Genomic DNA, 288,358 nt, shown 5'->3' on the forward strand with positions numbered 1-288,358 from the left:
CACCCAATAACGAGACAACACTTTGTTTTGAGGTCAAGCAGAACTGACTGTACTGGCACATCCAGCCTCTTTTATTCCCGATCCACAAACATAGTACTGCCCACAGGGTTTTACAGAACAACCAATCAATACGTACAATACACACAGACACTCCCACACAAAATCCTTCCCTCTGCCTGTGATATGATTACTGAACACAATGGGTAATATAATTATCACAGACAGAGAAATACAATTTTATAAAACATATCACAGGGACCCCAAAACATTCAACAACCCCATATAAAGTATATCCTCAGAACCGGGGGTTCTGGGTGAACCACATATCCAAAATTCACCCAGACCCGTTCAGTAGTTTGGAAGATACAGTTAAATGCAGATTCCGCAGAACATATACAGATTACATAAAAACAATCACTGTATGATGTGTCCCCTGTTGTATAGTTCAAAACTACTGCACGATGTCCTTGTGAACCAAATACCAGCGAGATGGCACCATGTAGAAAAGTCACAACAGTGTCTGTAAGTTAAAATGGCCGCCATCCATTGTTCTCACCATGTGCTTCATCCATTGTTCTCACCATGTGCCTCTGATACATGAAATGGTGGCCACCCAGTAACTCCACAGTATGTCCCCAGATGGTTCTTAAACGGCTAGTAGCAGCATAATACAATACAACATGCCCAAATCCTGTATTTAAAGGGTCAAATCTCCCAGGGGCCATAGTCAGCAGGCAGGAGGCGGGCAAACAGGCTTCTCCAATGCCCAGTGGCGAGGTTGGTTCCGCCACAATGGTCTATATTGCTGATTTAACCTTGTCTTCTTTAAATATGGCCCCAAATGGGAGTCTTTCATTTTAGTAGTGATGGGAAGTAACTTAAGAAAATTAAACAATTTGGAGAATCTGTTTTCTCAGTTTAGTCCTTAGATTTAATTCTTGGGAGTGATTATATAAATTGGAGTACTATTCTGTAATGCAGTGGTTCCCAAACCAGTCCTCAAGGCACCAGTCCGCAGACAAAACACCTTAGGCACAACTGGGTAATTCCAAAATCATGGACTGGTAAGGATGCCTTGAGAACTGGTTTGCAATCCACTGCTCTAAAGGCTTTATAGATTTCATCAGAGGAGGATACAAGAGAGCCTGATGACATACGTCGTTAAGGGTTTAAAACTTTGTCTCGAACTGAGACATCTAGCAAGGGGAGTGTCAATTCTGTTTGCTCTCATAAAAAATAATGTTAAGATATTTTCATATGCTAAGCAATGTCATCAAGTTGAAGTTTCTGTATTTGAGTGTATACTGTTTTTAAGAGTTGTATCTGTTGGAGCTGATTTATGTTCAGTTTACAATTTTCAAAGATATTTTTTTTTAAAAGAAACAACAATTCTGTTTTAATCTTTTTCTTAAATCAATTAAAACAAATCTTGCTCACTAGCAATTGATACATCTTATCCAGAACTAATTTAAATCAAGTCCACATATAACTTAACTTTTAAAACTCCACCCAAGTATTTAGAAGGCAGGTTGAAAAACCCCCACAAGTGACTGCAAAAGACCTGCAGCAAGACTTGGTGGCAATAGGCACTGAGGTTTCACTGAATATAGTAAGGTGCGTACTAAACGTAGCACGTTTTCATGCCAGAACTTCAAGATGAATACACCACTACTGACCCAAAAGCTCAACAAAATTTGGCTACAATATGTTCAAAAACATTTAGAGGGAAACTATGGTGCCAAGAAAAAAAACTATAGCTTCCTCCTTTGTCAAACCTCCCCCCACATCCTTCACCCCCATGGTGCAGAAGGATTTAATAACCCCTTCTATCACTTACCTGAGTCCAGCGCCGATGTCCCTCTGCGCTGGCTCAGCTCCGCCCATGTTCCTCCCCCACCGGCACTGGCATTATTCAATGCTTTCCTATGAGGATTCCAGCGACGCATCATAATTCGTCTAAGCACCCGGAAGGCCCTATATTGGCTGTCTAGTAAACAGCCACCAGAGGTGGAATTAACCCTACCAGGTAATTATTGCAGTTTATAAAAACTGCAATAGTTACATGCTCTGGGTTAAAGGTAATGGGAGTTGGCACCCAGACCACGTTAATGGGCTGAAGTGGTCTGAGTACCTACAGTGTCCCTTTAAATAAGCCACAGAGGTTTTTGAACTTCACAGCCCAATGTATCAGTGGTATGTTTGGAGGTAGAACAGTTAAGCATGGTGGTGGCTCAGTGAGTCTCTGAGGCTGCTTTGCATCCTCTGGCACTGGAAACATGCAGCATGTTGAAGGAAAGATGGATTCATTGAAGTATTAGGAAATCTTTGGAGAAAATTACATTCCTTCTGTGAGGAAGCTAAAGCTTGGGCATCATTGGACCTTCCAACAAGACAATGACCCCAATCATACTACACATTCCATCAAGGCTTGCTTGCAGAAGAAGTCCTGGAATATTCTTCAGTGGCCAGCACCGTCGCCTGATTTCAATCCCACAGAAACTAGTGGGATTTGAAAAAGGAGGTTACAGCACGCAAACCCAAGAATATTACTTAACTGGATGCCATTGCTCATGAGCAATGGGCTTAAGATTCCTCAAGAATGCTGCCAGAAGCTGGTGTCTGGCTATGTATCTTGTTTGCAGCAGTTCATAACAGAAAAAGAGTGCTCTACTATGTACAAAACAAGTTTTTAATGAAAAGGTTGAATAATTTTGAGACTGGAAAAGTTATTATAAGTTACATTTTCAGTTGAATTTGGGGAAACCACTTGAAGCATCCGTTGTGTTGAGCTATTTAACCCCTTAATGACCAGACTGTTTTTTCAATTTTCTTACTGTTAAGGACCAGGGCTCTTTTTACATTTCTGCGGTGTTTGTTTTTAGCTGTAATTTTCCTCTTACTTATTTACTGTACCCACACATATTAAATACCGTTTTTCTCACCATTAAATGGCCTTTCTAAAGATACCATTATTTCTATAATATCATATAATTTATTATAAAAACAATTATAAAATATTATGGAAAAATGTAAAAAACTCACTTTTTCGAACTTTGACCCCCAAAATCTGTAACGCATCTTCAACTACCAAAAATCACCCATGCTAAATAGTTTCTAAATGTTGTCCTGAGTTTAGAAATGCCCAATGTTAACATGTTCTTAGCTTTTTTTTGGAAAGTTCTTTGCTATTTCCAAACCATTTTTATTTTTTTCAAAATTAACGCACGTTACATTGTAGCACTGATATCTTTCAGGAATCCCTGAATAACCCTTCACATGTATTTTTTTTTTTTAAAAAGACGACAACCTAAGGTATTAAACTTGGGGTATTTTTACTCTTTTCATGCAACCATCTTACCACCAATCTATGCCAAATGTAAAAAAAAAAAGAATATTGGTAGTTTTTTTGACACACATAGCAATTTAAGAATACATGTACGGAGAACTTGAAGAGTTGCTGCCAAATAAAACCCCAGTATGTGTTCAGCAACATCACCTGAGTACAGTGAAACCACCCATGTACAGGTGTGTCGGGTTTTATGGGGGCTATAAGACCTTATTTGGAGGGTGCACATTCCAGTTTTCCAACTTGGAACTTTCACAGCCGGTCATCATGCACCCATGTCCTATTTGGGACATTTTTGAAGCCGACCAATTTAATTTACGCCTTTCAAACCATATATTTTTGAAAAGTAGACACCCTAGGTTATTTCAAATGGTGGTATTTTAACATTTTCCATGCACTAATTCTTCCACCAGTCTTTGTCAAACCTTTGGGTAGTAATTTTGTTGTGTTATTTTTCTCTCACATTGTACGTTAGGCATGGATTCTCAGTTCCCGTTATGTGTTACTGACAAAGAACACCCCAATATGTGTTCAGCAACATTTCCTGAGTACAACAGTGCCCCCAATGTACAGGTTTTATGGGTTTGTTGCCTTTGAGTAATGAAAATTAATCCCATCATGGCATACCATATGTAAAAGTAGGCAACCCACGATATTCAAAATTGGATATGTCCAGTCTTTTGTAGTAGCCACTTAGCCACAAATGCTTGCCAGAGTTAGTGTTCATATTTGTTTTTTGCATTTTTTTAACACAAAAAAAATGCACTTTTACTGGTGATTTCATAGTCGTTATAAGTTTTACTGTTGTAAACACTCATGTTTGTGTTCAGCAAAGTATAACAATACCCCCATGTACAGGTTTTATGGTGTTTTGAAAAGGTACAGGGTCAATATAGGGCTTGCCCAATTCAGTTTGCCAGATTTGTTTGCTGGGTCTGTGTTGCCTTTTGAGACCATATGGTAGCCGAGGAATGTGAAATAACCCCATTATGGCATACCATTTTAAAATGTAGATAACCCAGGGTATGCCAAATGGGGCATTTCCAGTCTTTTGTAGTAGCCACTTAGTCACAAACGCTGGGCAAAGTTAGTGTTTTTATTTGTTTTTTATGAATGTTTTTTTCCCCAGTATATATATATATATATATATACACATACATATATATGCACACACACACACCTATATATAATACATGTGTATGTATGTGTGTGTGTATATATATATATATATATATATATATATATATATTATTTGAAAAAAAGATGCACTCTATGGTCTTTATCAAGTGATGTGGTACTTTAATCCTTAAAAAAGTTTACATCCATTCGATCGACGTTTTGACCCATTCGGTTCTTCCTCAAGATCGATGTATGAACCTACTGTAAATCTATATATAAGAAAATATTAAGTGTAGTCACCAGTGGTGATGAACTCCCTCATCCCCTCATTCCGAAACCCTGAAGTGAGTGCCGTGCGTCATGACGTGATGTGCATAGAACGTGATGACGTGAACGTGGTTGCTAGGAAACCGATGTACATATAAATTAGAAAGACGGTCTATTCAATTCCGTGACCTAACATGAGATTGCCCAGTTCTAACCTGTTACAAGTTATAATACTGTATGATATGGTATTCCATATTATAGGTGGTCAAATCTAATTAATAACTGCAGCAAGTGAACAAGTGCATGTGTGTAAAAGTGTTCTTGCCAAAATTTCTAAGTGTGTTAGACTATGTGTCAAAAAGTGCCACACAAAGTGAAAATTATATCAGAAAGTGACCATAACCCAGAATTCTAAAAAGTATAAGCTAACATTAAAAATGTGTGACATGTCATGGACAGATTCAGCAAATATTATTTATATTATATATATATATATATATATATATGCACACACATATAATACGTGTATATGTATCAGGTACGTCCGCGGTGAATTAGAGCGCTGGAGGCGATCATGATGCCTCGATGTTGAGGCATCGCTGCAATAGCCCCCTCACTGCCGGTGGCCCCCAGAGAATCCCCCCCTAAGTGAGGCAGAGCATTGGAAGCCTTCAGGCAGGCTTCCGATGCTCTGCCTGTACTGAGTGCCTCAAGGGGTCGAAGCACTCAGTAAATGTCAAAATAAAAATTAAATAATTAAATATATATTTTTTAAAATTAACCCTCTACCCTCCTTCCCTATCCCTCCCTCCCGTTCCCCATGTACTTACCGATCGCCGCCGTTATCCCTGCCGGCAATCGTCCTTCTTTTTGGGTGGACTGTCTGTGCTAGTCCCCCCTCTGCAATTTAGGACCCCCAGGGGCACTCAGTACAGGCAGAGCATCGGAAGCCTGTCTGAAGGCTTCCGATGCTCTGCCTCACTTCGGGGGGATCACCCAGTGTTCTCTGGGGGCCACCGGCAGTGAGGGGTTTATTGCAGCGATGCCTCAACATCAAGGCATCATGATCGCTTCTAGCGCTCTAATTTCCCACGGACGTATCAGGTACAGACCGTTTTTTGTCTGACGTACCTGATATGTCCTTGGTCCTTAAGGTGTTAAATTGATTTTGTTTGATTTGTTCATTGCAAACAGCTGAAAGTGTAAGTTATAACAATAAACCTGATTTTCAATTGGGGTTGAATAATTTTGATTACAACTGTACATTTACTGTTGCTGGGCAGTCCCCCCGATCAGGATTGCAGCGGTAGGTAAGTATACCAGGCCAGGGGGTGTGGCAATTAACGGGGCGTGCTAGTATGCATGCTGTTTTTAAGGGGTTAAATATGCACATCAGTGTTCTGTGTATTGTGGTAAAATAATGTAACCTTGGGGTTCTGAAAACATTTATAAACCATTGAACATTTACTGTACTCAGAATCCTTCAATTAAATAATTTTTCCATAATACAGGTTTCAATTTCTGTATTTTTTCTTTCCCTTTGCTCTTTCTTGCACTATTTCTCTCTATCCTATCCCTTCTCGTTTCTTTAATTAATTTGTTTGTTTATTTATTATTATTAATATTATTATAATTAGTAGTAGTAGTAGTATTTATGTATGTATTTATTGCCCAAAAGGATGTAACAGAAAATGGACACACAGTCATGGTATCAGATGACTGCAAAGCTGGCACTGGCAATCGCAATCATCAGATCGAAACCAGAAGAAAAAAGTAGCAGAGAGTATACTGTACACTTGTCAAATCTTGTTTCTTATGAAAATGTCAACTGGAGGGCAAAAGTTGGAGAATTGGAAGCTGAAGTTCATCACTTGCGGCAGCAAATTCTTCTCTCCAAAATTAATTCAAGATTAATTTCAGAAAAAGGTAAGAAACATAGAAACATAGAATGTGACGACAGATAAGAACAATTTGGCCCATATAGTCTGCCCAATTTTCTAAATAATTTGAAGAAGCACTATAGGGTCAGGAACACAAACATAAATTCCTGACCCTATAGGGTTAAAACCACCATCTAGCCCAGCTGTCCCCCTCATGCCTCCCTAAATATAGTACAATCTTACTTGTATTCACGTCTGCAGCTGCTTACTTGTCCCTGTTTCCTTTAGACCTGCCCACTACCATGCTTCCCAGTAGGATTGGCTGAGACTGACAAAGAGGCAGTATCCTCATCAGCATATCCTCATAGAAATTAATGGAATCAGTGCATCTCTATGAGGAAAGTTCAATATCTTCATGCAAGGGTGGAGACATTGAATGTGTGGATGCATTTTAGGCAGCCATGACCCAGGAAGGATCTCTAACAGCCATCTAAGTTATCACTAGGCTGTAATGTAAACACTGTATTTTCTCTGCAAAGACAGTGTTTACAGCAAGGAGCCTGAATGTAATGATTCTACTCACCAGAACAAATTCAAGCTGTAGTTCTGGTGACTATTGTGTCCCTTTAATTTGTCCCTGGCCTTATTGTAAGTCTAGGATAGCCTTATTCCTATCCCACGCATGCTTAAACTATCTTGCTGTGTTAACCTCAACCACTTTAGGAAGGCTATTGCATGCGTCCACTACCCTCTCTGTAAAGTAATACTTCCTGAAATTATTTTTAAACCTTTGCCCCTCTAATTTAATACTATGTCCTCTTGTTGTGGTAGTTTTACTTATTTTAAATATAGTCTCATCCTTTACTGTGTTAATTCCCTTTATGTATTTAAATGTTTCTATCATATCCCCCGTCTTGTTTTTCCTCCAAGCTATACATGTTAAGATCCTTGAACTTTTCCTGGTACGTTTAATCCTGCAATCCATGAGCCAGTTTAGTAGCCCTTCCCTGAACTCTTTCCAAAGTATCAATATCTGAAGATATAGTCTCCAGAATATAAATATTTTAAAAATATAAACAAAGAGTGACTGCAACGTGTCTTTTGTTAAATGTGGATTTGAGTTGTATTTTAATTTTGTATTACTTTAATACAAATATAAATTTACTTATGTAGTCATGAGGAATATTTAAATTATTCTTTCTCTGTTAATTTGAACAGTTTAAATTTCATGTAATTTATGTTCCTTAAGAAAAGAGGTAGAACACCAGAGAATAATGTCAAACCTGGTATGAGTTGGTATGCTAATCCAGACGTATGAACTTGCATTTTAGCATGTCAATGCAAACCAAGAAAAGTGCAGGTGCCTGGTAAGAACTTACCTTTCCCCAATCACTTCCTCTTCTTTTCTTATTTTTGATCTTTAAAATATAAGACAAAGTAAGGACAACTTTGTCTTATGTATTTTTCCTGTTCTTGACCTACTTTGACCAAAGGAGGAGCTTAAGTCCACTCCATTTCCTGTGGTCAAAGAAAGTTTCTTATATATACTCACCTGTCCTCCTTTGTTCTTGCGTTGCTTCATTTGCCGTTTGTAGCTGTTTGTAAACGCAGGGCTGTTTGAAGGAATTTGGGGGCCCCAAGCAAAATGGACATGGAGGCCGCCCCAATCCCTCCCCCCCCCCCTCCCCCCCTCCCACATGCACGCAAAGCCTACAGGAACCACAGCATAGCCATACAGTTTAAGTTCACCCACACTTTATATAAATAAAAAAGGTTGCATATACTGTGCATAAAATTTGAACATTTTCAACAATTAAACATTTGCAAAAAACACCACTGTGCCATAAAATCAAATATACATTACAAAAGTGCACAATAACTAAATCGAAATGTTACCGTAATCAATTGCAGAAGGCAAACGTAGAGAGATGGACACAAGTCTATTCAGGAAGTAACAGGTCTTTTATTTACTCACCGATCGGGTCTCAGATGAACTCTTGTTCCAAAAATATCTGAGAGCAGAAAGCATGGTGCAGAGGCCTTTTTTTTAGCAGCATATCCCCTCCCATACAGTATAACCCTTCCTATATTCCTCAGACCAATCAGCACAAAGGTTATTCAGGATCACCTTATATGGGCAGACCACATGGCACTTACAGACAAAGGAATGTACTATCCACTTCCGTACATGCTCAGTACACTGGTGACTCATTCAAATGTTTGTAATCAGATACTAATTAGCATATGCCATGTGGAGATTTCGGCCTACTAAATTTTGACCATGCTGGAATCCCATCACACAACATACTTAAAACACATACACACACTCACATTAACATTTTTCAGTTCTCACAAACATGTGCAAATTATCTAAAACTGAATCTCCTGTACCGCACGGTACCCGGCCGTACTGACAGCCAGGAGGAAGAGGAGCTTGGCCACAGGGAAGGGGAGGACGGAGGTGACGAGACAGGAGTGCTGCAGCCACCTGAGCGCTCTATACAGAGAAGCCTTGTAGGAAGCACCGGCTCTGCTTGGGGCCCCGGGCCAGTTTGGGGCCCCAAGCAATTGCTTGGTTTGCCTACCCGGTAGCGACGGGCCTGCTAACGCGGCCATATAAACAAGGTTTAAGTTCATGTGGGCCCAAAAAACCTAAAACTTCAGATTTCATAGAAACATAGGTTTATTTAGAAACGTACAGTATAAAAAAAAGTTGTCTAACTGACACTGGACATCCTCACTCTCTACACTACTAATTATAAATTATATCTCTGTATGTTATGTTTTTATCCAATTGCAGTTTAAACATCTGAATATAAGGATTGGATGATTGCGCACACTATGGTGGATGGTTCTTTTGGTGTTGTTGTAAAAGTACCTACATATTGTAAACATAAAATGCCATCATAGGACAGTATGTATGTACAAAGATAAAAGGTTAAAATAACTTGGAACACTCACAATAGTTAGAGCCCTTCCATTTCTCGTGATCAAATACATTTTCTTATATATACTCACCTGTCCTCCTTTGTTCTTACGTTGCTTACATAAGGGCTCACATACTGTTCTATGATGGCATTTTATGTTTACAATATCTAGGTGCTTTTACAACAATACCAAAAGAACCATCCACCATAGTGTAAGCAATCATCCTATCCTTATATTCAACTGTATGTAAGTGTTTTAAGTGACTTGGGTGATTTTTAGCTGCACTTGGTTGTACTATCTTTCATTTTGTTGGATTTTAGAGCTATCCCTTTTCCCGTTTTTATTTTAGTTTAAACATCTGTATGTATCTGTCTGATAAAACCACCTCTTCAGGCAGAGAATTCCATATCCTTGTTGCTCTTACTGTAAAAAACAACAACTTTTCTTTGCCTTAGATGAACTCTGCTTTCTTCCAGCCTAAATGTGTGACCTTGTGTCCTATGTATAGCCCTGTTTATGAATAAATTTCCAGATAATGGTTTGTACTGGCCCCAAATATATTTGTATAATGTTATCATATCCCCTCTCAAGCACTGTTTTTCCAAACTAAAGAGATTTAAATAGTTTGACCCTTCTTTGTAACAAAAATGCTCAATTCGTTTTATCAATTTTGTAGCTTGTCTCTGCACTTTTTCTAGTGCGATGATATCTTTCTTTAGAACAGGTGCCCAAAATTGCACAGCATATTCCAGGTGTGGTCTTTATATTTATTTATAAAGAGGCAAAATTATATTTTCATCCTGATAATTTATTTCCCTATTTATACATGACTATCTTTACTGGCCTTAGCAACTGCCAATTGACATTGCATATTGTTGCCTAGTTTATTGTCTATAACAGGGCTTCCCAAACTTTTATGGGCCGAGACCCACTTTTCAAAACGGTAATTTTTCGAGACCCACTGGCTTTTAATGCATATTTTAAAAAGTGAACACCATGGCAATCAGCTTTAGAGGCATACAATTAGCACACCACAGGAATCCGCTTTAGATGCACACAATTGGCACACCATGACAATTCATTTTAGAGGCATAAAACTGGCACACCATGGCAAACCGCTTTAGAGGCATACAATTGCCACACTATCCGCTTTAGATGCATACAATTGGCACACCGTGGCAATCAGCTTTACAGGCATACAATTGGCACACCATAGCAATCAGCTTTACAGGCACACAATTGGAACATTATGTCAGCTTTAGATGCATAAAATTGGCACACTATAGCAATCCGCTTTAGATGCATATAATTGGCATACCATGGCAATCAGCTTTAGATGCATAAAATTGGTACATCATGGCAACTTTAGGTGCATACAATTGGCACACCATAGCAATCAGTTTTAGAGGCTTACAATTGGCACACCATGGCAACCAGCTTTAGAGGCATAAATTCAGAACATCGTGGCAATCAGTTTTAGAGGCATAAAATTGGAACATCATGGCAGCTTTAAATAAATAAACTTGGCACAGCATGGCAATAAGCTTTAGATGCATAAACTTGGCATATCATGGTAATCACTTTTAGATGCATAAACTTGGCACATCATGGCAATCAGCTTCAGAGGCATACAATTGGCATACCATGGCAAACAGTCAGATGCATAAAATTGGCACACCATGGCAATCAGTTTTAAAAGCATAAAATTGGCACACCATGGCAATCAGTTTTAAATGCATAAAATTGGCATAACATGGCAGTTTTAGAGGCATAATTCTGGGATATCATGGCAGTTTTAGAGGTAGAAACTTTGCACATCATGACAATCAGTTTTAGAGACATAGAACTGCTAACTCACAGACTCAGAATCAGAAGTGCTGTGTCCTGCTCTTTCATCCAGGCACCTTACATTGATTATCCCAGTGGTGGAACTAATGTAGAGAGTGCCCTGGTGCAAATATGTTTTCTGGGCTCACCTTTAGTGCAAGTGTGGCCAAAAGGTAGATCTCCATCTGTCGGAGAACTTCAACAATGTAGTGGTGTACTTGTTTGTAATGTTTGCGTCTGAAAGCATGGGTGTTTGTATGTAGTGTCGGACTTGAAATGCAGGTGTGCTTTTTGAGTGTTGGTGTTTAAATGAAGGGGTGTTTGTAGATAATTTTAGTGTTTTAATGCCGGGGTGTGTTTGTATGTAATGTTTGCGTTTGCAGTACGTATGTAGTGGATGCAGTGTGTGTGTGTTTGTGTAGTGGATGCAGGGTGTGTATTGTGTTTATAAAATATACATATACACAATATGTGTTTGAATGTAAGCATGTTTTCTTGTATGGAGTATGTGTGAAGTGTATACACATATACACACACATACAGAGACACAAACAGACACACAAATACACACCCTGACACAGCAATACACACATTGGCACCTAGATTCCCACACATAGATAAACAGACACTCATGTACACAGATACACACTGACACACAATACACACAGACACACAAATACACACACACTGACACAAAAGGACACACAGATACACATACACGCAGAGACAGGAATGTGAGGGTGACAGTGAGTGGGAGAGGTGATGGTGACAGTGTGGGAGGAAGTGTGTGTGCTGGTAGTGTGGGGGGCAGTGTGAGGGCAAAGTGAGAAAGGGTTACAGTGGGCGGCAGCGGGAGAAGGGGTGGGCAGGCAGGGGGAGAAGGGGTGGGCAGGCGGGGGGGGGGCAAAGGGTTACAGTGTGGGGCAGGGGGAGAAAAGGCTACAGTGGGGGGGCAGGGGGAGAAAAGGTTACAGTGGGGGGGTTGGGAGTTAATGGGTTACAGTGTGGGGAGGGGGGCCGGGAGTGAAGGGGTTACATTGTGGGGAGGGCAGGGAGTGAAGATGTTACGGTGTGGGGAGGGCAGGGAGTGAAGATGTTACTGTGTGGGGAGGGCAGGGAGTAAAGGGGTTACGTGGGGGGAGGGCAGGGAGTGAAGGGGTTAGTGTGGGGAGGGCAGGGAGTGAGGGGTTTCATGGGGGGAGGGCAGGGAGTGAAGGGGTTACATGGGGAGGGCAGGGAGTGAAGGGGTTACATTGGGGAGGGCAGGGAGTGAAAGGGTTACATGGGGGGAGGGCAGGGAGTGAGGGCAGGGTGAGTGTGGGGAGGGCAGGGAGTGAGGGGTTTCATGGGGGGAGGGCAGGGAGTGAAGGGGTTACATTGGGGAGGGCAGGGAGTGAAGGGGTTACAGTGTGGGGAGGGGGCAGGGAGTGCAGGGGTTACATGGGGGAGGGCTGGGAGTGAAGGGGTTACACAGGGGAAGAGCTGGGAGTGAAGGGGTTACATTGGGGAGGGCAGGGAGTGAAGGGGTTACATTGGGGAGGGCAGGGAGTGAAGGTGTTACTTGGGGGGGCAGGGAGTAAAGGTGTTACATGGGGAGGGCAGGGAGTGAAGGGGTTAGTGTGGGGAGGGCAGGGAGTGAAGGGGTTACATTGGGGGAGGGCAGAGGTTACATGGGGAGGGCAGGGAGCGAAGGAGTTACATTGGGGAGGGCAGTGAATGAAGGGGTTACAGTGTGGGGAGGGGGCAGGGAGTGAAGGGGTTACATGGGGAGGGCAGGGAGTGAAGGGGTTACAGTGTGGGGAGGGCAAGGTTGGAAGGGGTTACATGAGGGGAGGGCAGGAGTGAAGGGGTTACATTGGGGGAGGGCAGGGAGTGAAGAGGTTACATTGGGGGAAGGGTAGGGAGTGAAGAGGTTACATTGGGGGAAGGGTAGGGAGTGGAGGGGTTACATGAGGGGAGGGCAGGAGTGAAGGGGTTACATTGGGGGAGGGCAGGGAGTGAAGGGGTTACATTGGGGGAAGGGTAGGGAGTGAAGGGGTTACAGGTGCTGGGCAGACTGATTGGTGGGAGCCTGGCGGCATACAGGGCAAGCCGCCGGGCTCCCTCCTGGTGTCAGTCTGCCTTCCTGACTCCCCGGCGGCCCTGGATGTGTGGGTCAGAGCGACCCACTGGGAATCGCCCTGCGACCCACCAGTGGGTCGCGACCCACACTTTGGAAACCGCTGGTCTATAATAATGACCAAATCTTTCCTTATTTGTTTTGACACATATATTAATTTACCCGAAGATGTTCAGGTGGAAACCAAATTGACACTTTTATTACGAGCTGCTCGGAGAAAGTCAGACAGTTTTTGATTCAAAGATTACTTCCCTATTTTATTGTGTAAGCTTACAGATTATATACTATTTTGTAAAGACAGCTTTGTGACTTGCGCGCCAAAAACGGGTGAAGTCACACTATACCACAAAAGGAAATTACAGAACTAAGCAAATTTCAATGGTTATATATAAAAAAACATTAGGACATCAGAAGGGGGGTTAATGGTGGAAGCTGCAATTGTCTCCTTTTTATCCCTAATTCACTACTATTTAGGGTGTAAGGTGCTTGTGCATTCTTTACCCCGAAGTGGATAACTTTGCATTTCTCTTCCATTTTAGTGCCCAGTCCCTCAATCTATCCAAATCCCTCTGCAACAAAGCAATATCCTGCTCATACCCATTTACTTTAAAATACCCATTTTATTACTTTACAAAGTTTTGTGTCATCTGTAAACATCGAAACATGTCTTTCAATGCCTATTTCAAGGTCATTTATAAATATGTTAAATAGAAGCAGTCCCAAAACAGAACCCTGAGAGACACCACTTACCACTTTTGTCTAGCCTGAAAATTTACCATTAATGACAACTCATTGTACTCTATGCTTAAGCCAATGTTCTACCCAAGAACAAGACTATTCATCTAGACCAATTTATTTTAGTTTGAGGACTAACCTATTTTGAGGAACCGTATCAAATGCCTTGACAAAATCCAGGTAGATCACATCCACTGCAACACCGTGATCTATACTTCTACTTCTTTGTAGACTGCAATTAGGTTAGTTTGACATGATCTATGTTTCATAAAGACCTGTTGATTATTGCTAATAACAAAGTTATTCCCTATGAATATTATCCCTTGATAGCCCTTCAAATATTTTCCCAGTCACAGAAGTTAAGCTCACAGGTCTATAATTTCCAGGCAAGGATTTTGAACTCTTTTTAAATATTGGAATGACATCTGTCTTTCTGTCTTCCTGTCTTCCTCCAATCCTCCGGTACAATACCTGAAGCAAAAGAATCTTGAAAAATTAAATACAGAGGTTCACTTATTTCCCCACTTAAGTACTTGTTGGTAAATACCGTCAGGCCCCGGAGCTTTATTTACATTAATTTTCTTTAACCCTTTAAATCCGGAGGACGTACTATTACGCCCTGCAGGAGCCTGCTCTAAACGCCGGCGGGCGTAATAGTACGTCCTCGCCATAATGGCCGCCCACGTGGCCGGCGCTAATCGCCCGCTGCAGATCGCGGTCTGGGGGGATGCCTGGCCCCCCAGGCAACCCCCCCTGTGGCCGGTGACCGCGATCTGCAGTCTCTGATCGCAGTGACAGGCTGTCACTGCGATCAGTATTCAGCATGTGTCAGCCGATTTCAAATCGTCTGACACATGTGGCCGGCGGCTTTCCCCTTCTGCAGATCGCGGTCGGGGGACTTACCTGGCCCCCCAGGCAGTCCCCCTGGGGTCAGTGACCGCGATCTGCTAAGTCTGAGATCGCAGTGACAGGCTGTCACTGCGATCTCAGAGCGCTCTGATCGCAGTGACAGCCTGTCACTGCGATCAGTGTTACATGTGTCAGCCTATTGGCTGACACATGTAACTGGCACAATGATCCCCCTGCAGATTGGAAGGGGGGAGTGCTTGTACTACCCAGGCACTCCCCCCTGTGGTCAATTACCCAATCTGCAGGAGGTGATCACAGTGACAGGCAGTCACTGTGATCACTGATCCTGTGTGTCAGCCAGTGATGTGAAATCACTGACTGACACTGTCTCTTCCCCTCTCCTGTGAAAATAATAAAATATTAGTTAAAAAAATAAATTTTAAAAAATTACAGTTACAAATAAAATATACTTAGATATATATACACATACACACACACATTTACACATTTACACATACACAAAGTGTATTTAAATATTAATAGATATATATATATATATATATTAATATCAAATTACACGTAGACTGATACTGATTAAATATATATATAATTATTGTTATATATATATATATTTATATATAATATAAAATATATATATATGTAAATACGTAAAAAAATAAAATTAAAAAAATATTTAAAAATAAATAATTAAAAAATATATAGATGTGTGTTATTTCGTTCTAACTGTATTGTGATATTAATATATATATATATATTTATATCAAAATACACGTAGAACGAAATAATATATATATATATATCTATATACATAAATATATACGTATATATCACTATATATATACCTATATATAAATAAAAATATTTTTAAAAAATTATATATATATATATATATATATATACGTATATATACACATATGTATATATATACATATATTAATTCTACACATATATTTATGTAATAATTTTACATAATTAGGTATCCTAATTAATTACAATTAGCGGGACCTGCCTGACAACCCATGCCGAAAGTATAGGGAATTTAATTTGCTAGCACTATATTTAACCCTATACCTTTCCATTATACCATAAAACCTGTACATGGGGGGTACTGTTTTACTCGGGAGACTTCGCTGAACACAGATATTAGTGTTTCAAAACAGTAAAATGTATTACAACGATGATATCGCCAGTTAAAGTGACGTTTTCTGCATTTTTCACGCACAAACAGCACTTACACGGACGATATTATTGCTGCAATACTTTTTACTGTTTTGAAATACAAATATTTGTGTTGAGCGAAGTCTCCTGAGTACAACAGTACCCCACATGTACAGGTTTTATGGTGTTTTCAAAAGTTACAGCGTCAAATATAAGGCTTGTGTTTCATTTTTTTCACATAAAAATTTGCCAGATTGCTTACGTTGCCTTTGTGACCCTATGGTAGCCCAAGAATGAAAATTACCCCTATGATGGCATACCATTTGCAATAGTAGACAACCCAAGGTATTGCAAATGGGGTATGTCCAGACTTTTTTAGTAGCCACTTAGTCACAAACACTGGCCAAAATTGGCGTTTTTTGCATTTTTCACACACAAACAAATGCTAACGCTAACTTTGGCCAGTGTTTGTGACCAAATGGCTACTAAAAAAGACTGAACATACCCCATTTGCAATACCTTGGGTTGTCTACTATTGCAAATGGTATGCCATTATGGGTGTAAATTTAATTCCTGGGCTACTATACAGTCTCAAAGGCAACGTAACCAATCTGGCGAATTTCAATTTCAAATGTAACACGCTATATTTGACCCTGTAACTTCCCAAAACACCATAAAACCTGTACGTAGGGGGTACTGTTTTACATGTGAGACATCGCTGAATACAAATATGTGTATTGTATTGCAGTAAAAGCAAACAGTATTTTGACATCCACAGTTAAAATGTCACATAGAACTAAAAAAAATTAAAAAAATATTTTTTTCTCCCATATTTTTATATATTTTTTTATATTAAATTATGTTCCATACCTAAATATTTGATGTTAAATTAAAGCCCTGTTTCCCCTGAATAAAATGAGATATAATAAGGGGGGGTGCATTTAATATGAAAGAGGTGAATTACGGTTGGACAGACATATAGCGCAAATGCCAGGTTTTGTTTACGTTTTGTTCTGTTTACAACTTGTTTTACTTCTCTACTAAGCCACATTGGTTTCAATTTTTTTCTTTTATATTTATTACCCAATGGTACATAGTGAGAAATGTACCTTTATAATATTTATTTGAATAGTTTCCATTTATCCTGGTGTTTTTTTTTTTTCACTAAGGAGTTTATACCAGTCGATATGTTGTAGAGCTGCCCTAGTCTTATTGAAATTAACTTTTTTTTTAAAGTTATACATTTTAGTATACTTTTAGTATGCTTTTGCTTTTTTGAGTTTATTTAAATAATTACCATATTGTGATTACTATTTCCCAAATGCTCCCCTACTTGAATGTTGGTCAAAAGATCAACATTGTTTGTTGTAACGAGATCCAGACAAGCATCCTTTCTAGTTGGTGCTTATACCAGTTGTGCAATGAAGGTGTCATTTAACACATTCAAAAACCTAATTCCCCTTGCTCAAGTACTAGTCACTCTATTCCAATTTATGTCTGGGTAATTAAAATCTCCAATAATTAACATGTTACCCCGATTTGCAGCTTTCCCAATTTGCTCTAACAGCTGTTCTTCCTCATTAATATTTACATTAGGTGGTTTATAACATATCCCAACCAATAATTGATTTCCCTTTTTTGCAGATATCTACCCATAAAGCTTCCACATTTTCCTCGTCACACTCCACATGCCTAAGATTTGACTCATGGTTGACATACAAACATACCCCACCACCCTTCTTGTTTTTCCTATCCTTCCTAGATAGCGTGTACCCATTGAAGTTAACTGCCCAGTCATGTGTCTCATCCCACCATGTTTCTGTTATGCCTATTATATCATATTGTTTAGTGTATGCTATTGCCTCTAGTTCCCCCATTTTGTTATATAGGCTCCATGCATTAGTAAGCATACATTTAAAATTATCATGAGCCATTTGTACTTTTTGTGAATTTTCATCATTATTAGATACCTCCTCTGTTCTGAGCTTTCCCCTCCCCCCATCTCCAATCCCCTTTTACTGAGCTAAAGCCGATCTCCTTTCTATCCTATCTTCATATTCTAGATTGCTTTGACTCTTCCCCCCTACTACTAGTTTAAAATCTCATCCAACCTTCTAGCCACCCAACCACCAGCACAGCAGACCCTCTTCCGTTTAGGTGCAATCCATCTGAGCTATACAGGCGCAAAATCATCCCAATGCTCTAAAAATCCCAAATCCTCTTTCCTGCACCAAGACTTCAGCCACGCATTGGCCTCTTTAATCTCCCGTTGCCTTCTTGCTGTAGCGCGCGGCACAGGTAATATTTCTGAAAACATTACCTTGGAGGTTTCTTTCTTTCGCTTACTTCATAGTTCCCTGAACTCATTGTTTAGGACCTTCAATTTTCCTCTGACTTTGTCATTGGTACCAATATGGAACATGACAGCTGGGTCCTCCCCAGCCCCACCCAATAATCCCTTAGCTCTTTCGGCAACATGCCAGACCCGAGCACCCGGGAGACAGCAAACTTTTCGGTTCAGACGATCAGAGTGGCAGATTACCTATCTACTCTCAGAGTAGAGTGGCTATCTACTCTCAGAGTGGCTATCTACTCTCTTAATAATAGAGTCTAGCCTTTCTTACCCTCTCAACCCCACCCGTACTACAGGGGCTGTTCCCACGGCTGTTAGTGTTTTAGACCAAACCAAGTGTTTGCTTGAATATTTGCCCCTGTCCAAATATGTAAAGTGAAATGATGAATGCACGCTGAAGAAATCAAACTGACAACAAGGTTCAGTTAAAATGAAAACTTTGAAGTGTATTGTCAGGGGGCGGCATAGCCCCTTAAAAAGGCAAAAAAAATGCAACGTGTGCAAATACAGAAAGTACATTTTTCAATTGGTTAAGTGTTAGGTGTTTTAGTAAAGTAGACATTTTATTGGTTAGATGTTAAGTGTTTTATCTTGTTGGACTTCCTCCAGGGTGTTGATGTCATCGTCATCTTAGTCCGGATGGAGACGCCATCTTACTACACAAGGGTCTTGGTCGATGGGAGGGGGTGCTCTAGCAGCCATTTTGAGTAATGAATGAGCACAGGTACACATAGTAAATAGACATTTTACTCACATTAATTTCTATCCATCACAGTCCCCCCTTAAAATTACTGTTTACATCTACTTCTAGCAGCTATGTCTGTCCCTAATATCCGTCCCTTATGGTCTAACTCATCTGTCCCAGAGGCCTCGGAACTCTTTTCGTGCTGCGCATGAGACGAGTGGTGGCTTGTTCACCACCCTCCTCGCTACAGACTGTGCACAGAGGGAAGTCAGATGCTGTCCCTACTATCCCTAAAATACTGTTGCCTTGCAGTTAGAGGGAAGGGACTGCAATGGGGTGTAGGGTTTATCGTAGCCTTCCTCATCTATTTCTTGATGAATAAAAGCTGGTGTGGCTGCTTGATCTGCTATTTTCTGAAGACACTTTTTAATACAAGGGAGAACACAACATACAATGAGAGCAAGGATAACCAAAATCACCAGGACAGCTATACCTATTTTGTTCAGAACTTGCTGCCAACTTCTCATCCATACGAACCATCTATCCCACGGGTCAGTAACCCCAGAGTTCTTTTTCAACTCTTCCGAGAGACTCACTAATTTCTCAGTTGCCAGGGTCACTTTACCATTAGGGCCTGTGTTATCTGGGATGAAGGTACAACATGTCATAGTGTCCGGGAGCAATTTACACACTCCTCCTTTCTCAGCTAGAATCATGTCTAGGGCCATCCTATTCTGGAAAGTCATCTGGGATGTGGCTTGTAATTTTCAGCTATCCCTTGAAGGGCATCTCTTGTATAATTTACAAACCGTTGCTGGTTACAATATATGTAATTAATCCAATTCACGTTCTTGTTAGCAGTGATGATTGGAAGAATGGATTCTAAGCCTGCTGCAACTTCGTCCCTTGCTTTGAATTCATCTGGCACCCCAATGGCATCTATGTACAAATGAGAGTCGAAACTGCCTCTTACAGGAGTGTCTCTTATTGTTCTAATGTGCGGTGCTGACTTATCCAGTGTGTGTTGTAGGCCTTTGGATATAATGTGTAGGGGCATAATAACCTTAGCTAAGGCACATTCTCCCCACCACAAGCCTTCCAACCTTGTCCTAATCTTCATATCCCCACATATCCAGTATATATCACCCAGGGATCAAATCTGCTTATATAGCAAGGTGGCTGGAAGTTTGCTATAGGTGGCACAATACCTGCCGGTGAAATTTCCCAGAAACCTGCCTTTTCCTTTGTGTATACTGTAGCATGTATAGTTCCATGGATATATGGTGATACCCTCATCTGGTTTGGGGGTTAAAATCGGATATTCCTTTTTCCATGATTCACACGCTGACTGACTGGTCCCAGTGTTAGTGAAGAGGCTCAGGAAACACACTTCTACATCAGGGGGTAGGGTTAGGGGTACGGTACCTAGGTGGGGACTGGCTCCTCCAAATACATAGCAGTTACTTCTATTATGTTTGTTAGCATTATATCTCATCTATTCCAACAATAGGTTAGTATCACAGAACCCAGTTTCCGCAGCCATAGTATCTTCAAATGTGGGGTTTGCTATGGCAGTCATGTCCTTGAAGGTCAGGATGTGGGGTCTAAGTGGGTTAGTTATTACATGTCGGGAGGCTACCCACTCAGGTGATTGGTACATGTCTTGGAGGTAGAAGCTTCCCTGTTTATTGTAGGAACCCATCCCTTTACAATACATCCCAAGTATATACCGGCCAGCATCGCCGGGACAAGGATTCTCTATGTTCAGGGTGAGTTTCATGAGGCTCCCCCCCCCCCCCCGGTTTACGTAGAGTCATTCTGTTTAGTAACGACTCCCCATTTTTAGCTTTCCTATTCAAGGCACTCTGTGGCTTATAGCCCTAATCTGGCCCTGCATTCCAACCCACTGCCCTCCAGTTACCACAGTCTTGTCCCCAGTAATTGTCTGTAACACATATATATGGGTCTATATATCCTTATATAATGCTGGCATCATTGAGTGTGGGAATGGACAACTGACAATCTCGCAATAGTCAAATGCAAAGATAGCCACACGTGTGTTAGATGAGTTGTACCAGAATGTGACAGCACTTTTATCTTTAGTAATAACTACTTGTTGGGCCCCTGTCAGGCCTAGCAGTGAAAGGACAAGCAGGACAATCATGGCTTAGGACAGCCCACCTCCTCTGGAGCCGGAAACTTTTTGCAGTGGGAAGCGTGTATCCAGATGCTTTTCCCGACCAATTAAGCAGAAGTGGCTGTGACTAGGAGGACTTGGAAAGGACCATCATATATTGGATCAAGAGAGTGTTTTGTCACAAATTTCTTAACCAGGACCCAATCACCAGGGAGCAATCGATGGGTACCAGAGTCAGACTCGGGATCTGGAATGGAAGAAAACACCTGTGCATGGATTTTGGTCAACGCACGAGAGTGAGCAGTCACATAATCAACCAATACATCAGAATGGAGCTGAAGTTGTTGGGGAAAATAGCATCCGAGTGTGGGTGCTGACCCGAACAGGATCTCATATGGGGACAAGCCTCCCTCTGGGTGTGTATCTTACACTGAACAGGGCAATGGGGAGGCGCTCTGGCCATGGCAGGTTAGTTTCTTCCATTTTTAACATTCTAGCTTGCCACTACTTTGAGGGTAATAGGGTGTGTGGAATGCAAGAGTCACCCCCAGTGCTGCCCAGATTTCTTTGGTTACTGATGCAGTGAAGGCTGGTCCCTGATCACTTTCTATTAACTTCGGTGAGCAGGCGTTTGAATGTGGTTTTGGCTGTCATATTGGTGACTGGATAGGCCTCTGGCCACCCTGAGAACATGTCCTTCTTCAAACCGGCCATTCTTTGACATTTGAATGTGGTCAATCTGGACTCTTTGGAAAGGATATTGGGGTTTGGCCAGATGCTTCGGGGGAGCTTTTTCCATCCTGCCTGGGTTGCACTTGGCGCAGATGGTGCAGGACCTGCACTAACTGTTTGTCAAGGAAGTAATCCCTGGTGCTTCATAGTATTTGCTGATGAGGGAGTTCATGAGGGTCTTGGACAGGTGTGAAGTTCCATGTGCCCACTGCTGAGAACATGTTCTTGGGTAAGCAGAACTTACAGGTTATTGGAGTACAGCCCATCTTTAAGAGTCAGGTCAGGGGCAGAGCCAGCATGATTCAAACACAGCCCTGGCCAATCAGCATCTCCTCACAGAGATTAATTGAATCAATAATTCTCTATGAGGAAAATTCAATGTCTGCATGCAGAGGAGATACTGAATGTTTGGATGCATTTTAGGCAGCCATGACCCAGGAAGGATCTCCAACAGCTATCTGAGGAGTGGCCAGTGAAGTCATCACTGGGCTGTAATGTAAACACTGCATTTTCTCTGCAAAGACAGTGTTTACAGCAAAAAGCTTGAAGGTAATGATTCTACTCACCAGAACAAATTCAATAAGCTGTAGTTGTTCTGGTGACTATAGTGTCCCTTTAAAAAATACAAAAAATTACAGCACTTTGTGAAATGAGTAAATTTTACTTTGTGTATCTTTTTTATAATTCTTTATTTTTGATGTGCATGTTTATAGCAAGAATAACAGTACATACATTTACATATTGTCATGAGAGATACGCATTTCCATCAGTAAATGTGTACATGTTGTAATCATCACTTTTTTGTAAATTAGAAGAAGAGGTACCCAATGCAGAGCTGTGTAGACAAAACATATATAATAATGGTTAAAGCTTAAACACTGCAAATAGATTCAGTTGCTCAGAATATAGAGTGAAAAAAGTAGCGTAGATGACACATATGAAAGATTATTCACTGAGAACGATCTGGAGGCATTTCTTGTAGGTCAAAAGAAAATTAAAAAGACAACAGGCCCAAAGAAAATAAAACAGGAAAATGTAAAGTGAAGACTACAGTTTAGGAGGAACTTTGCTGGTCAATTATCTAATAACAGTCAGCCGTTTCCCAGGTCTGGGAAACAAAAAACTTGGAAGTGGGTAGTCTGTAGGAGAGTGGCATTCCGGGCTCCCTCCAGCCCCAGGCTGGGTCGTAGGCCTACAACTGTGTGCCACAGACCTAAACCCGCTGAGAGCCTGTGTCCTCCGATGAGGAGGGGCGGAAGGCCTGTGTCGTATATTGCAACGGGTAGTGGTAGCACTTCCGTCCATGTGGATGCTGCCTTGGGGCCTTGCCACCTGTGGCCCTCAGCCTGAGCGGGCTTGTGGTGGTAGGTGCTCGTACAGGAGGTGGATGATTGTCCGGAGGAGGCTCTTTCTCCGCCCTGTACCCGCTCCCATAGCTAACCTCTTGATGTCGAGATGCAGTGGACATCTGACGTGCCTTTATGGAGTCCCAAAAACGGGCAAAGCGTTCCTCAAGCCACTGTAGCATTTGATCGGCTGGGTTTGGGGGGTTGCAAGCTAGGTTGGCAATGCCGCTGAGCTCTGCTGTGTTGCGGACCGCAGGCCAGTGGGGGCCGGGATAACCCCACCGACCCAATGGGGGGGAAAATGGGGCTGTCTGGTAAGCACAGCTGGCGCAGCATTCTGTGTGACGGGAGATTATCCACCTCTCCCGCCAGGCAGCTCCACCAGGCCTCGCCGAGATAGTTGTACATAGATAAACACTTTGATCTGCTCGCTTGTTCTATGGACACCCCCCTCCCCCCCCCCCCCCCGAGCACTCCCAGATCAGGTAAGACTTGCAGGTAGTCGCCAATATAAGCACCTGTCATATAATCTATGATTGTCTTCAGTGGTGACTGCGGCAAGATGAGTGAAGGGGTAACTGTGGCAGGGCGAGGGTGACCGGGCAGTGAGTGAAGGGAGTGGATGAGACACAATGTTGATGAATGTGGCAAAATGAAGGAGGGTGAGTGTGACATGGTTGGATGAGGTTACAGGGTGAGGGGAGGTAAGTGTGACAGGATTAGGGGTTAATGTGACAGGGTGAATGTGGCATAGTTGGAGAGTCAGTATAACAAGGTTGGGGTGAATGTGGTTAGAGGAGTGAGTGTAACAGGAAAGGATAAGGATTAAAGGAAATTATTTGAAAGGGTGAGTGTGGCAGGGTTGGGGGGTTGACAGGGTTGGGGGAGGGAGTGTTACAGGATGAGGGGAGGTGAGCATGACAGAGTGCATGGATTGGGGGGGTTATTTGAAGGCAGTTGAGTGTGATAGTATGAGAAAAGTAGTCACAGTGTGGGGGGAGGTGACTGTGTGTGGAAGGCTTGAGAGTGTATTTGTTAAGGTGATGACTGTGTGTGGGGGGGTGACTGGGGTGAGAGTGTATGGGGGGATGAGAGTGTGTATGTGGAGGGGGGGTGACAATGTTGTGTTACCGTGTGTGTGGAAACGGGTGAATGGGGTGAGAGTGTGTGAATGGGGGTGACAGTGTGCCGGGGAGTGACAGTGTGTGGGCCCGAGATGTTAGTCTGCCCTAAGGTGATTTAGGCGGCTGCGAGGCCCCAGTCAGCACTAGGCCTTAGACGGCCGCCTAAATCACCTAATTAGAGAACTACCTCTGGGCTGCAAATATATTCATTGTGGCCTGCAAGTTTGACATGCTTGGTTTAAGCCAACCAATCAGAGTGCTCTGACAGGTAAATCTTGAGACTAACCTGTAAGGCACCTATTTATTGATTAACTTTATTAGATGTGTGGAGGGGTTCCATTTTATTATTTTTTTTTTACCAAAGTGAGCAGCCACAGGCAGCAAGTAAGGAAATCAGGGAGATTTTAACCTCCCTTATGTCATTGTGGGTGTCATATTGACCCCCATAGAGTAAAAAGGGGTATGGGGGGTTAGGAAGTGGCGGGGAGCTGCTTCTATTTTTACATATAACATGGAGGGAGCAGCGAGTTGGTAGCTCCCTCCTTGTAATAAACTGACCTAACATTTTTTGTTCACACTAGCAATCATCACACACAGTGATCAACACTGGGCAGCATGCAGAGCTCAATACTGACCCCACATAATGCTGCAGGTAGACTTGACCAGAGTCTTCGTGGACCTAGCTCAGACAGAATCCCCAGTGTTGTGCATAATAACAGAGAAGTTCAGCTAATTTAAACAGCTGTTTCACACGTTCACATTGAGCTCTGTACACAGCTCATCATTCAATTTAATTGTAGCCCCAGCTGACAGTCGAGTTCAGGTATTGAGAACCTAGGGTTCCTTACTAACCAGCAGGAAAACAGTCCTTGCTGGTAAAAAATATAATAGAATAATTCATGTGTTGGAAAGGGTTTAACATTTGTGCCTATCTGCAGTGTCCCTTTAAGGTAAATGTTATTTTGACGTTAAGTAAAATCTCTCATAAAAGAATGTTCATATTTATTATATTTTGTATTGCAGAGAACAGTGGTCTGATATCAGAAATATGTGAACATTCAGGGGAACAATTGAGCCAATTAGAAAATGACTCTGGGTGTGTGATTTCTAATGAAGAAATGATAAATGCATTGACTGATGATTCTCTAAATTCTAATTCGTGTGACGTCCCCTGTACAAGTCAATCATACTTTATACCTCCTACCAATAACCTCTCAATTACACACTTCAGTCCTATTTCTGAAAAACAAATGTCTCATCAAATTCAGTTTCTTAATCATCTACTTGGACTTGGGAAGCTAACAGCAGGACGTTTTCTAGGAGAGTTTGCAAAACATGAAAATGAATGTAGAGTCATAACAGATTCAGTTTCTGGACTGCTGAATGGCTTAATAAGCTTATATGGAAATCCCAAACCATTTGTTTCAACATATCAAATAAAAGCAATCGAAACTATTAGAAGACTTTTCACTGATTCATATACATCTAAGTATATCCTTCAAAACTGCATGAAGAAGTTAGAAGATTTTGAGAAAAAGTTAATTAAGAGTATATTATTAGACGACAGGATTAATAGGGTAAGTTGTATACTTTATTTTGTAATATTGCATACGTCAGAAAAAAAATTATATGGTTTTTACAGATGTGAATGGCACACATTTGCAAAGGTATGACCACTCTGTGCCACACAGTCCTTAACTGAAGTATACAGAAGCTGAAGGGCCTCAGGTGCATGGTTTTAAGTTTACTGTAAAAATCACTTGGTGTCACATTATAGATAATGCTCTATATACTGTGCTAGTTAGAATTACAGATTGTGTGTAGATATGGATGTAGCATGTTATTCATGTAATGTATACAGGGCCGGACTGGGGATACGAAGCAGCCCTGGGAAAAAATCTATGCCAGCCCCATAAGTCATTGTGCTATGTAGGGTGTTTATATATATATATATATATATATATATATATATATATATATATATTATTGATATATTTCTTCTTCTAATTCAAAATATTAGTCCTTTCAGGGTAATTAAATTATACAGTAAAGCATACTCACACACAGACACAGACAATCTTACTGATGCACACAAATAGGCTAATTGACAGACAATCTCAATGACACACACAGACAAGGTTACTGGCACACACACAAATTTAGTACAGACAAACTCTGATACACACACAAGCTTACTACAGACAAGCTCACTGTCACACACACGCTCACTACAGACAAGCTCACTGATGCGCACACACTCTCCCTACAGACAAGCCCATTGACACACACATGTTCCCTACAGACAAGCTCACTGACACACACATGCTCACTACAGACAAGCTCACTGACACACACATGCTCACTACAGACAAGCTCACTGACACACATATGGTCACTACAGACAAGCTCACAATCACACACATGCTTACTACAGACAAGCTCACTGTACACACATGCTCACCACAGACAGGCTCCGACACACCCATGCTCCTTACAGACAAGCTCACTGTCACACACACGCTCACTACAGACAAGCTCACTGATGTGCACACACTCTCCCTACAGACAAGCCCATTGACACACACATGCTCACTACAGACAAGCTCACTGACACACATGCTTACTACAGACAAGCTCACTGTACACACATGCTCACCACAGACAGGCTCCGACACACCCATGCTCCTTACAGACAAGCTCACTAACAGGCACCCACACATATGATCCCTACAGACAAGCTCACTGACACACATACAAGCTCATTCACTAGCAGGCACACACACACAAATTCACTAGCAGGCGCACACACACAGAGGCTCCCTCACTAGCAGATGCGCGCACACACACACACACACACACAGACAGAAGCAGACAGTCACTGACACCGAGGCAGACATCCACACACACAGAGACAGGCAGACAGCCACACACACACACACACAGCCACACACAGACAGCCACACACACAGACAGTCACACACACAGTCAGTCACACACACACACACACACACAGGCAGTCACACACACACAGGCAGACAGTCACACACACACAGGCAGACAGTCACACACAGACACACTGACCTGCTTTTTACCTCCACATCCCTTGGAGCTCCTGGAGGCTGTTTGTTGGGGAAGCAGGGACTGCTTCCCATGCAGAAGTTACCAGGGCCCCCACCGCACTCTAAGCCCTGCCGCACGCTAGGCTCCGCCCCACCCCGCCGCAGCTAGGCTCCGCCCCCGCCGCACGCTAGACTCCACCCCTACCGCCCTTTTTTTTTTTTTTAATGATCCCGGGCCGGCCATGTGTGAGCTGTGTCGGCTGCCTGGCGCCCCCTGCTCCCATGGGGCCTCACACTTAGCCAGCCGGGATTACAGGAGCCTGATCAGTTCTGAATGGGGCTGTCAGCCCAGCCCCAGGTGCCGCGGCCCTGAATGTATATTTGAATTAGTTAAATCTATAGTTATAGGTTGCCATCCAGATGCACTCACATATTTTTTGAGACTTTAATACTATGTATCTTTTAATATATACATTTGGTGGCATTTTCTCTATCACAATTTATTCACTTTAATAGTTACCTGACTGAGGTGCTTTATCTGTTTTAGAGTGTTCTTTTAATTGTTTTAGAAAATGCTCTGCTAAATGGTTGCCCAGCTATTTGTTCCTAGACTTCATATTACCAGTATGGCTATGTTTTATGGTCTGTTAATTTCCGAAAAACCCTTAGAATCTTCTATTGTTTTTAATTCCATCATCCCTAGCACTTTTACATTTTTAATTTCTTTTTTTCTCCCTCTTCAAATGGACAAAACTGTCTTCCGTTAATAATACATTATATGAATAATGCATTTAAAAATCATATGCAAAAAAACTAGAAAAGATACTTACCTTTGAATTTAATAGAGCTGATGCAATTGGATAGACCCATGTTAGCAGTAGGAAGACTATTCCCGGACCAGGATGAAGCTCCACCAATCAGAAGCTTTTCTTTTTGGTGTAAGGGATTTGATATCCCACAAGCCTCCTGTTCAGCAGACATTGAGGATACAAGTAGTTTATCCTTCAGCTGCAATTCAATATATCAAGAAGGATAAGAGGAATTTCTCAATAACCTGTACGAGAGCTCTTATTAGTTTATACGCTTTTCATGTCACATTTTTGTGTTCTGTGACTTTCCTTCTGAAGGGTATTAGGACACAAGTTCTCATATAGCAAAGAAGGAAGTAAAAATTACATGCAAGAGACAAGAGTCAGGGGCAGGCTTCTGACTTTAATATTTTTGCAAATCTCGGCAGTTATTACTAGCCTTTCTCAGCATGGAGATGGTACATAAGTATTGTATTCTTGACATAAGATATATAAAATCAATTCTTCTACAAAAAACACCATGGCATGTTATAAAAACAAACCACTATAAAGACTATTTGTAACATACCACCAGCAAGGCAATTTGTAAATGGGGAGCCTTAGGTTGCTCCACCATATCAGATTTCAAATTTACAAAACACACTTTAGCAAAAAGTAGGAAATAAAAGCTACTATTAAAAAGGTCTCTTCTGGTAACATGATTCTTATACCAGACAAAGGTAGAACTTAAAGGACACTCCAGATCCTTAAAGCACGTTAGCTTTCTGAAGAACTTTGTGTGAAGAGTGTCTACTCTTTTTTTTTCATTTTGAAAAAAGGGCAGATTTCAAAAGAAATTAAAACTTTTATAAACTAACAAGGAGAAAAACTATAATCGGATAACTCCCCTCTAGGGGGTGCTCCCAATAGCTGGTATAAATGTAACAAAATACGCCGTTCTTACAAAAAATACCTAAGAGCTTGTTTGGAGAAGAAAAAAGAAGGGTAAAATGTACAAGGAGAGAGCACACTAGCTTCTTGGGCACTGAACAACTATGTATCCTTACATCAACAATGATACACTGAAACTTTATTAACTTCTATTACAATAAGGATACAATAGTGTCAGTGTGCTCAAATAATGGTGCTTCTAAATCCTATATTCCTCTGGAACGCTACATCAGTGCGATTAAGTGGCATAGCATTGGGAATACTTGGGAAATGAAATGAAAGCCCTTAAAAAAAAGAAGCTACAGAGGAAAAAATAAATACAAGAGTGATTCCTTCAATCCATCAAAGGTGGATAGGCAAGGCAATTGGAGGGACAACAGAGAGTATGCCTTTATTAGATGAACATAGCTGAAATGTCAGTGGAATGATAGCTATAAATAAGTTCCTTATTTTAACAAAGAAGCACTAGGAGATATTGCATACAAGCAGTGGTTACTGTAGTCTAAAAAAATGCTACTAGAAATACCACTTTGCTAGTTCCCTGCAATCTCCTATTAACACCTTCGTGAGTGTTCTGTGCTAAGGCTAACACTCAAGGCGGTGTCTAGTGATGTACCGAACTGTTCGCTGGCGAATAGTTCCCGGCGAACATAGCGTGTTCGCGTTCGCCGCTGCGGGCAAACACATGGGCGGTTCGATCCGCCCCCTATTCGTCATCATTGAGCAAACTTTGACCCTGTGCCTCAAGGTCAGCAGACACATTCCAGCAAATCAGCAGCAGACCCTCCCTTCCACACCCTCCCACCTCCCTCCCAGCATCCATTTTAGATTCATTCTGAAGCTGCATGTTCAGTGAGAGGAGGGGAAGTGTAGCTGCTGCTGATTAGATAGGGAAATTGATATTGTCATACAGGTACACTGTCATACAAACACAGACATAATCATACAGAGACATACAGACAGAGAGATACAGACACACAGAAACAGTCACACAGAGACATACAGACAGTCACACAGAGACATACAGGGAGTGCAGAATTATTAGGCAAGTTGTATTTTTGAGGATTAATTTTATTATTGAACAACAACCATGTTCTCAATGAACCCAAAAAACTCATTAATATCAAAGCTGAATATTTTTGGAAGTAGTTTTTAGTTTGTTTTTAGTTTTAGCTATTTTAGGGGGATATCTGTGTGTGCAGGTGACTATTACTGTGCATAATTATTAGGCAACTTAACAAAAAACAAATATATACCCATTTCAATTATTTATTTTTACCAGTGAAACCAATATAACATCTCAACATTCACAAATATACATTTCTGACATTCAAAAACAAAACAAAAACAAATCAGTGACCAATATAGCCACCTTTCTTTGCAAGGACACTCAAAAGCCTGCCATCCATGGATTATGTCAGTGTTTTGATCTGTTCACCATCAACATTGCGTGCAGAAGCAACCACAGCCTCCCAGACACTGTTCAGAGAGGTGTACTGTTTTCCCTCCTTGTAAATCTCACATTTGATGATGGACCACAGGTTCTCAATGGGGTTCAGATCAGGTGAACAAGGAGGCCATGTCATTAGATTTTCTTCTTTTATACCCTTTCTTGCCAGCCACGCTGTGGAGTACTTGGACGCTTGTGATGGAGCATTGTCCGGCATGAAAATCATGTTTTTCTTGAATGATGCATACTTCTTCCTGTACCACTGCTTGAAGAAGGTGTCTTCCAGAAACTGGCAGTAGGACTGGGAGTTGAGCTTGACTCCATCCTCAACCCGAAAAGGCCCCACAAGCTCTACCAGCCCAAACCAGTACTCCACCTCCACCTTGCTGGCGTCTGAGTCGGACTGGAGCTCTCTGCCCTTTACCAATCCAGCCACGGGCCCATCCATCTGGCCCATCAAGACTCACTCTCATTTCATCAGTCCATAAAACCTTAGAAAAATCAGTCTTGAGATATTTCTTGGCCCAGTCTTGACGTTTCAGCTTGTGTGTCTTGTTCAGTGGTGGTCGTCTTTCAGCATTTCTTACCTTGGCCATGTCTCTGAGTATTGCACACCTTGTGCTTTTGGGCACTCCAGTGATGTTGCAGCTCTGAAATATGGCCAAACCGGTGGCAAGTGGCATCTTGGCAGCTGCACGCTTGACTTTGCTCAGTTTATGGGCAGTTATTTTGCACCTTGGTGTTTCCACACGCTTCTTGCGACCCTGTTGACTATTTTGAATGAAACGCTTGATTGTTCGATGATCACGCTTCAGAAGCTTTGCAATTTTAAGAGTGCTGCATCCCTCTGCAAGATATCTCACTATTTTTTACTTTTCTGAGCCTGTCAAGTCCTTCTTTTGACCCATTTTGCCAAAGGAAAGGAAGTTGCCTAATAATTATGCACACCTGATATAGGGTGTTGATGTCATTAGACCACACCCCTTCTCATTACAGAGATGCACATCACCTAATATGCTTAATTGGTAGTAGGCTTTCGAGCCTATACAGCTTGGAGTAAGACAACATGCATAAAGAGGATGATGTGGTCAAAATACTCATTTGCCTAATAATTCTGCACTCCCTGTACAGGCAGAGACATGCACACATACAGAGACATACACACATACAGAGGTACAGGGACATGCAGAGGCATACAGGCATACAGAAACATACATACAGATACGTAAAGGCATGCAGATACATACATACATACATACATGCATACATACTGACACATACATGCGTACAGAGGCATACATACATACATGTGTACAGAGACATATATACAGAGACAGACATGCACACAGAGACATACATGCACACAGAGACATACATACATACATGCATACAGGCACACAGATACATACATACATGCACACAAAGACATACATAAAATACATACACAAATGCACACAAAGACACACATGCAATACATGCACACAGAGACATACACACAATACATGCACAGAGAGGTATACATACAGGCACACAGATAAACACATACATACATACAGACACATGCACATACATGCGTACAGAGGCATACATACATACATGTGTACAGAGACAGACATGCAATACATACATGCATACATGCACACAGAGACATACACACAATACATGCACAGAGAGGCATACATACATACAGGCACACAGAGAAATACATACATACATACATGCACAAAGACATACATACAATACATACACAAATGCACACAGAGACACAAATACAATACATACACACACAGAAAGTCACAATGACATACCTACTGTACGTACAGGTTCTTGATGTGCATGCTGACAGGTGACCGGCTCTGTGGAGTCCTGCCTTGCAGCCCAGCTCCATCACTGGGCGCCAGCCGCGCTGTATGATACACAGGGAGCAGGGATATGATGTCATATCCCCGCCCCCTCCACACAGCCTGCGGCAGACACCAGTGAAGGAGGCTCCTCGGGCGGCAGTAAGCTGGGCAGGTGGTAAGCGGCTGCGCTGAGGGGAGGCGCTTGTGCTCGGCTTAATAAAGTAACCGGCTGGAAGGGAGCGCTCCCCTCCAGCCGGACAGCCTGACATTGCACCCCCACGGCCGGTGCGCTATAAGGCGGCCGCCTGTGCCGCCTTATGGTAGCGCCGGCCCTGGGAACATTCAGCGCCTCAGTGCAGAGTGTGGAGATGCTGAACATAGTTTCTGTACACTGGTGTATCACTGGACTAGGAAACACCTGAGTGACTTACACAATATATATTACTAGACAGCTGTCACGATTCGGGGAACCCAACACGCTAACACACACGCAGACACACACACAGAAAGTGTGCAGTACCGGTCCTTAGAGTGGCCGGGCTAAGCACACACAGAATAGTCAGGAGACAAGCCGAGTAAGGGGAACCAGAAAACAGAATAACGAGAAACAAGCCGAGGTCAAAGGGTAGGAGAAAGTCACAAAGTCAGTATAACAAGCCAGAGAGTACGTAACCAGAAATCACACGTTCAGAATCAATACTATAAAGCAAAGACCACAACAGGGCAGGGAGGAACAGGAAAGGTAAGTATTTAAACCAGAAGGTTAATTCTGATTGGCTAATTTCCAATCAGAATTAACAATCACACGTGGGAGATATCTAAACCTCCCACTGTGATTGAGGCACTGTGCCTTTAATGCCGGGTCAGGTGACTGACCCCGGCGTGTAACAAATTGGCCGGTCTCCCAGCGTGCAGCGTCATGCATGCTGCCGCCGGGGGACCCGGAAGAAGACGCGGGCGGCACCCGTGGCTGGGAGGATGCCGCCCGCCGAACACATGGCAGGAAGGGGACCGCGGACGGCTGGAGGGTGAGTGCCGCGAGCGGATTGCAGCCTCCCCTCGCAGCCGCCCGCGGGATCCTTACAACAGCAATGTAAACACTGCCTTTTCTCAGAAAAAGCAGTGTTTACATTGAAAAGCCTCCAGGGACAGAACCACATTAAGCTGTAGTGGTTCTGATGACTGTTGTGTCCCATTAAGAATTGTATTTTTGTTGTTGGAAAAATAAAACTTTTTTAGTTTAAGTAAAATCCTGGCTTTTTAGCTGCCTCCTACAATCAAAGCAAAATTGTCATGCCCTGTCATAAGTTAAATTCTGCAGAAAAACCTCAAGGTTGCCTCAAGGTTGCCTGATAAATCAGGCTATCTAAAAAACGTTAAATCTAAAAACCGTTTAATTCACTGTATGTTATAAAACCTACTGAGAACACTGCACAATACTACTATGCAGTGTTCACAATAGGTTTTATAAGATACAGTGAATTAAATTGCCTGTTTTTAAAGGATCACTATAGTGCCAGGAAAACATACTCGTTTTCCTGGCACTATAGTGCCCTGAGGGTGCCCCCACCCTCAGGGTCCCACTCCCGCCGGGCTCTAGGGGGAGGAAGGGGTTAAATGCTTACCTTTTTCCAGCGCCCAGCTCCCTCTGCGCTGGGGAATCTCCTCCTTCTTCTGCCGTCATCGGCTAAATGCGCATGCGCGGCAAGAGCCACGCGCACATTCAGCCAGTCTCATAGGAAAGCATTCTCAATGCTTTCTTATGGACGGCAGCGTCTTTTCACTGTGAACATCACAGTGAGAAGCGCGGAAGCGCCTCTAGCGGCTGTCAATGAGACAGCCACTAGAGGCTGGATTAACCCATTTGTAAACATAGCAGATTCTCTGAAACTGCTATGTTTACAGCAGGCAGGGTTAACCCTAGATGGACCTGGCACCCTGACCACTTCATTAAGCTGAAGTGGTCTGGGTGTCTATAGTGGTCCTTTAATAAAAAATTACTGTGAACACTGCAAATATTTGATCTACTGTAAAAATAAGTGTATTTACTCTATCGGAAGTTGAATTCTTGACAAAACTACACTTTTTTTTTATTCATTCAAGATTTGCATAAATGACAAAATGTGCATGAGAATGTAGTACAAGGATTGATTCAACTGGTCATAACAGCGTACATTGGTTTGTCGTACAAGTTTGTTAAGCGTGGGACACCTTGCGCGGTCATATGGTGCATGGATGTGGTGGTGTGGGGTAGTACCCCTCAGTTTCACATTACAGTAATCATTTCCATATTTGTGTTTAAGACGGTGGAGTGTTAGTCTTGTGCACTTGGCAGGGAAGGTTGGTCCTCCCTATTGGGGCGGTTAGCAGCTTTTGGGGAGGCCTCACCACACTCTATGCACGTTGTTTGTACCTGGTCGCTACTGGGCGTCGGGTGACTTAGTTGTGCGTGGGGGAGGAAGGGTGAGGTCAATGGGTGGTAGTGAGGGGGGTAGATGTGAGGTCATTGGGGCCGGTGGGTTCTGGCCTGTCGTAGGTTTCCTTCACCAGTGCAATACCATCCATTACAGTGCGATGTAAGACAATGCAATACCATACCATATAATACCATACCATATCTTACCCCCTTGTGTGCGTCATTGTCGTTGGTGCGTTTCTGTGTCTCCCCCTTGTTTTGGACCTTATGGGGTGAGTCTCCTTGTCTGTTCTGTCCCGTCTTGCCCCTGTTTCTTTTAAATGCAGGGATAGTGATCTCTTAAGTGTCACTAGAACAAGGGGTTACCGAGGTATCTGCACCGTGGTTCCCATGTGCATGTGTAGTGGTGATTGTTTCTACTCTCTGTATCCAGTCACATACAGACAGTGCGCTTGGCTGTTTCCAGAATGTCGGTATCAGCCAGGCCCCGACTGGCCATCGGGCACACCGGGCAAATGCCCGGTGGGCCGCGGTGGCCATGGGCCGAGGCCGGCAGGGGAGGTCCCAAGATCTCCCCTGCCGGTCTTTGCAGGGCCGGCACTATCCGAGCGCCGGCCCCGCTGTTTGCCACGACGGGCCGGTGGGGAGATCAAAGCTCTCCCTCACCGGCCCACTTTCATAGACCTGCGGCTGGGGAGGAAGGGAGGGGGAGAGAGGACCCGGCGGAGCTCTATCTTGCAGCTCCGCCGGGTTCCTCTCGCGAGATCCGGCGCGTTGCCATGGCAACGACCGGATCTCGCGAGAGTGAACTCTAGCCTGCAGGCTAGAGTTCACTCACCACGAGGACCACCAGGGATCCACCAGGGATGATGTCACCGTGCTGGTCCCCCCTTCCCAGACTAAAGGTAAGGGAAGGGAGGGGGGGACATAATGCCTACTTAGATCACCCTCAGCACTCACACACATCACCCTCAGCACTTTATCTCTTATTTGTGCCCTACCTATCTTCTTCCCACAATTTCTTTCCACTTTTTTTTTTATTTTACATTCTTAATGTATGTCGAATTGCTTGTAGCTAGATTGCATTATGTAGTATAGCTGAATATGTGGCTTATTTGTAAAATTACATATTTATATGTTTTATTTTATTTTCTTATTTTTAAAATGTTGATCATTGCACTGTGTAATATATAGCTCTGCATCAGTCAATACACTGCTAAAATTATTACTGTACAGAGCACGTTCCTACTTTCTGGGCTGCATATTTAAGATTTATGGAAGGATCTGTCAACAGCACATGTGAAATAGTATCATCATCCACAGCACTATCACACACATCATCCACAGCACTATCACCCTCAGCACTCTCACACACATCATCCACAGCACTATCACACACATCATCCACAGCACTATCACACTCGGCACTCTCTCACACACATCAAACTCAGCACTATCACAAAACACATCACACACAGCACTCTTACACATCATCCACAGCACTATCACACTCGGCACCCTCACACACAGCACCCTCACACACAGCACCCTCAGTACTCACACACATTATCCACAGCACTATCACACTCAGCACTCTCACTCACATACACATCACAATCAGCACACAGCACTCTCATACAAAGCACCCTCACACCGCACCCTCACACACATCACACACAGCATCCATCATACACACATGCTGCACCCCTCACATACACACAGAACCTCCCCAACACACTGCACCACACACAATACTTCCAAACATATGTGTATATATATATATATACACACACACACACACATATATATATATATATATATATATATATATATATATATACACATACACACACACACACACACACACTACATTCCTGACATACACACTCTGGATCCCCTATACACACACTAGATTCCTTGTAAGCAAACACATACTACACCCCTAAACACACACTCTCTACAAACACTACATCACCTACACACACACACACACACACACTTGCTACATCCCCTATACACACATTCTCTACAGCCCCTAGCCACATATGCATTACATTACACCACAAACACAACACTACTAAAACCGACCTTATTACATAATACCACACCACAATCAGCTCACTCTATACACACACACAATCCCACAAGCAGGCTCCAAACACATGCACAATACTCTTTCCTGGCCCTTTTGTCTCCTGGTATCCATTTATAGAGACACCAGAGACAAGTTGCAAGGAAACACAGTGCAAGCATGTTATTAAATTTGCTTGCACTGTGCAGAACAAATACAGGGCTTTTTTCTCATGCTAGCTAGCAGAGCTCTGCGCATGGTCTACCCTGGCCTGCACTTTGAGAGGGGGCGTGTTTGTCGTTAGTGATGACAAAACACACCCTCTCTGCCCCGCCCCCTTCTTAGTGGGCCGCTGTGATAAAAAAATGCCCGGGCCGAATTTTTATCCCAGTCCGGCCCTGGTATCAGCTGATTTGCTTTTATTTGATTTGATTTGGTGGAGTAGTGTGGTCGTGTTCTGATTTGCTTCTGGTGGTGGTAGTAGAAATATAAAGGTGTCTGGTGTGAGAGGGATCTTAATCTCTACTATGGCTTGGATGGCATTGGATATCGTATGCCAGTACTTTTGGTTCTCTGGGCATAACCACCAAATATGGGCGGTAGTGCCATTGGGATGGTTACATCCAGCACTCTGAGGGCATATTTGCAAATAGAGACCAAAGCTTTGCTGGTGTGTAGTGCCAGCGTGTTTTTCGTTTGTAGTTGCCCTCCTGTGTCGTTGTGCCGCGGGAGGTGTGATGTATTTGATGGAATATTTTACGTCAGTTTTCTGGTGTAAAAGATAGGTTTAATTCCTTTTCCCAGCTAGACGTGAAGGCAGGGAGGTGTTTAGATTGGGTAGAGAGGTGTAGCGTGTACATTTGAGTTTCTTTTTGACGTCTTGGGTGATACAGCGTTGCTCAAAATGCATGCATTCTCTGGGGTTTCCCTGTGTTAGGGGCCCTGCCTTAAAAAGTGGGATAACTGAGTATATTGCAATTTTTGGAGTGGAGAATGTGTGTCTGAGGGGATCAGTTTGTTTAGTGGTTTTATTCCGGACGTCATGACTAGATGTCCTAAGGATTGGTAGTGAGAGGTGTCATAGTCTTTATATGCCTTGCCGCCTTCCCCCGGTTTGAACAGAGGGCTGTGTGTTATCAGGTATAGTGGAGAGGGGTAAGGGGATACCGGTGGGTGGTTCCTCTCGTGAGCCCACATTTTCAGAGTGGGCGTAATGGGGGGTGAGCCTGGTGGTCTAGAAATGCTTGCCCTGATTTCTGCCATGGGCCAGTGCATATGGGAATTCTGAACAATGAGTCTTCCAGTTGTGCCCATTGTTGAGGGGAGCGACCAATGTCCGGGAGTCCCAAACCTCCCTCCTCCTTAGGTCGTGTTAGTAGGGAGTGTGCCAAATGTGGCCGTCTGTGTGCCCAGATAAATGTGGTGAAGGATTTGCGGATAGTCCCAAATAGTGCTCGGGAATTGAGATGGGGAGTACCTGTAGTGTGTTTAGGAGACGGGTGTGCTTGTTGGAGTGACAATTTGGTTTCATGGTCTATGGTCAGCGGGAGTATTTCGCGTTTGCCTAGGTTTGCTTTAAAGCTTGAGGTTTGCACTATATAGGCTCATCTCCGTCATGAGATGGAGGAGGGAGGTGATGGGGTCAGAGACTGCAAACAGCATGCCATCCACAAATGCGGCTACTTTGTGTTCCGTGCCTCTTACCCTGAATCAGTGGGTTATTTCGGACTCCCTGCAAGAAGGGTTCAAGGACCAGCACAAAGAGGAGGGGTGAGAGGGGGCATCCCTGTCTCATTCCGTTGAATATCGTCACCGGTTCTGATAGACGTCCGTTGATGCGCAACCTCGCAGTGGGCGTGGAGTATAGCGCTCCCATCCAGCGTAACCAGTTTGGTCCAAAGCCCAAGTTTTGCAATGTGTGTTTCATTAGGGTCCAGTCCACCCTGTAAAACGCCTTTTCTGCGTCTATTGAGAGGAGTAGATTGGAGCCCTTTGATAATTTTGAATGGTAAACTAAGTTTAAGATCTTTGTCGTGTTAAATCCTGGTTGGTCAGGGTGAATCAATGTTGGGAGCAGAGGCCACAGTCGGTTTACTAGTATGTTTGAAAAAAACTATTGGATCTATATTAATGGCCGGTAGCTGCCACATTGTGTCTTGTCTTTCCCTGGTTTGGGTAGGAGGGTGTTAGTGGCCTCTAGTGCCTGTGCGGTGGATCGCTGATGATTGGAGAAGGGAATTGAATGAGTTGGTGAAGTGTCCAGCCAATGTTGAGTTGAAAAGCTTATAATATTTGGCCGTGATGCCATCTGGGCCAGGAATTTTTCCTAGCGCCATGTGTTTTATTGCCGTACAGATTTACTCGTTCGTAATGTGTTGTTCTAGGGTGTGACTTGCAGTGAGTGGGACTTTGGTTTTAATTCTTTGCGTGAGGAACTTGTGTATTGCTTGTGGGTGGGGGGGAGGGGTCTCGCGTAAGTTATATAGTGAAGATTGGTAGTCATGGAATGCAGTAAATATGTCGGTCATAAGTTGGGATTGTTTCCCCTGTTTGGTTTGTATGGAGGCTATAAAGGTGGATTCCCTTTGTTTTTTCAAGGTGTGGGCCAGGAGACGGCCACTCTTCCCCCCTTGTGCGTAATACATGCTTTTAGTGATAGCTAATTTGCATTTGGTCTGCATGTTCAGTAGCGTGTTTAGTGTAGTCCTCTAGGTCTATTAGTTGTTTATAAGTCATCAGTTGTGGGTCTGTTTTTTGGATTAGTTCCAGGGCTCTGATCTCTCAAAGGAATTGTGTACTACGTTGTTCCCTCTGCTTTGTTTGGATGGATGCCAATTGTATAATGGAGCCCCTGGGAAGCATTTGTGGGCTTCCCATGTAATCGGGTATGGTGGGTCTGGATGTTTGTTATAGGCAAAATATTGGTCAAGCTCGGACCTGATTTGGCCCTGGACCTCTGCCCTGTTCAGCAGTGTATCATTTAGTTTCCATTGGGCCCTGGAGTGGTGCAGGGAGGGTATCTGGAGTGTCATAGACAGAGTGGCATGGATGAAGAGCATGTCTATACGGGAGTAAGAGCCGTGGGGTGGGAGTAGTAGGATTAGTCTCTTTTAGTCGGGTGGCATGTCCTCCAGCAGTCAAATAACTGGTGTAAGTCTAGCAGTTTTTGGACTGGGATCCGTATCGAGGACTGGAAAGAGTGGGCTCGGGAGGTAGCGTCTAAAGTGCCATCAAGCGAGACATTAGGATCAGGAGGCTCTCTGTGAAAGATTCTAGTTTACCCAGTATTCTGCGGAAGGCTGGGAATTGTTTCTTGTTGGGTAGGTAAATAATGGCAAATGTGACCTGTATTTGTCCCACCAGTCCCTTGACAAAAAGGAACCTGCCGCTGTTATCAGCTTAGTTTGCTCTGTACGTGAAGGGGAGGTGTGCGTTGAGTAGTATGGCCACCCCTCTAGATTTTGACTGGGGGTAATTTCTAAAAAAGCCTGTGGGGAAGTGTTTGTTTCTAAGATGGGGGGCTGAGTCTGGGTAGAAGTGGGTCTCCAGTATGTAGACCACCTCCGCCCTTTGTCTATGATAGTCAGTGAGGGCCATGTGACACTTTTCCAGAGTGTTTAGGCTTCTCACGTTGTGAGTGAGTACCTTTATCATAGCCATCTTACTGTATCTAGGATGGGGTGAGTAATTAAGTCAGATGGGCTGTTATACCGTGTCCCTCAGTCGGTTGTGTGGCACAAGAAATGGCTAGCAAACAGTGCAGTACAAGGTCAATGCAGAAAATAAACAATAAACAGATATCTTAACAATAAAACTATATACAATTTGTGGATTCGTTAGTAGGCACCAGTGTATGTGTTGGTTGGTGAACCGTAAGTATCGAACGAGGCTGGTGTCTGTCCCCGAGAGGTTCCTAAGTCTACAGGGGTCTGTTGTAATACCTATGACACCGCTAGGAGGGCAGGGGGGTGCGTGCTAGGTGGAGGAGCTTGTTTTGAGTAGTGTGGCTACCTTATGTAGCCAGGAAGTACTTTTTTGTTAGGTTGTGGTGATTCTGTCAGTGATAGGGTGAACTGTTGGTAAGCACAGATTGCGTACTGGCTTACAGGTCTAGATCAATGAGACGTTGTGTGATTGTTGTGGCGGCAATGAGCATTTACGTTTTATGTTTCTGGACTAATGCAGTGTAGTAATAATAGGCATCTAGGCCCCGGTTCTTGGCTTCAAAGGGGCTGTCCCCCAAAAGGGAGTATAAGTTGATGTTTTTTTGTTTTTTTTGAGTGGGTGGGAGGGTCACCCTCTGTCTCTCCTTTTCCCCCTTCACCTGCCCCCTTTCCGAAGTTGAGTTTTATGGTGCATGGGTCTAGGGACTCGTGTGTGAGCACAGGTCGTGAGACAAGTTTAATTGCTTATGGTAACACAACCTGGCAACTCTACAAGAGACTTTGAATGCATTATTACAGTAATATAGTTGGCAATCTGTTCGGTGTCAAAATGTGAGCATACAACCTGAGTGAGTCTCGGACCAGGGTGCAACAGTTCTGCGGGTTCGCCGACCCCGGGTTGAGGCAGTGGTCTCAGCGTGACTTGTAGGATCTGTTGAAAGGTAGTTAGTTTGATCCCAGTCACTCCGGTTCTGCACCCCTGTCCGTTTCTGCACAGGTAGAGTCATATGTGCAGGTTGATCACGGTGTCTGGTTGTTGTTCGTCGTAGTGTGTACTGAGTCCAAGTGTATTTGTTCCATACAGAAGAGTCCCCTGGAGTTGCTTTTGAAATGTAGTGCCCCGTTTCTTCCCCGGATTGTCTCAGCATTTCGTCCTGGCCTGTGTGGGATTCGGGGTAGTGGGCTTCGAGAGTAGTCATGAGTGACGAGAATTCAGAGACATCAAGGTGCTGTTAACATTTTGGGGTAGCTAGATGCCGAGAATCTTGGTTTTAGTCCATGTTCGCAGTCGTTGGATGTCGATCAGTGCGGCTTGCTTGATCAGGTGTGTCAGTTCTCCTTTTTGTGTACGCCACTTTTGTCGTTTTGGCCTCTGTAGCGTTTGGCCCCACATTTAAGTCGGGTCTTGGGCATACCAGTCAGCGATGCGTACTTCGTTGAGTTCTAGGGAGTGAATGAAATTTGGCACGTCTTGATGTGTCGAGATCATGTGTGTTGTTCCCCTGTATGTGACTGCTAGTGAATAGGGGAAGCCCCAGCGGTATTTGAGATTGCACATTCTGAGGTGGTCCGTTATGGGCCTGAGCACACTCCGGGCCTGCAGTGTGACCTAAGACAGAACTGGGAATACTTGGATTTCATGCCCATGGAACAGGAGTGGAGAACTATTGCCTCTCAGCGACTTCACTATCTCCTCTTTCACCGCAAAGTAGTATAAGCGGCAGAGCACGTGCCTTGGGGCCTCTTTATGCCTGGATCTTAGTGAGCAATGTGCCCTGTCTAGGAGTACAAAAGTGGCTGCGCCGCATCCCAGAATAAGATTAAATAACTCTTTCAGGGTGGTGTGGAGTCTAAGCTTCTGGTAATCCTTTGATCCTGAGGTTATTTCTCCTGCCCATGTTATCTACATCATCTAGGGATTGCTGGAGCTGGGAAAGGTAAGTTTCCTGATTTTCTATTTTAGAGGTTAGGGTCTGTAATTTGGCCTGCATAGATCCCCTGTCTTCCTCTAATTCAGTGACCCTGAGGCCTACCTGCTTGATTTCTGTGCTGATGCTTTCCAGCTTGTGCTAGAAGGAGGTTTCCAGCTTGGTCAGCATGGATGCAATGTCCGTTTTAGAAGGTAGGTTATTCAGGATCTCTTTGAGGTCTGGCTCAGTCTGATGACATTGGGCTTGGGGGATTTGAGTTTGCCGCATATGCCGCCTGCGTCATATTGTTTTCAGTGGTGACAGTGGTGCAATCGGCATAGTCTCTGAATAGTTTGGAAAGTGAGCCTCGGTTTTTCCCGAGCCTGTGTGCGAGGTTCGTGCCTTCCTGGCGTTCCCCATGCCGTTCTCTGTCTCCGAGGATATTGATCTCCTGCCTGTTATGCCGGGAGCTCGTTCAGCATGCGGCCATTCCAGTCGTCGGCTGGCCCCGCCTCCTCAACAAAACTACATTTTGTAATAGATTACCCAGAGTTTCGTATTTAATACTTTTCAGAATGGGCCTTTTTTCAGTTTTATGGAAAATGTACTCTATCCATACAATTTCGACATTCGTTTGTTATTTCAATAATACACCTGTAGTTATCATTTAAGTAATAAAACATTTTTTTATTTACTTAGTCTTACCTCTGGGATACATATAAGTGACTTACTGATGAAGTGAACAAAATGTATCACTTTGTGGGAGGCTTGTGTTCTCTAATCCTTTGTATGGAATACTAAACAAAGTATGATTAGGTGTAACACAAAGATAACAGATTTTTTTTAATCATCTGTTCTCAGTTCTTCCAGCTGTATCTGTTGTCTGAGCAAACAAGAGTCAAGGTCTGCTTTGGCTATAATTGAAATGGAATCCTTGATGAATAAACAGCCTTCCTTAGTGATAATGCTTCAATTAAGAGAAAATATGTGATGGGCGAGTTAGAGTCATTGTACTTTTAACTATGTATTATTTTTTTTAATGACTATACTGTTTTTCTCTTGACGTATTGCAATATGAATGCTTTGATAAGATATGTATCAATTATATATATTACTAATTTTATATACCGGTACGATGGCATATCTGAACTGCACTAACAAGATATTAGAAGCTAGTAGTATAATACTAATAATGGGAACCTGGCTGTAATTTCACTAGTCCTCAGAGGTCTCCATATAGTCCACTTGATGGTCTTTGCCAGCATCAATGAATCCACCTATAGAGCCCAAGAAAGGGAGAAGGCAAGATACATTTTTAATGTTAGGCTACCTGCTGTTTTTTTTTCTTTTTTTAAATATGTATATTTTTGCTGTGCAATGGTTAGGTACAAACATGCTCAAGGTACCCCAACGGCAGTCCTCTAGCTGTAAATCAAGTTGTACATTTGGGGTGTACAATTTTATAGTAGGTTAATAAACATGCATGACAATTCAAGATACAGTAGCAGGAATTAGTGAGACTCATTTAAATCTGTGTAGATCATGCTAGACTTGCGGACGCTGATTAAATCGCATAACATGCTAACTAGGAGTACAATAACAGGTTAGGTACGCCGTCACAGATTATGTAGATAAATAAAAACAGGCTATTAGCGGGTTTAACACCTGACTTACTGCTATGTTGGTTAACATGAGTGAGTTCAGTGGAACAAGTGTCTAGGTGTAAAGGCCGTGCTCGACTCTCTAATGCTGACTGGGATTACATATCATGCTGACTGGAATCGTGTAACATGCTAGCTGGGTTCATATTAACAGGCTAGTGGCTGGTGTAACCTCTGTAACGCCTCTCTTTTAGTTTAGCAAGTATTGGCATAAGCAGGCATTTAAAGATGCCTAAACATAAAAAAAAATGTAAACACATATTTAACGGCCTTGTCTGTCTGGGTACAGACGGGTTAAAATGTTGCTGCATGTCCTAGTGAGTGGCATGGGTACCGTGCTCAGGAACATATGGCACTGTCAGCCAATGCCTCGGCTTGATGTAGCCACACAGTCCCTGGGAGCTGCTGGGCAGTAGATCATCTGATGCCCCGTCTGGAGGCTGTGAGTACATGCGTGGGGTAGACGTCAGCCTTCTCATCTGCGCCTCGGGACCCTCTGTGTCCACATAAGCTTCACTGCGCATTCCTGAGACTTGATGAGAGCCGGTACCACCATTTCATGGACCTGTTGTCGTTTTTGGACCAGGTCCTTCCCCAGTGTGGAGCTGCATAGGGATGCATTTCAGCGCTTCCGTGGGTGCTTTGCTTTCTTCCGCAGGTGTGTGTGGCATGTAGGGGTCTCACCCCTTATGACTTTCATCCCAGGCGAGCTGTCATTCTTGTATTTCGTCGGTTTGGCTGTAGCTTTGCCCGGTTGGGGCCCCTACGGCTGCGCCTTGGTCTTGCGATGTTCAGGGTATGGAGCTCTGGCTGGCTCCCGTGCCGCAGGTGCTGTGGACCCATTGCCGGCCAGTGATGGCGTTGAAGGCTGGTGTTGATTCTCCAGACAGTCCCAGAATCGCCTGCATATGGCGTTGAACCTCGTGTGGAAGGCTGCGGCCCAGTCATTGGGGGCTAGTTGCGTTGTGTGGGCGGCGGTGCCGTCAGCCATCTTAGTAAGGCCTTGTGTCTCCCTCCTGTCAGCCTTGCGACCTGAATCAAGTTCAGGTCGCAAGGCTCACGCTTTGGGGGTAGACCGGGATGACCCCCACCGGTCCATGGGGCGGGGGAGGGACGTGGGCCCTGCCACAGAAGCTCAGTCGGTCGTGTTGGCAGAAGAGTGGCTATCTCCCCTGCACTCGCCAAGTTTGTAGGCCTCAGATTCCTATCAGGCAAATGTTGCTCCAAATGGCTCTTAAGTAGTATCAATTTGTGCTACTGGATGTCGCCTCTTATTTGGCGACTGTCTCGTATCGATAAATTGCCATTTGGGCAGTGAAAGTTCGCTTCAATCGCTGCCTGAAGCCGGAGCTGTTGAGGTTTGCTTGCTCTCATCTCGGCGGTCAGGCTCCGCCCCCAGGCTACCTGATGTTTTAACAAGAAATTATCTTCATTAAAAACCCACCCTAAAAGTAGTCAGCAGTGTGATCATGCAAAGGATATGGTATTATAATTATACACAGGACTGTCCACATGTTTTCATGCATCCACACTTGGGAAATAGCCAACTAATTTTTTTCTTAATTTTTCAACCAAGGAAAAATTATCACAAATATAGATATATAAAAATATGTTTACAAAAAATAAACCCTTAATGTTATTAAATAAGACACTGTCTTGTCATCATTGTAGTAAACCTTTCAGAGCTTCACTGTATGTGTATAACTGCATTTATTTAAAGTGTGAGATAAATACAGTAAATCCTATTTAAATAGTTGGGTATTTTGTATGATTAGTGATTGACTAGGTCTTACAAAATATGTGTTCTATATTTTTGCATGTTAATACCCAGTGGTATATTCTGGTTTTGTGCTGTCCTAGGCATGACAAAACTCACTTCCTCTCCTCCCCCCTTCTAAATTTCACTTCCTTTTAAAAACCAACACACTCTTTGCCTGAAGACAATCGCCTTCACTGATGCATGCACTGACATATACTCACGGACAGATACACAGTGATTGTCACACACACACTGTTTAACCAACACACACTTTCACTGAAACATACACACTCACTGACAGACACTAACATTCACTGACAGACCCACACATCCACCGACAGACACACTAACTGACACACACATTCACTGAAAGTTACACATGCACACTCACTGACAGACACACATACACGTTCACCGATAGACACATATACATACTAACTGACAGGTACACGTACACACTCATTGACCAGACGCATCCACTCACTGACAGATGCACACTCACTCAGTGTCAGACACACACACACTATGACACACATATACTCACTGACAGACGCACACTGACAAACACACATACACACTTACTGACAGACACATATACACTCAGTATCAGACACACACATTTGCTAACAGACATACACATTGCCTGACAGATAAGCTCTCAGTGACAGACACACATACACACACTGACATGTGCATTCACTAACAGACATACACATTTTCACTAACAGACACACAAACACACTCACCAACTGATACACACACAAAAAACACTCACTAACACACACACTCTCACTAACAGACACACTAGCACACTATTTGACAGACACACACACACACTAACACACTCACTATCAGACACACTCACTAACAGACATACACACTCTTACTAACACACACTCTTTGACAGACACACATGCACACTCTTTGACACACACACACAGAGACACCCTCCAACAGACACACAAACATACTCACCAACAGACACGCACACACTAACACACTCACCAACAGACACACATACACTAACATACTCACCAACAGACACACACGAGCACACACTAACACACTCGTTAACAGACACACTAACACACTCACTAACAGGCACACACACACTAACACACTCACTAACAGACACAGATACATTAACACTTTTTTATTTTATTTCAATCCACCCAGCTGGAGTGGATTCTCCATTTCCCTGTGGTCCAGTGGGGCTGGCTGTACCTCGGCGGGTGGGCACAGAGAAGAGGCCAGCGGCGAGGGAGTTGTGATCTCCCTGTTCAGGTCCCTCGCGTGTCTCTCAGTGATGCTGGGGCCGGAGTGACGCCATATATTCTGGCTCCGGCATCACTGCGGTGCGCGGAAGGGGACAGGAGCCAGTGCTCCCTCGTCACTCGCCTCCCACATCAGGTAATGCCAGCCTCTGGGGGCCTTAAGTGGCCAGCCGACCAGCTCCTGGGCCCCCCAGGACAAGGGGCAGGCAAGGTATTTACTAGAGCGTTTGGGCAGCTTTTTTGCCGCCCCTCTGAAAGTGATGCCCAAGCCTCACGGTAAATACACCGCTGTGAATACCACATCAAATATCTCTCAGTGCTGCTGTGAATCTCCTCCGCCATTATACTTTTCATCTCCATCTGGGACAAACTAAAGGAGACATTAAAGCTTTTGTGAAACAAAGTATTTTCTCCGGCCAAACTCTCCAGTTATTTCCAACCTGGAGGACAGGGAGCCTAATAAACTCCCCCACCTGTTATCCAATCAAGCCAAACTTGTAAAGCAACCATAATGTTGTGAAGTATTACCTCATACTTAAATAATAGGAAAAAGGAAATACTATTTAAATCAAGAAAGTATCGGTAAAACCAAGAGTACTAGCACAAAGGATAATATGTGCATAAAATGACAGAGATCTAAGATAGCAGCAAAATATTGTGTGAACATGATATAGTGCTACTTAAGTGGCGTGCAGAGTGACCATAAAATAACAGAAGGATGAAATTACACAAATATGATATACATTAATTCAGAAGCCAAGGCTATTGATAAGCAGAATTAATGCAGCAAAAAATAATAATAAAAAAAAACACAATAAAGGGTGTAACATGTCAAAATATACTAGAATAATTAAACATAGTGTATCAAAATGTAACAAAGCTAAACTCCCCCTATCTGCCTATAGATGTCTTTACATTACATGGAAAATATGTACAAATTATCACAAAAGAGTCAAATGTAGATGATGAGCATGGTCCACTCTGAATGCGAGTGATTGTAAAAAGTCTTCTTGCATAAAGGTGACCCCGAGGGGTCTACCAAAGAATAACTACACATAGAAAACAGAACATAATGTGGGCGCAGCTAATTACTGGGCTATGTATTAAATCTTACCTAAGATTTAATATGAGAATTACACATCCTAAAGGGAAACCAACCCTTACATCTTAAAGAGAGAAAGCAATGTAAAGAGTTATTTTCATTAAGGCCACCTGCAGGGCCGTCTTTAACGTGGGGCAAACGGGGCAGCTGCCCCGGGCCCAGTCCCTGCTGGGGGGCCCAAGACAGCTGCTCCGTTTGCCCCGGCCCGCAAACTATGGGGGCCCATCGTGTGGCCCATGCACTTAGGGCCACCCGGTGGGCCTGTGTCTGCAGGGGCCCAGTCGGGCGCGGTGGCGCTTTAACAGCGCAACCGGGCCCTTGCTTTTCGGCAGCCGTCTGGGAGTAAGTGACCGCCACGCGTCACTTCCTCCCACAGAAACCAGAACCGCGCGGGAGGAAGGAGGACCAGCTGCTCAGAAGGGGGCCAGGCTGGGAGAGAGCAAGAGCTTAACTCCCAGCCACCCCAGCCAGCCCACTGGACCCCAGGGAATCCAACCTCCAGGAAAAGGTAAGAAACTGGAGGGTGGTTATCAAATTTAGCATGAATGTCTGAGTGTGTGTGTGTGTCAGTATATATGTATGTCTATCTGTGTGTATTTCAGTATGTCTGTCTGTGTGTATGTGTGCCAGAATGTCTGTCAGTGTGTCAGTATGTCTGTGTGTGCATGAGTCTGTCAGTGTCCCTGTGGTTCTGTATGTCTGTGTGTTTCAGTATGGCTGTCTGTGAGTGTCAAAATGTCTGTATGTGTGTTTGTCTGTGTGTATGTGTGTTTCAGTATGTCTGTCTGTCTGTGTGTATGTGTACCAGAATGTCTGTCAGTGTGTCAGTATGTCTGTGTGTGTGTGTGAGTCTGTCAGTGTCTGTGTGGTTCAGTATGTATGTGTGTTTCAGTATGGCTGTCTGTGAGTGTCAAAATGTCTGTATATGTGTATGTCTGTCAGTTTATGTGTGTGTGTGTGTGTGTTTCAGTATGTCTGTCTGTGTGTATGTGTGACAGAATGTCTATGTGTGAGTCTGTCAATGTCCGTGTGGTTCTGTATGTCTGTGTTTGTCAATATGTCTGTCAGTGTATGTGTGTTTCAGTATGTCCATCTGTCTGTGTGTATATGTGCCAGTATGTCTGTCAGTGTATCTGTATGTCTGTGTGGTTCAGTATGTCTTTGTGTATGTGTGTTTCAGTATGGCTGTCTGTGTCAGAACGTCTGTCAGAATGTGTCTCGGTATCTGTATGTTGTCCATTTGCGTTTTGTGTGTGTATCTGTATGTGTCAGTGTTTGTATCTGTATATCTGCATGTGTGTCTGAATGTGTGTCAGTGTGTGTGTACCTTTTGTATCTGCATGTATGTCAGTGTTTGTGTCAGTGTGTGTGTCTATGTGTGTGTCAGTGTCTGTGTGTATCTATATGCGGTCAGTGTGTATCTGCATGTGTGTCAGGTAGTGTATTTGTGTGTATCTATATGTAGTCAGGGGGGCCCAAGTAAATGCTTGCCCAGGGTCCAATCAAAATTAAAGACGGCCCTGGCCACCTGGTCCCGAGGTGCCCTATGTATACATTCAAGCACATATGCACTACATTTAGGGATTCATCGGAATTGTTACGCATAACGCGTAAGTATTGAAAGAGTATTGAAAGAAGGAGAGATTCTATAAGACCTCTGGGGTGGAAGCTTGTCACGTGTTGAATTGACGTTTTTATCTCTGGGCTTTGTATGTAATGTGTATCCCAAACTTTTACTATTAGTGAATATTAAGAGGTCAATCACCATCTGACTGCATCTGTAAGTCAAGATAAAATGGAATTGGGTGCACACCCAGTACACTTTTTTTTTTTTTTTTTCAAATTTATGTTTTTATTAGAGTTTGGATACTCATGAAATAACTTTGCCATAATATGCAGGTAATATCAAGATTTAGGCAACAATAAGATTATAACATCATCTCAAAGTTCACTTTGCTGTAGTATAACAGGTGTCAACATGACTGAGTCTACATTTAACGTCTGGTTATAATAATAGCAGTCGTCTGTTGGGGCTGCAATTGGTAGAGTTTAGGTGAAGTTTAGGTGAGTTTTCAGGCGGTGGCGGCTCTTGCGCTACTTGCGCCCCATCTGGTCAGCTATGCGGGGTCCGAGGGTGTGCGTGCAGCCACTATGTTGTGAGGCTTGTGAGTGTCTCTTGGACATTTTCGATATGTACATGTGTTTCGTCGGACCCAGATTATTATTGGGCGTACGCTGCGACGCGGTGTCTTCTTCTTTGGAGTCTGGCCCGCCGGGCTCTGGGAGGTGCAGCTGGCGGAGGAACTCCTTTTGGTCGTCCTTAGATGTCAGGGTGAGCGTCTGGTTTCCCCGTGGTACCTCCAGGGATCCATCTGCTCCCCACCTGTATCTGACTCCTGCTCCCCGTAGTTGTTTGGCAGCTGGTGCAAGTTGCCTCCGTTCCGCAAGTGCTGCGAATGGTAAGTCCCCATAAAGGGCCACCGTGCTACCCTCCATTTGCACAGTGCCCAGGTCTCTTGAGCGGGACATAATAGCGGAGCGAGTCGCCATGTCCTTTGTGACCACTATAGTGTCTCTGGTTGCGTTTTCCGGAGCTGTTGCAGCTTTCCGGATACGAAATGCTGATAATATTGCGGTGGGGTCAGTGCCTCCTTTAACCCCTTAAAGACCAAACTTCTGGAATAAAAGGGAATCATGACATGTCACACATGTCATGTGTCCTTAAGGGGTTAAGGCCCATTGTAGACAATAGGCGGTGGATGTAGGGTAGTAATTGCTCTCCTTCTACATTTTCCGGTATCCCACTGAGGCGTATATTCCGCCTTCTGTGCCGAGCTTCCATAGTGGTGATAGTCCGGGTAAGTTTCTGGACTTAGGAGAGGGTCAGCATTGTGTCTTGGGAGTTCTGTATCTGGTGGTCCCTTGCACTTTCTATAGTTTCCAGTGCTGTGAGCCTTTGCTGGATGTCCCCCACCTCTTTCTGTGTACTTAATATATCAGCCCTCCACACCTCTCTCATTTCTTTTAAGAGGTCCCTTATGTCTTTTTTCGTGACAGGAGATGATTCTGCCTCTGATTCTGTGTCAGGACATGGGGGTTCAGACTCTGCTGTGGGTGAGGTAAGGCTTTCCCTTTCATCCTGGGAATCCTCCTCCTCGCTGCTAACTGCGGCCGCCATCTTGGCGGCTGCCTGTGGAGTAGGCCTTGAAAATGAGATCCTAATAACGGACATTTTGGTTGTCTCTGGCTGGCGACCCTTATTATTTTTGCGCCCCATTAGTGTCTCTGTGCGGGAGGCGTGTGTGTGGCCGAGTTTGGGAGCCGGTTGTCGGGTAAGTGCTTACTTTATTGTATGCTGGTGCGGAGCTCCACACACTCGCGTCCTGTTCTCTCGGCAGTCGGCCACGCCCCCCCCCCAGTACATGCTTTTTGCAGGAACAGTGCTGCTGTAATGACCAGAATTTATACACAATACAGATTAAGGAAAATCACACATAAAAATTAATTTGTACATTTTATGAGACTACTTAAAATCGCCTATCTCAGCAAACAAATTTGGGACTTCAATTCCACCATATGACCATATTGTACTAAGATCACCACTGCTTCAAGTACTACTTCACAAACAGATAGCAAAGGCACTATTTGTTCCTAGATAAACTGTTGGAAGCACAGTTTGCAAGTTTAAAAGTTGAAGGAACAGTGGTTACACTGCTTTTAATGACTGCTATGCAATTTCTTAGAAGGCAGGTTGTTAAAAACCCTCAAGTGACTGCAACAGACCTGCAGCAATATTTGGTGTCAAAAGGTTTCCATGCCAGAATTCCAAGACATACACCACTACTGACCCAAAAACACACAAAAATGGCTCCAGTATGCTCAAAATCATATAAATAAGCCACAGAAGTTTAGAGATTCTGTCCTGTGGAGCGATGAAACAAAACTGGAACATTTCAGGAGGAAGAAGTATAAAGCATACTCTGAAAAGAACACTCTGCCTACAGTTAAGCCTAGTGGTGTCTTGGTGATACCCTGGGGCTGCTATGCATCCTATGGCACTGGCATTTGGAAGGCAAGATAGATTCATCAAAGTATGAGGAAATGGTAGGAGAAAACGTCATGTCATATGTGAGGAAGCTTGGGCGTCATTGGACAGCAAAACAATTATCCCGAGCATACCTAAAATTCCACCAAGGGTTGGTTGCAGAAGCTGTCCTGGAAAATTCTACAGTGGTCATCACAGTCACCTGACTTGAACCCTATAAAAATCTCTGGTGGGATTTAAAGAAAGTGATTGCAGCACACAAGCCCAAGAATATTACTGAATCGGAGGCCATTGCTAATAAGCAATGGGCTAAGATACCTCAGGAATGCTGTCCGAAGCTGATGTCTATGCATCTCGTCTGCAGCAGGTCATAACAGTAAAAGGGTGCTCTACTAAGTACTTAAGATGCCTGCCATGAAGGGGTTGACTAGTTTTGAGACTGGAGAAGTCATTATTTTTCAACCAAGGAAAAATTATCACAAATATAGATATAAAAATATATTTACAAAAAAATAAACCTTTAATTCAATTTAATTTGGGGAAACCACTTGAACCATTCATTGTGTTGAGCTATTTCAATTCGGGTTTTGCAATTCTTTATCTCCTAGAAGGCTTCAAGACTCATATCATAGTGTTAACAGATCACAAGAATTTGTAATATTTATGAGAGTCCCAACAGGATAGATGATCACTTTTCCTGTCTAGGTTTAATTACCTTATCACATATAGACCTTGTCAGGTTCCCAGACTGACATGTAAGACTTTTTCATTTATAACCGGCCCTTTAAATGCAATACCTGGTTTTCATCCCTAGTGGCCTCCCTAGTCTCCTCTTAATCACCTGTATCTTATGAAACAAATCTGCTATAAATGGCCACTCCCAGCAAGGTAGGGGTCTTTACATTGAAGTTGGTGTTCACTATATGACTTCAGTTCCTGGCTCCTGTGAGAGATCCTGGCTCCTGTACTTACCTGAATTGCATCCTACTTGTATTATCTACACTCCTGTACTTACCTGCATTGCATCCTACTTGGATTATCTACACTCCTGTACTTACCTGCATTGCTTCCTACTTGGATTATCTACACTCCTGTACTTAGCTGCATTGCATCCTACCTTAATTGCAACAACCCCTACTCCTTATCTAATCTGGACATTGCAGAACATATTGATTTATAAGCTGTTGCTTTTCTTTCCCTGACTCTTATTAGTTCTTTTTCCTGTTTTGTTATTCTTACTATACCTTCTCCAGCTTATTATTTGGCACACTTGGTTGTTTTCTTTAAAGGGCATATTGCCTTAACATTTATTTTTCCCTTTCCTTATTATCTACTACGTTACTACTAATGCCAAAACCTGTAAATAAAGCCATTTCAGTTAACCCTGGCAATCGTCTCCTATCTGACCTGATCAAGAGCATGACAGACCTGGACAACGTAAGGACAAAATAAATTCTTGGTCTAGGCAATTTAATGTGATTTTAGGTTGAGGAGAGTTCTATCATAACCCCAGAAAAAATCGTAGCTATAACTGTTCTTTCTGTATCTTCCTCTTTATTGATCACATCAAATCTAAACAGTACAGGTCCCCTGAGAATAAACCAAAAGACAAGTTATATTTCCCTTCAGAAGTCAGAAAAGAAGTTGTGTCTTCATGTTATGAGAGCACATCTGCAGTCCCGTATATTTTGTGACGTCTGGTAGCCATCTTTTATAGTGGACACTAGGGAATATGTAGAAGTGTGTGATTTTTGTTTAGCTAATACAATTATACAGAGAGTGCCATGTGGTCTGCTCCAACCATTGCCTATACCCACAAGACCTTGGTCTAGTATATCTACTGATTTTATTGTTGATCTTCCCCCTTCTAATGGACTCATAGCAATTTTTATAATGTGACCGGTTTTCTAAGTTGCCCGACTTTATACCCCTTAAAAAACTCCCTTCCTCAGCAGAATTGCCTAAGATTTTATCCAGGAAGACATTTTGTCTTCATGGTATACCGAACAGATTCCATCTGGTAAAGGTAGTCAGTTTGTTTCTCATTTTCAATGTTTTTATTGCTCACAGATGGGTGTTGAACTGTCTTTTTCTTCTGCCTAACACCCTCAGATCAATGGAGCTGCCTAACGTGCTATCTAGATGCTTGAGCAGTTTCTTTGTTGCTTTATATCTCATCACTACAGTAGTATGATTGGGATGACCTGCTTCCTTGGACGAAGTATAATCGCAATAATGCTACTAATGTACTTAGGCGCAGGTTCAGCATTTCTTAGTTCTTTCTTCACTGCTACAGAAGAGACATATTGTAGACATTGTCATGCAGCTACTTCCTCTGTGGTGGTGGATAGGCGCTGGCTTTCTACACATAATATACGTCTCTGGGTGCCTTCTATGAAATTTGCTCCTTCATTTTTTGTTCCATTCCTTATCTAGCATAAAGTGAACCAAGTTTTGTATGCTTTGGACCTCATTCTGTGTGTATATCTAATGCATTTTCATACCTCCATGTTGAAGCCTCTTGTATGTGGCCATTTTACTGAACTTCATGCTCCTCTACCTCCTATTTCTGTTGAGGAGGTTTGAGGAATGTGAGGTTGAATCTATCCTTGATTTAAGGTTCTTTAGGGTTTGTCTGCAGTCTCTTGTCCATTAAAAGGGGTGTGTACCGGAGGAGCGTACATGCATGTCCATGCATTGGAGTCTCACATATGATGTGGACCAACTAGAACATATGTAAAACTATATAATGCTAATTTGGGCCCTTATTGAGTGCCCTATCGTGATTTTTGATTTGTTTAGTGCTTATACTAAGTCTTTCTTGACATTCTGATATTGAGCTTGGCTTGTATTTGATTTCATGTATTTCTGGAATCCTGACCCTGCTTATTATTTTGTTTATACGTATTTCTATTATTCGGATCTTGGCTATTACTGACTTTGTCTTTATCTTTCTTACATTAGGTCCGGCCACTCTAAGGCCAGGAAATATACGTTTATTTATAGCCTTTGTATGTGGGATTCACCATTTCCTGTAAGTTGGGGTACAACCCTGTGACAATGGGCTCTTCATTGTACCGAGAGTGTACAGGATTATTAAAAAAAAGGGGACTAAATGGATAAGAGGTTTCTCAGTTGTATGTATGGAAACTAACAGCTATATGGGTGACATATACGTGATCCAGATTAGAGGCTAAATCTGCAGTGGTCAGCTCATGCATTAAAGTAACCCTTAGACACTCAACTTTCCTTGCTTCAGACTGTTCTTCTCTTCCTCAATTATAATCTCATAATCTATTGCCAAATAGAAATGATGATGAACTTAGACCCACATTCCTCTATTTATGTCAGACACTGCCAATAGCAATCCCCAATACCTTTTTCAAATCACTGCAAGCCTTGATAATTCAGTATATCTGGTGTAGTGGTAACCGCATCTGAATTATGATGTGTTGATGCTGCCAAGGGCTAGGGGAGTTCTGACTCTCTTGAGTTTCAAACTTTACTATTGGGCCACTCATCTTTTGAGGGTGGTCGTGAGATCTAAACTGGAGACTATTAAACTATGCAAGGAAATAGAGAGACAGGTCAGATTGGGAGGCCAACTGGAGTACTAGCTTGGTTGGATTCCTCCTGAGGTAGGCAATGGGCTGCATCTCAGCATGTTATAGGAGGAGACACAAACACTGGCCAAAATTGGCATTCAAATTAGTTTTTTTGCATTTTTCACACACAAACAAATATTAACACTAACTTTGGCCAGTGTTTGCGACCAAGTGGCTACTGAAAAAAGACTGGACATACCCCATTTGCAATACCTTGGGTTGTCTACTTTTTGCAAATGGTATGCCATCATGAGGGTAAATCTTATTCCTGGGCGACCATACGGTCTCAAAGGCAACATAACCAATCTGGCAAATGTCAATGTAAAAAAAAAAAAATACATGTTATATCTGATATGTACAAAAAATAGGGGATAATCTGCTAAATCAATGATGAGAAAAGAACATGGCGTATAACTGTGTATATGAATGAACCATAAGTGTAAATTCACAAGTGGCCACTCACACCTCCACTGAAGTTAGAAATCCTTTAGCATAAATTCCTTTTTTTTCAGCATAAATACCTTTTCAGAATCAATTCTTGACTGTTCATTTGTATCCTGTCATTACTTGCTACTGAAGTCCCTGAGGAAGTCCCATATAGGGACAAAACGCGTAGGACCCCTGGTGGCGACAGAGAGATTACACCCATTGTTTTGACAGCCGCTAGAGGAGCTTCCGCGATTCTCACTGTGAAAATCAGTGAGAAGACACTGAACGTCCATAGGAAAGCATTGAGTATGCATTTGAATGCACGCGCGGCTCTTGCCATGCATGCGCATTCGGAGCTGAGAGGCGGATCGGGGCAGAGAGATCCCCAACGCCAAGGGAGTCCGGCCCTGGATAAAGGTAAGTGCTTAAGACACAAACACACACTCTCACGAACAGACACATACACACTAGCTAACAGACACACACATTTACTAACAGACACACTTAGTGACAGACATACATACACACTCACTGACAGACAGACACATACACACTCACTAACAGATGCACACAAACTAACACACTCAGTAACAGACACACACAGTAACACACTCACTGACACACTCTACCACTAACACACACACACACACACACACACTCTAACACTAACACACACACTCTAACACACACACTCACTCTAACACTAGCACACACACTCTAACACACACACACACATACACACTCTAACACACAATCACTCTAACACTAACACACACACACACACTCTAACACTAACACACACACACTAACAAACACACACTCTAACACTAACACACACACACACACTCTAACACATGCACACTATGACACTAACACACACACACACACACACTAACACACTAACACACTCTAACACTAACACACACACTCTAACACACACACACACACACTCTAACACACACACACACAAAATAATAATAATACCACAGCCTCCTTACCTTTTGGAGAGCTGAGGGGATTCCCTGGGGGTCCAGTGGTGTCACCCGGCGGGCGGGCTGGCGGGCGCGCGAGGGAGCTCTCTCCCCTGAGTGCTCCCTGTTCAGCTCCATCGCGCGCCGCGTACTGATGCCGGAGCCGGAAGATGAAGTCATCTTCCGGCTCCGGCATCAGTGCGGTGCGTGAGGGAGCTGAAGAAGGAGCACTCAGGGTAGAGTGCTCCCTTGCGCTCCGCCAGCCTGCCTGCCGGGTGATACCAGGGCCAGCCTCCGGGGGCCCTGAGGTGGCCAACTCCTGGGTCCCCCCAGGAGAAGAGGCTGGCCACACTGGCCTACATACCGAGTCGCAGGGTGGCCAGGCCCATTGGTGGGCCAGGCCCGGTCACAGCAGCGACCCCGGTATGTACGCCACTGGGTACATGCATGCTAGCGGAGTTCATGTACAGGGTCACATCCTGGTAAAGAAGAACAGCAGAAGCAATGGAAGAGGGTCTCAGCAACAGGTGTCACCTGAGGAGACACATTACAGGGGCACATTAGACAAGCTGTCCAAACACATTGACAGCCAGCACGAACAGGCTGGAAAATACACAGCACAAAAAAGAGAATGTGCTAGGAAACCCAGACTGCCACAGCAAAATGGCTGCTGGAACTCTGAGGAGGACCCAGCAGTACACAGAAACACTATAAATCACCAGCACAAGCAGGGGAAAAACACCCAACCAGGCTAGAAAGTCCCAGAAGAATTCCTGAGAGACAGGCAGAGAGAAGAAAGACAGGCAAGAGGCAGGGAAAACCAACAAGCCCCTCAACCATACAATAGGAAAACCCACAGGAAAGGGGAAAAAAAAGAGCAAAATGCACAGACAGAAGAACAAAAAATATATATGCTCAAACACTGTCAATGTTTTTTTGCTCCAAATAAACAACCAATTTAAAAACAGCATTTAGGGGGGCGTGGCCGGACGCAGAGCTGAATGGACGTGCACTAATTCAGCTCCCTGAGCCCGAGATTCAATCCGCAGCAATCAGAGGTCAGAAATTGAAATGGGTAACCCTAAAAAGCACAACTCTTCCCAAGGAGCTGCCCACAAGACACCAGGATCGAAATCTGGACCGCTTACCCGTTATTTCCGCGATTCCGCCCGCTAGCCCTGCTTCATCTGTGGGCTCATGCAACGTACAAACCCCCATGCAGGACCAGGAAATAAAAGATCTGCTGAGGAATCTGCCATCCAAAGCAGACCTGGCCAACATGATTGGAAAACTGGAGGCTTCTTTCCAGGCAAAAGTAGATGCAGTGGGAGCAGACATACAACAAGTAAGTCTTAAAGCGGCACTGTCATGCAGAACTTACCTTTCCTCAATCTCTTCCTCTTCTCCCCCTCTCTCGGGATCTGTTATTCATTTCTTCCTGTCTTCTTTAGTTTTCTTTAAAATCATAAGACAAAGTAGGGACTCTTTGTCTTATGGAGGATTCCTCCGCTTGACCAGCGGAGGAGCAAAGTGTGCTTCATTTCTGCTGGTCAGAGCAATTTTCCCATGATCCCTAGCTTTCCTCCCTGTTCCCACAATGCTTCCTGTCAGTATTGCCGAACGTCCTGTCACTTAGACAGAACGCCGGCAAAACTGCCGAATTGCATCCTAACAGAATGAGCACTGTTTCTCCATTGGTGTTAGGATGCAATTCGGTACTTTGATCGTATCGGAATTTCATTCTAATGAATGAAACTCCGATCCTATTCATTGCTGTGGCTGCATCTTGCAGCCGCTTAGTAGATAACTCCCTAATTCCCACGGTATCAGGGAGCTATCTACTAAAAGGCTGAAAGACCTAAACTGGTCTTTCAGCCACATTTACTAACACGAAGTAAAAATGACTTGGTATTAGTAAATAATATGCCCCTACTCGCCATACCGCGAGTAGGGGCATGTCTAGTAAGCAGTGAGCAGCCTGTGGCTGCTCACTGTAAAAAAAATAAAAAATAAAATATTGCCCCCCACCGCTAAACGACGGGTGGGGGCCGTAAAGTAAAATAAGGGAGGGAGACCTATTGTCCCCCCCCCGGCCCCCACCCCTGAGCGGTGGGTGGGGGCCATAAAGATAATGAGGGGGGACCTACTGTCCTCCCCCCCGGCCCCCACCCCTGGGCGGCGGGTGGGGGCCATAATGGTAATAAAGGGGGGGGACCTACTGTCCTCCCCCTCGGCCCCCACCCCTGGGCGGCGGGTGGGGGCCATAATAGTAGTAGGGGGGGGACCTACTGTCCTCCCCCCGGCCCCCACCCCTGGCCGGCGGGTGGAGGCCATAATGGTAATAAGAGGGGGGGGACCTACTGTCCTCCCCCCCCGCCTCCACCCCTGGGCGGCGGGTGGGGGCCATCATAGTAATAAGGGGGGGGGGACCTACTGCCCTCCCCCGGCCCCCACCCCAGGGCGGCGGGTGGGGGCCATCATGGTAATAAGGGGGGGGACCTACTGTCCTCCCCTCCCCCGGCCCCCACCCCTGGGCAGCGGGTGGGGGCTATAATGATAATGGGGGGGGACCTACTGTCCTCCCCCCGCCCCCACCCCTGGGCGGCGGGTGGGGGCACTAAGTAAATCCCCCCCCCCATCAAGGTGACTAGGGGTCCCCAAGCCCCTAGTCACCCACCCAAATAAAAAATGCCCCTACCTACCCCCCTCACCCTAAAAAATAGTGAGGGGGAATAAAATTGCTAACCTGTAAAGTAAAATTAAACTTACCATTTGACGTCTTCTTTTTTCTAAAATCTTCATTTTTCAGCCCCAAAAAAGGCCAAATAAAAAACCATCATAGCCGTCAAACTAAAAATAAAAGAAAAAACCCGAGCGCAAAAAAAAATAATCCATCTTCACCCATGGAGGGCTCCGCGCAGACTGAGCTCCGCAGGGCGGGGGAAGGCTTATAAAGCCTTGCCCCGCTCTGCAATTAGGCTAAGAGCACTCTGATTGGTGGGTTTAAGCCAATCAGAGTGCTCTTTGTCATTTTACAAGCGTGGGAAAGTTCTTTGGAATTTCCCCACGCTTGTAAAATGACACAGAGCACTGTGATTGGATGGCTTGAAATCCATTCAATCACAGTGCTCTGTGTCATTTTACAAGCGTGGGAAAATTCCAAAGAACTTTCCCACGCTTGTAAAATGACACAGAGCACTGTGATTGGATGGATTTCAAGCCATCCAATCACAGTGCTCTGTGTCATTTTACAAGCGTGGGAAAATTCCAAAGAACTTTCCCACGCTTGTAAAATGACACAGAGCACTGTGATTGGATGGATTTCAAGACATCCAATCACAGTGCTCTGTGTCATTTTACAAGCATGGGGAAATTCCAAAGAACTTTTCCACGCTTGTAAAATGACACAGAGCACTGTGATTGGATGGATTTCAAGCCATCCAATCACAGTGCTCTGTGTCATTTTACAAGCGTGGGAAAATTCCAAAGAACTTTCCCACGCTGGTAAAATGACACAGAGCACTGTGATTGGATGGATTTCAAGACATCCAATCACAGTGCTCTGTGTCATTTTACAAGTGTGGGAAAGTTCTTTGGAATTTTCCCATGCTTGTAAAATGACACAGAGCACTGTGATTGGATGGCTTGAAATCCATCCAATCACAGTGCTCTGTGTCATTTTACAAGCGTGGGAAAGTTCTTTGGAATTTTCCCACGCTTGTAAAATGACACAGAGCGCTGTGATTGGATGTCTTGAAATCCATCCAATCACAGTGCTCTGTGTCATTTTACAAGCGTGGGAAAGTTCTTTGGAATTTTCCCACGCTTGTAAAATGACACAGAGCACTGTGATTGGATGGCTTGAAATCCATCCAATCACAGTGCTCTGTGTCATTTTACAAGCGTGGGAAAGTTCTTTGGAATTTCCCCACGCTTGTAAAATGACACAGAGCACTGTGATTGGATGGATTTCAAGCCATCCAATCACAGTGCTCTGTGTCATTTTACAAGCGTGGGAAAGTTCTTTGGAATTTTCCCACGCTTGTAAAATGACACAGAGCACTGTGATTGGATGGATTTCAAGCCATCCAATCACAGTGCTCTGTGTCATTTTACAAGCGTGGGAAAATTCCAAAGAACTTTCCCACACTTGTAAAATGACAAAGAGCACTCTGATTGGCTTAAACCCACCAATCAGAGTGTTCTTAGCCTAATTGCAGGGCGGGGCAAAGCTTTATAAGCCTTGCCCCGCCCTGCGGAGCTCAGTCTGCGCGGAGCCCTCCATGGGTGAAGATGGATTATTTTTTTTGCGCTCGGGTTTTTTCTTTTTCGTCAGGTTTTTTTTTTTTTGCGCTCGGGTTTTTTATTTTATTTTTAGTTCGACGGCTATGATGGTTTTTTATTTGGCCTTTTTTTCGGCTGAAAAATGAAGATTTTAGAAAAAAGAAGACGTTGAATGGTAAGTTTAATTTTACTTTACAGGTTAGCAATTTTATTCCCCCCTCACAATTTTTTAGGGTGAGGGGGGTAGGTAGGGGCATTTTTATTTGGGTGGGGGGTGGGTGACTAGGGGCTTGGGCACCCCTAGTCACCTTGATGGGGGGGGAATTTACTTAGTGCCCCCACCTGCCGCCCAGGGGTGGGGGCGGGGGGAGGACAGTAGGTTCTCCCCCCATTATGGTTATGGCCCCCACCTGCCGCCCAGGGGTGGGGGCCAGGGGGTGGAGGACAGTAGGTCCCCCCACTTATTACTATTATGGCCCCCACCCGCCGCCCAGGGGTGGAGGCGGGGGGGAGGACAGTAGGTCCCCCCCCTCTTATTACCATTATGGCCTCTGGGGAAATTCCTAAGAACTTTTCCACGCTTGTAAAATGACACAGAGCACTGTGATTGGATGGATTTCAAGCCATCCAATCACAGTGCTCTGTGTCATTTTACAAGCGTGGGAAAATTCCAAAGAACTTTCCCACGCTGGTAAAATGACACAGAGCACTGTGATTGGATGGATTTCAAGACATCCAATCACAGTGCTCTGTGTCATTTTACAAGTGTGGGAAAGTTCTTTGGAATTTTCCCATGCTTGTAAAATGACACAGAGCACTGTGATTGGATGGCTTGAAATCCATCCAATCACAGTGCTCTGTGTCATTGTACAAGCGTGGGAAAGTTCTTTGGAATTTTCCCACGCTTGTAAAATGACACAGAGCGCTGTGATTGGATGTCTTGAAATCCATCCAATCACAGTGCTCTGTGCCATTTTACAAGCGTGGGAAAGTTCTTTGGAATTTCCCCACGCTTGTAAAATGACACAGAGCACTGTGATTGGATGGATTTCAAGCCATCCAATCACAGTGCTCTGTGTCATTTTACAAGCGTGGGAAAGTTCTTTGGAATTTTCCCACGCTTGTAAAATGACACAGAGCACTGTGATTGGATGTATTTCAAGCCATCCAATCACAGTGCTCTGTGTCATTTTACAAGCGTGGGAAAATTCCAAAGAACTTTCCCACACTTGTAAAATGACAAAGAGCACTCTGATTGGCTTAAACCCACCAATCAGAGTGTTCTTAGCCTAATTGCAGGGCGGGGCAAAGCTTTATAAGCCTTGCCCCGCCCTGCGGAGCTCAGTCTGCGCGGAGCCCTCCATGGGTGAAGATGGATTATTTTTTTTGCGCTCGGGTTTTTTCTTTTTCGTCGGGTTTTTTTTTTTGCGCTCGGGTTTTTTATTTTATTTTTAGTTCGACGGCTATGATGGTTTTTTATTTGGCCTTTTTTTTCGGCTGAAAAATGAAGATTTTAGAAAAAAGAAGACGTTGAATGGTAAGTTTAATTTTACTTTACAGGTTAGCAATTTTATTCCCCCCTCACAATTTTTTAGGGTGAGGGGGGTAGGTAGGGGCATTTTTATTTGGGTGGGGGGTGGGTGACTAGGGGCTTGGGCACCCCTAGTCACCTTGATGGGGGGGGAATTTACTTAGTGCCCCCACCTGCCGCCCAGGGGTGGGGGCGGGGGGAGGACAGTAGGTTCTCCCCCCATTATCGTTATGGCCCCCACCCGCCGCCCAGGGGTGGGGGCCGGGGGGTGGAGGACAGTAGGTCCCCCCCCTTATTACTATTATGGCCCCCACCCGCCACCCAGGGGTGGGGGTCGGGGGGAGGACAGTAGATCCCCCCCCTATTACTATTATGGCCCCCACCCGCCGCCCAGGGGTGGGGGCCAGGGGGTGGAGGACAGTAGGTCCCCCCCCCTTATTACTATTATGGCCCCCACCCGCCGCCCAGGGGTGGGGGCCGGGGGGTGGAGGACAGTAGGTCCCCCCCTTATTACTATTATGGCCCCCACCCGCCGCCCAGGGGTGGGGGCCGGGGGGGAGGACAGTAGGTTCCCCCCTACTACTATTATGGCCCCCACCCGCCGCCCAGGGGAGGGGGCCGGGGGAGGGGAGGACAGTAGGTCCCCCCCCCTTATTACTATTATGGCCCCCACCCGCCGCCCAGGGGTGGGGGCTGGGTGGGAGGACAGTAGGTCCCCCCACCCCTATTACTATTATGGCCCCCACCCGCCGCCCAGGGGTTGGGGCCGGGGGGTGGAGGACAGTAGGCCCCCCCCCTTATTACTATTATGGCCCCCACCCGCCGCCCAGGGGTGGGGGCTGGGTGGGAGGATAGTAGGTCCCCCCCCCTATTACTATTGTGGCCCCCACCCGCCGCCCAGGGGTTGGGGCCGGGGTGTGGAGGACAGTAGCCCCCCCCCCTTATTACTATTATGGCCCCCACCCGCCGCCCAGGGGTGGGGGCCGGGGGGGAGGACAGTGGGTCCCCCCCTTATTACTATTATGGCCCCCACCCGCCGCCCAGGGGTGGTGGCCAGGGGGGAGGACAGTAGGTTCCCCCCTACTACTATTATGGCCCCCACCCGCCGCCCAGGGGAGGGGGCCGGGGGAGGGGAGGACAGTAGGCCCTTCCCCCTTATTACTATTATGGCCCCCACCCGCCGCCCAGGTGTGGGGGCCGGGGGGTGGAGGACAGTAGGTCCCCCCCTTATTACTATTATGGCCCCCACCTGCCGCCCAGGGGTGGGGGCCGGGGGGGAGGACAGTAGGTTCCCCCCTACTACTTTTATGGCCCCCACCCGCCGCCCAGGGGAGGGGGCCGGGGGAGGGGAGGACAGTAGGTCCCCCCCCCTTATTACTATTATGGCCCCCACCCGCCGCCCAGGGGTGGGGGCTGGGTGGGAGGACAGTAGGTCCCCCCACCCCTATTACTATTATGGCCCCCACCCGCCGCCCAGGGGTTGGGGCCGGGGGGTGGAGGACAGTAGGCCCCCCCCCTTATTACTATTATGGCCCCCACCCGCCGCCCAGGGGTGGGGGCTGGGTGGGAGGATAGTAGGTCCCCCCCCTATTACTATTATGGCCCCCACCCGCCGCCCAGGGGTTGGGGCCGGGGTGTGGAGGACAGTAGGCCCCCCCCCTTATTACTATTATGGCCCCCACCCGCCGCCCAGGGGTGGGGGCCGGGGGGGGAGGACAGTAGGTCCCCCCCCGTATTACTATTATGGCCCCCACCCGCCGCCCAGGGGTGGGGGCCGGGGGGGGAGGACAGTAGGTCCCCCCCCCTATTACTATTATGGCCCCCACCCGCCGCCCAGGGGTGGGGGCCGGGGGGTGGAGGACAGTAGGTCCCCCCCCTTATTACTATTATGGCCCCCACCCGCCACCCAGGGGTGGGGGCCGGGGGGAGGACAGTAGATCCCCCCCCCTATTACTATTATGGCCCCCACCCGCCGCCCAGGGGTGGGGGCCAGGGGGTGGAGGACAGTAGGTCCCCCCCCCTTATTACTATTATGGCCCCCACCCGCCGCCCAGGGGTGGGGGCCGGGGGGTGGAGGACAGTAGGTCCCCCCCTTATTACTATTATGGCCCCCACCCGCCGCCCAGGGGTGGGGGCCGGGGGGGAGGACAGTAGGTTCCCCCCTACTACTATTATGGCCCCCACCCGCCGCCCAGGGGTGGGGGCTGGGTGGGAGGATAGTAGGTCCCCCCCCCCTATTACTATTGTGGCCCCCACCCGCCGCCCAGGGGTTGGGGCCGGGGTGTGGAGGACAGTAGGCCCCCCCCCCTTATTACTATTATGGCCCCCACCCGCCGCCCAGGGGTGGGGGCCGGGGGGGAGGACAGTGGGTCCCCCCCTTATTACTATTATGGCCCCCACCCGCCGCCCAGGGGTGGTGGCCAGGGGGGAGGACAGTAGGTTCCCCCCTACTACTATTATGGCCCCCACCCGCCGCCCAGGGGAGGGGGCCGGGGGAGGGGAGGACAGTAGGCCCTTCCCCCTTATTACTATTATGGCCCCCACCCGCCGCCCAGGTGTGGGGGCCGGGGGGTGGAGGACAGTAGGTCCCCCCCTTATTACTATTATGGCCCCCACCCGCCGCCCAGGGGTGGGGGCCGGGGGGGAGGACAGTAGGTTCCCCCCTACTACTTTTATGGCCCCCACCCGCCGCCCAGGGGAGGGGGCCGGGGGAGGGGAGGACAGTAGGTCCCCCCCCCTTATTACTATTATGGCCCCCACCCGCCGCCCAGGGGTGGGGGCTGGGTGGGAGGACAGTAGGTCCCCCCACCCCTATTACTATTATGGCCCCCACCCGCCGCCCAGGGGTTGGGGCCGGGGGGTGGAGGACAGTAGGCCCCCCCCCTTATTACTATTATGGCCCCCACCCGCCGCCCAGGGGTGGGGGCTGGGTGGGAGGATAGTAGGTCCCCCCCCTATTACTATTATGGCCCCCACCCGCCGCCCAGGGGTTGGGGCCGGGGTGTGGAGGACAGTAGGCCCCCCCCCCTTATTACTATTATGGCCCCCACCCGCCGCCCAGGGGTGGGGGCCGGGGGGGAGGACAGTAGGTCCCCCCCCGTATTACTATTATGGCCCCCACCCGCCGCCCAGGGGTGGGGGCCGGGGGGGGAGGACAGTAGGTCCCCCCCCTATTACTATTATGGCCCCCACCCGCCGCCCAGGGGTGGGGGCTGGGTGGGAGGACAGTAGGTCCCCCCACCCCTATTACTATTATGGCCCCCACCCGCCGCCCAGGGGTGGGGGCCGGGGGGAGGACAGTAGGTCCCCCCACCCCTATTACTATTATGGCCCCCACCCGCCGCCCAGGGGTTGGGGCCGGGGGGTGGAGGACAGTAGGCCCCCCCCCTTATTACTATTATGGCCCCCACCCGCCGCCCAGGGGTGGGGGCTGGGTGGGAGGATAGTAGGTCCCCCCCCTATTACTATTATGGCCCCCACCCGCCGCCCAGGGGTTGGGGCCGGGGTGTGGAGGACAGTAGGCCCCCCCCCCTTATTACTATTATGGCCCCCACCCGCCGCCCAGGGGTGGGGGCCGGGGGGGGAGGACAGTAGGTCCCCCCCCGTATTACTATTATGGCCCCCACCCGCCGCCCAGGGGTGGGGGCCGGGGGGGGAGGACAGTAGGTCCCCCCCCTATTACTATTATGGCCCCCACCCGCCGCCCAGGGGTGGGGGCCGGGGGGAGGACAGTAGGTCCCCCCCCCTATTACTATTATGGCCCCCACCCGCCGCCCAGGGGTGGGGGCCGGGGGGAGGACAGTAGGTCCCCCCCCCTTATTACTATTATGGCCCCCACCCGCTGCCCAGGGGTGGGGGCCTGGGGGGAGGACAGTAGGTCCCCCCCCCTCATTCCCATTATGGCCCCCACCCGCCGTCCAGGGGTGGGGGCCGGTGGGGGAGGACAGTAGGTCCCCCCCACCCCCTTTATTACCCTTTTTTTTTACAGTGAGCAGCCACAGGCTGCTCACTGTTTAGTAGACATGCCCCTAATCGCGGTATAGCGAGTAGGGGCATTGGGGAGATTTGAATCTCCCTTATGCTATTATGGGGGTCATATTGACCCCCATAGACTGAGGGGAGGACCTGGGGGGCTAATGAAGTGGTGGGGAGCACAGCTCCCTGCCGCTTCTGTCTTTACATATTGCAAGGAGGGTGCTGCACGCCGGTAGCTCCCTCCTTGTAATAAACCGAACAAACAAACGAACACTGATATTCGGTGTTAGTTTGTTCGTTTTATTTTTTCTATTCATTCATTCGTCTGTCTGATGAATGAATGAATAGGTGAAATTCCCGTTCGCATGTCCAGGTGTTTCACTGGGCATGTGCGGGAATCTTACAGTCTGTGTAGTGTGGGTAGATGACGTGTCCCACAGGGACTTCACCTACCCACACAAAGATGGCGGCGCCCTGAATAAAGATCGGGGCAGAAGATAAAGAATAAAAAATAGGTAATGTGGGGGGGCTTAGGGGCATTTGGGGGTGACTAGGGGGTCGATTGGATGTAGTGGAGGCGGGAGGGGGGTTAAAAAAAAACGGAATTCAGCATGACAGTGCCGCTTTAAAGTCACAGACCTCGAGGAGGAGAGGGATGTGATGCAAGCCCAAATTACTAATAATTCCTCTACCCTGGAAGCTCAAACCCACATACTATCTGCCTTTCAAAGACAGTTGGATGATTTAGACAATAGGAGCCGCAGGAATAACTTAAGAATAAGGGGTCTCCCGGAATTACAGGGAGAAGATATAATAGCCACCCTGTCACAACTATTTAATCTTATATTGGGGGATCCCACTGATACCCCCATTTTAATGGACAGAGCACACAGATCGCTACGCCCAAGAGGAGCTGTTTCAGAAGCACCACGTGACGTCATCTGTAAGCTCCACTACTTTACAGTAAAAGAATCCATAATCAGGGCACTCAGAGATACGTCTCAACCTCTGCTTTTTCACGAGCATCACATACAGATTTTTCCAGACCTTTCCTGGTTCACTCTCCAGGCGTGGCGAGCTCTAAAACCCATTACAGAACACTTGCGCAACCGCAACATACGCTATAGATGGGGCTACCCCTTTGCACTTATAGTTAACAACAAAGGGACAACATACTCCATTGCAACCCACCAGGATGTCAGACCTTTCTTACAGGCACTAGACCTCCCGGAAACAAATATCCTGGACTGGTATGTCCCACAACCTAACCAAGACGCTACCATCTTGCCCCAAAGACAGAGATGGAACACCCCGGCTAAAAGGCGAACAGCGGACCAGAGGTTCCTCTCACCCAGAGGGAGAACTGCACAGCCTCCAGGCAGGGACCCGCAACGAATTGCATAACAACTCCCACGTTTTGTTACTCCCCCTCCCCATACCAAGACGCCACTCTTTCCCTCACAGGTGAAGACAACCTAGAACAAGGATACATCTGAGATATGATCTCATAATTACGCTGACATGGCAGTATAAGAGGACGGAGAATTACTAACAAGCAAACTTTAGACCTGACCCTCCTCATTGCTAATTCTACACCTTCCAGGATTTCCCCACATGGAATCAACGGCAGGAAGTGCGCTCATGAAGACTTCAGTGCCCCTGGATCTCCTACCACCCGTCACTGGGTCCACCCTTGAAACAACTGCCCACACATGGAGAAGAGCACCTCGGATCTGAGACATTCTAAGAACTTATTTGTCTCTCTGTCAGAAGGACACTAGTAGATCACGGACGGTTTCAAAATTGGCAAGCTAAGGGGATCCTGACTCCTGACGATTTCGAATATGATGAACATCAGGTCTTATGTCCCACTGCACCCCTACATTTATGTGTGCATTTTACCGCTGTATGCAATGTTCGGGAGGGTTGTAAAATACACGCTCATCTGTATTTATTGCCATAACTTATTAATAGTATGTGTTGTTCTTGACCTGCTACCGCCCCAACTCCCCCCCCTCTTTCACCCCTTCCCCCCCTTCCCCCCCACTTACCCATGACCTCTTAAAGAATATGTTTAACTTGTAAGGATTGTACTCTCGGGTTCTAGCTTAGCTACTTACCCATATAGTTAGTGTCCTGACTCTTGCACGGAGACAGGATTATTATTGTTTTAAGGTTTGCCTTTTGTTTAACACATTGTACAGTTGTTCATCTGAACTTGTCTTTAGCAACCGAGGGTAAACGTCTTTGGAGCATCGGAGGGGGGGGGCACGTCAAGCCATCATCTCCCGATTTGAGGACTGAGTGGCTAAAGCGAGCTCCTCCTCTGGCTCTGCCTGTTAGACCATAAATCATTAACAGTGGTATCGACTACACACAAGTTAATCACAGGGTTACAAACACTACCTCCCTAACAGTATCACTCGTTCTCAACGTGGAACGATAGATAACTAGAGCTCCATAGGAATACTTTTTACGACACAACCTACCGCACTGAGATCTAATTGCACGTAAATAGAAAGATGGCATCGCTCAGAATTCACACACATAATGCTAGGGGATTGAATGTCCCAGAGAAAAGAAAACTTGCACTCGCAGATTATCAAAGGTATAAAGCAGACATAGTATTTGTTCAGGAAACCCATTTCCGCAAAAATAACGCTCCCTCATTAAGAAATCGCAAATATCCAGTAGGTTTTTTCAACCACTACTCAGAAGCAAAGGCTAGGGGGGTAGCTATCCTGCTGGGATGACTGGTCCCGTTTCAGATGATTCAGGCAGATACATATTCCTCAAAGGAACATTAGGAAATACCAAGATCACTTTAGCCAACGTTTACCTCCCCAATAAGAAACAATGCCAGACATTACGAAACATAATCCGCAAACCTTCGGACTTCCAGGAAGGTGTTTTAATCTTGGGAGGAGATTTTAACATCTCCCCAGATACCACCTTAGACACCTCAGCTACCTCCACTACCTATCTTGAACCAACAGAACGCCTAACAGAACTACTTCACTGTTACGGTTGCCTCCAGGCTGGCTGGAAGTTGGACCATAGTAAGGATGCTCCTAGCGCTCACCAAAGGATCATCAGCACCGTAGACACCATAACTACTGCGTAGCCACCATACGTACTGCAGACTCTACGAACCACCGCTGCTGGGCTGGTATCTCGCCGTCTGCTCTGCGCCCTGGACCTACGACCAGGCTCCAGTAGGTGAACCTCTTCCTTCTGTAGAGCGAAGCAGGATCAGGAACAAGAGCTCTTACAAGAGCTCAGTAGCTAAGGGAGTATGAAGAGCATAGCAATCCCTGTAGTGATTATAGCTGTCCCCTACAAACATGAGTCAAGGCTGCAAGTTAGAGGGTCAGAAGAGGTCTGAGGTGCTGGAACACTCAGCCTGGTTTTTATTACGGTTGTGCACATACAGAACACACCCAGGGGGAGGCATAAAATAACCAATCAAATAACAGTACAACCCACACATCCCCTCCCCTCAGATAAGCAGTTAACATTATTATAATTTTAGTTCCACAGAATCTTTAGCATACACCGCTGACCGCATTCGAATGAACAAAGATGGCCGCCGCCACGTGTTCATTTGCACGAACTGCGGCCACCCAGCGGTCGGCAATTAACCTGCAGTAACCTCACAGCCTGGGAGGTAAATTGCCTGCATACTTTAACTTCTGGGTGGTCTGCCTGTGTGGTACTTGGTTCAGTAACCCCTATTTACTGAACCAAGTGGGAGAAAGCCAGTGACAAGTTATTTTACAGGTCTGGGGACATAGTCTTAAAGGAGCATTGTTCACCAAAGTCACAATATGTCCCCAGACGGTTCTTAAAGGGCCATACACACCCAATAAAAGTTAATACGTTTTCAGGGGCACAAGCTTCCAGGGGCCATAGTCATGAGGAAGGAGGCTGGCAAATAGGCTTCTCCACAATCCAGGGAAGCAGGGCAATTTTCCATTTATAGGGCCAGTTACAAATAGCAGTTTGTAACATTCACCAAGTCGGACTATATGACGGTTGGAGAGCACTGCACCCTACAGACAGGGACTATTCCTTTTATTCCCCTCCCTCGGGCTCTTACACAAGAATAGACATTATCTATATCCACCACAAGCACCTCGGACTGATCAAAACCGCTAACTATGGCCCAATCACGTGGTCAGATCACGCCCCGCTAACTCTAGAACTGACAATCCCCACCATCCCGCAGACCCAACCACAATGGAAACTAAATGACCTCCTTCTAAACAAACAGGATGTACTAGAAAAACGAAGGGTTCGTATTGGGCAGTACTTAGCAGATAATGCAAGAGGAGACAAGAGACCAGAAGTTGTCTGGGAAGCACACAAAAGCGTGCTTCGAGGGGAACTAATTAAAATAGCGAAGGCCCAGAACAAATTAAGAGAAGCCCGGATACGATCCCTCACCCGAGATATTCAAACCCTAGAAACCACACACCAGGCAGACATGTCACTACAAACGTATACAACACTAACCTCAAAAAGGACTGAATTGACTACCATATTACAACTACATGCAAAACAATCACTTCGCAAAACTAAACACACATACTATACTCAAGGGGGGGGAAAGTGGGCGCCTACTGGCACAAGCCCTATCACAACAGAGACAATCTACATTTATTTCAGACATAAGGAGCCCTGATGGCTCTCTAACCCAGAGGATGCCGGAAATACTGTCAACCTTTCATAGCTTCTACTCGTTATTATATAACCTGAGGGATACACCGACTCCCACGGACAAAATTCGGGAATTCCTCGCTAACAGAATAAAAACCACAATACCACGGAATATGGTAGAATTCCCAGATAGCCCCATAACAAGGGAAGAATTCCTGTCTGTGGTTAAACAACTTCCCAACGGCAAAATCCCTGGCCCTGACGGATTCACGGGCAAATACTATAAGTTGTTGGCACAGACGTTGGCAGAACCCTTCATCAGAGCATTTAACACAAAAACTGACCCATCAATGGCCCCAGCGGGATCCTTGGAGGCTACCATAACCTTAATGCTGAAGCCAGGTAAAGATGCCAGGAATTGTGCGAGTTATAGGCCTATATCCCTGATGAACGTGGACCTAAAACTCTTCACAAAAATCCTGGCAAACAGGTTAAAACCATTATTACCAGAACTCATCCACACAGACCAAGCTGGGTTTGTACCGGGGAGGGAGGCAAAAAATAACACCACTAAGATCATAAACATAATGCATTGGGCCAAAACACAAAAAATCCAGAGTGCTCTGTTGACCATAGATGCCGAAAAGGCATTTGATAGAGTAGACTGGTCTCTGATGAAGTCCACGATGCGGCACCTGGGTTTCGGACAACGATGGTTGACATGGATAGACAGATTGTACTCCTCTCCAACCGCCCGCATCCGCATAAATGGCCAACTGACAGAAACTGTTAACATCAGAAACGGAACCAGCCAGGGATGCCCGCTATCACCATTGATATTTATCTTAACTCTAGAACCATTCCTGCAAGGCATACGGGACCACCCTCACATTAAGGGGATAGTAATCGGGGAGGCGGAATACAGAGTGTCCGCATTCGCCGATGACTTGCTTTTTACAATTTCACATCCCACACACACGATCCCACAGATCCTAACTGAGATGGAAATATACAGTGAAATATCCAATTTCCAAGCTAACCTAACGAAATGCGAGCTGCTCCCCATATTCACCACACACTCCACAGAAATGTACCTCCAACAAAACTTTCACTTTACGTGGACAACTAAATCAGTTAAATATCTGGGGGTACATATCCCCCGCCACACTGTACAGCTATATGAACTAAATGTCCCACCCCTCCTGACCGCAATCTCGAAAGATCTGCAGACGTGGCAGATTCTGCAGATTCTGTAGATTAGTATAATCAAAATGACTGTGTTACCACGATTACTCTATTTGATGCAAACACTGCCGGTGATGCTACCAAAATTATTCTTCACTAAAATCAAAGGCATCGTTCAAGCTTTTATATGGGCACAAACAAAACCATGCTTAGCGCACAAACTCTTAACAAAACCAAGGGAAAGAGGGGGTGTGGGGGTCCCAGACATAGAAGCATACCACTCTGCCATCCATATGACGAGGATCTATGAATGGACAAAGAAACAGCCTATGCAACAATGGGTAGCGATAGAACAATCACATTCCACTACGCCACTAGCCTCCCTTCCCTGGTACGAACCACACAGCAATCCTATGATGATCCAAAAACACCATCCCACAATAGGGGCCACACTAAAATGTTGGACACGTCTAAACAATACCCTACCTATCTCTCCATACCCATCTCCACTCTATCACCTGACCCAAAACCCACTACTTCTACAGGGCTTTCCAAGACGCTTATATGAAATGTGCCAGAACACCTTTCCCGTTACATTACAGGAGATGACGAGAGACGATTCACTCATTCCACTAAGGGATCTTACACTTCGGAAACCCCCTACAGCTCTACAACAAATGCACTATGCCCAAATACGACATTTTATGAAGGGACAACACCTAACCCCAGGGGGTACTAGGGAACTTACAGCCTTTGAACTCCTTTGCACGACCCATCCCCTAAAGCGTAAACTGCTATCCAACATGTACAAGATGATTCTCAACACAAGGGCCTCACACAAAATTGACACCCTGAATTACTCCACAAAATGGGCACAGGAATTACAAATAAAGCTAACAGAGGATCAATGGAGACAAATTTTTACTAGAACTCACAAAACTTCCATAGCCACTATTTCCCGGATCACAAGATGGCCCCCTCAAAACTGAGCAAGTTGTATCCAGATTCCAAAGACGTATGTTGGAGGTGCAGCCAGACCGGGGCACACCACTCACATATCTGGTGGCAATGCCCGATCATAGCAAAATATTGGGTCAGAATAGACACACTTATACAGAGCATCACGAATGCCAAAATCCCCTTCACGCCGGAACACTTGATTTTTCTTTTACCGCCCCCAAACATTCATTATAAAGGGAATAAATTAATATCTCAACTCCTAATGGCAGCTAATCTTCTTATTCCAATGTATTGGAAACAAGCTAAAACCCCCTCCATTAGGGAATGGATTGAGAAAGTGGAGGGCATTAGACAAGTGGAGGAGATCACTCATGCCGTAGCAAAAAATCTCCCTCAATACACACAAACCTGGCGTCCATGCATATCCTTTATGGAAATGGGTGAAATGACAAGATAATCCAGACTTAATAGGGGATAATAATCATAACACTTCATTGCTAGTCACACAACCTTTGCGACTTACCGCATCTATGCAACTACCGAAAACAAACACACAGACACTCCATATTATGTTACCTAAGAGAGGAGCCGATGTTACCGATATTTATATTGTATTTTCGATAGCAATACCACTCTATAAAGAGGGAAGTTTACTCAGACTGTGATACCTCACTACCTATATTTGCACTTAAGTTACCATGAACTTTCTCTCATACCATGCCTAAGAACTTACTATGTTTTAACCAAATGTGAAAAAAAAATTACAATCAGTTTAGAAGGTTCAAATTTCGAATGTTATCTTAATATTGATACCTGTATTTGATTATATTTTGTATGATGATATGTTTGTACTTTACACACGACATTGTATTTCTGTACTTAAAGAAAACCAAATAAAAACTTAAAGGAAAAAAATTAAAATAAAATAAAAACAGCATTTAGAAATTATTTAAAATATAATCTACTTGGTATTCAACAGTAGTATACAGTAATGAAGTAAATTATTGCCATCTTAAATTAACTTATTATTGGCAGTAAGAATAAATAGGAAGAATAATCTGTCCCAATACTAGAATAGGAAGACGGTCAATAAAATTCTTTATTAATAAATCTAAAAAACACACACATGCTCGTTGACTTGCCACAACCGCCACTACTGTGGTTTCATTATAGCAGTGCACAAGTCAAAATCTAAATATGCTATGTGAGGGTAATATACACTAGGGAGGGGAGTGAAGAAACAGATAAAGAAACAGACAAATGCTGGGCAGAAACCCAGTTCCAGGGTTAAGCAGTTACACATCCTAAAAAGTGGCTGTTCAGTGCACGCAACACAGTATCAATTGGCAGGCTAGGTTACTAGTACACAATATATTCCCGAGGGTTGTTACAAATGTATAATAACCCTCAAATAAAGCATCCTAAGCACAGACTCTATGCACAAGGGTGCTATATGAGGGTATTTAGAGATAGTACTACATGTTATGTCTCAGATTTGTATAGATAACCTGTGGAATAGCAAAGATATAATAATTACCATTAGGTAGGAACAGCTGTCTGGCTTACTGCCCAGAACCAGTAAAATACAAAACTACGGTAAAGCAAGTAGAGACTGAAATACATTTAAATCTCCAACGATATCCTAGTATGCTGTAGATGTGTTGTAAAACTCTGCTGACACATCTCGGGAGATTGAAAAGGGTAACACACAATCTCGGTTACTAATACCTAAAAAGCCCGGGGTATATTAACGTAACAGAGTATAACGTTGGGAGTGTCTGGCTAACAGCAAGGTATGGCTGTAATAGACAGACAATATAGCTATATTCGAGGGAGCCACACACATATACCCATGAGATGGACAGATGAGTATCGTCTGTTAGCAGAGTACCAGAAGGGTAGAGGCTGATCCTTGCCTTAAGGGGCAGCTATCCGGATCTGCAGACTTACACTCTGGCAGTGCTTAATGATTGATCAGAGTGACGGGTAATCACACTGCTGTGTGGTCTAAAATCCCTGGTCTGTGCCTTCGAGGGGCACCTGTCTCTGGCTGATTGGTAAAGCTAACTGGCTAGCTAATCTATGGTATTGTTTTAAATATTTTTATTGTTTCACATAAGAATGCATATTGCAAACTGGTCCGGAAAAAACAAGCGGTTGCCCACGCAGGGGCTCAAACAGTAGTTTACATCAAACATTAAGGTGAACAGTCGCCTGCGTAAAAGCTTAATTATTAGCGCACCAGGAAAAATGCAGATTATCGCCTGTGCAAAGGCATGTTGATCAAAACATAAACTTATGCTCATACTAATCTTAGTACAGGTACACTTTTAGGCATTAACATGAGCTGTATAATCTGAGCAAATGCGCTATTTGTTTAAATTTAATTATCAGCATTTTATGAATAGGAAATTATATTGCTAACTGAGGCCTGTATGAACTTAAGACGTTAATATGTAAAAAAAGCGGTTAACGTAAAGTAAGCTGCCGTGTGTGCTTAATCTGTGAGGTCCTGCACTCATCTATTAGCAATACCTTGCTGCATTATAATCAGAGTATGGCCCGAGAGGTGGCGTAAGTTGAGGTATGAATAAGGCCTATTCTGTAAATTAGTCGACGTGACCGCAGTACTATTGACATGTAGCTACCTGTGCAGCGTGTGTCGTCCTAATGGGAAATGTTAGCCTTTTGACCTACATCATATAGTACACCCTTCTGGCTATTTATTCAACAACAGAAATAAACAGCGTTAGGCAGGAGCCCTGGGGGGCTTTAAGATATATATAACATGAGCAGAAACAACAAAAGTAAACATTAACATAGCATGTAAATATGGTTATACGCAGTTAAATAAAGCAATTAGCGTAACACACCATGCAGGTCTGGTAAAAAGGTTATGTATAGTACCACGTCATGCAACATGCTATACCCTGTATATACAGGGAGTGCAGAATTATTAGGCAAATGAGTATTTTGACCACATCATCCTCTTTATGCATGTTGTCTTACTCCAAGCTGTATAGGCTCGAAAGCCTACTACCAATTAAGCACATTAGGTGATGTGCATCTCTGTAATGAGAAGGGGTGTGGTCTAATGACATCAACACCCTATATCAGGTGTGCATAATTATTAGGCAACTTCCTTTCCTTTGGCAAAATGGGTCAAAAGAAGGACTTGACTTGACAGGCTCAGAAAAGTCAAAAATAGTGAGATATCTTGCAGAGGGATGCAGCACTCTTAAAATTACAAAGCTTCTGAAGCGTGATCATCGAACAATCAAGCGTTTCATTCAAAATAGTCAACAGGGTCGCAAGAAGCATGTGGAGAAACCAAGGCGCAAAATAACTGCCCATGAACTGAGAAAAGTCAAGCGTGCAGCTGCCAAGATGCCACTTGCCACCAGTTTGGCCATATTTCAGAGCTGCAACATCACTGGAGTGCCCAAAAGCACAAGGTGTGCAATACTCAGAGACATGGCCAAGGTAAGAAAGGCTGAAAGACGACCACCACTGAACAAGACACACAAGCTGAAACGTCAAGACTGGGCCAAGAAATATCTCAAGACTGATTTTTCTAAGGTTCTATGGACTGATGAAATGAGAGTGAGTCTTGATGGGCCAGATGGATGGGCCCGTGGCTGGATTGGTAAAGGGCAGAGAGCTCCAGTCCGACTCAGACGCCAGCAAGGTGGAGGTGGAGTACTGGTTTGGGCTGGTATCATCAAAGATGAGCTTGTGGGGCCTTTTCGGGTTGAGGATGGAGTCAAGCTCAACTCCCAGTCCTACTGCCAGTTTCTGGAAGACACCTTCTTCAAGCAGTGGTACAGGAAGAAGTCTGCATCCTTCAAGAAAAAACATGATTTTCACGCAGGACAATGTCCATCACACGCATCCAAGTACTCCACAGCGTGGCTGGCAAGAAAGGGTATAAAAGAAGAAAATCTAATGACATGGCCTCCTTGTTCACCTGATCTGAACCCCATTGAGAACCTGTGGTCCATCATCAAATGTGAGATTTACAAGGAGGGAAAACAGTACACCTCTCTGAACAGTGTCTGGGAGGCTGTGGTTGCTGCTGCACGCAATGTTGATGGTGAACAGATCAAAACACTGACAGAATCCATGGATGGCAGGCTTTTGAGTGTCCTTGCAAAGAAAGGTGGCTATATTGGTCACTGATTTGTTTTTATGTTTTTGAATGTCAGAAATGTATATTTGTGAATGTTGAGATGTTATATTGGTTTCAATGGTAAAAATAAATAATTGAAATGGGTATATATTTGTTTTTTGTTAAGTTGCCTAATAATTATGCACAGTAATAGTCACCTGCACACACAGATATGCCCCTAAAATAGCTATAACTAAAAACAAACTAAAAACTACTTCCAGAAATATTCAGCTTTGATATTAATGAGTTTTTTGGGTTCATTGAGAACATGGTTGTTGTTCAATAATAAAATTAATCCTCAAAAATACAACTTGCCTAATAATTCTGCACTCCCTGTATAAATGTGTTTGGCTTGAGGCTAAAAAAAAAAAAATTCTTAACTGTTAATAGGGCTTGCTAGACGAATATAATAAGCAGGCTTCAGGAGGCGGTGATAAATCAGAGTGCTATTGGTGACACAGCAGCCCCCCCAAATTTAAGATTTAAACATGTGTTAACAGTATATGCAGAAAAATAAAAAAGTAAAAGTAAGGCTGGTCTCAGTATCAGTCCCATGAGGGCCTCCCATGGCATGGCCGCCTCGTGACCTCCAGCTCGCCGGATCACCATCCGTTCACCCCGAAATAGCCCCAGCCCAGCACCTGAGTTCTCCATGGCGCCGTGGGCACTCGGGGGCAGTCCGTCCGCTTGACCCCCACACCCAGAGTCCGCAGATCGTCCACCCCCTGCACCTCCCCATCACCACCCAAAACCCAGTGAACCGTGTGTCCCAGTGTCTCACCCGGCACCGGCCACACACTTGGGCACGGCGCGCGCCGCTCCCGGCCACCGGTTCGCCGGAAGGGCCTCGCAGTCCGCCCCACAGGGCTCACGGCATCGGGGACAAGGCTCTCTGGGGACACCACAAACCCAGAGGCCCCGGTACTCACTGCTCATGTAGGCTGGTATCCACCACGGGGCATTCATCCGGCTTCCGGCATTGCCGGGGCCCGTTCGGGCTGCCCTGGTCAGCTCCCCATGTGATGTAGTCGGCCCATTTGTTCCAGCTCCGAGCTTATAAAGGTGCCTGCAGGGAGAACAGGCGCCGGTAGTGGGGCTCAGTGTTGGCTTGTCTCTGATTTATAGGACCCCTGTGGTGACTTGAGCCCCCTGAGTCCCAGTCAGGGTGCTACTGCCTGTGAGTGCCCCTTCCTCATCGTGCTTCTGTGTGCTGGCTGGCTCCTTGTCGGCAGCCTTTGCCAGTCCAGGAGGACAGCCCGAGCCCAGCACTGGATCTCCCGTCTCGGCCCGCGCTGCCTCCATGAGGCCGGGATTACCCCCACCGGCCGGGGGGGGGGAACGGGGCCGGGCCCCGAGCCAGCTGCATCCATCATCAGGGCGAGCTTCTCTCTTGCTTGTATCTTAATGGGGTAGTCCGCACCCGTGTTGACCGACTCGTGTGCACCCGAGTCCGGTCTTACGGTCGCAGGTAGGCCTCAAAATTTGTTTGCGGTGCTTACATCCTGCTTTTGGGCTCCGGTTGGCATCAACTTGAAGCAGATGTCATCCTTCATGCTGTTGCAGCGGGTGAACCCTTTATTGTGCCCTCTGTGGTCATTGTAAGGCCATTTCAATTATTTTGGGCCTGGAGCCACATTAGTCTGCTGCCATGCAGCTCGGCGGCCCGGCCCCGCCCCCCCTAATCTATGGTATTGCTCGATACACGTTCAGAGTAACAATGTAGGCGCAGTAATTTGAGTCACGACTGCACTAATCTGTGCATTCATGGGCACCTGACTCTGACTGATAAATAGAGCTAGACTGGCTGACTGATCTAATAAGACTAATTTAATATAACAGTCCGTAAAAAGGTCCTGTGGTGTCGCAATTAAATCAATGGTATGGGTGCAAGATAGCAGGAAATATCAACATTTACACAAGAAAGGACCAAGTGTCAGGAGCCCCGACGTGCATTTTGACGAACTAAAGCTCATCAGAGGGAACTGACTCCCGGGAAAGGTAAGCACATATAGAGATGTCTCATGAATTGATACTGATACTTGAAACAATATTCTGTCCCTACAAAGTGGTTGTTAGATCATGATTAAGTTGCTAGTTCAAAATTTTGACGGGGATGATACCCAGAGGTCAGAATGGAATATAAAATGGGTTTTCATTGCAAAAAGGAGAATGTGCTGGGAAACCCAGACTGCCACAGCAAAATGACTGCTGGAACTCTGAGGAGGACCCAGCAGCACACAGAAACACTGTAAATCACTGGCACAAGCAGGGGAAAAACACCCAACATAGCTAGTAAGTCCCGGAAGAATCCCTGAGAGACAGGCAGAGAGAAGGAAGACAAGCAAGAGGCAGGGAAAACCAACAAGCCCCTCAACAATACAGTAGGAAAACTTACAGGAAAGGGAAAAAGAAGAACAAAATGTACAGATAGAAGAACAAATATATATATATATGCTCAAACACTTTCAGAAATTATTTAAAATATAATCTAATTGGTATACAACAGTAGTATACAGTAATGAAGTAAATTATTGCCATCTTAAATTAACTTATTATTGGCATTATGTCTCATGTTGAAAGAAAATCATAATTAGACAGGATTTTTTTTTTTCATTTTAAAACAAGAAAAACGATTAATTGTCTGTTGTTAGTTCTCTATACAAAGTAACTGACTTCTGCAAGTAATTCTTTTCTTTTTAAATCAATTGAAATTCCTTTTCAATTTTGTAACTTGTCATCTTAAATAGTATTAAGCCACTTCATCTAATCTACTTTTTCATTTGACTATTTTGTGAATATTATCACGCATTATTATGTAATTAAGAACCATTAGATCCTGAATCAATGTATTAATTGTCTAATGTATTTGCATGGTTTCACTAATTAGCATAATGATCAACATTCATACTTGCATGATCATGAAATTATAATACATTAACTGTATATCTATAAAAAGCAATCACTGGTGAGGAGTAGTGTTTTAATTCATATTTGTGAAATAGACTTTATTTCATTAGTAATTACTATTTTGATTCACTAATTAGCATAATGATCAGAGAGATCATACTTGCATGATAATGCAATTATAAAACATTAACTGTCTAGGAAAAGCAAACACTTGTGAGCAGTAGTGTTTTAACAATGTATATTTGTGAAATAGACTTAATTTCATTACTACTTACTATGTTACTCTAATTCAGTAATCAGTATACTGATCAAAGATCATACTTGCATGATCATGCAATTATAATACATTAACTGTATGTCAATGAAACGCAAACACTTGTTAGGAGTAGTTTTTTAATAATATATACTTGTGAAATAGTAATTACTATTTTACCCTGATAGAACTTGATTGGCCCAAACAGAGCCCTGACCTAAACCCCTTTGAACACCTTAGGGATAAACTGGTACTTAGATTGCGAGTATTAAAACCACTGACAAGTGAAGTGAATAACATTGATAATATCATTACAATGGCACATGTCAAAGGGTGGGGTATATTAAGTAACTAGTGAACAGTCAGTTCCTATATTTCATCTGTTGGAAACAGGAAAATTAGGCAAGAGAAAAAATTGTTACTAGTGCCAAATAGTGATGGCTAGGCAACATCTCCCAAATGGAAAATCTTCTAGGGTGTTCCCAGTATGCCATGGTTTTCACCTAGCAAAAATGGTGCAGGGAAGGACAACCGGTGAACCAGTGTCAGAGTCATGGGTGCCCAAGGCGCACTGGTACACATGGGAAATGAAGGCTAGCCCGTCTGGTTCAATCACACAGAAAAACTACTGTAGCTCAATTTGCTGAAAAATGTAATGCTAATGCTAAATGTAATGATAATAGAAAATGTAATTCATACTTACCCGGATATAGGCCATGGCAGCACTACAGATGGGTATAGCTCCTTCCACTCCGAAATTGGAAAGGAACACCTCCTAATTAAACAAATAATAACAAGATGCCTCTTCAGTCTTAGTCCCAAGCCACAAACAAATTAAAAGTAGGGTGGGATCATAGTGCTGTCATGGCCTATATCCGGGAAAAGAAAATATCAGTAAGTATTAATTATATTTTCCCGGATATATCTATGCCAGCACCACAGATGGGTAATATCCAAGCTAAAGATATAATAAGGGGAGAAGAGGGGGAGGTGGGTATGAAAATAAGACATTTGAAATGAAAAATACATTTTATTATAACTGCAGAAATAAGTGATGAATAAATATATAGTGATGAATAAATATATCTAAAGGACATCCAGGTTGCTGCCAAACAAATACGGTCAGGAGAAACATTTGCTGCAGCTGCCCAAGAGGAAGCTAGAAATCTTGTGGAGTGAGCCCGAAGACCCAGTGGGGTAGGTACTCCAGAAGCCTGGTAAGCCTAGGAGATGTCTGATACAATCCAACGCCCATTTGAAGCGGTAGAAGCTGCCTGTCCCAACTTGTGCCCTGATGGAATAACAAAAAGTCTGGAAGATTTTCTGATATTAGAAGTACATTTTAGGGAAGTTGCTAAACAACACACTAAATCCAGACAATGCCATCTTTCCTCTACCTCTGATGAAGGATTGGTAAAAAAAAAAAAGCTGGAAGAACAATATCCTGTTTGACGTGGAAGGAAGAAATAACTTTAGGATGAAAAGCTGGAATGGTCCTTAGAATGACCCTGTCTTCTTGTGAAATCAGGAAAGGAGTTTAACAAGAGAGAACTTGAACTTCTGAAATTCTTCACCCTGAAGTAAGGGGCACCAAAACAACTGTTTTGAAAGCCAAAATAGCCAAATTAATTTATTCCAGAAGTTCAAAGGGAGGAATTGATAAAGCCTAAAAAAACAGGGGCAGGAGGATGGATTTTCAAAATTGCTTGAAAAAAAAACCTGCCAATATCAGGATCGAAGGCCAGTTTCTTGTCCAAAAGAATGGAGAGAGTGGAGATCTGAACTCTTAAAGAACTCATACTTAGACCTTTATCAAATGCATCCTGTAGGAACTGCAGAAATGTTGCTTATGTTCAGGGCTTGAAGAGGAACTTTGTGACAAACACACCAATCACAGAATATACCTCATATCCGATAGTAAGCTGACAAAGTAGACTTTTTCCTTGCTTTAAGTAGGGTATCCGTGACAGAAGAAGAAAACCCTTTGTCTAAGAGACTTTGCCTCTCAATTTCCATGCCATCAATCTCAACAATTGGGGTGCAAAATGGAATACAGAACCTTGATGAAGAAGTCGAAGATGACTCAGCAGATCCAAAGGAGGTTCCTTGGATAGCTTCGTCAAAAGGGGAAACCATGGAATTGTTTTTAGGGATCACAATCGGGGCATGGAAGTAGGCTTCTTGAAGGTCTATAGATATCATCCAGTCTCCTGGAGAGTTGACCTTTACGATGGAGGCCATGCTTCTGAAGAAAAATAGATAAACAGTCTAAATTTCTTTAGGGATTCCGGAAGCCTGGTTCTACTCGAGGTCATCTAATCACTGTTTCAAGGCTCTTAAAAACTGAAATCCTAGTCACAGCTGGACGGATCCCAGAGCCAGATGCAATATATGCCTTAGATAAATTGGAGTCCATTCTCCTATCCATGGGCTCTCGTAAAGACCCTGTGTTATCCACTGGAAGGGTGGTCTTTTTAGCCAGATGCACAATGGCAGCATCCACTTTGGGAGCCATATCCCATCGAGCACTGTCGCTAGACTTGCATGGTTAGACTTTTTGCAAGACGACCTTGGATAGAGACCCTGTTTTCTGTCTTTCTCCACTATTCCTTGAATAAATCATTGATAGCTTCATGGAAGGGAAAGGTGGGGTTTCGCTTTTTTAAATCAGCAAAATGTTTGTTTAAGGCAAGATCTTCTTCTGATTTGTCGCTGAGATCTAGGGTGTCTCTGACAGCTTTGATCAAGGATTCTATCTTCTTGTTATCCATGAAGGAATTAGATAAATGAGAGTCCTCATCTTGAGAAGAGAATTCATCTTCTTTAAAGATCTCTTACTCTAAGCTGACTTCTTGATTCCAATCAGGACTGTGTATTTTCCTGCTCTCTCTCTGTCTGTTGTAGACATTCCAAAATAGCTTGTCTGATAAATTAATTTACATCAGGTTTTGAAGGACTGCCGCTGCATTAAGACATGTCATACAAAGCCTTTTCCCAGGAAGAACCTTGTCGTCACAGGCTTCACATAAAGGGGTCTTATCCTTCTTCCTTATATAGGTGGATCTATGAGTAGAACTAAGAATCCAGGATTTAGAAAGGATACATGCGTTTAAAAAAAAAAAAAAAAATAGAAAAAAGTGACTTACTCCGAACCTCTATATCAGTGTTTCCCAACCCAGTCCTCAAGGCGCACCTACCAGTCCAGGATTTAAGGATTACCCAGTTTTGTCTAAGGTGTTTTTTCTTTTTTTTCTAAAAACACCTTAGACAAAACTGGGTAATCCTTAAATCCTGGACTGGTAGGTGTGCCTTGAGGACTGGGTTGGGAAACACTGCTCTAGATTGCATCCTATTTTTGGAAGAAGGACCGGGAGACTCCATCTTGAAAATGGGCAGCTAGAAAAATAAAATAAAATATACCTAACTCCCAAATAGAAAAAAAGAAAGACACCAAAGGATTCATAGAAATAATTATAATAATAAAATTTAAATAATAAACAGAGAATGTTATAACTTTAACCCTTCAAATTATATCTTTCCAGGAGATAGAAAAAGCAGAATTCCCTGGAGAAATTATAGAATTTAATATTTATATCCAGAATAAGAACAACAGATACAAATAGATAATAAAAAGGCAAATTACCAAACTTCAAAAAAAGAAGAACATAGTTTGCAGGGGGGATAACTGTGAAAAGAGGTGTCCAGGGAGAACTTGTCTAACGCAGAGAGACCAAATAGAGATTTTATAAAACTCCTCTGAATGTTTAACTGGAGAAAACCCAGAACTGCTAATAGGCCCCGCCCCGGCGTGCATTCCACTTGTGTTCCACCGCAGGGGCGAGAGCATCAATTGGGTAGCAAAAAAACAGAACCAGAAATGATGGCTTTGGCAAGGTTGCCAACTATCCAAATGCGTTCCACCTGCCCCTTGATCCCAGATTTAGAAAATATTAAAGAGGGGGTCCCCCTAAATATAACTGACCTCACTTGATCCTTGGGCAGTAGTTTCTTAATGATATTTCTTGCAGCCAAATGACCAATTCATGGAAAGTAATCAATTTTAAATAGTAAATATCCTTTTTAAATAGTAAATATCCATGGGGAAGCCAGAATAACCTCAGAGCTTCAACCAGATAGGTGTACCCTTACATGATAATTATCACCTCATGGTTACTGGCACATCCAGCTGCTATCTATAGGGTCACTGCAGCATGACTAAGGGGAGAATCCTTCAGGGGTCGCCCTTGGTGAGGTGACGTGTCCTGAGGCTTCCATGGAGAGAGAGAGACTGAACTCTATTAGACTCAAGTAAGCCACTAATGAAAAAAGGAGATTTAAAATCATCCTACGTCCATGTGAGTGGACAGGAAAAAAAGACCAAGGACTTAAGAGATGGATCTCATTTTCATTTGATTAATTAGGATGGGTTCCTGTCCAATTAAGGAGTGGGAGAAGCAAAACCCATCTGTAGTGCTGCCATGGATAAATCTGGGAAAGAAAGGTGTCAGAACACACAGTGCATTACAGTTTGCTATGTTTGGGGCAGTACAGCCGCAGACTGATCAGAATGTCCATAATGACTCCTGTCAACCATTAAAAATAGTTTTGTTTTGTTTTTTGTTTGTTTTTTTAGACTTGTACCTGCCCTGCGTATGTTTAGTATTCCTTATGTAATTTGGGCCTTGGTACAATGTGATCATCAATACATCTTGCAGGTCTATTAGTCTTGCTATCTCACCCGCCCCCCATCTCTATGTTAACTCTTATTATAGGTTTTCTGTATATCAACGTTACTCCTCTGGTCTTGGAGAAAGTCTGAGCCTCTTATATCCTTTGTAGTTTCGATGTTTTATTGTTCTGTTTATCTGCCTGGTTTAGGGTTATAATATTTACCTTTCTTCTCCTGGTCTGTTGCTTCCCTTGGTCTGGTCTGTTGCTTCCCTTGAAAAAGAAGAGATAAGAGGAAAGAAGAAAAAAAAGGAAAAGAACTGGAACAAAAGGAGAAGGTCTCTATGTAGATCAATGAAAGCCTAGTGTATCATCCATTTTATTTATCCATGTATCCCATTCTTCTATTTCCCCTTTCTATTCTTGCTTGCCATATAACTTGTTTTATTAGTTCATTGAGGCTTGGAATCGTCTCTGTTTTCCAATTACGTGCTAGTAATAATTTAGCTGCCATAATATTGTGTAATATTAACATTGACATTCTTTTTGTCATATCTGGCCAGTGCAAGTTTAGTAGAACCACTTCGGGCTTGAGAGGTAATTTTATTTCCATTATTTGATAAATTATCTTAATTACTTCTGTTTTTAAGTGTGCACTGCCACCAGATGTGGGTCATATTACCTTCGCCAATATTACATTTCCAACATCTCCAAATGATTCCATACTCCCCCTCCAGATAAAAAAGCAATTGTCAATGTATCTCCGCCATAGAAACAGTTTTGCGCCTAAGGGGCAGTGGTTCCAAATAATTTTGTCCTCCCACTTGCCCATAAACAGATTGGCATAGCTTGGCACAACACGTGTTTCCTTCTAATTGTAAATACAATCAATTGTAAATCATCTGACCAGAAATAATTGTGGCTTAAAATAAATGATACTCACTGTATTAAAAAATCAATCGGATCATTCTTGAGTTTAGAATAACTGGCCAATGAATACTGTATTGCTTCACATCCCTGGAGGTGTTCTATCACTGTGTACAGTGAGGTAACATCCGCTGTTACCATGATCATGTCCTCTTCCCAGTTAAGTTAAGTCTTTAAGATATGGCTTAAGATGGTGAACCAGGTTTTGTAGATATTGATCCACATATTCTGATAAAGTAGAGGTTAGAGAACCTATCCCTGATATGATTAGCCTACCAGGGGGATTGTGGAGTCTCTTGTGTGTCTTTGGTAGGTGGTAGAAGATAGGGATCCTAGTGTGTAAAACAAACAAGTATTTATATTCCCTATCACTTGAAATTCCTGTTTCCTTGCCACATTCTAATAGTTCTTTTAGATTGGCAGTAAATAATAATGTGGCATCCTTATCCATCTTCTGGTATGTGGATGTGTCTTCAAGTAGTTTTATGTTTTCTTTTTCATAATCTTCTGTAATGACCAATCCACCACCCTTGTCAGCTGATTTGATAGTTATGTTGCCTTCCTTCATTAGTTTTTTTAGGGAGTGTCTTTCTCTATAAGTCAAATTGTCATTCTTCAATTGTTTATTATTGTTGTTTAGTCTCCACCATCTTTTCAAAAACTCTGATTGGTTCACTCTTGACATATTGTGAAGTAGATCAGTGTGCTCATAGCCTTCTGTTGATAGTTGAGTACTTAAAGTCTTGTCCATAAATAATTTTTTAATAGTAATTTTGCGGATAAACTTATGAAGGTCTATAAATATATTAAAAGCAAAATTCTTTGAGGTAGGGGCAAATGTAAGGCCTTTCTTTAACAGTGATATTGCTACATCATTTAAAAAAAAAAAATTCTGATACATTGAATATTTATTTTTCTTCCTTTTCAGTTGTGATATCTCTATCTCTGCAATTTCTCCTAACATCCTTTTTATTCTCGCCATGGGTGTTCTGATGTCCTCGATTGTGAATCTTCTTGGGGGTACTCTCCCCAAATTTGGGTTTTTAAAGTGGATATTTCTTGATCAAGTTTTTCTATTTTTTTTTGTTGATCATTATGTTTGTATGCTAGTGTGACGAATCATCTGGCACCCCGACTGGACACCTCCGCCAACAGATGCTTCCTAGCTGACGCCATAAGTACCGCACCCGACACCACAAGCACCGCAGACTCCACAACCGCCGTAGCGTAGCTGGGATCTCGCTGTCTTACTCCCACCCTGGACCAACCTCTGATATCCAGGACTGTGTAGGAAAGACCTCTCCTACTCCAGAGAGCGTAGCAGGAACAGCTCTTAGAAGAGCTAGTGATAAGAATCAAGAAGCATAGCAATCCCCAGTGTTAATATATAGCAGTTCCCCTCCAATCACGAGACCAAGCTACATATTGAGGGTTAAGCTATAACTCAATTTTAATGGAGGCACACTGGCCTTTTATGCAAGTTTCCCAACAAGGGTGACACCCACGTGGACCTTGTTGGGCACAGGGACACAAAGTTAACAAACCAATAAAAACAGTTATGGGGGGCGGAGCCTGGCACTGAACCGGACCGACGCCATTTCTCCCAGCTCCGAAAATCAAACAACCAATCTACGGGATATCTCGGCGAATAGCCACCATCCGACCCTTCAAACAACAGATACAGCCTGGGGACACCCCACTGAATCCCCAGATGCCCTTCCAATACTCCCCGAAGTACCTAAAAACAAAACGCAAGACCGGGGCCTACCACAAGACTGTCTACCGCGACCTCGAGTATTTCCTGAGTGGGGACCTCGCCGGAGACGCAGCAGAGTGGTGGTCACATCATACAGCACCTGCCAGTACATCCATGGGGCACAGAAACCAGAAACCCCCACCCGGTAATGCAGCAGAACAGAGAGATATCGGAGCTATGCTCCAGTGGCGCACTCCAGCCAAGATGGCGACTGCCGAAAACCTACCTCCACTAGGGGCTCCCCACACAGCTGTACTGGCAACACCTCATCTATAGAGCCCAGCGGAGGACACACAGCAACAGCCCACAGCATTAGCAGGTAACACTGAACCTGCAACCAAATCCTCCAAATCCTATACACCATGCTCCAAGATATTCAAAGTCTCCTTACGGCTGACTTGCCCATCCTTAAGACGTCCATGCAACAAGTGACAGGCACAATGGAAGCAACTGAAGCACATATTAAAGAGCTCCGCCAAAACACTTCCACCATGCAGGCAGCTATACTCCAACTACAAGCAGCCCAACAGGTCCTCTCCTTACAAGTAGCAGCGCAGGAAGACAGGTACCGCCGCAACCACATAAAGATAAGGGGCATACCGGCTACCGGCCTTCAGGAGGAACTGCCACACTATGTGAGAAGGCTGCTGACCTTGGTGCTGTCACCCGCTACCGCAAAAATAATTAACATCACTGGGCTTTATCGCCTACCGACGCCAACTACAACTACTTCCACAACGCCCGGCGGCTTCATACTCCGCTGTGCACTACCTCAAGACAAGGGGAAAATAATGACAGCGGTTAGGAACAAGACCCCATTTGCATTTGAAGACTCACAATTGTCCTTTTACCAGGACTTATTCAAAGCCACATTGCAATGGTGGAAATCCCTGAATCCTAGCACCTCCCGACTGCGGGCAGCAGAAGTGTCATACAGGTGGGGAACGCCATGATCCCTCCTTGCCTCTCATAAGGGGACCATACACATGCTGACCACAGGGACTGATATGCCAGCGTTGTTTGCAGCACTGGACATACGGGATGTGACGGCAGCCCCAGTGGACTCAATATTGCACTCGTGGATGGGATCCATCCAATGTGGTACCATTCGTGCCAAGATCTGCTGCCCACTGCCCACCAGACACCTGACTGGCAGGGATACCACCAGCCCCAACCCAAATCCACTGGAGGGACTCACTGAACCAGCAGCCCTGGGCTGCAAAGTTGTAAAGTTTTAATGCTATGATTTTGGTTACCAGCTTTTGTCTTATGTTTTCGCTTACTACTGTAGAGATACCCACACGATGACACAATAACTGTCCTGGGTCGCCTAGGAATCGAGAGACCAGGCTCACTATAACACAACCAGGCAACCACGAAGCAGTGCCATCTAGAGCCCTGGTCCGGTTTCACAAAGCCACACATAACTCACCATCGATTCACAAACTCTCCCCCCCACACCACCCCCTTGGTTAGGGGCAACACCTCCACTGAGAGATCAGCCATGCACAAAGGTAATCACCCCCCAGTGGGGAGGGCAGGACACACTAACGACACCCACGTGCAGAATATCGCTTGTATTAACTCTCTGTACATGTTCCCAAGCTTGTTCACACACGAGCAAACACAATTGACTCGTAGACCCCTACATTGTCCTAGGAACATGCACCGCTTGCACCACCCTATCTGGGCTTGAACGGACACCACAAGTGTACCATGTACCATGCTTGCTAAATGCCCACTAGGGAACCACTCATGATATACTTAACCACAAAAATGTGCATAACCACATCCACTGTATATGTTTACTACTAACAATATCGTACCGTTTATTATGCTAAAGTGATGGATATGCATCTATGTAACGCAATGCACAACACAAATAAAAAAACAAAAAACAGAGTTATACAGTGAGACACTCCCAGACAGTATACACAATCCCTCCACTCTGCCTGGGAGATAAGTAAGGCAGATAATGCATTAACTCAATTATCCCCAGGCAGAAAAAAACACATTTTTATAAAGTACCATAAGTACCCCAAAACCCAACCCATAAAGGTCACATCCCCTGATAGCCCTGATCTGGATGAACCACATATCCAAATAACCCAGATCAGAGCAGGGGTTCAGGAAATTCCTGGAAGTCTCTTTTTGACCGACTGCACGCATGGTTTCATGCCCAAAACGGTTCCAGAGAATTAGGCCGTGCGGCCGGTCTATTTCAAACAGTCAAAATACCGTTCAAATTACCGAATGTACTGGTTGATGAACATAGTCAGTATGTGTCCCTTGTTCATGGTCTTCGACTCACCGAACGCCGTTAAACTCCCGATCGAATAGCCGAAGTTCCATGGAAGGCAACTGTTCAGTGGTGTTCGTGCTGTCGCATGTCCGATTTGAATTCCATGGACTCGATGACAAAACACAGCTGAACGCGTTCGACTAAACAAGATGGCCGCCGCTACGTGTTCAACTATACGAACGGCGACCACCCAGCCGTTCAGCAATTTTGCTGTGGTTAACTACCAGCCTGGGAGGTAAATAGGCTGCACTCTCCACTTGCGTGTGGTCCGGCTCTTCTGTGGTTTGAAGTGGCACTTCGAACCACTTTGAAAGTTCGAAGAACCATTGTTAAAGTCCCAATAGGCACAAATAGGGTCTCTCAACCACAATACATTAAAGGGGCCATAGTCACAGGGTAAAAGGCTGGCAAGTAGTTCCCTCCAAACACCAGTGGTAGAGTGGCTTTCGCCACACATCTTTCCTCCTAAGGGGAGCCTAACCAATGGTGGCCTTTCGGTCAGTACCTGAGTTAGTCGAAGAGCCCACCCACAACCTACCTATTTATTAACTAATGGCTGGGACTAGTTCTGATATTAATTTTATTTAGCCAGCTTTTCAGGTCTTCTGCATTATTGCTATAGGTGAGTTTCCCTTCATGTGATATAATCATTTTTGTGGGGATCCGCCATCGGTAATTTATGTTTTTCTGTCTCAGAATTAGTGTGCCTTCAGAAAAAGTCTTTCTCTTTTTTCTGGCTAACCATGACACATCCTGGAATATTTTTAATGTGTTATTAGCAATAATCCTGGAATATGTTTTAATGTGTTATTAGCAATAATCAGCATGGTTTTATGAAACATAGGTCATGTCAAACTAACCTAATTGCATTCTACTAAGAAGTAAGTAGAAATATAGATCAGGGTGTTGCAGTGGATGTGATCTACTTGGATTTTGCCAAGGCATTTGATACGGTTCCTCACAATAGGTTTGTCTTCAAACTAAAAGAAATTGGTCTAGATGAATACTCTTGTTCTTGGGTAAAACATTGGCTTAAGGATAGAGGACAGCGAGTTGTCATAAATGGTAAATTTTCAAGCTGGACAAAAGTGGTAAGTGGTGTCCCTCAGGGTTCTGTTTTGGGACCGCTTCTATTTAACATATTTATAAATGATCTTGAAATGGGCATTGAAAGCCATGTATCAGTGTTTGCAGATGACACAAAAGTAATAAAATGTGAGCAGGATATTGCCTTGCTGCAGAGGGATTTGGATAGATTGGGGGACTGGGCACTAAAATGGCAGATGAAATTTAACGAAGAAAAATGCAAAGTTATGCACTTCGGGGTTCAGAATGCACAAGCAATTTACACCCTAAATGGTAGTGAACTAGGGATAACCACACACGAGAAGGATTTGGGAATTGTTATAGACAACAAATTAGGTAGCAATACGCAATGTCAATCTGCCGTTGCTAAGGCCAGTAAGGTGTTGTCATGTATAAATAGGGGCATACATTCTCGAGATGAAAATATAATTTTGCCTCTTTATAAATCGCTGGTAAGGGGGGCGTGGCTAGGACGCACATGTGAACGGTCGCACGGCTTCGGAGCTCCGCCGAGTAACGGCAAATAAAGCGTGATTCCACACAACCAACGAGAGACAAACTCTAACATTATACCGCACAAGACTCCCAGTGGCATGGCAAGCAAGTCGGCACGGAAAGTGAAATCCAGGACCCCATCACTACAGATATCAGCCCTGGCCTCGCCGAGTAAGCGCACCCAAGATGGCGTCGGAGAAGCCCAATCGCCGGTCTCCCGATCTGACCGGAGTGAGTCAGAACAAAGTGATCTGACCACCATCTCACTTACCACAGCAATTCTGGCAGCAGATACCACCCTGCATAAACTGTTGGACGACCTCAAATCCACTATCAGGTCAGACTTCCAGAAATTGGCGGCGGAGATTAGGCGGGAAGTGCAGGCTATAGGGGAACGCACAGCACACTTGGAGGATAAAACGGAGGAGATAATAGAGGCACATAATACACTGGCTGATGCCTATACAGATTTCTCTGCACAGTTACAAGCAATGCAATCAAAACTCACGGATATGGAGGACAGGTCACGCAGGAATAATATCCGCCTGCGAGGCATTCCGGAGGAGATTAAAACAACAGAATTAAAGGCACACATACACCAAATATTCCAAGCCCTGCTCCCAGAAGCCACAGCTCAGACACTGGAGATTGACAGGGCTCATAGGCTGCAAAAACCCAGGAACATCCCTGCCACAGTCCCAAGGGACGCCATTGTCCGGGTCCACTTCCATGCCATCAAAGACAGATTGATGCAAGCAGCCAGAGACACGGAGAAATTGGTGCACAAATATCCGGGCCTGCAGCTTTTTGCGGACCTGTCACCCACTACACTAGCCAAGAGGAGATCATTTGGCAACATAACAAGAGCACTAAGGGGAGCACAAATCCCATACAAGTGGGGCTTTCCCACGCGTCTGATTATTCACAAAAACGGCACAGACAAAGTGGTATCCGCACCAGATGAGGGTCGCAAACTGCTGGAGCCGTGGAACATACAAGTACAAGCAGAAACATCACCCACCAAAGTGCCAGAACCAGCATTGAACCGCATCACGGGGAACTGGCAGAGAGTTGCAACAACCAAGTGATCCACGAGTCCAAGACACCGAAGCTTGATCTCGGCACACGTCGCAGAGCTGCAAGATGACTACAGACTGGGTGCAATATTGTCTCCCTACAAACTTTGCAATAATCTTATTGCTCTCTCACTCATGACATATATATCCATCTTTACACGTTTTAAACTCTCACTCAGTTAAAAAAAAACAAAAAATAAAAAAAAATTAATAGAAATGGGAGTAGAAAAGTGGATGAACAATTCATTGTTGATTAATACTGTTTTAATACTGTAATTTCAATGACTGGTCCTCGTTGACCCCATGTAGTCCGTGATGAGGGGGGCGGAAAGGGAGCCGTGCAAAACTGCACTTTTTCTTAAATTGATTTGTTCACGCTCTCACCAGGCTCAGAGATGGGCCACGGCAGGGCGACCCCATCGCGCTGCATCTCTATTTTTTTTTCTCCCGGGTTCCTACTCGGGCAGCTTCATTTGGAGGCTATCAGGAGTAGGGGGAGATCTGTACATAGTTCATGTTCGGTTTTATGTATTTTATGTTTTTTTTAATGTCTTGACCTCTAAATGCGGGGACACAACAATGGTTGAGGTAGATAAAAGAAAGTGGAGACAGGTAAAATGGCTTGCTGGTCACACACTGGGTCACCGGGGGTTCCCAGGTACAAAAAAAAGATTTAAGTCTACAAATGGTGCTTAATATCTTTTCGCTCAACGTAAAAGGGCTGAACACCCCTCATAAAAGGCGTCTAGCATTGCAGGAGGCAAAAAGGGCACGAGCACACATAGTGTTCTTTCAGGAGACCCACTTCAAATGGGGTCACCGGCCCAAACTCAACTCCCCTCAATTCCCAATAGATTTCCATGCTTGCTACGCAATAAAGAAAAGAGGTGTCTCTATTCTCCTTAGTGGCAAAACATGCAGACAAGCATGGGAGATTTCTGATCTGCAATGCACGATCAATAATGCACAATACACGTTAGTTAACATCTATGGCCCACACACTGACCAGCCGGCCTTTCTGGAGAAGATATGCGATAAGGTGGACAGGTGGAGACTGGGGGAGGTGATCATCGGAGGGGACACAAATTTTATCCTAGACGAACAGATGGACGTTACGTCCTCAAAGGAAGTGACTCATAACACGACACTCCATAGACGCTCTACAACACGAAAACTGAACCAAATCCTGCTGACTCAGGGATACATGGATCCGTGGAGGGTAATGCACCCCAGGGAGAGGGACTATACATTCCATTCCCCTGTCCATAACTCCTACTCCTGAATTGACAGATTCCTAATTCATAGCTCAACAATTCTAAGGGTACAGTCGTCCGAGGTGGGACTTATAAATCGCTGGTAAGACCACACCTTGAATATGCTGTGCAATTTTGGTCACCTGTGCTAAAGAAAGATATCATGGCACTAGAAAAAGTGCAGAGACGAGCTACAAAATTGATAAAAGGAATGGAGCATTTTAGTTATGAAGAAAGGTTAAAAAATTTAAATCTCTTCAGTTTGGAAAAACGGCGCCTGAGAGGGGATATGATAACATTATACAAATATATTCGGGGCCAGTACAAACCATTATCTGGAAATCTATTCATAAACAGGGCTATACATAGGACACAAGGTCACACATTTAGGTTCGAAGAAAGGAGATTTCATCTAAGGCAAAGAAAAGGCTTTTTTACAGTAAGAGCAATAAGGATATGGAGTTCATTGCCTGAAGAGGTGGTTTTGTCAGAGTGTATACAGATGTTTAAACTGCAATTGGATAAATACTTGCAAAAACATAACATACAGGGATATAATTTCTAATTAGTGGGGTAATAGCTGCTTGATCCAAGGAGACATCTGACTGCTATTTTGGGGTCAAGAAGGAATTTTTTCCTAGTTTGTTGCAAAATTGGAAGCGCTTCAGACTGGGTTTTTTGCCTTCTTTTGGATCAACAGCAAAAGCATATGTGAGGAAGGCTGAACTTGATGGACGCAAGTCTCTTTTCAGCTATGTAACTATGTAACTATAAATATATTCTTCTGCACATACATTGCTTCTTATGGCTCTCAGTATTTGCATCTTAATTTTAGAGCAGGTGCAGGATATCATTACGTCCCTTGGGAGATGTTCTGGGACAACTTTAAGTTTATTTACTCTGTGGCATCTTTTCATCATAGGAATTCTGGGGTCCCATTCAATTTTCAGGTTTTTAATGATTTCCTCTATATATGGTTCCAGTTTTTTTATTTTATTTATTTGTTCTGATACTCCTCTAATTCTTAAATGTTTCCGTCTTGACCGGTCTTCTAGTTCTATCAGTTTATCCGCCATGTCAGCCACCTTTTTCTCTAGCGCCAGATGTTCTTCTTTGTGGATGTTTTCCTTATTTCTAGTCCGTTTAATTTTTCTTCTATTCCTAGGAATCTTTGGTTAAGAGTCAGCAGTTCTTTCTTGATATCTATAGCGTTGGCTTGAATTTCTTCTCTCAGTTACCCAAATTGTGTGTCTAGGTGTCTGAGTACATCGTCATATTTACTTCTTACTTCTCTTTGACTTAATTATTGGGTTTCCTCCATTTGTACTTTGTTAATACTTTCTTCTAGATGCATATTAGAGAGAATTGATTCCTCCAGGTTTGTTTTATTAATTGTTGGATTTGGTGAAAAAAAGGAAAGGTTTTTTTTCTTTTTTTAGATGCTTGCCATTTTGCATCTTTTTTGTAGCCATTTCATTTTAATGTGTTTATCGTCTGGCTTATTTATTCTTTTCTTATAGATAATACAATCATTAGGGTATTGCTTTCATTCCTTTTCTGTATCTTAATCTTTTGTTTCTTCAACCTAAATGGTTCTCTTTTACACCCTCACCTCTCTGTCCTAATATACCTTTATATTTTGTTTTTATTATGGTAGTATGACACAAGGAGGTTACACATCAGACCCGCAAGTCAGACACTAAGGCAGTCTTGCTTATTCCAAACCAATTAGTGATCTGCTCCCTCAGTCGATCCCTCAGCCGCGTTCCACGAGGACGCAGCCGTACGTCTTACGTCATCTCGCTCCACCCCGCAATGATTAAAAATAGCTTTAATGGGGACATGTGAAACCGGAATAAGGAACCACACTTAAATCCACTTTAATGGGGACATAAGCGTCAGGACTGGACCATAGAGCAATATAGAAAGGTTGCCTGGTCTGATGAATCGTGTTATATTTTAGATCAGGTAGATGGCTAGGTACTTGCACGTTGTTTACCTGGGGAAAGGATGGCAGCAGAATGCACTATGGGAAAAAGACAGGCCAATGGAGGCAGAGCAATGTTCTGCCGGAAATCTTTGGGTCCTTGCATTCATGTGGATTTTAGTTTTACACATACCACCTACCTAGAAATTGTTGCAGGTCATGTACACCCCTTCATGGCAACAGTTTTCAATAATGGCAGTGTCATCTTTCAATACGATAATACACCCTGCCACACTGCAAGTATTGTTTAGGAATGGTTTGAGGAACATGACAAAGAGTTTAAGGGGTTGCCTTGGCCTCCAAATTCCCCAAATCTTATTGAGTGTTTCTGGGAAGTGCTGAAACAACAAATCCATTCCATGGAGGCCCACCTCAAAGCTTTCAGGACTGAATAAGAGCAATTTGCAGACAACCAGCATGCACTCTCCAGTGAGTGCCAGAGTCCGTGATGTACAATTACAGAGGTCGTGGTCCAGCTAAAACACAATGGGGGAGGAAAGCGGGTGAGACACTTAACTCCAAATATTTCTACATAAAATCCAAAAGGAAAAAAAAATGCCTGTTTTGACTATAGCGTAGTTGAAGTATTTTTTCCAGATTAGCTATTTTGGCCTAATGTTTTCATTCTAATTTAATCTTGTAAAATCCAGAGTTTAGTGAATAACCCTGCAATGTCCAGGTCTAAGCAGGGTCTCCAAACTTTTTAATGTTAAATCTTGTATTGGGGCAAGTAGATTGTCATGAAAGATTTATTTTTTTACATTTCTACAACCCAGTTCACTGAAGTCTCCAAAGTGGATTTTCCATTAAAGGTCAAAAGAACCGAACTTGAAAAATAAAAGCCCCTGTCCTTTGTGTTTGGCTAGCCTCACTTTAAATTTGAAAATTCACTTTAAATTCTCACTTTAGTGTTCCTTTTAGAGGTTATTTACTGTAGTGTTAGGAATAAAATCATTCATTTGGTAAAACGTTTTTTTACTTTTTCTCTTTCGCAAGGCTGGCCCTGCCTCCATGGCAGAGAAGAATCCATTATATTGTTTTTTTCCAAGGAGATAATGATTTAGCCAAGGGCCATATCTAGGAATAAATATTGTTAAAGACTATGATTATGTTATTTACAGATGACACCAAGATCGAGTGTAACATACCTTATTGTTTGATATATATTTATTTGGTCATGCATGTTCCTCCGATTTGCGGCATATGGCAAGTGTAATATTTATTAATCTATGTGTGCATCAGTTCCATGGATTGAAATCACTGTAACATAATAATTTATGCTAAAAGAAAAAAATTGCAAGTTTCAAAGGCATTTGGCTACAATAATCAGTGTAAAAAGCCAGAATGTTGTGGGTATATGCTTGACAGCCAGGCATTAGATACATTGGATACTAAGTATTATTGTAATATTGGATAATACCTAACTCTGAAACCTTTGGCGATTAATATATAACACCTGCTCTTTTCACTAGACCCGGGCCTTTTGTGTGGCTAGTTTCCTGTGATGGGAGCTGCACTCCTAGGCGAAAGGTATCATTCTCTGAGGTAGCTTTCACATTATAACTTTTGTTTTTAAAATTTTTATTTTTGTACAGTTTGAGACGCCTTGCACTTATAGGGTAAGTTGTATTTGATGAGCACCTCGGGTTCGTCTCCCTGACTGCCTCTATATTTTGTACATATCTTGTATATATCCTATAAGTAACACTTTCACAGACACTTAGTGGGGGTAGGGGTTAATATAGTATGATTGTCGGTTTTCCGCTATATTAACACTTTGATATATATTGGTCACTATGGCTTAAGGTATGATTGATGTACCGACAAACATCTTTTCTCCTATCATTCTACCTTATCGTGATTATACAACATTAGGAGAATAAATATGTAACTTTTGAATGCATATAAAAACTGTTTTAGATAAACTATTCTAGCTGATAATTTGACTATCACTTAAATAATCTAGTGTCTGAAGACCCAAAAGGCACTGTAAAACTATTGTATAAATAAACATTGACTCAAATAAATGCAAAAATGTTTGTGTATTAAATTAATGTTACAGAAAGAAAAAATATAAAAACAATCTTACCAACAGAAACCATGTAGAGGATGACAGCAGGATATGTAATGGATGATTATAGATGAATGACAATTTGTAACTGTCTTTTTACAGTTTATACAGCAATTTCTTCCTCCGAAGAGAGGTCCCCACATGCTGTGATATTTACCAAAAAAAGGTTCTTTTGTCTTTTTGGTCTTTTTGGAGAAGGGGCATAGAAGCTTAAAACTCCTTTGGAGAGGTTTATCCCCCAAATGCCATACACCACCGTTTTGTATAGCGCTCTCAAAGCAGGCAAAACTTATGGATAGTATCCGACAGGGGAGGAGAGACCGGCACAAACTCCAGCAAGATGGCAATGGGTCTGGTGGACGCTCATGCTCACCATAAGATTTACCAATTTCAGAGGTACAAGGGTGCAAATGGGAGCTGACTTCATATTACTTGCAGTACCTGCTGTTTTACCTACTTTGCCTGCCCTACCTGCTGTTTCCATTGCTGAGGAGAATCCTGATAACTTGGTCACGGAGCGGAGCTTAAAAAGGACCACTATAGGCACCCAGACCACTTCAGCTTAATGAAGTGGTTTGGGTGCCAGGTCCAGCTAGGATTAACCCTTTCTTCTATAAACATAGCAGTTTCAGAGAAACTGCTATGTTTATAATGGGGTTAATCCAGCCTCTAGTGGCTGTCTCATTAACAGCCACTAGAGGCGCTTCCACGCTTCTCACTGTGATTTTCACAGTGAGAAGACGCCAGCGTCCATAGGAAAGCAGTGAGAATGCTTTCCTATGGACTGGCTGAATGCGGGATGACGGCGATATGGAAGAGGAGAGGAGGAGGAGAGTTCCCCGCCCGGCGCTGGAGAAAGAGGTAAATTTAACCCCTTTCATCCACTAGAGCCCGGCGGGAGGGGGGCCCTGAGGGTGGGGGCACCCTCAGGGCACTATAGTGCCAGGAAAACGAGTATGCTTTACCAGGGCCGGACTGGGGATACAAAGCAGCCCTGGAAAAAAAATCTATGCCAGCCCCATAAGTCACTGCGCCACGTATTGTCACATGTAATACGTACGGCTATGTGTTGCCACCCTAGATGAGTGAGTATATATATATATATATATATATATATATATATATATATATATATATATATATATATATATATGTAATTTATTATGTGTTTATATATTACTCAATCATCAGATCAGGGGTTCCAAATTAATTTTTCCCGTGGAACACTGACAGTGTATCAACATCTTCAGTGCTGCTGGCTGAGGTTGGTGTGCTGCTCAGTCCTCACTGCTCCCTCTCCCCCTCCAGGCGGCGCGCTCTGTCTGGGAGGAAGTGCTGTCCCTTCCTCCCAGCATCCAATACTACAGGGGTACGGTCGTGGTTTTAGATGACCGCGGCGACTGACCGGACCCCTAGCGATACCCATAAGATGCTAAATACTTGGGGCACCAGACGTGCAAATCGCTGTGGAAGCCCAATTTTGTTCTCGCAGAACCCTAGGGTAATTGAGAAACGCTGCATTAGATGATTGAGTAATATATTTATATAAACACATAATACATAAACACATAATATATATAATGTGTTTATAGATTAATCAATCATCTGGGGTGGCTGTGACTAGGTAGGGGTTCTTTAAGGTGGGTAGGGGGACTGTGAGGTGGGTAGGGGGACTGTGAGGTGGGTAGGAGGGCTGTGAGGTGGGTAGGGGTTATGTGTGGTGGGTAGAGGGGCTGTGAATGGGTATTCAGTGGGTAGGGGGGCTGTGAGGTGGGTAGGGGGGCTGTGAGGTGGGTAGGGGTTATGTGAGGTGGGTAGGGGTTATGTATGGTGGGTAGGGGTTATGTATGGTGGGTACAGGGGCTGTGAGGTTGGTACAGGGGCTGTGAGGGTTATGTATGGTGGGTAGGGGCTGTGAGGTGGGCTGTCAGTGGGTAGGGGGGCTGTGAGGTGGGCTGTCAGTGGGTAGGGGGGGGCTGTGAGTTGGGCTGTCAGTGGGTAGGGGGGCTGTGAGGTGGCCTGTCAGTGGGTATGGGGATGTGAGGTGGGTACGGGGGCTGTGAAGTGGGTAGGGGGGCTGTGAGGTCACCCCCATCCCTTAATACACTGCTGATCCCCCTCCCCCTAATACACTGCTGATCCCCTCCCCCTATCTAATACACTTCTGACCCCCACCCCCTATCTAATACACTTCTGACCCCCCTATCCAATACACTTCTGACCCCCCTACCCCTAATACACTTCTGACCCCACTCCCCCTAATACACTTCTGACCCCACTTCCCCTAATACACTTCTGACCTCCCTCCCCCTATCTAATGCACTTCTCACCCCCTCCCCACTATCCAATACACAACTGCCCCCCCTCCCCTCTATCCAATACACAACTGACCCCCCTCCCCTATTACACAGCTGACCCCACCCCGCACCCTCATATACTGCTGATCCCTCCCCTCCCCTAATATATACTGCTGACCCCTCCCCTAATATTATGCTGACCCCCCTCCCTTCCACTAATATACTGCTGATCCCTCCCCTAATACACAGTTGTCCCCCCTCCCCTCCCTTAATACACAGTTGTCCCCTCTCCCCTCACCTAATACAGTTGTCCCCCTCCCCTCCCCTAATACATAGCTGTCCCTGCCTCCCCTCGTCCTAATGCACAATTGTTCCCCCCCTCCCCTAATACACTGCTGATCCCCCTCCAACCAAAATACACTTCTGACCCCCCTCCCCCTATCTAATGCACTTCTCACCCCCTCCCCACTATCCAATACACAACTGACCCCATCACACACCCTCATATACTGCTGATCCCTCCCCTCCCCTAATATTATGCTGCCCCCCCTCCCCTCCACTAATATACTGCTGATCCCTCCCCTCCCCTAATACACAGTTGTCCCCCCTCCCCTCCCTTAATACACAGTTGTCCCCTCTCCCCTCCCCTAATACAGTTGTCCCCCCTCCCCTCCCCTAATACATAGTTGTCCCTGCCTCCCCTCGTCCTAATACATAATTGTTCCCCCTCCCCTAATACACAATTGCTCCCCCAATACACAATTGTTCCCCCGTCCCCTAATACACAATTGTTCCCCCCTCCCCTAATACACAATTTTTCCCCCCTCCCCAATATACAATTGTTTCCCCAATACACAATTGTTCCCCCCTCCCCTAATACACAATTGTCCCCCCCTCCCCTAATACACAATTGTTCCCCCCTCCCCTAATACACAATTGTTCCCCCCTCCCCAATACACAGTTGTCCCCCCTCCCCTAATGCAATACACAATAGGTCCCCCAAGCCCCTTTATTCTTACCTGATCTAGAAGATGTACCTCAATGGTGCAGGAGGGAAGTGATATGGCAGTCAGTGCGGGGCCCCGCACAGCCGCCGGATGTGACGTCATATGCCGCTCACATCCGGCGGCTGACAGGAAATATGTCCGTTCTGCTCCAGCCTCCTCTGACCGCAAACAGCCGAAGCAGTGGCTTGCACGAGCGGCTGCGGCGGCCGCCGCATGGACTAACAGGAATAAAATATTTTCCTGTCTTGTGGCTGAGTGCAGCCACATCTCAAGGCGGCCCCAGGGCCGGCGGCCTACCGGGAAATTTCCCGGTATCCCGGTAGGCCAGTCCGGCCCTGTGCTTTACTGGCACTATAGTGGTCCTTTAAGCAGGATGCTTCAGGAGCTTCGTATAACTATACAGGCTGATTTTAAGCAGATTATTGCTTCTCTGCACGTGGATCTGGCAGAATTGGGCAGCAGAACTGATATTTTTGAAAATGAGAAGGAGGAATTGCGGGCAACACATAATGATGCTGTGGATAAAATTAAAACATTAGAAGCTGATCAATTTGCTCTACACCCTGTTCCAAATTATTATGCAAATTCTATTTAAGTGTCACAAAGATTAAATATTTAGTTTTTCAGTTTAACTTGTGGATGACATTGTGTCTCAGGGCTCTTTTGATCACTGAAAACAATCTCGGGCACCAGTGATAATTAAATTGCCAGGTGAGCCCAATTTAAGGAAAAACTACTAAAGGAGTGTCAGGGTATTTATATATCGGCAGACATTTTGTGCTATGATAAAAATACAAAGTGTATATTCTGAAGTAATTATGAACATACCAGACTCCATTTTGTTACATTCAAGTTAGCAAAAGACAAAATTTCTACCCTTTCTGTAAAACTGAGCCAGGGCTAAGAATGTCTTGTATATACAAACCAAAGAGATAAGACATTGAGAATGGGGGATGGACAGACTGTCTAAAATGCTAATGGAATAGAATAAATTCTAAACCCAGACATAGGTGACAGAGAAGATTAAATAATTAATTTTTACTTTCTATATGTACAAAGTCCCATTGTGAGTAGAAGTTCATATTTAGTTCACAAACTGTCATATTAGGAATTACTACAGAAAATGCAGACACATAGTCTGGATAAGTCTGAGAAAGACCCTTTGAAGTGAAAGGATATTTAAAATTATGGCACTATACAGATAAGACAAAATGGCGTCAAAATAGCCACCAGGAAAAGTTAACTCTTTCCTGGATAGGTATGTTTAGTGGGACAAGACTGCCATCTTGAGTCCAAATACTAAAATGGTTACCTAGGAAGGAACCACACCTCTAGCTTCCTATTGGTTATCACCTAGAGAAATTTCCCTTTAAAAAGTTAAGAGAAAGGGGAGAGAGGAAATTGTAAGAGGAGGATTCAAAGATTGAAGCAGTCGGGGGCAAGACACTCCATGCAGAGCAAGAGAGAAATATTCCTTGACACTTAGCTACCTGAGAATATCTGATGAGAAAATATCTACTTAACTGGTAAATATACTGGCATTTAATTAATTAATTAAAATGAATTAAAATTAATAGCATGATATATGACTGAATAAATCACGATCAGATTTCCATATTTAGAAATCTTAATTATTAAAGAATATATATATGGTTATAGCATCCCATCTGCAGCTGGGATTAATAATAACCGTTAATGTATTTATGTGACATATCACATGTTAGCATATCGTGATATTTATCCAGCTGTATTGATTTGCTCTAATATACGATAAAATATCTGTTAGGCAAATTAAAACTCTGCTTATATACATAGCACGATTTTCTCTTAATTGGATGGATTCAAGGAAGTGGTTAATGACTGTTTAAATGTTATTTTATTTAAAATTACATAAGAGTAGATCTTAATTACGTAGGAGGTCTAGCCAGCATTGAAAGGGTTATTTCTAACTGCCAGCTGAAAGTTTTTATGGCTTTACGCTGCAGCTCTAAGGAATTCTCTTCTCCCCGTGAAACTTTCTTTGTCTCTGTGAAAGACAGTCATAAATCTTCTTGACAATTAAGACGGTATTAGCCAGGAAACGTATTGCCACTTTGTATTGCATATTGTTTTATACTGAATATTCATTGATTATTGTTATGCATGTTACTCATTATTATTATTTAAAATGTCACAATAAAAATTATCTATTTTTATAACAATTGTGATTTTATGATATGATATACATTTCACTTATAACGATAAACGTTCTTTGGGATCTGAGAATTAAAAATAGTGGGTAATTCTCATCTGTTTACTATTAATATCCCATAAATATCCCCACAGGAGGGTGTTCCACATTATTAAGCAGAGCACCATTTTCATGCAATATGGGGAAGAAAAAGGATCTCTCTGCTGCTGAAGAGTGAAATAGTTCAGTGCCTTGGACGAGGTATGAAAACATTAGATATATCACGAAAACTTAAGCGTGATCATCGCACTATTAAGATATTTGTGGCTGATTCAGAGCACAGACGGGTTTGTGCAGATAAAAGCACATTGAGGAAGATTTCTGCCAGATCCATGAATCGGATCAATAGAGCAGCTGCTAAAATACCATTATATAGCAGCAAACAGATATTTGAAGCTGCTCGTGCCTCTGGAGACCCATGGACATCAAGATGTAGAGTCCCCCAGAGTCTTGCAACTGTGCATAAACCTTCTATTCGGCCACCACTAACCAATGCTCACAAGCAGAAACGGCTGCATAGGGCAGAAAAATACATGTATACTAATTTTCAAACAGTCCTGTTCACTGATGAGTGCCGTGCAACACTGGATGGTCTAGATAAATGGAGTAGTGGATGGTTGGTGGACGGCCACCCTGTTCCAACAAGGCTGCGATGTCAGCAAGGCGGTGGTGGAGTCATGTTTTGGTGGGCCACTTTAGGGTCCCCGAAGGTGTAAAGATGACCTCTGTAAAGTATGTAGAGTTTCTGACTGACCACTTTCTTCCCTGGTACAGAAGGAAGAACTATGTTTTCCGTAATAAAATCATCTTCATGCATGACAATGCACCATCTCATGCTGCAAACAATACCTCTGCATCAGTGGCTGCTATGGGGATAAAAGGAGAGAAAGTCATGGTGTGGCCTCCATCCTCCCCTGACCTCAATCCTATTGAGAACCTTTGGAGCATCATCGAGCAAAAGATCTATGAGGGTGGGAGGCAGTTTACAACCAGACAGCAGCTCTGGGAGGCTATTCTGACATTTTGCAAACAAATTCAAGCAGAAACTGTCCAAAAACTCACAAGTTCAATGGATGCAAGACTTGTGATGCTGCTCTCAAATAAGGGGTCCTATGTTAAAATGTAACGTGACCTGTTAAAATGTTTAAAAAGTTAAAATGTTGTTTTAAGTTTCATTGAAATAGCTTTTGATTTCAGTAAATATGCTGCAAACACAACAAATGACAATTTTCAGTTCTTTACAGCCTATAACATGTTTTGAAACTCACTGTGCGTAATAATTTGGAACAGTGCATTGTAAGTTTTTTATGTTTAACCCCTTAAGGACCAAACTTCTGGAATAAAAGTGTATCATGACATGTCACACATGTCATGTGTCCTTAAGGGGTTAAAAAAATAATTTTATTAGGAGCAGGGCCGGCCTTAGGGGTGTGCGAGGGCGCCATGGAGCAGGGGGCGCCCTGTGGTCGACACAGCTCGCACATGGCCGGAGTGCAGGGGAGCTAAAACAGGTACCCGGGTGGAGGACTAATTATTCTCCACCCGGGTCTATTAAAATATATATATATATATATATATATTGCAGAGGGGGTGGGGCTTACTGAGTGGCGGGGGCGGAGCTTATCGCGAGGCGGAGGTGGGGCTAATACCTCCCAAAGCCCTTGGGAAGGAGACCCTGCTTCCCCATCAGCCAACTGCATCCACTGGAAAGATGTAAGTGTGTGTGTGTGACTGTTTGCCTGTGTGTGTGTGACTGTCTGTCTCTGTGTGTGTGACTGTCTGTGTTACTGCCTGCCTTTGTGTGTGGGTGTGTGTGTGTGTGACTGTTTGTCTGTGTGACTGCCTGTGTGTGTGTTTGTGTGTGTGTGTGTGTGTGACTGCCTGTGTGTGTGTGCATGCCTATGTGTGACTGTCTGCCTGCCTGTGTGTGTGTGTGTGTGTGTGTGTGTTTGTGTGACTGTCTGCCTGCCTGTGTGTGTCTGTCTGTCTGTTTCTGACTGCCTGCCTGTGTGTGTGACTCTATCTGTGTGACTACCTGCCTGTGTGTGTGACTTTCTATCTGTGTGTGTGTGTGTGTGTATATACCTGTCTGTCTATGTGTGTGTGTGACTGTCTGTCTGCGTGTGTGACTGCCTGGGTGTGTGACTGTCTGTGTGTGTCGCTGTATCTGTGCCTTTGTGTGTGCCTGTACCTGTATGTGTGACTGCCTTTAACTGAGTGTGTGTACATGCCTGTAACCAAGTTTAAATTTCCCCCACCCCTTCCTGTCAAGGCCACACTTTGACTGACAGACGCTCACTCACTGACAGACGCACACTCACTGACAGACACACACTCTCATATACACTGAGAAACAATGAATACACACACACACTATTACTTGGACACACACTGACAGATGCACACTCTCACTGACAGACGCATGCACTCACTGAAATATGCACGCCCCCACTGACCGACACACACATTCACTCACAGACACACACACACACACATTCACTTACAGACACATACAGACACACACACATTCACTTAGACATACACACTCACAGACACACACACAGACATTTCCACTAACACTCACAAACTAATATTTTTTTAAATTTTATTTTAAATCCACCCAGCCTCCCTGGGAGAGCTGGAGTGGATTTCTTACCTGCAGTCCAGTGTGGCTGCTAGGCAGGCAGGGGGCGCACAGGCTGAGTAGGTGGCATTTAGTGATGCCGGGAGCCTGACTGATGTAATATTCCGGCTCCCGACTTTAATAAGCGTCATAGAGGGAGCTGAGCAGGAAGAGCTCAGGTGAGTATGCTCCTTCGCTGCCCGCTGCCAGCCTGGGGGGGGGGCTCAAAAGTGGCCAGCCGGCCAGCTCTTGAGCCCCCAAGGACGTGAGGCAAGCAAGGGATCTGCCTGGGGGTTTGGTGGCTTTTTTTACGCCCCCTGCAAAGTGCCGCCCAAGGCAGATGCCTTGTTTGCCTCGCGATGCACACGACCCTGGTGCATGTTTGTGTTACTGTATTCAGGCTACTTGGTGGGGGGTAGGGTGGGCGCCGTGAAGACTTTTCACACAGGGCGCTAATTGCCTAAGGCCGGCCCTGATTAGGAGGTTTGTTCAATACAATTTCAATTGTACTCTTAATAGTTGATAACATGAAAATTATGCTGACTGTTTTTTACATCAATTATTTAGGTAAATGAGAAAAACATCATTTGCATAATAATTTGGAACAGGGTGTAAACCTATGTTTCTATAAAAACTGAAGTTTTGTTTTTTTTGCCGTCCACCTAAACGTAAACCTTGTTTATTTGGCCCCTCTTAGCTTTTGATTTTGACGTGCTTGTACTCAGACATTAAATGGAGGCTATATGAAACAAAACAACTTTAGCTTAATGAAGCAGCTTTGATGTATAGATCATGCCCCTGCAGTCTCGCTGCTCAGCTGCCTATGGTATCCCTTTAATAACCAGCCAAAAAGTAAACAATAAGGAAAGTGAGAAGGAAGGGAATTGGTTCACCACTTAGATAATATACCCCTATTCACATTAAGCACTCATTCTATTAACCATGACAACTTTTTGAAAGTAAAGTACTGAATTATACTGCATCTGCCATAGGGATCAATCCCAATAAAGTTTTCTTAGGTATTTGCTCTAGTAAAAAATATACTGTTAAAAGGATCCTATAGTGCCAGGAAAACAAACCCGTTTTCCTGGCATATTAGGGTTAATACGCCCCACCTCGCTCTGGGCCCCCCTCCCGCTGGGCTGAAGAGGTTAAATCCCCTTCAGCCACTTACCATAATCCAGCGCTGGGCTCCCTCGGCGCTGGTGACCTCTCCTCCCCCTGCCGACCTCAGCTCCCGAGTGGAGCCGAATGCGCATTCGCGCGCATTCAAACCCACCCATAGGAAATCATTACTCAATGCTTTCCTACGGGTATTTTATTTGACTCTGGACTATGTGAGGACATCTGCTGCCATTTCAGTGCGATTTTCTCACAGAAAATCGCGGAAAAGGCCTCTAGTGGCTGTCAGGGAGAAAGCCACTAGAGGCTGTATTAACCCTCCAATGTAAACATACCAGTTTCTCGGAAACTGCTATGTTTGCAGGTGCAGTGTAAAACTAGGGGATCCTGTTACTCAGATCACTTCATTGAGCTGAAGTGGTCTGGGTGCCTATAGTGGTCCTTTAAGGCAAAATTAATAGACTAAGTCAGGGCTTGACAAATTAGTTTGGAATCTAGGAGACAGCTAAAAAAAACAAAGTTAGGAGCCATTTTTTTTTAAACTATCAAAGTTTAATTTATGAGAAATATGCTATTCTTAGAGGGACAGATTAATGTAGTTGTTCTGGTGCCTATTGCCTGTCTCTGTAGCTTTTTCAATGTAAACGCTGCATTTTCAGAGAAAAGGCAGTGTTTACATTGCTGCCTAGTAAGACCTCTAGTGACAGTCAGTCAGACAGCCACTAGGGTCCTGTTTTACCTAAGTCCAACATCTCCATGCTCTGCATCGAGGCGCTAAATGTTACCCATAGAGATCATGCACAATATCCTCCCAATGCTTTCCTATGGGAAACCATTGGCTTGGCTGACATCATAAAGATTGATAATCTCAGCTATGGATGTGAGACAAGCCATAGCAAAATTGGCACAGTGTAGGAAAAAAGGTGAATAAAAACACCTCTCATGTGATCAGAGGCGGGCAGGTACCTAAACAGACACACACTGTCTGACACACACACACACACACACTGACAGACATACACATAAACACTGACAGACACACGCACACACACACACACATTTGCCCGATGGCCAGTCCGGGTCTCACTAGAAGGAACCTTTAACTGGTTTCTCTTCAATTTATTGTTTAGCATCTTGCAGCACCTGAAATATTTATTTTTCAAATTAAATATTATTGCTCCGGGGGGCGTGGCCGGCCACGGAACTGCATGGACGTGCTCTGATCCAGCTCCTCTAGGCCTGTTAATGAATCCACGTTCATCTGAGACTTTTAACGAATATGGGGAACCCCAAAAGACAAGGGAACACCCAGGAGAAATCAGGGAATCGGGAACACTGAACCAATATTTTAGATAAAACTTGGATATTGTCCCTGGCATGGAAATAAACAAAATGGCCGCGCCGGACCCCAGCGTGGAACAAAATCCATCCAGCCCATCAGGCTCGGAACGATCGGTGCATACCATAGATTCAAAGAAAGAAGCAGACATCAGAGAATTAATTAAAAACTTACCCTCCAAAAACGATCTAGCATCCATGCTGAGCAAGCTGGAGGCTTCTTTCCAAACGAGGATGGTGTCTGTAGAGGCTGAAGTGCAGCAGGTCTCAAACCGATTATCTGACCTAGAGGAAGAGAGAGACGTCACCCAGGCCCAGATTTCAAATTTATCCAGCATGATAGAAGCTCAAGGCATTGCATTCAATGGTTTCCAGAGATATGTAGACGACCTCGACAATAGAGGTCGTCGTAATAACTTGAGAGTGAGAGACTTACCAGAGCAGTAGGTGGAAGACATAGCCCTGACACTAACCAAATTATTTAATCTGATTTTGAATAAACCCAGAGACAACCATATACTATTTGACAGGGCACACAGATCTCTTAGACCCAGGGGACTAGCGCAGGACGCGCCTAGAGACGTCATTTGCCGGCTCCACAATTTTTCATAAAAGATGATATACTAAAATCACTCAGGGAAACTAATCAACCGCTTCTGTTCCACGGATCCCCGGTCCAAATATACCCGGATCTCACATGGTACACCCTTCAAGCTCGGAAAAGCCTGAGACCAGTAACGGCACTACTACGCCAACGCTCAATTAAATATCGCTGGGGATTTCCATTTGCCCTAATCGTACAACATAAGGGTATCTTGTCTTCCATTGCAACCTATCAGGATATCAAACCATTCTTAAGAGCCCTAGAACTGCCGGACACAGTAGTTATGGACTGGAATGTACCCCCTACCTCTGCAGATGCACCTTCCAACCCTCCATCCCAACGAGGATATACTCCGTTAAAGAAACGTCGACCTGATAACAGAATTTTCTCACCTAATAGGAGACCACCAGCAGCACTGAGGGAGAGCAGAAATTAACTCCCAATTACAATCTACTCCTAACTAATCCCATAATAAATACAAGTTATAGCCGTACTACTCTTGAACGTTCGCAAATCTGAACCTTCTTCAGCCTTCACCCTCCCCTGACTACCTCCGGCCCTACCTTTTTTCTTCTACTTTTAAGGACTTTGCACCCTAAAGACTTTATCAATAAGAAACGGTTTACCCATAACGAGCAACGAAATCAGCTCAACTAGCAACGGGACGAATATGCTCTTACTCTGGCTACAGGACTCCGATTCCGGATTTCCAGCAGTGCTGTTAAGAAATCCCACAAAGCTATATGTATTGCGACAGGACTTTTGTATACATAATTTCTGCGAGAACAGAATCCGGGCCAAGATATCACTCATCAGGTTGTATATTTCTGGGTCATGGGGCCAACTCGAAACCCACTGTCTATTTCTTGCCTATTACTTGACCCAAGATCTTTTCATCCCCCATACACTCCCCCTCCACATCTACTGTTCAGTTAACATACCGGATTGTTCCTTCACGATTTATCAATTACATGCGATGTTTGGTTTTAGTAATACTTATGTTACGTAGGTTTGGTATACTTTAACGATCTTAAGTAATGACCTCATTGTTATGATAATTTGTAGACCAGATGGTCTTCGCAACAGGCTACATACGAGTATTTGCTCCACCAATATTAATTAGGTAGGTTGCCAGAAAAAATAAAAATAAAATAACGTAAATAATGTATATATATTCCATATACCTCTCTTCCCCCCCCCCCCCCTCCTACATCTTCCCCGGATTCTCCCACCAACTCCCCCCTCCTCCATAATACTCTTCCTTTCAAACGATCACCTAACTGATAGAGTTTCAACTGACAACAATACATATACATATGAGACAAGATTGAAGTAACCTCTCCATCAAAACTGCTATATATTTTATTTTATATGATACTTTCCCAGGTTATTGGACAAACCGGGTTAATGCAAGCTAAACACACGTTGTATGGTTGCAGAAATGTTTTAGTACCTAAACTCAGATAGATTACTCTCCTTTCTCACCCGACTAAAACCTCCCTATCTGTCACATGTTATGACCGAATATATTCCCATCCACTTTGTGATAGATCCAAATTCAAGACTGTTACATTGTTCAATTATAAATATACGAGCCAGTTTCTAATATACATTATAAACAAATCCTCCCCAACCCCTCCCCACCCCTCCCCCCTCTCCGTGCCCCCTCGGCAGGTAATTGTGGGTAACAGACCATGGTACATCCAGATAACTTGTAATGCATAGGTAACCAGACTATTATGAAGTCTAAGCGGCAAATGTTTTGTATTACACTTAACACGATAAACATGACATCTAACATCGACCCCTGCCTACCTGTTCCTCTTCACTCCTTACATCTCGCCCAGAACACCGGATCTAATATTCATACTCCCTCGAACTTCTCACAGTTAACAAGCCCAGCAATAGGAGGTAGAGTTGGCAGTATCCAGATGAAACACATATACCTAGGTTATAAGAAATTGGAGACTTTTATATTATGGGAAATATGTATTGTCTATCCATCTTTTGCATTGTATACGTGATTTATTAGTATTGCATTCCTGACCTATTTTACCAACATTCATCAGTACTACAAAGATATGTAGCCAATACAATACCACAAATGTATGATTTGTCTATGCTAGTATTGTTTATTTGTTGTACATCCTAACTGTATATTGTTCACTGTAAATTGTGTATATACTCCTTCTTCTCCTCTCCCCTCCTTTCCCCCTCCCACCTCCCCCCCCTTTTTTCTCCCCTTCCCCTCCCCCTCCTCCTCCTCCTCCTCTTCCTCCTGCCCCTTCTCAGGTTTTGCGACACTTCTTCGAAAAGTTTATATATATCTGTAAACGGCACTAACTCTCATTACACCTTAACACAAGTCTCCTTAACGACTCACATTTATAAAGTGGATTTCACTTCACAGGGCCTCCTCTCGACCACCCACCCAAGAAATTAGCTGTTCCTCTTTGGCACGGAGAGAGAACCAGGTCATTAGTCACCCTTCATAGTGTGACACATAGCGGACAAGCATTAGTTAAAGCACCATTGTCCAGGTAGCCCAGTATAGATCTGAGAGGAGACCACATTTCCTGGCCTTAATCACGATCACTGGGTTCCATTTATCGGATAGTGATTCTTGCTTTCCGCTCTTTGTTCTTTTTTGTTAATTAATTAATCCTCAATTATTGTTTTTCCATCTATTCACATTCACATTTACTGAAGAGTAAACCATTAGTATTTAATTGATATAAAAAAATAAAAAAGTTGCAGTAACTGCTACCTATAATAGAAACAGGATAGTGACATAGTATAGGCTTATAACAAAGCTATTTCTTGAGATTTTCTATCCCAGTAGCGGCGGATATACAGTGTTCTTTCCTCCCCCCTCTTGAATAACACCGATCACTCAAACCACATTCCATAGCAGGGACTACCGAGCTAGACAGCTCTGTGAGAGCGCTATCATCCCCAGTACCATACTGAGAGAATAAAACATCTAGCATTAGTAACAAATCAATAATATTGCATAGACCTACATTGAGATAGTCCTCGGCGACCCTGGCCTTGGTGGCGGCAGACAAAGACACCACACTCTCCTCTTTCCCCCTCTCCTCCGCCCCCCCCTCCCCCTACCCTACCAGATACCGAATCCATATCCCACAGCCAGGAAGTGGAGTGGGCATTAAGATCCACTAAATGCTTCACAAAATATTATCACCCTCACATTCCCAGAGAAACATAAAAAAAAAAAATATTAAGAAGACAACATCCCGTAAACATACAAATAACTAGGCTCTTCTTTACTCCCTATCCTCCCCCTTCCCACCACCACAGAATCTTTCTACTAAATCACCACACATGGCATCTATTAAAATACTAACACAAAATGCAAGGGGATTAAACACCCCCGAAAAAAGATCCATAGCTCTAACAGACTTCAAGAGACATAATGCTGACATCATATTTGTCCAAGAAACTCACTTTCGAGCCGACTCGGCCCCCACCTTTCGTAACAGAGATTACCCCACAATTTACTGTGGCAACTACACAGTCTCTAAATCAAGGGGAGTAGCAATTATGATAGGGCGACAAACTCCCTTTACATTCCTAGATCACCAAACAGATGATTCTGGAAAGTACATCTTTATTAAATGGAAAATAGGTGACACTCTCATTACGCTAGCAAATATCTACTTGCCCAATAGGAAACAAAATTCAACCCTGAAGAAGATACTACAAAAATTATCCTCATTTCAGGATGGCATTCTCATTATAGGGGGTGACATAAACATCTCATTAGACAGAGACCTAGACTCCACAGCCACCTCTCAACTTCATCTAACCCATTCCCGGAAACAAATCAACAACACACTCTTTGAAGCCCAACTATATGATGGTTGGAGAGCCATTCATCCATCGTGTAAAGATTACTCCTTCTCACCACCCACAGGGACATACTCCCGCATTGACACCATCTTTCTCCAACATAGGTTCCTACCTCTAATCAAGACAGCTAAATACGGTCCGATTACTTGGTCAGACCACGCTCCCATGGTAATGGAGCTTTCTATCCCTTCTCTACCCAATTCCACGGCCCAATGGAGATCTGCTTCTCAACAATCCAAAGACGATCTTGCAACTTCGTCAATCACTATCCGAATATTTCACCGACAATACTCACTCGGACACTTCACCTGCCCTAGTGTGGGAAGCACACAAAGCAGTAATCAGGGGGGAATTGATTAAAATAGCAACACAGGCGAAACGAAACAGGGAACTCAAAATCACACAACTAACAAAGACACTAAAAACCCTTGAGGGTAAACACCAACAGGGCCATAAAAACTTGGAAGAATATAACCAAATTCTAAAATTGAGAACAGAATTGACCACTATCCTACAATTGCATGCTAAACGTAAGCTGACACTTACTAAACACACCTACTACTCAAAAGGAGGGAAAGCGGGTAGACTCCTAGCGCAATCCCTAAAAAAATCCAAACAAACCACATTTATTTCAGAAATCAAACAGGACAATGGCAACCTCTCTAGACACATGCCAGATATAATAAAATCTTTTCACGACTTTTATTCCAACCTATACAATCTCAAACAAATGCTCCCCTCCTCTACAGACATCCAGAACTTCCTTGGAGCAAGAATCAGTAAGACGCTTCCACCGAATGAAATCTCTTTTCTAGATGAACCTATCACATTGGAGGAATTCACTACCACTGTTAAGTCGCTCCCTCTGGGTAAAAGCCCTGGCCCTGATGGTTACACAGGCAAATACTTTAAAACACTATCGCAAACACTAGCTCCACATTTTATAGCGGCCTTTAATGTTTCCAATCTGGCGACATCCCTACCTATCTCAGCTTTAGAAGCAAACATATCCCTTATACCCAAACCGGGTAAAGATCCATCAATATGTGGCAACTATCGACCAATTTCTTTAATTAATATTGATCTAAAAATCCTGACTAAAATCTTAGCCACCAGATTAAAACCCTTCCTACAGCACCTTATCCACCAGGATCAGGCAGGATTCATGCCAGGGAGGGAGGCCAAACATAACACCACGAAAATACTAAATATCATACACTGGGCTCAAAAACACAAAGCTCATAGCGCTCTATTGGCCATAGACGCGGAGAAAGCTTTTGACAGGGTAAGTTGGACGATACTTACACACACAATGCAACATTTAGGCTTTGGCACTAGGTGGCAATCCTGGCTATCCGCAATTTACTCAGTCCCCACAGCACGCCTCCGTATAAATGGACAACTCTCTAACCCTGTCTCTCGGTTTACAATCCAACTTTCAAGCCAATCTGTCCAAACGTGAACTGATGCCTATCTATTCACTACCTTCCACAAACAAACTACTAAGAGAGAATTTTCACTTTTCCTGGGCCCCCAATTCACTGAAATACTTAGGAGTCCAGCTACCCTCCAATTTAGATCACGCATTTGATTTGAACTTTCCTCCCCTATTGAAAGCTATCACCTCCGACCTACAATCCTGGCAAAAACCCTGTTTCAGCTGGTTCTGTAGAACTAATATTTTAAAGATGAATATTCTACCTCGTTTGCTATACCTCCTGCAAACATTGCCCATCATGATACCTAATAAATTTTTCGAATCAGTAAAAATCCTGTTTAACAATTTTATTTGGGCAGGAAAGCACCCTCGTATTGCTCTCACCACGCTAAGCAATCCCAGAGACAAAGGATGATTAAATCTCCCAGATATCGAATCATACCACAAAGCTTCACATTTAGCTCGAATATACGAATGGATGCTAACGGATATAAATCTACATTGGGCCCAGATTGAACATGCCTCATCATCATTACCATTAAGAGCACGCCCATGGTTACCCGCAAATTCTTCCCAGATACAACATACTGTTGACAAACACCCTACCATAAAGCCTACCTTACAGATGTGGCACAAACTGACCAAAGAAACTTTCATCTCCCCATACCCTTCCCCTTTCTATCCCCTTACACACAACCCTGACTTTCAAAGAGGGCAATCTGGCAATATCTACAACTCATACCATTCGGGCCAAGTTCTACAACTTAAGGACATGGTAGTAAACAATAAATTAAAAAAGTTTGTCCCAATTGACCTCTATTGCAAACCCCACAGGCATCCAACGTCTTCACTATGACCAACTGATCCATTATATTAAACACGCCAAGCTTCTACTCACAGACCTAAGGCCCTTAACGGACTTTGAACAAATATGCTCTGACCACACTCTTAAAAAGAAAGTTTTATCCACCATGTATCACTTAGTTAGGAATTCAAGAGAACTTCCTGTGGAGTATTGATCATTATTTAATGTGTAGTTTGCAATATATATGTGTATTATATGGTATGGTGCATATATATATCTAATATGAATGTACATTTAGCTGTATAAAATAGGTGTATGAAATATTGCAGGCCTTTTTGCTTAGATTTGAAAAAGTTAAATTTTCAATGACATTTCCACAAGGTTAACAGCTAAAAGGTTAAAATTAAATTAGAACAAACACATGTGCTGTCAGTCAAATGTATACAAAACTCGTTGTAAGCTAATTACAGGCAAGAGCCTTCTAGAGAATATTCCAAAAACACATGTGCTGTCAGTCAAATGTATACAAAACTCGTTGTAAGCTAATTACAGGCAAGAGCCATTTAGGGAATATCCCAAACTTAGATATGCAATACATTACATCATGTAACAAGTTAGAAAACCTTTTTGGGAAAATCACACAGGTGGGGGCTGCTTTATGGAGGACAAAATGGCTATTTAACTGAAGGAGAAAGGATAGGATGTTGTCATTCAACCATTATTCCATTCTCACTTGCACGCAGAGCATCATACACAAGGACATATGCTGTGATCACTATTACTTTGGTAAGATTGATTATTTACTGACTATTTTTGCATTCTGTTACATTCATCCAATACACTTTTATCTTATATTTATTTGAGTCATTGTTTCATTTATTACAATATTTTTACAGTGCCTTTTGGGTCTTCAGACACTGAATTATTTTAGTGATAAATCAAGTTATCATCTAGAATGGTTAAGGAAAACAGTATTTATAAGTAATTTGGGAACGGAAGGGTCTACTATAGATTGCATAAAGACACGCTAAGCTTAGAATGACCCGGAGTGACCTTTTGTCGGTAAAGGTCCACATCATACCTGAAGCGAGCCATAACTATCAAAATTGAAGTATCACCGAAACCGACATTCTGGGGGCCTCGTCCTTGGGAGGTTTAGTCGTGTCTTTTGCAGTGGAGAACATGGTGTACTCAGTTGCCGGGAGGATTCTCGTTTTGTAAGTATGTCTTTCTTTAAGTTTCCAAATAGGATAGGTAATCTTGATACTAGTTCAAGTGACCCTATTGATTTAAATACTGAACAGAGATCCGTTAATTCCCCTGTTTTGTTTTCTTTCCCTTCTGTGTTTCAAGAATTTATAAAATGTTGGATTAAAAAATATGGAGGTCCATTTAAGTTGGGCGAAAATATAAGTGATGCACTGTTTCTAGAGGACATTTTTCAAGTATTACCCTCAATCATGCAGCTTAAAAATGGCAACGTAAAAAAGGGTAGGAGTTTGCAAGCTTTACTAGATATGCTGTTAATGTCCCTTCAAATGATTGAACAGTTGCAAGTTAGTTTTAATCTGCAAGCTTCTCTTATTAATACGCTGCATGTACAAATAGAAGATTACCGCACCCAGGCACAAAATGCAGCTCACACTGCTGGATTCTTACAAGATAAAGTTCATAAGTTAGAATCCAAACATATAATTCTTGATCAAGCTGTAGACACCTTACAATGCCTGCGTACAAAGCACTCTCCTTCTTTAAAACTAGGAGGTAAAGCACGGGGAAGCGCTATATTTAAAAAAATCCCCTGTTGCTCATGAAAACAAATGGTATCAGATTGCCACCTTGTCAGTCGATCTTCCTTCTGCTTTAATTAATGAAGACGACAATGCAATATGGATGGAGCATAAAAATGAAAATATTGAGTTTCCTTCACAAATAACTTCTGTCCCCACTGCTCCTCCCACGTATACACATTTGTATCCAGAATTTCCAAATTGAACACTCTAAAACTGATCTTGTTCCTTGTAATCCTATAACACGTGGTCCTCAATTAGAGGCTAACGAAGTGTTATCAGATGACAAATTGAAGGAAATTTCTGCACATCATGCTAGAATAGAAAAAGAATATAATGATATGGAAATGACTTTACATAATGTAAAACAATCGTTTTCGCAAGAAAACCAGCAGAGACGAAACTTAGAAGCAGAGTTGTCTGAGGCTGCACGACTATTAACTGAGACTAAAACTAACCTTGAACGTTTTCGGCTTGACAATGACGAGTTACAACGTGTAAATGACAAACTTAAGGCTACTACTAAAAAAACAGGAAAAAACTACTAGCATATTGCATGATACTACACAAGACCTTAAGTCTGCTAACAAACAGCTGCACAGTGACCTTAACGAGGCTAAATCTAAACGACATGTTGTGATTTCTGATCCCGTTAATGTACACATGTCAGCTCCTTCTTCTGTTAAAGCTACGGAAGCCAGGGCTGTTTTATCTGAAATAGGACAGGCTCACGTGAATAAGGGTACTATTGAGGATTTCAATAGATTCACACATTGGATCGGAAAACTCCTTCGCTGGGGTTCTTCGGATTCACAATTAATAGAGATTTTTCTAAAAGGTCTTGGATCTTGTTCAGCTGTTATAGAAGGTTTTGCACAAACTTTTCCTCAGCTGTTAGAACGGTGTTGCCATAAGCTATTTCATTTGTCTAGTCCGTTCCAGATTAACAAAGCTTTTATCTCACTTCCTAATGAGTCAATCACAGAAACTGCTAACAGAGTAATTGTTTTCCTTGCTGCTCTTACTAATGGGGCTACTTCTTCAGAAAAACGTTCTGACATACAAGCTGACCTTAAATTGGATCCAGCAGTGCGGGAGTTAATTTTCACTCTTGTACCAAGTAACATTTCTCATGTTATGACCATCTGTTACGGTGACATGAGGAATGTGGACTTTAATTCATGGCTTGACCGTTTGCAAGTTGAAATGGATAGATATTCTAAGCCCTCTCCGATTTCTGAAATAACATATCAGGCTCAAAGATCTTGGAGAGATGGACAGCAATTAAATAATGCCTCTAATACTTGGCAGACTGAAGGTCCACAGTACCGTGGACGGGGTGGTTTTAGAGGTAGATTTAATACTACAAGACGTGGCATAGGAAAAGATGGTGAGTGGATTCCCTTGAGGGATATTATTGCCTCTCAGAAAGCGTTACAACATTCTGTTGAGTTACTTAGAAAACAAGTAGAGCAAGCTAATTTAACGCCTGTTGCAGCTCTAACACCTTCCCTTCCCCCCCCTGTCCTCCTGCTAGGGATGTGTTTTCTCCTCTCCTCTTTGTCTCGACTGGCCTCTGAATCTAGATAAATGGGGACGACCAATGTGTACTATGTTGGTAGATGGGGAGAAAATTAACACTCTAATCGATACAGGGGCAGCTGCTACACTAATATCTGGTACACCTAAAACTGACAAATTTACTACTGCTTGCATTGTGGGGGTTACTGGAATGCCAAAAACAGTGTATGTTGAACCTAGGACATTGACGATTGGCTCTAAGACTATACGTTCTGATGTGTTTTTGGAAAAAGATGCGTTATCTCTGTTGGGAGCTCCGGATATTGTAAAGTTTGGGTTTATCATTGATTTAATAAATCACATGCTTTGGAATATTGTGGAGAGTCCTAGCCCTTCTGAGCATACTCTGATCGGTTTAGACTCCAATTTGCCTCCTGTGCATGTTGTCTATCCACATGAGGATGTTGGGGCCGTAAAGGGTATTAAAATCAAACACCCTCCTGCTCCTCCTGTGGATACAGAATCTTGGTGGCATGAATATGCCGATGTATGGGCCAAAGATAGTCTAGATTGTGGTAAATCACAATTAATGGTTTCTTTGGATGGTTCACACCACCCATATGTTAAACAGTATCCAATTCCACGTGAGGCAGAAAAAGATTTAGAGGTTATCATTGACCAATTGCTACTGAGAGGGTTAATTCGACCATGCCAAACTGCAGGATCGAGTCCTGTGTGGCCTATTCGTAAAAAAGACAACACTTGGCGTTTAACCATTGACTACAGACGACTAAATGAGACAGTTTTTAGAACAGCACCTGTTGTGGCCTCTTACCCTGAACTGATTGCTAAATTAACTCCTGAAATGCAGTACTATACCGTGTTAGATCTTGCAAATGGGTTTTATAGTGTACAAGTCACTCCTGAAACTCAGTATCATACTGCATTTTCTTTTCAATCTAAACAGTATTGCTGGACAGTTCTTCCTCAAGGTTACTGTGATAGCCCTGCAATTTTTCACAGCATGTTAGCACAAGCTCTAAAGTCTCATAATTTGCATAACAAAGTTGTTCAGTATGTTGATGACTTGTTAATAGCAAATGATTCCCGAGAAAGCAACATTAATCTGTTAAAAAAGGTTTTGGAATGCCTTAAAAAGCATGGCTTGAAACTTAACCCTGACAAGTGTCAGCTGGTCCAACAGAAGGTTAATTACCTTGGATTGGAACTTAGTCCAACAGGCAGAAGTATTCTTGAAGATAGGGTTAAACATATTCTCTCCCTACCAAGACCAGTAGATGTGAAATCTTTACAGCAGTTTCTTGGGCTTACCGGATTCTGCAGAGAATTTGTTGCTAATTATGCTTTGCTTGCTGAACCATTATATGACCTACTGAAACAAAACAAATTTGAATGGAATGATTCTCACACACAGACATTTTCGTCTCTCAAATCTGCATTAGCTAGTGCACCCGTTTTGGGCACTCCAGCATCAGACAAACCATTTTATTTATACTCTAGTGTGTCTGATACAACACTTGGTGCAGTAGTGGCCCAATACCATGGTGATATACTAGCCCCTATTACATACTTGAGTCGCAAAATGACACCACCTTAATTGAAATTTGGTCCTTGTGAAAAAATTGCCCTGGTTACATACTGGACCATACAAAGACTGAGATATCTTCTCAGCGGTCAGCACATTGTGATTCGTTCACATCATAATCCCCTGCTTTTGCTGAAAAAACATAATTTGGCTTTAAGTGACATTCGGAATGAACGTGTGGTGAGATGGATGACTACGCTGCTCACTGAACACATTACAGTGGAACCATTAAAGGAACCTTCTGTACATGTGTTGGGTGTTCTTATTCAAGGTCAGGATCATGTATGTCATCCTATGATTGCTCCTAAAGCACATTCTGTTTTTAAAGAAGGCAGCCCTGCTGATGTGGGAAATAGCCCTGATTGGTACATTGATGCTAGTTCATCAGTCATCGATGGTAAGCGCATGACAGGTTTTGCAGGTGTACTTCTTGAAGGTAGAACAGTTCTTGATATGTTTCAGTATGCTTGTAAAAGGGCAGGAGCACAGTTTGCTGAATTAGCTGCACTACTGACTTTGATCCGAGACAAAATTGGGAAAGGTGGTACACACTTTGTAGTCACTGACTCTATGTATGTTTTCAGAGGAGCTTTGATTCTTCTTACATTTTGGGTCAACAATAAATGGCAGTCCACTGATGGCAGTATAGTACAGCACAAAGGCTTATGGGAACGCATACAGGATTTGTCTAAAGATCATATAGGCTTTATCAAACTCATCAAGGTAAAGGCACATAGATCTAAGGGCCCATTGGCATACGGGAATAGTCTTGCTGATAAATTTGCAAAAGAAGCTGCATGTCTTCCTGATATTCCACTATGGGAAGAGGAAGATGCATTGTATCATACACCACTTGCACCAGTACAGTTGTATGCCCCTGACGATGATAGCACACAATGGTCTGTACTTCGAGAACATCAAGAGTACGATTTGGTACTCGCTTCTCTTTTTGATGACCCTGCACCTAAGTTAGGTAAAGAAAAATTGTACATTCTGCATGACATTTTAGTCAAAGACACTGAACATGGTCCTGTCTGGGTTATTCCCTCTCATTTGGTAAAATGTTTGCTAGCATGGGTACATGGTTCCATTGCAGGGGGACATCCCAAATTACAAGAATGTATGGATAGGATGTCTAAACTGGGATGGTGGCCTACTATGAGAAGAGATATTCAAGATCACATTGACAGATGTATTGTTTGTGCACACCAAGACCCAGCAAGACAACTAACACGTGGAGCACTAATGCGACATGCTCCTACTGGACCTTGGGACAGACTGCAGGTTGACTATGAAGGTACACTGCCATTGACAGCCCGTAAAAATCGCTACATATTGGTTGTCATTGACTCGTTTAGTCGATGGATTGAAGCTTTGAAACAAAGCAGCTGGCACAACTGCCAAAATCCTAGTGCAAAATGTTTTCTGTCACTTTGGGATTCCAAAACAAATGGATTCAGATAATGGCGGTGAATTTGTCAATACTATCCTGAAAGAGATCACAAGTTGGTTAGATCTCCCTTGGGATTTCCATATTGCTTATCACCCTCAAAGCGGAGGCATGGTTGAAAGGATGAATGGCCAGATAAAAAAGGAACTTAGCAAAATCTGTAATGCCAATGGTAAAAATTGGGATATTTTACTGCCTTTTGTCCTTGTTTGGATGAGATCTAGAGTTAACAGGCATATCCAAATGTCTCCTTATGAAGTTCTTTTTGGATGCAGTATGCCTTCCTGGGAACGTCTTTTGCTTCCTATGGATTTATCTACCTCGGTAGCATTATGCAATGAAGAATGGGCCAAAGAACATTCTCTATGGCTCACCACTGTACAAGGACAGGCGCTGCCCACAGATGCGGTGTCCGCCTTAAAAAGTAAAAGTGATTTTGATAAAAAATCTGACCTCACTGAATACCAAGTGGGAGATTCTGTGTGCATGCTTAAACAAGGACAGAAAAACCCTAGGAAATTTCCTAAAGATTGCTGGGAAGGTCCATATCTTATTGTGGACAAAGTGGGACCCTCAGTTTATCTTATTCAAAAATCAGATGGTTTAAATGTCTACAAGCATGCAATGCAGCTTAAATTGGTTAAGGGCTCTTAAAGCCCTGTGTTTGTTATTCTATATTTACTTTGTTTTTCAGAAAGTATACAAAGGGACTGAGACTCTAGAACGGCTGTTCCAGACTCTACTGCTCATTATGAATGATCGGCGCCTTTACATCTAATCTTCATATGGACAAAGAAAAATAAAAACAGTCCTACCGGATGTACAAAACTAGCTTTGGCTAGACTACTTTCTGCACGTGTTGCATGTTTTCCTAGCCTAGTGTGATACTTTTTATGTATTTACTAATAATAAATAGTAACGTTGTGTAATAATCTCCTTATCCACATTTTTCATGTTATATTTGAAGTTTGGTGTCCGTAACTTACAGTTTGATCATAACTAATTATTTTATTGGTTTTCATAATCTACAAATTAGACTATGGCATCTTGGACATGTTGCTTGATGGGATGCGTTACAGTGATGTGTTTGCTCTATACCTTTACTAACATTTGGCATCCAGCTAATCATAATCTGCAGAAGCGTCTTGTCACTTCTTCTGAAGTACTTGCTCCTTTTAAACCTATATATTTAGTCTCACACCCTACTACCAGCATTGACCTTATCTTTTCCTTATTGTCTAACTTTCAGCGTAATAGTGTTAAATCTAACCGTCCCATATATCATATTTCTCATAGTTCTGCATCCCCACAATTTGTTGCACTTTTTATTGCAACTGTTCCAAAATTTGACTATGCTCAGCTATGGTTTATTAATAAAACCCATCTTCTTATTCCAGAATATGGTGCACTTCCGCATTTTGATAAAAAATATTTGTTTGATATGCAGTATTGATTTGCAATCCACTACTTCTGGCATTTTTCATAATTCTAACCGCCGCCCTATGGCTAACATGGATAATCTTAATACCTGTGGAAGTCCAGAAGTCCAGGATTCTACTTCGGTTGCAATGCCTGCGACTATTTTGGTTGATACTTCCAACCCCTCTGATTCTGTAGGTGAATGGCAATGTACAGACAATGGTATTCCACAGTTTATAGTTAGAATTGATGAAATAGCTCAACCTTCTACTCCTATAGCTTCTGTATCTCCCTCTACGCCTATACCAGAATCTACCACACGTCCATTTAAGGAAGGTGACCCTATTCAAGTTCGTTTAGACTCTGCTACACAAGTAGCATATGATGTTTCATATCGTTTGGTTACCTGGCACTTACAATTAAATAAATGGTTGGTTTCCACACAATATTCCAATTGTACGCCATTCGTATCAGTACAGGAAAGAGCTTTTCAGTGGTGGTTTCATGAAAGCATGTTATATAATGTATCACTTCGATCACACCATCGCCCTAGACGAGATATTTTAGCTACTGGATTAGGTACATATGGTAGTGTCATGGGATCAGCTGCACAAATTAATTCAGAAATTCTAAGATATAAACTTGCTTCTTTAGCCTCTCATACTTCTACAGGTATGGATACCCAATATGGTATTAATACTAATATTGTTAAGCTTCAACAGCATCAAACTCATGTTATGGTAGATACAACTGAGATTATCTCTGATAAGTTTCACACTCTGGTCGACTCAGTTTACAATGTTACTCATGATACTGCATGGGCAATGCTATGTTCACAGGTTCAGGCTGATCTGTCTGCCGATCTTAAACTTCAGTTGCAAAGTTTATGGTCAGGTAGATGGCCTGCTTCGTTGAGTCTTGCTGCTTCAAAATCTGTTACTGACTTTGCGATGACTCATCTTTTGTGGTGGGAAGTTCTTCTATCTGACTGCTCACTTGAAAGATGTGCCATTCAAACATTAATACCATGGGCAGGCAAAGATGCTATTATTTATCGTTTAGCTACAATTGGCCTACCATCTAATGGTTCATTATTGTTGCCTGAACTTTCACATCAATGGGTAGCCCAGGGTACGGATAGTTCTAACTGGACTCTTGTAGACATTTCTTTGTGTCACTCTAATGCTAATTCTTATATATGTTCTCCATCCCAATATAAAACTACTACTGAAACATGTTGGGTTAATCAGGATGAATGTAGTTTTCATGGTCAATTTAATGTTACAAATCCTGTCTACTACTTGGGGTTAGATCGTGTTTGTTTTCACTTATTTCAGCCTGATCAAATTATTTTTAAAACAGTGGACGAATCCCTTCTCAGCACTCACTTATTGCCTGGCACGTGGTGTAATTCCATTCCTGTGTCTTACATTGCTTCTTCAGTATGGAACTTCACTATGCCTCAACTTACTAACATAAGTTTGGATTTATCATGGGAACGTATTGTTGGTTTTTCCATGTCAGATTTGCCCTTAGGTATGGGTTCTGAGATGAAAAAATGGTTAACTGACTCAACATCAATTACGACATTGCTTAATTCATTAAAGAGTGTTTCGCACCAAGCTCAAATTACTGTCACACATAAACAAGGAATTCTTAAACAGGTCTCTGCTGCTGTTAAACAAGATGGTCAGACCTCATGGTGGGAATCTGTTTTGGGATACAGTAATACTGCTACACATTTTTTTTAATATAATGTTGCATCCAGTTGTAGTTATTTCTCTCTTACAACTGATTTTATTTTTATTCATCTGTATCAGTGGTTGCTATTTCAAACGTTTACATCGTAATCTGTGTAAAAAGGTGGCTGTGTTGGAGGACTTAGAGTCTAAGCATAAACGTCTTCTCCCATTATATACACTACATGGTTATTCTGTATCTTTAGATCCCTCTCAGCTTCCCACTCCTCATTAATTTTGGATTGTATTCTGTGTCCTTGTTCTTACATTATTTTTGTTTTCTTTTAGATCTCCATTTTGCTTTTCTTCTATGTCATGACTGGTTCCTTACTTTTATTTTTAAACAGCACTTGGGCGTTTCTGTATCTTTAAGTTAAATACTAAGTGGTACATTCTGAGGACAGGTTTACCAGCTACACTCTTTTATCAGTAACTTTCTCTGTCAACGTACATCCAGCTGCTTTTATTACACTTATTTGTGAAGAATTTCTATTTCTAAGAAAAGTTTCTACTGACTGCTATACTGTCTATGGGTACGATCGGTACTAGAATGAAGACTTTGCATACTACCTCGGACAAAGATTTCCTAAACTTTGCATATAGCTAAGGAGTTGAGGAGCTATCATGGTTATCCTACTTCTCAAACTTCCTGTTTGGTTGCTGTGAATGTCTATTGTTGCTATTTTATGGTGAATCTCATGCTGCAAATTGCTATTTCATTCTGCGGCCTGAACTCTAATTCTGAACTCTCCATGAACTATATTTCTTGCTATGTCGCTGATATTCCTTCTATTGGACTTCCAGATTTGATACTGGTATTTGACTTCTTCAATCAAATCTCTAAAGAACTTTAATGTAGCTTTAACACAGTTTACTACGTCACTCTGTGTTATATTTCTTATTCCTGTGTTTTTGCTGGTACCACTTGTATGCAATTTATTTTTCTCTCTTTCTCTCTTTCTCTTCTCTTTGGCACAAGTGTTGTTTTGTTTTCCTTTTTCACAGTTTTTCTCTTGTTTTTTCTTTTTGGTTTTGTCATAGAAGAAAAACAAGTGGGGGAGTGTGGAGTATTGATCATTATTTAATGTGTAGTTTGCAATATATATGTGTATTATATGGTATGGTGCATATATATATCTAATATGAATGTACATTTAGCTGTATAAAATAGGTGTATGAAATATTGCAGGCCTTTTTGCTTAGATTTGAAAAAGTTAAATTTTCAATGACATTTCCACAAGGTTAACAGCTAAAAGGTTAAAATTAAATTAGAACAAACACATGTGCTGTCAGTCAAATGTATACAAAACTCGTTGTAAGCTAATTACAGGCAAGAGCCATTTAGGGAATATCCCAAACTTAGATATGCAATACATTACATCATGTAACAAGTTAGAAAACCTTTTTGGGAAAATCACACAGGTGGGGGCTGCTTTATGGAGGACAAAATGGCTATTTTTTTTTTGTAAATATGATTTTTATTTCAAAATTATGTGAATCATTCCGAGACGTGCAAGTCTCCTCGTACAGTTGTTAGCAATATTTAGGACTCAACGTGAGGCCAACCATAGGAAAACAGTAAAGCACAAATATAAACTTGTGGGCGCGCAGGCCCCATGTAGAAGTGGACTCGCAGGTCCTCGTCAGTGATCAAAACTGCTGTGTCGTACTTCACATAACCATAGTATCAGTAAACAAAAAACAATAACAAATTCTTGTGGGCGCGCAGGCCCTATAAAGCTCAGATCTCACAGGTGTACTTCAGAAGTCTGCAAGCAATATTCGTCTGGCCAGATCCGTAGCTATCGTGAGTTAGGTCTGGTGGCATGTAAGATCGCAATGGGCATTGCGGGTTCGGCTACCGACCAGGTCTTCAGGTGTGTAGGTCGGTTAGGCCGATGGGCATAGTTGTGTACGTTAGTCGTCAGTGCCCAATGCTCGTGTTCATGCAGCCTAAAGTGTCTGCTTGCTCTTGGTTACAGGTTTCCGTCTCTCTAGTCGGTCCGAAGTAAGGGAGTCAGGGAAAAAGGGGGCAGGGTCCAGGTAGGGAAGAGGGGATAGGGTTAGTCTACTGTCTCCGCTGTTGTTAGTCTTGGGGTATCGGTCGTGTAGTCCGTTAGCATGGACTGGAATTCCGGTTTCGTTGTCGTCAGTATCCACTGCGTCCATATGTCTAGGTAAGTCTGCTGTTGTTTTTGCGGGCCAGCCGCGTACATGATAAGTTCCTCAACTGCTCTGAGGTCCTCCATTTGGGCAAACTACTGAGATAAGGGCGGGGCCGTTTTATTCTTCCAAAACTGTGGGATTAATTGTTTTGCTACATTAATGATTCGGATCGTGAGTGTCTTTTTATATTTGGACGTGGGGGTGGGCGTGTGGTGGAGCAGCATAGCTGCCGGTTCAAGGGGTGGGGGGTTATCTGAGAAGCGGGCTATGATTTGGTGGATAGTGCGCCAGAACGGTTGAATCAGTTCGCAATTCCACCAAATGTGTAAGAGTGTGCCTATCTCCTTCTCACACCTCCAGCATAGGCGGGAGTCTTGAGAGTTTATGTGGTGCGCAGTAGCTGGTGTGTGGTACCATCTCGTGAGCAGTTTATAGGCAGTCTCCTGACTCTTGCTGAATGTTGAGCAGTGGTGGACAGTATTGCAGATCTTTTCCCATTCAAGGGCGCTAAACGTCCTATTTAGGGAGTCCTCCCATTTCCCCATAAAATTAGGTGTCTCTACTGGAGTTTGCATTTGGAGGAGGGAGTAGAGGTGTGAAATTCCATGTGGTAGTGGGTCAGGGGCTGAGCATAGTCTCTCAAAAGTTGTGAGATCTCTGCCCAAAGCCTGTCCCTGAGGGAGGAGTTTTATGTAGTTGCGTATCTGTGCATAGCGAAAACGCGTCAGGAAGGACTGAGGGGTCACCCCACGTAACTCTGTCAGGTCTTTCAGTCCCCGGTTGGAACAGACATGTCTCAGTCGGGGTAGGGGGTCGTCCACTAAAATTTGCAAGGCCTTCGGGTCCAGGCCTGGTTGGAAGTCCGGGTTATGGGTGAGGGGCAGAAGGGGGGAGGGGTGCGTACTGAGAGCATGACGCCCTATACTCCTTCTCCATACCGTCAGAGTCGCTTTTGTGTAGGGTGTGTAACGGGCTTCCCTCCCAGAACCTCCCGCTGGGAGCCATGGGAGTAGGGCGGCGGGGACCCCCGCTGCGTGTCCCTCTAAGGACTTCCACAGCTTGTGTACCCCTAGTTTGGACCATTCCACTACTCGTTGTAGGTGACACGCTTTGTAGTATAGCAGAAAGTCTGGGAGGGCTAGTCCTCCTTTGTCTTTGGGCCGTGTGAGCAGTGAGTATTTCAGTCTGGGTCTCCTCCCGTTCCACACATAGGACCCCAGTGCTCCCCGGAGTGTCGTGAAGAAAGAGGTTGGGATCAGGATAGGCAAAGCCTGGAAAAGGTAGAGCAGACGTGGCAAAAAATTCATCTTCACCACCTGCACCCTACCTAACCAGGATATGTGGGGGAAGGCCCATTCCCTCATCTCTTTCCGAAATTGGGTCAGTAATGGGGTGAAGTTTGTCGCATACAGGGTGGTTGCGCTCACTGTCAGCCAAGTACCCAGGTAGCGTATCTTGTCCGAGGCCCATTGGAATTTGTAGCTCCTGCGCAGTTGGTCTGCGCGAGGTGTAGGTACACTAATGTTTAAGACATAGGATTTCGAGAAATTAATCTTCAATCCCGAGAGGAGTCCGAATGTGTGGAAGGCCTGAACTAGGTTGGGCAGGGAGACCTCTGGATGTGTGAGGAAAAACAGTAGGTCATCCGCGTAGGCGGCAATTTTGTGGTGCGTGTCTCCTGTGTGAATGCCGGTAATGTTGGGATGATGTCTGATGGTGTTCAGGAATGGCTCCAACGCTAGGACAAAAAGTAGCGGGGAGAGGGGACATCCCTGACGCGTACCGTTATATATAGGGAACGGGTCTGTTAGGGCCCCATTGACCAGTACGTGTGCTGTCGGTTTGGAGTACAGGGCTTTAATCCAGCCCAAAAGGTGTGGTCCCATTCCCAGGTGTGTTAAAGTCCGGAACATGTATTCCCAATTGACCCTATCAAAGGCCTTCTCCGCGTCTGTGGAGAGTAGGAGAAGGCCCGTGTGCGTCTCGGTGTTTCTATGCATTAGTGTCAGGGCCCTGATAGTGTTGTCTCTAGCCTCTCGACCCAGCACAAACCCAACCTGGTCTGCGTGGACCAGACCGGGAACGTGCGTCTGGAGTCTAGTCGCCAGGACTTTTGCCAGGAGTTTAATGTCCGTATTGATGAGGGATATGGGTCTGTAGCCGCCACAGTGCTCTCGATCCTTCCCCTCTTTGGGGATGATAGTAATGTGCGCCATTAGAGCCTGTCCGGGAAGTTCGTGTCCCTCTCTGATCGCATTGAACATGTCTGTCAATGGGGAGTAAAGTATGTCAGCGTATGTCCTGTAATATTTTAATGGTAGCCCGTCGGGGCCCGGGCTTCTCCCTGATTTGGAGCTTTTAATCGCTAGCGCCAGTTCCTCCGTGGTGATGGGTTCTTCTAGTCGGTTTGATACGTCAGTCGCTAGGGCGGGGAGTGTATGGGTCGAGAGGTACTCATCTATAGAGTCGCGGAGTCTGATAGTGTGTGTGTCAGTGTGCGGTCGTGGTAGGGAGTATAAGTCTGCATAATATGATCGAATGATCTCCTGTATCTTGGTGGGGTGTCTGTGGAGGGTCCCGTCCTTGTCCCGAATGCGGTCTATGTATGTGTCCCGCCTTCTTTTGTTGAGCATGCGTGCTAGGAGCTTCCCACTCTTATTACCGTTTACATGAAAGAATGCCTTGTGTCGTAGAACTGCCCTATGATGTTGGGATTGTATGAGTGTGGTCAGTTCCCTCCTTAGACCTAACAGCGTGGCTTGGTGGGTAGGGAGTTGGAGGCGTTTGTTGAGGGTATCTAGGCGGTGTATGTCTGCTAATAGTGTAGTCATGCGTGCCTCCCTCTGTCTTTTCAGGATAGCGCCCTTTTGTATGAAATGCCCCCTGATAACACTTTTGTGTGCTTCCCATCGTATGGTGGGGGACGTCTGGTCGCCATTGTGTGTAAAGTAGTCCCGGAGTGTGGTGTCTATGTCTGCAGTCAGTTCTGGCATGGCAAGCAGAGCTTCATTCAGCCTCCACTTAGAGACCCTAGGTCTGAAAAGGGGAGACTCCAGGGTGACCGACACCGGTGCATGGTCCGACCACGTTGCGGTGCCTTGGTCAGCCCGGAGGGCCAGTGGGAGGTGGTATTGTGAAAGGAAGAGGTAGTCAATGCGAGTGTAGGAATTGTGCGGGTGAGAGTAGAAGGTATAGTCCCTTTCGTCAGGGTGTAGTGCTCTCCAGCAGTCCACTAGTCTCTCCCTCGTCAGTAAGGCCCTGATTGCCGCGATGTGTTGGGTAGGGACGGGTGAGCGTCCTGAGGAGGAGTCCCATTTGGGGTCTAGAGCTACGTTTAGGTCTCCTCCTAGGACCAGTACCCCTTCTGCGAAGCGCCGCAGTGAGCGAAGTGTCTGGGCCAGGAAGCGGTATTGTCTGCGGTTTGGGGCATAAACGTTAGCGAAGGTGTAAAGCGTGCCCGCTATCTCCCCCTTTAAAAAGGTATATCGACCCTCCGGGTCGGTTTGTACATCTTTTTCTGTGAACGGGATGCGTCTATGAATGAGGATCGCAGTTCCTCTGGACTTTCCCCCCTGAAAGTCGCTAAAGTATCCTATGGGGTAGTGGTGGTTCGTCAATGTGGGACGTGACCCCTCCCTGAAATGCGTTTCTTGTACGAACACAATCGATGCTTTACGGGAGAGAAATTCCCTCACCGCTCCCGACCGTTTCTCGGGTTGATTAAGGCCTCTGGCGTTCAGGGAAAGTATCGTGATGGGAGCCGGGGCAATGGACATGACCGGTGCTCTTCTAGCAGTCGTGTATCAGCGTAGGCTAGTCCGTCCGGCGGACAAGCGGGAGGGTGGGGTAGGGAAAAGGGGGGGGCACAGGAAGGCTTGGGTTAGGCGGGGAGGGAAAAAGTCAGGAGTCAAGAGTCACAGTCGGTAAGTCTGTACAAAATCGCTATAACCAGCGGTATCGGAAAAGAGCGAAGGGGGGCCGGAACCCCCCCGTCCACCAGAGGGCGGAGGGGGACCGCTCACCTGATTCTGGTCGCTCACTCCAGTAGGGCAGTCGAAGGGGGTCCGGGAATCCCAAGTGAGTAGGGTCCAGGGGGTCAAGTGCGCTCTCAAAAAGGTCGTCACAGACCACTGTGACCTCTCGGGGCACCACCCAGTTAGGATCCGTCGTCTCCCCGACTTACGGCACAATCAATACAAAATTCAGCATGGGTGTCAACCTCACCATATAATACAGCAAAAAAAACAGTAGCAATAGTATTAGCCATAACACAAAACACATCAACATTTCAAGATAACCCTCCCTCCCCCCACCCCCCTGTGCGGTAGAGCCTAGTAGGTCTACTGGCCTACAATGCCGCTTTCCTCCCCCCTCCCAAGTCCCCGTCACCTTCCCCCCTCCCGCTCCCAAAGCTAGACATCCCCTCCTTCCCAGCCTGATGTACCGATCTCAGTTAATATAGAGGGCCCTTAAATGTTAGAGTAATAGAGTGTGGGGGGCCTCGTAATGGGGCTATGAGGTGTATTGCTCTTATTGTTTTCCCTCTCGGGCCTAGGCCCTTCGTGGGACCCTTTCCTCTCTGCGGCAGTGTGGGTATAGTACCCCTTTCACCCCCCAGGGGAATCTTAGCTAGGCCTAATATTCCCCCCCACACCCAAAGTGGAGTTTCAGTTCCCATAATACTTGCTGTGATCAAAAGACAGTCAAAGTTCACAATAGCGGTGAAGCGCCAAGGGTGGTCTGCATTGGGTGATACAGTTCATAGTCTGCTAGTGGAGTCAACATGGCGGTTCCGGGGGGGGGGGGGGGGGGCAACCTCCCAGGAATGGAGCGGGTTTCAGTTGGGTGTCCCCACTGGTCTGGTCGTTTGAGTACGGGGGGGACGAATTCTCTGAGGGCGAGGGCCCGTGTCCTGTGATCTGGGGGCAAAAGCGTAGAAATTGAGTGGGTTCGGCCATGTCAGAGTTTCTGGCGAAAGGTGCAGCTCTCTTTGCAGCGCCTGGGCGTCTTCTTCCCCTAGGATCGTGAAGGGGCCGTTGGGTGTAGCAACCTGTAGGCCCGTGGGGAAGCACCAGCGGTACCTCATTTGGGCTGCTTGTAGCTGTCTTGTAAGGGGTTTCAAGGCTCGCCTAAATGATAACGTGGCTGGGGACAGGTCAGGAAACAGGTGGACTTCCGAGTTTTCCAGTATTATTTTATCCGTGCCTCTTGCTTTGCGGAGGATTTCCTCCTTCAGTGGAAAGCTTTCCAAACAGCAAATAATGTCACGGGGTGGCCCGTCTGGGGGGCCCGGAGGCCTCAGGGCGCGGTGCGCTCTTACAAAGCTAATGGGTGTCTGGAGAGGTCGCGTCAGCAATTTATTAAATAAGTCCAGCAAGGTGTCTTGGATTGGGCTTTTCTTGTCCAGCGCCTCTGGCACCCCTCTGATTCTAATATTCTGTCTCCTACCCCTATGGTCCAGGTCCTCAATGTGAAGCGCCATTTGTTGCAGTATCTTGGTATGGGATTGCAGTCTGTCTGTGGTTGCTGCCTGAACCGCAGACATGTGGTCGCTGTCAGCTTCCAACTGAGTCACCTTTTGGCTGAGGCCTTGTATGTCCTCACGCATGGCATGTAGCTCGGCGGTAATGGACGCGCGGAGTTCCGCGTTTGCAGTCTTCAAATCCGCTTTTGTGGGTAGTTGCTGCAGCATAGACATTATGTCGGGTAGGGAAGCTTGGGAGGTCGGTAGTGGATGGTCACCCTGCGGGGATCGCGGGTGGGAAAGGCCGGAGGCCGTGGAGTCGTTTGAGGCCTGGTCCAGATCCGCCGGTGCCACGAGGTACGGCTTCACGGAGGGGGTCACGGTGCGTTTCGGGGTGTCCCCGGGTCTTTGGGCGCTCGATGTGCGGTGTGTTTTCCCCATTTTCGGCTATTGTTAGTGCGGTCGGTGAGGTTGAAAGTTAGGCCGGCGGGGAGCTCTCAGTTTATGCTGCCATCTTCGCGGACCTCCAAGCCACGCCCCACAAAATGGCTATTTAACTGAAGGAGAAAGGATAGGATGTTGTCATTCAACCATTATTCCATTCTCACTTGCACGCAGAGCATCATACACAAGGACATATGCTGTGATCACTATTACTTTGGTAAGATTAATTATTTACTGACTATTTTTGCATTCTGTTACATTCATCCAATACACTTTTATCTTATATTTATTTGAGTCATTGTTTCATTTATTACAATATTTTTACAGTGCCTTTTGGGTCTTCAGACACTGAATTATTTTAGTGATAAATCAAGTTATCATCTAGAATGGTTAAGGAAAACAGTATTTATAAGTAATTTGGGAACGGAAGGGTCTACTCTGTATACAGCTATAGATTGCATAAAGATACGCTAAGTGACCCGGAGTGACCTTTTGTCGGTAAAGGTCCACATTATACCTGAAGCGAGCCATAACTATCAAAATTGAAGTATCACCGAAACCGACACTTCCAATACCAAAATGCACAAGGAAATGGACAGACGAACTACAAATAGAAATCTCACAAAAAGATTGGGGAAAAATCTTTCAAGTCACACACAAATCTACCACGTCTATAGTTGCCCAAGAGAGTAACTATAAGCGAATCACTCGCTGGCACTATACACCAGACAAGATACAGCACATGCATAACTTATCTACTCAAGTATGTTGGAGATGCCAACAAGGAAACGCCCATCACGCCCACATCTGGTGGCAATGTTCACTCATTACAATCTACTGGAATAGAATTCATACCATGACACAATTGATACTCCAAAGTAAAATACCCTTCCTGCCACAGCACTTTTTATTCTCACTACCCCCCACGGATATGAGAAGAGACAACTACGCTCTCTTCTGCTTCTTGACTATGGCTGCGTCGCAGCTCATACCTATATACTGGAAACACAAACAGACTCCATCCATAAGGGAATGGATTAATAGAGTTAACGATATAAAACAAATGGAGGAATTAACCTTTGCACTATCGAAAAATTTCAAATCTTTCACTCAAATATGGCAACCATGGCTAAATTTTTTGACTTCCAGGAAAACGAACTAATATCCAACTTCCCTCCCTACCCCTCCCCCCCCCCGCCATATCTCCCCTTTCCCTTATCTGGTGTCGGTCACCTACCGACTACATCTCCATCATCTCCACTTCTGCCGTCACCGGGGCCAACTACCCGTCAGCCAACTGTCAACCACTCGTCAGCCAGCCACCAATCGGCAGCAGGCAACGCTGCCTCCATTAACATCAACACCATCAATACCACCAAGGAACCTCTAGGTCCACTCACACTCTTACAATTCCTAACGCATTCTATCATCTCAGTTTAAATTGTTCTTAAACCCCGATACAACATCCTTACTCAACCTCACTAATACTATACTCTAGGCTCATACTACAATAGCTACATACTTTACATCAATGCTAAGAGTTATCCAGACTTTTCCAATTTTCTCTGTTTAATAATAACTTTCTAATACAAGTCAATATATGCTCAAACTAATGCAGCTTGTATATTGAATGTAAAATTGTTTACTCGCCATGTACTATGAATGTTTCTTATGCTCATCACATCTTTACTCAACTTATGTATATGTGAACTGTGCGACGTCAACTCGTTATAACCTTCGTTCTATTATATTTGTGAGACGCACAATGTAATGTTATTGTACTTTACTTATTTGTACTTACATTATCTGTACTTTACATACGAAAAATAAAAAAAATTAAATAAAAAAAAAATATATATATATATAAATAAATAAATAAAAAAATATTATTGCTCCCTCTATTTCACAATTGAGATCTTTCTTCTAATGCAGTCATTATCTTTATTTCACTGAGCAACTTGCCAAACTCCATTGTCACAGCTTGTCACACCAGTAAGAGTCTTTCCTAATTTATTTTTTCCACCATGGCTTATTCACCACAGGCCAGACTGTGGTGTAATTTACCAAACCCAGCATAGCCTAAGGGTGTTTACATAATACTTATTTCTGCCCAGTTAGCCCTGTTTCCTTAAAGCACCATGGGAATGTAAAATGAGAAAATATAAATTCAAAAATACATCAGTCCAGCTGGATGAGTACAAAAAGTAAAAATAGGTCTTTCTCCCAGTCAGTGCCTTGGCGTGCTGAGGTATTAAATGATAAGGCAGAGCAGAAAAGACCTCTCACAGTACGTCCCTCTGCTCTCCTCCCATAGCAACCATAGCGCAGTGAAAGCAGTGATGTCACTCCATTCCAAAGCCAGCATGCTAGCAACTAAGCCAGCGTGCTAACTTCACTGACAATATTTGCCCTTCTAGGGGATGAGGAGGACTGCCAGGTGGTGGGTGTTACGTAAATCATTATCTTTTAAATTGTATACACAATGAATCTTTAGGATATATGGTGTATTCAATGTATATGGGAGTAATTTCAGGTAAGTTTTTTTTTTTCATAACAGGTTTACTTTAAAACTCTAATAACAATAAACTGCACTCAAAATGTGTGTTTTGATGTAGTTTTGTGTTTCTTTTTTATATGTCACACCAATTAAATATAATATATTTCCATATAATTTTAGTTTCAGATGCAGCAGGCCATGAGAAATTGTCTTGTTTTACTGGGAAAATGTGAAATATTAAAAGGACCATTGATTAATCTACTTTGCTCTGAAATAAAACATTTTGTTGATGAGATGCTTATTCATCAGCAGGTAATGTAATCCTTTGGGTATTACGTGAAATCTATTTGCATTTGTCTGATGTTCTTTTCCATAAAATTTTCCTTTTATGTATTGTCTTTATGCTTGCTGAAAATATGACAACTATAGCTGTAGAGAAAAAAAAAAACTTTTTTTATTGTATATATATTTTTTTTCATTACAACCTATTATAACCACAAAGGATCATGGGGGTTACCAAAACTAATTCTTTATCTTATTTTGGAAATGTCAGATCTAAAGGAATACAAACACCACCAACCCTGGGTTAGAGTTCAAAATCGGATCCCCATTTTATTTCAGTGCGTCTCCAGTAGTGATGTACCGAACTGTTCGTTGGCGAATAGTTCCCGGCGAACATAGCTTGTTTGCGTTTGCCGCCGCGGGCGAACACATGCGCGGTTCGATCCGCCCCCTATTCATCATCATTGAGCAAACTTTGACCCTGTGCCTCACCGTCAGCAGACACATTCCAGCAAATTAGAAGCAGACCCTCCCTTCCAGACCCTCCCACCTCCCTCCCAGCATCCATTTTAGATTCATTCTGAAGCTGCATGCTTAGTGAGAGGAGGGAAAGTGTAGCTGCTGCTCATTAGATAGGGAAATTGATAGCTAGGCTAGGGTATTCAGTGTCCACTACAGTCCTGAAGGACTCATCTTATCTCTGCTGTAAGAACAGCACCCCAAAAAGCCCTTTTTAGGGCTAGAACATCAGTCTGCTTTTATTTTCTGTGTAATGTAATTGCAGTTGCCTGCCTGCCAGCTTCTGTGTCAGGCTCACAGTGGATACTGTGCCCATTTGCCCAGTGCCACCACTCATATCTGGTGTCACAATAGCTTAAGCTTGACATTTAACCCCTTAAGGACACATGACATGTGTGACATGTCATGATTCCCTTTTATTCCAGAAGTTTGGTCCTTAAGGGGTTAAAAAGAAAACATTTTTTTTCACTGTAATAGATTGAAGAGCAGTTAGTTGCCTGCCAGCTTCTGTGTCAGGCTCAGTGGATACTGTGCCCATTTGCCCAGTGCCACCACTCATATCTGGTGTGACTATAGCGTGCCTTTAACCCCTTAAGGACACATGACATGTGTGACATGTCATGATTCCCTTTTATTCCAGAAGTTTGGTCCTTAAGGGGTTAAAAACAAAAAAAGTTTTCACTGTAAGCTAATAGCAGTTAGTTGTCTGCAAGTGTCTGGGTGTCAGGCCTTCAGCGTGTGTTCTGCCAACCTCAGCAAGTGTAATTTGCCACTCATATCTGGTGTCTGTATAGCGTGCTTTTACAAAGAAAAAAAGTTTTTCAGAGTAAGCTAATAGCAGTCAGTGTCCTTAAAGCGGGTGTCAGGCCTTCAGCGTGTGCTCTGCCAACCTCAGCAAGTGTAATTTGCCACTCATATCTGGTGTCTGTATAGCATGTCTTTACAAAGAAAAAACTTTTTTCACTGTTATAGATTGAATAGCAGTTAGTTGTCTTCAAGCGGGTGTGTCAGGCCTACAGCGTGTACTCTGCTGACCTCTGCCAGTGCACATTGCCACTCATATCTGGTGTCACAATAGCGTGCATTTAAAACCAAAAAACTTTTTTCATTGTTATAGATTGAATAGCAGTTAGATCTTCAAGTGGGTGTCAGGCCTACAGCGTGTACTCTGCAGACCTCCGCCAGTGCACATTGCCACTCATATCTGGTGTCACAATATCGTGCATTTAAAACCCAAAAACTTTTTTCACTGTTATAGATTGAATAGCAGTTAGTTGTCTGCAAGCGTCAGAAACTCACCCCCTTGCCCGGCGTCTGACACCTTGCTTGTCTGAACTATTAGTCCGCCAGCTTTTACCATACAAGCTGGTGGAGTCTGAGGCGCTCAAAAAATTTGTAGCTATTGGTACACCGCAGTGGAAGGTACACGGCCAAAATTTCTTTGCACAAAAGGCAATCCCCAACCTGTACTCGACTGTGCAAAAGGAAGTAATGGCATGTCTGGCACACAGTGTTGGGGCAAGGATCCATCTGACCACTGATACCTGGTCTGCAAAGCATGGTCAGGGCAGGTATATCACCTACACTGCGCATTGGGTAAACCTGCTGACGGCTGCCAAGCATCGAATGCGTGGCTCTGCAGAGGAGTTGGTGACACTGCCACGACTTGCAGGCAGGCCTGCTCCCTCCTCCTCTACTCCTCCTACTCCATCCTCTTCCATAACCTCCTCGGCTGAGTCCTCTTCTGCTGCTGCGTCTTGCTCCACATCAACGGCACCCCCCCCAGCTCCCCAGGTGCTATTCCACAACCCTATTCTGCTCTGTGTCAGTGTGTATCAGGGATCCTTAGGATAGGTGTCAATCCATATCTGCCAAGTGACCCTATGTAGGGGGAACAGTCCCTATTCTGCTCTGTGTCAGTGTGTATCATGGTCCCTGAGGACAGGTGTCAATCCATATCTGCCAAGTGACCCTATGTAGGGGGAACAGTCCCTATTCTGCTCGGTGTCAGTGTGTATCAGGGGTCCTTAGGATAGGTGTCAATCCATATCTGCCAAGTGACCCTATGTAGGGGGAACAGTCCCTATTCTGCTCTGTGTCAGTTTGTATCAGGGTCCCTGAGGACAGGTGTCAATCCGTATCTGCCAAGTGACCCTATGTAGGGGGAACAGTCCCTATTCTGCTCTGTGTCAGTGTGTATCAGGGTCTCTGAGGACAGGTGTCAATCCATATGTCAAGGTGTCAATATGTCATATGTCAGGTGTCAATCCATATCCATTGTGATTTAGGAATGTTAGGTGATTTATGCACTTTATGGATTAAAACCAGACTCTGCATCAACTGTGTAATTTTCCATGGGAGTTTTGCCATGGATCCCCCTCCGGCATGCCACAGTCCAGGTGTTAGTCCCCTTGAAACAACTTTTCCATCACTATTGTGGCCAGAAAGAGTCCCTGTGGGTTTTAAAATTCGCCTGCCCTTTGAATTCTATGGCGGTTTGCCGGTTTGCGAACGTTTGCAAAGTTTGCGTTCGCGAACCGAAAATGTTATGTTCGCGACATCACTACCAGTGACCAGATAAGACTCAGTAATTAATTTTACTTTCTAAATTTCACAAGGTCCCATTGTATAAAGAAGGGTTGAAATTAAGTTTAAACTGTCAATTTTAAAAATTACAGCAGGAATTGTCGACGCACTATCTGGAGAAAATCCAAAGAAACGCTTTGAACTGACAGAAAATTTAAGTTATAGGTAGTCATATAGATAAGCCAAATTACGTCATAATCGTCATCAGGAAAAGTTAACTGTTTCCTGGATAGGAAGGTTTAATGAGGCGAGACTGTCCTCTATAGACCAAATACCTAAATTGCAATCTGCAGGTTGACCACACCTTCAGTTTCCTATTGGCCTTATCAACTGATGACATACAGAGAGTCTGGCCCTTTAAAAGTTAGTGGGAAGAGTGAGAAGTTGAATTTGGAGTTTGGGCTTTCAGGTTCGGACATGCAGAGAGATCTATGACAGATATTCACTCTGGGACTAACTAACATTCAAACTCTCTTGGACCCAACTCAAGAAAAACTTAGAATTTTACTCTTACTTTCTAAGCAACACTATTTTTTCACTATTACTTACACACCTCTATTCAATCAATCATACATGCATACAACCAATCATGGGACTACCTACTCATCTGATGAGAACATCTACTTAACTGGTAATTATACTGGTTTTATTTAATTAATCTAAATTAATTAAAAATCTAATAGCATGATACATGACTAGATAAATCACGGTCAGATTTCAATATTTAGAAATCTTAGTTAACTAAAGAATATATAGTTATAAACATTCCATTCTGCAGGTGGAATTAAGGATAATCATATATTAATGTGATTTATCACATGTTAGCATACCATTATTTTTATCCAGGTGTATTGATTTGCTCTAAAATAAGATAAGATATCTTTTTAGGCAAATTAAAATTCGGCTTATAGAATCTGGTAGATTATTCTTATTGGATGGTTCCAGGAAATGATTAATGAGCTGGTTTAAATGGTATTTTATTTGAAAATTACATAAGAATAGGATATTAAATGCCTAGAAGGATCTAGCCAGCGTTGAAAGGGTTACTCAGTTCATCTAACTGTTAGCCAAAGTTTTATGGCCTTTCGCTGCGCTGTGTGAAGTTACTTTCTTTCTCTGTGAAGCCCCTCATAAATCTTGTCTTGACAATTGATGCTATTAACCATTGGAATGTGTATTGCATACTATGTTATACTAAATATTCATTGATTATTATCACGCATGTTACATATTATTATTATTTTATTTGTCACAATAAATTATATCTATTTTTATAACAAATTGTGATTTTATTTATATGGAATACATTTCACTTACATGATAACGATCTTTGAGATCTAGAGAGTTGAAATAGTGGGCAATTCTCAACTGTTTACTATTATCATCCCATAAATATCCCCACAGTATAAAATGAACTATCAGGGTGTATATAATTAATCCTTTAACCCATTGGTTCCCAAACTTTTTAGGTTCAAGGCGCCCTTAATATTTCAGTATTTTTCCAAGGCACCCCAAGTCAAAATTCCTAGGTTGTATACCTGTACTGTGCTGCTGCATTTACTGGTGCTATACTGTAATGTACAGTGTTGGTGTTTGAATGGGTTCTTGTATACATTTATTGTGTTTTAATACAGGGTAGTGTTTGTATGTGATGTTTGTGTTTGATTGCAGGGGTGTGTCTGAATGTAATGTTCACTTTTAAATGTGGCTGTACATTTGTGTGAAGTATTTGTGTACGAGTGAAGGGGTGTGTATATATATATATATATATATATATATATTTGTTTGTATGCAGGGGTGTGCCTGTATGTAATATTTGTGTTAGATTGCAGGAGTGTGCTTGTATGTTGTGCTGGTGTTTGACTGCTTGGATGTATGCACATACCTACATACATACTTACACAGATATCCATGCACATTAATACACATGTGCATATAAATACACTGACACATACACACACATTTATGTAGGCACGGACACATACACACATATAGATACACACCAACACATACACACACATAGACACACACCAGCATATACACACATGCACCCTGACACACGCAAACATTGATACATGCCCACACCATGACGCAGATACACAGTGACATAAAAACATTCACCCTGACACACAAATGCACATACACAGATGTGTGCGTGCACACAGACACAGAAGCTTACTGATATACATAGAAGCATAGAATGTGACGGCAGATAAGAACCACTCGGCCCATCTAGTCTGCCCAATTTTCTAAATTTTTTCATTAGTCCCTGGCCTTATCTTATAGTTAGGATAGCCTTATGCCTATCCCACGCATGCTTAAACTCCTTTACTGTGTTAACCCGTACCAATTCAGCTGGAACGCTGTTCCATGTATCCACTAGCCTCTCAGTAAAGTAATACTTCCTGATATTATTTTTTAAAACTTTGCCCCTCTAATTTAAGACTAGTGTTAAGTGTTGATTCCCTTTATGTGTTTAATGTTTCTATCATATCTCCCCTGTCTCGTCTTTCCTCCAAGCTATACATGTTAAGATCCTTTAACCTTTCCTTGTAAGTTTTATCCTGCAATCCATGAACCAGTTTAGTAGCCCTTCTCTGAACTCTCTCTCTAAAGTATCAATATCCTTCTGGAGATACGGTCTCCAGTACTGCGTACAATACTCCAAGTGAGGTCTCAACAGTGTTCTGTACAATGACATGGGCACTTCCCTCTTTCTACTGCTAATACCTCTCCCTATAAAACCAGATATTCTGCTAGCATTTCCTGCTTCTCTTACACTGTCTGCCTACCTTTAAGTCATCAGAAATAATCACGCCTAAATCCCTTTCCTCAGATGTTGAGGTTAGGACTCTGTAACATTTTCTGTACTCTGCACTTGGGTTTTTACGTCCAAGATGCATTATCTTGCACTTATCCACATTAAATGTCAGTTGCCACAACTCTGACCATTTTTCTAGTTTACCTAAATCATCATGCACACCCTGACACACACACACTCATACTCATACACGCAAACTCATACTCACACTCATACAAACACACACTCACACACACACAAGTATTTTTTTTTATATATATATCTCCAGCCACCCTCCTGTCAGCTTACCTTATGTGCCAATTGGGAAGCTTGGAGTCCTGCTGCTGCTGTGGGAGTGATGGGGTCTGGAGCTCTTCATGCTGTCAAGCTGTCACTTCCTCCTAGTCGACCGACATTACAAGGGCCCGGTCGTGGTCTTAGGACCGCGGCACTCGACCCTGTCCCTGTTGAGCAGTAATCTTTCCCCAGTGCTTTAATCATAGCACCAGGGAAATATTCTGCGGCACCCCTGTGTGCAAGTTTGGGAAACGCTGCTTTAACCCCTTAAAGACACAGCTTCAAAAGCTTGTTTTGCACATTTTGCTACATGCGTGTTCAACCATAATTTCCCTCTTTTTAATTTATTTCACCAACTCATATTATATACAGTTTTTTAAATAACAAAAAGGGCTTTCATATAATGTTACATATACATGTATACATTCTCATTTATTATAAAAACATGCAAAATAAAACAACACATTTTTTGCACAGTTTTAGCAATAATTGTACATTATTAGTGCAGCTAAGAAAAGTAAATCAAGATAAATTACTGTATTTGTCCTGATTCACAGAGCGCATCATATGTCTAGGATTTCAGTTTAGGTCTGGTAGTTACATGTGACAAAGTACAAGAAGTAAATACAATTTAAATGTGGAGAGATTTTAGAATTTAGAGTGTGTGTGTGTTCTCAGTTTAATAGCCGTCACAGATAACAAAATTGCCACACAAAAGTATATATTTACAGTTGTGCTCAAAAGTTTGCATATCCGTGGAGAATTGGTAATATATGTACCATTTTTAAAGAAAACATGAATGAGCAGGCAAAACACATTTCTTTCATATTTAACTGTAGGTTATAATAGAATGGCACAGTCATAAAACAAAACATGGCAATGAAGAAAAAAATGAAATTACCCCTGTTTAAAATTCTGCATCTCCTTAGTTCTTAATACTGTGAATAGCTCCCTTGACATCAATGACAACATGCAGTCTTTTGTAATAGTTGTCTATAAGGCCCCTAATTCTTGCAGGTGCTATAGCTGCTATAGCTGCCCTTTTGCCTCCAGGTCATGCACAGTCTTTGGTCGTCTTGCATGAATCCCACGTTTGAGATCTTCCCATAGTGGCTTGATGATATTAAGGTCAGGAGACTGTGATGGCAGTGGCCAGAACCTTCACCTTTTTCTTCTGTAACGACTGGATGATCAACTTGTCCTTGTCCTTAGGGTCATTGTCATGCTGGAAAGTCCAAGAGTGTCCCATGCGCAGCCTTCATGCAGAAGAATGCAAATTGTCTGCCAGTATTTTCTGATAACATGCTGCTTTTAACTTACCATACTTTTTCACAAGATTTTCTGTGTCTTTAGAGCTCACACACCCCATAACATAAGTGAGCCACCATCATGCTTCACAGTGGGGATGGAATTATTTTCTCTATAGGCCTTGTTGACCCCTCTCTAAATGTAGCGCGTATGATTGTTACCATAAAGCTCTATTTTGGTCTTGTCACCCCAAATTACAGTTTGCCAGAAGCTGTGAGGTGTGTCAAGGTGTTTTGGGGCATATTGTAACCAGGCTTTTCTTGTGACATTGGCGCAGTAAAGGCTTCTTTTTAGCAACTCGACCATGCAACTTATTTTTGTTGAAGTATTGTTGTATTCTGCTCTTAAAACAACCATGCCGTCTTTTTCCAGAGCAGCCTGTATTTCTCCTGACGTTACCTGTGGGTTTTTATTTGTATCCCGAACAATTCTTCTGGCAGTTGTGACTGAAATTTCTTTCTTGGTCTACCTTGGCTTGGCATCAAGAGAACCCCACATTTTCTACTTCTTAATAAGTGATTGAACAGTACTGAGTAGCATTTTCAAGGCTTTGGATATCTTTTTACATCCTTTTCCATCTTTATAAAGTTCCACTACCTTGTCATGCAGGTTTATTTGGCAGTTCTTTTCTGCTCCTCTCCATGCCTCTACCCTGCTCAGTGCATCCACGTACTAACAACATTGACTATCTATACACTATTGCCAAATGAACCTCACCACAGGTACTTGGAGGGGCCTGCTTGCCAGCCTCTTGCCCCAGGATTATGGGCCCTGCAAAAAGACATGTTAAAAAGTGACTTCCGTGGAAAAACCAAATCACTGAACCGATCTGGGTGATTTTTGGATATGTTGGTCACCTAGATCAGGGCTATCCGAGGATGTCACTCTTGTGGGGTTTCCATTGATCTTGGGGGTACTTTTGGGGTGTTTGTAAATTGTGTGTTTTTCTGTACCTGGAGATAATTAATTATCTCTGAGACACAGAGGAGGAGATGGATCCCTAAGAAGGTTAGGGCTCTAGAGGGACCTTTTATCTTTTCCCTTGATAGAGGGACTCCTAGTGTGGAGAAAAGTGCAGCAGTTTTGTCAATGCTGTGGGGAGTACAGTTAGGTTCCTCTACCGTGAGGAAGTCATCCAGGTAGTGTATTGCTACTGGGCAGCCACATACATTTAGTAGTAGCCAGCACAGTGTTTCGGCAAACGTGTTGAACAGTTTGGGACTGCTTTTGGCCCCAAACGTCAAACGCGTGGCGAAGTAGTACTGGCCCTTCCATTTAACTCTGTGTAAATGCCACAGGGACGGATGTATGGGTAGCAACTTGAAAGTGTTAGTGATATCAATTTTACCTAACCAGGCGCCTTTACCTGCTTTCAAGAATGTCCCCATAGCTTTATCCACTGTAGCATACTGTAGTGAAAACTCACTGGATGGTATTAACAAATTAATGCTAGGAACCACAGACAAATGAGGCGCTGATAGGTCAATGATCATACATTTTTTATTGTTAAATTTCCCAGTTGCAATGCCAGTTGGGTTAGTTCTGAAACTAGCGTAGGGGGTGTGTGTAAATGGGCCTATCATGAACCCGTGGTTGATTTCTGCTGTGAGCAGTGCATCAGTGGTGACAGGGTCTAGTATGGCTGATTGAAGGTTCCTGCATTCTATGGTGCCCCCGGGGTTGCCACTAGCCCAGTGTGGAATCGTGAACCCATGATCCCTGTGGCGAGGAACTCAACCTAGTGAGGGGAGGGGTGGTTGGAGAGATAATAGGTGAGGTATCTAACATTAATTTCCGTGAGTCATTGTCTAGGGAAAAGCCAATTAGGGCACATTGTCTTTGCGTGTGCCCTAAAGCAAAGGGAACAGACATGCAACAAATGACAAGCGCTGAAGCTACAGCCTCCCGCATTTAAGTTATTGCATATCTGTGCTTTACCTAGGAAGACGATGGGTTTGCCCAGTTTGTCCTTGATCACCCTGTCTGATTTGGGGGTGAGCTCTGCATGGCTAGTGGAGGGTTGGCTCAGTTCGGAGGGGCACAGATTGGTGGAATGTGCAGTTGATGCGCAAATAGCACAAGACAGAGTCTTGAGGCCAGCGAAACAGCGGCAGAACAGCTCCGTGTCGAGTTGGCTCCAGTCTGAGCGTATGTTAAACTGATACCAAATGGAGATTTGGTATCAGATATTACTGTAGGTGAAAGTTTAGGATCCAGTGATCATCAGTCAGTGTGGTTTAATATAAGAACAGTGACTGAGTCACACCACACAAAAACAAAAGTTTTAGACTTTAGAAAAACAGACTTTTCTAAAATTAGAATATGTGTAAAGGAGTCCTTATCAGACTGGAGCAATTTATATGGAGTCCAAGAGAAATGGGATTATTTAAAATTTGCACTACGGAAGGCAACAGAAAATTGCATTAGGCCTGTCAGTAAAAGCTAAAAATTCAAGAAACCACTGTGGTACTCCGCACATGTGGCCAAAATAGTAAAAAACAAAAAGTTAGTAATTATAAGAAAACCCAGAGTGAGGAAGACAGAATGACCTATAAGATTAGGCAGAAAGAGGCTAAGCAAGTTATAAGAGCTTCCAAATCACACACAGAAGAGAAAATAGCACAGTCAGTAAAAAAGGGGGACAAAACATTTTTTAGATACATAAATGAGAAAAGAAAAGTAAAACAAGGATTAGTTAGATTAAAAACAAAAGAAGGAAGGTATGTAGATGAGGATAAAGGTCTAGCTGACTGCCTCAATGAATATTTTTGTTCGGTATTTACAGATGAAAATGAAGGAAAGGGACCTCAGTTAAGAAAAAGGATAAATGAGTAATTTATTACACGTGAGTTTACAGAGGAAGAGGTTCTATTTCAACTGTCAAAAGTAAAGACAAATAAGTCAATGGGACCTGATGGAATACACCCAAAGCTATTAAAATAGCTTAGTGGTGTACTAGCAAAACCATTAACAGATTTATTTAACCAATCATTGTTAACAGGAGTAGTCCCAGAAGATTGGAAGTTAACGAATGTTGTGCTCATTCACAAGAAAGGTAATAGGGAGGAGTCGGGCAACTATGGGCCAGTAAGCCTTACTTCAGTAGTGGGGAAAGTGATGGAAACCATGTTAAAGGATAGTATTGTTGAACATCTAAAAACACATGGATTTCAAGATCAGAGACAACATGGGTTTACTTCAGGGAGATCATGCCAAACTAATCTTATTGATTTTTTTTTGATTGGGTAACTAAAATTATAGATCGGGGTGGTGCAGTAGACATTGCTTACCTAGATTTCAGTAAGGCTTTTGACACTGTTGCACATAGAAGGCTTATCAATAAACTGCAATCTTTGAGTTTGGATTCCAATATTGTTGAATGGGTAAGGCAGTGGCAGTGATATTGCAGAAGGTCTTGATGGTAAGGTGTGTCTTTTTGCGGATGATACTAAGATATGTAACAGGGTTGATGTTCCAGGAGGGATAAGCCAAATGGCAAATTATTTAGGTAAACTAGAAAAATGGTCAGAGCTGTGGCAACTGACATTTAATGTGGATAAGTGCAAGATAATGCATCTTGGACGTAAAAACCCAAGGGCAGAGTACAGAATATTTGATAGAGTCCTAACCTCAACATCTGAGGAAAGGGATTTACGGGTGATTATTTCTGATGACTTAAAGGTAGGCAGACAATGTAATAGAGCAGCAGGAAATGCTAGCAGAATGCTTGGTTGTATAGGGAGAGGTATTAGCAGTAGTGATGTACCGAACTGTCCGCCGGCGAACAGTTCCCGGCGAACTTAGCGTGTTCGCGTTCGCCGCGGCGGGCGGACACATGCGCATTTCGATCCGCCCCCTATTCGTCATCATTGGGCAAACTTTGACCCTGTGCCTCTCGGTCAGCAGACACATTCCAGCCAATCAGCAGCACTCCCTTCCACACCCTCCAACCTCCCTCCCAGCATCCATTTTCGATTCATTCTGAAGCTGCATGCTTAGTGAGAGGAGGGAAAGTTTAGCTGCTGCTGATTAGATAGGGAAATTGATAGCTAGGCTAGGGTATTCAGTGTCCACTACAATCCTGAAGGACTCATCTGATCTCTGCTGTAAGGACAGCACCCCAAAAAGCCCTTTTTAGGGCTATAACATCAGGCTGCTTTTTTTTTTTTTTCCTGTGTAATGTAATTGCAGGTGCCTGCCTGCCTGCCAGCTTCTGTGTGAGGTTCACATTGGATACTGTGCCTACTTGCCCAGTGCCACCACTCATATCTGTTTTTACAATAGGTTAAGCTTTAGATTTAAAAGAATTTTTTTTTTTCACTGTAACAGAAGAGCAGTTGCCTGCCTGCCAGCTTCTGTGTCAGGTTGGATGCCTTGCCCATTCGCACAGTCAGTGCCACCACTCATATCTGTTTTAACAATAGGTTAAGCTTTAGATTTAAAATAAATATTTTTTTTTCACTGTAATAGAAGAGCAGTTGCCTGCCTGCCAGCTTCTGTGTCAGGTTGGATGCCTTGCCCATTTGCACAGTCAGTGCCACCACTCATATCTGTTTTAACAATAGGTTAAGCTTTAGATTTAAAAGAAATATTTTTTTTTTCACTGTAATAGAAGAGCAGTTGCCTGCCTGCCAGCTTCTGTGTCAGGTTGGATGCCTTGCCCATTTGCACAGTCAGTGCCACCACTCATATCTGTTTTAACAATAGGTTAAGCTTTAGATTTAAAAGAAATAATTTGTTTTCACTGTAATAGAAGAGCAGTTGCCTGCCTGCCAGCTTCTGTGTCAGGTTGGATGCCTTGCCCATTTGCACAGTCAGTGCCACCACTCATATCTGTTTTTACAATAGGTTAAGCTTTAGATTTAAAAGAAATAATTTTTTTTCACTGTAATAGAAGAGCAGTTAGTTGTCTGCAAGCATCTGGGTGTCAGGCCTACTTCAGCGTGTGCTCTGCAGACCTGTGCCAGCGTGCTTTGACAGTTGCCAATCATATCTGGTGTCTCTTTAGCGTGCTTTTACAAAGAAAAAAGGTTTCCAGTGTAAGCTAATAGCAGCCAGTCAGTGTCCTTCAAGCGGCTCTGTCAGGCCTTCCTTCAGCGTGTGCCCTGCACAACCCTGCCAGCGTACTTTGACAGTTGCCACTCATATCTGGTGTCTCTATAGCGTGCTTTTACAAAGAAAAAAGGTTTCCAGTGTAAGCTAATAGCAGCCAGTCAGTGTCCTTTAAGCGGCTCTGTCAAGCCTTCCTTCAGCGTGTGCCCTGCACAACACTGCCAGCGTACTTTGACAGTTGCCACTCATATCTGGTGTCTCTATAGCGTGCTTTTACAACCAAAATTTTGTTTCCACTGTAATAGAAGAGCAGTTGCCTGCCTGCCAGCTTCTGTGTGAGGTTCACAGTGGATACTGTGCCCTCTTGCCCAGTGCCACCACTCATATCTGTTTTTACAATAGCTTAAGCTTTAGATTTAAAATAAATAATTTTTTTTCACTGTAATAGAAGAGCAGTTAGTTGTCTGCAAGCGTCTGGGTGTCAGGCCTACTTCAGCGTGTGCTCTGCAGACCTGTGCCAGCGTGCTTTGACAGTTGCCAATCATATTTGGTGTCTCTTTAGCGTGCTTTTACAAAGAAAAAAGGTTTCTAGTGTAAGCTAATAGCAGCCAGTCAGTGTCCTTCAAGCGGCTCTGTCAGTCCTTCCTTCAGCGTGTGCTCTCCAGAACTGTTCCAGTGCACATTGCCAATCATATCTGGTGTCTCTATAGCGTGCTTTTAAAAACAATTTTTTTTTTCACTGTTATAGATTGAATAGCAGTTACTTGTCTTCAAGCGGGTGTGCCAGGCCTACAGTGTGTGCTCTGCAGAACTGTTCAAGTGCACATTGCCAATCATATCTGGTGTCTCTATAGCGTGCTTTTACAAAGAAAAAAGGTTTCTAGTGTAAGCTTATAGCAGCCAGTCAGTGTCCTTCAAGCGGCTCTGTCAGTCCTTCCTTCAGCGTGTGCTCTCCAGAACTGTTCCAGTGCACATTGCCAATCATATCTGGTGTCTCTATAGCGTGCTTTTAAAAACAAAATTTTTTTTTCACTGTTATAGATTGAATAGCAGTTACTTGTCTTCAAGCGGGTGTGTCAGGCCTACAGTGTGTGCTCTGCAGAACTGTTCAAGTGCACATTGCCAATCATATCTGGTGTCTCTATAGCGTGCTTTTACAAAGAAAAAAGGTTTCTAGTGTAAGCTAATAGCAGCCAGTCAGTGTCCTTCAAGCGGCTCTGTCAGTCCTTCCTTCAGCGTCTGCTCTCCAGAACTGTTCCAGTGCACATTGCCAATCATATCTGGTGTCTCTATAGCGTGCTTTTAAAAACAATTTTTTTTTTCACTGTTATAGATTGAATAGCAGTTACTTGTCTTCAAGCGGGTGTGTCAGGCCTACAGTGTGTGCTCTCCAGAACTGTTCCAGTGCACATTGCCAATCATATCTGGTGTCTCTATAGCGTGCTTTTAAAAACAAATTTTTTTTTCACTGTTATAGATTGAATAGCAGTTACTTGTCTTCAAGCGGGTGTGTCAGGCCTTCAGTGTGTGCTCTGCAGAACTGTTCAAGTGCACATTGCCAATCATATCTGGTGTCTCTATAGTGTGCTTTTACAAAGAAAAAAGGTTTCTAGTGTAAGCTAATAGCAGCCAGTCAGTGTCCTTCAAGCGGCTCTGTCAGTCCTTCCTTCAGCGTGTGCTCTCCAGAACTGTTCCAGTGCACATTGACAATCATATCTGGTGTCTCTATAGCGTGCTTTTAAAAACAAATTTTTTTTTTCACTGTTATAGATTGAATAGCAGTTACTTGTCTTCAAGCGGGTGTGTCAGGCCTACAGTGTGTGCTCTCCAGAACTGTTCCAGTGCACATTGCCAATCATATCTGGTGTCTCTATAGCGTGCTTTTAAAAACAATTTTTTTTTTTCACTGTTATAGATTGAATAGCAGTTACTTGTCTTCAAGCGGGTGTGTCAGGCCTACAGTGTGTGCTCTCCAGAACTGTTCCAGTGCACATTGCCAATCATATCTGGTGTCTCTATAGCGTGCTTTTAAAAACAAAATTTTTTTTCACTGTTATAGATTGAATAGCAGTTACTTGTCTTCAAGCGGGTGTGTCAGGCCTTCAGTGTGTGCTCTGCAGAACTGTTCAAGTGCACATTGCCAATCATATCTGGTGTCTCTATAGTGTGCTTTTACAAAGAAAAAAGGTTTCTAGTGTAAGCTAATAGCAGCCAGTCAGTGTCCTTCAAGCGGCTCTGTCAGTCCTTCCTTCAGCGTGTGCTCTCCAGAACTGTTCCAGTGCACATTGACAATCATATCTGGTGTCTCTATAGCGTGCTTTTAAAAACAATTTTTTTTTTCACTGTTATAGATTGAATAGCAGTTACTTGTCTTCAAGCGGGTGTGTCAGGCCTACAGTGTGTGCTCTCCAGAACTGTTCCAGTGCACATTGCCAATCATATCTGGTGTCTCTATAGCGTGCTTTTAAAAACAATTTTTTTTTTTCACTGTTATAGATTGAATAGCAGTTACTTGTCTTCAAGGGGGTGTGTCAGGCCTTCAGTGTGTGCTCTGCAGAACTGTTCAAGTGCACATTGCCAATCATATCTGGTGTCTCTATAGCATGCTTTTACAAAGAAAAAAGGTTTCTAGTGTAAGCTAATAGCAGCCAGTCAGTGTCCTTCAAGCGGCTCTGTCAGTCCTTCCTTCAGCGTGTGCTCTCCAGAACTGTTCCAGTGCACATTGCCAATCATATCTGGTGTCTCTATAGCGTGCTTTTAAAAACAAATTTTTTTTTTCACTGTTATAGATTGAATAGCAGTTACTTGTCTTCAAGCGGGTGTGTCAGGCCTACAGTGTGTGCTCTGCAGAACTGTTCAAGTGCACATTGCCAATCATATCTGGTGTCTCTATAGCGTGCTTTTACAAACAAAATTTGTTTTTCACTGTTATAGATTGAATAGCAGTTACTTGTCTTCAAGCGGGTGTGTCAGGCCTACAGTGTGTGCTCTGCAGAACTGTTACAGTTCACATTGCCAATCATATCTGGTCTCACAGTAGCTTGCACGCATAGTACCACTAATCCCCAAAAAAATGACAGGCAGAGGCAGGCCACCCCGCATGGGGCCGTCGTGGTCGTGGTGCTGTGATTCCCTTTTGCCCTAGAATAATGCCCAGTTTTCAGAAGCCACGTACCCTGAACTTGAAAAGTTCTGAGGACATAGTTGACTGGCTAACACAGGACACCCAATCTTGTACAGCCTCCGCTCGGAACCTTGACGCACCATCCTCCTCCAGCTTAGCTTCAGGCACCTCTCAAGATACCACTCACCCGCCTGCCGCCACCACCAAAACTAGCACCACAGCCGCTTTACTTGGTATGTCAGAGGAGTTATTCACACACCCGTTTGAAGAAATGAGTGATGCACAACCATTATTGCTAGAGGATGTAGATAACAGGGATATGTCTCAGGCAGGCAGCATTAAACACATGGAGGTACGGTGTGATGATGATGATGTTGTACCCGCTGCTGCTTCCTTTTCTGAGTTGTCAGATACAAGTGAAGCGGTTTATGATGATGATGCGTCCATGGATGTCACGTGGGTGCCCGCTCGGCAAGAAGAAGAACAGGGCGAAAGTTCAGATGGGGAGGAGACGAGTTGGAAGCAGGTGGGGGGGGGGGTCGTCGCAAGGAGCTAGTGGCACAGTCAGACAGCATGCATTGGCACCCGGGGTCAGCCCGACAGCACGCCAATCAACGCATGCTGTGTCCACCACCAGAATGACGTCATTGCAGAGCTCAGCAGTGTGGCATTTTTTTTTGTGTGTCTGCCTCGGACAACAGCGATGCCATTTGCAACCTGTGCCAAAGGAAACTGAGTCGTGGGAGGTCCAACACCCACCTAGGTACAACTGCTTTGCGTAGGCACATGATCTCACATCACAAACGCCTATGGGATCAACACATGAGTACAAGCAGCACGCCTACTCTAAGCCGACATCCTCCTCCTGGTCTAGCATCTTCAGCCACGTCAACCACTGCTGTCCTTCTTGCCCCCTCTCAACCATCTGCCACTCTGTCTCCCGCCTTGAGCAGTTCCCGCTCATCTGCCCACAGTCATGTGTCTGTCAAGGACATGTTTGAGCGTAAGAAGCCAATGTCACCAAGTCACCCCCTTGCCCAGCGTCTGACAGCTGGCTTGTCCGAACTATTAGCCCGCCAGCTTTTACCATACAATCTGGTTGAGTCTGAGGCGTTCAAAAAATTTGTAGCTATTGGGACACCGCAGTGGAAGGTACCCGGCTTGAATTTCTTTTCACAAAAGGCAATCCCCAACTTGCACTCGATTGTGCAAAAGGAAGTCATGGCATGTCTGGCACACAGTGTTGGGGCAAGGGTCCATCTGACCACTGATACCTGGTCTGCAAAGCATGGTCAGGGCAGGTATATCACCTACACTGCGCATTGGGTAAACCTGTTGACGGCTGACAATCAAGGAATGCGTGGCATTGCAGAGGAGTTGGTGACACCGCCACGAATTGCAGGCAGTCCTGCTGCCACCTCCTCTACTCCTCCTACTCCATCCTCTTCCATAACCTCCTCGGCTGAGTCCTCTTGTGCTGCTGCGTCTTGCTCGACATCAACGGCACCCCCCCCAGCTCCCCAGGTACTATTCCACATCCCGGATACGGCAGTGTCACGCCGTCTTGGGTTTGACTTGCTTTAAAGCAGAGAGTCACACCGGACAAGCACTCCTGTCCGCCCTGAACGCACAGGTGGAAAAGTGGCTGACTCCGCAGCAACTGGATATCGGCAAAGTGGTGTGTGACAACGGAAAAAATTTGATAGCGGCATTGAAGTTGGGCAAGTTGACACATGTGCCGTGCATGGCACATGTGTGTAATCTGATCGTACAATGCTTTGTGCATAAGTACACAGGCTTACAGGACATCCTGAAGCAGGCCAGGAAGGTGTGTGGCCATTTCAGGCGTTCCTACACGGCCATGGCTCACTTTGCCGATATCCAGCGGCGAAACAACATGCCAGTGAGGCGCTTGATTTGCGACAGCCCTACACGTTGGAATTCAACACTCCTAATGTTCGACCGCCTGCTCCAACAAGAAAAAGCTGTTAATGAATATTTGTATGACCGGGGTGCTAGGACAGCCTCTGGGGAGCTGGGAATTTTTTTGCCACGTTACTGGACGCTCATGCGCAATGCCTGTAGGCTCATGCGTCCTTTTGAGGAGGTGACAAACCTAGTCAGTCGCAACGAAGGCACCATCAGCGACATCATACCATTTGTTTTCTTCCTGGAGCGTGCCCTGCGAAGAGTGCTGGATCAGGCTGTAGATGAGCGTGAAGAGGAAGAGGAAGAGTTGTGGTCACCATCACCACCAGAAACAGCCTTATCAGCATCGCTTGCTGGACCTGCGGCAACGCTGGAAGAGGATTGTGAGGAAGAGGAGTCAGAGGAGGATTGTAGCTTTGAGGAGGAGGAGGAGGAGCAAGACCAAACACAACAGGCATCCCAGGGTGCTCGTTGTCACCTATCTGGTACCCGTGGTGTTGTACGTGGCTGGAAGGAAGAACATACCTTCAATGACATCAGTGAGGAGGAGGAACGGGAAATGAGTAGCTCTGCATCCAACCTTGTGCAAATGGGGTCTTTCATGCTGTCTTGCCTGTTGAGGGACCCTCATATAAAAAGGCTGAAGGAGAACGACCTGTACTGGGTGTCCATGCTACTAGACCCCCGGTATAAGCAGAAAGTGGCGGAAATGTTACCGAATTACAACAAGTCGGAAAGGATGCAGCATTTGCAAAATAAATTAAAAAGTATGCTTTACACAGCGTATAAGGGTGATGTCACAGCACAACGGGAATCTAACAGGGGGAGAGGTGGAAGTCATCCTCCTCCTCCTCCCACGACCACGCCGGCAAGGACAGGACGCTTTAAAGACGTGTTGTTGATGGAGGACATGCAGACCTTTTTAAGTCCTATGCATCGCCACAGCCCTTCGGGATCCACCCTCAGAGAGCGACTCGACCGACAGGTAGCAGACTACCTCGCCTTAACTGCAGATATCGACACTCTGAGGAGCGATGAACCCCTTGACTACTGGGTGTGCAGGCTTGACCTGTGGCCTGAGCTATCCCAATTTGCGATAGAACTTCTGGCCTGCCCCGCTTCAAGTGTCCTGTAAGAAAGGACCTTCAGTGCAGCAGGAGGTATTGTCACTGAGAAGAGAAGTCGCCTAGGTCAAAAAAGTCCAGATTACCTCACCTTTATTAAGATGAATGAGGGATGGATCCCGAAGGGACTGACACTGGGCGATACATTCGATTAAAAAAGGCCTGATGAGATGAGCTGCCTTGGGCTAAAAATGGTCCACACGCTGCTGTATTTTAGCTCTGAATGACGTTTGACTTGCGTGACTTATCCGCCACCAACTAGGGTTCAAGCCGCCATGTTTTAGGGCACTTTCTGCCTGTGAAACAAACATCAATTTTTCTGGCCGCTGCTACAGCAGCGGCTGCAACAATACCAAATTTTTCAGGCATGTGTACATGCCTAATTTTTAGGCCCACTGGTGCAGCACTGTGGCTTCAAAAACCAAACCAAAAAAAAATCCTCCAAGATGGCACCAATATACCAGTGGTCTAAGCATCTTCCCACCTTGGCCTAAAAAGGGGAGGTGATTCAACAATTACAAATCTCTGCCATTTACACGTCCACTGATAGGAGACGCGGAAGGTATTAAACTGATATGAACAATACTAAACTCACCACTCCTATCTGATGCATTAGCTTGCCCGCGCAGTGCCCCAAATTTCAAGTAAGAGGACCGACCAAGCATCTTCTTCCATCTCCCTGTTACATAAATCAATGCCATATCCATAGAAATTGTAGAGAATATCCAGGATAGTTTTACAGGGCCAAATCATGTCGCCTGTTGAAAGAGGTGACCTTGCTCGGGTCCCAGGTGTGCGGTTCCTAAAATGGCTGCCATATACACGTCCACTGATAGGAGACGCGGAAGGTATTAAACGGATATGAACAATACTCCACTCCTATCAGTAGGTCCGTCCCATTGTGATTTATGCCCCCCACCCACCGCGCAGGGATGGGGGCCGGGGGGAGGAAAGTAGGCCCCCCCATTGTGATTTATGGCCCCCACCCACCGCGCAGGGGTGGGGGCCGAGGGGGGAGGACAGTAGGTCCCCCCATTGTGATTTATGGCCCCCACCCACCGCGCAGGGGTTGGGGAGGACAGTAGCTCCCCCCAGTGTGTATCATGGGCTTTGAGGACAGGTGTCAATCCATACCTGCCAAGTGACCCTATGTAGGGGTAACAGTCCCTATTCTGCTCTGTGTCAGTGTGTATCATGGTCTCTGTGGACGGGGAACAGTCTCTATTCTGCTCTGTGTCAGTGTGTATCATGGTCTCTGTGGACGGGGAACAGTCTCTATTCTGCTCTATGTCAGTGTGTATCATGGACTCTGTGGACAGGGAACAGTCTCTATTCTGCTCTGTGTCAGTGTGTATCATGGTCTCTGTGGACGGGGAACAGTCTCTATTCTGCTCTGTGTCAGTGTGTATCATGGACTCTGTGGACAGGGAACAGTCTCTATTCTGCTCTGTGTCAGTGTGTATCAGGGGCTTTGAGGACAGGTGTCAATCCATACCTGCCAAGTGACCCTATGTAGGGGGAACAGTCCCTATTCTGCTCTGTGTCAGTGTGTATCATGGTCTCTGTGGACGGGGAACAGTCTCTATTCTGCTCTGTGTCAGTGTGTATCATGGTCTCTGTGGACGGTGAACCGTCTCTATTCTGCTCTATGTCAGTGTGTATCATAATCTCTGTGGACAGGGAACAGTCTCTATTCTGCTCTGTGTCAGTGTGTATCAGGGGCTTTGAGGACAGGTGTCAATCCATACCTGCCAAGTGACCCTATGTAGGGGGGACAGTCTCTATTCTGCTCTGTGTCAGTGTGTATCATGGTCTCTGTGGACGGGGAACAGTTTCTATTCTGCTCTGTGTCAGTGTGTATCAGGGGTTTTGAGGACAGGTGTCAATCCATATCTGCCAAGTGACCCTATGTAGGGGGAACAGTCCCTATTCTGCTCTGTGTCAGTGTGTATCAGGGGTTTTGAGGACAGGTGTCAATCCATCTCTGCCAAGTGACCCTATGTAGGAGGAACAGTCCCTATTCTGCTCTGTGTCAGTGTGTATCAGGGGTTTTGAGGACAGGTGTCAATCCATATCTGCCAAGTGACCCTATGTAGGGGGAACAGTCCCTATTCTGCTCTGTGTCAGTGTGTATCAGGGGTTTTGAGGACAGGTGTCAATCCATATCTGACAAGTGACCCTATGTAGGGGGAACAGTCTCTATTCTGCTCTGTGTCAGTGTGTATCAGGGATCATTAGGATAGGTGTCAATCCATACCTGCCAAGTGACCCTATGTAGGGGGAACAGTCCCTATTCTGCTCTGTGTCAGTGTGTATCAGGGATTTGACTATCTTTATTCAGATTCAAAAATTACAATTCCAGGAAAAATTTAACAAACATTTACAAGAACATGTTATGCACATCATAGAAACAACGTGAACCTCTTTAAAGCCACAAACTTAAGACAAAAAATACATACACACAATGTGTAAGGGTTTGAAAGAATATTCTGAATCCTTACATGTTTACTTTATCGTTTGTTTGATTTTTGTGAACCAAATATAAACTACAAGCAGCGTGAAAACCATAAAAACTCAAGTGGCCATGCTGATCAAATTAAATAGTATGCTTTACACAGCGTATAAGGGTGATGTCACAGCACAACGGGAATCTAACAGGGGAAGAGGTGAAAGTCATCCTCCCCCTCCCACGACCCCGCCATATCTGCCAAGTGACCCTATGTAGGGGTAACAGTCTCTATTCTGCTCTGTGTCAGTGTGTATCATGGTCTCTGAGGACGGGGAACAGTCTCTATTCTGCTCTGTGTCAGTGTGTATCAGGGGCTTTGAGGACAGGTGTCAATGTTAGGTGATTTCTGCCCTTTATGGATTAAAAGCAGACTCTGCATCAACTGTGTAATTTTCCATGGGAGTTTTGCCATGGATCCCCCTCCGGCATGCCACAGTCCAGGTGTTAGTCCCCTTGAAACAACTTTTCCATCACTTTTGTGGCCAGAAAGAGTCCCTGTTGGTTTTAAAATTCGCCTGCCCATTGAAGTCAATGGCGGTTCGCGCGGAAAATTTCAGGTTCGCGACAACACTAATTAGCAGTAGAAAGATGGAAGTGCTCATGCCATTGTACAGAACACTGGTGAGACCTCACTTGGAGTACTGTACACAGTACTGGAGACCATATTTTCTGAAGGATATTGATACCTTAGAGAGAGACTTCAAAGAAGGGCTACTAAACTGGTTCATGGATTGCAGGATAAAACTTACCAGGAAAGTTTAAAGGATCTTAACATGTATAGCTTGGATGAAAGACGAGACAAGGGGGATATGATAGAAACATTTAAATACATAAAGGGAATCAACACAGTAAAGGAGGAGACTATATTTAAAAGAAGAAAAACTACCACAACAAGAGGACATAGTCTTAAATTGGAGGGACAAAGGTTTAAAAATAATATCAGGAAGTATTACTTTACTGAGAGGGTAGTGGATGCATGGAATAGCCTTCCAGCTGAAGTGGTAGAGGTTAACACAGTAATGGAGTTTAAGCATGCGTGGGATAGGCATAAGGCTATCCTAACTACAAGATAAGGCCAGGGACTAATGAAAGTATTTAGAAAACTGGGCAGACTAGATGGGCCGAATGGTTCTTATCTGCCGTCACATTCTATGTTTCTATGTTTCTAATAAGTGCTGCCGCCGCCTTCGCCGAGAATGACCTATGATAATCATAGAAAGAGTAGACTCCGTACATGTTGCCTAGGTCCACCAATTTGTGGAGGTAAAGGTCCAGCTCCTCACTGAGTTGACGGAAGACAAAACAGATGACGTCCCTGTATAAGCCAAAAGTTATCACAAAATCAGGGATGGCCAGCTTCTTGTTAAGTCTGGGGTCCCTAACCTTGAGTACAACGGATACCTCCCCATAGCAGTAAGCCTTGTTTTCTACCAAGTCTTGGGACGCTATGAGGAGTGATACCAGGTTGACATCTTTCCCTTCTAAAATGTCTTTCTTAATAGCCTGGGGCACTAAGTGGACAGGAGTGATGATGTGTGTGGGTATAGGTGTTGGGTTGGAAATTGTGCTGTTACCCGGGTTAGGCAAAGTCTGTGGTAGCGTAGAGGGGATAGCTGCTGGGGCGATTATGGCCACTAGATTTTCAAGTTTCTCCAGTCTATCATTGATGAGGTTAACTGAAGAAAGAAGAGCAGGCGTGCTTCCGTCGATTGCCTGTGTGCTGGTGCCTGGTCGCGGGGTGTCAGGGTTAGCGTTCAGGAGGCGGTATAGTTCCGCTTTGCGGGCTGTGGCCGGGTATTGTATGCCTCGTCTCCTGAGTTCGGCTGCGATTTTGGGTATGGTCCAGAAGCGTAGGGACCCTAGACTAGCCGCCTCTACATTATCAACTGGGGTACTTGGTCTGGTTGGGCTGGAGATTATTCACTGAATGTGGGGGTGGTTTAGGACCGTGATTGAAATGGGGCCGTCGTGTCGGCCTTGTAACCTGTTAGTCTCTCAGGTGTGTGTCTGACAGGTTGTGATTACTTAATGGGAGAAATAGACGGGAAATAAAAGAGGATACTTACATGCGGTTAACGAGTTTGCGCAATTTCTCTGACCTACGGGAAGAAATTAATGTTCTTTGCTGAACTGTTATGGCACGTGGGTTGCCTGAGATGGCTTGGAGACCTAAGATGAGGAAAAGTTTTTCGGCCTGACGTTTGTAAGCGTGGCCGTGTGGAGGATGTATTACCTGAACGAAACTTGTCCGGTGGATACAGGGTTGAAGTTTGTGGACTATACGTTGTCCCGGGAGGCCTAGGCGATGATTAGAGTGAGTATGCGACCGTGATATTGGTATTGCATCAACAAGATTCTATCTCTTACTTATATATTTATTTATGGTAGGGATTGCCTATATAAAAATACACATATGGGGAACTGAGTGAGTTTGTGTTTTTTTTTTTTTTGGGGGGGGGGAGTTTGTGTGGTCCTTTTAATAACGAACTTCTCTTCCTCCCCCATGCCCAAGAACTTTGAATACATTGGTGTGGATGTTTTGGGGGGTTAGTACTTATATCATTTGAGATTGGCTGGGGCTGATGGGAGTGATATGCTGGTTTATTTGATAGAGCAGGAGGAAATCTGTAATTGTGCATACTTTACAAAAATGCAATGATGTGGATATACGTATTGTAGACGTTAATTTAGAACAGAAAAGTGGTTACATAACTAATGACTGAAAAAGGAAACATGTACTAAGTGCTATTTGACGTATGTGCTAGTGAGGCATAGTCTGTGTTTGTAGTCGTGAGATTGTGAAGACCGGGGGTGATTGCGGCCTGGATGCGACGCCATGAGCAACGGTGGCAACGAGCTGGCGGCTGCCCAGAAAACTGCCCGTTATTACTCGTGGTCCTAACGCAGGACCTGACTGCGGCTGGCTGAAATGCCGTCGGGAAGGGGGGCCCTCCGGTCATCGGGCTGGTGCTGGCTGCGTGTAGTAGGATTTTCTTGTTGATTTGAGGTTGCTGCTGGACCATAACCGGAAATGGACGCAGTGGAGTCTGGGTCAATCTCGGCCCTGATTAGAGGTAGGTCTGGGTATAAATAGGCCGGTTAAACCCTCCCACAACTACAGGGTCCGCCTTAACATATATATATATATGAACCACTACTTGTTCGGGTGCCTTCCACTTGTATTGTGTGTTTTTTCCTGCCTTTCATATATTGTACCCCGCTCCCCGTTCGGGAGCGCTCATACGAAATAACTTCCAGATATCCCATTTAGAACGCTAGTTAGAACGTTCAAGTGCAACCTTTTCACCCGTAAGATAGTTGCGAAAAAGCAAGGGAAGCAATGAGTGCTCCCCTGGGTGGCTGCCATTTCGTATAGATGAACACCAGCCAGGGGGGAGCATTCGTGGATTGTTTCCCGACTCGTTCATCCCCCGAACGAGGACCTCTCCAGTGCCCTATTGGAATGTTCACACCAATTAATTAGAACATTCACACTCACAACATAAGTGTGAAACCGCAAGGGAATTAATTAATGAGTGCTCCCCTGGGTGGCCGCCATTCAGGGTGAGCATGCATACCCCGAAAGGAGATACTTCCTGGTTTTCACACAGGGACATCACAAACGGGGACTGGTCGAGGAATGTACTGTTGTGAGGGTCCCTGAGGTTGGTGTTGAAACTTTTGGGGCACTGGCTAGTTTGGTGGGCTTTTCTGTGCCAGGGAGACAAAGAGACAATACATTTTGCTGCGCCTTGGCTCCCAGCCATAGTGGCTCCTGGGATGAAGACCCCCCTGTCGTCTTGGGTAGGAGACCCCTCGCCTGGGTGGCATCCTTTCTATACCTGGGAGACAAAGTCTGGGATACGACCCCTGGGTGTTTGGGATGTTTAGGATGAAGACCCCTTGCATGGGGATATGCATATTAACAGCATGTGGCTCAATAAAGTGTTGTTGTACTTCCAGAACTATGTCTTGTCCAGTTACTGGGGGAATGGCTGTCTGCCTGTTCCAAGGGTTCCTGAGGGGCTGGAGAAAGGTACTAGCGGAGGTAACCGGTCAGGTCACCCATGGTCCGCTACATATATGTTATATGCCAGGGGGAACCTGGGGAAGAAGAGGAGCAGGGAAGCCTAGGGCAGGGAAAACAGGAAGATGGTACTGAGAAAGACGTATCAATTTGAAATAATAGAAACCATATTATTTACAAACATTTATGGACATAGGCTGCCAAGGGGTACTCCAGTGAAAAAGGTTCAGAACCATTGTAGAAGAGGCTGTCAAGACAAAACACTGAGCAACATGGCAGTGAATTAAATCCTATAATTCAGTGGTCATTGATATATGTTGAGTGAGATGGGTGATTTTTTTTATACTAACAAATGCACAAAATAAATGCATATCTTCATCATTAGGGAACAAAATTGAGTAACCTCTAGTGGCCCAATTGTGATTCATACAAACTAAATAAGAAATAGTTTGGAAACCTGGTATTCCATATGCACATTTCATGTTTTAGTATTGCCTTTGGCACTATTGTTCGCTACAGATGGCTTTAATAACAGCTAACCTTAAAAAAATGCTTCTCTTTGAAAATTCTGTGAAGTAAGAATGCATTTTGCCTATTCTATTCTGTAGTTTTTTTCTACATCCCCTTGGGTTGAATCTTGCATTCAGCTGGGGTTCTAAATGAATAATGGATTCACTTGTTATTGAAATGAAATGTATCAGTTTCCTCTCAGCATTTTGATTCAGCAGCAAGTTAACTATTGTAGTCTGTTCAAGAGGATGCACAATTGTTTTGTATCATACATTTGTAGAATATGCTACTGAAACATAATCAAAACTATTATTATCGTAAAACAATCTCAGAAGAAAATTAGTTTGTAAAGTTCAGTTGATGAGATTGAAAAGAAGAATCAAAGTCTTTATTTCTCAGTTTTTAAAAGTTAATTTTGAATGTTTTATTGTTACAACTATATTGCTAATTTTCATACATTTCATATAAAACACCAAACAAAATAATCAAACAAGCTCACTGCTTGAAAATATTGAAATGCTTGATAAACATATGTTGTCTCTTAACTGTAGTAAAGCACATTGCTAATGTAATAAAACAGGAGAGGAAAATAAAAATATAAATAAAAATAGTTTATGATAGAAAATTAAGCCTTGACAATGTGTAAAGTAACCTATCAAAGGGCATTTAGCAAAAACTTAGACAAACAAGGGAGACATTTGCATGAAAATTCAGAACTTGTTACTTTAGAGGATATATTAAGTTAGAGGTTTCATTTACCTTAACATATTTAAGTTTACACAAATACTAAGCACTTAAACAGCTTAATAAGTAAATTGGTGTATAGACCATGTCAGCAGTGGAACTACTGTATGTGCAGCTGTTAGGGGCCAGCAGACTTAAAAGGACACTATAGTCACCAGAACAACAGCGTATTGAATTTGTTCTGGTGAGTAGAATCATTCCCTTCAGGCTTTTTGCTGTAAACACGGTTTTTCCAGAGAAAATGCAGTGTTTACATTACAGCCTAGTGATAACTTTGCTGGCCACTCCTCAGATGGCTGTTAGAGGTCCTTCCTGGGTCATGGCTGCCTAAAATGCATCCAAACATTCAGTGTCTCCTCCCTCTGCATTCATTGATTCAATTCATTTCTATGAGGAGATTCTGATTGGTCAGGGCTGTGTTTGAATCATGCTGGCCCTGCCCCTGATCTGCCTCAACCTCAAATCAACAAGAAAATCCTACTACACGCAGCCAGTCTCAGCCAATCCTATAGGGAAGCAATGTGATTGGATTAGGTTACCACTTCTGATGATGACAGCAGACTGTTTTTTTTTTTTTTTTTTTTTAGGCAAACAGCATGCAGATCTACAGCTTCTGGCTTGAATACAGTACGATTTTGCTATATCTATGGAGGCATGAGGGACCCAAGGGGACTAGATGGTGTTTTTAACATTATAGGATCAGGAATACATGTTTGTGTTCCTGACGCTATAGTGATCCTTTAAGGTGCCTATCAGGTGGCCCATGCACTAAGGGCCAGACAATATTCATGTGTCTCCAGAGACACTGTTGTTCACTTGGCGCTTTAACAGCACAACCGGGCCCTTTAATATCAAAGTGCTGCAATGAAGTGAGAGCCTGTCACTTTCTCCCAGTTAACAGAGAATGAGCCGTGTATGAGGGAGAGGGGGCTAGTTAACAGAGAAAAAGCCCTGCAAAAAGCACCAGGAGAGCAAGCCCGTAATTTGCTGCAGTGTCAGCCAGCACAAGCCACCCTCCTGCACCCAAACGGTAGGAAACTGGAGGGTGGCTAACTGTGACGAAGTGTCCTTCACCACTTGTGCCTGGAGAGGACTAATTGCCAGCCTCTTGCCTTGTGACTATGGCCCCTGGGAGAGTTTGCCGTTTAAAAACGTTATTTGGGCATATTGGATTTTTTTGCACTGTTTCTGCCCCTTTGATTCCATGGGAGAATGTGCCTCTTCCCCTTCCCCTCCTGTCCATTGTTCTCCAGCCGGGTGTTGTCCCAGGGACATTGCCAGACCAGTTTAAACTGGCTGCTTTGTCCCTCCTCAATCTCTCATCAGCCCTTGCAAAACTTTAACCCCATGGCAAATTTACTCTGTTCGGGGCATCTGAGCGCTGTTCACCTATATTGGGCGCTCACATCCGAGCTATATGGGGATAGGTTAAATGTGGGGGTTCTGTGTAATATAATAGGAATTATGTATTTTTATGTATTTTTACTGTTAGCGTAAAATGGAGATATTTTCTGTACCTGGAGATAATTGAGTTTACTGCAGTGCCTTAAGCCAATTAACTCCAGGATAGACGGGAGGGATTTTACTGTGTATGTGGGAGTGTTATTTTGTTAATTAGTGTTCCCATTGGTTTGCGCCCCTTTTGTCACAGTTTACCACCAGGGGGTGTGCCTCTGGCCTGAAAACCTGCATAAAATAAAGTCCTTTGGTACTCATTAAACAGATCTTCTTGACCCTCAATACGTAGCCTTGTCCCGTTATTGGAGGGAACTGCTATAATCACACTGGAGATTGCTATGCTCTGCATACTCCCTTGAGCTTTAATCACTTAGCTCTTCTAAGAGCTATTCCTTATACGCTCTCCTGGAGGAGAGGTCTTCCCCACACAATCCTGGATGTCGGAGGTTCATACAGGGTGGAAGGAAGAGGTCTTTTCCACACGGTCCTGGAAGACAGAAGCTGATCCAGGGTGGAAGGAAGACGGTAAGACTACCAGTTAAGCTATGGCGGTTGTGAAGTCTGCGGTGGTTGTGGTGTCCGTTGCGGTGCTTGTGGTCCTCAGCACAAGCTAGGAAGCGTCCATCAACGGAAGGTACTCGGTTGGAGTACGGGTGATCCGTTACACTAACATTTTGACCAGCATATGTATCTGTATGTGTGTCAGTGCGTTTATTGGTGTGGGTGTGTGTGTGTGTCATTGTGTGCTTCTATTTGTATGTGTGTCAGTTTTTGTATCAGAATGTATGTGTATCTGTATTTGTGCCAGTGTGTATATATGTATGCTTGTGTATTTTTGTGTGTGTCATTGTTTGCATCTGTTTGCCTGTGCAAGTGTGTGTATCTGTTTGTCTGTGTGTCTGTGTATATGTACATGTGTCAGTTTGTGTATCGGTTTGTCTTTGTATCTGCATGCCATATGTGGCAGTGTTTGTATCTGTGTGTCTGTGCATCTGCATGTGTGGCAGTGTTTGTATATGTGTGACTGTGTATTTGAATGTGTGTCAGTGTTTGTATCTCTGTATCTTCATGTGAGGCAGTGTATGTATAAGTAAATACAACAGGAAGTCAGCGCTAATTAACAAACAATATGTAAGTGGGCAGCAAACCAAACGAAGGAGACCCCCTAAATCCTTCAACAGATAGATAAAGCAATACAAAAAGACGGGGTAGGGCTGCGCCAACAGAAAATGAGGCAACGTAAAATAGTCCAGAAGAATCTGGTAACAGTTCTTGATGGAATGTAGATGAACAGACTCTTCAGTGGGTATGGGTGTGTCCTAATGTCTCAGGGTATTCATTAGTATGGGAAAAAAAGAGACAAAGGCAGCCAATAGTGCTAAAAGTGTATAATAATAGTAGGAGGTAGAAAACTCACATTTAGAGCTCTGATGTGAAGGGCGTATAGCGGTATAATCCCCGCCTATGGGATATGTGAAGAAAGTGTGTCTATCAGCACCATCTGTTCATCCAAGGTTCCAAGGGGGAATAAAAAAGGCAACAATAGCGCTCTCAATTGGATAAAAGTCAGTGCGTAAGTCAGTAAGTCAGTAAATAAAATATTACTCACAAGCATAGAGCAGAAGGCGCTGGCGGTATAATCCCCACATTTCTTTGAGTACAGGAACAATAAGTGTATCTATCAGTGTCTGTGTATCTGTATGTGTGTCAGTGTTTGTATCTATGTGTTGGTGCATCTGCATGTCACACAGCCTATTGGAATATCGGGTAGGAGGTGGTTATCCTCATACTCTCTATGATCCATTGTTTACAAAAATGTGTTTCAATTCATACTCTCTTATTAATGCTCCTATCTCTGATACTCCAAACCCCTAAAGCACATCAGGTTGCTTCAATAGTATATGTGTGAAGAGTGTGTCAAAAGTGCAGATTTTAATAGAATTGTCACTAAGTTAACCTTGTTACACCCCCTAGATTTTAAGCAGATGAAACAGGTTTGGTTAGCTCAGTGGAGCTAAACTCAGGAGGCAGGCAATTGCCCAGAGAACTTGCCTTGGACAGCCACAGAGATTCTGGACAAGATTAGAAAGCCGGGGTTTGCCAAGTCATCAAACAAGAGAAATGCAGCTTTTGTGATCTGTTTTTAGATATGCAAGTGATAATAAAATGCATAATTAAATGCCAGTGTGTTTTCATTTAAGGTAAATCTAACAAACATTGATAATTATTTATTTGTATTCACACAGTGCATTGTCCTTCTAACTGTGAGGGAGCACTGGGCATTTGAAGTGTGAGCAAATCAGTTGTTATGCTCAGTCTACCTTGATCTGGCATTATTCCACCACAACATAAATGGGGAATGATCGGCACAACTCTACTGCTGCCCTTTCTAAAATGATTAACCGAGAGCTCACTATTTGCCAAGTTATCCCATTATCCCATATGGAGGTAAACAAGAGGCTGGTTCATTGCAGTTTCCTAGAGCTCTGTGCCAATGTATGTATGTTTTTATTAACTTATTTGTTTTTTCCTTGTTTCAAGTGGGGACATCATGAGCATCCAGCATCTGCTACACAACTAAAATAAGCTGTTTAAGTTTCTAACTGTGGTGCTTAGTAAGTTTAAGTTTCTAAGCTGGTGCTTAGTAAGTATCCAACTTGCTGTACTTGTAATAGTGATTAAACTATAAACCAAGCCATACTGTCACAGCTTGTGTGAGTTGGTTGTGGTCAAGGGTTTGACTCTGGGAATATCAGACTTGGAGAGTTATTTTCAAGTTAGTTGCTTCAACATTGTAATGCTTAGTTTGTAAAACTGCAATGTCTGTGACGTTCAACCTTTTGTGAAAAGTGCTCTTCATGTTGCTTTGCTTATTCCTCTGTAGGTGAATAAGATCAAAAACTATCTAAAACAGACATTTACATTCACAGTCCTCTGTATGTATTAACAAGCTAGAATGTCCATTTGACTCCAGATTATTACATTACAAAGATGATTGTAGGAACCGCACTCAATCCCAGAAGCCACCGGTGCTCTGGAGCAGGACCAGCAATCCCAATACGTCAAGGCAAAAAATACATTTCCAGGCACTCAAAGTGTTAAAGCCGCAGGAAGATTTTAATGGAACACTAACAGCAGCAACGGGGCGTTGCTAGCCGTGGAGTCTAATGGCCGCACACTGATTCCTCTCCCTGAGGTCCAGGAGCGAATCCGCCGCCATCGGAGACTTCTCAACACAATGGGCAACTCCAAGATGCAAGGCCAACCACAGGGGCAAACAGGCAAGACCCTGACATCGAAACCGGCAACTTTAACTAAGTATTTCAAAGATACTTCGGACCGAGAGATTGATCCCGTGCTCTCCAAAATGGCGGAGACGGAGCATGCCGCGGAAACGGCACCTCACAGCCCGGCACCCTCGGAGGCATCTCAGAAATCCACAGATACAGGTTTCAAACCAGACATCAGAGAAATCTTGCGAAATCTGCCCTCAAAAGATGATCTCAGAAGTATGATGGGTAAACTGGAAGCAACCTTTCATTCCAAGATGGAGGCTTTGGGCTCAGATGTAAAACAACTTACCATGCATGTCACAGACTTGGAGGAAGAGAGAGACACCATACAAGCACAAATTACTAACATCTCCACAACTATGGAGGCTCACATGTTGCAGCGCTACATTGATGACCTAGACAATCGTGGACGCAGGAATAATCTGAGAATCAGAGGCCTTCCAGAAAATCAAGGTGAGGACCTTAACTCTATTAATGAACTTTTTAATCTGATCCTGGGAGAACCCAGTGATAACCATATTATCATGGATAGAGCACACCGCTCCTTAAGCCCTAAAGGGCTAACCCCAGACTCCCCCAGAGATATTATCATCAATGATAATATCATCAAATCCTTGAGAGAGACATCACCACCCCTGCTATACAGGGGCAACCCTGTACAAATATATCCTGATCTGTCCTGGTACACGCTCCAAGCCAGGAGAGCGCTGAAACCAATAACAGAACACCTAAGGAACAGAAACATCAAGTATAGTTGGGGATTCCCCTTTGCACTGGTGGTTACAATTAAAGGAGCCACCCGTATGATAACGGCGATGTCCCTCAGTTTCAAGATGTCCCTCAGTTTCTCAGAGCCTTAGAACTCCCAATCACCTTGGTTGTGGACTGGAACTCACCGTTTCAAAACTCAGAATCAATTGGTCCCACACACCGCCAGAAAGGACTCACGCCAGCGAAGAAAAGAAGAACAGATCAAAGATCACTAACATCCCCTCAAAGACGAGAGCCGCGTAGACCCCAAATACGTTAACAAGACCCACGACAGAACATCCAGCAGATTTCGTGGACTATCTTCTTCTCATCCTCAACCAAAGAAACACTTAACAGGCTCACTCTCAATGCATAAGTAGAGACTAACTCTCCAAATGGCATACCATAAATTATCATCTCCCAGTATACAATCGAAACTCAACATAAAACACGACAGCCCTCTTCCTTAAGGCGATCCGGAGTCAAAACAGACCCAAGCAGTAAGTCGGGAATGACAACCGGGCTCTAGTCCCCAGGCACATCTGCCTATCACAAGGGATAACCCCATGACTATACTGCAGACTAGGAAGAGACTAGGACTTGTACCACCCCTGGAACTGTTCAGGACACAAGTAACGCAGGTTGTATCAACTACTTGATATGTGTGCTTACATAGTTCATAGGTCTCCTGTCATTATGTCGTTTAACCTCCATAAGATCCTAGTGGTTGTATAACAAATAGCCAGGAGAGGGTGCCAGAATTAAGTACAGAAAACTGATGAGAACTCACTGCTCATTCTGCATAGGCCACTGTAACTGCTTGTCTGTTTATGCAATTCTTTATTCAATTGTTATTCTTGTATTATTTTTGTTTTTTGTATTCATTGTATTATTTACCAATGCAATACCTAAGCTCTCAACGGAGATTAATCCCTCCACTATCTAATGCCCATTCGGCCCCCACATCTGCCACCCCTTCACTCCACCTACCCCTCGCCCATACCCCTCACCCTCATATGCCCAACATATACAGAAACTCCTACAACTTCTTCAGGAAAATAAGTATTCGCCACCCTGGACCCCGCGACCTGCCACATAACCCCGAGAAGACTTGGGTGCACTCTCTTGCGCAGAGATTGAACACACCCATAAACCCCTAGACATTTGTCTGTTGTCCACTCCCCCCCCCTTTAAGTACTTTATCTGCTATACTGTGCACCCATTATAGACGTACCAAAGAGATTCAAAACAACCAATAAAAGTGCTAAGGAGTGCCCGTACTCAATGGCCCCATCTCAGCCTAAAGAACCAGCCCAGAGAGGCGGACTAGGGCACAGCAGTGTATTGCTTTTTCTTATATTAATTATCGTTGCATACAATTACCATTTTTATTATCTTTGTCTTCATTTATTATATGTAAGGTTAATTACTGGTTTCACTTCACAGAGTGACTACCCATAGATAGAGTATAACACAGTTCAAATTGGGTAATCTCCACAGGTTCTCCAAACAAATAAACCTACAGTGTCTAGACACAATTTATCACTCCCAAAACCGAATCCAATCTATACCCAACCAAACAGACGTAATGGTCAAACAGACGTAATGGTCCAGATAAAAATACATTCCCAAAACGCACGAGGCCTAAATACCCCGGAGAAAAGATCACTAGCTCTGACAGATTTTCGTAGATACAGAGCGGACATAGTCTTTGTTCAAGAAACCCATTTCCGTCAAGGACCCGCCCCTAAACTTAAGAACAAAGACTACCCAATGGGTTTCTTTGGTAATTACGCAGCAACAAAAGCACGAGGAGTAGCTATTCTAATGCGTAACCAGTTACAATTCACATTAATGGACCAACAAGCAGACGACTCTGGGCATTATATCTTTGTTAAGTGGAAGATAGGTAACTTCATCATTACGCTAGCCAACATTTACCTCCCAAACAAAAAACAAATCCAGGCTCTCAAAAAAATACTACATAATCTGCAAAATTTCCAAGAGGGACTACTGGTACTAGGGGGGGACATCAATATCTCTCTAGATGGGTCTCTTGACTCGACAGCTCCATCCCAACACTACCTCACGCAAACACGTTTGAGTATAAAAAACACTCTATATGATGCCCAACTCTATGATTGTTGGAGAGCGTTGCATCTGAATCGGAAAGACTACTCGTTCTCCCCCCCCCCCCCCACAAAAACCTATTCTCGTATTGACGTACTATTTACCCAGCACATACAACTACCGCTGCTCCGCTCGGCCTCTTACGGACCTATTTCATGGTCAGACCATGCTCCCCTGTCATTGGAGGTGACAATCCCAGATACACACACCCCGACTTCACAATGGAAACTAAATGACTTGCTATTAAATAATAAAGAGACCATTGACCGAATTAAAGAATCCCTCCACAACTATTTTGCAGAAAACTCACGATCAGACACGCCTCCGGCCTTGGTGTGGGAAGCCCACAAGGCAGTCATCAGAGGGGACCTTATAAAAATAGCCTCCTCACTCAAACGTAGGAGATCACAAGCAGTGGACCATTAAGACACTGGAACAGGAACACCAATCAACGAACTCCCTAGATAAATATAAAACACTAAGGCCAAATGCTCAGAACTGAACACAGCTCTCCAGCTCCACGCGCAACACACAATAACATTTACAAAACATGCACATTATTCCAAAGGGGGCAAGGCCAGAAAAATGCTAGCATCAGCACTTAAACAAGAGAAACAGTCTACTTTTATGCCCTCCATCAAACAAACTGTTGGCTCCAGAACGCACCAAATGCCAGACATAATAAAAGCATTTAACGACTTCTACACCAACCTATATAATCATATGAACCAAACGCCACCAACTAAAGAAGACATATTAAACTTCCTAACACCTAGGATAAAACACACACTACCGACCATAGAATCAAACTTCCTAGATGACCCAATCTCGATAGAAGAATTCCTACAAATCACCAGAACTATCCCAATAGGGAAAAGTCCGGGCCCAGATGGATACACAGGAAAATATTACAAAATCTTCTCCCAGGACCTAGCACAACATTTCTTAGATGCATTCAACACAAACAACCTGGCCATGTCCATTCCCAAATCTGCCTTAGAAGCGACCATAGTTCTCATTCCTAAACTGGGAAAAGACCCCGAGATGTGCGGTAGTTATAGGCCAATCTCACTGATAAATCTAGACTTAAAAATTCTAACTAACATAATGGCCACTAGACTAAAACCTCTCCTCCCGAAACTAATACACCAAGACCAAGGTGGATTCGTCCCGGGCAGGGAAACAAAGAACAACACAACAAAAATCTTAAACCTGATGCACTGAGCCCAAAAACAGAAGACACATAGCACTCTTTTATCCATTGACGCCGAAAAGGCATTTGACAGAGTGAACTGGGGACTCATAACACACACGGTGCGGCAATTAGGCTTTGGGCCCCGATGGTTGGACTGGTTAGGAGCGGTCTACTCATCACCTACGGCCCGATTGCGCATCAACGGCCAGCTATCCCACCAAGTGAACATCACAAACGGTACCAGGCAGGGATGTCCTTTATCGCCCCTCTTATTCATACTTACACTAGAACCCTTCATTCAAGGGATACGGGACAACCATAACACTCAGGACCTTATAATCAAACAACAAGAATATAAGATCACGGCTTTCACAGATGATCTACTTTTCACTATCTCTCATCCCATGACCACAATTCCAACCATATTAAAGGAAATGGACATTTATAGCAAGGTCTCCTTCTTCCAAGCAAATCTCACTAAATATGAGCTCCTGACAATCTATATGACACACTCGCTCAATAGCCAACTCCAAGAAACATTCCACTTCACGTGGGCTAACAAATACATCACGTACCTGAGGGTACAACTCCCGACTAACCTAGACTCTTTATACGAACTGAACTTTCTCCCACTCCTCCACTCCATCCAATCTGACTTAAAGAGATGGCACAAACCATGTTTCGGGTGGATCTGTAGAACAAACATAGTTAAAATTAACGTACTTCCCTGCATATTGTATCTCCTCCAAACGTTACCCATCATGCTGCCCAAGACCTTCTTCGATTTAGTAAAAAACGCAGATTACTAAATTCGTATGGTCTAACACGCAACCTAAACTAGCACATGCGCTACTAACCCAGAAAAGGGAAAGAGGAGGCCTAAATCTTCCGGATGTAGGCAGGTATCACAAGGCTATCCACCTAACTAAAATATATGAATGGACCAGGCAGTCAACAACCCACCATTGGGTACACATTGAAAACTCTTTCTCAGACACACCACTACACCTATTACTCTGGCTCCACCCAGACGCAAGAAAGGCCCAGCTCAACTCGCACCCAACCATTAAGGCAACCCTTAAGACATGGTCTACAATTTCTCAAAACACATCTATTTCACCATACCCCTCCCCACTCTACCCGATCACCAACAACCCTTCCTTCTTGGGTGGACTCTCAGGGAAAATCCTTCAACCGTATGGGGAACGGCAAGAAATTAAACTCCTAGACCTAGTACACAACCACAAGATTATACCGATAACACAGCTCATGCCTAACACCAACATTACAGGCAACATTACAGACAACTCATACACTACATCCAAACAAACCAACTCCTACCCAGAGGAGATAGAGAACTAACGGAATTTGAGGTACTATGTTCTACCCATTCCATTAAGAATAAAGTCCTCTCTGCCATGTACAAATTATTACAGGACCTACAAACTTCAGCACTCCCGAAGCTCACAGCCTACTGGTCAGAGGAACTCCAAATTGACCTATCACATCAACAGTGGAGGTCCATATTTACCACGATACATATGTCTTCCACTTCAACACTTACCCAAGAAAGTAACTACAAAAGAATCACTCGCTGGCACCTAACCCCTGAGAAAATTCACAAAATACATAAAACCTGAGACAACTCATGCTGGAGATGCTCACAACCCAAGTCACACCACGCTCACATCTGGTGGCAATGCCGAACAATAGAGACATTTTGGAGGAGTATACATACCATAACCCAATCCATCACTAACACCCAACTCCCATTCACCCAACTCCCATTTTTCTGGTAACACCACCGGCCATAATAAAACCAATCAGATCCCTGATTACACATTTACTCATAGCTGCAGCACAGCTAATACCTAAATACTGGAAGCATGCCAACCCCCCTCCCATCAGGGAATGGATAGGGAAGGTGGAATTAATTAAACGAATGCAGTAGCTAACTGACGCCAGATCCAAGAACTTTGATCGATTTACCAATACCTGGGAGCTATGGAACAATTTCATGCTCTCAAAACCCCAGAATGCCAAATGTGACTAACCTTAATATATTCTATAGAACCACGAGTTATATTACACCTACACAGACCTCTCTGCCACACTGTTTATCCACTCTAGAACGCGCTATCATACCGAATCCGACAACAAACTCACACCTGTGATGCTCAATTTTAATTGTTATAAGAGTACATGTCCAAACCTGAACTACCCTTTTGTTTACATTTTGCTTATTATATGCAACTTTAACCCCTTCAGGACGGAGTCAATAGTGCACGTTCTGATCAAAACAAAACGTAAACAAAAACTGGAATTTGCGCTATGTGTCTGTTCACCCGTAGTTCCCCTCTTTCAAATTATATGCACCCACACTTATTATATATCATTTTGTTCAGGAGAAACAGGGCTTTAATCAATCATTAACTATTCATATATGGAACATCATTTATTATGAATAAAAGTAAAAAAAATGTGAGAAAATAAGATTTTTTTTTAAATTTGCATTTCCGTCTGACATTTTAACTGTGAATGTCATAATACTGTTAGGTTTTACTGCAAAAAAATGCACACATTTGTAATCAGCGATGTCTCACGAGTACAACAGTACCCACCATTAACAGGTTTTATGTTGTTTTGGAAAGTTACAGGGTCAAATATAGAACATTACATTTTCAAATTGAAATTTGCCAGATTGGTAATGTTACCTTTGAGACGGTGTGGTAGCCCAGGAATGAGAATTACCCCCATAATGGCATACCATTTGAAAAAGTAGACAAGCCAAGGTATTGAAAGTGGGGTATGTTTAGTCTTTTTTAGTAGCCACTTAGTCACAAACACTGGCCAAAGTTAGCGTTCATATTTGTTTTTGTGTGAAAAAAGCAAAAAACGAATATTTGGCCCGTGTTTGTGACTAAGTGGCTACTAAGAAAGACTGGACATACCCCACTTGCAATACCTCGGGTTGTCTACTTTTGCAAATGGTATGCCATCATGGGGGTAATTCTCATTCCTGGGCTACCATACGCTCTCAAAGGCAACATAACCAATCTGGCAAATTTCAATGTGAAAAAAATGAAATGCAAGCCTTATATGTGACTCTCTAACATTCCAAAACACCATAAAACCTGTACATGGGGGGTACTGTTATTCTCGGGAGACTTCACTAAACACAAATATTAGTGTTTTAAAACAGTAAAACATATTACAACAATAATATAGACCATAAAAGTGCAGTTCGCTTGTAAAAAATGCAAAAAACGTCACTTTTACTTAAAATATCATCGTTGTAATACAATTTACCAGTTTGAAACACGAATATTTGAGTTCAGCGAAGTCTCCCGGGTAAAACAGTACCCCCTATGTACAGGTTTTATGGTGTCTTGGAGAGTTACAGGGTCAAATATAGTGCTTGCAAATTAATTTCTCTGCACTTTCTCCCTGTGTTGTCATGCATGTCAATCAAATTTTAATTAATCAAATCACATAATTACGTTAAAAGATTATTTAAATATACATGTAGAATTTTAATATATATGCATTTATAGGTATTTAAATTCTACGTGTATACTGATGTAATCTTTTATGTAATTATATGTATTTATCTATATATATATATTTGCGGTTATTTGCATTTTATATATAGATAGATATATATAGAATGTCATTCTAAGTGTATTTTGTTACCGATATATATATATTAATAACAAAATACAGTTAGAATGAAATTACATATGCATATATAATTTATATTAAATTTTGTTTCAATATTTTATTTATTTATTTTATTATTTAATTTATTTATTATTTTAATTATACGTATTTATATATAATATATATATGTACATCTATTATATATATAATATATATACATATTATATATATGTAATGTCATTCTAAGTGTATTTTAATATTAATATATATACTTATATTAATATTAAAATACACTTTGTATGACGTTACATATATATAATATGTATATATATTATATATATAATATATATACATATTATATATATATAAAAATGCATTTATTTTATTTTTACACATGTCTAATTATTTTTTTTAATTCTTCCCACCAGCAGGGGGACTGTCTGATATTTCAAACAGTCCCCCTGCTGGCATATCCACAGCCAGCTATAGAGGGCCATGTGATCGCTCTTTGAGAGCGATCACATGGCCCCCGGGGGCCTCATTTGCCGTGGGAGGGCTGCCTGGGCTGTGAGGCAGTCCTCCCGAAGCGGATCGCGGCGGAGGTAAGTATAACTTACCTCCTGGGGCTGCAAGCCGTTACGGCGTGCTAGGCCGTCATAACGGCGTTAAAGCCCACTTAACCCGTGACGGCATAGCACGCCGTAACGGCGTTAAGGGGTTAAGCCACAAATGTAATGCTGTTTACTTGCCTATTTTATGCAACAATACGCCGCAATTGTAACCTCACACTTGTAACTGTGTTTGTACAAACTTTGAAATCTATGTATTGTTCATATGTTTCTTTATGCTCGAAATTCATAAAATAAAAACTTTAAAATGTAAAAAAAAAAGAGCAGCAACGTTTCGACCTTCACAGAGGTCTTTTTCAAGCTAAGCTAGGCTTCTATTACCAGGGGGCCAATGCAGCAATTCTACAGGATGAGATCTTACTTTCCATCCTCTAGACTAGCAGGTATCATACCCACTGCCTGCTCCTTCATCCAGGGATCAAAGTACCTCTCTGTATTCTTCTTCTTCCAGGGAGCAATTAATGAGCACTCCCCTGGGCGACCGCCATTCGTACAGAGAACCTCACGAGAACCTCTTCAGCGCCCTATTACAACGTTCACACCAATTAATCAGACCATTCTAACTTGCAACCTATGTGTGAAACTGCAAGAGAAGTAATTAATGAATGCTCCCCTGGGTGGCCGCCATTTCGTATAGACGAATGGCCTCCAGGGGGAGCATTCATGTCCCGCAAGGAGACGCTTCCCTTGCAGGATTTTACACAGGGACCTCACGAGTGGAGACCGGTCGAGGGAGGTACCGCTGTAAGGGTCCCTGAGATTGGTTTGGGCACTGCTGGGACCCTGGAGAGTTGGGCGGGCTCTTCGGTGCCTGCAGGGACAAAGAGAGCAGCTCTTTTCCCGTGGACAGGCTTTCTGTGCCTGGGAGACAAAGGGACGGTCCCTTGTTCACGCGCCTAGACTCCCAGGCAAGTAGTTGTTGTACCTCCAGGACTGTGTGTCGTCCAGTTACTTGGGGAAGATGAGTCTCTTTGTAGTTTAAATGGTTCCTGATCGGCTGAAGGAAGGGAATCAGCGGAGGTAACTGGTCGAGTTACCCATGGTCCGCTACATGAACATAACTAATTTGCACTACAGGAGACTTAGACACTATTAATACTTTATTTTTTATTTTTGTTTTTTATCCCTAGACCTTGGTTAACTACTGTGAATCATTTCAATTAAATATTCTAAATCATGACTGGTAGTGCACATAAACATCACAATATTGAATGCACATCTTATTGAAGTGGTCTGGGTGCAATGTCCTTGTCCCCCTTAAGATAGACACTAGAGGCGCTCCTGGGAGTTTATCAGACTCCAGGTTGCCTAAATGACACTGGAGAAATTAATCTCACACTCTGCATGAGGACATCAAGCGTCAGAGAAATCCCCATAGTAAAGCATTGATTCAATGGTGTATACACTGACCACATAACGGGTTAAAAAAAACCTTAATTTACTCCCTCGCTGTAATTTACTCCCTCGATGTATCTAAGCGCTGGGTCGGTGCTCCGCATCCTCTCTCATCTGACAGGGGGACCTAATGTGAATGTGCAGCGTGTGCATTAGGTCCCCCTGTCAGATGAGAGAGGATGCGGAGCACCGACCCAGCGCTTAGATACATCGAGGGAGTAAATTACAGCGAGGGAGTAAATTAAGGTTTTTTTTAACCCGTTATGTGGAGGGGGGGCACGAGGGAGAGGAAACTAGAAGGCACTATAGAGTTAGGAATACAGCTTGGTATTCTAACATAGAATCTCTTTACAGCCTGGGTACACAACAACTGTGTAATACAGTCTGACATTATCACACTTCATTACCGCTCTTAATGGACAAGATAATTTTAACTTTTCTTTCGCTCCTATAGTGATATAATGTGCAATTATTTCCTGGAATAAAGGTGAGCCGCTTGTTACCATGTAGGTCCAGTACCCTTTGGTAACTTACCCTTTTTTTTTTTTTATTCAACTATTAGGATTAAGCCTTTAGACAGCCTTGCTCTGTCTTTCTGGTACAACTACACCCTGTTCCAAATTATTATGCAAATGATATTGATTAATTTACCTAAATAATTGATGTAAATAACAGTCAGCATAATTCTCATGTTATCAACTATTAAGAGTACAATTCAAATTTTATTGAACAAACCTCTTAATGATAACAGTATTTTTTTAAAACATAAAAAACTTACAATGTACTGTTCCAAATTATAATGCACAGTAAGTTTCAAAACACTTTATAGGTTGTAAAGAACTGAAAATTGTCATTTGTTGTGTTTGCAGCATATTTACGGAAATCAAAAGCTATTTCAATGAAACTTATAACAACATTTTAACTTTTTAAACATTTTAACAGGTCACGTTACATTTTAACATAGGACCCCTTATTTGATAGCAGCTTCACAAGTCTTGCATCCATTGAACTTGTGATTTTTGGGACATTTTCTACTTGAATTTGTTTGCAAAATGTCAGAATAGCCTCCCAGAGCTGTTGTTTGGATGTAAACTGCCTCCCACCCTCATAGATCTTTTGCTTGATAATGTTCCAAAGGTTCTCAATAGGATTGAGGTCAGGGGAGGATGGAGGCCACACCATGACTTTCTCTCCTTTTATCCCCATAGCAGCCATTGATGCAGAGGTATTGTTTGCAGCATGAGATGGTCATGCATGGAGATGATTTTATTACGGAAAGCATACCGTATATACTCGAGTATAAGCCGACCCAAATATACCCCAAAAAACTGGAAAAACCTTTTGACTCGAGTATAAGACTAGGGTGGGAAATGCAGCAGCTACTGGTAAATTTCTAAATAAAATTAGATCCTAAAAATTATATAAATTGAATATTTATTTACAGTGTGTGTATATAATGAATGCAGTGTGTGTGTATGAATGCAGTGTGTGTATGAGTGCAGCGTGTGTGTATGAGTGCAGTGTGTGTATGAGTGCAGCATGTGTGTATGAGTGCAGCGTGTGTGTATGAATGCAGTGTGTGTATGAGTGCAGTGTGTGTATGAATGCAGTATGTGTGTGTGTGTGTGTGTGTGTGTGTATGAATGCAGTGTGTCTGTGTATGAGTGCAGTGTGTGTGTGTTGCAGAGCCTTGGTGGGGGGTGGGCAATTTTATTATTATTTTTTTTAAATTATTTTAATATTTGTTTTAATTATTTTAATATTTTTGTATTATTATTTTTTATTTTATTTAATTATTATTTTTTATTATTATTTTTTATTTTATTTTAATATTATTATTTTTTTTCGTCCCCCCTCCCTGCTTGATACATGGCAGGGAGGGGGGCTCTCACTCCCTGGTGGTCCAGTGGATGGGCACTGTGTAGGAGGGGGGCTGGCAGGAAGCACTTACCTCTCCTGCAGCTGCTGTCAGCTCCCTCCTCCTCCGCGCCAGTGTCCGGTCAGCTCCCTCTGCTAGCTCACACTGTAAGTCTCGCGGCCGCACTGTGACCCCGCAGCTCTCGCGAGACTTACACTGGGAGCTGACAGAGGAGCTGAACGGACCGGCGCGGAGGAGGAGGGAGCTGACAGGAGCTGCAGGAGAGGCAAGTAAACACTCTGCAGCCCCCACAGCCCCCAGTCTGTATTATGGCAATGTAAGTTGCCATAATACAGACTATTGACTCGAGTATAAGCCGAGTTGGGGTTTTTCAGCACAAAAAATGTGCTGAAAAACTTGGCTTATACTCGAGTATATACGTTAGTTCTTCCTTCTGTACCAGGGAAGGAATTGGTCAGTCAGAAACTCCACATACTTTGCAGAGGTCATCTTTACAACTTCGGGGACCCTAAAGGGGCCGCCCAGCTCTCTTCCCATGATTCCAGCCCAAAACATGACTCCACCGCCTTGTTGGAACAGTGTGGCCGTCCACCAACAATCCACTACTACATCCACCTGGACCATGCAGGGTTGCACGGCACTCATCAGTGAACAGGACTGTTTGGAAATTATTCTTTATGTATTTTTCTGCCCTCTGCAGCCGTTTCTGCTTGTGAGCATTGGTTAGTGGTGGCCGAATAGAAGGTTTATGCACAGTTGCAAGACTCTGGAGGACTCTACACCTTGATGTCCGTGGGACTCCAGAGGCACCAGCAGCTTCAAATATCTGTTTGCTGCTATGTAATGGTATTTTAGCAGCTGCTCTCTTGATCCGATGCATGGATCTGGCAGAAATCTTCCTCAATGTGCCTTTATCTGCACAAACCCGTCTATGCTCTGAGTCAGTCACAAATATATATATTTTTTTCAATGTTTGTTTTTTATTGAAAAGTTTTCAAACAATAAATGACAGTTAGGGATACAGAAAGGAAGAGGGTGAGGGGGTGTAAAGATGCAAATGTATAAAAAGACAGCATTTTTGTCATATTTATACATAGTATATGTAAGGACACATTGTAGTTGTACACAACAGCGCAAAGAAAATAAAGACCAATAAAATAAAGTATATGTTGTAGAAGCATACATGTATGTCCTCTATGAAGAGCATAGTACCAACTATAGAGGTTGCAATAATAGACCATGCATAATATGTGACAAAAGGTGTGCGGCACAGTATACCTATGCTAGTTCGGTCAAGTGTCACGCAGCAGTTGGTGGAGTATCGTATCGTCATCATGCCCGGACTACAGTAGGTTACTGCTCAAGACATCATAATTGGAATTAGCAGTTTTATTTGACACCTTATGTATCAATATTCCAAGGTGGTATAGACTAGAGGCTCTGATGCTGTAGGTGTAGGTGGCCTACTCTTTGTGTTGTGTATGAACAATTATGTACAGCAATAGTCTTCAACGTTGTGATAGAGTGACAACTAACTAATATAGAGGTGTATGTAGTATTTACTCGTCCCACAAACATTGTAGAGCAGATCAGGTAACCCGAGGCACTAATGTAGGTAATCTAAGTAGCATATTATGAGTTTTGTGGGGAGTCAGTTGACTCGAATTGTGCGATAGTATAGGACTTAAGATAACTCATTAGTGCTATAATGTATGTGAGGGTCGTTGCCATCATCGCTATTAGGTTGTAGTCTTGGTAAGCTGCTGAGCTGCGTGCATCTTTAGTTGTAGGATGGTAGGGGGATATAAAGATGGGAAGAGGGGGGAGGCGAAAGGAAGGGGGAAAGGTTGTGGATACAAAGATAAAGGGAGGAAGGGAAAGAATAGGGGAAGAGGTAAGAAAGGGAGAGAAAGAGGGAGGGAGGGGAGGAGAGGAGAGGAAGCCACCTGTACTTAGGAAGTTCATATAAGGTGTATGAAGTCTGTTGTATTATGATAAATCATACCAGGTTAGCAAACTGTTTATAAGTGGTGTCCCAACATTTCCATTGTTCATTGAATTTGGTATGCTACCTTTCTTGGCCCATTCCCTTTCATGACAGTAGACAGTGTTAACTCTACTAAGTAATTCTTGTATAGAGGGGACAATGTTGCTTTTCCAATGAGCTGCAATGCAGAGTTTTGCTGCTATCAAGACATTGATAATCACTGCTTTTGAGGGGACATGATGCAAGTCAGGTATTAAATGGAGTAAAAATCCTGCTGGGCGAAGAGGTAATTGTGTCCCGGATAATGTTTGTATAATGTTATTCACATAGTACCAGAAGGTGCGAAGTTTCGGGCAATCCCAGAAAACATGTTTTACAGATCCTCTATCCCTGTTGCATCCCCAACATGTGGAGTCAGTTGCAGGATAAATTTTATTCAATCTACTAGGTACTAAGTACCACCTCATCAAAACTTTGAAATACGCTTCCCAGAGAGTGACGCATTTGGTGGATTTTTTGGTGAATAATATAGCAGATAACCATTCCTTTATGTGAAATTCTTTGTCTAGGTCTTTTTCCCAATTTAGCATGTAGGGTAGTTTACCATCTGTATAGTCTTCTGATTGTGCTAAGTAGCATAACGTGAGAAATTTCGGTGGGAAACGGGATCTACTTGACATGTAACAGTTGTGACCTATCATGCTAAGTGACGATGCATCCAAATATGTGATTGCAGCAGTTTCTAATATATGTTTTACTCTCAAGTAGAGGAAAATATCTCGATGCGGTAGGTTATGAGAGGCTCGTAAGTCAGGGAAGACTCGAAGGCCGTTGACATCATACAGAGAATATACATGAGTCAATCCTTGTATAGGTCAGTGTTGTATGGATAAGTCTGGTGAGATCGTTGAGAGAGCTCGTAGTGGAGCTAGGTAAAGCAATTATTCACTGGGACAAAGTTTCGTACTCCATGATTTCCAAGAGTTCAAAAGAAACTTTGTGCTAGGCAGTAGGGAAGAGGTGGCACCATTTTCCTTTGACCACATTATGTCAGCCAGGGAGTGGAGGTGACCGCAGGTTTGTTCAAGTTTGAGCCATATTGGGTTGGTTTTCCCTGTCATGATGTCCAGGCTTTGTGCGAGCGTAGAGGCTTTATAGTAGTTGCTAATGTTGGGGACACTCAGACCCCCTTGATGGATGGGACGCCATAAAGAATGGAACGTGACTCTTGGAGGTTTTCTTTTCCAAATGTGTGCGTTAATCGTAGATTGGAATTTTGTAAGAAGTGAGTTTGGTAGGGTAATGGGAAGTGTTCTGAATAAGTAAAGTATATGAGGTATTGCCATCATTTTTATAGAATTTATTCTTCCGATCCAGGAGGTATTCAGTTTATCCCACGATTTCAATTGATTGGAGATTTTCGTCAGGACTGCTTTGTGGTTTTCTTTTATAGTTTGTGATTTAGACTGGGTAAGTTTAATGCCCAAATATGTAATGGAGGTTTTGCGCCAATCAAAGGGGAATTGTGACTTCAGAGTATCCATAGTGTGGGAGTCCATGTTCACAGGAAGTATTTGAGTTTTGTTAACGTTATTTTTGTAAAATGAAACATTTCCATATGAGGCTAGAGTATTTAAAAGGTGGGGTATCGAAGATGTCGGATGCCCCAGAAAGAGTATGATATCATCCGCAAATACAGCAAGCTTCTTTTCTCCTGTGGGGGTGTTGAGGCTTGGAAGCAAGGGATCATTTTTGATTGAGCGAATGAGTGGTTCTAAGCAGTGAATGAATATCAAGGGGGATAAAGGACACCCCTGTCTCGTTCCATTAGAAATATTAAAGCTATTAGATGCGAAGCCTGTGTTGAAAACTTTCACTGAGGGCGAGGAGTAGAGGGCCATTATGCTCGTGATAAAGAGTTCTGAGAATCCAAAGGCTTTCAGGGTGGCCTTCATGTAAGACCAATTGAGGCGGTCGAAGGCCTTTTCTGCGTCGAGAGCCATTAGGACCCCGGATTGACGTTGACGAGTAGCCCAGTCGATTAAGTCCATGCAGAATCTGGTGTTGTCTCCCACTTGCTTACCGGGCACAAAACCTGCCTGTTCTTCGGAGATTAGATTTGGCAGCATAGATTTAAATCTAGTAGCTATAAGTTTTGCATGCAGTTTCGCATCAGCGTTTAACAGTGATATTGGTCGTAAGTTGCCGCAAGATGTGGGTGGTTTGTACGGTTTGGGCAGAGTGATAATGTACGCTTCCAGCATTTCTTTCGGGAAGCTGCCTGCTTCTTTTATTGTGTTAAAAAGTTTTGTAATGTGTGGGGTTAGTTGTGGTTCCATTTTAATATAGTAATAATTGGAAAGTCCATCTGGACCAGGGGCTTTATGCTTAGGAAGGGACCTAATGGCTGCAGCCACTTCATACTCTGTGAATGGAGCGTCCAATTGTTCATTGTGTTGCTGTGTGATCTGTGGTAATGATATTCGTTGTAGGAATGTTAGTATGTCTTTTTTAACTGGAGTGTGTGTGTTCTTATTTTTGTCTAAGTTATAAAGATCTTCGTAATATGAGGACAGTTCGTTGACTATGTCGGTGGGGTTTTACATTTTTGTATTTGATTTGGAAAGGATATACGGGATTTTTGTTTGAAGGTATTTGGATTTCAGTTGGTTAGCTAATAGTTTGCCGGCCTTGTTGCTTAAGCTATAATATTTTTGTTCACGTTTTGCTGCATTATTAGTGAATTCCTGGACCCTAAGATTTAGGATTTCCGCTCGTGTTTTTGCTATTTGTTTTGTCGTAGTTCGAGAAGGGGACAGTTTGTTGGAATTTTCCAAGGTTGTGAGTCTTTGGTGGAGCGAGTCTTTTAGGTTGCAAAAAAATTTTTTAATAGTTGAACCTAACTTTATGAATGCTCCCCTGATTACCACCTTATGCGCTAACCACTGGGTCTCTATAGAAGTATCGTCTGTGGTATTGTCGGTAAAATAATTCTGTAATTCAAGAGCAATTTTTTGTGATTCTTCAGGTGAGTCAAGAGTGGATTTGTTTAACCGCCATGTGCCTCGGCCTTTTGCTAGGTAAGGCACTGCTATTATGATAACTATCGGAGCATGGTCAGACCATGTCCTTTGTCCTATTGTTTGGTCCAGTAGATGTGGCAGTGTTAATTTATCTATCAGGCAGATATCTATTTGCGTGTACGTTAAGTGGACTGGAGAGAAATATGTGAAGTCTTTGGCTGCTGGGAATAAATTTCTCCAGGTGTCATTGAGATCATGCGAAAAAATTAGGTTTGAGAATAGTTTGCTATTATGGATAGTGAGTTTGTTAGGTTTTCGATTGTTAATACGCTGTATATCCAGTGAGGGGTCCAGTGTACGATTACAGTCGCCACAAATTATAACATGTCCTTGTTTTAGGGTAGATATTTTTTTATATCCTTATTAAGGAATGAGAATTGGGCATCATTCGGAGCATATAGGGATGTGATTGTTACCTGGATCCCGTTAAGTTCTCCCACTAGAATTAGCAATCTACCGGTTGGATCAGCATATTGTATGGTGGGGGTAAACACCCAGTCCGCATGTATTAAGATGGCTACACCTTTGGATTCGTTTGGTGCATTTGCATGGTACGCTATAGGGTATTTGGTGGATCTTAATTGAGGCGGGTTGTTCTTACAAAAGTGGGTTTCTTGGAGGCATACTATGGCACCATTAGTGTTATGCATGTCTTTTAGCACTTGTCTTTTTTATACGGCTATTGAGACCTTTTACGTTAAGAGATAGGATTTTCAATGTGTTAGTCATTGTTGTAAGTAATTACAGCATAAAAGGAAGTTGTAAATGCCATGTATTTGAGGGGGATGTGACGAACTGTCGGTCTATACTTAAAGAAATGAGGGTACTCATGTTTGAGGCCTGGTGGCAGATATGGAAGAGTAAGTTGTGGCTTCCAGAAGGTAAGTTCGGGTATGAGGGTAAGATACGAGAGAAGAAGAAGGAAAGGGGAACAGCAAGATAAAAATAACTATATACACATCCATTTTCCTTGGATGGAAAATGTAGCGCGGTCATGTTGAGAGCACTGTGGATGTCTCAAGTGATGACCTGGGGGGAGGATGAGAACTCCTACAACCTGATATGAATATTGTTACATTAGATAACTGCATATAGGCTGGGGAGACACTCAGGGCAGCCAGATCTGGCAAAGTCGTGTGTAAACGTAGTATTAACTTTTGTGTCTGGCATTTAGCATGAACTATTAAATAAACACTGTTCTTCCTATAATGGGAGTATACATCTTATGGGAGTTGAGTGTTGGAATTGTAACTAAGACATGAAGTGAAATACAGAGGAGTACTGTCAACCATGATGAGAGGGAAACATGAGTACTGTAAGAGTAATTGCAGCTGTATTCCTAATTCTCATTTACCAAATTTATTTCGGTCTGTTATGCCTTTTCCAATTTTATAATAGAAGTATTGAGTTGGTCCTCATATTAATAGCAGAGAGTTGAAGGAAACTGTTATGCTGACGATTAGTCATGGTATGTATCGTGCCAGACACACGTCTTATGAGTTCTGCGAGCACAGCATTGTTACGGCACTCACCGCCAGGGGAGTGAAGCCGCCGCTTAATAGATAATCCCCTTTCTCCAGCAATGCAGTTTTAGTCCACCCGATCGTCAAACTCCCGAACAGAGCATACGAACACGGCAACTCCCGATCAGCAATCCATCCGAAATCCTTTCACAGCTAGAAATAAACAAAAACGCTGTCCCAATAGTAAATCCCTCCACAAACGAGACCACGCTCCGTCTTGAAGGTCAAACAGGAATGTGTTAATGGGGGCTACCTGCCCGGTATTTATGCGGGTCTCCACAAGGTGGACACTCCCCTAGGGGACCTTGTGGAAGACTGTAAAACATATTGGACAGTAGCCAATCGCAGTGGCTTCAATATAAGCCCTTCCCATTTTACCCATAAATCTGTCTTCTCTATCCCGGAGATAATTGGGAAGAAATCCAATTATCTCCCAGGATAGAGACAACCACCATTTTAAAACATAATAAGAAAAATACAATAAAATACATAAATTCACAAATACCGATTGCATATGGTTTGTGTAATGTATCCCCAGATAGCCTGAATCTGAGTGCATATTCCTACCGAATAGCGCTCAGATCCGATGTACACAGTTCAATCGCCATGGAGTCAAAGTCTTTCACAAGTCCTTCGGTATACGAATGACCCCATTGGACGGCTACCTGGGTAAAGTCCATACGAAGGAGAGAAACTCCCGAACTGACCGGTGTTCGTACGCCCCAACGAACGAGAAGGCGGGCGGCAGCTTCCAGCGGTGTTCGGCAGATAAAGTATCCGTTTTTAGTTCCATAGGATTTGTACCGAACACCGCTGATTCTCCTCGTGTCCCAAAATGGCCGCTGCCTCGTGGTCGGCATACGAACGACGACCACCCGTACAAATGGAATGGAGAGGTGTCTGCGGTTAACCGCAACGTTCTAATTGAGGTCAATGAGTTAACAAGCAGCACACTCCTCTCCTGGGTGGCCGTTTGTTCGGTAGTTTCAATCGGTATTAGGGGAAATACACGAACAGGGGCATACGGACAGGAAATCCACGAAATCAAGGCAAACAGACAAACCAGCAATATAAGTCTATATAGATAGATTTGTCACAAGCATAATGCGAGATATGCCCCCAAAGAGAGGTGCAGGTACAGGTGAACACATACAATGACATATGTAATGCGAGTACGTCCTCTTCTATAACCATGGATATAAAGAATAATACGATAGTAAATCAAATTGAGAAAGAAAAACATCAAACATAATGACTATATGAGCAATTTGAGAAAGTTATCACATTTAACATGACACAGATAAGAGAATTTTATCATGAACCAATAACACACAACAATTACTCCTTGAATGGAGATGTACGCCCAACTGTCAGGGTACCTGAGGTCTCTACCTCCGAGAGAGGTAGAGATTTAGTCGTTCAGCCATCCGGACGGCCTGATTTCCCTCTTCCTCGCGGTCCTTCCGGTCATGCAAAGCCGGCCGCGAGGGAGTGACTCCCTTTTATAGCATGACACCCGGAGGTCGACGTCAGGACGTCAACCCGGAACGACCTGTCACTCAATTGGTTCAGGACCAATCAGGACTCGACGGAGGTGTGTCTACTTATCTGAACAGGGCATTTAACAGTGCTTCTTTCATTAGCTCATTGCCCTGTCGTGGTTCTAGCTTGTTCTAGTCACTCAGTGCTCGTATTTTCTAGTTATCCCTTTTGGTTTTGACCCGGCTTGTTTGCTCTATTCTGCTTATCTCGGTTACCCTTGATTCGGCTTGTCTATCGCTTACCTGTCTTCTGTTACCCTCGACCTCGGCTTGTCTTTGACTATTCTCTACTGTACTACTTACGTTAGTCCGGCCATTCTAAGGTCCGGTATACGTATCTGGCTACTGTTTGTACTCTGCGTGTTGGATCCCTGTCCCGATCCTGACATTACGACAGGGCCAATGGATCCTGCAAGTACAAACAGTCAGCTTGGTTCTCCTGATCCTAGGTTTGAAGCCATGGATCACAGAATGGATCAGATGGCACTAGCACTACAGGCGTTATTATCTCGTGCCAATAATCCACCAGAAGAGTTACGTACTACTCCTATCTCTCCTGTGGGTCCAGGCCTAGAGGTAGCCACTGTAGGTGCTTCTTCTCGCATTACCCCACCAGTACGTTATGGTGGTGCTCCTGAGAAGTGTCGTGGTTTTTTAAACCAAATTAGTATCCACTTTGAATTGCAACCTCGCTCCTATCCTACGGATAGGGCAAAGGTGGGATTTATTATCACCTTACTCATTGAGAAGGCTCTGAGATGGGCCAATCCACTGTGGGAGAACGATAACCCGTTAGTATATAACTATAACGCATTTGTAGCTGCTTTTAGAAGAACTTTTGACCGTCCAGGTAGAAAGGTTAATGCAGCCAGATTACTGTTACGCCTGAGACAGGAGAACCGAACACTTGTGGATTATGCACTAGAGTTCAGGTCTCTGGCGTCAGAGGTCAAGTGGAATGAGCAGGCGTATATGGACGTATTTTTGAATGGGCTATCAGATGTAATCCTTGACGAGGTTGCTACTAGAGAACTTCCTGAGAATTTAGAGGATTTAATTTCGTTCATTTCTCGTATAGATGAACGTTTAAGAGAGAGACAGAACACTCGAGAGAGGAACCGGAGACCTTCCTTTAGGTTAGCTCCCGCATTTCCAAGTCCTGACTCCACGGTCTCATTGCTCCCTGAACCTATGCAGATAGGCTATACCCGCCTCTCTGAGGAGGAGAGACAGTACAGGAGGAAGGAGGGGTTATGTATGTACTGTGGAGTCAGAGGTCATTTACTCTCAAACTGTCCTAACCGGCCGGGAAATGCTCGCACCTAAGTTTCTCTAGAGGACAGGCCTTGGGTGTTTCTATTTTGTCCTCTACTCCTAATTACAAAGATCACAGGCTTCAGCTACCAGTTTCCTTAACCTGGGAGAAAGTAGTGGAAAATACTATAGCCTTGATAGATTCCGGAGCTGCTGAGAATTTTATCGACCAAGCCTTTGCTACTAGACACAATATCCCATCCCAGTTAAGGGAGACACCCTTGGCCGTTGAGGCCATAGATGGTAGACCATTACTGGACCCCGTTATCTTTCGTGAGACCATACCCATTAACTTAAATGTTGGTATCCTACACGTGGAGAATTTATCTCTCATGCTCATTTCGTCCCCTTCTGTTCCCATAGTTCTGGGGTATCCATGGTTGAAGAGACATAACCCTATTATCGATTGGGAATTAGGGGAGATACTCTCGTGGGGTCTGAGCTGCCAGGAGAAGTGTTTACGCAGGGTTTCTCCATTGGCCAATATTAATACACCAGGTAGTTCTACTCAGTCCACTGAGACAGATACCGCCCCTGTACCAAGACTTAAAGGCAGTATTCGACAAGAAGAATGCCGATTCATTACCTCCACACAGGCCATTTGATTGTAAAATTAAGCTTCTACCTGGTACTATGCCTCCGAGGGGTAATGTATATCCTTTATCTGTTCAGGAGAACTCTGTTCTAGAGGAATATATCCGTGAGAATTTAGAGAAAGGATTCATTAGGAGGTCTTCTTCTCCTGCCGGGGCTGGGTTTTTCTTTGTTAAAAAGAAGGATGGCACGCTGAGGCCTTGTATTGATTACCGAGGTTTGAATAAAATAACTATCAGAAATGCCTATCCTATCCCATTGATTACCGAGTTGTTTGATCGTCTTAAGGGTTCCAAAATCTTCACCAAATTAGATCTCAGAGGGGCATATAATTTGGTGAGAATCCAGCACGGACACGAGTGGATGACGGCGTTCAATACTCGGTATGGCCATTATGAATACACAGTTATGCCATTTGGACTTTGCAATGCTCCTGCAGTATTTCAGGATTTGATTAATGAGGTACTTAGGGAGTTTCAACATGATTGTGTTATTGTCTACCTGGACGACATACTGATACACTCTAGGGAGATTGAGACTCACCATAGACAAGTCAGAAAGGTACTACACAAACTTCTGCAACATGGTCTATACTGCAAATTGGAGAAATGCAGCTTTGACCAGTCGCAGATAGACTTTCTTGGTTACGTGATTTCTGGGGAAGGCTTTAAAATGGACCCTGACAAACTCCAGTCTATTTTAGATTGGCCGTTGCCTAAAGGACTTAAGGCTATTCAGAGGTTTATTGGTTTTTCCAACTATTATAGGCGCTTCATTAAGGGATACTCTTCTATCATCTCGCCTATTACCAATATGACCAAACAAGGGGCTGATACTAAGACTTGGTCTACGGAGGCTCTTGTTGCGTTCAAGACTCTCAAAGAACTTTTTGCCTCTGCTCCCATTCTAGTCCACCCTGATACGACTCTGCCGTTCTTACTCGAGGTCGATGCCTCTGAGACGGGAGTTGGTGCTGTTCTGTCTCAAAGGTTAGGGGTGGACAAACCGTTACACCCTTGTGGGTTCTTTTCTAAGAAATTATCTGGGCCTGAAAGCAGATATGACATTGGTGATAGGGAACTGTTAGCGGTCATTAAGGCTTTAACCCCTTAAGGACACATGACATGTGTGACATGTCATGATTCCCTTTTATTCCAGAAGTTTGGTCCTTAAGGGGTTAAAGGAGTGGAGACATTTACTAGAAGGGACATTACACACTGTTACTATTTTAACGGATCATAAGAACTTGTCTTATATTGGGGAGGCTAAGCGCCTGTCCGCCAGACAAGCTCGTTGGTCCTTGTGTTCCTTACTCACTTTAATTATGTACTTACTTACAGACCTGGTTCTAAGAACTCTAAGGCCGATGCTTTGTCTCGTCAATATGAACCGTTCACTATAACTGAGCCAGTCCTTTCCTCGATAGTTCCTAAGGGTAACATCATCGCTAACACGAATCTCAGGATTCACTCCCCGTTGCTTACTGAGATCATGAAATTACAGCATCTTGCGCCCAAACAGACTCCTGGGGATCGACACTTCGTTCCCGCCACTCTCCAACTAGAAGTGTTACGCTGTTTCCATAACAGCAAGGTGGCTGGGCATCCTGGCATTCGCAAGACGTATGCTTTGATCTCTAAAGATTTCTGGTGGCCTGATTTACGTAAAGATATTAAAGAATTCATCGGGGCGTGTGAAGTTTGTACTAAGACTAAGCTACCTCATTCGCTCCCATGCGGATTTCTGCACCCTCTAGAGGTTCCTGAAAAGCCATGGTCCTGTTTGGCTATGGACTTCATTGTTGATTTGCCTATCTCTAAAAAGCAGACTGTTATCCTCACTGTGGTGGACAGATTTACTAAGATGGCTCACTTCATTCCCTTACCTAAACTTCCATCTTCGCCCGAATTAGCAGAGATATTCGCTAAGGAGGTCTTCCGTTTACATGGGATACCTTCCCAAATTGTATCGGACAGAGGTTCCCAATTTGTTTCCCGTTTTTGGAAATCCTTCTGCTCTCAACTGGGCATCAAATTGAATTTTTCTTCTGCCTACCATCCTCAGTCCAATGGAGCTGCTGAACGCACCAACCAAAAAGTTGAACAATATCTACGTTGTTTCGTTTCTGAACACCAGGACGATTGGGTCGGTTTGATTCCTTGGGCGGAGTTTGCACACAACAATCTCGTGTGTGATTCTACGCATTTTAGCCCCTTCTTCATGAATTATGGCTTTCATCCTTCCATTCTTCCTTCTGACTCTTCTTCCCAAGGGGTACCGTCGGTTGATGTCCATGTTGCCAATTTGAAGATGTTGTGGGACCAGACTCGACAAATTCTTCTGCACAATTCTATGCTGGTGAAAAAACACGCTGACAAACGTAGAAGGGCAGCACCGGTGTTTGTTCCAGGTGAGAGAGTATGGCTGAGTACTAGAAACATTCGGTTAAAGGTGCCTTCCATGAAGTTCGCTCCCCGGTATATTGCCCCTTACAGGGTGCTGGCTCAAATTAACCCAGTTGCGTATCGTCTAGCTTTTCCTACTACCTTACGCATTCCTAACTCGTTCCATGTTTCGTTGCTGAAACCACTAGTTTGTAACAGATTCTCCTCCACGATCGCCCCTCCTCGCTCTGTTCAGGTGGAGGGTCAGGAGGAGTATGAGGTCAATTCCATCGTCGATTCTCGAATCTCCCGGGGGAAAGTACAATATCTGGTCGATTGGAGAGGATATGGTCCTGAGGAGAGAAGTTGGGTACCTCAGGAGGATGTTCATGCTCCCCGTCTCCGCAGGGCATTTCACTCTCGCTTCCCTTCTCGTCCTGGTTACTTCCGCCCGGTGGGCGTATCTGAGAGGGGGGGTACTGTCAGGGTACCTGAGGTCTCTACCTCCGAGTCGTTCAGCCATCCGGACGGCCTGATTTCCCTCTTCCTCGCGGTCCTTCCGGTCATGCAAAGCCGGCCGCGAGGGAGTGACTCCCTTTTATAGCATGACGCCCGGAGGTCGACGTCAGGACGTCAACCCGGAACGACCTGTCACTCAATTGGTTCAGGACCAATCAGGACTCGACGGAGGTGTGTCTACTTATCTGAACAGGGCATTTAACAGTGCTTCTTTCATTAGCTCATTGCCCTGTCGTGGTTCTAGCTTGTTCTAGTCACTCAGTGCTCGTATTTTCTAGTTATCCCTTTTGGTTTTGACCCGGCTTGTTTGCTCTATTCTGCTTATCTCTGTTACCCTTGATTCGGCTTGTCTATCGCTTACCTGTCTTCTGTTACCCTCGACCTCGGCTTGTCTTTGACTATTCTCTACTGTACTACTTACGTTAGTCCGGCCATTCTAAGGTCCGGTATACGTATCTGGCTACTGTTTGTACTCTGCGTGTTGGATCCCTGTCCCGATCCTGACACCAACACAGTGAGTTATGGAGACGTGTCTAAACTCTATAGTGAGGCATGGAGAGGTTACTTAGACTCAAATGAGGGGGCTTATATGTTTAACCCCTTAAGGACACATGACATGTGTGACATGTCATGATTCCCTTTTATTCCAGAAGTTTGGTCCTTAAGGGGTTAAAGGTGAATGAGGCTGCCAAAAGCAGATGTGTCCGTATAGACACTAGAGTGATATGTTAGTTGTGTCTCTCACGGTATTCGCGGTACATGCAATAGAGAGGTTACGTACCATGGGTAGGGAGTATGAAGTTTACGGAGTTGCCACCACTTGTGTATAGCGTGCAACTTAATATAAATATGTCATAGAGGCCGGCGACCGTAACAAGGCACAGAGAGATATGCATATATAACTGCCCTGGCAACGACCGCAAACCGCTCCATTTATAAACAAAAAGCGGTGGTATGCCTTATTATGTAAATTGTTGCTATTAATTCCCAGAAATTGAATATTTAACCCATAGGTGGGGGTTTGGTAGTGAATGGTGGACTATGAGCAAAAATGGGCGCCTGGATATGAGAAGTTTAAGGGCCATCTGCACTAACCGATTATAAAAAAAGGTGAAAGAGAGGGAGCCATCATAAACGATAAAGGGAAAGAAAAAACATATCACCCCATACTATGTATTAATAGCCCAAGACAAATTATTATACTCATTATGTCACAAATTGGTGGATCAGAGGAAAAGTTCATGAGTTTTTGGCTGACGATCCCGCCATACTCCACTCCGTCTGAAGTCGTCTTGGAGAGCAACCTGTTGAAGGAAGGTCTGTTGGAGTTGTGTTGGTGGTAATCCAAAGGCCCCAGGTGTTGAGAAGCTTCATGCCTTCATCTGGCTCGTTAATGACCTGGGTCTTACCCTGTCGCCAGACCAGTAGTTTTGTTGGGTAACCCGACTTGTAAGAGACGTTATTGTTGCGTAGAGTTTTCGTGATAGTTATAAATTATTTTCTCCGTGCCATTGTGGAGGCCGATAAATCAGCATATAAGGAGATCTGTTGGAAGGGTTCCGGGAGAGTGCTTGCTTTCCGAGCTGCGTTGAGTAAAGCGTCCTTGTGTGTATAATAATGTAACTTCATGATGACATCTTTAGGGATGTCACTCGCCATGCGGGCCGGGCGTGGGAGTCTGTGCATGCGGTCAAAAGTCCATGCAGAGTCAGGTAGCTCCGGGACTAAAGATTTGCAGATAGATAGAATGAAAGCAGGTAAGGCATCGTGGGACACATCATCCGGAATGCCACTGAAACGAACGTTCTGCCTTCTCGATCTATCCTCCAAGTCAGCTAATTTGAGTTTCAGAGTAGCGTTTTCTTCAGAAATGTTCTGTAGTTTTTCAACCACTTCGTTGTGAGCTGTACACAGTTCATCAGACCTGTTCTCTAAATGGCTAGTTCTGTCACCCAATGCTGAAATTTCTTTCCTCAGTTCACTATCTATCTTGAGAAAATCCGTTCTGATAGTGGTTCTGAGTTCCTGCAGCATTCTATGGAGGCTACGTTCTGTAACCGTAGTGTCTGAGTATTTAGAAGAGATCGATTCATTATCAGAGTGATCATCCGACATGTTAGCTATGTCGCCGCCATCTTGGTTTTCTCATCTGCGGTCTTTTCTCCTGGATTTCGTCGCTTCTGACAGTTTCAGCTGCTTGGAAGGTGACATTGTCGAGGGCTGCCCCTGTGGGAATGTAAGTATCCGAAAAATGTGCAGTAGTCGCTATTGTTGTCGCTTCTCAGGCTGGATTCACGGCGGAGCTCTCAAGCCATGCAACTGTACTCGCCGGAAGCCGGACACGCCCCCCCAGTCACAAATATCTTAATAGTGCGATGATCACACTTAAGTTTTCATGAAATATCCAATGTTTTCATACCTCGTCCAAGGCATTGAACTATTTCACTCTTTTCAGCAGCAGAGAGATCCTTTTTCTTCCCCATATTGCATGAAATTGGTGCTCTGCTTAATAATGTGGAACACCCTCCCTTAGTAGTTTTTACTTAAATTGGGCTCACCTGGCAATCTAATTAGCACAGGTGTCTGAGATTGTTTTCAGTGATCAAAGGAGCCCTGAGACACAATGCCATCCATGAGTTAAACTGAAAAAAAAATATTGAATCTTTGTGAAACTTAAATAGAATTTGCATAATTATTTGGAACAGGGTGTAGTTACATGACATGTGCAATTCGTTTCGTTCCGAATATACATTTGGAAAAATTTCAAGCAATTCGGACATTCTGATGATTAATTTAAAATTGCTGAAGTGCCGAACCGAACCAAATTGCCGAAGTGCTTCGGATTTCTGAAATGTGGCAAAACAAGTGATTAGTGTTAGGGTCCGAATTACCATATTCCTATTTGCCGAAGTTCTGAAATGCTTTGGATTTCTGGAAAGTGACAAAACAAGTGGTTATGGTTGTGGTTTGGAGTTAGGGTCCGAATTACCGAAGTTCAGAATTTTCCGAAGTTCCAAATTGCCGAACCGGACGCCATTGGTCCGAATTGCCAAAGGAGACAAATGTTTTTACTTACCCAAATTTCTGAACCAAATTTTTTGCCCATGCACATCCCTACTAGTTACTTACTTAGGAGCTTTTTTAGGGGTGTTTTTAGTTATGCCCCAAAGAAAAACAATGCATGCATGTTTTTATTGTTTTATTATTATTTGTATCTCCACTTCCTCCCTGTTTTTTTTTCATTCAAAAATCTATATTTAATTGTGCTGTGATTATATATTTAAATATTAATGATAATTTAAAAAAAAGTTAAAACTTTCACACATTTTTAACTCTGCTGTTGATCCAAAAGAAGATAAAATAACAGTTTTGACATACTTTAATTGTGTAACAAAAGGTGTAAAAATCCCTACTTGACTTGAACACCTTAAGGACGGCGGGCGTGCTATGCCATCCTTGGGGACCTGTTCTAAATGGGGGCAGGTGGCACCTCCATACCATCCGCGTGCGTGTCACCGATCTCCCCTTCTGAGCTCCAAGTGCAGCTCGGTAAAGTTTTACGGTAAGTGCCAAAAAGTGCTGCTGTCCTGTCTTCACGCGCTTCGTGAGTGTTTGCTCACTTCATCAGTTGAGCTTCATCTGATGAAGTGAACAAACACTCACAAAACGCACAGCGTCACTTTTTGGCACTTACTGTAAAACTTTACCGAGCTGCACTTGGAACGCAGAAGGGGAGATCGGTGACACGCACGCGGCAACCTCCAGTCTTCACATCTACCGGCTGGACTGCAGGACCGTGCAAACTGCCCCCACCAAACAACTTGCTTCCAGTAACGCTTGATGCAAATTTACAAAGTGTGAGTGCATTTTTAACGTATTATTTCAATAAATTCTTCATACAGTATACACTATGGACTCTTACTCTGTTTCTTTCAGAACGGAGAACTAAGCTTAAAACTTAAGATCACTCTCCATGATCTTATAGCATTTTCTTTCCTTTCATGAAGGGTACTAATACTACGAACTCTGGAAGGAGATTCTATTAGTATTGTACTATACAAATTTAGCTTAATCAGTATCTACATCCCAGTTGATCCATAACTGGAGGTAACTGAATAAGCTCACAATCTAAAGACTGTATCAATTTGTGTATTACTCTTTCCATTGAAGTAATTGTATCAACAACAAAAAAAGAGACTAAAACATATTGGACTCAAGTGTGATACATTCACAGTGAATATAACCAGTTTTTTTGCATAATCACTTTAATGCTCATATATTTTGGATATTTTTCATGTGAGACATTGTTCAAAGTTTAAACTTTAAAGGCATCTCCACATATAAGAGAATGGGGGATGGGTCTGCGCCACTGTATACAACAGATAATAATATTAAGTCCAATGGGATCTGTATCGTTGTGTCCAAAGTTCTACTTTATACGATATCCAGAAGATGTCAGTGACATGGAGGATAGTCCAATTGTATAAAAAATAGAAGAATTCTTACTTACAGTTGGCAGAGCTTAATCCAGCTCTGGTGTGAATGGCTTATAGCGGTATTATCCCCGCTTGCAGGATATACGGCAAGTGTCCTCTTCTATGTAGTGGCAGGTAACCAAGTTGGAAATAAAAATGGAAACAATAATGGTGCAGTATGTTCCACACATGCGATAAAAGATATAAAATATAATAGATACACTCACATTCGGTAGAGCTTCCGCTAGCTCTAGGTTGTTAGGCGTGCAGCGGTATAATCCCCGCTTGCAGGATATAGGATGAGTGATCTTGACGCGAATATCAATAGCTCGGAGAGAAGATAAAACAGTGATAGTGCTCTCAATAAAATCTTTGGTGATAAAATAAAATAATAAAATATACTCACAATATATAGGGCAGACTAACTGCTCTATGTAACAGCGTAGGTGGTATAATCCCCAACTGGGATTCTTTGGAGTATTATATCAAGGAAATAAAAAATAAAAGAAGTATACGGTATAAAATATATATAAAAGCCAGGTAGTAATAAAAGATGATGGTTTAGACGTAAAAAGGACCAAAATCTATTTTATTAACAGTATATAAAAACAGTAAAAATATCCAAACGCGTTTCGCCAATATAAGGCTTTATCAATGGATAGCAAACTTGGTTACCTGCCACTACATAGAAGAGGACACTTGCCGTATATCCTGCAGGCGGGGATAATACCGCTATAAGCCATTCACACCAGAGCTGGATTAAGCTCTGCCAACTGTAAGTAAGAATTCTTCTATTTTTTATACAATTGGACTATCCTCCATGTCACTGACATCTTCTGGATATCGTATAAAGTAGAACTTTGGACACAACGATACAGATCCCATTGGACTTAATATTATTATCTGTTGTATACAGTGGCGCAGACCCATCCCCCATTCTCTTGTTTTGTCTATTTACCTACAGGGACATTAGAGGGAGTCCTTGTTTGGGACTGCTGCCTTTCTGATTAGCGCTGACTCTATTCCTTGTTTTGTTATCTCCACATATAACACTACCCTCACCTCTGCCTTGAATGCTGCAGCCCCGTTCCAAACATGCACCTCGAGGAGGAAACGCCCCCAACCGTGGCATACTAAATCAACACACTATCTGCAAAGTTGCTCCCATTGTGCTGAACGCTCCTGGAGGAAGTCTCGCACTCAGTCAGACTTTCTCCATTATAGTTTCATATTGTGTTCATACAGTGCAGCCCTTGCCCTCGCCAAACAGTCATACTTTTCCTCTCTCATTAGTTCATAATAAGAGTTCAAAAACCCATCCGGCACCAGGGCTTTGCCTTTCAGGAGAGATCGTATCACTCAGAGGACTTCTTCCTCTGTGACAGGGTTGGAGAGGTTGACTTGTTGTTTGTCTGTAAGCCTAGGTAATGTTATGTGGTCCAGATATTTTTTATGGATGCTTCTTGTGGCTGTGTGGTTTTCTTTCTTGCTTTAAGTTGTATAGTCGAGAATAATATCCAGAGAAGTTGTTGCTAATGTCCTTTGGTGATATCAATTGGTTCCTTTTTGGGATAAAAGATGGTAAATTTACTGGTTTGTTTGGCGTTTTTCCAGTCTGTTACCTAACAGACGTCCCACCCTATTCCCTTGAGCCTAGTGGGACACTCTCAGTTTTCGGAGGTGATAAACTACTTTCTGGAGGGCTTGTTGGTGAATCTTTCTAGTGATATCAGTAATCTGATCTTTCAACTCCTGTGTAGGGTTTTGTTGGTGTTGGATGGTCAAGAGCAATTGGGATTTGGATCTTTTATGTAAGTATGATGCCTGCTGGATCAACAGCCCTCTTATGACTGATTTATGAGCCTGGCATATAACCTCTGCCAACCTTACAAGGAAATTGAAAGCCAGGGACCCCCAGAGATGGGACAGGTATTGAACCAGATAGATCTCAATTGGGCATATTAGCAGATGATGTTTACCCAGTTTGGTTCTATAAAACCTAGATGAGCATTAGCATGGCACAAATATCGAAAAAATGAACTTTCCCCTTAATCCCTGGTCCACACTGAGAACAACCATCAAAGGCTGATCTTTGTAGAGCCATTCTATTGCATTACCTCCCAGACATAGTTGAGTAAAACTTGTACCTATATACTGTGGTCCCCCATAAACCCCTGTTCCTCCACTTATTTGTTACTCCTCAAGTTTACTTTGTTTTAAATTGTCTATTACTATAATCCACTCATGCACTAATGCTATTATATATCTGTATGCCAACCAACTGTAAACAACAAGAGACAATGTGGCGATGTCATTATTAATGCAAGAGGTATTGCAATATGTTGCGCATACTGTGTATATGTCTCAAACTACAACTGATCAATAATGATGTCCCGAACGGTTCGCTGACGAGGAGTTCCTGGCGAATATAGCGTGTTCGCGTTCGCCACGGACAGCAAACATATGCGATGTTCGGTCTGCCCCCTATTCGTCATCATTGAGTAAACTTTGACCCTCTACCCCACAGTCAGCAGTCACATTCCAGCCAATCAGCAGCATACCCTTCCTCCCAGACCCTCCCACCTCCTAGACAGCATACAATTTAGATTAATTCTGAAGCTGCATTTTTTTTTTTTTTTTTTTTTAATTTTTTTTTAATTTTTTTTTTGTGTTTGTGTTTATTATACATTATCCTCCATAACCAGTAACCTGTGTTTATTATACATTATCTCCCATAGCCAGTAACCTGTGTTTATTATACATTATCCCCCATAGCCAGTAACCTGTGTTTATTATACATTATCCTCCCATAGCCAGTAACCTGTGTTTATTATACATTATCCCCCCATAGCCAGTAACCTCTGTTTATTATACATTATCCTCCCATAGCCAGTAACCTGTGTTTATTATACATTATCCTCCCATAGCCAGTAACCTGTGTTTATTATACATTATCCCCCATAGCCAGTAAACTGTGCTTATTATACATTATCTCCCCCATAGCCAGTAACCTGTGTTTATTATACATTATCCTCCCATAGCCAGTAACCTGTGTTTATTATACATTATCCTCCCATAGCCAGCAACCTGTGTTTATTATACATTATCTCCCCCATAGCCAGTAACATGTGCTTATTATACAATATCCTCCCATAGCCAGTAACCTGTGTTTATTATACATTATCCCTCCCATAGCCAGTAACCTGTGTTTATTATACATTACCCCCCCCCATATTATACATTATCCTCCGCATAGCCAGTAACCTGTGTTTATTATACATTATCCTCCCATAGCCAGTAACCTGTGTTTATTATGCATTATCCTCCCATAGCCAGTAACCTGTGTTTATTATACATTATCCCCCCATAGCCAGTAACATGTGCTTATTATACAATATCCTCCCATAGCCAGTAACCTGTGTTTATTATACAGTATCCCTCCCATAGCCAGTAACCTGTGTTTATTATACATTATCCCCCATAGCCAGTAACCTGTGTTTATTATACATTATCCTCCCCATAGCCAGTAACCTGTGTTTATTATACATTATCCTCCCATAGCCAGTAACCTGTGTTTATTATACATTATCCTCCCATAGCCAGTAACCTGTGTTTGTTATACATTATCCTCCCCATAGCCAGTAACCTGTGTTTATTATACATTATCCCTCCCATAGCCAGTAACCTGTGTTTATTATACATTATCCCCCCCCCATAGCCAGTAACCTGTGTTTATTATACATTATCCCCCATAGTCATTTATCGTTGGACCTAGGCAGCATGATGTCTTAGGCCGGCCCAGAGAGTGAGTGAGTGAATAATATAATATATATGTTCAGAAACATATTAGTAATATATGTAAATCGGGTTCATGCAAAGAGGGTGAAAAGGTATTAAAGAAAAACACACTTATTGCATCAAATTTACAAAGCCAAACTTTTAAAAGCTTTCCTCATTTCTTTCTCGGGATGAGGAATATATCGGTTGTAGACTGAGGATTTCCATCTGCCCAATCTTTTAATAATATGCACTGAAGTGTCAGTGTTGATGGAGACCAAAGCTGCCCCTATTCTAAATGAAATACCCGAGACATGGATACAACCCAATCTTAGGAGTAGTGTTCTGATGTAGAAGATGAATTTAGCCGTAGTCAGAGGGATTCAGTGAGAGTAGTGGTGAAATGTGTGTGGCATGACTGAGTGTGGGTAAGTAAGAGTCAATTATTTTAACTGGGCACTAGTTCTAGGTGGGATAAAGTGGTATAGCAGATGGATGAGTAGTTTGGTTCGTTTTAGAGGTTTGTAGAGAAAGTATATAGTGATCATGATTTTTAGCGATATCCAATATTTTTAAGGTGGTCCCAGTGCCACCACTCATATCTGGTGTCACAATAGCTTGCATTAAAAAAATATATATGTTCAGAAACATATTAGTAATATATGTAAATCGGGTTCCTGCAAAGAGGGTGAAAAAGTATTAAAGAAAAACACACTTATTGCATCAAATTTACAAAGCCAAACTTTTAAAAGCTTTCCTCATTTCTTTCTCGGGATGAGGAATATATCGGTTGTAGACTGAGGATTTCCATCTGCCCAATCTTTTAATAATATGCACTGAAGTGTCAGTGTTGATGGAGACCGAAGCTGCCCCTATTCTAAATGAAATACCCGAGACATGGATACAACCCAATCTTAGGAGTAGTGTTCTGATGTAGAAGATGTATTTAGCCGTAGTCAGAGGGATTCAGTGAGAGTAGTGGTGAAATGTGTGTGGCATGACTGAGTGTGGGTAAGTAAGAGTCAATTATTTTAACTGGGCACTAGTTCTAGGTGGGATAAAGTGGTATAGCAGATGGATGAGTAGTTTGGTTCGTTTTAGAGGTTTGTAGAGAAAGTATATAGTGATCATGATTTTTAGCGATATCCAATATGTTTAAGGTGGTCCCAGTGCCACCACTCATATCTGGTGTCACAATAGCTTGCATTAAAAAAAAAACAAAAAAAAAACACTTTTTTGACTGTAATATAATAGCAGTCAGTGTCCTTCACACGTGTACGTTTCAGGGCCTGCCAGGGCACAGTGTCACACCAGTGCAACTCATATCTGGTGTAACAGTAGTGTACATTTAAAAAAATACAGGGGGCTTGTTGTCACCTTTCGGGGACCCTTGGTGTTGTACGTGGCTGGGTGGAGGAAGAGACCTTCAATGACATCAGTGAGGACAAGGAACGGGACATGGCTAGCTTGGTATCCAACCTTGTGTAAATGGGGAGTTTTCGGTTGTGCAAATGGACTGTTTGCGGTTGTTTGCGGGCCGTTAAACGGGGAGTTTGGTCTGTCACTGTGAAGCAGGCGTAACCCTTACACTACCTGATCGATACAACATCATACCTGATGTTTTAAAGCACGTTATTCCAAACAATTTAGGAATGTTAGGTGATTTATGCCCTTTATGGCTTAAAACCAGACTCTGCATCAACTGCATCTGCCATTTTCCATGGGAGTTTTGCCATGGATCCCCCTCCGGCATGCCACAGTCCAGGTGTTAGTCCCCTTGAAACAACTTTTCCATCACTATTGTGGCCAGAAAGAGTCCCTGTGGGTTTTAAAATTCGCCTGCCTATTGAAGTCTATGGCGGTTCGCCCGTTCGCGAACATTTGCGGAAGTTCGCGTTCGCCATTCGGGAAAGGAAAATTTTATGTTCGTGACATCACTACTGATCAATAAAAATTGTCAAATTCCCAAAACAAAAATTGAGCCTTGCTCACTTTGGTTTCACTCTCTGATTTTAACAAACTTACCTGATTCATGCGCCCTGTGCTACTCCACTCGACGGACCACAGGAGCCGAACGCTTTGTGCAACCCGAATAGGGAATACATATACTTACCATTCTGCGTCTGGGAACCGCTCCTCATCCTGGTTTGAGCAAGCCAAATATCACACAGCCACTGCATAGTCTTAGATGCTGCCCGCTTAAATGGCATGTCTTTTATAAGTTTCAAATTTGTGAAGCCATGCCCACCCTTAAAGTGACCAAGTTAACCTATTTTCAATCTTTTTGGGGAGGCAGGGATAACGTGAACCAATTAGAACACGTTAGCCTATATAATACTACTTTGGGCCCATATTCAGTGCCCTATTGTGGTTTCTGTCTTGATACACGTTTATTGACCTTAGCATGTATTTAACTTTGTGTATTTCTGGGATCCTGGATTGGCCTGTTTACTGAGTTTGTGTATTTCTAAATTTCAGACTTTGTCTTTATCTTTATTTACATTAAGTCTGGCTACTCTAAGGCCTGTAATATGGCTTTTGCCATTTCTTCAGAGTTTTTTTTTTTTTTTACAAATCTCTACCCCAGCCAATAGTAGTAAAAAATCCAGCTTATCTGAAAGATACTATTCTTGTTTTACAAATATTGGAAGTAACAAACTGGGAAGACACCAATCACCTGTGATGCAAGCTCTTTGTAGTACTATACCTTATGACATTGGTGTTAAGGACATGAAAAATGAAATTTTAGCACAATATTTATGCTTTTACGCCCATAACCCCCAAATGTATTTGTTTACCAATTAAAAGATATTCCCTGCATAAATGCTGGTTTTAAGTAGTGAAAATGTTAATTAACAAACCACTTTAAACAATTCAGAGTCAGGAGGCAGGTTCATGGGTAAGAAATAGTCTAGAAGGAGGGGCATCTTACTATAAATATTGTGTAAGCTGTTTTGTGGAGGTTTTGAGATTTATTTTGATGTGGTTTTGAGATAGCAGCAATGTTGCAGTACAAGGGCACAAGCAACCTGACCAATTTTCTCAGGTTGAAACTATGTGCTCTAGGCCCATATTTGTTTATAGGACATGGAGTTTGATCCATCCAGAGCAGCAGAAACCTTTATCTCCATTTCATCTTAGATCCTGGGATGTTGAGTATAAAACTGTATAATTTCTTTATAATTGTTGTACTTGTGTTTAGATAGATATGCTTGGATAGCCTTTGATATGTTTTAACTGCAGTCATGGGAAATAAACAATTAGCACTGCAAAATATAATTGTATAGTTAGTATTACAATTGTTTAGCTAGAATATGTATATTAGTATGTTATATTTTCTCTAGCATCCTTTTATTAAACATTATCTTTTGCTGCATTCTGAGTGATTGTCATTTGGAGGTTAAATGTTAGGATATATCTCTGCCAAATAACTTATGCAGCTAATAATCTAAATTATAGCTGTAAAAAATTAAGGGTTTGATTTTGAATGTTTGAAAATATAGTGGGATTCCAGTAGATTGTTAGTGTAATTAGGTTATACCAGGACACATGACTAGGGCCATTTTGATGATCTTTGAAGCACATGGTCATCAGCACTTGGTGCTGCTGTAGTTATTGTGAAACCCTTTGAATTGCACAAACTAATTTATTCATGGCATACTGAGAGTAACTATATGTCTTCCAGGGCCAGATCTTGAGCAAGTACTTGGTACATCCTATTGTTGTTTCATAGACAATCTATTTTGTCTTGAAGGTTAATAAAATAAAATTGGATTTCTTCTTGCAGTATTTGAACAGCTATAATCAGAGTATTGTATTAGCATCTACTTTCTTTTCTGAATATTTATATACAAAATGGAAGCATAAAAACAAAAAACATGTTTTAAATTGACATTATAGTCACCAGAACTATAGCTTAATGTAGTTGTTCTGGTATGTATAGTCAGTCTCTGCAGGCTTTTTTAATGTAAAAACTGCCTTTTCAGAGAAAATGCAGTGTTTACACTGCCTCATTGGGACATCTCTAGTGGCAGACACTCAAGAGGTGCTTCCTGGGTCAGTACTGACGTTTAGCATCGCTGCACATTCCCCATAGAGATAAATTGATACAAAGCATCTCTATGAGAAAATGCTAAATGGCTATGGCAGTGTTTGGCTCCGCCCCCACCAACTTCCTTGGAAAGTATTGGATTGGCTGAGGTCATCAATTCTGATGATGTCAGCCAAGAAGGCGGATCATAAAAATAACTACCTGTTATCATACCCAATGGTTAGTCAATGCCTCAAAGAGCAAATTTCTCAGGATTAGAAGAAATTGCACAAACATATTATAATAAATCAATCAAGCCAATATAATAGAAGGTCAATTTACTGAAAAAAGGATATAACAAAGAAAATCTAGAAATGTCTATTTAAGAGGTAAGAAAAATTGGGGGCGGGGCCAGGCCGCCATGCTGAACGGCCGCACACAAGAACAGCTCCGGCAAATAAACATAATATCAGCACATAATCCCTGACTAAGCACCCACTAGATGAATGGAAGCTGTGGCCCATTGTAAGAAGGCAACCTGGTACCAAAGAGGAGAGGCTTGCCAAAGTGTTCTAGTCCCTTGGAGGGGAGTTCCTTATCGCACAAGATGGGGATTACTCGGGCGGAGAGTGGGACAGACGGCCGCTGCCCCGCTGTATATAACAAGCCACATAAATAAGTTGAATGCTAATTTTGTCCAGAATTTTTTTTTTCAACAACACTTGTTCACATAACACATTCTTTATAGTTAAACAAATAATTATCATATATAATTAATATATATATATATATATATATATATATATATATATATATATATATATATGTAATATATATATATATATATATATATATATATATATATAATATCATAGTGGAGCATGGTTTACTCTTCAATGTACTACCTTTTGGTGTGAGTCAAAAACACTTACGTTTTTATTATATCCTTATATCAGTTAACATTAATTTTATTTTTGTACTATTAAAACTGATCCCCGTTCCATCTTGCTTTACTCAGCATTTTTCCACGTCTTTGCAGAAAATATTTTAGTTGTATATTGCTTTATTTCCTTTTAAGGACATTGTTTCCTTTCAAGAATTTGCATTACCTTTCTTATGTTTAATAATTTTTTATTCCTTTTCCACTCCACAGAACTGTACCAGGTATGACATTGTGCAATATGAAAACATTTTTTCATTATTCTTGGTGTTGGAAAATCTTCTGCAATGCACAAAAGACAGACCTGAATCATTGCTTTCTGAACTGTTTGAAGAAGAAACAAAACTGTTTATACAAAGTCTTGACAATACCATATTATGTATGTCTGATGAATTTCCATTGTTTTGTTTATACCTGTGGAGACTGGGAACATTATTTCCATGCATCCAGCTAAATATGAATTGACCTTTTTAGGATTGTTCACTAAACTATTTCAGGAATTCAAACTGAATTTCATATTTTAGGCCAAAAGAAATCTCCAAGTCAGCTATATTTCCATTTTGGACACTTTGGCATACAATATTTTATATATATATATATATATATATATATATATATATATATATATATATTTTTAAATTAAAGGCAATTTACAATATAGCGAATAAACCTGTATGTTCCTTTTTTGGATTAAAATATATTTGTCTGTTCTTTTGTACGTTCGTACAGCCGAACACGTTCACAATAGTGTATTTGCCTTATATATATGATCCTGATCCTGAGGAAGACCCGAATGGGTCGAAACGTTGATCAAGCAACTTGTAAACCTTACATGGATTAAAGATCGTTAGTATTTACAACAAAGACCAAAGAGTGCATCTTTTCTTCAATACAATTATTTATGAGCATTGGATTGCACCAGGGCATTTTCACTACTATCTTTATGAGCAAGGGTGAGTGCCATTAATTGTGATTTTTTTTATATATATATATATATATATATATATATATATATATATATATATGGCAAATACACTATAAAAATAAGTCATGCCACTAAGATTATTAATTGCCTGTATGAAGTTATTTTGTTTTGTTTTGAATTTATTCAGTTTCTGAATTTCTTATTTTGACCAAATTAAATTTGGTTATTTCTTATAAATAAATGACTAAAAGATAAATATACATTTGACTTAATGTTGTCACAGAGCAAACAACTATCATCTCAGTGAAAATACATTCATACATCAGTAATATAATGACTTGTAAAATTTGTTCAGGAAAAAAAAAAGTAAATAGTCAATAAACATTTTCTTTGTAAGCATCATAACCATTTCAATTTATCAACATAGTTATGTTGCTAAAATACCATCACTCTTTTTTTTTTTTTTTCAATTATATTTCAAACTGAGCAGGGGTTTAAAGCAGCTTCCAGCTTGCAAAGCATTAATCCTCCAAGGGAAAAAAAAATAAATATATATATATATATATATTTCTATATATTTACACCTAAAGCAAATAATGAGCACATATACAATGTATCACTTGTATCTTTATATGTTTAGTAGACATGTTTCCTTTTTTTTATTATACATGAGAAATTGTTATTTTTGGATACATTATTAGTGCTGGGTAGTGATGTCCCGAAATGTTCGCTTGCGAATAGTTCCCGGCAAACATAGCGTGTTCGCGTTCGCCACGGCAGACGAACACATGCGCAGTTCGATCCGCCCCCTATTCGTCATCATTGAGCAAACTTTGACCCTGTGCCTCACGGTCAGCAGACACATTCCAGCAAATTAGCAGCAGACCCTCCCTTCCAGACCCTCCCATCTCCCTCCCAGCATCGATTTTAGACTCATTCTGAAGCTGCATTCTTAGTGAGAGGAGGGAAAGTGTAGCTGCTGCTCATTAGATAGGGAAATTGAAAGCTAGGCGAGGGTATTCAGTGTCCACTACAGTCCTAAAGGACTCATCTGATCTCTGCTGTAAGAACAGCACCCCAAAAAGCCCTTTTTAGGGCTAGAACATCAGTCTGCTTTTTTTTTTTTTGTGTGTGTGTGTGTAATGTAATTGCAGTTGCCTGCCTTCTAGCTTCTGTGTCAGACTCACAGTGGATACTGTGCCCACTTGCCCAGTGCCACCACTCATATCTGGTGTCACAATAGCTTAAGCTTGACATTTAAAAATATTTTTTTTTCACTCTAATAGATTGAATAGCAGTTAGTTGTCTGCCAGCTTCTGTGTCAGGCTCACAGTGGATACTGTGCCCACTTGCCCTGTGCCACCACTCATATCTGGTGTCACAATAGCTTAAGCTTGACATTTAAAAACAAAAAACTTGTTTCACTGTTATAGATTGAATAGCAGTTAGTTGTCTGCAAGCGTCTGGGTGTCAGGCCTTCAGCGGATACTCTGCCAACCTCAGCAAGTGCATTTGCCACTCATATCTGGTTTGACTATAGTGTGCCTTTAAAAACAAAAAAAAGTTTTTCACTGTAAGCTAATAGCAGTTAGTTGTCTGCAACCATCTGGGTGTCAGGCCTTCAGCGTGTACTCTGCCAACCTCAGCAAGTGCATTTGCCACTCATATCTGGTTTGACTATAGTGTGCCTTTAAAAACAAAAAAAGTTTTTCACTGTAAGCTAATAGCAGTTAGTTGTCTGCAACCATCTGGGTGTCAGGCCTTCAGCGTGTACTCTGCCAACCTCAGCAAGTGCATTTGCCACTCATATCTGGTGTGACTATAGTGTGCCTTTAAAAACAAAAAAAGTTTTTCACTGTAAGCTAATAGCAGTTAGTTGTCTGCAAGCGTCTCAGTGTCAGGCCTTCAGCGTGTACTCTGCCAACCTCAGCAAGTGCATTTGTCACTCATAGCTGGTGTGACTATAGTGTGCCTTTAAAAACAAAAAAAGTTTTTCACTGTAAGCTAATAGCAGTTAGTTGTCTGCAAGCGTCTGGGTGTCAGGCCTTCAGCGTGTACTCTGCCAACCTCAGCAAGTGCATTTGTCACTCATAGCTGGTGTGACTATAGTGTGCATTTAAAAACAAAAAAAGTTTTTCACTGTGAGCTAATAGCAGTTAGTTGTCTGCAAGTGTCTAGGTGTCAGGCCTGCAGCGTGTACTCTGCCAACCTCAGCAAGTGCATTTGCCACTCATATCTGGTGTGACTATAGTGTGCCTTTAAATACAAAAAAAGTTTTTCACTGTCAGCTAATAGCAGTTAGTTGTCTGCAAGCGTCTGGGTGTCAGGCCTTCAGCGTGTACTCTGCCAACCTCAGCAAGTGCATTGCCACTCATATCTGGTGTGACTATAGTGTATCTTATAAAACAAAAAAAAAGTTTTTCACTGTAAGCTAATAGCAGTTAGTTGTCTGCAGGCGTCTGGGTGTCAGGCCTTCAGCGTGTACTCTGCCAACCTCAGCAAGTGCATTTGCCACTCATATCTGGTGTGACTATAGCGTGCCTTTAAAAACAATAAACGTTTTTCACTGTAAGCTAAAAGCAGTTAGTTGTCTGCAAGCGTCTAGGTGTCAGGCCTTCAGCGTGTACTCCGCCAACCTCAGCAAGTGCATTTGCCACTCATATCTGGTGTGACTATAGTGTGCCTTTAAAAACAAAAAAGGTTTTTCACTGTAAGCTAATAGCAGTTAGTTGTCTGCAAGCGTCTGGGTGTCAGGCCTTCAGCGTGTACTCTGCCAACCTCAGCAAGTGCATTTGCCACTCATATCTGGTGTGACTATAGCGTGCCTTTAAAAACAATAAACGTTTTTCACTGTAAGCTAAAAGCAGTTAGTTGTCTGCAAGCGTCTAGGTGTCAGGCCTTCAGCGTGTACTCCGCCAACCTCAGCAAGTGCATTTGCCACTCATATCTGGTGTGACTATAGTGTGCCTTTAAAAACAAAAAAATGTTTTTCACTGTAAGCTAATAGCAGTTAGTTGTCTGCAAGCGTCTGGGTGTCATGCCTTCAGCGTGTACTCTGCCAATCTCAGCAAGTGCATTTTCCACTCATATCTGGTGTGACTATAGTGTGCATTTAAAAACAAAAAAAGTTTTTTACTGTAAGCTAATAGCAGTTAGTTGTCTGCAAGTGTCTAGGTGTCAGGCCTGCAGCGTGTACTCTGCCAACCTCAGCAAGTGCATTTGCCACTCATATCTGGTGTGACTATAGCGTGCCTTTAAAAACAAAAAAACGTTTTTCACTGTAAGCTAATAGCAGTTAGTTGTCTGCAAGCGTCTGGGTGTCAGGCCTTCAGCGTGTACTCTGCCAACCTCAGCAAGTGCATTTGCCACTCATATCTGGTGTGACTATAGTGTGCCTTTAAATACAAAAAAAGTTTTTCACTGTCAGCTAATAGCAGTTAGTTGTCTGCAAGCGTCTGGGTGTCAGGCCTTCAGCGTGTACTCTGCCAACCTCAGCAAGTGTGTTTGCCACTCATATCTGGTGTGACTATAGTGTGCCTTTAAAAACAAAAAAAAGTTTTTCACTGTAAGCTAATAGCAGTTAGTTGTCTGCAAGCGTCTGGGTGTCAGGCCTTCAGCGTGTACTCTGCCAATCTCAGCAAGTGCATTTGCCACTCATATCTGGTGTGACTATAGTGTGCCTTTAAAAACAAAAAAAGTTTTTCACTGTAAGCTAATAGCAGTTAGTTGTCTGCAAGCGTCTGGGTGTCAGGCCTTCAGCATGTACTCTGCCAACCTCAGCAAGTGCATTTGCCACTCATATCTGGTGTGACTATAGTGTGCCTTTAAAAACCCAAAAAAATTTCACTGTAAGCTAATAGCAGTTAGTTGTCTGCAAGCGTCTGGGTGTCAGGCCTTCAGCGTGTACTCTGCCAACCTCAGCAAGTGCATTGCCACTCATATCTGGTGTGACTATAGTGTATCTTATAAAACAAAAAAAAAGTTTTTCACTGTAAGCTAATAGCAGTTAGTTGTCTGCAGGCGTCTGGGTGTCAGGCCTTCAGCGTGTACTCTGCCAACCTCAGCAAGTGCATTTGCCACTCATATCTGGTGTGACTATAGCGTGCCTTTAAAAACAATAAACGTTTTTCACTGTAAGCTAAAAGCAGTTAGTTGTCTGCAAGCGTCTAGGTGTCAGGCCTTCAGCGTGTACTCCGCCAACCTCAGCAAGTGCATTTGCCACTCATATCTGGTGTGACTATAGTGTGCCTTTAAAAACAAAAAAGGTTTTTCACTGTAAGCTAATAGCAGTTAGTTGTCTGCAAGCGTCTGGGTGTCAGGCCTTCAGCGTGTACTCTGCCAACCTCAGCAAGTGCATTTGCCACTCATATCTGGTGTGACTATAGCGTGCCTTTAAAAACAATAAACGTTTTTCACTGTAAGCTAAAAGCAGTTAGTTGTCTGCAAGCGTCTAGGTGTCAGGCCTTCAGCGTGTACTCCGCCAACCTCAGCAAGTGCATTTGCCACTCATATCTGGTGTGACTATAGTGTGCCTTTAAAAACAAAAAAATGTTTTTCACTGTAAGCTAATAGCAGTTAGTTGTCTGCAAGCGTCTGGGTGTCATGCCTTCAGCGTGTACTCTGCCAATCTCAGCAAGTGCATTTTCCACTCATATCTGGTGTGACTATAGTGTGCATTTAAAAACAAAAAAAAGTTTTTTACTGTAAGCTAATAGCAGTTAGTTGTCTGCAAGTGTCTAGGTGTCAGGCCTGCAGCGTGTACTCTGCCAACCTCAGCAAGTGCATTTGCCACTCATATCTGGTGTGACTATAGCGTGCCTTTAAAAACAAAAAAACGTTTTTCACTGTAAGCTAATAGCAGTTAGTTGTCTGCAAGCGTCTGGGTGTCAGGCCTTCAGCGTGTACTCTGCCAACCTCAGCAAGTGCATTTGCCACTCATATCTGGTGTGACTATAGTGTGCCTTTAAATACAAAAAAAGTTTTTCACTGTCAGCTAATAGCAGTTAGTTGTCTGCAAGCGTCTGGGTGTCAGGCCTTCAGCGTGTACTCTGCCAACCTCAGCAAGTGTGTTTGCCACTCATATCTGGTGTGACTATAGTGTGCCTTTAAAAACAAAAAAAAGTTTTTCACTGTAAGCTAATAGCAGTTAGTTGTCTGCAAGCGTCTGGGTGTCAGGCCTTCAGCGTGTACTCTGCCAATCTCAGCAAGTGCATTTGCCACTCATATCTGGTGTGACTATAGTGTGCCTTTAAAAACAAAAAAAGTTTTTCACTGTAAGCTAATAGCAGTTAGTTGTCTGCAAGCGTCTGGGTGTCAGGCCTTCAGCATGTACTCTGCCAACCTCAGCAAGTGCATTTGCCACTCATATCTGGTGTGACTATAGTGTGCCTTTAAAAACCCAAAAAATTTTCACTGTAAGCTAATAGCAGTTAGTTGTCTGCAAGCGTCTGGGTGTCAGGCCTTCAGCATGTACTCTGCCAACCTCAGCAAGTGCATTGCCACTCATATCTGGTGTGACTATAGTGTATCTTTAAAAACAAAAAAAAAAGTTTTTCACTGTAAGCTAATAGCAGTTAGTTGTCTGCAGGCGTCTGGGTGTCAGGCCTTCAGCGTGCACTCTGCCAACCTCAGCAAGTGCATTTGCCACTCATATCTGGTGTGGCTATAGCGTGCCTTTAAAAACAATAAACGTTTTTCACTGTAAGCTAAAAGCAGTTAGTTGTCTGCAAGCGTCTAGGTGTCAGGCCTTCAGCGTGTACTCCGCCAACCTCAGCAAGTGCATTTGCCACTCATATCTGGTGTGACTATAGCGTGCCTTTAAAAACAATAAACGTTTTTCACTGTAAGCTAATAGCAGTTAGTTGTCTGCAAGCGTCTGGGTGTCAGGCCTTCAGCATGTACTCTGCCAACCTCAGCAAGTGCATTGCCACTCATATCTGGTGTGACTATAGTGTATCTTTAAAAACAAAAAAAAAACTTTTTTCACTGTAAGCAGTTAGTTGTCTGCAAGCGTCTGGGTGTCAGGTCTTCAGCGTGAACTCTGCCAACCTCAGCAAGTGCATTTGCCACTCATATCTGGTGTGACTATAGTGTGCCTTTAAATACAAAAAAAGTTTTTCACTGTCAGCTAATAGCAGTTAGTTGTCTGCAAGCGTCTGGGTGTCAGGCCTTCAGCATGTACTCTGCAACCTCAGCAAGTGCATTGCCACTCATATCTGGTGTGACTATAGTGTGCCTTTAAAAACAAAAAAAAGTTTTTCACTGTAAGCTAATAGCAGTTAGTTGTCTGCAAGCGTCTGGGTGTCAGGCCTTCAGCATGTACTCTGCAACCTCAGCAAGTGCATTGCCACTCATATCTGGTGTGACTATAGTGTATCTTTAAAAACAAAAAAAAAAGTTTTTCACTGTAAGCTAATAGCAGTTAGTTGTCTGCAGGCGTCTGGGTGTCAGGCCTTCAGCGTGCACTCTGCCAACCTCAGCAAGTGCATTTGCCACTCATATCTGGTGTGGCTATAGCGTGCCTTTAAAAACAATAAACGTTTTTCACTGTAAGCTAAAAGCAGTTAGTTGTCTGCAAGCGTCTAGGTGTCAGGCCTTCAGCGTGTACTCCGCCAACCTCAGCAAGTGCATTTGCCACTCATATCTGGTGTGACTATAGCGTGCCTTTAAAAACAATAAACGTTTTTCACTGTAAGCTAATAGCAGTTAGTTGTCTGCAAGCGTCTGGGTGTCAGGCCTTCAGCATGTACTCTGCCAACCTCAGCAAGTGCATTGCCACTCATATCTGGTGTGACTATAGTGTATCTTTAAAAACAAAAAAAAAACTTTTTTCACTGTAAGCAGTTAGTTGTCTGCAAGCGTCTGGGTGTCAGGTCTTCAGCGTGAACTCTGCCAACCTCAGCAAGTGCATTTGCCACTCATATCTGGTGTGACTATAGTGTGCCTTTAAATACAAAAAAAGTTTTTCACTGTCAGCTAATAGCAGTTAGTTGTCTGCAAGCGTCTGGGTGTCAGGCCTTCAGCGTGTACTCTGCCAACCTCAGCAAGTGTGTTTGCCACTCATATCTGGTGTGACTATAGTGTGCCTTTAAAAACAAAAAAAAGTTTTTCACTGTAAGCTAATAGCAGTTAGTTGTCTGCAAGCAGTAAAGGAAAAAAAGGTTGCGCCAAAGATAAAATGGACAGAATAAAAGTAAAAACAACAATACAATAAAAATATATATATAAATAGGTATAGTCCAAAATAGTTTATCAGTTCCAATAGGTGTCTTGAGGTAAAGTAGGTATGGTCACTAATTCCACTGTGGGGGTAGGTTCTCTTGTTGTAGTATTTTCTACCGTCTCGTAATATGGAAGACACAAGGTGAAAAAGACTAATCGTGCGGAGTGTATACACTTAATGTGATGGTATAAAAATGATATATGTTACACTCACATTTAGTTGAGCTATAGCCAGCTCGGGGTTTGTAGGCATACAGCGGTATAATCCCCGCTGATGGGATATATTGTTGCTTGTCCTCCAAGGGGTATGTCCAACTCTCAGGAGAAGAAGGAAATAAAAACAGCAGATAGTGCTCTCCGATTGATTGATTAAAAGGTGGTGAATAAAATAAGATAAAATATACTCACAAATAAAGTGCAGATCACACTGCACTCAGGTAATAGCGTTAGTGGTATAATCCCCACTTCAGGATATGTAGAATAAAAATGCCAGGAAAAAATTAAATAAAATAAGATTATAGTAATAATTGTGTATATAAAATGATAGTGGTACACTTATTAGACCAAAAAATCATTTATTATAAAATAACACAATATAAATAACCATTTAACGCGTTTCACCGCTGGGGCTTTATCAAAAATGGAATAACATATTTCCTGGCACATAAAGAATTTATATAGGTACTGGTACTTTAAAAAATGGCGCCAAGATGACATCATTGTTCGGCAGCCAATTAAAATCATACAATTAACATTTCACATAAAATAAGTAAAAACTTTAAATAAGAATATGCATCATATTCTTTAATGTACCTTATCCTTGTGGGTTACATTCTGTTCAAAACCGAAGTCTTGAAACATGGATTTGAATAACTTTTAAAAATTGCGCGTCACGTGACTCGCACAGCATCTTGGGGAATGTAGTGTGCGAGTCACGTGATCGGCGTGAGGTAGTGCAGCCGTCTTATTGGTGGGCGGCATGTACTCCTCAGAAGGTGGGGCAACGATCATCACGTGACCCGCGGCCAATAAGGAAGTAGTGTGCGGGTCACGTGATCGGCAGATCGGCGAAAGGGCGCTTGGGAGATGTAGTTTAAAGCGCCCTTTTGTCTAAACATCGGATTTAAATGAAAAGGATTCTTTTCTTATACACATATATGTAGACTTAAGAATAGACATAATGTTTATATTTTGGTTGGACATATTTTGTATTCATATAAAAGCTAAATTGATTGTGTTGATATAAATTAGGGGGGGGGGAATTAATTAGAGACAAGTGTATAGGAATTATATAACAAATATTAGTAATATGATTATTAAAAATACATAAAATAATTTTAAATCTAATAACACATTATATGAACCATTTTACAAGGGGTATTCTAAATAAATATATTTTTTAAAAGTTATTTCTAAAAGTTAACTTAGGTATAATAAAACATTTTGAGAACCATTATATAATAAAATGGTGATAGGTAAAAATATAGGAATGCCACATAAAAAAATGATTATAGTGGGGATTATATGTACATACTGCAACTGTAATGCATACATTGAATGTGTGTTGACATATATATATATATGCTGCAAATAGCAGTGAGGGATGCTGTCAGGTTGGGGGTATCCTAGACCATAATGCCGTAGTTGACAACTATGAGTAGGATAGCCCCAAACTGACAGCAAAGAGATAAAAATGATAATATAATTTAATAACATCATAAAAAATTAAATAAATCAAAATCAACATTGAGACCTTGGGGGGTTAAAGTTTGTAAATTAAACACCCACTCCATTTCTAATCTCCCTAGAATATTTTTCATATTTCCACCTCTCCATGGCATTTTGCATTTCTTGATTCCTATACATTTGAGGAATTTAGGATCTCGGTTATGTTTGACAAAATGCTTTGATACAGAGTGGTTGGGATATCCGTTCTTTATATTTCTGCAATGTTCTGCTAATCTAACCTTAAGACATCTGGTGGTCATGCCCACATATTGGAGGCCACAAGGGCACTCCAATAGATAGATGACATTGGTGGTATTACAGCCTATAAAGTCTTTTATAGTATAGTTCTTCTTAGTATTGTTAGATCTGAAGCTAGTAATTTTGGACTGTGTGGAGGGGTCAGTACTCTTGCATACAATGCATCTTTTGCACTTGTAAAAACCTTTAGCTCCATTTAAAAAAGTGTGTTGGGTATTTTTGATTTCTTTCGTGTAATTATTAGTCAGAATGGATCTAAAATTGGGAGCACCTCTAAAAACAATTTTCGGTTGTGTTGGTAAAATGTCTTTCAAGATATCGTCTTGTTTTAGGAGATGCCAATGCTTTTTGATTGTTTTCTTGATAAAACCACTTTTATTATTATAGTTAAAAATGATCGGGAGGGTGGGGGCTTCTGTGTTACTTTTATCCCTATAGGTAAGAAGACTCTCTCTTGATTTATCTTTCACTGTTTGTATAGTGTTATCCAGTTTTGTGGGGGAATAGTTTTTTTCTTTAAATTGTTTCTTTAAAAACTGTGATTGTTCACTGAAGTCATCGATATGGGAACAATTGCGTCGTATTCGTAAAAACTGACTTTTGGGTGCACTTTCAAGCCATGGTTTATAATGGCAGCTGGTGTGGTCAATTGCAGTGTTGGTGCATACTTTTTTAAAATGTGTTTTAGTGTGAATTGTGCCTTCTTTGATAAAAATACATAAATCTAAAAAGTTAATTGTTTCTTTACTATATTCACATGTTAAAACAATCCCTCTATTATTAGAATTAAGATGGGATATAAAAGAATTAAGTGAGTCCTCTGAGCCTTTCCATATAAAAAATAAATCATCAATATACCTAAAATAGGAGACCAGGTTTTGCTCCCAGGCATGTTGTCCCCAAATGGCGCTGTATTCCCAGTCTGCCATAAAGAGATTGGCATAGCTGGGAGCAAACCTGGTCCCCATAGCTGTCCCCCTCTTTTGGAGATAAAAAGAATCATAAAACCAGAAATAATTATTGGTTAAAATAATATTAATACCTTCTACAATAAAATCAATCTGAGTATCTGGAATTCTTTTTTCATTGGATAATATAGTTTTGACAGCATCACATCCAAGTTGGTGAGGGATGATGGTATATAATGAGGTGACATCACATGTGACCAGTATAAGATCTGGTTCCCAATTAAAACTGTTTAAAAATCTCAGCAGTGACATTGAATCTTTCAAATAAGATTTTGTAAGTTTTACTGCTGGTTGTAGCAAGATATCAATATACTGAGATGAATTACACAGTGGAGAGTTAATCCCAGATACAATTGGTCTACCTGGGGGATTTTTAGCATCTTTATGTATTTTTGGTAAAAAATAAATTACCGGAATCCGAGGGTACTTTAAAAACAAATAATCAAATTCTTTTTTGTTTATGATATTGTTATCTAGTCCTTTTTGTAAAAAGATGATTGCTTTTTTCTGTATAGAGGATGTAGGGTCACTAGATAGTTTTTCATATACAGCAACATCATTCAGTTGTTTGTAAGCTTCTTTTATATACATTGTACTAGATTGGATAACTAGGCCTCCACCTTTGTCGGCAGGTTTGATAACAATGTCTTTATCTTCTTGTAATTGTTTAATTGCTTGTTTTTCTAGTGTATTTAGATTTTGGGCATCATATTTATTGTATTTAATTTTGTTAAAATCTCTTAGTACAGACTTTTCAAACATCACAAGTGGGGCTGTTTTAAAATGATAGGGATAAAAAGTGGATTTTGGTTTGAGGTCAGTGTTGATATGAAGAGGGTTGACAGTGGAGGTCGAGGGGAGTGGGGAAGGAGGGTTGGGGGGATTGGCCTCTGAGTTATGTACATTAAAAAATCTTTTGAGTGTGGCTTTCCGTACAAATTTGTTTACATCTAAAAATGCTTCAAAGGGTTTAAAAGAGTTGGTTGGTGCGTATTTTAGTCCTTTACTTAAAACTGAAATCTGTGCTGCATTTAAAACTTTCTGTGATAAGTTAAAAATACCAGCATCGGACTCGTTTGGTGCAATCATTGTCTTTCTAATCTCTCTCTTTTGCTCTCTTCTGCCGCTCCGTTTGCCTCTGGGCTTAGAGTTCTTTTCTTTACTCTTGTTGGATGTGGTGTATTTTTGAAGGTGTTGGGGTGTGTCTGAATCTCTAAAAAATGATCTTCATTTTCGATTTCGGAGTCTACAGATAATAGTTGATACCTATTGGTATGTGTAATGGGGGTTTCGCTGTGATTATTGTAGTAGTGGCTAGGTTTTTGAATATTTGGTGAAATGGGGGTTTCACTGTGATTTTTGTAGTAGTGGCTAGGTCTTTGAGTTTCAGGGCTACGTGCATTGTAGTAGTTAGAACGGGATTCTTGGTGCATAGAGGTGTGGTAGGGAATTTTCCGTGGTTTAAATGTGGTTGGTCGGTGGTATGAGGTTGTGGATGCATGGTTGGGATTAAAGTTCTTATAGTGAGGTCTTGGTTTGTATGGGGAGTGATGAGAGGGTTGGTGTGGGTTGATAAAGTGTTTCTTAGTATCATATGCATATGAGGGTTCATAGCGTGTGTGGGGTGCTGTTGGTCTTTGGTATTTATATGGCTCTGTTCTATTAAATGGTTGTTGTTCCGATGTGTACTTTCTATTTAGATGGTATGTTCTCACCTGTCGATTGGCATAGTCCTGTTTGTCTCTTATATATTTCTTTACTTTGATGTGTTTGGTATCTGTTTCAATTTTTTCAATTTTGCTTTGAATTAAGACTGAATTTTGTTGGTACACATTGCTTTCCGTGTAGGGCATAAGTTTGTCTCTTAGGTCATTAATTTCCCTATCTAAGTTTAAAAGTTTTTTGCTTTTTTTCTTGATTAAGGTTTCCATGAGACCAAATGTACAAGTTTCTAATTTACCATTCCACTCATTCATAAATTCTGGATCATCTTGATCTGAGGTAGGTAATTTTATGAGTCTCAGGCCTCGGGGTGTGATGTGTTCATCAATGTATTTTTTAAAAGTGGCAATCTCCCACTTGAGTTTAATTTCCATTGTTAGAGCTCTTTCTAATTTTATAAATAATTCCTGTTGGGAAAAGGTGGGAGGTCTGATATAGATGGGACTATTGGGCTGGGTGGAGAATACGTTTTCTATATCAATAGAGTGCTTATTTCTATAATCAAAAATAGACATATTAAAAGCAGCTAAAACCAGAGGGATATGATAAAATACAATAAAAAAAAGGGGGGAAAGGTTAGCGCTAATAATATATAAACAGGCAGCGACCTTTAGAGGGTAACCCTCTAACCCTCTATATAAGAGATATACAGTAAAGGAAAAAAAGGTTGCGCCAAAGATAAAATGGACAGAATAAAAGTAAAAACAACAATACAATAAAAATATATATATAAATAGGTATAGTCCAAAATAGTTTATCAGTTCCAATAGGTGTCTTGAGGTAAAGTAGGTATGGTCACTAATTCCACTGTGGGGGTAGGTTCTCTTGTTGTAGTATTTTCTACCGTCTCGTAATATGGAAGACACAAGGTGAAAAAGACTAATCGTGCGGAGTGTATACACTTAATGTGATGGTATAAAAATGATATATGTTACACTCACATTTAGTTGAGCTATAGCCAGCTCGGGGTTTGTAGGCATACAGCGGTATAATCCCCGCTGATGGGATATATTGTTGCTTGTCCTCCAAGGGGTATGTCCAACTCTCAGGAGAAGAAGGAAATAAAAACAGCAGATAGTGCTCTCCGATTGATTGATTAAAAGGTGGTGAATAAAATAAGATAAAATATACTCACAAATAAAGTGCAGATCACACTGCACTCAGGTAATAGCCTTTTTTTCCTTTACTGTATATCTCTTATATAGAGGGTTAGAGGGTTACCCTCTAAAGGTCGCTGCCTGTTTATATATTATTAGCGCTAACCTTTCCCCCCTTTTTTTTATTGTATTTTATCATATCCCTCTGGTTTTAGCTGCTTTTAATATGTCTATTTTTGATTATAGAAATAAGCACTCTATTGATATAGAAAACGTATTCTCCACCCAGCCCAATAGTCCCATCTATATCAGACCTCCCACCTTTTCCCAACAGGAATTATTTATAAAATTAGAAAGAGCTCTAACAATGGAAATTAAACTCAAGTGGGAGATTGCCACTTTTAAAAAATACATTGATGAACACATCACACCCCGAGGCCTGAGACTCATAAAATTACCTACCTCAGATCAAGATGATCCAGAATTTATGAATGAGTGGAATGGTAAATTAGAAACTTGTACATTTGGTCTCATGGAAACCTTAATCAAGAAAAAAAGCAAAAAACTTTTAAACTTAGATAGGGAAATTAATGACCTAAGAGACAAACTTATGCCCTACACGGAAAGCAATGTGTACCAACAAAATTCAGTCTTAATTCAAAGCAAAATTGAAAAAATTGAAACAGATACCAAACACATCAAAGTAAAGAAATATATAAGAGACAAACAGGACTATGCCAATCGACAGGTGAGAACATACCATCTAAATAGAAAGTACACATCGGAACAACAACCATTTAATAGAACAGAGCCATATAAATACCAAAGACCAACAGCACCCCACACACGCTATGAACCCTCATATGCATATGATACTAAGAAACACTTTATCAACCCACACCAACCCTCTCATCACTCCCCATACAAACCAAGACCTCACTATAAGAACTTTAATCCCAACCATGCATCCACAACCTCATACCACCGACCAACCACATTTAAACCACGGAAAATTCCCTACCACACCTCTATGCACCAAGAATCCCGTTCTAACTACTACAATGCACGTAGCCCTGAAACTCAAAGACCTAGCCACTACTACAAAAATCACAGTGAAACCCCCATTTCACCAAATATTCAAAAACCTAGCCACTACTACAATAATCACAGCGAAACCCCCATTACACATACCAATAGGTATCAACTATTATCTGTAGACTCCGAAATCGAAAATGAAGATCATTTTTTAGAGATTCAGACACACCCCAACACCTTCAAAAATACACCACATCCAACAAGAGTAAAGAAAAGAACTCTAAGCCCAGAGGCAAACGGAGCGGCAGAAGAGAGCAAAAGAGAGAGATTAGAAAGACAATGATTGCACCAAACGAGTCCGATGCTGGTATTTTTAACTTATCACAGAAAGTTTTAAATGCAGCACAGATTTCAGTTTTAAGTAAAGGACTAAAATACGCACCAACCAACTCTTTTAAACCCTTTGAAGCATTTTTAGATGTAAACAAATTTGTACGGAAAGCCACACTCAAAAGATTTTTTAATGTACATAACTCAGAGGCCAATCCCCCCAACCCTCCTTCCCCACTCCCCTCGACCTCCACTGTCAACCCTCTTCATATCAACACTGACCTCAAACCAAAATCCACTTTTTATCCCTATCATTTTAAAACAGCCCCACTTGTGATGTTTGAAAAGTCTGTACTAAGAGATTTTAACAAAATTAAATACAATAAATATGACGCCCAAAATCTAAATACACTAGAAAAACAAGCAATTAAACAATTACAAGAAGATAAAGACATTGTTATCAAACCTGCCGACAAAGGTGGAGGCCTAGTTATCCAATCTAGTACAATGTATATAAAAGAAGCTTACAAACAACTGAATGATGTTGCTGTATATGAAAAACTATCTAGTGACCCTACATCCTCTATACAGAAAAAAGCAATCACCTTTTTACAAAAAGGACTAGATAACAATATCATAAACAAAAAAGAATTTGATTATTTGTTTTTAAAGTACCCTCGGATTCCGGTAATTTATTTTTTACCAAAAATACATAAAGATGCTAAAAATCCCCCAGGTAGACCAATTGTATCTGGGATTAACTCTCCACTGTGTAATTTATCTCAGTATATTGATATCTTGCTACAACCAGCAGTAAAACTTACAAAATCTTATTTGAAAGATTCAATGTCACTGCTGAGATTTTTAAACAGTTTTAATTGGGAACCAGATCTTATACTGGTCACATGTGATGTCACCTCATTATATACCATCATCCCTCACCAACTTGGATGTGATGCTGTCAAAACTATATTATCCAATGAAAAAAGAATTCCAGATACTCAGATTGATTTTATTGTAGAAGGTATTAATATTATTTTAACCAATAATTATTTCTGGTTTTATGATTCTTTTTATCTCCAAAAGAGGGGGACAGCTATGGGGACCAGGTTTGCTCCCAGCTATGCCAATCTCTTTATGGCAGACTGGGAATACAGCGCCATTTGGGGACAACATGCCTGGGAGCAAAACCTGGTCTCCTATTTTAGGTATATTGATGATTTATTTTTTATATGGAAAGGCTCAGAGGACTCACTTAATTCTTTTATATCCCATCTTAATTCTAATAATAGAGGGATTGTTTTAACATGTGAATATAGTAAAGAAACAATTAACTTTTTAGATTTATGTATTTTTATCAAAGAAGGCACAATTCACACTAAAACACATTTTAAAAAAGTATGCACCAACACTGCAATTGACCACACCAGCTGCCATTATAAACCATGGCTTGAAAGTGCACCCAAAAGTCAGTTTTTACGAATACGACGCAATTGTTCCCATATCGATGACTTCAGTGAACAATCACAGTTTTTAAAGAAACAATTTAAAGAAAAAAACTATTCCCCCACAAAACTGGATAACACTATACAAACAGTGAAAGATAAATCAAGAGAGAGTCTTCTTACCTATAGGGATAAAAGTAACACAGAAGCCCCCACCCTCCCGATCATTTTTAACTATAATAATAAAAGTGGTTTTATCAAGAAAACAATCAAAAAGCATTGGCATCTCCTAAAACAAGACGATATCTTGAAAGACATTTTACCAACACAACCGAAAATTGTTTTTAGAGGTGCTCCCAATTTTAGATCCATTCTGACTAATAATTACACGAAAGAAATCAAAAATACCCAACACACTTTTTTAAATGGAGCTAAAGGTTTTTACAAGTGCAAAAGATGCATTGTATGCAAGAGTACTGACCCCTCCACACAGTCCAAAATTACTAGCTTCAGATCTAACAATACTAAGAAGAACTATACTATAAAAGACTTTATAGGCTGTAATACCACCAATGTCATCTATCTATTGGAGTGCCCTTGTGGCCTCCAATATGTGGGCATGACCACCAGATGTCTTAAGGTTAGATTAGCAGAACATTGCAGAAATATAAAGAACGGATATCCCAACCACTCTGTATCAAAGCATTTTGTCAAACATAACCGAGATCCTAAATTCCTCAAATGTATAGGAATCAAGAAATGCAAAATGCCATGGAGAGGTGGAAATATGAAAAATATTCTAGGGAGATTAGAAATGGAGTGGGTGTTTAATTTACAAACTTTAACCCCCCAAGGTCTCAATGTTGATTTTGATTTATTTAATTTTTTATGATGTTATTAAATTATATTATCATTTTTATCTCTTTGCTGTCAGTTTGGGGCTATCCTACTCATAGTTGTCAACTACGGCATTATGGTCTAGGATACCCCCAACCTGACAGCATCCCTCACTGCTATTTGCAGCATATATATATATATGTCAACACACATTCAATGTATGCATTACAGTTGCAGTATGTACATATAATCCCCACTATAATCATTTTTTTATGTGGCATTCCTATATTTTTACCTATCACCATTTTATTATATAATGGTTCTCAAAATGTTTTATTATACCTAAGTTAACTTTTAGAAATAACTTTTAAAAAATATATTTATTTAGAATACCCCTTGTAAAATGGTTCATATAATGTGTTATTAGATTTAAAATTATTTTATGTATTTTTAATAATCATATTACTAATATTTGTTATATAATTCCTATACACTTGTCTCTAATTAATTCCCCCCCCCCTAATTTATATCAACACAATCAATTTAGCTTTTATATGAATACAAAATATGTCCAACCAAAATATAAACATTATGTCTATTCTTAAGTCTACATATATGTGTATAAGAAAAGAATCCTTTTCATTTAAATCCGATGTTTAGACAAAAGGGCGCTTTAAACTACATCTCCCAAGCGCCCTTTCGCCGATCTGCCGATCACGTGACCCGCACACTACTTCCTTATTGGCCGCGGGTCACGTGATGATCGTTGCCCCACCTTCTGAGGAGTACATGCCGCCCACCAATAAGACGGCTGCACTACCTCACGCCGATCACGTGACTCGCACACTACATTCCCCAAGATGCTGTGCGAGTCACGTGACGCGCAATTTTTAAAAGTTATTCAAATCCATGTTTCAAGACTTCGGTTTTGAACAGAATGTAACCCACAAGGATAAGGTACATTAAAGAATATGATGCATATTCTTATTTAAAGTTTTTACTTATTTTATGTGAAATGTTAATTGTATGATTTTAATTGGCTGCCGAACAATGATGTCATCTTGGCGCCATTTTTTAAAGTACCAGTACCTATATAAATTCTTTATGTGCCAGGAAATATGTTATTCCATTTTTGATAAAGCCCCAGCGGTGAAACGCGTTAAATGGTTATTTATATTGTGTTATTTTATAATAAATGATTTTTTGGTCTTATAAGTGTACCACTATCATTTTATATACACAATTATTACTATAATCTTATTTTATTTAATTTTTTCCTGGCATTTTTATTATACATATCCTGAAGTGGGGATTATACCACTAACGCTATTACCTGAGTGCAGTGTGATCTGCACTTTATTTGTGAGTATATTTTATCTTATTTTATTCACCACCTTTTAATCAATCAATCGGAGAGCACTATCTGCTGTTTTTATTTCCTTCTTCTCCTGAGAGTTGGACATACCCCTTGGAGGACAAGCAACAATATATCCCATCAGCGGGGATTATACCGCTGTATGCCTACAAACCCCGAGCTGGCTATAGCTCAACTAAATGTGAGTGTAACATATATCATTTTTATACCATCACATTAAGTGTATACACTCCGCACGATTAGTCTTTTTCACCTTGTGTCTTCCATATTACGAGACGGTAGAAAATACTACAACAAGAGAACCTACCCCCACAGTGGAATTAGTGACCATACCTACTTTACCTCAAGACACCTATTGGAACTGATAAACTATTTTGGACTATACCTATTTATATATATATTTTTATTGTATTGTTGTTTTTACTTTTATTCTGTCCATTTTATCTTTGGCGCAACCTTTTTTTCCTTTACTGTATATCTCTTATATAGAGGGTTAGAGGGTTACCCTCTAAAGGTCGCTGCCTGTTTATATATTATTAGCGCTAACCTTTCCCCCCTTTTTTTTAGTTGTCTGCAAGCGTCTGGGTGTCAGGCCTTCAGCGTGTACTCTGCCAATCTCAGCAAGTGCATTTGCCACTCATATCTGGTGTGACTATAGTGTGCCTTTAAAAACAAAAAAAGTTTTTCACTGTAAGCTAATAGCAGTTAGTTGTCTGCAAGCGTCTGGGTGTCAGGCCTTCAGCATGTACTCTGCCAACCTCAGCAAGTGCATTTGCCACTCATATCTGGTGTGACTATAGTGTGCCTTTAAAAACCCAAAAAAATTTCACTGTAAGCTAATAGCAGTTAGTTGTCTGCAAGCGTCTGGGTGTCAGGCCTTCAGCATGTACTCTGCCAACCTCAGCAAGTGCATTGCCACTCATATCTGGTGTGACTATAGTGTATCTTTAAAAACAAAAAAAAAAGTTTTTCACTGTAAGCTAATAGCAGTTAGTTGTCTGCAGGCGTCTGGGTGTCAGGCCTTCAGCGTGCACTCTGCCAACCTCAGCAAGTGCATTTGCCACTCATATCTGGTGTGGCTATAGCGTGCCTTTAAAAACAATAAACGTTTTTCACTGTAAGCTAAAAGCAGTTAGTTGTCTGCAAGCGTCTAGGTGTCAGGCCTTCAGCGTGTACTCCGCCAACCTCAGCAAGTGCATTTGCCACTCATATCTGGTGTGACTATAGCGTGCCTTTAAAAACAATAAACGTTTTTCACTGTAAGCTAATAGCAGTTAGTTGTCTGCAAGCGTCTGGGTGTCAGGCCTTCAGCATGTACTCTGCCAACCTCAGCAAGTGCATTGCCACTCATATCTGGTGTGACTATAGTGTATCTTTAAAAAAAAAAAAAAAACTTTTTTCACTGTAAGCAGTTAGTTGTCTGCAAGCGTCTGGGTGTCAGGTCTTCAGCGTGAACTCTGCCAACCTCAGCAAGTGCATTTGCCACTCATATCTGGTGTGACTATAGTGTGCCTTTAAAAACAAAAAAAGTTTTTCACTGTAAGCTAATAGCAGTTAGTTGTCTGCAAGCGTCTGGGTGTCAGGCCTTCAGCATGTACTCTGCCAACCTCAGCAAGTGCATTTGCCACTCATATCTGGTGTGACTATAGTGTGCCTTTAAAAACCCAAAAAAATTTCACTGTAAGCTAATAGCAGTTAGTTGTCTGCAAGCGTCTGGGTGTCAGGCCTTCAGCATGTACTCTGCCAACCTCAGCAAGTGCATTGCCACTCATATCTGGTGTGACTATAGTGTATCTTTAAAAACAAAAAAAAAAGTTTTTCACTGTAAGCTAATAGCAGTTAGTTGTCTGCAGGCGTCTGGGTGTCAGGCCTTCAGCGTGCACTCTGCCAACCTCAGCAAGTGGATTTGCCACTCATATCTGGTGTGGCTATAGCGTGCCTTTAAAAACAATAAACGTTTTTCACTGTAAGCTAAAAGCAGTTAGTTGTCTGCAAGCGTCTAGGTGTCAGGCCTTCAGCGTGTACTCCGCCAACCTCAGCAAGTGCATTTGCCACTCATATCTGGTGTGACTATAGCGTGCCTTTAAAAACAATAAACGTTTTTCACTGTAAGCTAATAGCAGTTAGTTGTCTGCAAGCGTCTGGGTGTCAGGCCTTCAGCATGTACTCTGCCAACCTCAGCAAGTGCATTGCCACTCATATCTGGTGTGACTATAGTGTATCTTTAAAAACAAAAAAAAAACTTTTTTCACTGTAAGCAGTTAGTTGTCTGCAAGCGTCTGGGTGTCAGGTCTTCAGCGTGAACTCTGCCAACCTCAGCAAGTGCATTTGCCACTCATATCTGGTGTGACTATAGCGTGCCTTTAAAAACAAAAACGTTTTCACTTTAAGCTAATAGCAGTTAGTTGTCTGCAAGCGTCTGGGTGTCAGGCCTTCAGCGTGAACTCTGCCAACCTCAGCAAGTGCATTTGCCACTCATATCTGGTGTGACTATAGTGTGCCTTTAAAAACAAAAAAAGTTTTTCACTGTAAGCTAATAGCAGTTAGTTGTCTGCAAGCGTCTGGGTGTCAGGCCTTCAGCGTGTACTCTGCCAACCTCAGCAAGTGCATTTGCCACTCATATCTGGTGTGACTATAGTGTGCCTTTAAAAACAAAACACGTTTTTCACTGTAAGCTAATAGCAGTTAGTTGTCTGCAAGCGTCTGGGTGTCAGGCCTTCAGCGTGTACTCTGCCAACCTCAGCAAGTGCATTTGCCACTCATATCTGGTGTGACTATAGTGTGCCTTTAAAAACAAAACACGTTTTTCACTGTAAGCTAATAGCAGTTAGTTGTCTGCAAGCGTCTGGGTGTCAGGCCTTCAGCGTGTACTCTGCCAACCTCAGCAAGTGCATTTGCCACTCATATCTGGTGTGACTATAGTGTGCCTTTAAAAACAAAAAAAGTTTTTCACTGTAAGCTAATAGCAGTTAGTTGTCTGCAAGCGTCTGGGTGTCAAGCCTTCAGCGTGTACTCTGCCAACCTCAGCAAGTGCATTTGCCACTCATATCTGGTGTGACTAAAGTGTGCCTTTAAAAACAAAAAAGTTTTTCACTGTAAGCTAATAGCAGTTAGTTGTCTGCAAGCGTCTGGGTGTCAGGCCTTCAGCGTGTACTCTGCCAACCTCAGCAAGTGTGTTTGCCACTCATATCTGGTGTGACTATAGTGTGCCTTTAAAAACAAAAAAAAGTTTTTCACTGTAAGCTAATAGCAGTTAGTTGTCTGCAAGCGTCTGGGTGTCAGGCCTTCAGCGTGTACTCTGCCAATCTCAGCAAGTGCATTTGCCACTCATATCTGGTTGTACTATAGTGTGCCTTTAAAAACAAAAAAAGTTTTTCACTGTAAGCTAATAGCAGTTAGTTGTCTGCAAGCGTCTGGGTGTCAGGCCTTCAGCGTGTACTCTGCCAACCTCAGCAAGTGCATTTGCCACTCATATCTGGTGTGACTATAGTGTGCCTTTAAAAACAAAACACGTTTTTCACTGTAAGCTAATAGCAGTTAGTTGTCTGCAAGCGTCTGGGTGTCAGGCCTTCAGCGTGTACTCTGCCAACCTCAGCAAGTGCATTTGCCACTCATATCTGGTGTGACTAAAGTGTGCCTTTAAAAACAAAAAACGTTTTTCACTGTAAGCTAATAGCAGTTAGTTGTCTGCAAGCGTCTGGGTGTCAGGCCTTCAGCGTGTACTCTGCCAACCTCAGCAAGTGTGTTTGCCACTCATATCTGGTGTGACTATAGTGTGCCTTTAAAAACAAAAAAAAGTTTTTCACTGTAAGCTAATAGCAGTTAGTTGTCTGCAAGCGTCTGGGTGTCAGGCCTTCAGCGTGTACTCTGCCAATCTCAGCAAGTGCATTTGCCACTCATATCTGGTGTGACTATAGTGTGCCTTTAAAAACAAAAAAAGTTTTTCACTGTAAGCTAATAGCAGTTAGTTGTCTGCAAGCGTCTGGGTGTCAGGCCTTCAGCATGTACTCTGCCATCCTCAGCAAGTGCATTTGCCACTCATATCTGGTGTGACTATAGTGTGCCTTTAAAAACCCAAAAAAATTTCACTGTAAGCTAATAGCAGTTAGTTGTCTACAAGTGTCTGGGTGTCAGGCCTTCAGCGTGTACTCTGCCAACCTCAGCAAGTGCATTTGCCACTCATTTCTGGTGTGACTATAGTGTGCCTTTAAAAACAAAAAAAACTTTTTTCACTTTTATAGATTGAATAGCAGTTAGTTGTCTTCAAGCGGGTTTGTCAGGCCTACAGCGTGTACTCTGCCACTGCACAGTGCCACTCATATCTGGTCTATGTCTCAGGCAGGCAGCATTACACACATGGACGTACGGTGTGATGATGATGATGATGTTGTACCCGCTGCTGCTTCCTTTGCTGAGTTGTCAGATACAAGTGAAGCGGTTGATGATGACGATGCATTCATGGATGTCACGTGGGTGCCCGCTCGGCAAGAAGAAGAACAGGGCAAAAGTTCAGATGGGGAGACAGGGAGGAGGAGACGATTTGGAAGCAGGGGGAGGTTGTTGCAAGGAGCTAGTGGCATAGTCAGACAGCATGCATCGGCACCCGGGGTCAGCCCGACCGCCCGCCAATCAACGCATGCTGTGTCCACCACCAGAGCTCAGCAGTGTGTCATTTTCTTTGTGTGTCTGCCTCTGACAACAGCGATGCCATTTGCAACCTGTGCCAAAAGAAACTGAGTCGTGGGAAGTTCAACACCCACCTAGGTCATGTGCCTGCTTTGCGTAGGCACATGATTGCACATCACAAACGCCTATGGGATCAACACATGAGTACAAGCTGCACACAAACTCAAAGCCGCCATCCTCCTCCTGGTCCAGCATCTTTAGCCACGTCAACCACTGCTGTCCTCCTTGCCACCTTTCAACCATCCGCCACTCCGTCTCTCGCCTTGAGCAGTTCCCGCTCATCTGCCCACAGTCAGGTGTCTGTCAAGGACATGTTTGAGCGTAAGAAGCCAATGTCAGAAAGTCACCCCCTTGCCCAGCGTCTGACAGTTGGCTTGTCCGAACTATTAGCCCGCCAGCATTTTTCGTTGATATGCATTTTTTTTTTGTTGTCAATCTTTGTTTTTATTGAGGCATAAGATGGGTCAGTACAGAAAATAAAACAAGGGGTTAATGCATGAAATACGTACGGAATGCATAACTGATTGTACAATTGTTGCATGTAACCCCGGGTAGGACGGCCTCATTTTATAAACGTTACAACAGTAGTACTATACAAGCTAGACAGGTTGTTTGCTTTTTAAAGTTTTGCCATTGACCTAGAGATTGAAAGTACAAGTTATGGATCATATGATCCGAATGGTAACATGCTAACTTATTAACACAACAAGAAGTAGGTGCATTGTTGTAGACAAATAAAGTTAAAGTAGTATAGGTTGATGTAGCGTATCTAGGGTGGGATGGCACGTTAGGGCAGCAGACTCGTGTCAATAGACATACATGCCCGTTCAGATGCGGTAAGGCGATCTGTCTTGTTATAAGGCATATCAATGGGCAGGCATGATAAAGTCGCTTAAGTTGCGTTGAATGTCACAACAGTGTATTACTATACTGGTTAAACCGGTAGATGCAGGTGTAGTCACATTATTGGGTACAGTCGAGCCTTAAAAATCTGCAGGGAAACGGCATGTAGATTGCTATATAGACCAATTTTGAATACACGTGTTTGTACATAATGTGATGAACATGCAAAAAACTTCGTAGCATGCCAGATAGTTAGGTAGCATTAGTGAAAACATGGTAGTACAGCACAATGTTTGAGCGATAATCAGACAATAGGGTTTTATATACAGTGTGTATGTATTATAGTAAAGGATTGGTTTGTAGGCTATAGGTACCGGTCTAGATTAAGCAGATCGCACCTAGTTACTCACGGGTGTGCCCTCTAGACATACAGTAGATAGTGACATAATAAAAAAGAAAAATAAGGTAAAATACAGCGTGGTTGAGCGGGAGTACTACAACGCGTAGGCGTAAGGCGCTTGTAGATTTAGTAACACAGGATTCTTGTAGTGAATACCCAAGATACAATTATTATCACCTAAGGGTGTTTTAGGTAAGAATGCTGGATTCTACATAGGCAACACATAAATGGATATCAAAGCAAATAATAACAAACAGAAAAAGGAACGTTAGATCATGGATGCATAGGATATCCAGGGCCGGTGCAAGGATTTTTGCCGCCCTAGGCAAAAAAAAAATTGCCGCCCCCCCATATGTCCAGACCACCATGTGACATCACAATGCCCCGCCCATATGCTCTGCCATATGGGCCAAAGCCAGTCTTCACAAAGTGTCTTATCTGAAAAGACAGTGTGTTTACATTAAAAAGCCTACAGGCACAGGCTATAGACACCAGAACCACTACATTATGCTGTAGTGCTTCTGGTGACTATAGTATCCATTTAATGTGAGGTAAATTAGAGATTAGTGCCACTAATAATATATTGGATTGCCTACTTACCACCAGATGAGGACAAGAGGCTGATGATGGGCTCAGTCTGGCTCCACAGGTCTGGTGTAGAAGAGGCTCTCTGGAGACTGTTTTTAACAGTGCTCACAACAATTAACGAACAGGAAGCAGCTCCATTTTTTAGGGCCCCTTACACAGCTCAAGGTCTGGGCCCCCAAGGGGCATACGCCTACAATGCCCACCCATAAATCCACCTACATGGCCCATCCATGAGTTGGGGATGTTTTATGTGTGCAATTTGTGTAAGAGATGTAGTGTGTTTATAGGGGATGTAGTGTGTGTTTGCGTGTAAGGAATGCATTGTATGTTTCTGTGTGTGTGTGTGTGTGTGTAAGGGGTGCAAGGTTTGTTTCTGTGTATGTAACTGAATGCAGTGTGTGTCTGTAAGGGGTGCATTAATTATGTAAGAGAACGTAAGGGATGAATTGTGTGTTTCGGGTGTGTCTGTTTGTGAGTAGAAATGCATTGTATGTTTCTGTGTGTGTGTGTGTGTGGGGGGGTGCATTGTGTATGTGTGTAGTGTAAAAGAGAGGGTTTGTGGGGTAGGATAGGGACTGAGATGGGAACAGCTTTCTCTTTTTAAAAAAAATTCATAGTGCTCTCCCCTCAATTATTGATTTCCCCTTCCCTTCTGTCCTTCCGTGTTCTCCCCTTCTGTCACTTAGTGCTCTCCCTTGGCCCCCTGTCCCTCTGCAGTCCCCCTTGGTGGTCTTCTCACTCCCCCCTTAGTGGTCCTCCCTCTCCCAAACCCCTTAGTGGTCCTCCCTCTCCCAACCCCTTAGTAGACATTCCCCTACTCCCCCCACCCCCTTAGTGGTAATCACCCTCCTCCCCTCTCCTTAGTAGTCCTCCCTTCTTACCCCCCTTTGGTGGTCCTTATCCCCCCTCCCCTAGTGGTCCTTATCCCCCCCCCTCCCCTAGTGGTCCTTATCCCCCCTCCCCTAGTGGTCCTTATCCCCCCTCCCCTAGTGGTCCTTATCCCCCCCAACCTCCCATAGTGGTCCTTACCCCCCCCTCCCTCCCATAGTGGTCCTTACCCCCCCCCTCCCTCCCATAGTGGTCCTTATCCCCCCCTCCCTCCCATAGTGGTCCTTATCCCCCCCTCCCTCCCATAGTGGTCCTTATCCCCCCCCTCCCTCCCATAGTGGTCCTTATCCCCCCCTCCCTCCCATAGTGGTCCTTACCCCCCCCCTCCCTCCCATAGTGATCCTTATCCCCCCTCCCTCCCATAGTGGTCCTTATCCCCCCCTCCCTCCCATAGTGGTCCTTATCCCCCCCTCCCTCCCATAGTGGTCCTTATCCCCCCCTCCCTCCCATAGTGGTCCTTATCCCCCCCCTCCCTCCCATAGGGGTCCTTATCCCCCCTCCCTCCCATAGTGGTCCTTACCCCCCCTCCCTCCCATAGTGGTCCTTATCCCCCCCCTCCCTCCCATAGTGGTCCTTATCCCCCCCTCCCTCCCATAGTGGTCCTTAACCCCCCCTCCCTCCCATAGTGGTCCTTATACCCCCCCTCCCATAGTGGTCCTTATACCCCCCCTCCCATAGTGGTCCTTATACCCCCCCCCCCTTAGTGGTCCTTATACCCCCTCCCTCCCTTAGTGGTCCTTATACCCCCCCTCCTCCCTTAGTGGTCCTTATACCCCCCCTCCTCCCTTAGTGGTTCTTATACCCCCCCTCTCCCTTAGTGGTCCTTAACCTCCCCTCCCCTCCCCCCTTAGTGGTCCTTAACCCCCCCCCTCTGTGGTCCTTAACCCCCCCCCTCTGTGGTCCTTAACCCCCCCTCCCCTCTGTGGTCCTTAAACTCCCCCCCCTCTCCCTTAGTGGTCCCTTAGTGGATTGTAAGGTGAGTATAATATCTCGTGTGGCCTCTGAAGGAGCTCTGGGGGATTTGGGAATGCGAAATACGTTTGCGGGGGTGATCTTGTTGGCCTGCATGGGTGGCAGTATTTTGGTGATGAGGCGAGCCACTACTCGGGCCAGGTCTGCATCTGGGATATTTTCAGTGAATCCCCTTATTTTCATGTTGTCCCTTCGACCTGCATCCTCTTGTTCCGCCATGCGGTGTTCGAGGAGCGCTTGCTGGTGCTGAATGTCGAGTATGGTTTGCCTGATTTCCCCAATGTCTCGGGTGGTGTCTGAGGCTGTGTGTTCCAATGTGTTTAGGCGGGTTGTCATCCCTTGTATGTCTCCCCTGAGTGCCTCGATATCATTGTGCAGATCCTTATGGTGGTCTGCGAGCAGCCGCGTGAGGGCCGCAATTGTTAACGGAGCTGTCTCTGGGTTGGGACTGGGTAATTGTGGAGATCTCACCGCCTTGGCAGCCGGCAGGTAGTCCTCTTCGGATGGATCGTCCGAAAAATCAGAGCAGCCGCCATGCAGGGCCGCCATATCTGGTCCACATGCCCCGCGGGCCTGCTTCCACATGTCGCCTATTGTGAGGCCGGGCGGGTGTTTTGCGGCCGGCGGTTTCTTGATTTTCCTCCCCATGTTATTTTGGTTGATATGCATTTTTATTTCTTCTAAGATAACAAAAAAAAAAATTCTGAGACGACATTGGCAGGACTATTCACTTGTGTGATCTGTCATGAATTGTAATTTGAATGTTAATTTGAACTGTGGGGCACAATAACTTGAATAGAAAACATCTTTAACCCCTTAAGGACCAAACTTCTGGAATAAAAGGGAATCATGACGTGTCACACATGTCATGTGTCCTTAAGGGGTTAAGCCAACTATGTTTTCACTAAGCTTAGTGAATAACTAACATAAACAAGTTGGATTAAACGCACGCACTCGAGGTATGATCTGTTTAAATTACCCCACTCTGGGCCCTAAATGGTAAAACGTTTCACATGGGTATTCGAAAGGTACACATGGCAATTAAAATCAGAAAATATGTAAAACATTTTTAGATATACTGGAAATTAGCACACCAATACGACTAAGCACGTTGATTAATAAAATAAAGAAATGTTAATCTATCAAAGCGGCTTGAGAAAATATATGTTTAAAAAGATACAAAAATACCAAAATCTGCTTATAAAAAAGAAATACTGCCTTAAAATTCAAAATGCAAGTATGAATATTAGCACACACAAGCCATCGGTTGACCTTTTTATTCCCGTTTTACATTCAAGTTGCACATGATGTCCCGGCTAGGTTTCTAGGAAAAAATGTTGGAGCCTCGGCGTTGCCCCAATATGGAGGGAGCGTGGAATTTGTTGGAGGCTTCGATGTGAGTAGCGAGTCCGGGGGAGACCCAGTTGCCCCAGGATTCCCTCTGCCTCCTGCATGTTGCGTACGGTATGCCTGGCATACGCATGGCGACTTCTCGCTTCAGTAGTTAGGACACGACCCCCTAGCCCGCCAGCTTTTACCATACAAGCTGGTGGAGCCTGAGGCGTTCAAAAAATTTGTAGCTATTGGGACACCACAGTGGAAGGTACCCGGACGAAATTTCATTTCACAAAAGGCAATCCCCGACCTGTACTCGATTGTGCAAAAGGAAGTAATGGCATTTCTGGCACACAGTGTTGGGGCCACTGATACCTGGTCTGCAAAGCATGGTCAGGGCAGGTATATCACCTACACTGCGCATTGGGTAAACCTGCTGACGGCTGCCAAGCATGGAATGCGTGACTCTGCTGAGGAGTTGGTGACACCGCCACGACTTGCAGGCAGGCCTGCTGACACCTCCTCTACTCCTCCTACTCCATCCTCTTCCATAACCTCCTCGGCTAAGTCCTCTTCTGCTGCTGCGTCTTGCTCCACATCAACGGCACACCCCCCCAGCTCCCCAGGTACTATTCCACATCCCTATTCTGCTCTGTGTCAGTGTGTATCAGGGGCTCTGAGGATAGGTGTCAATCCATATCTGCCAAGTGACCCTATGTAGGAGGAACAGTCCCTATTCTGCTCTGTGTCCGTGTGTATCAGGGATCCTTAGGATAGGTGTCAATCCTTATCTGCCAAGTGACCCTATGTAGGGGGAACAGTCTCTATTCTGCTCTGTGTCAGTGTGTATCAGGGTCCCTGAGGACAGGTGTCAATCCATATCTGCCAAGTGACCCTATGTAGGGGGAACAGTCTCTATTCTGCTCTGTGTCAGTGTGTATCAGGGATCATTAGGATAGGTGTCAATCCATATCTGCCAAGTGACCCTATGTAGGGGGAAAAGTCTCTATTCTGCTCTGTGTCAGTGTGTATCCGGGATCCTTAGGATAGGAGTCAATCCATATCTGCCAAGTGACCCTATGTAGGGGGAACAGTCCCTATTCTGCTCTGTGTCAGTGTGTATCATGGTCTCTGAGGACAGGTGTCAATCCATATCTGCCAAGTGACCCTATGTAGCAGGAACAGTCTCTATTCTGCTCTGTGTCAGTGTGTATCAGGGATCCTTAGGATAGGTGTCAATCCATATCTGTCAAGTGACCCTATGTAGGAGGAACAGTCCCTATTCTGCTCTGTGTCAGTGTGTATCAGGGATCCTTAGGACAGGTGTCAATCCATATCTGCCAAGTGACCCTATGTAGGGGGAACAGTCTCTATTCTTCTCTGTGTCAGTGTGTATCAGGGATCATTAGGATAGGTGTCAATCCATATCTGCCAAGTGACCCTATGTAGGGGGAACAGTCCCTATTCTGCTCTGTGTCAGTGTGTATCATGGTCTCTGAGGACAGGTGTCAATCCATATCTGCCAAGTCACCCTATGTAGGGGTAACAGTCCCTATTCTGCTCTGTGTCAGTGTGGATCAGGGTTCCTTAGGATAGGTGTCAATCCATATCTGCCAAGTGACCCTATGTAGGGGGAACAGTCCCTATTCTGCTCTGTGTGAGGAGGAGGAACGGGAAATGAGTAGCTCGGCATCCAACCTTGTGCAAATGGGATAGCAAATAAGGTATACATGAATATGGAGACAGAGACGAAAAAGGAAGAAGAGCGAAAGATGAGAAGGAAAGCAGACATGTTAGCTGTAGCTATCGCGGGTGTAGATAGAAGGGCAAAGGAAGTGTATAGGGGAACCGAGAAAAGCGAGAATAAGTGGAATAGGGAGCCTTTAAGTAGGAACCAATGCGCGTATTGTAGGGAAGAAGGGCATTGGAGAAGTGAGTGTCCACAGAGGGAACAACATGAGAGAGATAGAACAAGGGCAGGATATAGCAATAATTATAGAGGCAGAGCGAGAGGAAGAGGAGGCCCTGGAGGAAATGGTGGGAATAATAGAGGAAGCGTTAATGGGGATAGGTATTACCCAGCAGCGCAGAGACCCAGAGAGTGAGAAGATAGGGACTTTGTGGGTTTGGCTTACACTGTCATGGAGGACTATTGATACCGACCGGGCTCCATCCCCCTTGGCCGAGCGGAGCCTATGGTCGATGTAGCAATAGGGGGAAAAAGGAGTTCTTTCATGATCGACACTGGTGCTGAACATTCTGTGGTGACTGACCTAGTCGCTCCTCCTTCAGGAAGAACTATCACTTTAATAGGAGCAACTGGAAGGAGTGCTGCTAAACCGGTTCTTAAAAGTCGACTCTGTACACTGGGAGGCCACGTAGTAAAACATCAGTTCCTTTACATGCCTGAATGTCCAGTCCAACTGCTAGGGCGAGATTTGTTATCGAAATTACAAGCACAGATAACATTTCTGCCTAACGGAACGACATCCTTGAAGTTTAATGGACCCTCAGGTATAATGACAATATCAGTACCAAAGGAAGAAGAGTGGCGACTTTATACAGTGTTGACCAGCCAAATCCCTAAGAGTGATGAATCCTTGTTTAATGTACCAGGAGTGTGGGCAGAGAGTAACCCACCAGGACTTGCTCGCAATATCCCACCTATACGGATTGAACTAAAGCTTGGGGTTTATCCAGTGAGCCTAAGGCAATACCATATTCCACAAAAGGCAAAGAAGAACGTGCAGTCTTATTTGGATAAGTTCATAAGCTATATAGGTGGCCGAAGTGACTCCGTGGATTCATCACTCCAGGGTTAAATCAGCAGCAGTAGATTCTTGGCTAGTTACACCAGATCTTGAGAATCCCTGCAAGATCCGGTTGAAGCGTGCAACTCAGTCGGAGTGACGAGGAAATATTGGGACTTCTAGAGAAATCATAGAGATCAGCAAGTAGGTGTTTTGACAGCCATAATAAAGCCTGACAACCTGCCTACGTTACATAGTCAGAGTGTCTTGAAGGGATCTCTGTGAAGAAAAGTGAGGATCAGGAGGACTCCATTCCCTGCAGCCCTCACACCTGGAAGCTGAGGTGCCATCGCACGGTCGAAGAGTCAGGACAAAGATGTCAGGAGTGATGTGTTTGATAATGTATATATGTGTGTTTTTAATTATTCAGGAAGGTAGAGGTACCGACACACCAGGCTGTGAGGTTTGCATTAAGACTACGAAAACAGGCAATCACATTTCCCAGACCCTTATTTGGCATTCACAATATGAGTGTAAAGGACATGTATCTAAGTGTAGATACTTAGGTATAGATTATAGTGTATGCCATTTAGGATCAGGAGAACCTGAGTGTGTTAGCCCTGAGTATCAACCCCGTACAATTTGGTTGACTATTCGGAATGGAGACTCACAGGGGACCCTGATAAATAAGACCATACTAGAAACCGTACATTCTTCAGGTGTTCTGCTATTTGATGCATGTAAGGCGATATCAGGTGGTAGAAAACCGTGGAATGTATGTGGTGATCTTAAATGGGAAAGAACGTATGGGTCTAATGATAAGTATATTTGCCCCAGTAGTAAGTACAAATATATGGATCCAAAATGCCCAAATAAAGATTATAATTATTGTCCGTATTGGTCCTGTGTAGGGTGGGCAACCTGGGGACAGACAGTAGATAAGGATATGATTGTCACTAAGTTGCCTACCAAACCATATTGTAAGTCTATGGAGTGTAACCCAGTCCATATACTTATCAATGACCCAGAACTATTTATAGATTTGGATCCTGGGACAAAATTATTTATAGGGATAGAGACCGATACTGTGGCAACCCAGACTCATCAGGTCTTCCATTCCTTCTATGAGGAGATGAGTGTGGAAAACAAGATCCCCCATAACGCGAATAACTTATTTATTGATTTAGCCGAGAGTATTGCTGGTAGTCTTAATGTAACCAACTGCTATGTGTGTGGAAGTACTAATATGGGAGACCAATGGCCATGGGAAGCAAAGGAGGTAATGTATTCCGGTTCTGAGACAGTTGAACAGTTAATATCTTCTCAAACTGATTATCAAATGAGTGTTAGAGGTAAATCTGAGTGGCGATTAAAGACCTCCATTATAGGTTATGTTTGCATAGCACGGAAAGGAATAATGTTTAATACATCTGTAGGAGAATTGACTTGTCTAGGGCAAAAAGCTTATGATGATGATACAAAAGATACAACTTGGTGGTCAGCTTCAAATGTCTCAGAACCACCTAATCCGTTTGCAATTTATACCAATTTAAAGGATGTGTGGTTTGACTTATCTGCTACATCTAGTTGGAAAGCTCCAGCAAATTTGTACTGGATCTGTGGTAAGAAAGCCTATTCGGAGTTACCACAGGACTGGGAAGGGGCATGTGTATTAGGTATGCTCAAACCATCCTTCTTCTTGTTGCCAATTGAAACAGGAGAGACTTTGGGAGTTAAAGTATATGATGTGAATCATAGAAAGAAAAGGGGACCCCTAGAGATAGGTACCTGGGAAGATAATGAGTGGCCTCCCCAGCGTATTATAGATTATTATGGGCCAGCTACGTGGGCAGAAGATGGTACTTTTGGATATAGAACCCCAATATACATGCTCAACCGTATCATAAGGTTACAGGCAGTGGTTGAGATAATTACCAATGAAACATCGCAAGCGCTCAATCTCCTAGCAAAGCATAACACTAGGATGAGGACAGCCGTCTACCAAAATAGATTAGCCTTGGATTACCTATTGGCAGTAGAGGGAGGTGTATGTGGGAAGTTTAATCTAAGCAATTGTTGTCTTCAAATAGATGAGGAAGGGCAAGCAATAGCTGAGCTTACTAGCCATATGGTTAAACTAGCACATGTGCCTACTCAAATATGGAAAGGGTATAATCCGAGTAGTTGGTTTGGAAATTGGTATGAGCAGCTTGAAGGACTCAAGGCATTGGTAGGTGGAGTCATGCTAATCTTGATGTTGTGCCTTCTCCTGCCATATCTGATTCCTTTGGTAGTTAGGTCTGTGCAGAGCATTATAGAGAATATAGCAGAGAGAAAGGCCGCAGCACAGATAATGGCTGTTTACAGGTATGAGGCTCTAAGTTTATGGCAACTTGAGGTGTAAGCAAACTCTGATTAAGTGATGCATCTGGAATTATGAAATATCAGAAGCATAAATAATATATCAGAAGCGTAAATAATACACAAGCAACGTATACCCTTAATGGAAGCGAATTAGGGATAACAACACACGAAAAGGACTTGGGAATGTTATAGACAACAAACTATGCAACAATGTGCAATGTCAATCAGCAGTGGCCAAGGCCAGTAAGGTATTGTCATGCATGAAAAAGGGCATTCATTCTCAGGACGAGAATATCATTTTGCCTCTTTATAAATCACTGGTAAGGCCACATATTGAATATGCTGTGCAATTTTGGGCACCTGTTCTAAAGAAGGATATTATGGCACTAGAAAAAGTGCAGAGGCGGGCTACAAAATTAATAAAAGGAATGGAACATATCAGCTATGAAGAAAGGTTAACAAATGTAAACCTATTTTGGTTTAGGAAAACATCGCCTGAGAGGGGATATGATAACATTATACAAATATATTCAGGGCCAATACAAACCATTGTGAAATCTATTCACAAACCGGACTTTACATAGGACACGAGGTCATGCGTTTAGACTGGAAGAAAGAAGATTTGGTCTAAGGCAAAGGAAAGTTTTTTTTTACTGTAAGAACAATAAGGATGTGGAATACTCTGCCTGGAGAAGTGGTTTTATCAGAATCCATACAGATGTTCAAATAGCTACTAGATGCATACTTACAAAAATAGAATATTCAAGGATATGATCTTTCAAGGTAGGGTAATAACTGCTTGATCCAATGATAAATCTGACTGCCATTCTGGGGTCAAGAAGGATTTTTTTTCCTAGCTTGTTGCAAAATTGTGCTTCAAACTGGGTTTTTTGCCTTATTTTGGACAGCAAAAAACAAATGTGAGGAAGGCTGAACTTGATGGACGCAAGTCTCTTTTCTGTAACTATGTAATAATTAAATAATAAATTGATATGATTAAATCGATATATATATATATATATATAAACAAAACTCAATAGACTCTGGCGTCAAAGGTACAGTAGTCAATGAGAGCACACGTCTGTGCTGAAGTGACTAGGGAGAGTGGCTACTAAATATAATGCAATGTCTGTAGATAAATAAGGAAAGGGTATCATGCATACCTAACCATAAGTTTTATCAATAGGATAGTGCTATGAATGCCTATGAATGCCACATACCCTATGGTTAGTATAATAGACATAATGAGTAGGTAAAACAACTAATCATCCGCTGTTCAACTATGCTAGCGATATGATATTAGTGTATTATATAGCACTACTATAAACAATATCTAGCAAAGCTTTGGTAGCATATAACTGCCGCATACCACAGGATGAGCGCTAGCATCAATAAGTGCTTTATGGATCTGCTGATGTTGATCGTCGCGGTCAGCGGTGTGGCTGAGAACTCGGCACTGAATTATATACAGTGAGTTGTTACCCTATGGTTAGTACAATAGACATAATGGATTGGTGAAACAACTAATTGTCTGCTGTTCAACCATTCTAGTAATATGATATCAATATATTATATTGCACTACTATATCCAAGCTGTGGTAGCATATTACTGCCGCATACCACAGGGCTATCGCTAGCATTAATGAGTGCTTTATGGATCTGCTGATGTTGATCATCGCAGTAAGCTGTAAGGCTGAGGAATCGGCATTGGATTAATTTTTTTTTTTTTAAAGAGTAAGTGGGGCGTGGTCTGGATGCGCTCCAAGATGGCCGCATGAGTGTTTAGCTCCCTCACAGTGCGACCCGATACAGCGACCAGAAGAGCAAAAACAACGGGTTCCCGATACCAATCCAGTCCGGAGCTACCAGACAGGCTATGGCAGACAAAAACTCAAAAAAATGAGGCTCAATCGCCCAGCGCTCCAGGTAACTGCACTTACCTCTCCGCACCAGTTACACCAAGATGGCGCCGATCCCCCAGCTCGCCAACTTGGTGCTCCGAACGGAGTGATAATACAACTATCTCCATACCTACCACAGCTCCTGCCATGGACCTGTCTGTCCACAGGATGCTCCAGAAACTAAAATCTGTGCTGCAATCAGACATCACATAGGTAGTCCAAGACATAAAGGTGGAAATACAGGTGCTGGGGGACAGGACTGCACACTTAGAGGACAAAACCGAAGAATTGATTTCGGCCCACAACACCCTGGTGGACGCTTATGGAGAATTAACATCTAAGGTAGAATACCTAACTGATAAGCTAGCTAACCAAGAAGATAGAAGTAGGCGCAGTAATATACGCCTGGGCGGCATACCTGAAAAAGTCCTGCCACAAGACCTCAGGGCCTATGCTAAATACCTCTTCCAGGCCTTGGTCCCAGACAACGAGGACCCTTCCTTCTGATGGCCCCTCAGTGCCAAGAGACACCATTACTAAGATGCATTATTATACCTCCAAACAGGGCCGGTGCAAGGATTTTTGCCGCACTAGGCAAAAGAAAGGTTCCCCCCAGAGTGACATCGCAATGCCCCACCCATATGATCTGCCACCCATATGAATGCCCCACCCATATGTGTTTACATTTAAAAGCCTGCAGGAACAAACTATAGACACCAGAACCACTATAATAAGCTGCAGTGGTTCTGGGGACTATAGTATCCCTTTAATGTGAGGTAAATTAGAGATTAGTGTCACTAATAATATACTAGATTGCCTACTTACAATTAGATGAGGATGGTGATGGGCTCTGGCTGCAATCTGTCTCCACTGGTCTGGTGTAGAACAGGATCTCTGGAGGCTGTTTGTAACTGTGGTCACAAAATTCAATGTTCTGGAAGAACGGGAAGCAGCTCAATTTTTAGGGCCCCTTACACAGCTCAAGGTCTGGGCCCCAGGGCCTGACGGTGAGTATGCCCATAAGGCCCACCCATAAGTCCACCTACATGTTCCACCCATTAGTTCGCTCACAGGGAGTGGAGTGTGTAGGGGATGTGTTATGTGTTACTGCAGAGGATCTAATGTGTGTGCTTATGGAATGTAGTGAATAGGGATACCAGTTTGTATTGGAAGCAGTGTGTTTTTGTGTAAGGGATAGAAAGCAGCGTGTCTTTGTGTACAAGGGATGTATTGTGTGTTTCTTGTTGTGTGTAAGAGATGCATTGTGTTTCTCTGTGTGTGTGTGTGTGTAAGAGAAGCAGTGTGTGTTTGCATGTGTGTGTAAGAGATGCATTGTGTGTTTCTGTGTATATGTGCAAAGGATGCATTGTCTTTATGTGTAAGGGTTGCATTGTGTGTGTGTGTGTGTGTGTGATGGATGCATTGTGTGTTTCTCTGTGTGTAAGGGAAGCATGTTGTGTTTCTGTGTGTATAGGGATGCATTGTGTGTGTGTGTGTGTGTAGTGTGAAAGAGATCCCTGTCCTGTCCCCTGTCCTATAGAGCTCTCCCTTCCATCCCTTAGAGATCTCCCCTGCCCCTTAGTGGTCTCTCCTCTCCCACCCACCTCCCTTAGTGGTCTCCTTTTCTCCCATTAGTGATCTCTCGTCTCCCCCTTAGTGGTCTCTGCTCTCCTCTGCCCCCCCTTTCCATTAGTGGTCTCTCCTCTCCCCCCCCCCTTCCTTAGCGGTTTCTCCTCACCTCCCTCCCCTAGTGGTCTCTCCACCACCCCCTCCCTCCTTTAGTGGTCTCTCCCTCCCAAACGTTCTCCTCAACCCCCCCTCCCTGTGTTCTCATCTCCCCGTGTTATCCGCTTCTTCTCCCCCCTTCCCTCCCTGTAATCTTCTCTTCTTCTCCCACCCCCTGTAATCGTCTCCACTTCCCCTCCCTCCCTTCCTTTAAATCTTCTCTTCTTCTCCCCCTCCCTCCAATCTTCTCCACTCCCCCCTCCCTCCCTGTAACATTCTCTCCCCCCACCCTCCCTGTAATCTTCTCTCCCCCCTCCCTCCCTGTAATCTTCTCCCCCCTTCCTCACTGTAATATTCTCCCCCCTTCCTGTAATCTTCTCCCCCCTCTCTCCCTGTAATCTTCTCCCCCACTCCAATCTTCTTACCCCCCCTCCCTCACTGTAATCTTCTCCCCCCTTCCTCCCATCAGCAGAAACTAAAATCTTTGCTCCCTGTAATCTTCACCCCTCCCTCCCTGTAATATTCTCCCCCTCCCTCCCTGTTATCTTCTCTCCCCCCTCCCTGTAATCTTCTCCCCCCTCCCTCCCTCCAATATTCTCTTTCCCTCCCTCCCTGTAATCTTCTCTCCCCTCCCTCCCTGTAATCTTCTCCCTCTCCCTCCAATCTTCTCTCTACCCCTCCCTCCCTTTAATCTTCTCTCTCCCCCTTCCTCCCTGTAATCTTCTCACCCCTCCCTCCCTGTAATCTTCTCCCCGCTTCCTCACTGTAATCTTTTCCCTCTTCTCTCCCCCTCCCTCCCTGTAATCTTCTCTCCCCCTCCCTCCCTGTTATCTTCTTCCCCCTCCCTCCCTCCCTCCAATATTTTCTTTCCCTCCCTCCCTGTAATCTTCTCTCCTTCTCCCTCCCTGTAATCTTATCCCCCCTCCCTCCAATCTTCTCTCCCCCTCCCTCACTGTAATCTTCTCTCCCCCCTCCCTCCCATCTTCTCTCCCCCCTCCCTCCCATCTTATCTCCCCCTCTCTCCCTGTTATCTTCTCTCCCCCCTCCCTGTTATCTTCTCTCCCCCCTCCCTCCCTGTTATCTTCTCCCCCCCTCCCTCCCTCCATTCTTCTATTTCCCTCCCTCACTGTAATCTTCTCCCCCTCCCTCCAATCTTCTATCCTCCTCCCTCCCTCCCTGTAATCTTCTCTCCCCCTCCCTCAATGTAATCTTCTCCCCCCCTCCCTCACTGTAATCTTCTCTCCTCCTCCCTCCCTCCCTGTAATCTTCTCTCCCCCTCCCTCCCTCCCTGTAATCTTCTCTCCCCCTCCCTCAATGTAATCTTCTCCCCCTCTCCCTCACTGTAATCTTCTCTCCCCCCTCCCTCCTATCTTCTCTCCCCCCTCCCTCCCTCCCTGTAATCTTCTCTCCCCCTCCCTCAATGTAATCTTCTCCCCCCTCCCTCACTGTAATCTTCTCTCCCCCCCTCCCTCCCATCTTCTCTCCCCCCTCCCTCCCTGTTATCTTCTCCCCCCTCCAGTCTTCTCTCCTCCTCACCTCCTCTCCCCTGTAGCGTGACCGAGCTCCTCTCTGGTCCGCGACCCGGCCGGACTGACAGGTAGTGCACACTGAGTGTGCACATCCTGTCAGTCCGGCCGGGTCACGGACCGGAGAGGAGCTCGGCCACGCTACAGGGGAGGTGAGGCAGTGCGGAGCAGCCTGAGCGCTCTATTTAGAGCGCTCAGGTGACTGCAGCATTTAAAAGGCTGGCGGTGGGGGTACAGGGCGCCCCCTGCTATATGGCGCCCTAGGCGGCTACCTAGTTCGCCTTATAGGAAGCGCCGGCTCTGCCTCCCCCTCCCTCCCTGTTATCTTCTTCCCCCTCCCTCCCTCCCTCCAATATTTTCTTTCCCTCCCTCCCTGTAATCTTCTCTCCCCCTCCCTCCCTGTAATCTTATCCCCCCTCCCTCCAATCTTCTCTCCCCCTCCCTCACTGTAATCTTCTCTCCCCCCTCCCTCCCATCTTCTCTCCCCCCTCCCTCCCATCTTATCTCCCCCTCTCTCCCTGTTATCTTCTCTCCCCCCTCCCTGTTATCTTCTCTCCCCCCTCCCTGTTATCTTCTCTCCCCCCTCCCTCCCTGTTATCTTCTCCCCCCCTCCCTCCCTCCATTCTTCTATTTCCCTCCCTCACTGTAATCTTCTCCCCCTCCCTCCAATCTTCTATCCTCCTCCCTCCCTCCCTGTAATCTTCTCTCCCCCTCCCTCAATGTAATCTTCTCCCCCCCTCCCTCACTGTAATCTTCTCTCCTCCTCCCTCCCTCCCTGTAATCTTCTCTCCCCCTCCCTCCCTCCCTGTAATCTTCTCTCCCCCTCCCTCAATGTAATCTTCTCCCCCTCTCCCTCACTGTAATCTTCTCTCCCCCCTCCCTCCTATCTTCTCTCCCCCCTCCCTCCCTCCCTGTAATCTTCTCTCCCCCTCCCTCAATGTAATCTTCTCCCCCCCTCCCTCACTGTAATCTTCTCTCCCCCCTCCCTCCCATCTTCTCTCCCCCCTCCCTCCCTGTTATCTTCTCCCCCCTCCAGTCTTCTCTCCTCCTCACCTCCTCTCCCCTGTAGCGTGACCGAGCTCCTCTCTGGTCCGCGACCCGGCCGGACTGACAGGTAGTGCACACTGAGTGTGCACATCCTGTCAGTCCGGCCGGGTCACGGACCGGAGAGGAGCTCGGCCACGCTACAGGGGAGGTGAGGCAGTGCGGAGCAGCCTGAGCGCTCTATTTAGAGCGCTCAGGTGACTGCAGCATTTAAAAGGCTGGCGGTGGGGGTACAGGGCGCCCCCTGCTATATGGCGCCCTAGGCGGCTACCTAGTTCGCCTTATAGGAAGCGCCGGCTCTGCCTCCAAAGAAAAGATCATACAAGCGTCAAAACTACAACCAACACTGCCAGACCGGTTCACAGAGGTGACATTATATACAGACCTCTCAGCAGCTACCCTCTCGAAACTTAAAACCTTCCTACCCATTACAAAAGCCATAAGAGATGCTAACATCATGTACAGGTGGGGATATCCAACTCGCCTCATGCTGAAGCACAATGGAGTGGAACGCCACATCACCAACATAGAAGATGGACAACAGCTGGCGGAATGGAACATACAACTCCAACTACCAGGAACTGCAGATCAGTCGAATGGGCATGCACTCTTCCCCCGCTAGAGTGACCAAAGACTCTCAAACTGTGGCAACTGCCAAGTGACTGTCCTAACTTACTTGCAAACCTACCTGCAGGCCTCCTGCCGATTAGCGGCATGGTAACGTATTGCCTCTGTATACATGTTTAACTGTTTAATTGTTATGTTTTCTTTTAAATTCTATACTGGGAACTGTCTGGGATTAGTAGGTTACCCCCCCAACATTACATACGAGTGTAGGATTTTGGTACAGTGCCTTGCAAAAGTATTCACCCCCCCCCCCCCCCCGACTTTTTACCTTTTTTGTTACATTACAGACTTCACTGTTTTGTTAATCTGAATTTTATGTGATGGATCAGAACACAATAGTCTAAGTTGGTGAAGTGAAATGAGAAAAATATATACATAAAACTATTTTATAGAAATAGAAAACAGAAAATTGGCATGTGCGTATGTATTCACCCCCTTTGCTATGAAGCCCATAAAAAGCTCTAGTGCAACCAATTACCTTTGGAAGTCACATAATTAGTAAAATGTCCACCTGTGTGCAATCTAAGTGTCACATGATCTGTCCTTACATATACACACACCTTTTTTGAAAGTCCCCAGAGGCTGCAACACCTAAGCTAGAGGCACCACTAACCAAACACCGCCATGAAGACCAAGGAACTCTCCAAACAAGTAAGGGACAATGTTGTTGAGAAGTACAAGTCAGGATTAGGTTTAAAAAAAATATCCAAATCTTTGATAATCCCCAGGAGCACCATCAAACCAAATGGAAAGAACATGGCACAACAGCAAACCTGCCAAGAGACGGCCGCCCACCAAAACTCACAGACCTAAGGTAACCCTGGAGGAACTGCAGAGTTCCACAGCAGAGACTGGAGTATCTGTACATAGGACGACAATAAGCCGTACACTCCATAGAGTTGGGCTTTATTGCAGAGTGGCCAGAAAAAAAGCCATTTCTTTCAGCAAAAAACAAAATGGCTCATTTTGCGTTTGCGAAAAGGCATGTGGCAGACTCCCAAAATATATGGAGGAAGGTGCTCTGGTCTGATGAGACTAAAATTGAACTTTTTGGCCATCAAAGAAAACACTATGTCTGGCGCAAACCCAACACATCACATCACCCAGCGAACATTATCCCCACAGAGAAACATGGTGGTGGCCGCATCATGCTGTGGGGATGTTTTTCAGCAGCCGGGACTGGGATACTGGTCAGAGTTGAGGGAAAGATGGATGGTACTAAATACAGGGATATTATTGAGCAAAACCTGTATCACTCTGTGCGTGATTTGAGGCTAGGACGGAGGTTCACCTTCCAGCAGGACAATGACCCCAAACACACTGCAAAAGGAACACTTGAGTGGTTTAAGGGGAAACATGTAAATGTGTTGTAATGGCCTAGTCAAAGCCCAGACCTCAATCCAATAGAAAATCTGTGGTCAGACTTAAAGATTGCTGTTCACAAGCGCAAACCATCCAACTTGAAGGAGCTGGAACAGTTTTGCAAGGAGGAATGGGCAAAAATCCCAGTTGTAGGATGTGGCAAGCTCATAGAGACTTATCCAAAGCGACTTGGAGCTGTGATTGCCGCAAAAGGTGGCTCTACAAAGTATTTACTTTAGGGGGTGAATAGTTTTGCACATTGACTTTTTCTGTTATTTTGTTCTATTTGTTGTTAAAAAATAAAAAAATAAAAAATAAAAAAAATCTTCAAAGTTACGGTCATGTTCTGTAAATTAAATGATGCAAATCCTCAAACAATCCATGTTAATTCCAGGTTGTGAGGCAACACAACACGAAAAATACAAGGGATGTGAATACTTTTGCAAGGCACTGTGTATTGATAGTCAGTGATGTCTCCTTTCAGCTAGTCAAAAAAAGGGGGACTTATTATTACAATGCTAGGTCAATAATGAGCACTACACTCTAATTAACATTTACGGACCTCACACCAACCAGGGGGAATTCCTGAACAAAGTGTTTGCTCTAGCAACTCTCCACAAGTTTGGGGACGTAGTTATAGGCGGAGATACAAACGTTTTAATGGATAGTTTCCTAGACACTTCATCCTGTACTAGCGTTGCCCCATCCACAGCACAAAAACTATCGACTGAGGCTACCTCCCGATGTAAACAGATACTACATCGCAACTACCTTGACCCATGGAGGATACTGCACCCCACAGACAAAGACTATACCTTCCACTCTGTGTCACTCAACACATACACCAGGATAGACAGATTTCTCATACCCTGCACAGCAATCCACACCATTCAAAAGGCCGGACTCACCTGGATCACCTGGACTGATCACGCACCAATTACGCTGACCATACAGGAACGCTTCCCTTCCCTAGGAACAGGCATCTGGCGACTTAATGATTGCCTACTGAATGATCCCAAGTTTGTTAGGACAGTAAACAAACAACTGTCCTCCTATTTCATGACAAACACCACAAATGGCTGTTCGATTGAGACTATATGGCAGGCACATAAAGCAATTTGCCACCTCCTTATCAAACAAGCTAGTTACGCTAAAAAACAAAGGATCAAACAATACACTACACTGATCAAAGAACTTACTGCACTGACTCATAACAACAAGATAGCACCCTCTAACACACTAAAGTCACGAATCTTGGCCATCCAGTCCGAATTCTGGGACTGGGAACTTCAAAAAACGACATATATTCTACGCAGATACAATCACAGCTTTTTTGCCCAAGGCAACAAAGCAGGGGCACTGCTAGCATCACAACTGAAAGCAAAAACACGCAACACCAAGATTGCCTACCTCCACACAAAACAAGGTTTAATACTTTTTAAATCCCCAAGACATAGTTAATGAATTTTCTTCTTATTATAACAATCTATATAATCTTGCAGATGAACCCCAGATGACACCTCCTACCATAGGGTCCATTCAAAATTCCCTTATGGATGTCCACCTACCCCGACTTACGCAAGCTGACATAGATTATATATCCACACCGTTTGGGGGGGAGGAAATTAAACAAGCCATACGCCAACTACCCAAACATAAAGCAACAGGCCCTGATGGCTACACAAACAAATATTACCAAACATACGTAGATACTCTTGCCCCACACCTGACGGCACTGTTAAAACCAGGGAAAGAGCCTACCCAAGGTCAGAACTTTAGAACCATTGGCGATGGCGATGTAAAACTGTACGCAAAACTTCTGTTGAACCGTTTGTCTGTAATCCTCCCTTCCCTCACACATAATGATCAAGTGGGCTTTGTTAAACAAAGGCAAGGATCAGACAATACCGGAAAACTGCTAAACGTTTTATCCCACATGCACCCTTGACGCAGAGATGGCCTTTGATAGACTGAATTGGACCTAAATGTCCCAAGTCTTACTACATTATGGCTTCCTACCTTTTTAAGGTGTATAGTGGCCCTCTTAAATAATCCAAAGGCCCGAGTATCCAATGCAAGATTCCTATCCACATAATTTCAATTACCAACGGGACCAGGCAGGGATGCCCACTGCCCCCCCTGTTGTTTGTCCTGTCATTGGAACTCTTAGCGCACAAGATTAGATCGCGCCAACACATTAGTGGAATCCAGATAGGGAAATTGTAACATCATATATCCCTGTTCGCAGATGATATTCTGTTAACGCTAAGCAAACCTGACAGGTCATTGCCGGCCCTACTATATCTCTTTGACTCATACGGTGCAGTCTCCTACTACAAGCTAAATAGATCCAAAACTCTGCCAATAGCCAATTCACCTTCCCTGGCTGGGGAGAAATAAAACATTTTTAAAAATTCTATCCTTTTTTTTGCATGCTGCCAATTCACATCCCGGTCTCGTTTTGCAAGCAGCTAAAGTCGATCTTCACGACCTTCTTGTGGGCTCCAGGTAAACCAAGGATACCCGCATCTCTGCTACACAGGTAGAGCTCCAAGGGAGGGAAAGGCCTACTTAATGTACTAACTTACTACAAAGCCGTCCACATAGAGGCAGCAATAAAATTACATGCCCCAGATAAGGTGGTTCAGTGGGTGGATATAGAAACCGGGGGCTGCCACGGGTTGACGATAAGAGACCTATTGTGGACCCCCAAAGTACTATGCCCTAACTCACCGGGTTTGTTCCCTACTATGAAACTAGCTATACACCACTGTGACCTCTTTCAGAAGCAACACCACACTCATCTCCGGTTCCATCCATGCAGGGCCGGTGCAAGGATTTTTGCCGCCCTAGGCAAAAAAAAATTGCCACCCCCATATGTCCTGTCCACCATGTGACATCACAATGCCCCCCTCATATGCTCTGCCATATGGGCCAAAGTCAGTCTGCACAAAGTGTCTTTTATCTGAAAAGACAGTGTGTTTACATTAAAAAGCCTACAGGCACAGGCTATCGACACCAGAACCACTACATTAAGCTGTAGTGCTTCTGGTAACTATAGTATCCATTTAATGTAAGGTAAATTAGAGTTAGTGCCACTAATAATATATTGGATTGCCTACTTACCACCAGATGAGGACAATAGGCTGATGATGGGCTCGGTCTGGCTCCACAGGTCTGGTGTAGAACAGGAAGCAGTGCCATTTTTTGGGGCCCCTTGCACAGCTCAAGGTCTGGGCCCCAAGGGCTTTACCATGAGTATGCCTACAATGCCCACACATAAATCCACCTACATGGCCCACCCATGAGTTCTCTCACAGGTAGTGGAGTGTATGTGTGTAGGGGATGTTTTATGTGTTATTGTAGAGGAGGTAATGTGTGTGTTTTTATAGAATGTAGTGTATAGGGATACCAATTTGTGTAAAGGATGTAGTGTGTGTATAGTGGATGCAGTGTGTGTTTGCGTGTAAGGAATGCATTGTATGTTTCTGTGTGTGTGTGTGTGTGTGTGTGTGTAAGGGATGCAAGGTGTGTTTCTGTGTATGTAATTGAATGCAGTGTGTGTCTGCAAGGGGTGCATTGAGTGTGTAAGAGATGCATTTTGTTTCTGTGTGTAAGAGAATGAGTGTTTGTGTGAGCGTAAGGGACGCATTGTGTGTTTCGGGTGTGTCTGTGTGTGAGTAAGGATGCATTGTATGTTTCTGTGTGTGTGTGTGTGTGGGGGGGATTAATTGTGTATGTGTGTAGTGTAAAAGAGAGGGTTTGTGGGGTAGGATAGGGACTGAGAGGGGAGCAGCTCTTTATTGTTTTTAAAAAAATTCATAGTGCTCTCCCCTCCTGTCAATTAGTGATTTCCCCTTCCCTCCTGTCCCTCAGTGTTCTCCCTTGGCCCCCTGTCCCTCTGCAGTCCCCCCTTGCAGTCCCCCTTGGTGGTCTTCTCACTCCCCCCTCTCCCTCTTAGTGGTCCTCCTTCCCTCCCTTAGTGGTCCTCCCTCCCCCCTTTGGTGGTCCTTCCCCTCTTCCCCCCCTTAGTGGTCCTCCCTCTGGCAAACCCCTAGGGGACATTCCCCCCTCCCCCCTCAGCGGTCCTTACTCCCCCCCCTCTTCCCCAGTGGTCCTTACTCCCCCCCTCTCTGCCCCCAGTGGTCCTTACTCCCCTCCTCTCTGCCCCCAGTGGTCCTTAGTGTCCCCCCTCCTCACCCAGTGATCCTTAGTGTCCCCACCCCCTCCTTCCCCAGTGGTCCTTAGTCCCCCCCTCTTCCCCCAGTGGTCCTTAGTCCCCCCTCCTCCTCCCCCAGTGGTCCTTAGTCCCCCCTCCTCCCCCAGTGGTCCTTAGTCCCCTCCACCCCCCTTGTGGTCCTTAGTCCCTCCCTTCCTCCCACAGTGGTCCTTAGCCCCCCCTTTCTCCCCAGTGGTCCTTGGTCCCCCCTCCTCCCCCAGTGGTCCTTAGTCCCCCCTCCTCCTACTCCTCCCCCAGTGGTCCTTACTCCCCCCTCCTCCTCCCCCAGTGGTCCTTAGTGTCCCCCCCCCCCTTCCTCCCCCAGTGGTCCTCAGTCCCCACCTCCTCCTCGCCAGTGGTCCTTAGTGTCCCGCCCCTCCCTCCTCCCCCAGTGGTAAAAACATACACACAATTTCATTGGCTCTCAGGTCGAGGACACTCCCATACAAAACAAGACAATCCATCCCCTATGCCTGGGAGATAATTGAGTCAGGAACTGAACTAACTCAATTATCTCCAGGAACAATAAACACAACTTTTAACAACACCCCGGAAGTATCCCCAAAACGCATGGAAACTCCACAAATAGCCCGATAGCCCCGATCTGACTGACCAACATATCCTAAAATCACCCAGATCAGTTCAGGGGTTCCAGAGAATTAGGGCTAATGGTCTGTCTCTCTGTCTGGAGTACAAAAGTACATACCTCAAATGAACAGAGCCTATTAAAGTGCATTGGGCAAGGTATATTTCAGGGCCCATAGTCCTGAGGCAAGAGGCTGGCCAGCAGGCCCCTCCAAGAACCCATGACGAGGTTCAGTTCGTCACACCAACCAACACAGAAGAAAAAAAAAAAAAGAATAAAGTGCACACTAAGCAGAACTTAACAAAATTGAAAAAATGCAGGTGATTATCTAAGCCAAACATACTTTTTTGCCTGTGAAATTTTGCACAATGTAGTACTGAGGAAAGTCACAAAAGTAACAGACATTGTGTGCAGTTTTTATGTACTAGAAATGTGCATAGAATGTGTTTGACATGTGCAGGGTTATTCATTAAAGTGATAATTCAAGGTGAAATTAAAACCTAAGGATAATATAGCCAAATTGGAAAAATTATCTTAGTCAGCTGTGTTTTAGTTTGGCTTCTCTGGCTTTACATTTTTAATTCGCTTTAAATTCTCAGTTTAGTGAATAATCTTTTTTTTTTTATTGAAGGTTGCTGTCTTGTACAGAAGAAAAGGGAACAGGATTACATTTATCACATTTCTGTTATATTAGTGTTTCTTACAAATAAAGCACAATTTCATAGTACATATATTAGAACAGTTTAAGTCACAAAAACAGTGTGTGTAGTCTGTGCCTACCTGTTTGTGTGGTGCAGATAGGTTGTGTATTTAAGCCCTTAGTGACCAGACTGTCTTTTTACATTTCTGTAAAAAACACCTAATCTAGGCAAAAGATAAGGTATTTTTAATAAAACTAGTCAAATCTGTCAGCATCAAAGTAGCTGTTTAGTTGATAAGTGAGTGCGCTGGATTTCTATTTTTACTGTACTTATTGGCCCCCAGCAGCACCCCATTTAAGCATGTTTAGGTGAGTGCAGCCAGCCCCTTGTTTTCCCATATATATTTAGGAGTCTAGCCAGCTCCTTGGTTTTGCACCGCCCCCTGTCACAGGTGTCTCATCTCAGGACCCTGAAATTGTATACATGCATTATATATGTATAATATATTATAAAATGCTTTAATTATTTTATAATATATTATACATATATAATATAGACACTCCTAACTTACCGACCGGGTTCCATTCCTACGACCCGGTCATAGACCGAGTAGGTCGGTAAGTGAGGAGTTAAGTGATTCCCTGCTCTGGTGCGTTAGTCTATTTTCGAGGAAACTTTCCCGAACTTAGATGAACGCACCAGAGCAGGGAATCCCTCTAATCTATGTTCGGGAAAATTTTGATTTTGATGGATTCTCTGCTTTGATGCGTTCATCTATGTTTGGTGAAGTTTTCCCGAACATAGACATGTGCACCAGAGCAGGGAATCCTCACGACGGCTCGCACTTACGCCTGGTCATAAGTGCTAGCCATCGTAAAACAGGTAGTTCATTAAATGAGGACCACCTGTATATGTATAATATTTTTTTTTTTTACTTTTTAGCAACCTGGGGGACTGCCTGACTGCTCAGACAGTCCCCCTGTTGCAGAGGGACTGCTGGGGTCTCTGGCAGTCCCCCCTGATCATGATCGCCGTGTATCGCCGGTCCAGGTAAGTCTAGGGCTCCTATTTACCACGGATGTACAAGGTAAGTCCGCGGTCCTTAACGTTAAGGGGATATTTATATATATGAAGTTGTGGGAGGGATTTAAGGCCTATATAAACCCAGCAAACGCCTTGCTTACCTGTCTTCGTCGATTCCGGAAATTCCCGCCTTCTCTTCCGGTTTACGGAGACTTCTGACGTCATTTGTCCGTGTCGCGCCTAAAATACCGTCAGGAAATAGCATCGCTAGTAATTCGTGAGTATAACACACGAACGGAGGCATTTGTCGAGTTTTTACAATAACTGTAAGTAATTTCACCGATACTAACAGGCTCATTCGTCTATAAAAGCACTTTCATGCTTTTCAGTCAGCCGCTATACTGAGTTATAATACGTGCAAACGTACTAATACATTTCGGCTGAAACCAATGATTGGGAAATCATTCGTGTAAACTATTTTGTTAAAAGCCTTTTCACATGTCACCTCTGTTCGCATGTTTAATTTTCTTTAACACATAGTCATGAGTTTATATTCACGGACTTTGTTCGGCTAATCATTCGTATTAAAATTACATTTCGTGTAATACATGGTATGCAGCAAGCAATGTTAAGCATCTTGGCGCCAATAATTCACAGGAATTTTCGGGTTAATCTAGGTATATGTTAATTACAAATTCGCAAGTCTGTTATTTTGTTTCATTGATACTAAGATGTTAAATCATGGAATTTACCTTTGAAATCACTCTCCTTTCAATTCTAGGGATAATCTTTCAGGATACATTACTTTCAATTAAGCTGAATTACATAATTACGGTTCGGTTAGTAATATTTCCTTCCTTTAAGACTCTATTTCACTCCTCTCCTCTCTACATTCCTAAACTAGTAGACTCAGTAAACTCAATCGTATTAATGTGGGCACAGTTTAGTCACAAACGTTATACTTTAAAGGTTTAACTTAAACAAATTTTCTGGTAATAAACGGATAATTTAATACTACAATTAATCTAATTTATATACGGACCCACCAGAGTTATAAACTAATAAAACTGCTTGTTTCTCTTTCTCTTCTTTCTCTCTCACTTCATCCTGTGTCCATTCTCTGCAAATCGGGGCATCAGCCCTGGTAAAGCCGCCTGGTTAAAACAGATATAAATAGCTCCTTAGGTCATCTCAAGTACTTGTCACTAATTAACGTACAGGTAAGGATAACAAGCATCTTAAGCAATATGTTCAGTCTTGCATTTTATTCTTCCCTCCAGTTTAGACATGGCTGGCTGTCAGGGTCTTAGGAGCCCAATAGCGGTAGTCTCCTCCCGGCTTCTTCGTCTTAGGTTAGTGGTCCCGCGAGGCCAATACCCATACTCAATTCGGAGGTACTACGCCCCTCGGGCCAAATCATAGTTAGCCGCCTCGCATGTGGTTTAGAGAGGGCCTCACCTGTCAACCCCATTCTATCTTATGATTACTATTCACCGAGAGGCCAACACCCCGCCACAACGCTCGGCCACGAAATCCCCTCGCGCCAACTCATAGAGCCTCTCAAGCCGCTTGGCACCTAGCAGGGCCTCACCAGTCACCAACCTAGCGTAATTGCTTTGCCACGGAACGACACTTGCTAGTCAGCCAGCACTCACACATAAAAAATAAAAATAAAATAAAAATTATCTTTTCTAACCGGAATTTTTCCTTTCACGCCCATAGCATGTCTAACGCTTCTGTACCAGACGATGAACTATCACTTGCCAGCACTCCATCCAGACCTGGCACTCAGCCAAGACAGCCCAGTACGACATCCAGCTACAGATCCTGGACTGTTCCAAAAATCACAGCCGAACTGAATAGAAGGAACATTCCCTTTCTGGCTACTGCCAGGAAAGCCAAACTTTTCCATTTACTTAACACCCAAAATGTGGATGAGTTACCAGGCCCTAGTTCTGATTGTACAATACAGAACAGTTTGGCAGAACTATGGAGTATGATGACCTCTCTGGTAGCTTCCGTAGCTACTATAAACAACAGGTTAGATAACCTGGAAGCCACTGATCAGACTAGCATTCCAGAAGTTCTAATTCCACTAGGACAACCAGAAACCGGCTCAGGAGGTAACTCCACTCCTATTCCTGCTAAAACAACTAATATTATTAATCCAGTACATTTAATTCCACAAAATCTAAAACGGGACATACTAGAAGGGAAAGATGTTAATCTAGCTTCCCTCCTCATTGCCTCACAGGATATAATCGAGAACAGATCTTATACTTTCGAAGATATATCCGTGGTAATGAAAGCCAGGTAAGAAGCTAAATATTCCTAGGCTCAATAAGAAGCTAAATATTCCTGAGTTCGTCTTAGCTTTTGGGTTATATAGGGATGTAATTTGCTCCTCTTTCCCACACCGTAGAGAAGAGCTGGATCTATATCTGCACAAACTGATGGAACTAGCTTACAAATATGGCGGTTACGCGTTCTACGACTACCATAAGTGCTTTTCGGCCAGATCAGCCGCGTCACTGGCTCAGTATAACACTCCCACTGATTGGAGTCAGTTGGATACAGAATTGTTCTGTAGACATTTTGCGGGGCTCAAAACATCAGCATGTGCAATATGTTCTTCAGCCTCTCATACAGCAAACTTTTGTCCTAGTACTGTAGATGGTCCGTCTACTAGTAACACCAACCCAGACTATTTTGCTAACCAAAGGGAGATGAAAGACAAATTAGGGAGACCTATAGTGTTTCTTGGGAAAGCACAAGTCTGTAATAACTTTAATGCGGGGGGATGTAGCTATAGCGCCTGTAGATTGCTCCATGTTTGCTCAATCTGTTTCAGGGCTCACGCAAAAACAATGTGCCCAAACAAATTGTTCCCTAAGAAAGCAATAACACCAATAAACGTACCTAATTTACAACGTTACTTGACTGAACATCCTTCTTCACAGCTGGCTGACTTTCTCATCTTGGGTTTCACTAGAGGCTTTCACACAGGTTTAGTAGCACTCCGTTCAGGCATACTAGAATGCCCCAACCTACAATCTGCAATAACTGACCCAGCCAGTCTAAAAGATCTTCTCAACAAAGAAGTAGAATATGGACCCTTCACCACACCACCTTTCACTTCCTGGAGAACAAGCCCACTAGGTATAGCCACGGGCAAATTTAATAACAAAAAAAAGGTTAATAGTCAACTTCTCAGCACCTCACTCTTCCACCTCCCCAAGTTTAAATTCCCTTATACTCTCAGAAGACTTCTCACAACAATATGCTAAAATAGACGATGCCATTCAAGCCGCCGTCAACTTTGGTAAGGCAGCCTGGTTAAGCAAAATGGATATCTTAAATGCTTTCAAACTGCTACCAATTAAGTAGTCGCTCTGGCACCTACATGGCATTAAGTGGGAAGAGAGATACTATTTTGCAACTAGGCTGACCTTCGGCTCTAAAAGTAGCCCAAAATTTTTCAACATATTCGCAGAAACTTTGAATTGGCTACTACTTAACAAGTCCAGGTGCCCAGTAGTGATTCACTACCTCGATGATTTTCTGTACGTTGAACCTCACTACTGGGTACCACGCAGTCCAAAAAGAGCACTCTCCCTGTTTGAGGAATTAGGAGTCCCGATAGCCCCAAATAAGACAGAAGGTCCCAGTACAGAAATAACCTTTTTAGGTATCACACTCAATTCTATAACCATGCAAGCTAGCCTCCCTCAAGTCGAAGTAGACAGGATTCTAAATCACATCCACACCTGCACCAATCACGGGTCATGCACCAGGAAGGAGTTACAGTCTCTTTTGGGTTCTCTTAACTTCGCCATGAGAATTATCCCTCAAGGCAGGTCTTTCATCTCTAGGTTACTTTTTCTCCTACACGGCCTCCCTGACGACGACGACACTGAGATTAATCTAGACGATCCTGCAAGGGCTGACCTAAAACTGTGGGAACTATTTTTATCCTTATGGAATGGTAGGTCATTATTCATTCCCCCCCTATCTCTGACAATTCCTCGGTTATCTGGACAGACGCTGCAGCTACTGTCAGATACGCTGCAATATTTGGGGACGAATGGGTATTTGACAGTTGGCCACCTGAAACAGCTACACTAGAGAACTTTGACAAAACCTCGGCGTTGTTTGAGATCTTCCCCGTAGTGGCAGCAGCACACATTTGGGGAGAAAATTGGAGGGGCAAAGCAGTTTGGTGTTATTCTGATAACTTAGCAGCTTGTAACATAATTAACAAAGGCCACTCTCAGTCCCTGTCAATTATGAATCTCGTAAGGAAACTCACATGGTTGGCAGCAAACTTGCAGTTTTACATTTGTTGTATGCATGTTCCAGGAGTTTTCAATAACGCAGCTGACACTTTGTCACGTTTTAATTTGCAGTAATTTTTCAGACTGCACCCTACAGCGAACAAGCAACCCAAAACTCCTCCGCAGTTCAAAGACCTAATCATGCTTTAAACCAATTATTAGCTCACAGTACAGTTCTCGCTCAGGCAGGTTTGTCAGTGAACACTAAAAAAGCATATAGTAGGGCATTTGACTTGTTCAAAAAATGTGGTCGTGACTTTAACATAATAAATAATTTTTCTGTAGAAACCATGGTTGCATTTACAACTTTTTCCCACTTCTCGTTAAAGGACCACTCTAGTGCCAGGAAAACATACTCGTTTTCCTGGCACTAGAGTGCCCTGAGGGTGCCCCCACCCTCAGGGACCCCCTCCCGCCGGGCTCTGGAGAGAGGAAGGGGTTAAACTTACCTCTTTTTCCAGCGCCGGGCGGGGAGCTTTCCTCCTCCTCTCCATCATGATCGCGACGTCATCGGCTGAATGCGCATGCGCGGCAGGAGCCGTGCTCGCATTCAGCCGGTCGCATAGGAAAGCATTTACAATGCTTTCCTATGGACGCTTGCGTGCTCTCACTGTGATTTTCACAGTGAGAAGCACGCAAGCGCCTCTAGCGGCTGTCAATGAGACAGCCACTAGAGGATTTGGAGGCTGGATTAACCCTCATTATAAACATAGCAGTTTCTCTGAAACTGCTATGTTTATAAAAAAAAGGGTTAATCCTAGAGGTACCTGGCACCCAGACCACTTCATTAAGCTGAAGTCGTCTGGGTGCCTAGAGTGGTCCTTTAAAACTAGCCTACAATACCATCAAACTATACTTGACGGGGATACAACACTTCATGCTTACTCTTTACCCGAACAAGACTCCTTTCTTATCCACATACCCAATTAAAAACATTCTAAATTATTCCAGAGATTAAAAACCCCTAAATCCCTTAACCCCTTAAGGACACATGACATGTGTGACATGTCATGATTCCCTTTTATTCCAGAAGTTTGGTCCTTAAGGGGTTAAAAGACTCCCCATAGATAGTAACATCTTTAAAGAAATCTCCAAGTTATTAGACAAAATTTTTGTCTAATGTCCTTTTGAATGTTCCACTAACCTGGTAATTAAATCAGCAGCTTATTTGGCCTTTTTCGGGTTTCTAAGGCCCAAAGAATTTTTAGTAGAAAAGATATCCGACACAGACATTTGTCTTAAACAGAGAAACTTAACCAAAGTAAATGATCATTACGTATTAGCAATCCCCCGTACAAAAACAAACCAAGCAGGCCCCCCAGTGGAGATTAAGAATTTCCCTACCGGTTCTAAATGGTGCCCAGTTCAAGTGCTGGATAATTTGACAATGATTCAGCAGATTAGAATCCAGAACTGCCTCTGTTGTCCCTACAAGGAAAGCCACTTACTACTAAACAGTTCATGCTATACATACGTTCATTGTTACTTAGACTCGGCCTCAATCCAAATTCCTTCTTAGGTCATTCATTCCGTATCGGGGCCGCCACTGCAGCCTCAAGTAGTCAAGTCCCAACACATATCATAAAGAAAATGGGACGCTGGAAATCTTCAGCATACAACCGGTACCTTCCAAACCCAGAGAAAGAAATCAGACTCGCTTTCTACAATATGTCTAAATAATGTTATTATTTTTGTAATAAATAAAATGTTACATACTTTTTGGCCCTCTTTTTCCAGGCCTAACCTCTCGTCGGTTTCGGCACACCTCAACCGACTCTTATCAAAACTACACTCACTTTAAATGTGTGCCCCCTTCCATAATCCCGTACACAAATAGAAGGTGCATGCCTGAATTTGTGGGAGGGATTTAAGGCCTATATAAACCCAACAAACACCTTGCTTACCTGTCTTCGTCGATTCCGGAAATTCCCCTCCCACCATACCCTCTTTACATATCATTATATCCAGGTGGGCCCTTTTTTTGCAGGCCTAACCTCTCGTCGGTTTCGGCACACCTCAACCGACTCTTATTTATCAAAACTACACCCACTTTAAATGTGCACCCCCTTTCATAATCCGTACACAAATAAATATATATATATATATATATATATATATATATATATATATATATATATCAAAATACAGTTAGAATAACATTATATATATATATATATATATATAATTGGAGGGGAACTTGTCCCCCCACAGCATCCACCCATGAACTGTAGGTGGGGCTCTAATTATAATTCCAGGGGGACCTAGTTTTATACCTCTCAATACCCTTGCTCACCATGCCACATGTGGGGGCGTGTTTGCTAAACAGCACGCACCCAGTGTGTGCACTCCAGAATGACCAAATGAATTTGTTCTGAGTCATTTTGTCAATGGCACCTTTTTTTCTTTTTCTTTTTTTTTTAATAGCATTATTTTTCTTTGTGTGAGCAGTCCATATGACTTCTATCCCAAATCTGCTACTCACCAATATTGTAACCATTGTAGTTCCTCAGGTAGGTGGAACGTCCAACTGGAAAGGAAGTGACTATTATACCCTTACTTATAGCTACAGACAAAAAAGTATTCTACATTCAATCAAGACTCATGTTAAAGAAGGTAAGCGGCTTGGACTTTATTGAGCATATGATCATAGCATTTTGCAAAGAGAACAATATATTCAATTAGCAGAAAATCACTGACTGGCAACCAAAAGGAGCACAGAAAGGAAATAGCAGAAAAAATAATGAGGTGGACACAGGTCCATGATATGTAGGGAAGACATCCTAAGTAAAAAAACAATACCGTAAAGGAAGTTATCTGTGCCCTGTTGTCTAGCATTGTAGACCTAGAGTGTTTACTGAAAATCCAGATAAATGTGTTTGCTATAAAGGACAATGTATATGTTTTCTAAACATTTTTACAAAGTGCATAAATATACAGGGAAAACCAAATTTACCCCTTCTTCAGCTACAAATAAATCATATAAAATACAGTTCAGCATGTCATATAATGTAACTTGTACAATCTGACTTCAACAATAATAAGTCTTCTTGCTGGATAGCATATAATGTTTTAATAATACCATATATAAAATAATTGATATCAAGCTAAAAATGGACAAAAAGTGGACAATGTAGCACATTCATTACTTGACAATGTTTTCCATTTAGTGATAATTTGGTAATTTTTCAAATTGCTGTGATTACTTTGTGCATGTTAGTGTAATTATTATTGTGTATGTTGTCCAACTATGTAATATAATTTTGTGCCAGGGAATAAAATAAATATTCTCCAGTTGGTTGTTGTTAAGACACCTTTTGTCTTAATAAGTAAGTCACCGTTTAGTCTACCTTCCCCTCTCACCGTATCAAGTCCTTGTTCGTATACTGTATAATCCACGAACCATAACCAGGGGAAGTAGTAATCTCTCGAGTAACGATATCCACCAAACGGCATAAGTTCCCAATAATAGTCCTTGAGCGTAAATAAGAATCCCCCCAATAACGAGACTGAAGCTCCGTGTTGAGGGTCAAAACAAGATCTGAGGACTGGAACATCCAGCCTGCTTTTTATTAGGAAAAGGCACACACAGGGCACTCCCAGGGGGAGGATGAAAATAACCAATTATACACAGGGTAACACCCCCACCTCTCCTCCCCTCAGATAATCACATAACACAATTATACTGTACAATAATTCACCCCAGTTATGGATGTACCCCAAAACCAGGACCCCAAAACCAGCACCGCTTGAAAGGTCTTGGTTAGGGGAACACTCTGTCCAAATCTCAGCCCATTTGGTTAAGGGGTTCAGGAGTTATGGACAATTGAAGTTTTGACCGACTGCACGGATCTTCTAGCCGAAAAGAGTTCCACAAGTTTTGGCCCTGCAGTCGGTCTCCGTTCGCCGGTTAAAATCATACGAAATCCTCATCATCCACAACTATCTCCGAGTTCGCTGGATTCCCCATAGCTGATTACAAGTAACTACCGAATGGCTCGTCGTTCGGTAGTTCCAACACGAACTTCTGGGTGTATGGAGGTCTCAGCGGTGTTCGCCTGTTTGGGTATCCGTTTTTAGTTCCACGCGTTCACAGGCAAACACCGCTGTTCGTACGCAAGATGGCCGCGAACACGTGCAACAGTCCCAAAATGGCGGCCACCCATATGTTAGACAGGGAGTTCGTGCGAAATGCGGTGAACGGCTGGAAAACAGGCTGGAACGGTAAAACATGCTTTATAACATCACAAATCAGTCCTTTAGACAGATGGCCTAAAATAGCCGAATCCACGAAAGTACTAGACAGACGGATGGTTCCGTCACACGGCTCCCCCCTTGTGGAACACTCCGGCAGACCCGGCTTGACCCTGTGGCGGGTCAACTTGGGGATGTCCGGACTTACGAGGTGGTGGATATGTCGGTCTGTCGTGATAAGCCATCCGCATTTCCGTTCAGCTTACCGGGTCTGTAGCTAATAGTAAAGTTGTAAGGTTGTAATGCCAAGCTCCATCTCAGCAGTCTCCCATTGTCGCCTGAGACCCGGTTAAGCCAAACGAGGGGGTTATGATCTGTTACAAGGGACAATTCTTGCCCATACAAGTAGGGACTTTTTCAATGCCCAGACTAGGGCTAAACATTCTTTTTCAACTGCCGCATAACTCACTTCTCGGGGTAGTAATTTTCGGCTGAGGTATGCGACAGGATGCTCTCCTCCATCTTCCCCAACTTGGCTTAACACAGCCCCCAGTCCATACATGGAAGCATCTGTGTGATCGAGAAAGCGTTTGTTAGGGACTGGGGCAGCCAAGATAGGGGCATTCACGAGAGCTTGTTTCAGTGCCTGGAACGCAGCTTCACAAGCCGGGGACCACAGGACCTGCTTAGGCAAATTCTTTTTCGTCAGATCTGTCAGGGGCTTAGCAATAGAGCTGTAGTCAGGAACGAAACGTCGGTAGTACCCTGCTGTCCCTAAGAAGGCCAATACCTGGGTCTTAGTAGTGGGTGTGGGCCAGTTAGCCACCGCTTCTACTTTGGCGGGCTCTGGTCTCTGGTTCCCACATCCCACTCGGTGACCCAGGTACTGTACCACTGCCATACCTACATGGCACTTTTCTGGCTTCAATGTCAGGCCAGCGGCCCGGATCTTATCCAGCACTACCCCTATGTGTACCAGGTGTTCCTCCCAGGACCCACTATAGATCGCTATGTCGTCCAAGTATGCACAGGCAAATTCTTGGAAGCCATCCAGGAGTCTATCCACCATCCGTTGGAAAGTAGCCGGGGCATTCTTCATCCCAAAAGGCATGACCCTAAATTGGTACAGGCCAAATGGGGTGACGAAGGCCGACTTGGGGATAGCATCCTCGGCCAGGGGAATCTGCCAGTAGCCCTTACATAGGTCTATGGTGGTCAGATAACGTCCCCTGGCAATACGATCCAATAATTTGTCTACCCGGGGCATTGGGTAGGCGTCAGTGGTAGTCCGCTCGTTGAGTCGCCTGTAGTCCACACAGAACCGGGTGGTCCCATCTTTCTTAGGTACTAGGACTACAGGCGAAGCCCAAGGGCTGTCAGAGGGTTCGATGACCCCAAGCTGGGTCATCTCCTGTATCTCCTTCCGCATTCCATCTCGGACTGCTTCAGGGATACGGTAGGGCGGCTGTCGTAAGGGGGTCTGTCCGGGGGTCTCTACCTTGTGTATGGCGAGGTGGGTGTAACCTGGCTCCTGGGAGAAAGTTGCTTGCTTCTCCCATAACAACTGTTTCGCTTGGATCCTTTCTGTGGGGTTTAACCTGTCTCCTAACTGTACGAGGGAGGTGAGGTCAGTCTGGGGGTCCCTTTCTAATAGATCAGGGAGAGGCAAATTCTCAGGGTCATCTGTAGCTGGGGCACATACAGCTGCAATGTTCTCAGGTCGTTCTTGATACTCTTTCAGCATGTTCACATGAAAGGATCTCTGGACCCTTTCGTCTGAACAGCTGGCTATCAAATAGGTAGTATCGCAGATCTGCGCCACTATCCTGTACGGGCCTTGCCAAGAGGCTTGCATCTTGTTGGCCTTCACAGGTTTGAGCACTAATACTTTTTGCCCCACCTGGAAGGCTCGCTGTCGGGCACCCTGATCGTACCACCTCTTCTGTTTCCCCTGGGCCGCCCGGAGATTCTCCCTTACCATCAGGGACAGTTTCTCCATGCGGTCCCGAAGTTCCAGAACATATGGTACTATGGGGGTCCCTTCTTGCTCAGTCTCCCCTTCCCAGTGTCCCCGGATGAGATCTAGGGGTCCGCGGACCCGTCTCCCATACAGTAACTCAAAAGGGGAGAACCCAGTAGATTCCTGGGGCACCTCCCGGTATGAAAACAGAAGGTGCGGCAAGAATCTCTCCCAGTCCCTGCAAGTGTCCGTAAAGGTCCTCAGCATCTGCTTGAGGGTACCGTTAAAACGCTTGCAGAGACCGTTAGTCTGTGGATGGTAAGGCGAGCTAAGCAAGGGTTTAATGCCACATACTTTCCACAGCTGCTGGGTGAGCACCGCAGTAAATTGGGTTCCCTGGTCGGAGAGGATCTCTTTAGGGAACCCAACCCGGGTAAAAATCCTAACCAGGGCATCAGCATTTGTCTCTTCCTCTATGTTCGACAGCGCTACTGCCTCTGGATAGCGAGTGGCATAGTCCACTACAGTAAGAATATACTTCTTGCCTGATGGACTAGCCCTGGCCAGTGGACCCACAATGTCAACAGCTATGCGGGAAAAGGGCTCCCCTATAATAGGCATCGCTGACAGTTTAGCCTTAGGGTGGTCCCCCCGTTTTCCTACCCGTTGACATGTGTCACAAGTACTGCAATATATCCGTACAGCCTGGTTGAAGTTGGGCCAAAATAAATTCTGGGAGATCCTATAGGCTGTGCGACGTGACCCTAGATGTCCTGCTAAAGGGACATCGTGCCCTATCCGCAGAAGCTCCTGCCGGTATTTCGCGGGCACCACCAGCTGGTGGTTCTGCGGAGGGGCTATCTTCTTCTGGGAAGGTTTCGGGATTCTGTATAGCCTGTCCCCCACCCACTTATACCGCTCTCCGTCTATCCCTTCCTCTCCAGCATCTGCTCTGTCCCTGTACTTTTGTAATGTAGGATCTGCCCGGGTTTCCCTCCCAAACTCCTCTGGGGAATCCCAACGTAAGGGGGTCTGAGCTAAGGTGTCAGTCGGGGAAAAGGGTCTTACCTGGGCCTCCTCGGCAGGTGGGCTGGTTCCAGAGGCACGGGTCTGAGAGCGAGTAGTCACTGGGTTAACGTCCAAGGGGCCCATTGGAGCATAGGCCGAAACCAAAGGGGCCAAATCATTACCAAGAAGCACATCAGCGGGCAAGTCTTTCATAACCCCAACATCCACGTGTCTAGCGCCCACTCCCCAGTCCAGGTGAACACGGGCAACAGGTAACCGGAATACGGCTCCCCCTGCTACCCTCACGGCCACTGTGTCTCCGGTGTGCTGGTGTTCTGAGACCAAGTTCTTTTGGAGCAGTGTCATGGTGGCTCCTGTGTCTCTAAGTCCATTTACCACTCGGCCATTTAGTTTCACAGTCTGCCGGTGTTGCTGGCGATTGTCTTGATGGGCGGCTTGCACCGGGTCGGCTTCGTGCAAGATACCCCAGAATTCCTCCTGCTCTACACAGTGAGCAGCAGGCTGTGGTGGTCGCTGATTCGGGTTGGCTGATCTCCTCCAGGACTGAGCTTGGTTAGCTTGGTTCAGTGGACACTCCGGGCGCTTGTGTCCCAACTGTTTGCACAGAAAGCACCGGATGGGTTGGGAATAATCCCTGGCATTAAATTTGGATGGCTGCACATAATTATTGGACGGTGGTACTACTGGGCTGTGATGCACTGGGGGTTGGTAGGTTGTTGGAATTGGAGGGGCTGCTGGTCGGTATTCCACTCTGGTCGGAACTTTAACAACGGTACTGTCCAGTTTGCGAGCATCAGTATATTCGTCTGCCAACCGGGCCGCCTCGGGTAGGGTAGAGGGTTTTCTATCTCTGACCCACTCCCGGACCCCGGTAGGCAATTTCTCGAAACAGTGTTCCAGTAAGAATACCTGTAGTACCTCTTCCCCCGATACTGCTTGGCATCCTGCCATCCAGTGGGCTGCAGTACGGTGAACTCTGCAGGCCCATTCCACATACGAATCGCCACTTTGCTTGTTGGTTTCCCTGAAGCGCCGTCTGTAAACTTCTGGGGTCACCGCATACCTGGCTAGGAGCGCATCCTTCACTGCCCGGTAGCTGGTGATCTCCTCCTCTGGGATGGCCCGAAATGCGTCACTAGCCCGGCCGGATAATTTCCCAGAGAGGATGGTGACCCATTGGTCTGTGGGTACCTGATGGAGGGCACACTGCCTCTCAAAATCGGCCAGGAACCCATCGATCTCTCCTTCATTTTCAATACAATTTTTGAATGCAGCAAATGGTACCTTTTTCCTTCCGGAATCGTTATTGGGTACCTCTGCTGCTGCAGCTCCTCTTCCTTGGAGCGCTTGGTGTGCTGCTACTGCGGCTTGCACACGTTCCACAATGTCTGCTGAGGGGTTGGGGCCAAAGTGTGCCAGCCTTATTTGCACTGCCCGGTTAAATTGTATCTCCTCGGGTGTTAAATCCAAACTGCTGGGCACATTAGCGTTCTCCGTTCCCTGTGTTGCATCCATTTCCCTTAGCAAAGCAATAATTTCTCGTTTCTTTAAATTGCTTGCTGATCGACCTCGGCGTTCTATTATGTCCTTAAGAGTAGCACGTCTTAACTGTTCATACTGCATTTCTTTCCTTCTGTGTTGTGGGATTCATCCCGTCGCTTGCCACCAATTGTTAAGACACCTTTTGTCTTAATAAGTAAGTCACCGTTTAGTCTACCTTCCCCTCTCACCGTATCAAGTCCTTGTTCGTATACTGTATAATCCACGAACCATAACCAGGGGAAGTAGTAATCTCTCGAGTAACGATATCCACCAAACGGCATAAGTTCCCAATAATAGTCCTTGAGCGTAAATAAGAATCCCCCCAATAACGAGACTGAAGCTCCGTGTTGAGGGTCAAAACAAGATCTGAGGACTGGAACATCCAGCCTGCTTTTTATTAGGAAAAGGCACACACAGGGCACTCCCAGGGGGAGGATGAAAATAACCAATTATACACAGGGTAACACCCCCACCTCTCCTCCCCTCAGATAATCACATAACACAATTATACTGTACAATAATTCACCCCAGTTATGGATGTACCCCAAAACCAGGGGGTACACCCTTGAGTCCAGCACCGCTTGAAAGGTCTTGGTTAGGGGAACACTCTGTCCAAATCTCAGCCCATTCGGTTAAGGGGTTCGGGAGTTATGGACGATTGAAGTTTTGACCGACTGCACGGATCTTCTAGCCGAAAAGAGTTCCACAAGTTTTGGCCCTGCAGTCGGTCTCCGTTCGCCGGTTAAAATCATACGAAATCCTCATCATCCACAACTATCTCCGAGTTCGCTGGATTCCCCATAGCTGATTACAAGTAACTACCGAATGGCTCGTCGTTCGGTAGTTCCAACACGAACTTCTGGGTGTATGGAGGTCTCAGCGGTGTTCGCCTGTTTGGGTATCCGTTTTTAGTTCCACGCGTTCACAGGCAAACACCGCTGTTCGTACGCAAGATGGCCGCGAACACGTGCAACAGTCCCAAAATGGCGGCCACCCATATGTTAGACAGGGAGTTCGTGCAAAATGCGGTGAACGGCTGGAAAACAGGCTGGAACGGTAAAACATGCTTTATAACATCACAAATCAGTCCTTTAGACGGATGGCCTAAAATAGCCGAATCCACGAAAGTACTAGACAGACGGATGGTTCCGTCACAGTTGTGTACTGCTAAAGGCAAGGTTAAATTAAGAATCTCAGCCTCATGTGATTCTGCCAGAAGATCTGCTAATTTGTCAGTCTGGTGTGGTAGACAAAATAAATTTAAATACTAAAATCTTTGCCATTACCTAACACAATACTATCTATAAACAAATTAATTTTGGACACAATCCTTATTTTTGTATTTCTATTAAATATATTTGCTTAGCTAGCCATGTTAGCGCTCTATGGAAAGAAACCTTATTGTTATTATAGCTGAATTACAATATAGATGTCTAACATGTTCCCGAAAGTTTGTATTGTTTAACCCCTTAAGGACCAAACCTCTGGAATAAAAGGGAATCATGACATGTCACACATGTCATGTGTCCTTAAGGGGTTAATGGGAAAAAACGTGTGTGTAACTGGTAAAACATATTTTGTGATAATTCAAAGCAATTTTTAGGGGGGTCAGGGACACTATAGAGTTCCTTTACAAAAATATTCGAACCCATGATTTCTCATAGCAACCAGTGGCAATTTGATTTAAATAATCTGACCCTAATTTTCTATGGTGCTGCATCAGTTTTAACAATGTATCAGAAAAATTTTAAATTATTTATTTATATACCTAAGTATCCACTACTTTGAATACTCTCACGCATAGTCAAATCACTGTTTCTAGTGTTTTGATTCCTGAAATCCATCTAATAGCATATTTGAAGTGTGCACCGCACTTAGGTAGATGCATTAAGAAATAAAGGAAGCATTCCTTGCTGTACCAGTTTAATAGGAATAGTGTAGACACAACATAAATCCACCAGAGTATAATGCAAAGATAACAACATTTCCAAGACTTAAAATGTCTTTGCAATAGTAATACTATTACTATTAAACTGGCAAAGCAAGGAATGCTTCCTTATTTTCTTAACGCATCTTCCTGAGTGTAGTGTACATACTTTATATATTTTATTATTTTATTGCACTTTATTGAACTACATTTATCTTCTTTAATAAATGTTTTACATTTTATTATTATACTTTTTTTTCTTCATTATTCTATGTAGTAGGGTTTCTTTTACGCATTCATTAACGTTTAAAGGACCCTTTCCTCTTCTGTAAGCAAAAACATTTTTCTATCAAAGTGAACTCTTGTCTGTTGTATATTAGTGCTAATGAACAGGGTAGCACATAGTGGCTTGTACTGACTCTGTATATATTTGTATAATGCATCCACATAGTGAGACAGATCCCCACCCCCGAATGGATCCTCTTTGGAACAATTGTCTGTAATAATATATGGTAGTACTTGTGGTCCAGGGATAAGTGGGACAATGCCTACAGCCCATGAAGACAACCCTCCTGGTCACACAGCCTTAGTTGTGTGAGGTTCTGAAGACCTTATAAAGGGATTAATGGGATTTATTCAATGAGGTAAACACATAGATGTGTTTGCTAAGGTCCCTCAATGTCACGTATGCATCCGCACATAAAAATGTGGTTAATGGCATTTACTGTCCTGACAGGAAAAGTTATGCCAAGCAACATTACTATCCTGACAGGAAAAGTTGTGCCGAGCAGCAATCATGCTCATGGAAACCTGGTAATTAATTTTGGGGTCAAAGGCCGGTCATGGCTAATCAAATCCACAGGAGGGTTTTGTGCTGAGCAGCAATCAAGTACATGTAAACCTGGTAATTGCCTTTGGGGCAAAGGCCACTTACAGCCAATTGGATCCACAGGAGGGGTATTTAACCCCTTAAGGACACATGACATGTGTGACATGTCATGATTCCCTTTTATTCCAGAAGTTTGGTCCTTAAGGGGTTAAACCCAGCTCTCCTCTTGCTCATTGTCCTGTCGTGGTTTCATGCCTATGGTTATCTAAGAGTGCGTTCCTGATCTTTATTTTATGATATTTGACTTTGGCTTTGTTTTGACTTCCCTGATATCTGGTATCCTTGGCTTTCCCTCATCTTTGTGTCTGATTCTGTGTCCCTGACCGTGGCTAGTATTTTGACTATTCTTGGAGACGTTAATCCGGTCATTCTAAAGTCATACGGTATACATTATCCTTAGTCCTAGGTGTTTGTGATAATATTCCATATTGATTAAGTATGATTGATTGATCACTATTGAGCAACTCAAACATTTATAGATAGTTAAGATGGCACCGGTAAGCATATAAGCACACATAGCAGATATTACTAGATGCAGGCTTGAAGGCTTTATGCCACAGCTATTAAAAGCTGACACAGCACTACAGCTATTTACTAAGCTGACACAGCCCTATAAGCTGTCACAGCACTTCAGCAGTTTGAGAAACTTATGTTGCCATCAAAAACTTATGTTGCCATCTCTAGAACAGTACAAAGAAAGCTTGTAGATAAGAGATAATTAACCGCACAAGACTTGGCATGAGTTCTGGTGGTCCTGAACAGTCTGGCCAACTGCCAGGTCCATTCAGCTGCTTGTATCAAGGTCTTTTGCTGGGCTGCACTGATAAGGAACTACTGACTGTCCTTGAAGACAGGTATATAAGACTAAGGGAATCTTGCGCTCACTTGGAGAACTACCCACCTGTAATGCGGATGCATGTTACTGGTTTCTGCTGTTCCCAGAAGAGAGGGTCTGCTCTCCGAGTGACTGCTTGAGTTCCCCCAAGTCATGTGTAGCGAGGAGACAACCAAGCCTCTATAATGGTGATGTATACTTAAGCTGATATATCTAGATACTAAGTTGTTTGAAGTAAATTCATGCAACTACTTAAATGAGAGTAAAACTTACTTTGCTTAGATCCCTTTGTGGATAATAAAGTAAAGTGTGAATTCTTATATTCAACTTGGTCTTTGTGTGATTTCTCTTTCCTATAACTCAATGTACTCTATCCGAACTGGGTTGTGTGCCCGCCAATATCTCTATAAATCTTTTTAGATATTGATTATTACTTTTTGGATATTGGTGCTTCATGAATTTAATGATTAGGCACAACAGTGTTACACAGTACTGCGTGCTGGATCAACTTGTAATCCTGACATTACGACAGGGCTTAAGATCCTGCAGAATTGTGTCAGCACATAGCAGCTTGTGAGAAAAAGCTAGAGGAGAATGATCACCGTATGGATAAATTTGCCCAGGCTATTAGCACGCTCCTTACTAGGATGGCTCATTTACAACCTGAGGCTTCTCCAATTATGTCACCACTGCCTAATGTACCTCCACCTATAGTATACAAGGCACCTACGATCTCCTTTATCCTCCCCTGCATTTTTATGGTAATATCCAGGAATGTAGGGGATTTCTCAATCAGATTGAATACCACTTTGAGGCCTCACCTGGTTAATTAACTTCAGATAGAGCTATGATTAGGTATTTGATGAACCAACTTAAAGGTAAGGCCTTAACCTGGGCTAATCCATTGTGGGAAAGTAATAGGAGTATCGCTCATTGTTACCAGGAATTCCTGGCGGAATTCAAATTGATGTTTGAACCATTAGACAGAGAGGAAGACGCCTCCACTGCCCTAATGCATATCAAACAAGGGAACCGATCTATCTCGGATTATGCCATAGAATTTCGTACCTTGGCATCTGAGGTAGACTGGACTAACAACGGATTAATCACTTCTTTTTAAAAAAAGGATTATCCGAAGTTATACTGCCAAAGACCTACCTAAAGGGTTAAATGACTTTATTACCTATGTGATGCAGATCGATAATAGACTCAGGACCAAGGAAATTACTAGAAACAAAAACTAGACATTTGACTATTTCACTAGCACCTCAATTCTCTAAACCTGTTGTCCCTGACCTCTCAACGTGGTCTGTACTCGAATATATGTAGTTAGTGGTTACAGGACTGTCTGAGGAAGAGAAACAGTATAGGAGAAGAGAGGGTCTGTGCTTATATTGTGGCAAGAAATGGCATATGAGAGATGCTTGTCCTATATGTCCGGAAAACTTCCGCACTTAAGAACCTTAAGGGGACAGGTCTTAGGTGTAATGGATTGTTTCCTGCTGAGAATAACTATGATATTGGTAATAGAGAACTGTTATCCGTCATACTTTTGGAGGGTTCCAAGGATCCCATTCTGATTATTACTGATCACAACAACCTGGCATATATTGGGGATGCCAAACGACTGTCTTCTAGACAAGCTAGATGGTCATTATTTTTGTCTCGCTTTAACTTTATTATCACCTACAGACCTGGTTCTAAGAATGTTAAAGCTGGTCAATGCACCCGGACCCCGGCAAAAATGCCAGCTGGTGATTCCCAAGAAATACCGGTGGGAGTTATTGCGAATAGGACATGACGTACCATTATCAGAGCATCTGGGAATATGCCAGACATTACACCGGGTAATCCAGAACCTCTTCTGGCCTGGGGTATCCGATGACGTCCGGAGTTATTGCCAAACCTGTGAGGTATGTCAGTGTTACGGTTGCCTCCAGGCTGACTGGAAGTTGGACCGTAGAAAGAATGCTCCTAGCGCTCACCAAAGGACCAACAGCACCGTAGACACCATAAGTACTGCACCGACACCATAAGCACTGCAGACTCCACGAACCACCGCTGCTGAGCTGGTATCTCACCATCTACTATCCGCCCTGGACCTATGACCAAGTTCCAGGTTCCAGTAGGTGAACCACTTCCTTCTGTAGAGTGAAGCAGGATCAGGAACAAGAGCTCTTACAAGAGCTGGGTAGCTAAGGGAGTATGACGAGCATAGCAATCCCTGTAGTGATTATAGCTGTCCCCTACAAACATGAGTCGAGGCTGCAAGTTAGAGGGTCAAGTAGTTCTCTTTAATTGGCACCAAAGGGCCTTCTTTTATGGAGGTCTTACACATACAGGACCGTCCACAGGGTTTTGCAGAACAACCAATACTCACGTAATACACAGTAAAACACTCCCAGCAATTACACACAAAATTTGCCCCTCTGCCTGTGATATAATTACTGAGCACAATGGGGTAATGTAATTATCACAGGCAGTAAAAATACACTTTATACACATACACTGTAACTTTAAAACTATACATTCAATCTTCATAAAAATCACATATTCTTATTCAGCATGCTTTAAACATAAACACTGTCATACAAATCCGTCCAGTAGATAAAAAGTTAGACGGAAGTCCTTTATGACCGACCGCAAGCACATTTTCCTGCCCAAAAGAGTTCCATAGATTTGGGCTGTGCGGTCTGTCTATTTCAGGCCGAAAAATCCAATTCGAATGCATGAACAAAGCCGTTTGTGCATTTGGCTCAGTATAACAGTGAGTTCCAGCTGCCGAATGGGACTTAGTCTCTTCGGCTTCAAACTTAGTGTAGGAGAAGGTAAGGGTCAGCGGTGTTCATTGAAATGTGTAGCCGATTTCAGTTCTATGAATTTGGCTACACATACCGCTGACCTCGTTTGAATGAACAAAGATGGCCACCGCCACGTGTTGGTTTGCATGAACTGCGGCCACCCAGCGCTCTGCAATTTACCTACAGCAGGCTCCCAACCTGGGAGGTAAATTGCGAGCACACTTCCACTTCTGGGTGGTCCGTCTGTGTGGTACTTGGTTCAGTAAGCCCCATTTACTGAACCAAGTGTAAAGAAGCCATGAATAAAGTATTTTAACCAAGCCTGGGCTCACAGGCTTAAAGGGGCAGTGTCCCAAACAAGTCTGGGGACACGGTCTTAAAGGGACATTGTCCCAATTTTCCCTATGCCCAAAAATGTGCTAAAAGGGCCAGCACCAGTCCCATAAAAGTCCATAAGCCCCAATATGCTCACAGACTGTTCTTAAAGGGCCATACACACCAGGGCCATAGTCATGAGGAAGGAGGCTGTCAATAAGGCTTCTCCATAATACCGGGAAGCAGGGCAATTTGTCACTTAAAGAGACAGTTACAAAAGGCATTTTGTAACAGTCAGCGAGTAGGCAAGAAAGGGGACCACCCTAAAGCCAAAATGGTCCCAATGCCCATAATTGAGGAACCCTTCACTATGGTAGTTGTAGTTCTCATAGTGCTCCGGTAAGCGATATATCCTTACCGTAGTGGACTATGCCACCTGATACCCAGAGGCAGTAGCTGTCTCCAACATCCAAGCTGAGACAGTGGCTGATGCCCTGGTCAAGATTTTCTCTCGAGTAGGATTTCCAAAGAGATTTTATCTGACAGGGGTATGCAGTTCACTGCAGAGGTGACCCAACAACTATGGAATTAAACCCCTGACGAGCTCCCCTAACAGTCTCTGTGAGCGCTTTAACGGGACTCTGAAGCAAATGCTGAAGTAATTCACAAGCGCCTATAGAGACTGGGAGTGATTCCTGCTGCATACCGGGAGGTGCCCCACCTATCAACAGGATTTTTGCCCTTTGAGCTGTTTTAAGGGAGGCATGTGAGGGGACCCCTAGACCTTATTAGGGAACACTGGGAGGGCGAGACAGAGTACATGTGAGGTAAGTGAATTTTTCAAAAGAGTCCACTACGGTAAGGATATATCGCTTACTTCAGAGTACCCTATATGCTGGAGCTGAGGGACTGTATGGAGGAATTGGATCAGGCAGTGCGAGAGAACCTCCAGGTGATCCAGCAGTGCCAGCTGGTATGGTACGATTGGAGAGCCAGACACCGTAGCTTCCAAATTGGACAAAAGGTTAGGGTTCTCAAGCCAGTCCGACAAGACAAGCTTCAGGCTGCCTGGCAAAGTCCATATAAAATTATTGGGCAAGTGTGCGATACCACGTACATAGTGGCTAATTGTGAGGATGAGGATGTGAGACGGACGTTTCACATCAACATGCTCAAAGCATATAAGGAAAGTTGGATATACACATAAAAGGTGTGGAATTGGTGGCGCTATATAGTTTTAACGTGTAAGTTGGAAAATAGGTTTTAGCTGCTGTATATACTCTGTGGGTACTCCTTAAAACCCACCACACATAGATAATCACCAAGAAACAATAAAAACTTTAGGCTTAACACCTTCCGAGCCTTCAGTTTTTAAGACTGCTGCGCTATATTTACATTTGAGGTAAGTGAATTTTTTAAAAGTGCTCAAAAACACTTACCCTCTATGTCTCACTTTAGTATAATGTACATATAGAAAAAAACTGAAAAAAATATATACAAATAATTGTGCAGTATATTAAGTAATGTCGCAGGAAGTTTTGTGAGTTACAAATGTATATAAACTCAAGGTTCAAGAAAATGTGAGTTTTTATACATTTGTAACTCACAAAACTTCTTGCGACATTACTTAATATACTGCACAATTATTTGTATATATTTTTTATTGTTTCTTGGTGATCATATAAGGAAAGGGCCGAAGAAGTGACAGCCATATGTGCCCCAGCAGGGGAGGACACTGAAGCCATGCCCTTACCAGACATTATTAGGAGGTGACGTGGAACAAGGAACATAGAGTTGGTCCAAATGGGGGAACAGCTGGGGCCGCACGAATAGGCCCAAGCAACCCATATGCTGGAAGCCAAACAAGCCACGTTTTCCCAGGAACCTGGGTATACCCCATTAGCCGTTCATAAGGTAGAAACCCCAGGCCGGACTCCCTTGAGGCAAGCCCCGTACCGCATTCCCGAAGTTGTCAAGGAAGGGATGCGGAAAGAGAGAGATGAGATGCTTCGCTTAGGGGTAATAGAATACACTTGGGTGTCACCTGTTGTCTTGGTGCCAAAACGGGACGGCACGACCCGTTTGTGTCAACTACAGGCGGCTCAACGATAAAACAGTAACAGACGCCTACCCAATGCCCTGGGTATATAATTGCTCGACCGTATATCTAAGGGACAATATCTGACCAATATCGAACTCTGTAAGGGATACTGGCAGATCCCCTTAGCCGAAGAAGCCATCCCTAAGTCAGCCTTCATCACCCCGTTAGGCCTATTCCAGTTTCGAGTGATGCTTTCGGGATGAAGAACACTTTCCAACGGATGGTGGACCGCCTCTTAGATGGTCTCCAGGACTATGCCTGTGCATACCTGGACGACATCGCGATTTATAGCGACACCTGGGAGGCCCACCTAGAGCACATAGGGACAGTGTTGGACAGAATTAGGGAAGCCAGCTTGACCTTGAAGCCTGACACGTGCCACATTGGTATGGCGGTGGTACAATATTTGGGCAACCATGTAGGATGTGGTAAACAATGGACAGAGCCGTGTAAGATCGAGGCCATTGCTAATTGGCTCAAGTCATGGTCTTTTTAGGGACAGCCGGCTATTATCGGCGCTTTGTACCCGACTATAGTACCACGGCCAAACCCCTGACGGACTTGGCGAAGAAAAAGTTACCCCAACAGATCCTGTGGTCCCTGGAGTGTGAGGTGGCTTTCCAAGCTCTGAATCAAGCTCTTGATAATGCACCTGTCTTAGCTGCCCCAGATCCTAACAAACGTTATCATCCATACAGATGCTTCCATGTTTGGACTGGGGGCAGTTCTGAGCCGGAGAAGACGGTAACTCCTGCCTATCTGAGTCGGAAACTCCTGCCTAGGAAGATCAGCTACGCGGCCATAGAAAAAGAGTGTTTGGCCCTGGTCTGGGCACGCAAGAAACTGACCCCTTATCTGTATGGCCACACTTTCACCCTCATTACAGACTACAACCCCCTAGTCTGGCTCAATCAGGTCGCTGGAGATAATGCTTGTCTGCTACGGTGGAGTCTTGCCCTACAGCCTTATGACTTTACCATACATTATTGACTGGGAAAACAAAAAGAACGCGGATGGGCTTTCCCGCCAGACCGATTTGCTACCTTGATCAGTACTGGGGAGTCCGGACAGTCCCTAATGGACCCGAAAAAGGTCCAAGCGTGCCTGCCGGAGCAGGGAGTGAAGGGATACCCCGTCACCATTTGGCTAATTGTACACCCTTCTATCAGCCTTCCCCAGTCATTCGTTCTTTTGTTTGTTCCATTCGTTATTTTGTTCGGTTCCCGAACCAAGACCACCCCAGAGACTAATTAGAACTGAGAACGCTATGTATCTATACAAAACCCTGCAGACTAATTGAATGCTCCTAACTAGCATACGAATACATGTGGTGAAAACAATGGGTGGCGGCCATCTTGTCTCCCGAACGCTGCCTGCAGGACTTGGACGTCGAGTGCCTGGACCGGTTTTCGGAAACGCACTCGCACGAACACCGGTCCCTATGGAGCTCTTCTACGTTCCCTTTTCTCAGCAACTCACACGAACGGCGTTCACGAGTTTCAAACTACCAAACACAGGGAGCATTCTTCATGAACCAGATAGACTTTACCTATTGCGGTTTTCGTATAAAACCCCACAAACAGAGACCCGCTCTTGCTGCATTTCTTCTCAAACTGTTTCCCGGCTTCAACCTCGTGCCAGACCGGTCAACTCTCCCTGTGGTGCCGTTCAGTAACTACCAAACGGATTTGATAGATTTTTTTTAATATGTTGCTCCCACATAGACAGACTACCCAGGGATGTGACTTTGTGGGGTTCTTATGTATTTTGGGGGTATTTTGAGATATTGTAAAAAATTTTACTTTTTCTGACCAGAGGGTAAATTGAATGCCTGTGCTCTCATTAAACCAGACAGACGGAGAGCTGGAGATTGATGCTTATTTGCAAGACTTTGAGCGACAGTTCACTTTGGAGGGACTGGAGCCTGAACAGTGGGCCGCGATACTAAGCAGCAAGCTCACTGGTCGAGCAGCAGAGACTTACCGAGCAGTTCCTGATGCAGCCATACACAACTATGCCAGGGTAAAGGAAATTCTGTTAGCACGGTATGCTGTGACTCCAGAAACATATCAGGAAAAAGTTTCGGGCCCTAATGAAAGGGAACTGAGACTCCTACACTGAATGGGCATTTAGAATGTACCGAGCGGCCCAAAATTGGATACAAGGCTGCCAAGCCACTACGCTAGTGGAGGTAATGCAACTCCTTTTACTGGAGCAGTTCTTTGAACACTCCCCTACGGACACTAGAGACTGGGTAAGGGATCGGAAGCTGACCACAGTGGAAGAAGCGGCAAGGTTGGCGGACGAACACCATGAGGGGAGAAAAGGGGAATCAAGTGGAGGTCGGAATATTGTTAAAACCTTCACTCCAATGGCCACCCCCAGGCCTAACCCTTTCACACCAGCAACACCTACCAACAGGGGCGTACCTAGAGCATTTGGCACCCGGGGCGGATCCTCCTTATGGCACCCCCCCTTAAAATGTAAAAAAACACCCAATTTTTTTTTTACAATGAATGTAGCACTGAGCAGTGTTTGTGCATCTAAATGTAAATGTAAATGTAAGCATGGGTTTTTGTGTAGTGTTGGCAAAATGCTAAGCTGTATGCACATATACACATACACAAATATATACACACAATCAGACAACACATTTGCATATAATTCATACTAGCCACCCAGATTTCCTGTTCTGCGCTGGCTGACACCTCTAAACTTCGATCTTTGTTTAGCAGATAACTCCTCTATTTGATATCCCTATGTGAGATTGCCATATTTAGATCTAAAGAGCACTCTAATTTAGCATATTTAAATATGGAAATCTCACATAAGAGCATACATTTAGGAAAATATCTACTAAACTGCTAAAAGATCAAAATGTAAAAGCCTTTTACTTAATTTTAATCTTTCAGTTGTTTAGTAGATAACTCCCGTATTTGTTATCCTTATGCGGGATTAACATATTTAAGGACACCAAATAAGGGAGCTATCTACTAAACACATACACATTTATATACACACAGACTTGTACATCTGTGGTTGTGTGTGTATATAAATACACACACAATCCCAGACATACACCTAATCACAGACACACAATCACAATAAACACACACTTAACGACAGAGATACAGACACACACAAAAATCACATTCTTACACACATTTAGTAATTAAGATGTCCACCCAGCTTCCCTACCTTGCTCTAGGATCTTCCCCATGGGGATTAACGGTTGCTGCTGGGCGCTCTTCCTGCACATCTCACTTGTGCTCCCAGTAGTGATGACGATGCCATCTTATCCCAGCTGCCGGTTCACTGCAGGGCGCGCACTAACCTCACTGCCTCCCAGAATATATCTGTCCTTGTCCCTTGTGTAAAAAAATGTGTTTGTGACAGCGTATGTATGTGCATTGTGTGTGACTGCATATGTAATTTGTGAATGTGAGCCTGTGTGTAATGTGTCTATGTGACAGTAGGGGAACAGTTGTATGTGCCTGGGTGGGTCGGAGTAGATTGGGGTCTGGGACTTCGTGTGTGATATTGCATGGGGGAATAGGGCAGGGAGGGTGAGGGTATAATGGCACGGAGGGTGGGGGATATAGGGCAGGGGGATTATAGGGCAGGGGGGTATAGTAGTACCTTACCATTTAGGAGGGTGCAGGATCAGCAGGGTCTGTTTCACCATTTGGTGGCTGCTCTGGGGTTATAATGGCAGTGAGGTGGGGTATAGGGCAGGAGGGGTTGGAGTATAATGGCAGGGGGGTTATAATGGCAGTGAGGTGGGAGTATAGGGCAGGCGGTGTGGGGGTAAAGGGGTGGGAGTATAATGGCGGGGGGTATAGGGAGGGGGGTGTTATAATGGCAGGGAGGTGGGGGTATAGGGCAGGGGGATTATTATGGCAGGGGGGATTATAATGGCAGGGAGGGTGGGGGTATAATGGCCGTGTGGGGTATAGGGCAGGGAGGGTGGTGGTATAATGGCAGGGGGTATAGGGCAAGGGGGTGGTGATATAATGGCAGGGGGTGATTTAATGGCAGGGGGTATAGGGCGGGGTGGTGGTAATATAATGGCAGGAGGGGGTGATTTAATGGCAGGGGGTATAGGGCAGGGGGGGTGATATAATGGCAGGGGGTGATATAATGGCAGGGGGTGATATAATGGCAGGGGGTGATATAATGGCAGGGGGGTGGTGGTATAATGGCAGGGGGTACAGGGCAGGGAGGGTGGCGGTATAATGGCATGGGGTGGTGATATAATGGCAGGGGGGTATAGGGCAGGTGGGGTGATATAATGGCAGGGGGTATAGGGCAGTGGGGGTGATATAATGGCAGGGGGTACAGGGCAGGGAGGGGGTTATAATGGCAGGGGGTGGTGATATAATGGCAGGGGGGTACAGGGCAGGGAGGGGGGTTATAATGGCAGGGGGTGGTGATATAATGGCAGGGGGTACAGGGCAGGGAGGGGGATTATAATGGCAGGGGGGTGATTTAATGGCAGGGGGTATAGGGCAGGGGGGTGGTGATATAATGGCAGGGGGTGATTTAATGGCGGGGGGGTATAGGGCGGGGTGGTGGTGATATAATGGCAGGGGGGTGATTTAATGGCAGGGGGGTGATATAATGGCAGGGGGGGTGATTATAATGGCATGGGGTGGTGATATAATGGCAGGTGGGGGTGATTTAATGGCAGGGGGGGTGATTTAATGGCAGGGGGGGTATAGGGCAGGGGTGGGGGTGATTTAATGGCAGGGGTGGGGTGATTTAATGGCAGGGGGGTATAGGGCAGGGGTGGGGTGATTTAATGGCAGGGGTGGGGTGATTTAATGGCAGGGGGGTTATAATGGCAATGGGGTATAGGGCAGGGGGGTATAATAGTTACTTACCATTTAGAAGGGTGCAGGGGCAGCAGCTCCTTCCCAGGCAGGCAGTATAATGGCGGTATAATGGCATGGGGTGGTGATATAATGGCAGGGGGGTATAGGGAAGGTGGGGTGATATAATGGCAGGGGGTATAGGGCAGTGGGGTGATATAATGGCAGGGGGTACAGGGCAGGGAGGGGGTTATAATGGCAGGGGGTGGTGATATAATGGCAGGGGGGTACAGGGCAGGGAGGGGGGTTATAATGGCAGGGGGTGGTGATATAATGGCAGGGGGTACAGGGCAGGGAGGGGGGTTATAATGGCAGGGGGGTGATTTAATGGCAGGGGGTATAGGGCAGGGGGGTGGTGATATAATGGCAGGGGGTGATTTAATGGCAGGGGGGTATAGGGCGGGGTGGTGGTGATATAATGGCAGGGGGGTGATTTAATGGCAGGGGGGGTGATATAATGGCGGGGGGTGATATAATGGCAGGGGGGTGATATAATGGCATGGGGTGGTGATATAATGGCAGGTGGGGGTGATTTAATGGCAGGGGGGGTGATTTAATGGCAGGGGGGGTATAGGGCAGGGGTGGGGGTGATTTAATGGCAGGGGTGGGGTGATTTAATGGCAGGGGGGTTATAATGGCAATGGGGTATAGGGCAGGGGGGGTATAATAGTTACTTACCATTTAGAAGGGTGCAGGGGCAGCAGCTCCTTCCCAGGCAGGCAGCAGGTGCAGGGGATCTGTACAGAGTGACCGCGGGGGAGCAACCTGGTTCTGCGCCCCCTGCTGGTACACTCCGAAATAGCCTCCCTGCAGCTCAGTGTGTGAGTCAGAACACAGGCTGGGAATCCCCTCCTTGTGCTCTGACTCACTGACTGAGCGCCGGTCTGCCGGAGCTGCGGGAGAGCAGGGGGGGTGATATAATGGCAGGGGGTACAGGGCAGGGAGGGGGTTATAATGGCAGGGGGTGGTGATATAATGGCAGGGGGGTACAGGGCTGGGAGGGGGGTTATAATGGCAGGGGGTGGTGATATAATGGCAGGGGGTACAGGGCAGGGAGGGGGATTATAATGGCAGGGGGGTGATTTAATGGCAGGGGGTATAGGGCAGGGGGGTGGTGATATAATGGCAGGGGGGGTATAGGGCGGGGTGGTGGTGATATAATGGCAGGGGGGTGATTTAATGGCAGGGGGGTGATATAATGGCAGGGGGGTGATATAATGGCAGGGGGGTGATTATAATGGCAGGGGGGTGATTATAATGGCATGGGGTGGTGATATAATGGCAGGTGGGGGTGATTTAATGGCAGGGGGGGTGATTTAATGGCAGGGGGGGTATAGGGCAGGGGTGGGGGTGATTTAATGGCAGGGGTGGGGTGATTTAATAAACCAGACAGACGGAGAGCTGGAGATTGATGCTTATTTGCAAGACTTTGAGCGACAGTTCACTTTGGAGGGACTGGAGCCTGAACAGTGGGCCGCGATACTAAGCAGCAAGCTCACTGGTCGAGCAGCAGAGACTTACCGAGCAGTTCCTGATGCAGCCATACACAACTATGCCAGGGTAAAGGAAATTCTGTTAGCACGGTATGCTGTGACTCCAGAAACATATCAGGAAAAAGTTTCGGGCCCTAATGAAAGGGAACTGAGACTCCTACACTGAATGGGCATTTAGAATGTACCGAGCGGCCCAAAATTGGATACAAGGCTGCCAAGCCACTACGCTAGTGGAGGTAATGCAACTCCTTTTACTGGAGCAGTTCTTTGAACACTCCCCTACGGACACTAGAGACTGGGTAAGGGATCGGAAGCTGACCACAGTGGAAGAAGCGGCAAGGTTGGCGGACGAACACCATGAGGGGAGAAAAGGGGAATCAAGTGGAGGTCGGAATATTGTTAAAACCTTCACTCCAATGGCCACCCCCAGGCCTAACCCTTTCACACCAGCAACACCTACCAACAGGGGCGTACCTAGAGCATTTGGCACCCGGGGCAGATCCTCCTTATGGCACCCCCCCTTAAAATGTAAAAAAACACCCAATTTTTTTTTACAATGAATGTAGCACTGAGCAGTGTTTGTGCATCTAAATGTAAATGTAAATGTAAGCATGGGTTTTTGTGTAGTGTTGGCAAAATGCTAAGCTGTATGCACATATACACATACACAAATATATACACACAATCAGACAACACATTTGCATATAATTCATACTAGCCACCCAGATTTCCTGTTCTGCGCTGGCTGACACCTCTAAACTTCGATCTTTGTTTAGCAGATAACTCCTCTATTTGATATCCCTATGTGAGATTGCCATATTTAGATCTAAAGAGCACTCTAATTTAGCATATTTAAATATGGAAATCTCACATAAGAGCATACATTTAGGAAAATAAAACTGCTAAAAGATCAAAATGTAAAAGCCTTTTACTTAATTTTAATCTTTCAGTTGTTTAGTAGATAACTCCCGTATTTGTTATCCTTATGTGGGATTAACATATTTAAGGACACCAAATAAGGGAGCTATCTACTAAACACATACACATTTATATACACACAGACTTGTACATCTGTGGTTGTGTGTGTATATAAATACACACACAATCCCAGACATACACCTAATCACAGACACACAATCACAATAAACACACACTTAACGACAGAGATACAGACACACACAAAAATCACATTCTTACACACATTTAGTAATTAAGATGTCCACCCAGCTTCCCTACCTTGCTCTAGGATCTTCCCCATGGGGATTAACGGTTGCTGCTGGGCGCTCTTCCTGCACATCTCACTTGTGCTCCCAGTAGTGATGACGATGCCATCTTATCCCAGCTGCCGGTTCACTGCAGGGCGCGCACTAACCTCACTGCCTCCCAGAATATATCTGTCCTTGTCCCTTGTGTAAAAAAATGTGTTTGTGACAGCGTATGTATGTGCATTGTGTGTGACTGCATATGTAATTTGTGAATGTGAGCCTGTGTGTAATGTGTCTATGTGACAGTAGGGGAACAGTTGTATGTGCCTGGGTGGGTCGGAGTAGATTGGGGTCTGGGACTTCGTGTGTGATATTGCATGGGGGAATAGGGCAGGGAGGGTGAGGGTATAATGGCACGGAGGGTGGGGGATATAGGGCAGGGGGTGGGGTTATAATGGCAGGGGGATTATAGGGCAGGGGGGTATAGTAGTACCTTACCATTTAGGAGGGTGCAGGATCAGCAGGGTCTGTTTCACCATTTGGTGGCTGCTCTGGGGTTATAATGGCAGTGAGGTGGGGTATAGGGCAGGAGGGGTTGGAGTATAATGGCAGGGGGGTTATAATGGCAGTGAGGTGGGAGTATAGGGCAGGCGGTGTGGGGGTAAAGGGGTGGGAGTATAATGGCAGGGGGGTATAGGGAGGGGGGTGTTATAATGGCAGGGAGGTGGGGGTATAGGGCAGGGGGATTATTATGGCAGGGGGGATTATAATGGCAGGGAGGGTGGGGGTATAATGGCCGTGTGGGGTATAGGGCAGGGAGGGTGGTGGTATAATGGCAGGGGGTATAGGGCAAGGGGGTGGTGATATAATGGCAGGGGGTGATTTAATGGCAGGGGGTATAGGGCGGGGTGGTGGTAATATAATGGCAGGAGGGGGTGATTTAATGGCAGGGGGTATAGGGCAGGGGGGGTGATATAATGGCAGGGGGTGATATAATGGCAGGGGGTGATATAATGGCAGGGGGTGATATAATGGCAGGGGGGGTGGTGGTATAATTGCAGGGGGTACAGGGCAGGGAGGGTGGCGGTATAATGGCATGGGGTGGTGATATAATGGCAGGGGGGTATAGGGCAGGTGGGGTGATATAATGGCAGGGGGTATAGGGCAGTGGGGGTGATATAATGGCAGGGGGTACAGGGCAGGGAGGGGGTTATAATGGCAGGGGGTGGTGATATAATGGCAGGGGGGTACAGGGCAGGGAGGGGGGTTATAATGGCAGGGGGTGGTGATATAATGGCAGGGGGTACAGGGCAGGGAGGGGGATTATAATGGCAGGGGGGTGATTTAATGGCAGGGGGTATAGGGCAGGGGGGTGGTGATATAATGGCAGGGGGTGATTTAATGGCAGGGGGGTATAGGGCGGGGTGGTGGTGATATAATGGCAGGGGGGTGATTTAATGGCAGGGGGGTGATATAATGGCAGGGGGGTGATATAATGGCAGGGGGGGTGATTATAATGGCATGGGGTGGTGATATAATGGCAGGTGGGGGTGATTTAATGGCAGGGGGGGTGATTTAATGGCAGGGGGGGTATAGGGCAGGGGTGGGGGTGATTTAATGGCAGGGGTGGGGTGATTTAATGGCAGGGGGGTATAGGGCAGGGGTGGGGTGATTTAATGGCAGGGGTGGGGTGATTTAATGGCAGGGGGGTTATAATGGCAATGGGGTATAGGGCAGGGGGGTATAATAGTTACTTACCATTTAGAATGGTGCAGGGGCAGCAGCTCCTTCCCAGGCAGGCAGTATAATGGCGGTATAATGGCATGGGGTGGTGATATAATGGCAGGGGGGTATAGGGCAGGTGGGTTGATATAATGGCAGGGGGTATAGGGCAGTGGGGGTGATATAATGGCAGGGGGTACAGGGCAGGGAGGGGGTTATAATGGCAGGGGGTGGTGATATAATGGCAGGGGGGTACAGGGCAGGGAGGGGGGTTATAATGGCAGGGGGTGGTGATATAATGGCAGGGGGTACAGGGCAGGGAGGGGGGTTATAATGGCAGGGGGGCAATTTAATGGCAGGGGGTATAGGGCAGGGGGGTGGTGATATAATGGCAGGGGGTGATTTAATGGCAGGGGGGTATAGGGCGGGGTGGTGGTGATATAATGGCAGGGGGGTGATTTAATGGCAGGGGGGGTGATATAATGGCAGGGGGGTGATATAATGGCAGGGGGGTGATATAATGGCATGGGGTGGTGATATAATGGCAGGTGGGGGTGATTTAATGGCAGGGGGGGTGATTTAATGGCAGGGGGGGTATAGGGCAGGGGTGGGGGTGATTTAATGGCAGGGGTGGGGTGATTTAATGGCAGGGGGGTTATAATGGCAATGGGGTATAGGGCAGGGGGGGTATAATAGTTACTTACCATTTAGAAGGGTGCAGGGGCAGCAGCTCCTTCCCAGGCAGGCAGCAGGTGCAGGGGATCTGTACAGAGTGACCGCGGGGGAGCAACCTGGTTCTGCGCCCCCTGCTGGTACACTCCGAAATAGCCTCCCTGCAGCTCAGTGTGTGAGTCAGAACACAGGCTGGGAATCCCCTCCTTGTGCTCTGACTCACTGACTGAGCGCCGGTCTGCCGGAGCTGCGGGAGAGCAGGGGGTACAGAGCCTGGCACCCCCCTGCTGAGTGGCACCCGGGGCGGACCGCCCCCCCTGCCCCCCCCTTAGTACGCCACTGCCTACCAACAACAACAACCGACGTACACCACCTGTGTGTCATCCGTCCAACCAGCAGGGACATTATAAAATACATTGCCCACAGCGGAGCAGAGGGAACTGTGAATGATCAGCACCACCACCACCAAGGACGGCAACACACTACTACCACCATGAGATGCCAGAAGCACCGACCAACAATCCGGAACAGTGGGCGGTGCTACATGAAGTTAACCCAGCGCAAGCAGAACTCCCGTACGTAGGGTACAATCAGGAGCACCACAGGCAGTGGTTTACCGTAGACAGGAAAGAGGCGGAAGCACTCAGAGACTCAGGAGCCACTCTCACCCTGGTGCAACCGCACACCGTATCCACTAAGGCTCGCACCAACAGGACTATGGCAGTTCAAGTGGAAGGGGGTGCCATCCACCAGTTACCCACAGCTCGGGTACACCTCAACTGGGGCACCGGCGCTAAACAGCTGGAAGTAGGCATTATGTACGGCCTGCCAGCGGAAGTTTTGTTGGGGAACGATTTAGGATGTCTAACTTCATGGCTGATCAACCCCGAACCAGGAGCATACCCCTTGACTTCCAGGGCTCGAGCCCATCGAGATGAACCAACACACTCCGAGGAACCACAGGTAGGAAACTCTAACCCCTCATTGTCAGCTGACCCTATCCCATTCTGGGGGCACCCCACAGGGTTTTGGGCAAGCCCCACAGACAGGCCCCACGTTAGCGGGTTACAGGAAAGCCGTAGGATCCCCTAGAGAGGGTAATTCTCAGGAGAGTTTTCGCTGGGAAAATGGGCTGTTATACAGAGTCACGTGGGGAGTGGGGCAGCCGAAATCATTAAAAAAATAGTTAGTAGTACCCCGCAAGTACAGGGCCGAACTCCTTTAGCTCAGCCACGATATCCCGTTAGCAGGACATCTGGGTGTGAAGAAAACTAAAGATCGCCTCACCCAGACGTTCTTTTGGCCCGGTATATCCAAAGATTTACAGACATACCGTAGGACATGTGATACATGTCAATGCATAGCAAAGCCTAGCAAGCCCAGCTCCTCAGGAAAACGCTACATCCTCACGGTAGTGTACTATGCCACTAGGTACCCTGAGGCTGTAGCACTCCTCAATATTGAGGCAGAAACTGTAGCAGATGCCCTAGTTAAAATTTTCTCCATAGTAGGGTCCCCCAAGGAGATATTATCTGATCAGGGAACGCAGTTCACCGCAACTGTGACCCAACAGTTGTGGCAGAGCTGCGGTGTAAAACCCTTGTTTAGCTGTCCCTACAACCCCCAAACTAATGGCCTCTGTGAACGATTTAACAGCACGCTTAAGCAAATGCTCACGGGATTCACAGAGTCCTGCGGACACTGGGAAAGGTTTCTCCCTCATCTCCTGTTTGCCTACCGAGAAGTTCCCCAAGCGTCCACCAGGTTCTCTTCCTTCGAACTCCTATACGGAAGAAAGGTTTGGGGACCCCTGGATCTCATACAGGAGCACTGGGAGGGCAAAACAGAGGAGGAAGGAATCCCTATTGTACCCTACGTACGGGAGTTCAGGGACCGGCTACAGGCCCTGACCGACTCAGTTCGGGAAAACCTACGAGCAGCTCAGAAACTACAAAAACTGTGGTATGATAAGGGGGCACGATATAGGGTACTTGAGGTAGGACAAAAGGTATTGGCCCTTAAAACCCTCCAAAAAGGTCAAGCAACAGGTGGCTTGGCAAGGGCTCTTTAAGGTGGTGGAG

General features: G+C 43.7%; 1 protein-coding gene across 1 annotated transcript; it reads left to right on the top strand.

Annotated features, from left to right (window-relative positions):
• Window positions 1-6,423: 6,423 nt before the first annotated feature.
• Window positions 6,424-206,434, top strand: MEI4 (meiotic double-stranded break formation protein 4). The gene is made up of 4 exons (XM_063440745.1): window positions 6,424-6,658; window positions 25,650-26,203; window positions 136,783-136,914; window positions 206,183-206,434. The coding sequence occupies exons 1-4, from the start codon at window positions 6,424-6,426 to the stop codon at window positions 206,432-206,434; spliced, it is 1,173 nt and encodes a 390-aa protein (XP_063296815.1).
• The last annotated feature ends 81,924 nt before the right edge of the window (window positions 206,435-288,358 follow it).

Source organism: Pelobates fuscus, chromosome 2 (genome assembly GCF_036172605.1).
Source record: "Pelobates fuscus isolate aPelFus1 chromosome 2, aPelFus1.pri, whole genome shotgun sequence".
Taxonomy (NCBI): Eukaryota; Metazoa; Chordata; class Amphibia; order Anura; family Pelobatidae; genus Pelobates; species Pelobates fuscus.

Excerpts from the sequence above, each read along its gene's own strand:
- MEI4 (XM_063440745.1), top strand. The coding sequence starts at position 6,424 with ATGGACACACAGTCATGGTATCAGATGACTGCAAAGCTGGCACTGGCA. Across the intron at positions 6,659-25,649 it reads AAGATTAATTTCAGAAAAAG|AGAACAGTGGTCTGATATCA; the intron begins GTAAGAAACATA and ends TTTGTATTGCAG. Across the intron at positions 26,204-136,782 it reads TAGACGACAGGATTAATAGG|TTTCAGATGCAGCAGGCCAT; the intron begins GTAAGTTGTATA and ends ATATAATTTTAG.